The following is a 288,358-nucleotide window of genomic DNA, read 5'->3' on the forward strand; positions in this document are numbered from 1 at the left end:
TTCTAAATTCAAGTATAAACCTGAAGTATCTCAAAAAAAGAACATATAAGGCCAACAAATAAAAGGATAATTCAAAACTAATCTTTAGGCAGCCATAAATGATATTTGAATGTAGGAGAAGATTTCCTGCATGTTATCCTGTATTTACTATTAACATCAGGATAATCAACAAAAATTAAATATACTAGGGAAATAATGTATAAAAATCACATTTTTAAAAGTGAGAGTTGAACTCAGTAATACCTCAGGAAAATTAATGCAAAAATTTAATGATACCAAGAACTGTACTTTTTATAAAATATTTGCCAATTTTGCTTGAGTCTTTTTATTATTATTTACAGTCCAATTTTTTCAATTGGTATTAAATACATTAACTTTTTGTTTTCTTTTTTTTTTTTTGGAATGGTGAAGTACCACCTTGATGAAGTCAGTTCCAGAGCTGAGGCTAAGTCAACTCATGATAATAAATCCTTCCATTATGAGTTAGCAGTCAAATCCCTCAAGAGCAGTTTAAAAAATAAAAATATCTGAAGCACCGCAACTTCAAACTGGCCTTGGAAATGGCATCTGATATGCTGAGTACAAAGACCACAACTCGACACTGTGTATTTAAAATACAAATATCCAAGTGATTATAACTGAGAAACCACACAAAAAGCTGCGGAGTTTGAGATAACAAAAAGAAGTATCTTTCATCATTATGTGTATTCTGCCTTAAACACACAGAAAGGGGAAATTCTACTCCATTTTTCTGTCTTCCTATGGGAGCATTTATAGGTGCTCTCCTAAGTTGAAAACCACACCTCCAACTAGTAAAATATTCTTTGATACCACATTAGATAGATGCCTTGGGAAACTGTAACGTTGATTTCCTTCAAACTGTTCCAAAGGGCATAGCATACATAGCAGAGTGTCTCAGCATATATTAAGTACTGAGTAAATTAGAAATTACTCATATCCTCATCAATTAAAGCACTGAAGAATAATTACTCAAATAGTAGCCTAAGAAAAGTGAATAAACCTCCCCCAAATTCTAGTTTTTTTAAAAAAGGCCAAATTCTAACTAAATCTGTGATAGTTTTACTAATACATATTAAGCTAGTTGTAATATACTGACATTTTCATGGTTATCTGATAGCTTGAGAAGTCTGTTATTTTAGCTATATGCAAACCAAAGATAAACCAACGGAAAAATTATATGAAAATGCTCTCAAAGTAGGAAAACATTTTCTATAGTAATATAAGGTTCTATTTTTTTCCATGAAAAAGTAATGATTCAAAAAGCACCCATTTCTGTATAACAAATATAAATTTGCCCATCTACCCGATAGGTAGAATAAATAGCACAAGGAAACAGATAAATCTCAACAGACTGAGCCAAAAGAGTGACGTATTTCAGAGAAGGTATTTTATCATCGAACAGTATGGTTTCCTATACTTAAGATCTATTTATTATTTATTTTTACAAGTAGCAAAGTCCCTCCATTTTTTTCCAGCTTAATATACATGGATATAAAAAGCTATTGATTTCACGCTGCCTCCCACCCCAACCCGAGTGGGGTACAGGAAGTTGTGAGCTCAGAGCAGCCTCCTGACGCCAAGGTGGTTTCCTCTTTACCTCGGACTTAACTCTGCGCTCTAATCAGTCATCCTCTTGCTGATTTCTTTTCTGTCAAAGGAAACCAAGATACATTAAAATAGCACATTTTAGTTGGGATATGTGTTCAGCCAAGATCACTTTTTCTGTCAGCAAGTATAATTTTCTAGAGGCCTTGGCAACAGATAAGGTTGAAAATCATCATGGAAAAACATGCCTAGATTAATTCATCAGACAAGTTTATCACTTTGGCTCCTAGGCATGTTATCTTCAGGTATTTGAATACTTCTCTTTTTTCCATTTGTGCAAACATTCCCACAAAGAAACACAAGTACAAATACACACATTCCCCCTGAATAATACAGCAGAGAGCTAGATCTAGCCCTATAAGAACATATAGAATTTCTTCAAAAGCAGAAGTCTTGTGAAAATTATTCAAAAAACATAAACATCCTAAGATACATTTTCTATCATTCTAAGCAATAAATTATTCCTTCAGCTTACTTTATATATTTCATTATAAAATGTCCTAACCAAATATAATCTAGATAGTATAGAAGTATAATGAAACATTACAAAGTCAACTTAAAAACAAAGATATACACACATGTGTACTAAGTACACATATACTTTACCAGTTTAAGAAAATCTATGAGTTTGTGAGCATCCTCCCCAGTAGACAGGTCTACAAAGTCCTTGGGAAGTCGGTAACTCAGATAGGGACTGGGTTGAACTGTCACTTCACTGTTTGTGCAACGGAAAGCTGGAGAATCCTTTATAAAGAAAAAAAGGGAAGTCCATGAGAAATTACCTTTTTAAGTCTATTCTTCGAAGCGAAAAAGATGCTAGTTTAACATTTTCAACTTCATGTTCCCTTCTGTACTAGGTAAAGAAAATAAGATTCTGAAGTAAAAGAAACACCAAGATTTTGAGGATATTTCCACATGTTCACTAGAAAATAAATACACAGTATCTGAAAACAGTGTCCTCATGGAGAGCTGTGGTCAATCCCTAAATGCTACCAGCCACTATGCACAGCAAATATGGGTTCCTTAGTCCTTGAATGGGCCCAAGGCCTATGGCTAGTTCTCTCTGGCCTTGAGCAATCTCATGCTGGCCAGAGGGCTTTATCAATACTATCATTTTCTATAGGTGCACAGTTGGGAAGTATTGCCCTGGAGAACATAGTTAATAGGGAGGGCAAGCAAGTACTATGAATTCCTAACACTCTGTGCTTCTCTTAGTCATTTAACGTACGCATTTGTGTATCTCTCTCAGCACCTATGGAAAACTGCAAATCTGAGTGTCATTTTTAACAAGTCTTCACATTCTTCAATGTACTTGCTTAGAGTCTTGCATTTAATATTTACATGTTGCCTTGTGCCAAAAGGATTTCAGAGACAGAAGGCCTTGGGTTTGGACTTCATGGGTGGCAGGTATCTAGGTGAGGGATGGATGGTGTCCAGCAGATGGAGACAGGCCGAGAACTTGAGTGGAACAGGACCGTAGAGCCCTAGAAAGCAGGCCATATCTTATGACAGACCAATCATCTGACAAACACTTAGGAAACACCCACTTTGTGCTGACCTTGTCCTAGGTATAGGAGATCAACTGGTAAACCAAATAGGCAGACAGTCAATAAATAAGCAAATAAATATAATGGCAAGGTCACTTCAGCTAGTAAGAGTTGTTTTAAGAACACTATAACAGGGTGTTATAATAAAAGAAAAACACAGGCCACTTCACAGGGGTGGTCAGGGAACCCTTTGCCAGGGAGGGAACATGGGGACTGAAGTATGATCAAAGCAGCCCTATGAGGTCTGGGAACTCAGACAGGGACTAGGCATGGCTTGGAAGGCAGTGGGCATAACCATGGCAAAAATCCTGTAGCAGAGCTTTGTAGTTGTGAGGACCAGAAGGAAAGCCAGGTCTCTGTGAAGAGGAATAAGAACAGGGAGACATGCAGGACATAATTCTGTGGAAAAGACAGTAGCCAGTTCCTGTTTCCCTGTTACCCCCCGACCTCCAATACAACACTGTTTAAATTAAAAAAAAAAAAAAAAAAGGATTTGGATCATAGAGTGTATTTTGTACAAACTGTTTCTATCCACTGTGTCCCTCATATTTAAAAATAACCCTCTGCTGAATAATTTACATTTCTTTCCTTGACATTCAGATTTAATGGCCCCCAACTCTAAGATGCCAGCACAAAGAAAATTCTTTCAGTCATTAATTTAACAAAAATCAACTGTGCTGAATTGTGCTAGGCCAACACAGATCTGTGGAGAACATGAGAGATACCACTGTGCTCAGAAACTTACAGTCTGGGCAGGACATAGCAAAGACAACACAATAGAGCAAGTACCATGAAAAGGAAAATACCCATTTGAGCCAGATCTAGAGGAACAGGGCCAAAGAGGGCCCTGACACAGTAATGATGAAAAGAAGTATTTCAGAGATAAGACCAAAGAAAAGATGCTCACACTGGAAGCAAGGCAGCAGCCAGAAAGGCAGGAAGAAACCCAGGAGGAGAGCATGTGTCATGGAAACCAAGGGAAGATATGCAGTGAAGACACAGAAGAGGGTGATATATTCAAATGCTACTGTGCTCATCCACTGGCACTCGCAGCGAGCCTGCAGAGCCCTCACCAAAAGCAGTTTCTGTGGAACAGCAGGGATGGAGGGGCACACAGGTGAGAGGCAGCAGGCAGGGGAGGTGGCCACATGAGGAAGCCACTGGGAGGCTGGACAAGTACTGAGAAGTTACAAAAACATGGGTCACATAGCGTGAGTGAAGCTAGTTTGATCCCACTAGTGTGAACAGATGTGTGCGTTTGCATATAAAACCACACTTGGACAATATTAACTGAAGGGGTAAGGATGGTAAGTTCCAGGTGGTTGGATTTCCAGTTTTGCCTCTTTCTCATTCTCTGTTTTTTTAAATGACCATGTAAAGATAAAACTATTTCTTTAAAGATATAAAAAACACTCAGGATAACACATATGTAGCACAATCTCATTTATTTTTAAAAGTTTATGTGTATGTATACAGGCATGTTCTATATACCAAAGTATACGAAATACGATAGAAAAAACGTATAGCGTGGTTCTTAAGGTGGAAGGACTGTGGTAATATCAGAATGCTCTTTATTTAAAAATGGGCATGTATTACTTTTATAAGCAGAGAAGGGCAACACAAAAGTGTTGTTCAAAGAAAGACTGGCTGTGAAGGTGAGGAGACAGAGCTGCTGGCTGAAGACATGAGGTTGAAGGAGGTTTTGGACAGAAGATACCTGAACACAGACAGGGTGGGACAGGAAGGAGTGAGAGGCAGCACCGGGTATCAGGAGGGAGTAAGGAACAGCATGCTGAGCAAGTGGAACTATGAGACTGAGGAGGAGGGATGCTCATAGGTTTGAGGACAATCACACAATATCACCAGCGGATTCTCTTCCTGTGAGGAGGGATGTGGAATCATCTGCTGAGAGGATGGAGAGAGGATGGGCAAGGAGGTCTGAGGGGTTCCACAGGGGTGTGGAAGGCCACCATGGGTGGAAGAGAAAGCTGGTGAGGGAGACACTGCAGTAGGGCCCCCTTGATGGGGTTAGGACTGTGACAAGACCCCTGTCTGGGCACCTGCACAGTTTTCCTCTGTCAGGGGTCAGGAGCCTAGGGCTAGGATCAGAGTCAACTAAGGAACTGACCCGGGGTCAAGATTCTTCCAGGTGAATCACAATGCACACACCCTTTTTGGTCACCTCCATGAGCATGTATCTATTAGTAAATCTGTGTTAGTGCTTAAAGAACAAGCGAGCAATTACTTAGTGGATTGGAAGGTTTCCTGTGTATCCTCCTTGATCCTCTTACCTGCTCCAGGGCATCTCCTTCACTAAAATCACCTTTTAAGTTTCTTCCAGATATCAGCTCTTCCCAAGTAAACAGCAGTGAATCGGTTACTTCCCCAAACGGATTAAAATCAATCAGCCACACCTTCCCCTAGAGTACAGACAGAAAAACTAGTAAGCACAGGATAAAAACAAACACTTCGTGATCCTGGAGACCTGGATCGAGTCCCACGTCGGGCTCCCGGTGCATGGAGCCTGCTTCTCCCTCTGCCTGTGTCTCTGCCTCTCTCTCTCTCTCTCTCTCTCTCTCTCTCTCTGTGACTATCATAAATAAATAAAAATTAAAAAAAAAACACTTCAAGTCTGTCACCTGTCTTATCCAAAAGATCATCTTCGTATTGTTTTACCTAAGTGATAATCTTGAAGTTCTTGTAATTTATTTCAAAAGAGTTTCTCCAGGTCCCAGCTGAGAAAGGGCCACTCGTCTAAAGAAAGCGGTGCCGGATCCAGAGGGAAGGCTGCCAGTGAAAGCCCTGACAAAGGTGGATATGCCAACTCCTGCCTAAATCACACAGGAATTCTAAGTCAAAAATCCAAGCAGGAGAAAGGACAATCTCACAGAATGGTTCCACCAAAATAGCATGACTAGAATGCTTTCAAGCTGCCTGCAGTTATCTTGCCTGAGCAAGCAAGGCAGAGGCAAAGCACCTTCCTTACCCTTGACAGGCTGCTGCAAGGGGGGGGGGGGGGACTTAAAAAAAATTCCTTAAAAAACGTAGGAAAATTCTGAGTTCTCTTTAATCTTAATGTAATATTTGCTTTGTATGATAGAGTGTGTGACACATGAAGGGGACAAGAAAAATATCAACCTTTAAAAAGAAATTTCTATCTTTTGTTCTGAGTACCGGTGGGCAATCTTATAGGTTCCAGACTCAGGGAAATACTTCTGACCTAGTTATACTAAGTTTGGTTAGAATCAGGTGCATCCTAGGATATAAAGTGCCATAGCACTGACATAACAGACCTGGGGAAATCTGTGAAATCCTGCCAAGATATTAAAGCCACATCTGATCACAGAGATACATGTGACGTTTAGTAAATGTTTCCTCGAAATTTTTATCTTTGCTACTCTTGACTTTTCTCACTGAAACATTCAATTGTATCGTTTTGCTGTTGAGAATTATTTTTCCAGTAAATATGTAATCATGTCTTGAACAGATGTATGTGTATAAAATTATATCAACCTAAGGAACTAGACTGCTGAGCCGGCATTATTAATCTCTAGTACTGTTTCTCATCATTTAAGAAAGATGAGAAACATCTTATTAGGACGAGCTTCAAATGTCAGAAATATCTAGTAAGTAGCCAAGAACCATTACAGGAAGTTTGAACCACATACTTTTTGGTAAGTTTCCAATTATATACAATTCCCCCAGGAGAAAACCTGCAACTCTTTCTTGCCACCTGAGCTGTTTCCTCAAACAGATTCCATAACCACTTGGACATTGTTTGTGTGAAAAAAAAGTCAGCCATTAATCAACTTCTTTGTGTGACCTTAGCTTTGCTTTGGGGTAATTACTAAGATGCCTTTAACATACTGTATGTTACTTTAACAAAATGGGTATTTTCTAACCTCTAAACTCTTTCTACTTGAGTTTTTATAACCAATAAAACCACCTCTTTATTAAAGGGGAAGAAAAACCCTATCACACTTGTTAGTATAGGAATATTGAGCTCTACATGCTAAAAATATGCCATACTATAAAAGCAAGCGAAACAAATAAAAAAAAAAAAACAAATCACCACTGTTGGGATAGCTGGAGGAGTTTGTTCTGTAGTTAGAAGGCATCCTCTAGTTCACAAAGGAAAAAAAGAAACCAGCTGTCATCAGGCATGAAACTATCAAGATGAGGATTTTATAGCTATAATGTGTTTTTTACGTGACATCTCAGGCACAAGACATCCTGAGAAATTCTGTTTTTAGGCAACCCATCAGATAAGAGTGGTCACACTGACCTTCCTGATATCTACCAACTAACCATCCCACTACCTGCCCAAATAAATCTCTACACACCAAACACTACTAAGCACTGGAGCATAAAGATCAATAACACAAAATCTATTCCTTCAAAGAGCTCAGTCCAACACACATGCACATTCCATGTACACAGAATTATTCACAGCACAGTTTGTAAAAGACTAGAAATAAGCTATGTGTTCATCAACAGGAAAATGGCTAAACTATATAATATATCCACAAAAGGAAATACACCATTGTAAGAAACTAGAAAGCTCTCCAAAACACAATTTTTTAAACAAACGCATATAAAGCAAGGTGCAGAGTATATCATGTGCTAATTCTTGTGTATGAAAGATGGAAAAACTTAAGTATATTGCTTGTTTTTACATCAAGAAATACATAAGATACTAATAAAAGTATACCTCTGGGATTACACAGGAACATGGTAAGAGAAAGACTTTCTACATGTATTTTCACATTGATTTAATTTTTAAGAAATGTGAATATATTCTCAACCAAAAAGTTTAAAACTCAATAGGTTTTATGGAGCAGTGTTTGCCAGAGACTAGGGTGCAACGAAGGTCATGAGAAAGTTTGGGGAAGTGATAAGAGTTCTACATGTTGACTGCAGTAGTGGTTATACAAATGGATGTATTTGTCAAAACTCATAGAACTATACCCTAAAAAGGGATGAATTTTACTTTATGTAAATTATTTCTCAAAAACTCTGACCAATAAAATAGTCTTAAATGATTTAAAATACAGGGATGCCTGGGTGGCTCAGTCAGTTTGGTATCTGGCTCTTAATTTCGGCTAAGGTCCGTGATCTCAGGGACATGAGATTGGGCCCTGTGCCCTGCTCTGTGCTCTGGCCATGGGGTTGTCTCTCTTTCCTTCTCCTTCAGCCACTCCCACCCCGCAACTGTGTGCACTCTCTAAAATTAAAGTAAATAAATCTTTTTAAAAAGTGATTGAAAATAGAAAAGATATCAAAACCCTAAGACACAAGATACTATGAAAAAAAGAATACACAGAACTGAATTTACCAAATGGAACCTACAGGTATGAAAAAATATAGCTAATATGATTTAAACTTAGTGAAAGGTTAAATGTATCCAATCGGATACAGCTGAGAGAATTAGTGAATCAGAGGATATATCTGAGAAAATTACACAACACAGTAAAGAATGGAGGTGGAAAACAAGGATATTGAGTTGAGACACATGAGGATAAAATGAGATGTGCTAACACTCCTCAAAACAGATTTCCCAAGGACAAAAGACAAAAAGAGGTAACATTTGAAAAGATAGCTGAGAGTTCCTCACAACTGACAAAGGAAATGAATTCTTAGACCTAGGAAGTACTCAAAAAAGACAAAAAGAAAAGGAAAAAAAAATGCCAACAACAATGCAGCAGTGTTTTCAACATGCTGAAACAACAGAACTGGTCAGCCAAAAATTCTATACCCAGCTAAGCCTGCCATGCATGAAAGCTAAACAACTTCTCCAGCCAATGGTAAGAGATTTTTCTACTAAAGGATATACTACTAAAGAGAAACTGCATTCAAAAAGCAGTAGTAAGAAGCATTGGTAAGCAAAGAAAGTGAACAGTGATAGTCATAACTGATTTAGGGATATTAAATATAAAAATAGAACCAAAAATCAGAAATCACATGTAAGATGTAAGCAGGCACTGGGAATTAGTTCCAACGTCCTTGTACCATGAGGGCAACAGGAAGTGAGATTAACTTTTGAACTTATTAAATAATCATACTAAGATTTCATGATAACTACCAAAGTAACAAATACAAAATAAAACTTCAAAATTTTGCAGAGGAAGAGTAGGGTGGTAAGAATAAAGAAAAAACAGTAATACAAATCAAAGGAGAAAACAAAAATAGAAAAGTAAATTGCAAACTCAAGATAAGATGCTGTAAAACATTCAGATATCAAATACAATATATGCATACACCCACTTGTTAAAAACCAGAAATTGTCCATGATTAAAAAACAAAACCCAGCAATATGCCACTTACAAGATACATGCACAAACCTAAAACCTAACAGCTAAAAAAAAGGGAAAAAGGTAAATTCTCAGACCAAAAAAAAAACACTGTAGTAACACTATCAATATCAGTCAAAACATACTTTAATGCAAAAACCACGAAAAACATTCTTAGGAATAGAGATGGTCAGTGCCTAATGATGAGAATTCACTGGGAAAACAAAACCATTATGAACATAACATATGTTCTTGTCTAAAAACATAACCTCAAGATATGTAACACAAAAACTGACAGAATTAGAAAGCAGGAGATTTTAACATACTCTTTCAGTAATTGATAAATTAAGTAGATGAAAAATTAGGGAAGATACAGATTTTTTTCATGGTTTTTAGAATTAACTTTATATGGAAAAGTTTAAACATATAGAAAGTAGACAAAATATAAAGAACCCCACAAACCCACCACTCGGTTTCAACAATTATCTTGTTGAACCCCATGGCCAATCTTATTACATCTATATCCCATCCATTCCCCCAAATCTGTATTATTTTGAAGGTCTCTACAGACATCATTTCATTCATAAGATACAAAAATATTTTCACAATTATTACCAAGCTTAATCTAACAAACATCTACAGAATACTTCACATATTAGTTGTAATTTTTCAATCACACAAATAACAGTAAAATAAAAGTGACCAAGTTGTAAAGCCTACCTCAACAATATCATAGACTCAAGACCAGACATGTTCAGTCCTTAAAGCAATGTAATTAGTAATAAAACAATAGCCATCATTAAAAGAATACATAAGGAAAACCACAATAATTTTTCAAGTCTCTAAAGTAGTTATTCTAAATTCTAGTTATGTGTCACTTAAGCAGCTCCTTACCACACATATACCAAGGCCTCATCCCAGACCTAGTGAATGTGTGGCCATCTCTGACATAGGATAGTCATGTGACTACCAACACTGATAGCAATAGTGAATCTATCAATACTGAGTCAACTTGCCCACTGCAGTAAGAAAGTAGACACATCAAAATATTACCAGACTCAAATATACTCCATTTGGAACTTATACAAGTTCCACTGCATATGAGAGACTACCATAAAGAGTTAGTTTTCCACAATAGTCATAAAACCATATATTCAACAAAGTGCCTAACAAAAAGTGATACAAGTGCCACTGAGCAAATGCAAATGTGTTTTACATCATGGTTTAAATCTCTTCTCAGAATGTTTATACTGGTATGTTTCTCACTTTAAAAATATGCAACTACTTTCAGTTCTGTTAGATCATAGCAGTAATTGCTTCTGTACAGTTCAACTTCACTTAAGACATTTATATAACTCTTTCACCAAATTACACATTTGCACTGACCTGCCAGCAATACTGAATCAAATACTGAGAGACCTTGGCGAATTCCGAATTTTTAAATGCCATTAAACATGACTGCATTAAAATATAACTGCTTCGGTTTTAATATCTATAAGTGAGAATATCTATAAAGTAAGAAAAATACATACCTCACAGGATTATATGGATAACCTAAGTTAAATACAAATAAAGTTCTTCTGAGCTGCACATTAGGGTAATAAGCTAGGTTTACTCACTAATTGATTTGATCCCACTTATGACCAGGCCAAGTCCCTGGAATATTTGTCTCAAAGGTATGCTCTTTGTAGGTCAGGAAATCCTCTTGTTGGAAACCTCCTGTTAGAAGCATGGCACCTGACAGTACAAGCTCTCTATGGATGCTGGCTGTGTGAGAGACTGATGTCCGTATATTGGTTAGAAGCAGAGCCGGGACTAGAGCCTGGGCTCCTGTCGATCAGCTCCAGTTTTCATCCATTCTATCACACCAGCTTCCCATCCTTTCTCTAAGGTTTTTTTCACTAGATTGAAAGTGTAAAGTAACATCCCTCTTCCTTATACAATTTATCATTCCTCTTTCTAACTCTTAATAGATATTCTCACCCTTGAAGACATAGAGATGAAAACAGAGTATGTGATACCTTTGTCTAAATAGAGGCAAGTCAACAGTTAACTGTTACTTTGGGACATTACCATATGGGCCATATCCTTTTTGTCAAAAAAATGATTCAAAGGTATTGCAAGCATCACAACAGTGAAGCTGATATGAGCTTGGAGAGGGAATGAGAAATATGTGGGTAACATTTGGAAAACATATGGTCACATATTCGGAAAACACACCTGCTGTCCTCTCAGCAGCTAAGTCAATGAGCTCTAATCACAGGACATTTAATGACCCAAATTTCTTTGAAAATTTGCATGTCTTGATAATTAAACCTCTGCTGTAGGATTTATGAAGTCAGGGTTTTGTTCTCTTTTTCATTGTACAAGTAAGATTTAAAAATAAGTGAACCTTCATCTTCATCTTAAAGATAAAAGCAATTCCAACCATGCTAAGGTTCTTTTAGTTGACTAAAAATAATTATCTAAATATCATATGACAAACTCCCAGCCACATTTAAATAAATATATATTTTTAAAAATAAAAACAAACTCTACTTCTTAGGTTGGATGGTGGACACTTGAGACATTTAGCATTTAAAATGTAAAACAGAAAAACACACGCCAGACCCACGTCTATTGACGATACTGTGTCTCCTATTAAATGTTAAGGGAGATTCCTGACCATGATGAATTTCAAACATCTTAGCTGGTTTGAGAAAGTATTTTTTGAGCAGTGGCCCCTTACATACATAACAGCTACACACTCCGTAAGACCAGCCCTGATTTTAAAGCATATCAGATAATTGTTACTTACCCTACTGTCTCTATATATATCGAACACAACTGTAAAGGAGAAAAAATTCAAAGTTAAAAGTGAACTATCATATATACATTATATATCTAAAATGGTAAGAAAATAACTGCCATGGTAATAAAAAGTGACTGATTAAAATAAGGTAAAATTAACATGCAAAATATCAGTAATACCAAATAGTAATACAGAAAAATGCTTAAAATACAGTGGTCAAATCCAGTTTTAAAACTTGCACCACTAGGGTGCCTGGGTGTCTCAGTCAGCTAAGCAACTGCCTTTAGCCCAGGTCATGATCTCCAGCCCCATACCAGGTTCCCTGCTCAGCAGGGAGTCTATTTCTCTTTGCCCCTCCTCTGATTTGTGCTCTCTCTCTCAAATAAATAAAATCCTTAAAAAAAATCTGCACCATCATGAAATAAGATTCATCATGTATTTCATTTGGAAAATTCATGTACTTCATTTCACTAGATCAATAAAAAATACTCACAGTCTTCATCTAAGAATTTGTACTGTATGTGTTTCTTGAAAAAGTCTTGTATGCATCTGCAAATCTCTTCCTTTTGTTTAGAAATATGATCATAGTACTGTGTATAGTCCCTCTGAGAAATACCTGACAAGAAAATATTTTAGATTACATTACTTTCTTTTCAAAAACACCAAAATGTAATTTAAATGTCGTTTTGAGTGAACCCTTAAAGTAGATCAGAAGACCAATCAGATGAATATTACAAATACATGATTCAGCATTTTTATATACATAATATAAAACTTACCAGTTGTAAAAAGTTATCCATTCATATGGCTAGGTATATCCTAAGTTCCATGTTGTCATGCAGTCTTTAGAAAATAGTTTCTATTTTTATTTAGTGTAATGGAAAGAATTGCCATAAATATGTTTATAATGTAAAAAATGAAAAAAGCAATTTTGAACCCATACACATAGTCAATTGCTTCTTCTTTGATTTTTTCCAACAAAGTTTCTACAAATTGGTAGATTTCTTTGGGAAACTTAAAGTATTCTATATGTCTTCCAATTCATATCGTATTTCATAGAAACAGGCTATTTTTCCTATTCACACATGTTACTCTGCCTTCACAAGCCTGATATTTCAAGCCACAGAAAAGTAAACATTCCTTTCTTTAGAGTAACTTGCTGATTTTATTCCAAATATACTAAAGGGATTATTGTAAAAACTCCCTCAATTTGTTCTAGGCCTCGGAAAAGTTTTCTATTCTGAAAGAAGGGCTTCCACTCAATTTCTTAATCAATGCCAGTATGATTCCCTTCTTTTGCTGTACTTGTATTGCAGTTTCTCCAAGAATATCTAATAATATGATAAACTCAAACACCCCAAGTTTCTTTTAGGTAAGTTAACAGGTGTCAACATCACAATCACTAAGTAGTGCTGATTTGGGGAACCTGGGTGGCTCACAGTCGGTTAAGCGTCCAACTCTTGGTTTCAGCTCAGGTCATAATCTCAGGGCTGCGACACTGAGCTGTGTATGGGACTCCACTCTGAGCAAGAAGCCTGCTTAAGATACTCTCTCTCTCGGGACGCGTGGGTGGCTCAATGGTTGAGCCTCTGCCTTCAGCCCAGGATGTGATCCTGGAGTCCCACGCTGGGCTGCCTGCCTGGAGCCTGCTTCTCCCTCTGCCTGTGTCTCTGCCTCTCTCTCTCTCTCTCTGTTTCTCATAAATAAATAAATAAAATCTTAAAAAAAAAAAAAAAAAAAGATTCTCTCTCTCTCCCTCTCTAAAAAAGAAAATAATAATAAATAAATAAAAATTTAAACAATAAATTAAAAAAATTTTTTAAATAGTACTGATGTGATTCTATTCAAATCACACTTTTCTTGGTTGAAGGTTAGTTTTACTGCATGGAAAACATGCAAAGATTAAAAAAAAGATTACCTTCAATACTTGAATACATCACAGCTAACTAAACAGTAATCTGAGGAAGAAAATGGGTGGCTTTTAAAGTAATGCACTTATTTTTTCCACATATTTCCTCTTGCTAGAATAATAAACACTGCTCCAATAATAGAAATAAAGATCCCAAAACTTGGCTTTTTATGATGCTTAAAGTAAATAGTATGTTGCTAGTACTCAGGAAAGTTCCAAAGAGAAAGCAGGTAACATGATACATATCCTAAACTGGGAATGGTCAAGACCATCACTTTCATCTCCAGAATCCAGACAGACATGATTAATGGACAAGATTCTTTTCTATGGAAACTGAATATGGCTTCAGAAGCATTGTCAACATAGAATTCCAGAGTCACTACCAACTGGTTAGAGGTAGCATCTGAGATAAAGAGTGATTACCACCCTCTCCTAATTACTAGAAATTCACTTCCATCAAAAGCTTGTTGTCTTGGGGTGCCTGGCTGGCTCAGTTGAAGGAGCATGTGATTCTTGATCTCAGAGTCCTGAGTTTGAGCCCCATGTTGGGTGCAGAGATTACTAAAAATAAATAAACTTTAAGGATGCTTGGCTGGCTCAGGTGGTGGAGCATGTGACTCTTGATCTTGGGGTTTTGAATTCAAGCCCCATGTGTAGGGTAGAGTTTACTTAAAAAAAAAAAAAAAAAAAAAGTAAAAATAAATAAACTTAAAAAAAAAAAAGCTTTTCTTCTTTTAAAGGGTAAGAAAAACTTACCAATAAGCTTGTTTTCCTTGACAAAACATCGGAACTCAGCCCCAGGAATTAATTCACACCATTTTCGAAGAACAAGCTGTAGAGAGAGGAATAATGTAACACAACCATGTAACAAGGGAATATTCACTGATCTAACAGACAATTTTATGCCAAGCATATATCTTAATAATTGCCATTATCAAATAGTTTGGAAAAGGCAAAATAAACCATTTTTCTCATGAGATGTGGGGGACAGATTTATTAGTCCAGTCAGTGGGGGAAACGCTGTTAAAATTCTTTACGACAAAATGCATCTTTGTCACTTATTTATCACATTGAGTTCTGACATAATATACAATCCAAGGACAATAAAGGCAAATCCTGTCATCATTGTGTATAGCTGCCCTGTAATTCGTTACATCCTTCACCCCTCAAGTATATAAAAAAAATAAAAGGATATCCAAGTTATCTACCTTAGCACCACTGGGTAAGGATTACTCTGATAAAATTATTATGATTCATCACTAAAAATCACTATGACCCTCCTGTGATTTTGCCAGTACTTTAAAATAAAGCAAATTCCAAAAAATAAAAAAATAAAAAATAAAGCAAATTCCATCACTGGCCCAAGTCATAAGTGGGTTCTACTACTATAATTAATTATTTATCATGTATAAATACTCTATACTATTGAATTGCTATAATTTTATAAATACTATATAGTTGAAAAATGTATGCTTTTGAGTTTGTTTTAAAATGTTCTGTGGAGAAAACTAGTCATACTCTTCTGAAGTATAACTGTAATAATTGGTCAATGCCTCCAGCCTTCCTTATGCTGGCATACAACTCTGCCCTTTAAGACCTCAGAGACGGAGCTGGAATTACATAAAGCCCCATTCTTAGAATTCTCTCCAGTGGTCTCAGTATCCTCCCTTCTCATATTCCTGTGTTCCCAGTTTCTTGCACCTAATATTCTGTAGTATGCATATACCCAGTTGTACTATGATAATCTGATGCAAGTCTCTCTTCCCTCCTAACTGGCAACTGGGCAAGGGCAAGGAACTGGGCCTTATTCATCTTTATGTTCCCAGCACAAGTATGTAACACCTAGCAGGTGCTTAAAATATGTTACAAAGCAAAACAGTCAAAATATAAGATAAACAGCCACTAAAAATCCTGATATAAAAAAATAGTCCATGAATTAGCAAAATACACACTGTAAGTGAAAAAAAATGGTATGCAAAGTATTTTATGAAGAGAGTGTATATATGCACACACACACACACTTATCTCAGGAAAGGGAAGCTAAATGTCAAATGCTAATATTAAGGATATATCCAGGTGGTAAGTTCCTCATATTTTCTCATACTTTTAAATTTTTGATAGTAAGTTGCTCTTCTTAAAAAAAAATACTGTTAAAATATGCCTAAGATTTTAAAATGGACTGATTTCCTTTTTTTTAATGCACTGATTTCAATTTTCATTATTGTGTGCTCTTACTCAAGTTTTATACATGCTGTATTCTTTAAAAAGAAACTAATTATTAAACAAAGAAGTAAAAAACTAAAAATTTACACAGTTGTCATCTATTAAAAGCTGATACTGGCAAGTATAGTTTTTTAGGGTTACAGTAATTTTTATTTAAGCAACAAAGACATAAGCAATTGTTGTAAACTAACATTAATTTTTTGGGAAAATTCGCATAATCTTTATTAAAATAATGTTTTGAACAGGTAACACATACATTGTGTAGTTGATTGAAAAAATACATAAGGGTAAAAAAGTGAATTGTTCCCTCCACCCCATCCAGTCCCTCTGTCCTCCTCCTCAGAGGTAAACTGTCAATTTCTCATATAGCCTTCCAGAAGTAATCTACAAATATATGAGCATGGAATATATGTATATATCTTTTTAAATACACAGAAGGAATACACCATATATAGCATTCTGCTTGCAACTTTTTTCATTTTAATTATTCTAAGAATATCTCTTCCCTGAGCTTTTAAAACTGAGTTTTAAACCCTATGCACTAACATGATGATGGCATATTCCCCAAAAAGCAATAAAGAGTAAACTGCAGGTGAAATGAATCTCAAGGCTAGAAGATGACATCTCAAACAAAGATTATGCCTCAGGGCAAGACCTGGGAAATCATCTTTGTCATTTTGTGTTTTCTAGCACCAAGTGGTAAGACACAGCAGGTGTTTAATAGATGTTTGTTCAGTGAGACAATAGATGTGAATATAATATATACATAAAAAATGTTATAAAAGATGTTTAATGATTGGGAAAATGCTCATACTATGCTATTAAGTCAAAAAAACCTTCACAACTGGTACGTAAAAAGCTTCAATTATAATACATGCTCAAAGATCCAGTTTGGTTGCCTAGTAAATAGTAAATTAACTGTTCTACAAATGTTGTATAATCACAGAAGATCTACCAATATACACTCAACACACTAAAAATTTCTTGGTACAGTGAGTCAGTGGACAAGTTTTAAAAGCATGTCTATGCAAAGGGGACTGGAAGCAAACAATGAATTTTTCTTTTTTAATGAAGAATTTTTTTAAAAAGACCATTGGACTAATTCTAACGGATGTTACAAATCCAAAAATGCAATTGGTTTGCAATTATGGAGCAGGATGACCACAACTCTTCAACAAACTATGAGCGGTCAAAGTTTTTAAAAAGTATTATATTTTGACAATCCAAGTGCAAGAAGAACCAGGAATAATGATAAGCAAGAGCCTATCAGAGATGTAGTTGATACCTGGAATCAAGATTTAAAAGAAAAGTATGTTCCAGATTCACTCATAACTGTTAACAAGTACGGAGTTGCATCCAAGAACACTGCCCATTTCAGGGAGGGTTATGTGGCAGGGGAGGATTATATACCTTCAAACTAGGAAAATATGGAATACAAATTTGGGTTTGCTATGTTTGAATTCTTAGTTATTTCTAAAAATGTTTTCCACAATCCTTTCATTTTAATTTTATGTAATCTGTAAAATGAGTGAACAATGTAAAAAAAATAAAAAGGTCCACCAGACCTAAATGGTAAAATGGTGATGATTATATGTTTTCTTCATATACTAGGTTAAAGACCTTACCCAGCTTAAGCCAGCTGATGAGCATAAAGGTATTTGTTTTATTACAAAATACGTACATTCCATAGTATGTATATAGTGTATATACCTGTATATATACTTATACATAAATTTTTCCTAAATTTAAAAATTCAGTGGCTCTAGGTTCCCAGAGAAATTGATCCAAAAAATTTTATTCATTTTGCTTAAAAATAAATAGCAATTTCCAACACATCTTCATTTAGGATTATCAATTTCGAGATTTAAAAAATAAATACTTACCTCATATTCTATACAAGGATCTGGAGAATCATCAGTACAATGAATAAATCTTTAAGAGAAAAAAAGGCAATTGAGTAATTTTTTTGGTGCCAGTTTATGTATACACCTTACTTACATCCAATGTGAGCGTAAGGTTTTACTAGAAGAATCCAGGAACAGGAGACTAATTCAAATCTGATGACCATTTATTAAGCACTATTCAATCTCAGACATTAGCTGAGGCACCCCAAAATAGTATTTCACTAGTCCTCAAAATAACCATACAAACTACTATTATCTCCATTTTTCTGTCAAAAAACAAAGACACTTAGGCCCAGAAACGACAAATTTAGTGAGCGAGCCAGAACTAAAACTCAGACTGTCAAACTATAGATTCCCAATGAAGGCAGGATGGCGATGCTGTTCTATAATTCTCATTGCCTTCTTTATGGCTAAACCAGAAGTATACTTTCTCTGTTGACATTACCTCTACCATCTAAAGCCACACAAACTTGGGCAGCCCGGGTGGCTCAGCAGTTGCACTGCCTTCAGCCCAGGGCCTGATCCTGGAGACCCAGGATTGAGTCCTGCGTCAGGCTCCCTGCATGGAGCCTGCTTCTCCCTCTGCCCGTATCTCTGCCACTCTCTCTCTCTCTCTCTGTGTGTCTCTCATTAATAAATAAATAAAATTAAAAAAAAAAATAAAGCTACACAAACTTAATCCAATCCTTCCCCTGCATGCCATTTAAAAAAACATTTCACAGAACTAGTCATTCCTTCATTAAGTATACAGCTTCCCCCTCTAAAAATCCTCCATTTCATGAACAATTTTTCATATATTTTCTAAATGCTTTTATTAAATGCCTTCCTATGCCAAGGACTAGCTAGGCACCAGGAATGCTAAAATGAACCGAGTCCCCTGTTCTTTAGGAAGTTAATCTGGTGGGGACAGCCTAACAAGTTAACAAAGAATTTCAAAACACTGAAAGCAAACATAAAAATACTCTGATAGCACAAGGAAAAAACTGATAAGCTCTCTGTTGTGTGGGGGAAGGGCAAGTGGTAGTCAAGAAAGCTTCATTCAACAGGAAGGGAAGGGTCCACATTTAAGGCAAAGAGAAGCATGAACTAAAGCAGGAAGAGAAATGGGAACTGTCACACAGTATGCAAAGAACTACCACAGATTCGCGCTGATGGAGTGTAGAGCTCAAGGAGAACCACCAAAAGACAAGGTTAGACCTTGCGCATGGTTGGAGGGGATGTAAACTGGTGCAGCTGCCGTGGAAAACAGTATGTATGGAGGTTCCTCAAAACAGTCAAAGTAGAACTACCATATATATGATCCAGTAATTCCACTACTGGGTATTTACCAAAGGAAAACAAAAACACTAATTCAAAAAGATTTATGCACCCCTACATTCCCTGTTGCATTATTTACAATTGCCAAGAGAAGAAAGCAGCCTAAGTGTCCATCAATAGATGAATGGATAAAGAAGATATGGGGCATGTTAAACATGTTAAACAAAAAGCAGAAACAGATTCATGTTTCTAAGAAATAGACTCAGAAATACAGAGAACAAACTGTTGGCTGTCAGAGGGGAGGGGAGAGGGGGGAATGGGCAAAAAGGGTGAGGCGTGGTGGCAGATTCAGGTTTCCAGTTATAGAATGAGTAAGTCATGGGGATAAGAGACACAGCATGAGCAATCCAATCAGTAGCACTGGAAGAGTGTTGTACGGGGAGAGATGGCAGCTACACCTGCGGTGAGCACACCATAAAATATAGACTTTTTAAATTACTATGTTTTACACCCAAAATTAATGTAACATTGTGTCAACTATATTCCAGTTAAAAAAAAAAAAAGATGATGTTGGGAGAGAAATCTTAGCTGAGGAGGAGTATCCAGATTGTGAAGGGTCTTATTTGTCCCTCTAGGGAGGCTATACTTTATTATATAGACAATGGGGAGCTAAAAGTTTCTAAAGATGTGAGGGCTTTAGGATACCACTGTGGCAACGGTACTGGATAGCTTGGGGGGAGGAGTAGCAAGCAGGAAGGTGGAGAGACCAGTTAGAAGGCTTGTTCCAACAGCCCTGGGGGGAGATGAGGGTCTAGCTGCTGCAGTGCGAGTGGGAGGAGGAGGAAGAAAGGACTATATTTATAAAGATATTCAGAAGGCAAAGCCAATATTGCCTGGTGCCTTGTTGAAAGTGAGGGGTTAGGGAAAATGGAGTAGGGATGACCAAGGTCTCTTTTGATGCCTGGCTGGATGGTGATGGGAATGCCATTCACTCAGACTGAGAGAAAAGCAAGTGACAGGGGTGAAGTAGAGAAATATGTTTGTATGTGGAGAGTTAGAGACATCCTAGGAGAACTGCACAGAGATGTCTAAGAAGCAACTGGAAATAAGGAAACTCAAAGAGAAGGAGGAGGTGAAGACAATCATCTGGAGGTAATCACATAGGTACTAGAGCTAAAGTCGAGGAAGTAAATAGAAGCAATCACCTTAGGCAGATGACAGAAACTTGGAGAAGACTAACAAAGAGTGAGCAAAACTTGCAGGGGAGAGACATTTTTATTAAAAAGAAAAACCCCACGCAAACAAAACAAAAAATACTTTTAAAGATCTTTTATGCAACTTACAAGTAAAACTGAGTTTGAAAAGCTTTTCAATTCCCCTGAATATTTGATTAGGTTGGAATTCTCTGTAATCTTTTGTAATTTGTACTACAAACAATAACAATTCCAATTTATTTGGTTGGCTGAGCTTCTCAGAAAAAAACTTTTATTCCTACTAACAATTAGGCATGGATGGGCAGATATAATCTGAATTACCAAGAAAAGTACACCCAACATGCTTTGTTGAAAAGCAATGGGTTCTCTCTTGTATTAATGAACAGGCACCAATAATCCTATGAGAAAGTCTATTAATATCAATGTTTATCACATGAGGACATCAAGGTTCTGAAAGGTGCGAAATCAAATAAGTGGTAGGAAGGGCACTAAACCTGCAAGGATGGACGTTCAAGAGTGGCTGTCAGGGGCGCCTGGGGGCTCAGTTGGTTGTGTCCGACTCTTGATTTCGGTTCAGGTTTGTGAGATCCAGCCCTGAGCTCAGTATGGAGTCAGCTTTTCTTTCTCTCTCTTTCTGTCCCTCCCTGCCCTGCCCACATGCTCTCTCTCTCTCAAAAAGAAAAAAAAAAAAAAAAAAGCTGCTATTAAAGCTCTCAGACTTTAGCTAAAAAACAAAACGCCATAAATACCAGATGCATCTAAAAAAGTCATTGATCATCTTTTTTAATAGTTCCACATAACAAATTTTTTTCATTCTCATTTTTGAAATGTGATTTTAATCATGTGGGTGCCACAGTTTTTATAAATCTGGTAACAGAGGTTATTATTATTATTCTATAAAGAACAAGGTGGATTAAGGTTCTATACCTACCATTTTTAAAATACTACAGGAAACCCAAAAGGCACAATTCTAAAACAAAGATCTTCATTGTTTAATGTTTTTAATGCTTCAATATTCCTACAAATACTGATTTCAGCCCTGGTTAATCCTCATATAGCTACTTTAAAACAGCTTTACCTTTTAATACATATTTGCATTCTCCCAATCTATAATATTATTTTTTAAGGGTTGATTGGTTTAACATTTTAATGTTATTTTAAAAACTTGGTTAGTTTCAGAAAGTAGAAGTGAGAATGTCTGTGGTATGTGAGATTATTGTATAAGGCTTTTTCTTATTAAGATGATTAACCAGATGGTCCAGTATGGTTCCTACGAAAGAACAGTGCAGAGCCAGCTAGTTAAGCCTGAATGTAAAGGTCAGTAACAGCATTTTCAAGAGCTCAGCTGAAATACTGCAAAGAACAGTGTGTGTGAATATTTAGATTTCATTTGCATTCTGGAGGAGGTAGGTTTAAAAAGCAAAAATGAGTAAGATAATTAGGGTACCAACAACACGGGAATTTTTACGATCCTTATATCTAAATTAATGGACCTAAAACTTGTTCAAAGAGTCCCAATTCTTTTTATGAGTTTAATTAATTACAACACTTCCTTTATGTTATCTTTGAGACTTCTGTTATTTTTAATTCATACAGCTCTACTTCCTCGTCTTGTCTGTTGTCTCATCTTGAGCCACAATGTACTGTTTTCTCACAGATTTTCTTATTTCTAGCATGAGAGCCTATTTGGTGTGGCTCATCTTGCTGGGGGCCCCACAGGAGGGCTAGGTTGTGGCATCTTCCCAGAACACTTCGTATTTGCATCTCCTAGGTGCCTCAAGGGTAAAAATGACTAGAGGACTGACTTTTACATTAATAGTTTGGGAGATCTCTAATCAGGCAGGTGATTTAAATTCTGTTTTCCAAAGTTCATTATGACATCTAGACGTGACATTTCAACTTTTTAAAATGAAAAACCTAGTGCCCAAGAGGTTTCAGTCCTGCTTCCTTATCTCTGTGCCAATGGATGAATTTTTTTTCTTGTTCATCCTTAACTGAAGGTGCAAAACAGTCTCTTCCAAATCCTCACTTTATTTTGGCTTAATGCTTGGCCTCCAGTTCCATAAGGGGATTAAGTTATGTCCCTTAACAGCTCTGATAAGAACCCCTAAAAGGCTTATCTACCTAACTCTCTGATTTTCTGTCCTCTTTACATTTCTTGCATCTGGAATTTGTCTTTTGTTTCTCATGAATTTTTGTGTTCTAGTTTATTTTTTGCCCAGCATCTCTAGATAAGTTGTAACAAAAGATTTTTCAAGTTATCTTAGCCTGCTACTTAGCTAAAACCAGAAATTAATGATCAGTTTCTTACAGTTCTTTTATAATTACAAATAAGAACATTTTGAATCTCACTCGAAGATCTCTGCCAACCTGAACAGTCTAGCTATAATTAGTACTTACCATTTTCATGTACACCTATGAGCATATTGTGTGGGTGTATGTGTGTTTAAATCCCACTCCTGGGCAGCCCAGGTGGCTCAGCGGTTTAGCGCCGCCTTCAGCCCAGGGTGTGATCCTGGAGACCTGGGATCGAGTCCCACGTCGAGCTCCCTCTGTGGAGCCTGCTTCTCCCTCTGCCTGTGTCTGTTCCTCTCTCTCTCTCTCTTTCATGAATAAATAAATAAATAAAATATTTAAAAAATTTTTTAAATAAATAAATCCGGGGATCCCTGGGTGGTGCAACGGTTTGGCGCCTGCCTTTGGCCCAGGGCGCGATCCTGGAGACCCGGGATCGGATCCCACGTCGGGCTCCCGGTGCATGGAGCCTGCTTCTCCCTCTGCCTGTGTCTCTGCCTCTCTCTCTCTCACTGTGTGCCTATCATAAATAAATAAAAATTTAAAAATAAATAAATAAATAAATAAATCCCACTCCTAAATTTTTTTTCCTAGATAAGTATTTTATTATAACTCAGAAGATTTCCTTGAAATTTTCAACAAGGTAAAAAAAAAAGTAGTATTAAATCAGTCACTCTACAATCTGGATAGAAAGGAGGCTCCTATATTGAATTTTAACTATAGTTCCTCTAGCTAGCCACTAAAACTCCAAAATAAACACAAATGTTATTAAACGATGAATGTTATGTTATCTACAATGAGAATTACAAACTAAAAAAAATTCTCAGATACAACAGTAAAGATTTTATTTTGGAAAAAAACCAACAAAACCCAAAAGTCTATTCTGATGAAAGCTACTATGAAATTATGCCAGTGTATTTCTAAAATATTTTGAAACTAGCCAGTTAATAGGAATTTTTGAGAATAAAGTTCTAGATCCAAATTTTAAAAAAGAAAAGAAAGGGGGGGAGGTTCTAGCCCAAAATGGCAAGGACTGTGTGCTCCACCAGCCCTGATGATGGGCAGGCATGAGAGCCATCTTTTTTCTTTCATTTCTACTCAAGCTACTGCCCAAATCATTACCTCAACTTCAACAAGACTGCATTTCCTGTCAGCCACGAGGTCTTAGCATAAATAGACCTATTCATTATGCCCTAAACACGTCTTAAGATTGACATACTTTTTTCTGTGAACTTCATAGCTGTGCTCAACAAGTTTTTATCATGCTGTTCCAAATATTTCACACATCAAAAGAGAACAAATGTAATGCATTCAATGAGAAGGATGCGGGTGTGTGGAGCCGAGGGGACTCAGAAAAAGATGGATGTACTCCAACAGACAAATGAAACAGAACGCGTCCCATGCTTTGTTACGGGGAAAACAGGAGACGACCAGGAAAGGATACGTGTGCCTGCACTGTGCTGGGCTATGCTACGATTAGGAAATATACTGTACAAGAAAGAGCTAGATGGAGATGAAAACAGAGAACCATGTTAGTGGAAAACATTTGAGTTGAAGATGAATCATGTGTTGGGGGTAAGGGGTGAGATTCTGGCACTGGAGGTACAGATTTGCAATATTACCTATTCAAGTGGTAGGAGTTGGGTTTCTAATGTGGGCCAGTCACATGACAGGAGTGGGGAAAGGAGAATCACACTATCAGTATACTTTGAGGATAGTGTCTACGTGGATTTATTTACTCTAGGCAACTTAGGTATGACCTAAGTCCATTGGCTGAGGTCACAATGTACTTTCTCACAAGTAGGGAGAAAACACCTTCATTAAAGCTTTCTGAAGTGGCAGTAAACACAATCACTAATGCTTTAAAGTGGCACACCACCCTAGATATTTACTAGGGCACAATTCTCATTGGTAAGCTTTTTTTAAAAGTTGGAAGGCTACATTATACCTCACAGTAAACACTTGCTAAGTGCAAGAAAAAGTGTGAATCATGGGCAGGAAAAAAAATGCAGACCATGGAACATTAAGCATCAAAGTCCTGGTGGTGTAGATTGTTGCTCATGAAAACAACAAGAGAAAAGTTAAGAGTATTGGTGTACAGATTCCATTCCAGATTTCACTGGTGGTGGAAAACAAAAGATAAAAGTAATATGATACTGAACTAAGGATCATTGGGTATGTTCATTTGAATTTTCATAGAATTCTTTTTCAAAAATATGCTATTTAAAATTAAAACAATCTACAGCAGAAAAAAGTGTCATCTCATTAAACAGGCCTTAAAAATCACAAGGTAGGGGCCCCTGGGTGACTCAGCAGTTGAGCACCTGCCTTTGGCTCAGGGCATGATCCCAGAGTCTGGGATTGAGTCCCTCCATTGAGCTCCTTGAGAGGAGCCTGCATCTCCCTCGCCCTATGTCTTTGCCTCTCTGTGTCTCTCATGAATAAATAAGTAAAATCTTTAAAAAAAAAAAAAAATTGCAAAGTACAGGTTCTATAGGTCCAAGTTACATGCAAAATTTTACTCCTCATATTACTTGCTGAGTTTTAAGATTAATAACCAGTTTTGTGATAATCTTAAGAATGCATACAATCCATCAGGCATAGCTACGTTAAATTACTAAGCCAAGTGAAATCTCCTGAGCTTTGGTCAAAGCTATCTTGTGGGTGACAAATCTCTCAGAGAAACATTTAATGGATTCATTTTTTCACTCGCTCAGCCCTTTCTTCTAAATGCCAACTGAATACCGGATATTATTTTCTGACCATGGCCCACCAAAGTGACACTTAATCAATAAAATAATTATTGAAAGCAGCCTTGAGACTCAACAAGTCTAACCACATAAAATGTTTATATCTGGGCAAATAGTTTGCTCAGTGAGTACTGTGCACACAGGTTGTGTAAAGTTTGTCACACTTCTCCTTTTTAAAGCTTCCTGTGTACAATAACCAGTTGAGGAACAGGAAAAATAAGAGTACTTAATATTTTGTATCAGATTACAAATGTGGCAGACAGTACTGCTTGTCTCTCTCCAGCTAGTCCCAACCTTCATCCTTGCTAATAGAACTGTGACTGTTGGAGCAGGAAGCACTTGTGTTCTGCAGTACCTTCCAGAATCCCAGGGATGCATGTGTTGCTTAATTTACTGCCATACTGCCGTACCCGAGGTGTGGGCCTATACGAGCATCATCAGGATAACCCAGGAACTTCTTAGAAATTATATTCTTGGGCCCCACTCCCAGCCTACTGAACCAGAAGCTCAGGGAGAGGACCAGCAATCTGTGTTTCATCAAACCCATCAGATGGTCTTGATGTGTGCTAATGTCTGACAGCTCCGGTCTAAACCAGTCACAGCATTTCTGTCCCCTTTGCCAACTGCTGGATTAGGCTGGGTCACTGTGTGACCAATGAGCCTGACAGGAAATTTCTTGGGAAGCCTCCAAAATGCCTTACTTGCTCACATACAGAGAGGAGTGAGAGGAAACACACCACGCCTTCTATTTTTGGTTCAGATACTGTCATGTCTTCCTGTGATGCCCAGAACTGTAGCACCAATCTTGTAACCAGTAGGTGATAATCCCAAATACCATGCCAGTATGCCAAGCATGAGAGTGGGGGGAAAGACTGGAAGAACCTGGCTCCCCAGAGACCTTGATGTACAGCTCCATTAACTCTAGAAAGACCCATGCTCCAGAGTCCTTGTTAAATAGTATATTTTTAAAAACTCTGCATGTGTAAACTACTTTTAGTTGGCCTTCTGTTAGCTTGCAATCCTGACTGGAATATCTTTCTTTTTTTGAGACAAGCCCCAAAATAGTATAAACAACATAATGTCACTTTCATAATATTATATAATCTTATACATATCAAGATAATTATATAATACTCCATAATATCTTATTAGAGCCTACATTTATATTTATAGGTTTATTTATATTTTTATTATACAATAAATTCTTATAAAATTAAATTTATTATAATATTCTGTTGTATTTTAATTTGAAGCATTTTTAAAGGAAGAATTTATGACTTTACTAAGTGGAAATACAGAAACCATTTAAAATGGTGTTACTGAAATTATATTCTGGTTTTGGTTCTACTAATACTAACTAGCTTGTGGGAACAAATGACTAAATAGATTAGGCCTCAATTTTCTAGCTGACAGAAGAAAAGAGATTAAGTCACCGACACAATCCTGTCTAATTTAAAGAATTACACTCTGAATTTGTTCTTTAGGGAGTTCTGAACAGCCTATGTGACAAAAGTTCATCTTCTGCTATAGATTCTAGCAATACAGATTTTTATGGTGACAAGACTTATTGCTATGCAGCCTCCTACTGACAAATACTCCAGAAGAGGGTAACTAATTAGAACCACCCAGCTGAAAGGCTGCAAGCTTGGTGCTTGGAGTTTGTTCCTGCCAACTCCCAATTATTTAGACTAGGAGAAGGATGGTATTCTGTGGGTAAACACTCTTAATCCAAGGCCTCAAATTCACTTGCCAACCTACCTTCCCTTCCATTAAAAGGTCAAAGAGCACAGAAAGCCAAACAACTGACTGGTATTTTTACTTTCTACTGGAGTCTCGTTAGATTCACTCATGACAAAGAGGGGGAGGCAGGCTAAGGAGCAGCTGTGATTCACCAAGCCACAAAGGTGATTTAAAAAACCATCAGCCATAGAGAATTAAAAGCAACTTACCATTATCTTTGGAAAGGAAAAGATGTCCTCCTACCCTCAATGCAACTATTATGAAACATACATGAGAACCCCTATCTGATGAAGGAACAGGTACAGAGCATTTTTAATGTAATGTATTTTAAGGACTCTTTACTCAAAAGCGCGAGATGTCTAAAAGTTTTATAATGGACAAAGATGATAGCTACGACTTCCTCAAGCCAGAGGGCCTCTCTGAGAATGGAAATGCCAGGGCTACTGGCAAGGGCCACTAAACACCGTAACATCTGTGCCAACGTGACCATAAAGGGTGGACAATGAAATAACGAAACCATATAAAGCTTTTCTCAGTAAATGAACTAGAAAGAGCAGTACAGGTAAACTCCTTCTATAATAAACTTACGATACAACCAGCCTCTCCTTTCTGATCACTCAACTTTATTCCCTTCATCACCATCATAATGAAATTAGCACCCCAGCCGCACTCAAAGGCAAAAAGACAAAGCACACAGCTGACATGCAGTGAGTTTATGATTTGGTGCCAGGTTCCTCCTCAAGAAAAAATTTGAGGCTGAAATGGGGTGAATGGGCAGGGCAGACTATACGGACCAGTGGGAAAGAAGTGGCATGTGTACACAGCGTTTGTACCCCAATCACCTGCTTGGTTGCTGGGTTTTGTGATATGCTTTATTCTGTTAGAGGTCAGTTTAAGTATTAGTTTAAATTCAGTACTGGTTTGTTTACAATGGGTAGGATGAGAAATCTGGAAGAATATCTGTTCAATGACAGAACAAGAGAGTACAAAGAGCTCAGCAGCAGGTCAACAGTGCAGGTATGTTTCCTGCCTACGACAAAGACAGCACAGAGTCAAGTTCTTTAGCCAAAGAGAAACTGGCGAAGAAAGGAAAATAGCAATTCCCCTTCTAGAAATTTATTCTAGAAAAAAATTAGGAACATGTACAAAAATTTAGCTTAGGGATATTCACTGCGGGACTATACGAAAACAGAAGGCTGATCAAACAAATCATGTTGGAGCTATCCAGTGGAACACCATTAAGGTAATTTTAAAAAATGATGCATGCAAGTATTTAATGACACATAAAGATGTTGGCTATATACTGCAGGCTACTAAGCAATATGAACTAAATGATGCCATTTTTCTCTTAAAAGATCAGAATATGGTTAGAAAAAAAAGAATATGGTTATAGACAGGTATATCTATATTATACGTACACACAGAAAGAATTCTGGCATAAAACCAACTTTGGCAAGATCATGGGTGCTTCTACATTTCCTGTTCTTGTTTAGCTCGAATCCTTAATTTTATTTTTCTATGATAAGCCTATGTTGATTTTATGAGAAAAAAATTACCAAAATATTTAATGGGCAGATACAAAGAAAGCCCTTGATATCTATAAATATTCACCGTAGAGCAATGACTATCAAAGGAAAAGAAAGGTTGGCTTTAATAGATTTTGTTATATGGAACTGTTTTTTTTTTTTAAAGATTTATTTATTTGAGAGAGAGACAGAGAGCACCAGCAGGGGGAGGGGCAGCGGGAGAGGGAGAAGCAGACTCATCACTGAGCAAAGAGCCTGACAGGGAACCCGATCCCAGGACCCTGAGATCATGACTTGAGCCAAAGGCAGATGCTTCACCGACTGAGCCACCCAGGTACCCAGAAACTGCTGTTTTTAACAGTACTGGAAGTAATGGGATTTCGTCTTCAGCAAAACTCTCCTAAGTACAAAAGCTACTGATGGGAGATCAAGAGGCATATACTTACGGCTGAGTGAAGTCACGAGTGATGAAGTCAGAACTCTTGAACAACAGAAAGATGTCGCTGAGGGTTTTACATTTCAAAGAACTGTTCATTGCTATCCAGTATGCATCCTAAATAATAATAATAAAGCATATGCTACTTAGTATATACTCCAAGTCAGTTGCTATGAATGAGGCTCAGCCCTACACACAAAGTTGATAATGCACATCACATTTAAAGGAAAAGTTCAGGGAGGACCTTTTAGCTATACTGTCCAATGTCAAACTACACTTCTGAATGACCAAGAGCAGGGCCACTGCGTGTTGTATGCTGGGTTCCAAACATTGAGCTGTTAAGGTCCTCACCTTCCTGCTTAGGCCAAGCACTTTTCTGTGTTTGTTTTACTGATGATGAAAAAGGGGTGAAGGAGTATCAGAAGTGCTGACACTTCAGCTAAAAGATCAAGGTGTAAAGAGCGAGCCTGACCAGCTAAGAAAAAAGGAGATCATTTCTCTCTTCTTGCTTCTGGGCAGTGACAGTGGGAACACCTCAAGTGTAAGGGCTGGAGCAGTTTAGACCCATGCCTATCAAATCTGAGAGAGGAGAGGAGATACTCTGCACCTTCACAGTTTTAAATGGTGGATATCTCATACATACGAATCAAGAAAAGGTAAGCACAGCAGGCATGTTAGGCACAAAGCTTAGCAAAACATGCCTAAAAATGATAGAATAAGTCATTTACTAAACATACTTCTCCCATATATCAGACACAGGGCAATAATCTAATTTTTTGGCAATAATCTAATTTTGAGAAAACTAATGATTGCAAAAAACTAATTATCTACACGTGAAAGAAAGCAGTGGCACAGGTAGGCACACAAAAAATAAAATATGAATGAACAAGTGAATAAGTTCAAATCACAAATAATTGACCCATCTTAAGTGGAAAGCCTCAGCCCTGTTCAGCAATAACGAATGATTCAAATTACTGCTCATACACAAACTAAAAATGAGTTTCAATAACTTTTTAATAATAGCTTTTTTATAATTTCTCCCAACGAAAAAGACAATGAACTTCTGGCTGAGAATGGCACGATGACCAGAGATTTACCTTCACTGAAACAAAAGTATATACAGAGAAAACCATGAATTCCGGGGAAAACAGAAGGTTGAACAGGAACACGAAGTCACCCTGTACAGTATCTATCAGATGTGCACACAGTGTCCGCATTACCATAATATCAGAAACACTGCATCCTGACCTAATCAAGACACAACAGTACTCCAATGAGGAGAGTAGAACATAAAGCAGCGGGAATGGGAGAGGAGAGTGAGCAACGTTGTCATTCCTGAGTGGGCAGCCATAATGAATATCTATAGCTAATGAATAAAGTAGTAAAGTAAAATAATAAAAGAATGCACTGAAATAGGGAATGCAGTTGTCTCTGAGGAGTGAGAAATGGTGAAGCAAAGCAAATGTCTGGACCTGCTGGTATGGGGAGCAAGCGTCCAGATCTTTTAAAAATTTAAATTATGTACACGTGTAACTAATTGTAATCAGTAAAAATAAAGGGTAGGTTAGGTACAATTTGTCATTCATTTTAGAATAAGAAAAGAAAGGCACATGGGCTAATTTTTGAAAATGCAAATAAATCTTTGATTCCTTAAATGAGCTTTGCTGCCATAGTTGTTTTCTATCGGATTAGAAAAAAAAGTGAATTTTTCTATAGACCTTGACGTAAAAACAAAAAAAAACTTTTAATAATAAAACACAATTTAAGAAAACGTCAGTTGATTTCCCAAATGGCTCTATTTCTAGGTCCTATGACATTTAAATTTTCATTATTTTTCAACAGAGAAAAATTTCTCTGTTACACTGAACAGGCAAAGTTTAGAAAGGGCAGAGAATGGCCTTCCTCAGATTCTAGCATGATCAGCAATACAAGAGGTTGCAACTGTCTTCTGACAAAATATATAGTATTTTATAGACCCGGGAAAGTGCAAAATCAGGAATGTAGGAGGGGGGAAATAAAAATAAGTTCCACAGTATTTTCCCTAGAATTAGGAATAAAATTAGACCCTCTGTGAGGATATAAAAAGAAATGAGTAGCAAAACAAAGAATATTCAAACAGTGAGAGATTTACTGATGTGTTCCTACCCTTGGGGCGCTCCAGTTAAGCTTAGGAAATACACTGCCCCCCAGGGAATTGATAGCTTCTTGGACTTTCGTGGTGAACTCAGGAAATTCTGGTGCCTACAGAGAGAAAAAAGAAATCATTTGGGCAGGTTGATAACATCACAATATATACAGAAAACAAGATCAAAATCTCAAGGTTAAACAATTAAACATGTTAAAAATAAGTTAGATACAAATTACTATCAGAATTTCTGAACTGAGCTAAATAAAATCAATGATCAAATATTTACCAGAAAGGAAAAGAAAAAAAAAAGTGCCCAAATGATACTTTACAAAACAATCAAAACCCACAAAGCAGGATCCCTGGGTGGCGCAGCGGTTTGGCGCCTGCCTTTGGCCCAGGGCGCGATCCCAGAGACCCAGGATCAAATCCCACATCGGGCTCCCGGTGCATGGAGCCTGCTTCTCCCTCTGCCTGTGTCTCTGCCCCCCCCCCCCCTCTCTCTCTCTCTCTCTGTGTGACTATCATAAATAAATAAAAAAATTAAAAAAAAAAAAAAAAAAAACCCCACAAAGCTGGGGGCAGCCCGGGTGGCTCAGCAGTTTAGCGACGCCTTCGGCCCAGGGCATGATCCTGGAGACCCAGGATCAAGTCCCACATCCGGCTCCCTGCATGAAGACTGCTTCTCCCTCTGCCTGTGTCTCTACCTCTCTCTCTCTCTCTCTGTCTCTCATGAATAAATAAATAAAATCTTAAAGAAAAAAAAAAAAAGCTAAAAAGACAGATATCACGAGGCATCTGGAGATGTGAGAAAGGACTGGATGATTCTCTTAACATGTACAGTTATTAAGTGAAGAGACAGATGGAATGTCACCTGTACACATACTCCAATGTGCCGAAAGAACACCTCATATTTAAAGGGCCAGAAGGCTTTCCATCTAGAGGAAAAGACTTTTGGACATAACCCCAAAAGCCTTCATGAGAATGAGAAATAAATGATGTGCTTAACTGTATTTAAACACTGCTATTTCCAGACAAGTTTTAATATAAACAGAACTCAAAAATAGGACCATGGTGAAGTTCAAATGTTCTTTCCTTTTTGGTTGATTTTTAATGCAGTTTACATAAGCAAGTAACCAAAACGTCCTAAGTGTCATTTCAACCAGGAAATAAAGAGAAATAGTGTGAACAAACACTCTTCCGTGAGCCTTATGTCACTAGCTAAGAAGCACATGAAATTAACAGAGAAAAGAGGACTGAGAGACCAGAAGTGGAGCGGCAGGGCACAGAATAGAAAAATACTAACCACTAAGGCGCTACAGTCACGTTATCCCTTTATATTTGCCGCCCCCTACTGGGCAACTGTAAATTCTGAAAAGGTCTAGTAATGACAAGTTCTTCCGTGGGGTCAAAAAAGTTAAGACTAGGTCTAGAATAAGCTAAACTACACCTTGCAAAAATAAATCAAATGGCTTCTGTTGATCCCCTACAGTCTAATTCAGTCATGACAAAGAGAAAACTGTGCTCAGAGTCTGGGAACCAGAGGTGCCTAGGTGTCTGCCTTCAGCTCAGGCCATGACCCTTTGTTTCTGGGATCGAGTCCTGCATTGGGCTCCCTGTTTGTGGGGAGCCTCCCTCTGCCTCTCCTCCCGCTTGGTGTTCTCTCTCAAATAAATAAATAAAATCTTTAAAAAACAGTCTGAGAAAGAGACCAAAAAAATGTCAGTTTAAAAAAAAAAAAAAGGTGACCTATCCCCAAACTAGAAGCCAGCTTTTAGCAGTAGCCTAGTGAGTAAAGAAGGAAGAGATCAGGGCAGGCTGGATCCCCTTCCTTTCTGTGATCTCTAGACAGGTTGGCAGCATCCTTAGTATCTGCCATCATGTCCATCTTCCAAAGGACATCTTCAGCTTCGACACAGGAAATCAAACAGCAGCCAGAGAGGCTTTCAAAATGATTAACAGCCTGAGTCCTTTATTTACTATTTGCCCCTCCCCATGAGAAGGAGTTATGATCTATGTTAAGCCAATAAATTCCTTATGATCTGCTAAAGTTGCTGATGTGGCCTGCCTAGGGTTCTATCCATTAAAACACTTATCTAAAATCAATATTAGCAATATTTTCAATGAACGGTGTAGTTACAATTTAGTACAGAGTGTAGTTATGAATAGACTGTTTGTTCACACTATTTCTCTTTATTTCCTGGTTGAAATGACACTTAGGACGTTTTGGTTACTTGCTTATGTAAACTGCATTAAAAATCAACCAAAAAGGAAAGAACATTTGAACTTCACCATGGTCCTATTTTTGAGTTCTGTTTATATTAAAACTTGTCTGGAAATAGCAGTGTTTAAATACATTGTAGTTACAATGGTGTACTTACATATTTTACAATATGAAGGGATTCGATCTTCAAAGAAAAAACTATTTTATTTTCCTAACCCATAAAACTTCACCTTGATTTTTTTATGTATTATATTTCGAGAGGTAACAATCCTCAAGTTATTCAATGTTAGGAAATCATGCTATAAGAATCCTCAAACAAACTTAAATTATAAAAAGTTTACATATTGTGGAGAAAAATGTGTGATTCAGTAGGAGACTATGTATTATCTACCTACAGCACACCCTCTGGATTATCTGATTCTAGCTAGGTCTACCAACTGCTTTAGAACTTGGCAAATTCTAAGTAAGTGATAATAATGAAAAGTATTTATATGGACATAAAAATTCTATCCTGCCTAATAGGGAGCCAGCTATCTTCTCCCCTACCCTTGAGGGAGGCAAAACCAATTCTGCCTCATTTACATATTCATTTCATTATTTCTAATCTATAAATCTATAATCTAATCTAATCTATAAATGTGTCTGTCCTTTGGATTCTCTTTGGAACCGGTTAAAACATCTGCCTAGATCCCTCATGAGTTAATAAAACCTTCAAGATGTGTTAAAGAGTTTTATATCAATATGGGAGTCATAATTCTACCTTTTTATTTTGAAAATTACCTTTCTTCAGATTTAATAGGATTCTTTTAAGCTCATAGTTTAACAAGTTGATTTTAAACATGCAACACCTCAGTTTTCCAGGAAAAGGTTCCTGTTGTGATTGATAAAATCCATATATATATATATATATATATATATATATATATATATATATTTTTTTTTTTTTATCGTATCTGGGGACTTTCTGTGATCCAAGCTCTCCTGTCTTTCCAACTACACCTACCATACCATTCAGAAATGTATTTCTTTTCTTTTTTAAATCATGAAATGTTTAAAATATACAAAAATATATATATATCCGTGCTCCTGGATCCATACATTCAACAATTTGGTACACTTAACCCAGACCTTTAAATTTCTTAAGGGATCAAGGCTATAATACAAACGGAGATTCTGACCTCTCCTCTCCCCTCCCTAATCCTAACTTTTCCCCTGCCCCTAGGCAACCAGCATTACAGATTTGGGTGTATTCTTCTAGTCATGATTTATACTCAATGAAATGCATGCCTGTCCATAAATTAGAGCATTTAAAAAATTTAACATAACTCCTACCATTGATATGCATACCTTTAGCGAGCTGCTCTCATTTCTGAGATTCACCTACCTCAATTGAGTTTTCCCATTTTTAATTCAGTGTTTTTGTATCTCAGATTAATAGACTATTACCATTCACCAATACCTTCTATTTCCCTCCTTGGGTCTTGGCCCACATTCCTCTACGAGTGTTCTGCATTAATGTTCCCCTGCTCAACAACATCTAGTTCCACCCAGCAAAACCCAAGCCACTTTAGTTACTTTAGTAACTTTTTATTTTGAAATAATTTCAGATTTTCAGAAGCATTAAAAGAAGAGTAACAAGAATTTCCATATGCTCCAGCCAGGCATTTACCATGTTTATTTTATCCTCCCCGACCCCAAACCTCTCTCTCTTACAGATCTTTGCAGATGTGTGCATTTGTTTATACATATGCACATATAAAACAAACCGTTTTTCTTCCATTCTTAAAATAAGTAGAAGTAACCCCAAATACTTCAGTATGTTTCCTAAAAAAGCAGCAACATTCTTTAATAGAACTTAGCAAATTATCAAAATCAGGGAGCTAATGTTGATAGAATACCATTTTCTCATCTACAAAACTCACTCAAAATTGCCCATTTTCCCCATTATGTCTTTTATGGTAAAAGAAAAACACTTCTTTCTGAGGATCCAGTCTAGAATCACACCATTTTGCATTTAGCTGTCTTGTCTGCTTAATCTTTAATCTGTAGCAGTCCTTCTTTCTGTTATCCTTCATCTTTCATGACCTTGGCATTTGTGAAAAGTACTGGCAGTTATTCTATAGAGTTTCCAAAAAGTTGTATTTGCTGGATGTTTACTCCTGATTAGACTTAGGTTATGCATGTTTGGCAGGTGATGTGTCCTTCTGAGTGAACTATATCAGAAGGTACACAATTTACGTCTGTCCCATCACTGACAAGGTTACCTCTGATCATTCAGCTACCAGGTCTTTCCATTGTAAAGTTACTAATTCCTCTTCATAATTAGTAAGTAATTTTGGTGGAAAAACTTTGAGAATATCCCAGAATCCTCATTCTCATCAAATATCTACACTCTAGTTTTAACATCTATTCCATCAGTGATTACTGTGACGGTTGCAAAATAGTGATTTCCAATTCTGTAATTCCTTCTATGTTTGTGAGCTGGTGCCTTTTCTACTATAAAGGGCTTCTGTTCCCATTTTTTTTTTAATATAACCATTTATTTGTCAGTATCACAGACCACAGATCTTAGCAAATGGTTATACTCCACTAATATCTCTGTTTTGACACTCAGCTATTTGGTCAGTGGTTCGGAACCCATTCAAGCTGGCCTCTGTACCCTTTCTCTCATGTTTGCCTCATTCTTACTTTCTGACACAAGCTGTCACAGGTTCCTCTTCACTTTCTTACCCCAGTCTTGACTTTCTCCAAGGAGCTTCAATTCCTTTTAGTGGAGAAGATATCTAGAAACCAAGATCAGGGCACTAGATATGCTCATGGCTACCATGATGTCACTGTATCACTGCTTCCAGTCCTTAGTGAATAGAGTTTGGTAGATACACATACATAAATTATTAATTTCCCTATCTAGCCATCTATTAAAAAGCATCAGTTGGCATTGATAATCCTCACCACTTTTAGGGTCCAAGTCAAATATCATGTCTTCCCTTTTGCCCATTTCTAGATGATCTGTTCTAACCGTTCTCTCTGTTGGGACAGCACTTTGTCATCTACTCCCAAACTGAGGCATCTTTCCCTGCTGGTTTATAAACTCCCTAATGGCTGGGATCAAACCAAATTCATCTTTGTTCAGAACCCACTATAATATCCTAAATATATGAGATAACTAACATGCATGTTTAACAGAACAGGATTTTCAGAAACAAGAGAGTAACTAACCTGCATGTTACCTAGAGTAAAATAGACCATGGAAACTTTCCCTTTCTGTGTATGTTGGCATGCTTTTTATACCTAAGGAAATAGGCTGGTTTAGGCCTTTCCACTTCTCTTGTACTGTGAATTACAGGTCTCTTCCATTAAAATAAACAGAAGTATCTTCTTATTTAGAATTAATATATAGAATATAAACTTCCCTAAAACTAGTGTCCCTTGTGCCTTTATATATATTTGCAGGAAATTTTATAAAAACCTTTCTCTTTTGTCTCAAGGTATGAGAAGTTTAATTTATCTATATTTTTAGAAATATGTTTTACTTCATTCTTTTAAAAATATTTTTATTAAAAATATATTTCAAATTGAATAGGACAATAGCATTCTTATCTCTTATCTGAGACTATAATATACTCAATCAACTTCTACATCTTTATAGAAGATACTGGTTAAAGCCATACAGTTTTCTACTCTTACTTGAAAATTAATTTTTACACCATGTAAATATATCTGAGTAAGTGAATATAGATTTCACCTCAATCTAGCTTCCACAGATCTGGGAGTCTCCAAGTTTAATATTAGGCATGACTGCTTCTTTCAGGGTTCAACAGAAACAAGTCGAAGCACCGACTATGCACTTAAAATATTTCTTTGAAATCAAAGAGAAAAGAATGGCAGGCCATGTTTGCCTATAAACAATGATTCAAGTTATTTTTCTAAGTAATAAATCAAAGCCAATAATTTCCTCTGTTTTTGTCATACAATGTTTTCTCAATGTTCATACTACATATGAAGTAGTCAGTAAAAGGGAATTTAGAGAGGTATTATTGAAACACTGAAGCACCCTGTGTCACAGTGCAAAGCTGTCCCTACACTTGTGTGGCTTTGCTCTTACCGTAAGCGTAGCCGTGTTCTCGTCGTCTGACCACTGCACAAAGAGGACAGAAACAGAGTATTAAATGTGGATAGTGCACTGGGCTTCCAAAAAGCAATGCTCCGTCTAAAAATGACACATAAGTATGAGATATCACTTTCTGAACACAAACTACATGTCAAAGTGAGATTTTTGTGTAATTTCTCACTTTACCAAATGTATGCAGAGATGTAAATATCAGAATCATTTCAGAGATCACTTAAATTACAACAGTTTAATAAAGGTTCTTTTTTGTTTTGTTTTGTTTTTTAACCAACCTGTATTTCTTCTGCTTCATTATCACTGTTTGGTTGAGAATGTGTTGGTGGATCTTCCCTAGAAGAACATAAAACAAAAATTAAGCAAGGAAAACACTTTAATACCATGTATGTAGTCATAATTTCAAGTGTACAGACTATAAATTAAAAAAAAAAAAAAGGCCTCCGAATTGGAGGATGTTAGGTAAAGTTCATTTCTTGAGACAGAAACTAATATAAAGCTGATATAAAATTAATTAGTACACTTCCAGTAAGAGATGGCAAAAGAAGCACTTTCTGCCCTTTTCTCAGAAAATCACTAGAACCAAGGAAAGGAAAAACTCAAACTCCAGCTCTGAAGGCATGAGCAGTCATCTACAGCTCTGAATCCCAATACATGAGAAATGCTGCCATAGACAAGGAAGATCAAGTGAGATGAAGAGGCCAAAAGGAATCACCCAAAGAGCTGTTCTACTGAAGAGCTGGAATACCCCAAAATGGCAAAATCAAGAATCTTTTGCGTATGTAGTGAAAACAGAGTGTGTGAGCTAGTGTTAAGAATGTCCCTGGATTTGGACGGGCACAACAGAAAGGTGTGGGGAGAGAGGGAAAGAAAGACTCAGACATGCTATCTTTGAAGAAGCCAGTGAGGAAAGCACGTGTAGAAAAGGACCAGCTAGCAGCCAATCTTCATTGCCTAGGGAGGAAGCAAAGGTGAAAACACAGAGTATTCCCTCTCATTAACACTAAAACCACAAATAACTGGGCTATGAAGAACTCACCACATCAATGAAAGCAATAATAATCAGAATAAGAACCAGCATAGGATCTGTACCAAGAAACTACAAGAAGGGAAAGGGAGGCTACTGATTGACCATGGGCATTTATCTATCCCTATGTTCCCTCTTGAAGCTCCATTAAAATGGTGGGAAAAATCCCCACCCCCCCAAAGGAGACAACCGCAGAAAAGAGACAGCAACAGAAGTTTGGAAAACAGAAAGCCAATAAGAAGGATAACCCAGGGCAGCCCGGGTGGCTCAGGGGTTTAATGCTGCGTTCAGCCCAGGGCCTGATCCTGGGGACCTGGGATCGAGTCCCACATCAGGCTCCCTGCATGGAGCCTGCTTCTCCCTCTGCCTGTGTCTCTGCCTCTTTCTCTCTCTCCTCTCTGCTGTGTTGCTCATAAATAAATAAAATCTTTAAAAAAAATAAAAATAAAAAAAAAAAAAAAAAAAAGAAGGATAACCCAGTGAGCAACAGGTAGAACCTAGAACTCCACTAGATGATGAGACCAAAGCTCTGGGCTACCAACAGGTGACTTGTGTGAAGTCCACAGAAGAGGCAGTAAGACACAAGCAGCCTTCCTCACCCTGCACACCCTAACAACTAATCCTTCCATGAACCAAAGGACTCAGGTCTGTAACGTCCCAGAGGAATATTAGGGTGAAATGGTAGAGTATGATGAAAAGCCATGTGAAAATCACACTAACAGTGAAGCCTCTGGTCCCTTTCTCCCATCCTGCTCCCAGAACACACACAGACTACAAGATTCTTCTCTGTAGAAACTGAAACCCCCTGAGGACAAACCTACAGATAACTGTCCTCCGGAAAACTTTCATCAATACCTGCTGATTGTGGGCACTCTTAGTAAGTGAGTCCCAACTGGGTACAGAGTGAGTGTGAGTACAAGTGTGTGTGTCCTCACTCTTAAATATGAAGAAAGGCCTAGAATCATTAGAAAACTAAACAAAGGCTCTAGGATGAAAAAAAAAATGTTTTTTAAAAGAAGAAAAGTATATATAGGAAAGAGACAATAAAGGGACCAGATTAAAAATATTTTTTAAAATCATTAATATAGGGCAGCCCCGGTGGCACAGCGGTTTAGTGCCGCCTGCAGCCCAGGGTGTGATCCTGGAGACCCGGGATCGAGTCCCACATCAGGCTCCTTGCATGGAGCCTGCTTCTCCCTCTGCCTGTGTCTCTGCCCCCCGCCCCCGCTGTGTTTCTCATGAATAAATAAATAATTCTTTAAAAAATAAATAAATAAAATCATTAATATAAAGATAAAAGATAAAGAGGATAAAAGAGAAAAAGATAAAAGAAGATACTGCATCCATGAGTGAAGAACAGGAAGCTATAAGAAAGGAACAGAGAAGGGGCACCTGGGTAGCCTAGTCAGTTAAGCATCCAACTTCTGATACCAGCTTAGGTCTTGATCTCAGGGTTGTGAGTTCAAGCCCCACCTTGAGCTCCATGCTGGGCATGAAACCTATTCTGGAAAAAAAAAAAAATTTTTTTTTAATTAAGAAAGAAAGGAACAGAGGATAGAATTGAACTTGAAGAAATGAAAACATGATAGTTGCTAGTTAAAAATTCAATAGAATGAATGGCAAAATGAAGGAAATTTCCCAGAAAGAACTAAGAAGACAAAGAGATAGACAACAGAGAGGGAATGATAAAATTCAGAGAATCCAGCAAGATCCAGCATCGAAATAATGGAAGTTCAAGAAAGAGAAACCAGAAAATAAGAGAAAATTATCAAAGATAGAGTATTTTTAAATGTTCCCAAACTGAAAAATATGTCTCTAGAATGGAAGGGCTCACCAAGTACACAGCACAGTGAATGGTTGGGATGAAAGGGTGCTTAGGCGATGTGCAAAGGTGGCCACAATAATTCTTCCCATCTCCTCTGTGAGGAACCTTTGCCACTCTTCCTATCAAAAAATGGCATTTATATCCCCATTCCTTTAATTTAAACTGGCTTCAAGACTCATCATGACCAACAAAATGTAGAAGTGACATCATGTAATTTTAGGTATCAGAAGCCTTTACAGCCTCCACTCTCAGGTTTGGAATGCTGCCAACACTATGTAAAGAAGCTAAGAGTCGTCTTCTGAGATGAGAGACTACAAAGAAAGAGAGGCCCAGCATCAACTGCCAGACATATGAGGCCACCTTAAAAGCATCCAGGTGTTCAACAGAACCACCAAATGACTATAGCAACATGACCTTAGCAAGACAAACAGAAGACTCATCCAGTGTCAAGAAGTATAGAGGCTCTGAGAGTTTACCCCACTTGCAAGCTAACAGGCTAGCTGGCCAGAGTGTCCAGACTCTGGCAGAAGACATATGACTCTTAGGTCAGAAACAAAGGACTCAGACTCACAACACAGCATGAAGTATGAGATGCATCTGTCCATCAGTCCCCTCTGGCCCATGGGAGGTCAAGGAGTAGCCAGGTTTGCATCACAACTGAGGAACCCTGAATTTAAGAAACCTCATCTTTACTAAACCTGCTCAGTCTCTGACCTAAAGGCAGAGAGGCTGTCTTTACCTGTACTAGACAGTAAATAAACCTGCTTTCTGCTAGGGAAGGAGCCATTATCTCTACCTTCCAAGGTTGTTTGCTATATAAACATCCTTGAAAAGATAATCAAGAACAAAAACTATCAGTACCTCTGCTTGCAAGATAAGTAGTAACTGAGAGAACCAAAAATTGTCTCTCAACACTCAGCTGAGCAATCACTGACAAAATGTTTATTGTTCTAAGTCTGTATGTTTGGTCAATACAGAGGAACTATCATAAAATATAAAGGAATATATATATATAAAGGAAAAGAATTCTAAAAAACAATCATAAAGAAAACCAGGTCACAATAAAGGAACACAAATCAAAATGATAAGGGATTTCATAGCATTCTAGAAGACAGTAGACCATACCTTCAAAATCACAAGGGTAATTTTCTGCCTAGAATCCATACTAAACCAATCCACCCTTATCCCCCTGCCAAAAATCTATAGATAAAAAATTTTTTCAGGTATAAAAACACTCAAAAGTTTTTCCTCCTCTGCATTGTAGAACATGAGATTCAATAAAACAAGTAAATCAAGAGACCCAAAAATATGGTATCCAAAGGACAGAAAATCCAACACAAAATAGTAAAGTTCCAGGTGACAACTGTATACCAACCTGAAGAGCTACTGGATTGGAATAGGAAGAAGAGGGATTGCTAAAGTGAAATCTTCAGGAAAGGAAACTGGAAAATGGAAAATTTGGAAGTGCCCATGAGTATTTAGAGAAATAGTTAACAGGCTTATGACCTGTCTATTGGAACGGTTACTAAGTATTAGGACAGACACATGAAAAATAAAGCAAATTTAAAGAACATGGTCATTAGTAAAGAAAGAGTAATCAGCCACAGTGGTAATCAGCCAATAATGTAGTAATATTGTGACCACTGGCTACTGATTTAACCAAAAACTGTAATGAAGATAGAGAAAGTGCAAGAAAACAAAATATTCAAATACCATAACACAAATTCAAGAAATAATATCTAAGGAGGAGATAATATTAAGAAATAATCAGGGGATCCCTGGGTGGCGCAGAGGTTTGGCGCCTGCCTTTGGCCCAGGGCACGATCCTGGAGACCCGGGATCGAATCCCACATCAGGCTCCCAGTGCATGGAGCCTGCTTCTCCCTCTGCCTGTGTCTCTGCCTCTCTCTCTCTCTCTGTGACTATCATAAATAAATTAAAAAAAAATTAAAAAAAAAAAAAGAAATAATCAGTGTAAGTATATTGTTATGAAATACAAAGCTACCGACAGTGGTTCCATTCAAATTTGTTGAGGGTGTATCATATATTAAGTGTTACAGGAGCAATCACTAGAAAGGCATATCCTCCCTTATAAACCAAGAAATTGACACACTGGCTCGTCAATCATTCAATCAATCGGTTGTAATACTGGTTAATGTATATCAATCAGTTCCCTAAATTTTCTTTTTTTTTTTTTCTTTTTTTTTTTCTTTTTTCTTTTTTATTTATGATAGTCACACAGAGAGAGGGAGAGAGAGGCAAAGACACAGGCAGAGGGAGAAGCAGGCTCCATACAGGGAGCCTGACGTGGGATTCGATCCCGGGTCTCCAGGATCGCGCTCCGGGCCAAAGGCAGGCGCTAAACCGCTGCGCCACCCAGGGATCCCCTAAATTTTCTTTTTTAAAAGTAAGCTCTACGCCCAACATGGGGCTTGAACTCACAACCCTGAGATTAAGAGTCACATGCTCTACCGACTGAGCCAGCCAGGCACCCCAATTCCTAAATTTTTATCAACCCTTTGTAATCCTAAAGAATTGAGTTCCCAGATCCATGAAGCTAAGAACCAGACATTGTAGTACAGTGATAATACTAACACACTGTCACTTGTGAATCCCTGCCCAAGGAGCTAATTGTTCTTTCTCTTGCATCTCTCTTTAAATACCACATATTTTTAAGTACATTATTATCTTTAATAAGACTTACTTAATCTTACAACACAAAAGACAGTGAATGAACTTGAAAATGCACTTTACCACTCTAAAATATCACTTTTTAAATGATATACATTTTAAAAATCATATTTATAACCAGTATATCCATATAGTTCTTCAGAGGAATTTATTACAGTGCCCACTGTGACATTATGTCACAAAACCTGGTCACTGTAGAAGATGATGGAGAATATAAACTTCCAATTTATTAGACTTGCTTTCTAAGGTATGTCTCAAATTACTGAGGACTGAATTGGCTAAAGTATGATGCTAATATTTATAAAATATTCCATATTTCCAATATCACATCTAGCACAGAGCTGGAACATAAGAGCCATGGGGAACCTTAAAGAGCACTGGCTTTGGAGGCAGACATAGCTTGAGTGTGTCAGTTCTACTACTGTAAGCCGAGACCCTGCACCATTATCCTGTCTGTAAAACCAGCATAGTAACAGCTACTCTACAGAGTTGTGAAGATTCAAACCATGATCACACCTAAGAGTCGTTTTATGATTTTGTGTTTTATGATTGGCATCTATCATTATTCTGCCTTGAGGGAGACAGATCAGGAAAGAACAAACTTGGGATCAGAAAGGGGTAAGTAAAGATTAGTTCCTGGAAGCAGTGAGTCAGACCACCTGAGTCAGATCCAACTTGTGAGCCCAGATCCAGGATCACCTCTATCATAAAAACTTCCACAATCATCCCAGTGATTATTTATACTTCAAAAACATTCTTAGAAGAATACTGGATGCTTTTATTCCCCCCCTAAAAAACGGGCTTCTATTTACTTACATCTTTAATTTAGCTACTAAACAGGGATATCCCACCCATCTTATTTCTGTAGCATGCTCCGCACCCATCTTAGGAGGGTGGGACACACCCAATAATGTGCAATAAAATGAATCACTCTATACCAGAAATGCATGCCACTAGCCTCCTTTCCCTTACCCACTGTAGGCATTAATAATTGAATCAAGCATTCCTTCTCATTGAACCCCAGATATAGCCTCAGAACCCTTCTCAACACATCACTCCAGGAAACCATTACCAGTAGATCTGAGCTGGCAAACAAGATAAACCCAGTAATCATCCCTTGGTCTGTACTATTCATTTTACTTCATTTAGGCCACCATGGAAAAGAGTAATCATGGTCATTTATTCACTCATCCAACAAATACTTAGTGAGCCCAGACTCTGTACTGAGTTATAAATGTAAAGAACACACCTTCCAGAACTGAAAGCCTGGAGTGAAACAATGTCCTCAATGTAAAGGTAATGGGAGATTAGGCATGAAGAATCAAGAGCTATGGCGGACCCCTTTGGCCATTTCCCATTTCTCTGTCAATAAAACCTCCAATTTTTTCAGAAACAAAGTGCCTCCATACCTAATGGACTTTGCCCAACCACAACATAGACTCATCTACCACACATGGCTATTCTATCCCATTTGCCAGTGAGGGACCTGACTCTGATCCACAAGGGCCAGGGAACTCCTGAGAAAGTTTGTCCTGCTCTTCAAGAAGGAGGTGAGACAGGATCTCATATATCCTGGACTCTGGATATGATAGCGTGAGGGCATGATCCTTGAAACAACTATGGTGAACTTGGGACTCGGGAGGAAAACCAGGAAGTTCACAGAGAAGCTGATTTTGAGTCCTAGCATCACTGAACTACTATACTTTCCCATAGTTGCCATGCCTTAGGGCTTCTTATGAAATAAGCTATTTGCCTCCTCGGTTAAGTCAAGTTTAAAACTGGATGTTGTTTTAGTCCGTATGGGTTACTATCACAAAATACCATACACTGGGGGGCTTATAAACAGGGATGTACTTCTCATAGTTCTGGAGGCTGGAAACCCAGGATCAGGGGGCCAGCTCTGTTCCAAGCTGCAGATGGCTACCTTCTTGCTGCATCCTCACACGGCAGAAGGGGTTAGGGAGTTAGGGAGTGGGGCACCTTTTATTAGGGCACAAATGCCATTCATGAAGCCTCCACCCTTGCCCAATCACCTCCCAAAAGTCCTATCTCCTCAGACTGATTATCTCTGGGCATCAGAACTTCAACATATGAATTTGGGGACCACACAAACACCTGGACCACAGAAGACATTCTGTTACTTGCAACCAAAATCACCCCAACTGACCCAGGGAACAAACACAGGGAGCACTGGATGGCAGGTTGGGAAGATTAAGAGCCTGAACAGACAAAAAGTCAGGTTCATTTCATGGGAGATGAAACTGAAGAAATTCCATTCAGAAGCTGGTATGCCTTTTAATTTATTTGTAACAACTAACTTGGAAACCTAGAGGAAAGCACATAATTAGGAAATTTTGCTTTCTGAGATAGGTACCCTAAAGGACTAGTGTTAAGAGCATAACTAGTACAATGGTTAGTGAAAGCTATTTGGCAATACTGGTCAAGAGCCTTAAAAAAAATTTTTTTTAAGATTTTATTTATTTATTCATGAAAGCCACAGAGGGAGAGGCAGAGACATAGGCAGAGGGAGAAGCCTGAGGGGAGCACAATGTGGGACTCGATCCCAGGACTCCGGGATCATGACCTAAGCCAAAGGAAGGCAGGCACTCAATCACTGAGCCACCCAGGTGCCCTGAGTCTTAAAAATTTTTATAACCTTTGCCCTGTAACTAGAGTCTGGAATTCTTATTACACAGAAACAATCCTAAATGCAAACAGGGTTCCAAGCAAAAATACATTCACTGTAAAAAAATTTTTTTTTAGTAAAGTTGTAAATACCTAAATGTCCAACAACTATGAAATTAGATCAGTTATACCAAATGCATATACATGGATATTATGCAATTACTAAAAATAATTTTATGCCATTTTAAAAACATGGAAAAATCATGCTATGGTGTTCAATGAAAAAATATATAAAATTATGAATGTGGTATGCTCATAATTTAGGCTAAAATACACATTTAAAAAGGCTAGAGAAGATATGCCAATATTTGAACAGCATTTGCTTCTGCTTCTAGGTGGTGCAATTATAAGTGATGTTTTTTCCTGCTTCTCTATATTTTCTGTACTTTTCGAGTTTATGATAATGAGCAAGTATTACTTTGATAATTAAAAATGAGATGGGGGCATCTTTATACATGATGGGATTTCTAAGCATTCATATTGCTCCCACTCCCTACCATTTCAGAATTTATTTTACCCAACAAAACTAAGTCATACAGGGCAGCCCGGGTGGCTCACTGGTTTAGTGCCGCCTTCAGCCGGGGACCTGATCCTGGAGACCCAGGATCAAGTCCCACGTCGGGCTCCCTGCATGGAGCCTGCTTCCCCCTCTGCCTGTGTCTCTGCCTCTCTCTCTCTCTCTCTCTCTGTGTCTCTCATGAATAAATTAACAACAATAAAAAACTAAGTCATATATATTCCCATAGTCCCATGCTAAGGAAAGATGCCTAACTGATCTATCTCGGTATCTACAAATAACCAGTACTAGTTCACTACTGGCCTACTCACAATAAAAGAATATTCAGTAAGTCTAGTTCATTAACTCCTCTTTATCTGTCACTATAACATTGTATTCTTTGATGCAGAGAAACATTCCATACAAAGGAGCTAAAATGTTCATATGTTAATAGATGCAGTTACAGTACTCTATAGATAATATTTTATATACACACTCATTCACCTAATGGTTACTATCTGAACTCAGGGAGAAGTTACTGATAGAAACCAACCTGGATTACTCTGGCCTGAGCTCAGATCATGTAGGACTTTAACTGTTGAACAAACGAAAACTATTAGGATGTCCTGATCCCAGGCCATGAATCCTGTTGTTGACATAAACTCTAGGATTGTGCTGTTATCCCTAGGGTAATTTATTCTGTTGACTGATATCTTATATCAATAACTAATGGTTGATATTGTGACTAGTGACTCTAGATTTTAATCACTCAGAGGTTGTTTTTTCTCCAAGGTCATCCTAACCAAAACTGTTAACTCATCTAAAATTTTATTATCTCTTTAGTTTAAATTATGTTATTTTCAGTTAATTAAAGCTCTACAGGGTCTTCTCATCTTACCTTTTTATTCCCTCAATCTTCATGGGAAGGTTAAAAAGATTAGGATAGCAAGTATTGTATTAACTGAGAGGAAAGTTAGCATTCCTCTTGACAAGGATGGAAGAGATTCTCAGGCCTAACAACACACATATGGTTAAGGCACTGCCACCCATTTCGAGGCATCTAACCCTTGTTTTTCAAGTAACAGATAACAGTAGAGAACAAATTGATGGTCACAGAGGGGAGGTGGATGGGGGAATAGGTGAAATAGGTGATGGGGATTAAGGAGTGCACTTGTCATGATGGGCACTGAGTGATGTATGGAAGTGGTCAATTGCTATACTGTACACCTAAAACCAATATTACACTGTATGCTAACTAACTAGAATTTGAATAAAAACTTTTTAAAAAATTAACACTTATAGATTAAAAAAATATATATATAAAACACCATTGACTCTAATGAAAAAAGAAAAGATTAGGATAGTAAGGAATATACTAAGAGGGATACACAACCAAGCCCACACACAAAGTATAAAAACTGAGTTTTGTTTTTTTTTTTTTTTTAAAGACACATTTAGGGGCACCTGGCTGGCTCAGTCAGTGAAGCATAGGACTCTTGATCTCAGGGTTGTAAGTTGAAGCCCCACATTGGACATACAGATTACTTAAAAATTAAATCTTTAAAGGAAAAAAAAGACATTTGAAGAAAGCTACTTAGCAATGAAATGCAGCAACACAGATGAATCCCAAAAGCATTATGTAGAGGTAAAGCAGACAGACACAAAAGAATAAACAGTATCTTATTTCACTTACAGGAAGTCCTAAAACTGACAGAACTAAGACATGAAGATGTAAGTCAGACCAGTGTTTGCCTGGCTTAGGTTGGGGACGGTAGGCAGGATCGACCTGAAAGGGGGGCAGGGGCTTTCTAGGGGAGTGGGAATGTTTGCTATTTTTCATGGAAAAGGTGATGAAACAGGTGTATGTATTTATGTTATACTCAGGACCTCTGCATTTTATTATAAATGTCCTTCATTTAAATTATACCTATAATTGTCAAGTTTTTACTACAAAAGGAATCTAAGCTATAAAATTACTACCCTTTTCAAATCAAAGGCTTTCCTCAGCCTGAGCAAGTGACATCTTCATGCATCTCGCTGTTCAGTCAGAAATTAGAGGGTGATTCTTGCCCCCTCCTTCTCTGTCACCAAGTTCTGAAGGTACAGCTCTAAGACGTCTCAACTCCACTCACTTCTCCCCCTCCAGAGTCACCACCATAGTTCAGCCACTGCCAGTTTGCTCTTGATCCAATGTAGTATCCTCCTAACTGGTTTCCAATTTCCACGTGGTAACTGGACCTCAGAGTTCTTTAATGCATTCTCACTGACCTCAGAATAAATTCTAGGATCTTTAACAGGACTCCCACACACCCTCTTACAACCTCCCCTAATGGCAGCAACCCACCCTTGCACCATTTGGCCCTCCACGCTCCTGCCACATGACCCACTTGTAGTGTCCTGCAGGTCAAGACCTTCCATGCCTCAGAGGTCTCCTTAATGCTATTCTCTCAGCCTGGAAGATTCTTCCCTCCACCCATCAACTGACTACCTTCCACTCAAACTTCCCATTTCAGAGGCTCCTAAGTTACTTCTTCAGGGTATTCCCTGCAATCCCTAGCCAGCCCACCCCCAGTGATTTCTTGTCTCATCACAATTTTCACTTACATCTTTACTGGTGTGCCTGTATAATGTTCGGACTAAGATCCGTGATGACGGTGAGAGCAGTTAATGTTTTTTAAGGGCATATGATACGCCAGTATTGAGTGAAACACTTTACACATTACCTCCTTTCATCTGTGTAACGACCCAAGGGGAGTCCTGGGATATCAGTCACCCCATTTACATACAGTCAGGGAAAACGAGGCACAGAGTGCTAGAAATCACAAAGATATGATTTGACAGTAGGCAGTGGGACAGAAGGACCAGTGCCACCACACTGTATCAACTCCCACAAAACACGAATGAACCGTCAACTCCAAAAAGGGCGGAATCCTTCACCTTGCTGTGAAGCAGGGTGCTGCCTGGAGCCGTTCCAAGGTATTTAACAGGGTCTGCCACACGCTCCCGCACACGTCTGGCCAATGGAAAACATGGGGGCTCTTCAATATGCTTAGAGTAGGGAAATCTATCCAGTATTTGCTAAGGTAAGAAATCATTTTTTTTAGTCCCATATATATGACTTCATTATTGTTCCAGATTTGAGAATAATAAAAACTATGTCATTGGTATCACAAAGTCAAGTTTTGCCTAACTACTCTACTGTCTCCTTATCCTGCAATTATTTCAAATTAATGAGGCTCCCAATTAATAATTTTCAAGTTATTATGAGGCTGAGGATACAAAAAACATAAATAAAATCCAGAAAGCTACACAGAAAATTCATCAAAGAGGGGGGTGTAAAATTAGTATTACTGTGGGGTACCTGGGTAGCTCAGTTGGTTGGTTATGCTCTTGTTTTCAGGTCAGGTTGTGATTTCAAGGTCATGAGATTGAGCCCCGCACCAGGCTCCATGCTCAGCATGGAGTCTAAGACACTCTCTCTCCCTCTGTTCCTCCCACTCCCACCCAATTCACTCATGCTCTTGCTCTCTCTAAAATAAATAAATCTTTAAAAAAATTAATGTATTGGGCAGCCCCGGTGGCCCAGCGGTTTAGCGCTGCCTTCAGCCCAGGGCCTGACCCTGGAGACCCGGGATCGAGTGCCATATCGGGCTCCCTGCATGGAGCCTGCTTCTCCCTCTGCCTGTGTCTCTCTCTCTCTCTCTCTCTCTCTCTCTCTGTGCCTCTCATGAATAAATAAATAAAATCTTTTAAAAAAATTAATGTATTGAAAACATATACAATATTCTACTTATATTTTTAAGTTCCTTCACCCGACAAACGTCTATCAAGCACCTCTATGTGTCAGGCACTGCTCCAAGAACCAGGAACAAAACTGTCCAAGTCCCAGTTCTGATGAAGCCGGCATTCTAATACCAGGACAGTTATGGGAACTATGTCAGATGCAAAGAAGTATTATGCAGAAAAATGAAGTCAGGCAAGGGGGTCAAGAGTAAGGCACCAAAACGTGCCCACTCGTACCATTGAGCAGTATGCGGCCTTAATGGGAAGGAAACTGACACACACCGTAATATGGGCAAACCCCAAAGACATCATGCTGGTTAAGTAAAGCTGGTCACAAAAGTACAAAGACTACATGATTCCACTCATGTGAGGTCTTTAGAGTACTCAAAATCATAGGCACAGAAAGTAGTAGAATGGTGGTGGCCAGCGGCTAGTGGGAGGAGGAAGGAGGGCATGCAACTCTGGATCTCAGGGCCTTGAGTCCAAGCCCCGTGTTGGCAGTAGAGATTACTTAATAAACTTAAAAAAAAAGAGGAAGGATCCCAGAGGTATGTCATAGCATGACCTCTTCCCCCTGCCACCCTTTCCCTACCTCCATAAAGAAGAGTTATTATCACACCGATTTTCTCAAGAAAAAGGTGAAAGGACTGCCCAATTTCATACCTGGCGACTACTCAATTCTGAATCTTATTAATTGAGCATTGACGAGAAATACAGGACAAAGATCAAGACATAATTTTAACTAGGAAAAAAAAAAGGGAGAGAATGGTGCCAAAGCTAATGTATATATTTAATGTGGTAAATTACTGGATTTAATCATCACAACATTTCTTCATGATAAAGTTTCAAGAATTTTTTCTCGTATACATTACCTTCCTGAAACCACCAGAGTTCCATCATCAAGTAAATAATCCTTCACATTCTGAGGAAGTGGAAGAATGACACTAAAAACAAAAATTAAAAAAAAAAAAAGCATTTACCAAAAAGGCATCATTTTAAAAAGACCAACCATAAGCAGAGAGAAAAAAATTCCAAACCCAATTAATTTATTACTTGTTCCCTTTATGTTTACTATAAAGTGCGAAATGTTAATGATACACATTTGGTAACAGCACACTAAAAATTAGAATAATATGAATAAATCTTGTGGTAAACTAACTGCAACTCATGTATTACCACAATCAGGGTCAAGAAACAAAACCAGTCAAATCCCAAGAACCATAAAATTACAGCACAAAAGGCAGAAGCTCAAGAGAACTTTGAGTGAGTACCCATGTTTTTAAGAAATCAGACACCAGCAGATATATTTGCAGCAACACAGGAAATGCAGCAAAGAAAGGAGAAAGAGCATCTGACCATCTTCTTAAGACAGAGGGCAGAGGCAGACTTAAGATTTGGAAACCATTCTTTGGTTGGCAATGCGCACAAGAGGCTAAGAATTCATGATGTGTCTGGATGAGTTGGGGTGGCCTTTTGTTCAACTGACTGCCAGAGCCATAAAGCTGCTTTAGTTTAATTCATTTCAGATAATTAAGGGACGGTAAAGCCGTACCTGGAAGTCACTTCAAAATCTCATGGGATCATTTGTTTTTTGCTCTGTGATCATAAATCATCAAGCAATTCTGCTATTGTAATGCTATGACTTTGAGGCACATATTCTTTAAACAATAAAAAGAAATGATGGCCTGCTTAGATAGAGGTACGAGAACACCATCGACTTACGCATCATTTATTTATTTTCTGGCAAATTAAAAATGGCTTCTGTGCATAGAAAACATTATTTGTGGGCTATTTCAGTTTTAAAGACTAATATCTGATTTATCAAATTTACAATTTCACATTCAAAAGTCTAGTTCTTCAGGCTTTCGAGGTCAACTATCAGATCTTCCTATTCTATTTGTAAATCTGCTAAGTTTTAAAAAATTTCAAGTGAGCCTTTGAAACTTAAAAGTTGCTCTAGAATTTTTAATTCTGTTATCAAAAGAACCTATTCAATTTTATTTTTAAATATTTCAGTTGTCTAATCACGAATAAGCCTTCCCAAATACTTAACTTATAACCAAGCCAGCAAACTAAAGCCTAAGTGCAATCTAAGGCTCTTGCGCACATTCCAATAGTATCTTAAAACTTGAAAAGTTTTCTTACTCATTTTCCAAGAGAATTTTTGAGGTTTACCTTCTCAGGAGCCTGAGCCTGAGAAATGCTGGCAGAGATGCCAGTTCCTAGACATCTAGGCTGGTATTCCCAACCACAATGAGAGCACACAAGCCCTCTTTTCTGCTAGTCATGTCTCTAAGTCCCCAAATTGATCATTTCAGAGTCCACATCCCTTGTTTTGAGTTACACTAATTCTCAGGTCTGATTTGAACCTGGACTTTCCCTCCGGGTGGCATCAACCCTGACTGGATTCAAAACAACTGTTTACTGTTGGATTCTATGCTGAATTCTTTGCACATTCTTTCTGCTGGAGGGTCTTCAACTCTTAAAGATAGTGGCTGGCGTGGAGTTAGATTCTGCTTACTTCTCATGGATCACTGAGTTCTACAGTCCCAGTTCTGAAGTCATCCTAATGAGGGTATCGTGCATTAAGTTATGCAAGTCAAGGAGAATACCCAAGTGGTTCCATTAAGAATGCAAAGCCTATGAGGGGGAAAAATACAAAAGAAAAAAAAAATCACAGTACAGCAGCATGTTAGGTGTTGTCCCAGGTGAGGAGGTATGTACCAAGGGCTACCAAATTCGGAAGAAGAGGAACTGTGCCTGAAAGACTGGGGGCCATAAACAAGTCATTGCCAGGCAAGCTCTACACAAAGCTAGTGAGGCTGTCAGAGAAGAATTTAGATCGGTCTTGAAACACAAGTACAGGTGAGAATACAATGGAGGCCTGACTGATGTAAATGAATTAAGTGACAAAGTACTTATCTCATTCTATAACCTATTCAATACCTTATATATCCAACACCCTATTCCATATCCCATTCAAGTGAATATAATTACATACATATGGACAAGTTATTCTGATACAATTTTTGAGGTAAAAAGAGGCTTTAAAGGATTATTTAATATAGCCTTTATGTTTGAGAAAAGTAACAGATTTAGAAAGGTAAAGGGGCCCAAAGTCATCTAGCTCATGATTCTTACGCCTGAGTCAAAATTCCAGAACTTGTCAAAAAAATAAACTTGTATTCTTATCCACCTAATCATTTTTTGAACCGTGATTAATAAGCACTGAAAAATAATGCTGAGTCAGTAACAAGAAAATGATCTCAGCATTAAAGCTGACAATGACAATGACAAAGCTAATACAGCTCCCACCGCATTGGCCCAGGTTGTGCAGGGATATCCTGGCACGTATTTGGATCCAGTGATATGACCGCACAACTAAACAGACTAAAGAAACAGTTTAAAGACAGAGTCACGAACAGAGTCAGGAAACATGGCTTAGTTGTGGGCTCTACAGAAAATCCCACCTCTTGCTTTATCTGTCATTCTGAGCTTCATATGAATGGTACAGATTCTAAATGAACTAAAATTATTTTGCTTCCAAAGAGCTTTGATTAAATCCAAAATGTAACAATGAGAGGCTCCCCGGAGTGGCTCAGCAGTTGAGCGCCTGCCTTCGGCCCAGGGTGTGATCCTGGAGACCCAGGATTGAGTCCCACGTTGGACTCCCTGCAAGGAGCCTGCTTCTCCCTCTGCCTGTGTCTCTGCCTCTCTCTCTCTCTCTCTCTCTGTCTCTGTCTCTCGTGAATAAATAGAAAAAAAAAAAAAAAGTAACAACAGGCAGCGTTTACTACACGCCAGAAACTGTAGCAAGCATTTTAAATGTCCCATCTAATTCCCATGACAATCCTATTATTTTCTCAAATTTCCAGATGGGGCTTAGAGAGATTAAGCAATTTGCTCAAGAAGCAGGGGGAACCAAAATTCAACGCCAGACAGAGGGCCCTGATTCCAGGATCCAGTTCTTGAACCGCTATCCTCTGCTGGAGGGGAAGGCCAACTATGCCAGGGGTCACACAAGGCACCTGCAGAGAGTTGCAGGTCAGTTCACGTGAGCTCAGTGTGAAACGTCTGACAGGTTCACAAACACCCCTTCAGTCACACCAAAGCAAATAACTCATCATGTCAAACCCAAAGCCTCTTTCAATTATACGAGGTAACAAAGGACTGGATTATCATGAGGGCAGATCACTTCTCCATTCGCCTGTAATGTCCACTGCTGCTGCTGAAGCCCCTCCTTTCCTTTTGGCTGCACTCCAACCGCCTTCAAATGCAAAGATTATCTTCCTTTGAGCTGAGCTGCTCTAACCTCCACCTGGGAGCAGACTCTATGTACGAATAACAGGACGGAGAAGAACCGCCGTCTTTTGAGTAATCTCCTTATGCCCTCAGGATTTCAAAACCGTTTCCCTCGGGGGGACGCCTGGGTGGCTCAGCTGTTGAGCATCTGCCTTTGGCCCAGGTCATGACCCCGGGGTCCCTGGATCCAGTCCCACGTCGGGCTCCCTGCATGGAGGCTGCTTCTCCCTCTGCTTGTGTCTCTGCCTCTCTCTCTCTCTGTGTCTCTCATGAATAAATAAATAAAATCTTAAAAAAAGAAAACAAAAAAAAAAAAAAAAGAAAACAAAACCGTTTCCCTCTCCCTATTCACACTCTGCACCAAGAGGCCTAAACGGGTAAAGGACAGTTGGTCTATAAATACCTGCTCCTCTGGGTGGCCTAAAGGGGAAGCGGGCAAGTTACAGAAAAATCCTGTCCGTGAACATGCACTTCTTTGATGTCTGCCTCCCCCTGCGTGGAAGCCTGCTCCTTCATCATCCTCCGGATGTAACGATCGCCCTGGAACACTTCGGGCTGTTCCAGCCGCCTTGCCTCTCTTTACCTTGAACGGCCCGGGGCAGGATGACACAGTTACTCCTCGGCCCGCCTGCAGACCCAGGCCGGCTTCCCCGCTGGAGGCCAGGGGACCAGAAAACCGAGTCTGCTCCGCTCCTTGCCCAGGCATGGCTCCAGGCATGGCTCCCGCTCACGGTGCTTGCTTGTCCCCGCGCACCCCGCACCCCGGAGGCCGGGCGCCAGGAAGTCCCCTGCGAAGCCACGTCTAGGGGCGGCGACGCGGACCCCGGGCCTCAGCCCGCTCCGTCCCCGCGTCCCCCGCCTCTGACCTTCACCGCCCCGCGAACGCCCCGCGAACGCCCCGCTGCCTCCCGCGGCGCAGCCCCCGGAACGCCGGGGCCAGCCTGCTCCGCCTCCGCCCCTGAAATCCCACCAGCAACTCGGAATCTCCGCACCCGCGCGCGCTCCCATCCAATCGCTCTCAGGCCTGCTTTTTCTTTGGGGGGGGGTGGGGGGGCGCGGAATGGAGCTAAGACTCGCCCCAAAATGTCGCAGTTCCCCATCGCCGATCGCCCCGGCGCAGCCCCTCCGCGCTCACCTCTTGATAGTAAGGCTTCGGAACAGGGGGTACCACGCGGAGAACTGACAGCGCAGCACATGCTCCTTCTTCATCCTCCAGCCGCCGCCGCCGCCGCCGCCGCTCCCTCTCCTTCCAAGCCCCCTCCCGGAACCCAGGTCTCCCGTCCCGGAAGTCGCCGCCGAGCTGTTTTGGCTCAAGCACTCTTCCGGTCCGTCAAGGAAGGCGGTGGTAGCGGGAACGCGAGCGAGGAGGCTCGCGGGGCGTCCTTTCACGAGCGCGTCGGACGCGCACACACACGCGCGCGCGCATGCGCACACGCACAACGCGCCCGCGGCTCGGGAAAGGAATTCCGGAAGTGGCGAGGAGGAGGGACGGGAGGGGGCGATGCTGAGCCGCGCACCGCCCCGGAAGGTGATTTCCCCAGGCGGGGTTGAGGGCGGGGCCTCTACGGGAGCCGGGAGGGGCCGAGGGCGCTCCTCTCGCCACCGCGAGGTGCGGCTGTGCCTGAAGCGGCAGCATCGGGTCTTCGGAGGCTGCTGCCCCGGGGTCGCGCTTTCTTCTTTCGTCCCGGTCCCCGGAGGAGTGCCCTGCGCTTCACGCCGCGCCTCGGGGTAGGCACGTGGGCGCGGGCCCCCGGCTTGAGGGGAGGGGGGCGAGGGCGGAGCGCCGCGCGCGTGTCCCCGTCTGCGGAGCGGGCTCCGGGGACCCGGGGGGGGGGGGCGGGGGGCTCCGGGGAAACCCGAGCCCGGGAGGGGCGCGGGGGGAGGGCGGGGCTGCTCGGAGCGGAGAGAGCGGGGAGCGCCGCGGTGACCTGTTGGTGCAGCGCGGTGCTGGGAGCATCTGCTAACGGGGGGTGGGGGGCGGGGGGACGCCTCTGGGTTCGTGGAGGGAGGGAGAGACGGAATCGTGGCCGCACGCTCCTGAAATTGGGGGGAAACCGACGCAGGAGGAGAGGCGCCTCCGTTGAGCGTAGGAACCCTGTGTCCCAGCCCTGCCGGACCAGCAGCCTGGAAGCCTGCGGCCGGACTGCCCGCCCGTGTCGCCGGGCCGCGAGGCTGCCTTCCCGAATCCTACTCCAGGCAGGTTTGCAAATTTGCACGATCACTTAAAAAAAAAAAAGGCTCTTTTCTCCATCTTTTCTCCATCACTCCGTCGTGACGTATCAGAGGGCGAGCAGACCCGTAGAATCGTAGAAGCGTTGAAAAGTTCACTTCAGTGCGTGCGCGTCTTCCAAGAGCGGGATGCTGGCTGCCGAGAAGGACGCCTCTGCCACCCGGGTCGCTTGTCCCAGTCGGGGCTGTGTCCGCCGAGGGCGCTCGTTATTTTTAGGGACCTCGTTGAAAAACCTGCACACTGGCAGGGTCCGTGCCGGCGGTTGTAGGTTAGGTGGAGGTGGGAACCTGCACGGACAACAGGCCTCTTCAAAAAAAAAAAAAAAAAAAGGATTGGTGAGGATAATTGCAGGCTCCTCTGCCTATTTTTTTTTTAAAGATTTATTTATTCTATTTATTTACGATACACACACAGAGAGAGAGAGAGAGGCAGAGACACAGGCAGAGGGAGAAGCAGGCTCCATGCAGGGAGCCTGATGTGGGCCTGGATCCTGGATCCTGGGATCATGTCCTGGGTGAAAGGCAGATGCTCAACCACTGAGCCCCCCCGGGCGTCCCTAACTGTCCGTTTTGATTTGACCTAGAAATAAACAGGTTGCTGCTGGAGGAAAATTCTAGCACGGATGGGGTGCACTGAAGCAAGGCTTTTTTTTTTTTTCCTGTTGAAGATAAGAATTGATGGGTGCATAGAAGATTAAGTAGCAACTGCGACTATAGTCCTTCTAGGAGGAGTCCTGTTTAACGGCCCAGGAAACGAGTTGCAGAGGTTGAGGCAGCTGTGAAGCATTAATACAGAACTGGTAATTTGTAGAGAAGCAGCCAAGTTTGTAGACTTAAAACACTACAGGGAGGGAATTTGTTACAGATGTCTGTTCCTCGGGCTCTACGTACACTTTGGAAGTGGTGAGTTCGTGGCTTTTTTTTTAGTATTACGGTTGATTTTTAAGTTGACTAGCTACACAGTTTACACAGTTTAGTAGTCCCAAATAAATCAACATTACAAACACGCTCCAGTATTTTGAATGGACGCAGCTAAATTCCCTTCGATTATTCTTCTAGCCGCCGTGTTTGTCTTTTCACTTAGCCAATGAAGTGTTTATACTCGTTTCTTCAATAAAACCTTTTACAACAGTGGAAATAGTTGCTTTTTTTCACGCAGGCCTAAAGATACCAGTAGCTAAGTGACTGTGGGGGAAGGGCTTTATTGTACGATTCCAAATTAAATAATGAAGAAACCTTTCCGTCTCTGAATCCCAGAACGTGACTAATGTGTCTAAATTAATAATTCCGTCTGCCTGCTGGTTTTATCCACCTGGATGTCTTACCAACATCTCTAACTCAGTGTGTCCATATTTGAACAGTGTACTACCCCTTTCTCCTGATGTCCCAATGTCCTTTAAGAACATCTCCTTGGAATTAGCTTTGAAAACCCCTTCCCTAGACACTGGTTTGAGACAAGTAATAAAGTTTCATGTGCAAGGAGTTAAGTCTGTTTCCTTGCTACTGCTACCACCCTGGACCAAACCTATGGTATCTCTTGCCTGGGCTATTGCAGGAGGTTCTTTACTGTGTCATTACTATAGGACTGTAACCAATTAGCCTTCCCAAGGGTAATTAGTTCACAGCCCAAACTAAATGTAATGATCATAAATCACCAAGTAGTGTAATTTCAGTAAAACATTAGTTCCCTCTCTGCTCCCCCAACCCCCTCATCTGCCGGAAAAGAAAAGAAACTCCGTGGCTTTCCATAATTAACAAATTACAGGAAGTCTTGATTATCTGAGGATAATTGTCAGTAAAGGAAAATTCACTTAAAGTGGATCCATCTGATGTGGATACCAAACTTGCACCATAACAAAAGAAGGAATGATCAAAATACCTTTTTATTTTTTATTTTTACTTTTTTCAAAATACCTTTTTTAAAAAAACGAATTTTTTAAAAGTTTTATGATTATAACCAAGGCTATTAAATGTAACTATACTAATTGATTACTTGTTCATTATAAGTCATTATAAGGCTTTTCTGTGTAATTATTCTGAAAGAATATGGAATGGCATCATAGGCAGGCCTCGGCATTTGATGCTTGACTTTACACAGTCATAAAGTTATTTTTGCAAATATTAATCCTTTCCTGCTTAATTTCTTTCAAAATGCCTTATTGGAAAGTTCTCAATCCAATTATTAACTGTTCCAAGTGCCTGACCTTGGTCAATCAGAAGCTTCACTTATGATTTGAGCCTCTACACCTTTTATTCGGTCTAACACGAATGATGTTTACAATACTCAACTTTTACTTGGGAGAGAGTTACCAACATGTTATATCTTGTGATTTTTGCTATACTTTGCAACTCAGTAAACTGCAGGGATTCCAGTATGGTAATAACTTAATGAGAAGGCTGAGTGCAAGCTCCCCCTCCCACTTAACCTGAATCCAGGGGTTGTTACTAATACTGAAATACCCAAGATTGTGAAAATGTAACTGTTTCTCTTCCTCCCTTCAGTGGAGAATTGTAAGTGCTATCCCCAAGAGGAGCTCACATAGTAACAAGAGCTTGTGGCATGCCACTTGGAGTTGTTGGGTGCTTTATTTGCCCTGAAATTTGGAGGAAGGAGCAGATGTCCAGCTAAATCTGCGTTAGCCCTTGAAAATGTGTTTGCAGAGGTTAATTTTTTTTTTTTTAAGATTTTATTTATTCATGAGAGACAGAGAGAGAGGCAGAGACACAGGCAGAGGGGGAAGCAGGCCCCATTCAGGGATCCTGATGTAGGACTCGATCCTGGGTCTCCAGGATCAGGCCCCGGGCCGAAGGGAGCACTAAACCGCTGAGCCACCCGGGCTGCTCTACAGACGTTAACGTCGTCCATTATATGGTAGTTTGTTTGCAGGGTTTTGTTGTTGTTGTTGTTTTTGAGAGGGTGGGAGGGAAAGGTTGACGACCAGAGAGCTTGCCAAACTCTATTGTAATTTCTTAACCCTTCCCCTATTAGTGTCTGTTTTTCATGTGGTTCTACGTGAAATGCTTTCCCTGACTTCTTGGTATCTAAATAATATCTTAATATGAAATGGTTTCTTGGTAGTAGCCTTTTCACAGTCTGCTACTTTCCCTGCCTCCCAAGTGGATGTGATTTGTTGCTCACTTACACTCTGGTATTGCGTTATTTCTATAATAGGCATTTACCCTTCTGGTTCTTTGTGAGTTGAACTATGAGGTCCCCAAGGGCAGGGTTACACTGTCAGTTTGCATTTAGTGTGTGTACGTATGTATGTGTGTATGTATGTGTACTCAAACGTGAACTGCCCATGTTCATAGAGCCAGTTAGCCTCCTGCCTACCACTGTATGTCAATTCTAAGAATCCTGTGATGTTTTCCCTCACAAAAGGTTTTGGTGCCCTGGAAAAATCGTACAGTTAACACATCATAGACCTTCAGTGTTCAGACCAAACTAAAACCACATAAAACAGATTATGTGAGTTAAAACAGTAGAACACGTTAGGTACACAGGTATTCTTTGAAGTATAACACACATTTTAGCAGCCTAGCAGCAAAATGTAGATGACTTGAAATTCTAGCTAATGAGGTGGATAAAATTTATATTACACTTTACTTTTAAATCTAAAAATAGCGTTGAGTCAGCTCAGGAGAACTCTATCACAGTAACTGAGACAAGGGTGCAGCATGCAATGGAGCCTTGTTTCTTTCTTTCTGCACTGCCTTACTTGTAGGGACTGGTCCCCAAATGGCACCACTTAGCTTCTGGTTTAGAAATGGTGCTAGAAATAATATTCTTTTTCTGTTTCAGTAGTATTTTTTATTTTTTAAAAAAATATTTTTATTTATTTATTTATGATAGGCATAGAGAGAGAGAGAGAGAGAGAGAGAGAGGCAGAGACACAGGCAGAGGGAGAAGCAGGCTCCATGCAGGGAGCCCGACGCGGGACTCGATCCTGGGTCTCCAGGATCACGCCCTGGGCCAAAGGCAGGCCCTAAACTGCTGAGCCACCCAGGGATCCCTCAGTAGTATTTTTTAGATGATTTTATAATCCTGAACATTTTGCGAATCACAGAATAAAAAATATACCTTTGAAATCACCCTTTAACCACATTTTTGGGTTATTTACACACTGTCAGCAGATTGCTACAAAATACCGTTGCCTCTGGGGGCTGATTGCATTCCAAGTAATTACCCTGGAGAGGCCCAGCCCCGTTTGCTACTTTCTTTCTTTTTTTTTTTTTGCTACTTTCTTTCTTTTTTTTGTAATTTATGTCTGTAGTTTTTTTGTCTTTCTAGCTCTCTAACATGCTACCTTAAATATTTTTTAATATAATCTGTTGAGAACAGCTGTTTATAGCTTAACATTTGTTGACCAAAAATTCGTCTTCTGATTACTAAAACTGTGTTGTAATGGAGTTTAACCTGCTAAATGAGGAGTACCAGATGAGGGACCATCCTTCAGAACAGTACTTGCTCACCTTTTGGCCATCAACAGTCCCTTTGACAATCTGTGAGAGAAACTAATAAAGATAAAAAAAAAAAATTTTTAATAAAGATAAAAATTTAAGGGAATGTAGCAGATAATTTAAATGTTTTAAAGTTGTATGTAAATTTGAAAGAGCTAGTGGCTCCTTTGCCCCTAAAGATACTCACCTGGGGACGACCGGGACTTTTTCAAAAGGAGGTAGAAATCTAACTTCATCCAGGCATCATGCACCATTTTAGACAGATTACGTTGTGCACTCAGGTCACTTGGGTGCCTAAAAACTATTTTCTCTTACGTAATAGACTTAAAAGCAGAAGAAATATTCCTTCTGTGACGTATATGTTACTAATAGCAGGGAGTGGAAATCTGGAAGATAAAAATCTAGGTGGAGAAAATTCTTTTATCTGGGTGTAGAGACCGCACAGGCAGTGATCACTAGCCAACCTTTGACTGTAGCTATCGTTTGTTTTCATCTGGGTCAGCATACTACTTTGATCGCCTGTAACAATGTAGATTATTTGTCATATGTAAACCAATGCTGGTTAAAAGTTTACCAGGAATAACTGCCTCTTTTCTTATGCTTTGGGCATATAGTCTCTGTTCTAAATGTCTGTCTCTAAATAGCCATGTAGGTTACTGCTTGATTACTTTTAAGCTTCTGTTCAGATGTCACCAAACTAATGGGGACTTTCCTGATCACGCCATAAAGATACCACCACCACCACCACCACCACCACCCGTACCTTCTCTACTCTTCTTATCCTTCCGAATCTTTCTCTGTAAAATTTAGAGTCTCCAACATAAATTTTGTATATTGTTCCTCATTTTTCTCCCACCAGAAAGTAAGCTCCTGGAGGGCAGGGTCTTTCTGCTGTCCTAGCGCCAAGGACACAACCTCACTGCCAATGGGTCTGCCACAGGGTGTGTTAGCCAAGTTACCTAAGATACACAGTCAATGTTTGTTTTTCATGAACATTATCACAGTTTGTGCATACTTCTTCATGGTTTAAAAGAGTGTGAAAATGTGTACACATTTCTTTCTCTCATCTTCATTAAGTGGTTTTTATTTCTTTAGCATAAAATCACTTTTTCTTACCTAAGTCCTCAAGTTTTGCTTCTTTGCCAAAGTCCCTACTGGAAATTGAATTCCTAGGTTTGCCCACAAAATACTCTGCAAACAACAATGTTGATTACATCTTCATAATACAACAGAAATACATTTAATTTTACAACAGAAATAGATGTTGAGTGTCAGGCAAAATAAACACCCAGAGGACAGTAAAATGATTGCTTGGGTACAGTGGTGCTGCACATTACTATCCTGTTGAGTTCAAAGGAAAGCTCCTTGAACTAGTCTCCTAGGCTTTGCCAATCTTTGGACCTAACGTGGCTTTCAACAACCCAACTCTTTGTCCCTTGGGGATTTTAAGACTGCAAAGGTTGTTGTTGTTTTGTTTTTTTTTTAATATTTTATTTATTTATGACAGATACAGAGAGAGAGAGAGAGAGAGAGGCAGAGACACAGGCAGAGGGAGAAGCAGGCTCCCGGGAGCCCGATGTGGGATTCGATCCCGGGTCTCCAGGATCATGCCCTGGGCCAAAGGCAGGCACCAAACCGCTGCGCCACCCAGGGATCCCTGTTGTTGTTAATTGAGATGTAATTCACCATAAAATTCACCTTAAAATTGTAATAGTCCATGGTTTTTAGTGTATTTGCAAGATGGCGCCCCACCATCACCACTATTTAATTCTAGAACATTTTTCATCAAAAAGAAACCCTATACTCCTATGTAGTTATTTCCTAGTCTCTCCTTCCCCCAAGTCCCTTGGCAACCACTATCTGCTTTCTGTATCTCTGGATTTGCTCTTCTGGATGGAAGCATACAATATTTGGCCTCTTGTATCTGGCTTCTCTCACTTAGCATAATGTTTTCAAGGTTCCTCCATCTTGTAGCACGTATCAGTACTTCACTCTTTTTTATGGGTGAATGTTACTCCATCGAATGGATATACCACATTTTCTTATCTGTGCTTCAGTTGGTAGACATTGAGGTTGTTTTCACCTGAGGCTATTATGAATAATACTGTGATGCGCGTTTGTGTACAAGTTTTCATAAGAGCATGTGTTTCACTTCTCTTTGGTACATACTGGGAGTGCAGTTGCTGGGTCATATGGGACCTCTGTTATTAACCTTTTGAGGATTGTTTTCCAAAATGGCTGCATTGTTTGCATTCTTTCCAGCAATGTATGAGGGTCCCAGTTTCTCCACATCCTCACCAACACTTTCTTTTTTTTAAGATTTTGTTCATTTATTCATGAGAGACACAGGCAGAGGGAGAAGCAGGCTCCAATGCAAGGAGCCCGACGTGGGACTCCAGGATCACGCCTGGGCTGAAGGCAGGCGCCAAACCGCTGAACCACCCAGGGATCCCCAGCACTGTATTATCCAACTTTTATTGTAGTCATCATAGTAGGGATGAAGTGTGGTATCTCATTGTGGTTTTGATTTGCCTTCCTCTGATGGCTAAAAGTGCTGAACATATTTTCATGTGCTTATTGGCCATTTGTGTATCTTCTGTGAGAAAATGTCTATTCAGATCCTTTGCCTATTTTTAATTAGGTTGTCTTTTAATTGTGTTTTAAGAGTTTTTTTTGCATATTTCAGATACAATTCTATCAGATTTGTAAACTGTTTTTCCCATTCTCTGGGTTGTTTTTTTACTAATTTGAATGTAAAACACAAGTTTTTAATTGTGATGAAGTCCAGTTTTTCTTTTTGTTTTTTTTTTAAAGACCTCTCACGAGAGACACAGAGGGAGAGAGAGGCAGAGACCTAGGTAGAGGGAGAAATAGGCGCCCTGCAGGGAGCTCAATGCGGGACTCGATCCCTGCCTGATCTGAAGGCAGATGCTCAACTGTTGAGCCACCCAGGCATACCTGAAGTCCAGTTCATTTGTATTTTCTTTGATTGCTTCTGCTTTATGTGTTAGATCTAAGAGATTATTGCCTACCCCAAGATCATGAGGATTTACACTTATGCTTTCTTCTAAGAGTTTTGTAGCTTTTAGCTCTTATGTCTTTGATCCATTTTGAGTTAATTTTTATATACAATGTTAGGTAGAAATTCATTTTCTTCTTCTTCTTTTTTTTTTTTTTTCCTAAATATTCCACCTATTTACAGAGAGAGAGACCTCACACATGTGCAAGCAGGAGGAGGAACAGAGGGAGAGGGAGAGAGAATCTCCAGCAGACCATGCTGAGTGCAAAGGCCAACACAGAGCCCAATCCCATGGCCCCAAAATCACAACCTGAGCTGAAATCAAGAGTCGGACACTCAACCGACCAGACCACCAGGCACCCATGAGGCTCGTTTTCATTCTTGTGAATGTATACATCTGAGCCCAGAACACTCCCTTGAAAAGGATATTCTTTACCCCCCCCCCCCCTTGAATGGTGGTACTCGTTGACCATAAATTTGTGATTTTAATTCTGGACTCTGTTATGTCAGTTTATATTGTCTATCCTTTTGCCAGTACCCACACCATCTTGATAGCTGTGGCTTTTATAGTAACTTTTGTATTCAGGAAGTGTGAATCTCTTACCTATGTGCCAAGATAATTTTGAAATTGAGCTTAAGTTAAATAATGACAAGTAGACAAGGAATCATTCTTCAAAATAAGTCTCAGCAGGCCCCAAACTAACCTAATTCTTAGGAACAGAATGGCCATCTAGACTAACCCAGTCAGATCATTTTTTTCCTCCCTTCATTTATTCAGCAGTGATTTTAGGGAGATTCTATACCAGCACAACTGTGAGCAATGTTGAACACTGGACTATGTAAAAATCTAGTGTCCAGGAGATGGTTTTGGAAATGTCATCCTTTGTAGGAGACATCAAGGTTTTCAGCCAGAGTTCTGATGGTAGGGTTAGGACGCTCTTAAGAAATGTTAGAGGCAAAATTTTTAGGGCTTGCAATGGATAAATTATAAGTCGGTGAAAGAGAATAAGGGATTGGAGCTATCTCTGTTTCTAGCTTGGGGATGATGGGTAGGTGAAGTCGATGGGCAGATGGTAGAGGAGTAGACTGCACAGGGTTGAATAAATACACACAGTAGTGTCATCTGGTCTTTCAAGAAGTCCAGCAAGGCGGAAGGAGAGAACAGGGTCGTGAAAAGGTTAAATGTGTTTGTTTTGTTGGTTGTATTTTAGGATGGAGCATACTTAACTGGGATAAAAAAAAATTGCAAATGTGATGGGTGGTTTAATTATTACTGTAGTTCTCAAAAGAAACAAAGACATTCTTTCCTCAAAGACAGTTGGTAGGAGAGATGATGTTTGATGATCTGTATTTTCCCTGGAGCTACCATTAGAAGGTAGGTATTAAGGAACTTTACAACCTAAGAGTAGTTAAAGGGTTAGAGTAGCCACTGAGAACTGTAGGTAAAATAACAAGGAAACAAAAAATAGGAATGAGAAAGACAAGACAGAGGATGAGTTCAGGAAGTCTAACAGCTAAACATCAGTTCCTAAAAGAAAAAAAAAAAAAAAAAACAGAGAAAATAGAGGGCAAGAGATTATCAGTGAAATATTTCATGAAAAGTTCCCCATAAAGAAGCACAGTATAGATTCCAGATTGAAAGGACCCATTTGACAAAACAAGGGTAGGGGATTGAAGGAACAAACTTACAGGGGCACCTGGGTGGCTCAGTCTGTTAAACGTGCAACTTTTGATTCCATCTGATCTCAGGGCTGTGAGAGTGAGTCCCGCATCGGACTCTGAGCTCAGCTGGGAATCTGCTTGAGATTCTTCTCTCCCTCTGCCCCACCCCACTTGCGTGCACTCACGTGTTATCTCTCTCAAATCTTTAAAGAAACAAACAAAAGGCATAAACTTCCAGTTGTAAAATAAATAAGACACAGGAATGCAATGTATGGCATAGGGAATATAGTTAATAATATTGTAACAAGTTTGTATGATGACAGATGGTAGTGAGATTTCCTGGGAGTGACTTCATAGTATGTGTAAATGTTGAACCACAATGTTGTACATCTGAAACTAATATAATATTGTATGACAACTACATTGCAGTAAAAAAAAAAAAAAGGAAGGACCTATTTGAGTACCCAATATAATATCAATATGAAGGTGTAACTACAAGTTTCCAGAGAAAGAAAATAGGCCACAGAGAGAAGGGATCAAGAATCAGAATGGCTTCTGATTTCACAGCAGCAACACCAAAAGCAAGATAACTGAGCAAAGCCTGCATATTTCCAGCAGAAAATTATTTTCAGCACTTATTTCTATATGCAACCAGGTAATTCAATCCACTATGAGGGGCAGAGAAAGATTTTCAGACACTCCGGGTACAGAAACAGGAGAACAAGCCAAGAATAGAGGATGTAGTATTATACAACAAATGGGATGGGACATGCTCTTTCCACAACAGACCTAGTGGTACTCATCAACTCATGTACAGCTGTGACTTCAATACATGGTAAAACTTTAAAGTGAAGGATGCCTCGGTGGCTCAGCAGTTAAGTGTCTGCCTTTGGCTCAGGTCAGGATCCCAGGGTCCTGGGATCAAGTCCCGCATCAGGCTCCCTTCATGGAGCCTGCTTCTCCCTTTGCCTGTGTCTCTGCCTCTCTCTCTGGGTCTCTCCTGAAAAAATAAAATCTTTAAAAGCCAAACTTTAAAGTGAGTGAGCAACTATAATATGAATGTGTTTAATTCTGCTGAATTGCACATTTTGAAATTATTAAAATGGTGTATTCATTTATCACAAGGTAAAAAAAAAAAAAAAAAAAAAGTTATATAGGAGGTAGAAACAGCCAGCTCAAACCACTCCTACAGTTTAGCTGTAGAAGATAGATAAGGGTCAGTAGTTAAGGTGTGAGAATGAGGAGTGGTATACAATTTTTCTATTGTTTTCTCCTTAGAAAGTTTTTAAATTTGGAGTCAGAAAATCCAAAAGTGTCTAACGTAAGTGCCTAGTGCCCTGCCCAGTAGGAGCTTAGCTAACTTGGGCTAAATCTAACTGCGATGGCTGTAGGTTCTTTCCTGGGTGTTTTCCTAGGACCGTGGCTTTTAAGTTCCGTCTAGGGCAGGTTTTCCAGGTTCACGTGACAAAAGCAGCTTCGATGACAGATAAGTTTTTCATCATTTAAGTACTTTGACCAGTGGCCTTTGGACAAATGTTTAATTCAGAAAAATAAACGTAGCCTAAACAAATCTTATTATCTTACAGCGTGAGCTTCGTGCTTGAAGACTATAAAGACTAGTTTGAAAATGGAAAACCGAGAACCAGCGGATCCTTCTCAAAATACCAAACAGTCTATTATCTCAGAGGAGGTATAAGTTCTTTTTCAGTTCCCTTCCCTCTCCCCACAGAGAGCTGAGTTTAAATGAAATGTATAAACTGTGGTTTCAGATGCTTATGTTTAATTCTTTTCTTTTTTTTGTATTTAATTCATAAAGACTGGTTTTTTTTAAAGGTTTTATTTATTTATTCATGACAGAGAGAGAGAGAGAGAGGCAGAGACACAGGCAGAGGGAGAAGCAGGCTTCATGCAGGGAGCCCGACGCGGGACTCAATCCCGGGTCTCTAGGATCAGGCCCCGGGCTGAAGGCAGCGCTAAACCGCTGAGCCACCTGGGCTGTCCTGTAAAGACAGTTTTTAAACATTATTCCTGCTCCCTTTTTAGGACATTTTGCTCTTGTGTGGGAGGAACAGTGTTGCTCTTAATTATATGTGCTAATGAAATGGAGGCTGTTTCTAAAGTGGATTTTGGCAATTCAAAAATACTCAAATTTTATTCAGTTTCCCTGGGTAGAAGAATAAGTCCTATTCTTGAGTTTTAGAATTTTAGACATTACATACTTAAGTATCACATCTTAGCTATTTATCGTCTTGATATAGATGTTTAAGAACAATAAGAATCTAAGTTGTTAGTTGTCAGAATTCCAGAACTAATGTATGTGTTAGTTACATTGTTATTTGGTTTAGCTTTTAATAAGTCTCTTTCTGCAGAAACCATTGCAGTGGATAAATTTTAAATTTTTCATCTTGGAACTCTGATCTTGACACCTTCCTGCAGTTATTTATGATTTAAAAATCTTTCCATGTGGTCTGTGAATAGATCTGCTGGTAATTTTTAGGTTGCTGCTGGCCAGAAGTGAAAGATAGGATAGTAAGAAAAAGGCTACTGCTCTATGTCCACAGTGAAACTCTCCTGTCAGTTCAGTATAGTGACATAGGTAAGTTAGTTCTGGTAACTGAAACTCAATGTCTAGGCAGAACGATCCTGGGCCACTTGTCTCAGATGGGGTGGGAAACCCATGTGTCCCTGGAAATGCAGTCATTGGACATGGTGTCTTTCCATGAGTCTCTACCTGCTAAACACACCTGTGTGACAAGCTCCCAGCTCGGAGGGTAGAACACTAGGTCCCAGAAAAATCCTCATTCCTCACTCTCCACCCTCCTACCCACCACCTCAAGAGTTTTTCAATTATCATCGTTTTTCACTTCTCAGTATCACGTCCAAAACTGCAGAAAGCAGCAGAACCACCCTTCAAGAAAAAAAACAAAAACAAAAACAAAAAAAACCCTTTCCTTACATTGAACTGAAAACCTGCACACAGACTATTGGGAGGGAAACGTCATTACTGGGAGGGCCAGGCAGAGAAAATCTGAAAGAAAACAAACCTTCTAAATAAAATCCTCAGTTTGAAAGTCTCCCAACTTAATGTCTCCTTTTAGTTAATTTCAGAAGGAAAATGGGTCAAGCTTGAAAAAACAACATACATGGATCCTACTGGTAAAATAAGGTAAATTGTTTTTTCCATTTTGTAAAATGCTTGGTATTTGGATTCTCAGGGTCACTGTTTAGCATTTGGCATAAACTCTGATAGCTTCCTCATTGTAAACTTGATCTTAAATGAAAACTCTAATCCAGTGTCTTCCCATTGTCAGAATGTTTGGATTGCTTATAATCTCTGGATAAAATGACGTTGTCAATTTGTTATAGCAACAAATCAGGAATTGATCTTAACACCATTCTCCCTGAGGAGATTTGTATGAACCAGAAATTTTGGGCCAAGCCTCATTTAAGCTGATAAAGCAGTAGAATAATTAACAGTCCCAGCTGCCTCCTTCTGGTGACACCAGTTTTAAATTTGTAAATTAGAAGTCCTAAGGAGAGAATAGTGCCCGGTTTGAGGTAAAATTTACATCCTTTAAACCTTGCTTATGCAAATGTGAATTGGGGGGGAAAAACGTTTTGCAAAACATTTCACAGTAACCAATTGCCATAAAGATATGACACTCTCCAACCTAAGTAATCCCACTCCAGAGACTCTTTGGAGTCAGATTTGTGCATGAAAAAATGTTCATCAAAATTTAAAAAGACAAAAAACAAATTGAAAGCACCATAACCATTTTTAAAATTGGGAAACAGTTGTTACAATGTAACATAATAAAAGTGTATGAGGGAATATAGACAGTGATATTGCAACAACTTTGTATGGGGACTACACTTACTATGGTGGCCATTTTGTAATGTGTACAATTACTGAGTCACTGTGTTGTACACCTCAGATACAATATTGTGTATCAAGTATTCTTCAACTTAAAAATGGAGAAGTCATTTTTTAGTGTATTCATTTGGTAAAATCTCTGTAGTTCTCTACAAAGCTGATCCTAAAGACAATCTAGCAATATGAGACAAGGGATTAAATTGATGACATCATTGGATATTGTATATATGTCTTTTAAATTCTTTCCAAATAATATGTAAGAAAAGGCTAGAAGGGAAACGGGCAAAATATTAATGGCAGTTGTGTGGTAAACCTTTTCCTTTTGCTAAGCAATCAGGTAAGGATACAGAGTTTCTTCTTGAGGAAATACATCTTATCATCCCTGTGAAAGTACACAGAGTTGCGAGTAACTGAAACCACTGTATTTTTTTTTTTAAGATTTTATTTATTCATGAGAGACACACAGAGAGAGGTAGAGACATAGGGAGAAGGAGAAGCAGGCTCCCTAAGGGGAGCCCAGTGTGGGACTCGATCTCAAAACCTTGGGAATCGCACCCTGAGCCAAAGGCTCAATCACTGAGCCACCAAGGTATCCCTGAAACCACTTTAATTACATTTACTAAACTAGCAAAGATATTAATAAGGGCCAGTGTTGGAGAGCTGGGGGAAACAATGGGCTATCCATTGCACTATTAAATTAAAACTTCAAAATAAGAAAGCAGAACACACCACAGTCCAACAGTAAAAGTGTCCAGTAGAACACTTGACATGAGTTTGATGTACAGAACTAAATAGACAATAACTAGTGGCTACAGAAATGTGGCCAGCCTGAGCCTTTAGGAACACAGTATGCTCAAATACACTTGTATTTGTGAAAATGTAGACTGATTAGAACTCAATTTGTAGTGAGATGGTTTGGCTGTTTTCCCAATGAAGTTGTTTAAGTTTGTAACACAGATATGACTCTTAACGTTAATTGAGCTAAAGAGTAGGTGTTGGTTTACACCAACTCATCTCTTTACCTGACTCCTCTTCCTCTTTCAGCATTTCTTAATCAGAGATGTGCATCAGAATCCTCTGGAGGCTTCCCCCCCACCTGCCCCCAAAATACTCTCATCCAGGTCTCACCTCCAGGGTGTCTGTCTCAATAGTTGAAGGGTACACCCTTAAGCCTACCAAATACCCTGCACTCACGTGACCGTTTATAGCATGTTCACCTCCGTTCTTGCACGTGGAGGTCTTCCCCGAGACTTCAAGGCGCTCTTCCATAATATGTTGACATTTCATACCAGAATGTCAGGCTTTGAAGAGTGAATCTCTGTACTTCCCTACCATAGGTCCTTATGTATAAACTTAGTTTTATCCATTACCCAGTACGTAAGCATGTCAGTAAAGATGAAATAGCAGCTAGAAAATCCTTTGTCCCACATGTTATTCATGGATAAAGATATGGAATTGATTTTAGTTGTGTGAATATTGCCGGCAATATGTGCCTTTATGGACATTCAGGACAGAGCCACAGTCATCCTTTGTTGCCATTCCTGTGTCTCGTGTTTGTTGACTAGACTTAGAGTATGTTATAGAAAAACAGGCTTTCCTAGAACAAGGACTCAAAAAATGGAGGAGCTTAACTAGAATCAGAATTTTAAAGCTATAAGAAGCTTTTGAAATAACATACTGTTAATTACCTAGTTTTACAAATAGGAACACACTCAAGGAGTTTGTAGGTATGGGGTTAGCTGGCAGGTGGATAGAGATTAAGATTTTCTGGCTCAATCAAATGTCCATCTTGCAGAGTCGCTTGAAGATTATTGGAGCTCTCAGGCATTCCTGGTCTAGGATTCCTTATAAATGCATTTATGTGTCCTTGCTCATGATTTATGGCTCATTACTGATTATTTTCCTTCATCTTAACCACTATAATGATGCTACTCTTTTTGTTTCCCTTTTCCTAGTGTATTTGGGTTGGCATCTTCAGTGCTGCTCCCAGCACTGTTTTCTTCAGTCTTTACAACTAACCTTAAGAGGCAGCAGAGAGAGCTGTGCCAAAAGGTGTTTTGTCTCTTGCAATCTGTATTATTTACTGATCAGAATTGCTTGTTGTTTGGCTTCTTGTTACTAACAGGAATGTTGGGCAGTTGTGAGTTATCATAATAGTCTTTGGTTTTCATAGGTTCATTTTGACACATTTGCCATTAGAATTTTGGTGGAACGCTTAAAGATTTACAGTTTATAGAAAGGTTTTGTTTTGTTTTTTAACTAGATTAAATACCTGGATTTTTTCCATAGAAATGTGGCATAGTCTGACCCTTAAGGACAAGGAGGTCATTCATAGGTTCATTTTGACACATATGCCATTAGAATTTTGGTGGAATGCTTAAAGATTTACAGTTTATAGAAAGGTTTTGTTTTGTTTTTTAACTAGATTAAATACCTGGATTTTTTCCATAGAAATGTGGCATAGTCTGACCCTTAAGGACAAGGAGGTCAAAAGTCCGAGGACGCTTCTGGGCAGCCCATCTCCTCATACCCACTCTTCTGTGGGGAGACCAATGTTGATGCTTTTCTATGCTAGTCCCCAGCACCACTTGGATGTCCTGCTTCTCTTAGATCCAAAGTTGATTTGCTTCTTCACTCCCATCTCTTATCACTGATCCTTTTTTTTTTTTAAGATTGATTGATTGATTTATTTATTTATTTATTTATTTATTTATTTATTTATTTATTTATGACAGAGAGAGGGAGAGAGGCAGAGACACAGGAGGAGGTAGAAGCAGGCTTCATGCCAGGAGCCCAACACAGGACTCGATCCTGGGACTCCAGAATTGTGCCCTGGGCCAAAGGCAGGCGCTAAACTGTTGAGCCACCCAGGGATCCCCGCCTTTCTGTTTAAGGCATAAGAGAGTGAAGGGGAATTTCCCTCACATGCCCTTCCCCTTCAAACACAATTGTACTCAGAACTGGATTTTAGGACAATGTTCCCAGAAAGAAACAGCTAATCAGGCTGGAGCTATATAAAAGGGAGCAGGAACTTGCTGTTACTTATCTAACTTTTTCCTTTGTGAATGATCTTCCCCTTAGGTAAGACAGATCTCACACATGCAAAAGAGAGCACTTAGCCTAAATTTAATAATTCCTCAATTAATAAATGGAATGGTCCTGCTTTCTTGTTGTTTTAGGTCACATATCAATAACATCTCAGTAGTTCATGCTATGCTGAATATTTTTTGTTTTTAATAAAAAGGCTGGACTTTTCATAGAGGCATAATCTGCACTGACTGTTCAGTAGCTTCATGGCTTAACTGCTCACCTGTAGACTTATGATCCACACTGAAATATTTCCAGTGAGTGATTTGAAAGGCAGTTCAAGCAAACTACAGGCCTTCTCTTCAGATATTCCTCAGAGTTAGATGAAGGATGGCATGTTTTATTTGGAAAATTTTTCAGAAGCTGCAGGAAAGCACGGTTGGCTTTTCCTATAGACTTGTATGGTTGTGGTCTTGACCATTATCAATAGTACACTTGCTTGCTTTGCATCCGAAGTTCTGGCTGTGGACAGAAAACCCAAGAACATTCTCCCCTGTAATACTAACGATTTTGTTTTTTCTTCTCTGCCTGAACAGAACTTGGGAAACTGTGAAACGTACAACCAGGAAAGGACAGTCGGCTGATGGTAGGAGTGCAAACTCATTACAGCTCTTCATGAAGGAAGTCACCATGCATTATTGCAGGAGGCGGGCTTCTTTTTATTTTAACCAAGACCTCAGAGCAGTTCTCTTCAACTATGACCTTTTATCTTTAAACCTAGTTTTCCTTTTTGCAGTGCTATGTGACTAAATCAGGCTTGCTTTCTTTTCTTTTTTAATTTAAAGATTTATCAGAGAGCCCGCGTGAGCACAGGGTGGCTGGGGCAGAGGGAGAGTGAGTTTAAGCAAACTCTTTGCTGACCTGGGGCTTGATCTCACAACCTTGAAATCATGACCTGAGCCAAAACCAAGAGTTGGATGTTTAACCACATGCACCACCCAGGCATCCCAATCAGGCTTTCTTGATAAATAACTTCTGGCTTGTTATCACAGCTCAGGACAGTGTTTTGGGGGATAAGGTATGCTAATATTTATAGCCAAATACAAGTCAGTTTATTTTGAAGCCACATACTGTGTCTAACTATGACTTCTAGAAATACTTTGTATTCTGTTCAAAGGACCTGGGTGAGAGCCTTTAATTTGGAAAAATATTTGGCCCTACTTTATGATGGACCAGTTGCTTTATAAATTGGTGAGGACCATGGAATTAGGCAAAGATTATTCTATTCATTCATCTCACTGTCCCTCCCAGGCATAAATGCTTGACTACAAAGATTGAAAATCACCTCTGGTCGAAGGGAAGTTGGGCAGTAGGTCTTTGTTTTTCCCTTTCATGCTTCCTTTTCATTTTGTTGTCTGTTTTTACTGGAAGTAAACAGCTGGCCACAGCTGCTGTCTTGCCTGCCAAGAAAGTCAGGGGCGAGGGGTTAGCCAAGAGTTCCTCGTAGGCAATTTGTGTTTTCCAGAACGCAGTGGGGTTTTGTCTCTGTTTTAAGGCCACGTAAAAGGTTTCTTGGGAGAAAAGGTCCTTGATCCTAGGACAATCAAATCCAGTCTAGCTACATATTCCACAAACTTCAGTCCTGACTTGATTCACTCCTTAAAGGAAACATGAGTGCATGTAGAGCAGGGTCACTTCATTAGCAGACTGGCTTGCTGCAGGGTGAGACGTTTGTCTGCAGTGGTTAGCGTGAAGCGGGAATTTGTCCTTGACCTTGTGCTAAATGTTCACGGATGTTTAATTAGGGATTTTCTTGGTTTTATTTCCTGGTCACAGGTGTGGCGGTCATCCCGGTGCTGCAGCGGACACTTCATTACGAGTGCATCGTTCTGGTGAAGCAGTTCCGACCACCGATGGGAGGCTATTGCCTAGAGTTCCCCGCAGGTGAGTTCCCGTGCCAAGAACTGCAGCACTTGGACACTGAACACCTTGGCTGCCCCTCCTCCCCCAGTTTTAAGTACAACAAAAGCATATTTGCAGTGAGGCACCACCGGTCACATTCTAGTGACACACGAAGCCTGAGAGGCGAGGCAGGGGTGGTGTCCCTGTCCCAGCCCACCTTTCCAAGCCACTGCTCAGCAGCATTCTTTCTAGCTTCTTTCTGAGTAATTGCTTTTTGCTAATTTGTCAGCTGAATTCATTTTCTGTCACTAGCAATCTGCCTCTGATAAGAAATTTACAGTAGTAACTAGGCCAGACTCTTAACTCCAAACACTATGAGTTTGATTGTCCTGTATGTACACAGGCCAAGGAAACTGTATTAATTTCCACTAGAATATTCTCTTGAGTTGCACAATTAAGTAGAGCTATCCTGAATTTGAGCTCTGTGTCATCATAGGACTTAACTGGGTTGGTCGCATCTGAAGAGATCACATCTCATTTACTTATCATTAGTGGTGTAGGTTTTGTACTTTCAAAGTCCAGCCCCATGATACCCATACCAACTTCTCATTTACCAGACATTTCACTGGAGAAATTAATAACTTAAAAAGTAATAGAATAGCCTCTATTTTACTTTTTCTTTGTGTTATTTCCTTTTAGGTAAAATAACCCAAGCTCTGCTGTCTTCCCCCCATGGCCTCTCTAGTTACTGCTTCCCCAAGCACAGCAGCTGCCTACAGCCTGTCAGCCTCCCATCCTTCCCCTCGCAGGTGATGCTCATGCTGGTGTTTCTCTCCAGGCCTCAGGATTGCTCTGTGAGGGGGGAAGCAAATTAGGTGACACTGTTGGGTGAAGAAACTGAACTGTGCCAGGCTTCGTGGGCCAGGTCACATATCTAGGTCTGTAATCTATGCCAGTGACACAGCCCAGCCACTCATCCTTGCGGGAATCCGCACTGTCTGAGCTGCAGAACAACACGAGTGCTGAGCAGCTCATGGAAACAGTCGAGGTCTAAACAAGAGGAACAGGTGGCAGCTCATGGAACCTACTCAATCTGCGTAGCATTTTATTCTTTGGCCTTTGTTTCTTATAAAAGTTCCTCAGTCTCTTTTACCCATCCAGCCACTTTTCACAGTCCTCTGATTCTTCCCGTGTAGCTAAACAGCAATTATATCAGAAGAAGGAGAGGTTCCAAAAACCAGTGTTTCCCTAGCCCACCTCACAAATGACTTGGCCTTCTAGGTCTCATCGATGACAATGAGAGCCCAGAAGCAGCTGCTCTTCGGGAGCTTGAGGAAGAAACTGGCTATAAAGGTGATGTCGCAGAGTGCTCTCCAGGTGTGTACTGCTACCCAGGTGTGCACTCAGGGATAGGCTCTTGAACATTGGTCAAGTGGTAGATTCTTGTGTGTGCAAAGGACTGTTGGGTTGGGCTGTTCTTTATGCTAAGGATGCAGAGATGGCTTTTGTCTTGGTTAATTGACTGAAGGGAAATCCTAAGTAGATGTGGTCACCATCTACGAGTGAGCCTTCCATCTGCAGGAGAGCCAGTGTGAACAAGAAGGCCCTAAAGCTGGATAAGAAATGTGAAATTCGTCACCTTTCAGAGTTTCCCACATCCTGAGCTCTATGCTTTCTTAGCTCATCCACATGCCAAGCTCCTCACTGGAATCTTTTTCATGTGGTGAAAGGAGTTGACAGCATGGCAGTACTATCTTTACCCCTGAGACTTAACCCCTCAGACTTACCAAACTTAGGACCTCAGGGGGAAAGTACAAGTGCTGTCTACACCTGTGCTCTGCAGTCCTACAGCTGTGCTGAGCAAACCGGGCCAACCATCCATTATCCTGCACAGGTTCTGTGTCCGCTATGAATTATGAGCCCAGTTTTCTCCCAAAGACATTGAAGTAATGAAACAAATGGTACGTGACTGGTGTGTGTCACTATGATCTGTTGCTTCTCTCCGTAGCTGTGTGTATGGATCCAGGCTTGACAAACTGTACCACACACATCGTGACAGTAACTATTAACGGAGATGATGCTGAAAATGTGAGACCTAAACCAAAGCCAGGTGAGTGTGCAGTGGCTCCGTGGAACGTGGTTCTATTGGGTTAAATATTGTTCGACTTGCTCCTGATTCAGTCTCTGGTCAGAAGAATAACAGGCTTGTAGATACTTCATCAGTACTCCAGGCTCTTTTCCTAATCTTGGGTCCTTTAGCCTTTTTCTTTCAGCACCTACTGATCTTTATGCTTTCTTTATAAAATGTTAAATTGCAATATTTCCATTATTTGCTATGTGGAGTTTATTCCCACTTAACATGAGCCACAGGTCTGAGCAGTAAATAGTGAAAATCTTCAAAATCGCTATTTTGGACTTCGTGTGTATGGTAAGAATGGCAGAAATAATTGTTAGAGGACAGCGGCTGACTATTCTTCACAGAGTTCCGTACTTAGAGAAACGTTTCGGAAATTCCTTGCTATTACATTTCTCCGCAAGTTTGGACTTGAGCTTTGATGCCTCTGGCCGTCCCAGGTGGCCTCTCACCCCGCTGAAGGTGGTGCTCACGCACACACCAGTCATGTAGTGCCGCCACACGCTGCCACTTCTCACCACCTCGGGTGCTCCTGAATATTCCAGGCCACCTCACAGCTGATTGTAAATGCTCAGCGTTCACGTTGCAGATACGTGTATGATACACAGTGCAAGAGTTGGCAGTCCTCAGTGCTGACCGGAATTACCACGAGCCTGCAGTTCCACTCGTGGGTTTACACCCAAAGAGCAAGGGCTCCAACAGGCACTTGACACCAGCATTTATAAAGCATCACTCACGGCACCCAAAAGGGGGAACCACCCAGTTCACAGATGAATGGATAAACAAAGCACAGTGTATGTGCACATGGAACACCAGCCATTAAGGAGACCTGCTGGCACATGCTGTGACAGCAGGAATTCCGAAAGCGTCATGCCAAGTGTTTAGACCAAAAAGCATAAATAGGGGCGCCTGGCTGCCTCAGTCAGTAGAGCACGTGATTCTTGATCTTGGGGTCATGAGTTTGGGCCCCACACTGGGCATACAGCTCACTTTTGAAAAAGGGAAAAAAATTTTAAGCATAAATATTGCTACCTAAAACTCATATGGTCACAGAGACAGAAAGTAGACGAAAGGTCAGCATGTCTGGGGACTGTTCAGTGGGTGCCTTTCCTCTGTGAAAAAGTTCTAGAGAAGGACAGGGCTCAGGACTGCAGAGCAGTGTGAATGTATTTAATGCCACTGAACTATACCTTTAAAAGTGGTTAAAATGGTGAATTTTCTGTGTATTTTAACAGCTTAAAAATACATACGTACATATCCTAGAACAGTCTTTAAATTTTGCCAGTACACATCTGATTTGGAGAACAATAATAATTTTGTGCTGTTGGAATGCTTTTCACCACCATGCACACGGATTAAATTAGGAGACCCAGGGTTCTGTGGAAGTTTTATACCCATTTTGGGACGTCTCGCACAAAAGCCTCCTGGTGTTTGACCGCAGTGCGCTCCAGTGTCCTCCTTCTGTTTGTTTTCAGGAGACGGAGGTACGTTACCCAGCTAGCAGTGGCTGACCATGTGTATGGCTCAGCGCAGTGGAAATGGCAGCAGGCATTTTGTGGTGTTCTGGTAGGCCCTCTCCTTCTTCAGCTTTGTTTTCACTCGCACTTTGTTTGTTTAGAATTTGTCGAAGTAATTTCCTTACCAAAGAATGACCTGCTGAAGAGACTTGATGGTAAGCATTCTTAAGACTATTCCCCAACTTCTTTGATTTTCCCCATCCCCAACCCCATCCGGTGGGGCACTTACTGGAATTCCATTTCTGTCATTATATTCTTATTAATGTCAGACACCTAGAGACTGTGGTACAACTGCAGTTAACCAACAATAATTTTCCTTTCTGGGTAGCAGAGTTTGAAAATACGAGCAAAATATTCTATGTCAAGTGAAAGCGTTCAGTAAGGTTAGGTTTTTTCCCTATAGAATAGTCAACATCACATTCCTGCAGATTTGCCAAAAGCTCTCTACCTCAAATCTGTAATCCGTGGCAATGCAGAGACCTAATAAGTTGGTATCTCCTAGCTGATGCTCAACAATGCCAGCCTGCTGGATGGCTTCGCGCAGGGCAGAAATTAGAGGAGAATATAACAATATTCCTTCTACGAAGACTAAGGTAGATGAAGAGCAATATGCTGATATAAAGAACCAAACTGGCAGTGTGACCCCTGGTAAATCACTGGTCATGTAATTACGTCATGTAATTCCTGGCCAGCCCATCTCATAGGGATTTGGTAAAAAATAAGATTGTGCAGACAAATGTCCTTTAATGAAAGGATGGAGAGAAGCCCTGCAGGGAGCTCCTCGGTGGGGCCGGTAGGGCCCCATTCACTCACTTATAAAAGAACAGATCATCTTTGTAATCTGGATGTTTTACAATTTTTACTTCGAAAAGTAACTTGAAGCACTATTTGACCTGAGGCATTGAGGGCCATCTCTTCCGCCCCTTCCCTAAGAACCAGTGGCTTAACAGTTCTATTTCCGATGCCGTGTTGCTTTAAAAGTATGAGCTTGCAAAAAGGACTGGGATTTCAGAATTCCCAGAAAGTTCCCTTCCTACTTTGCCATCTTAAAACCTACACGTAAGGTAAAGAGCACCTTGGGGTCTGAGTTAGAAGTGCTCGCACGGAAGCAAGCCGTGGTTTATCCAGAGAAAGCTGTGGCTGCGAGAACAGACAGCACGGCTCCAAGCGTCAGGTCTGCCTGGGTCTGAGGCTCAGCGGGCCGCGTTTCCGTCACCAACTGGAACACCGTCCACGGCCTCTCCCGGCTCGTCTCCTAAAACAGGAGCAAGAGGCCCTGTCCCTGAGGAGGCAGGAGTCAAACGAGATGTTAGCACTAAGGGGCTTAAATGTTAGATGCTGTAGGTCTTGACTATGTTTTTATATTAGAGAAGTAATCCTCTCCAAGATCTTCCTTCTCGCTTCCATCGAGCTTAACGTCTAGCCTCAGAAGAGGGGAAGACAGCGAGGGAAGGAGGAAGGTGTAAAGGGCAGATCCGTAGAAAGAGGAAGGGGGAATTGAACCCTTTTAGAATCAGAATATAATAAACCATTTCTTTAGCAAGTACCATTTGAGAAGGTATTTTGGGATTAGTTTGCTACGAGGAATAGCTTTCCACACTTACAGGCACCTGCCATGTACAGAGGACCTCACCCTGCCTTCCAGGGTCATGTCTCTGAGCGTGTCCCTAAATTAGTGGCTAGGAAAACAAGTGACAGGAGCCCCAGTCTGATAACCTCCCCCTGAGCAAAACAGTTCCTGTTAAAGCTCGCTGTACAGTGGAAGGTTCCGAGACCCCACTGCTGCTAGAATTCCAGTCCTGACGGGCACACGACGTGACATGTGCATGGAAAGCACGTATTCCCCGGCAGTGGAGGAGACCCAGGAACTCCCTCAGTGAGGGACTGAAGAATCACCTAGAGGGGCTATAAATGAAGTTAACCCTTGATCTGTGAGCTTAGAGCTGTGCTGTTTTAACACAAGCATCATCTCTGATGTGTGTGATCTTTGCTCGCTTTCTTGTTCTTTTGCTGGAAACGTAATCCTGCTTATGTATCTTTTCTTCTTCTGTCTTATTAGAGTTAAGACCCTTGAAGGTAGAAGGTGTCTCAGTCACCACTCTGTCTCCAGCGTCCAGACTGACGACTGATCACGGGGTAGTATGATCCCTGACTCCCTTCATTATCTAACTTGTGTTCTTTATTTCCTCCAGCTCTGGTAGCTGAAGAACATCTGACAGTGGACGCCAGGGTCTACTCCTATGCTCTGGCACTGAAGCATGCAAACACGAAGCCGTTTGAAGTGCCTTTCCTGAAGTTTTAAGGCCAAAGGACAGTAGCCATGTTTTTATAAACAAGACCACCAGGCCTCCTTCACTAAGACTTTGTATTCAGCTTAGCTTAATGTAGATTTGAAATTAGCTTTTTTCATTAAATAAAAGCCAACGCAGAATACATGTGGTGATATGGAATTGTGATTACAGGTAGGCTGTAGTCTTCATTTAAGTGCTAAATTCTGGCAAATATTGAGAAAGAACATAAATGCAGATATCCAGTTTTTAATCCAGTTTCTTTTTTTTTTTTTTTTTTAAAGCTCAGCTGTTACTTATCTAATCTAGTCCAACAGATAGAGAAGTATTTCTAGAGGAAAAATGACCTGAATTCCAAATTGGGTCAGCTGCTCTCAGCCTCAGCTGAAACTTCAACTAGGAATGCAAATAACTGCTTATTACTACATTAATGTTTAAACAAAGATTTTTTTCAAAGACCTATGTAGGGACTTTGCTGTTGTTCCTAATTCTCTTCTATATGGAATTAATACACATCCTTGCATAGCAGAGTGTAAAGTCAACATAGAACAACATCTATGAGAAGCAGATGTTTACATTTGGCCAACGTCCTCCTGCCCACCTACATACTAAAGGTTAACAAACGCTTCAGCAATGGAAAACGGTTCACTGTAACGAGGTTAAGAAGCCAATGAATATACAGGGCCCTTCTCTCAAGCAGGTGTATATGCTTTAGAATTTCATTTCCTATCCTTACCTGAGAAAGTACTTGAAGTTCCTAATACCAGATCCATTTACATGGCTGCGGGTGGGGGGCATCACTGTCTTGGTTTTAAACCATGAATGTAGCCAGCAAGTTCCAGAAACCCAATACAACCACCTTAGAGTGGAGGACAGGAGGGCACTGTTTCCACTTCCTGCCATGCCTAAAGCCCGGTCATCCAGAAGGTCTCCCAGTGTCCTGGGCCATTTTCACATCTTTTGGCTGAGCTCGGCCCGTGTTGACTTCTGTGGTCTCCAGCAGCTCCAGAACTATCACCCTGCAGGTAAGCACTCAGCGGAAGTCTCAGGGTGATGCTCCGTGGCCAGCCCAAAGTCCTTTGTCCAGCCCTGGCTTTAGGCTCTTCGAACCACATAAAACCAGGATGCTAATGCCAAAAATGCTGTACTACAGTTCATTTGTCTACAGGGTCACTGTGTATTCAGTGTGTATCACTGTTTTCATCTCTGTATCCACAGGTGTTTTTGTGAGCAAAAATACAACATCTATTAGACTTCCTAGACAAAGGGGGAAGCTGTGTTTGGAACTGGAGAACTGTCTAGATCAGGTCTACTTTAAATATTGCAAATATTGGTACCCAACCACTTGCTCTAATAGTAGCCTTCCCCTGTGCCCCTAACCCTTTAGAAAAGAAAAAAAAAATCCTGTTTTTAATCATAGGCATCATGATTCTCCAGAGATCTTACTCCTCCTCCCTGAGCTCTCCAAAGACCGACTTCTCTAATCTCCCTTGTTACTGCCCTCCTTCACAGTCGAGACACGGAAGGCAATGGGAAATATACAGATTCAGGCACAGTCTCCAGACTAGCTCTTCCAAAGCCGCTCCGCACAGGAGTTGAGGAACCGACTCTTAAATGTTGGTGCAGGGGAGGTCTTCATAACCCCTACCTGTCCTTTCTGCCCTTTTCTCCCCCTAAGAGTGCAAATTAGAAGTGACCGCTCAATTGTAGAACGGACCCCCAATGCCACTTATATTAACCTTTCAACATCAAAGGCTGTACTTGGGCAGTTTGAGAGCTGGCAGTCTGGAGGTTTCCCTGGGCTGGCCCTGTTAACTTATCAGCATTTAAAAGTTGAAAGGTTTCCTATAAGAAACTTTGTTTCTACCTTCTCTTGGGGGAAAAAAAATGTATGCATATATCCTAATGCCACTGGATCCATGTGTCTATGGTAACAGTGGCCCGAGGCCCTGCGATGTCCTGCCGGTTACCACTGTCCTGTCCTGCCGGCCGCCACTGCATCTGCCCACCTGTCGTCATCGTTGGGTTGTGATCCTGACCTGAGTAAGATGTACTTCCTGCGCTAAGAAAGGAAACACTGGAAACCTTTACTTCTGAAAAGGAACTTCAAAGATTAAGTTTGGTTTCTGTGGACACTGGGCACAAACTTTCTGCTGTTTCAGATGGAGGCTGGATGTTATCTGAGACAGTTTTCCTGTTCTTTTCAGTGTCCATCGCATAACTGAGCAGCTTTTAAGTTGGTCCCTGTTCCTGAGCAATTTCAAGATCAAACCCAAAACTGTAATTCCATTGGACCTGTGACCACAGACCTCTCAGGATGGGTTTTGTATGATTAGATGAACCTATAATCTTAGAAATCATTTAGTATCCGATTTTATTTTTCCAACACAAACTGAAACCGTTTTATTAAATAAAAGTTTATTTTCTACTATTGACACTCATGTTGCTGCTGTAAAGTACAACAACATACACAAATTGCTAGCATGAATTACTCATTGTTCGCCCCCACTGAACTACAGACATTGCTTGAGAATTAGATCTTTGCTTTAGGGATTTAAAAAAAAAAAAGAAACTGGGCCATCAGATCTGGAAAGCGTGTTCTCCAGCGATGTGTCGATGTGTTGGAATTCAAAGGCATAGCCAATACAGTAAAACAGCATGGACTGCTGTCACTGGGAAGAAAGGAATGAAAATGGGGCGGGGGGGGGGGGGGGGGCGGGCGGGGACCACACACAAGCAGTTGTTCCTGAACAGCTGGAACTGAAGCTCGATGTTGCCCACGTGGGCTGAGTGGCAGCTGAGGGGACCAGTCGGGGGAGTGGACGGAGAGGGAGGGTGGGAACGTGGATACGAGGAGTTAAAAAAGTATAAAAAGTTAATTATATCTAAAATACAGATTAGATAGAAATGTTCCAGAACTCATTAAATAAGCTCAAAAATACTGGAAAGTGGCAATTTGAACTACATTTATTTTTAAACAAGTGGGGGGGAATAGTGAGTGTTCTGAATGTTGTGTGCAAAACTGATCCACGTCACCATCTCACCGGCACGGCTGAACAGGGCAAGGCGGGAACACTGGTTTCCAGCATCATGGGCGACACTACAAGTACGTTTGTGAATGAATACTGTAAACTTTAGTTTTAAGGCAGCTGGTACTAATGCTGCACACAGGCTTAGCTCGGGGCCCATTGCACAAATGGGACGGTGAGCACTGGGAAACAAGAAACTGAGGGAAGAAAAGGAGAATCGCGTTATTGGACAAAAACAATGTGCCAAAATTCTTCTCCCTTTCACACACACAAGAAGAAATATTGGAACATTTAGAAAAACAAAGCACCCATCCCACCAACTTCAGCCTGTTCCTTGACAAAAATTTCAAAATACTGATAAATAATCGTGACGGCGAGCAGGATGCCAGTGCCGGAGCCAATGGCCCCCAGGAAGTCGGCCAACACGGACAGGGCGCCGATGCACAGGCCGCCGAACGCTGCCGCCGTGGGGATGTACCTGCAACACAGAGCCGTCGGTCGGCGGGGCGCGCACACGGCCGCGGGGCAGACTGACCAGGCCAAGACAGGCTGCTGGTTTCCAGAAGCCAGTAAACAGCCCAGAGAAGCCATACAGGATTTTTTTTTTTTTTTTTTTTTTTAAATAGCAGGAGGTTAGAATCCTCGACAGGAAAAGGAAAAAAAAAAAAAAAAAGAATCCTCGACAAGTTGAAGATGAAAATATTTACTATTTTAAATAGGTCGTCTGTAGCTCAGTCTTGTAGATGAAGAGTAAATTCCAAAATGCTTTCTAAGTATCAAATTTATATGTGATAAGATGTGAATGATCCTCTTCACAGTCTTGGCTGCATGTTAGAATCACCTGGAGCATTGCTAAAAATAATGGGATTGTATTTAAAATACTCCAAAAAAGAAGGGAAAAAAAGCCGGGGGGAGATGATGGATGAACGGGAAGAGCAGAATGAGGCTGGGTACCTGGAGGTTCGTTCTACGACTCTGCTATCTATGTTCTAAATAAGTAAAGTTTCATAAAAATACAAGTGCCTTTTCAAGCAATGGTTCTGGAACAACAGGACATCCACATGCACAAAAAGATATCTGGACCCTTCTCTCACACTAAACAAAAAAGCTGCTGCGAGCAGATCACAGACTTGAATGTAAGAGCCGAGACTCCTAATGGAAAACAAGAATGAATCTTTATGACCTCGGGTGAGGCAATGGTTTCTTAGATAAACACTAAAAGCAGCACAAAGCAACCAAGAGAAACTGAACTTCATCAAAATTAGTAACTTGTGCATCAAAAGAGACTAAGAAAGTGAAAAGACAACCCATAGAATGGCAACAAAATATAAATCATAAACCTGAGAAGGGGTCTATCCAAAATATTTGTTTTTTGAAACTTACAAAAGACAACACAATTAAAAATGAGCAAAAGATCTGAAAAGACTGGGGCTCAAACTCACGACCCTGAGATCAAGAGTTGCGCATTCTTCTCCAAAGAAGATTCACAAATAGCTAATAAAACACATGAAAAAGTACCCAACGTCATTACTCAGCAGGGAAAAGCAAATCAAAACCACAGTGAGCTCCCGCTTCATACCCACATAGTGGCTGTAATGAGAAAGCAGGAACTGTGCAAGGACGCGCAGCAATGGCGAGCCACACTGCTCGTGGGACGCAGACCGGTGCAGCCACTCTGGAGGAGAGTCTGGTAGCTTCCTCAACACATTAAACCAGCATCACTGTACCACCCAACTATTCCTGCAGGACTGAAAACATATGTCCACACAAAATATGCACAAGTATGTCCTTAACAGCATCATTCCTCATAGAAACTGGAAACAACCAAAATCTCCACCAACTGATCAATGGATAAACAAATGAGCTGTCGTACATCCATTTAATGGAGTATTATTCATAAGTAATGGATGAACCCTGAAAACTTCATGCTAAGTGAAAAAAGCTATTTACAAAAGATGTCAAGTCCGTTTATATGAAATGTCCAGAAGAGGCAAATCTGTAGAGATCAAAAGTAAGAAGTAGGCTCAGGGATGGGAAGGTGCGATAGGAATGGGGAGTAACCAAGAGTTACAAGGTTTCTCTCCGGGTGATGAAAATGTTTTTGGTTTCTTTTTTAAGGTTTTTTTTTTTTTTTTTTTGGTTTTTAAGGGGTTTTTTTTGTTGTTGTAGTTGTTGTTATTGTTTTAATAATCTATAGACCCAACGTGGGGCTCAAACTCACAACCCCACTCTTGTGATCAAGAGTTGCACATTCTTTTGACTGAGCCAAACAGATGCTCCAGTGACAAAGATGTTTTTAAAATTACATTGTAATGATTACACATTCTGAATATACTAAAGAACACTAAACCATATACTTCAAATGAGTGAGTTACATGGTATGAATTATAACACAGTAGAGAGGTTATCAAAAAACAGACTAATGGAAGGATTGACCCAAGACCAAATAAATCACAAGTTGTAGAGGTGGAGTATCAGTACTTTTTGAAAGCTCCCAGGTGATTTTATGTGCAGCCAGACAACGAGGATCTCCACTCAAGAATATTTTAATACTGGGCTGAGCAGTGAAGGGAACACAATTTCAATTTTAAAAATCATTTAGATGTCAATTTTGATGGAGAACAATTTTAGAGAACAATTCAGTATTTTGTTAAATTTTAGTTCTTCTATGTGAAGCAGAAGAAAAATGCTTCATGTTCAAATAGGATAACATTTGACAATAAATTAAAGGTTGAAAAACCAAATATATTTGTACTATACACATACACACACATACTCACACAGATTAGATCTCATGACCTTACCTATTAAGCTCATGAACCATGGAGGTATCTCTGTGGCCCCTCATTACCATTTGCTGTTCTTTAAGCTGCTTAGCTACCTGCCAAGAGAAAAAGCAACTTTTAAAATCAAACTATAAATATTTCACTTTACTACCTACCAGGTTCTGTGTGAAGTACTTCCCACACACTACTAAATAAAATACGAGAGCCCTGAGGTAGGCAGGCACTGTCCTATCCTCTCCATTACACCTGAGGCTCAAGGCTGCACACCACCTAGTACCCACACATTAAACAATTGTTTCTCAATCTTTTTTTTTTTAATCTACCACCTCCCTAAACAGAAATTAAATACTAAGGAGTAAGAGTTTGTTGGGTAGGGTTCAGCCTTGGAGGGTGACAAACCATTGTAAAACTCTTAAGAATTTTTCCACCTTCCAGAAACCAGTTTTTAACCCTCTAGGGATCATTATTAAGAATGTATGACTTAGTGCAGCCCGGGTGGCTCAGCGGTTTAGCGCCGCCTTCAGCCCAGGGCCTGATCCTGGAGACCCAGGATGGAGTCCCATGTCCAGCTCCCTGCAGGGAGCCTGCTTCTCCCTCTGCCTGTGTCTCTGCCTCTCTCTCTCCCTCTCTCTCTGTGTGTCTCATGAATAAATAAATAAAATCTTCAAAAAAAAAAAAAAGTATGACTTAAAAGTTTAAATTACAAAAGTAAGAGTGTTTCAATTACCATTTTGAAATTAAAAACGTTTATTTTCAAATATAACAAATACTTACATCTTTAGCAGAGGAACCAGACACCTCTATCCATGTCTTAGAAAAGAATGCACATGATCCCAACATGAAGATGATATAAACCACCACATGGACAGGATCCTCAAATATGGCGCCCATGGACTCAGGAGGAGAAAGATAGTAACAAAGGCCTCCCACAGGGTAAGAACGAGCAGGTCCTCCCCCACTAACATCCTACAGAACAAGAATAAAAAGGATAGATGGTGAATCCAAGAGGTCAAGATACATTTTTATGACTTTTCAAACTCCTCAAAAATTACAAATCTTTAAGCTCAAAGCACCTACAGCTAACGATTCCATGTAACTTAGACTGACTTTTGTGTCTAATGTCTTCACTCCTCCAAAATTGTATAGTGAGCATGTATTATATAAAGGACATTGTGAATGTATTAACAAAAGAGTGATTTTTTTAAAAGCCAACATTAAAATACACCTACAAAAAAATCTTCCCTCTCTTCTTAAAGACAGGAATATAATTACATTTACAGTCAATCTCTGATTACATTTAGAATCAAACTGCACTGTAGAAGAGTATACAACATATTCTTTAACTTCAAAAAATTCTATGAAGAATACAATCAACTGAAATACTGACAAATGACTAACAACTCACTGCCTAAGCTTTATAGGTTTGTATAAGAAGTAATTTTTTAATATTTAAAATAGGATTTTTATCCAGATAAACATTCAAGAATTTTTACAGTAACAGAACTAGGAACAGTGTAAGTTTTGGGGTGGGAGGGATAGAACAGCAGTTTCTGGCTGCAATAATTAAAGTGTCTGGTTCCTGAATATACATTTCAGTATCATTTATTTACTGTGCCCCCAGAATCACTAATCCCCAATCAAGAGCATTATTTATAGATAATTCAATTTCCAGTAATTCTTATTAAAAAGGAACTTAGTTAAGATCACAACACAACCTATACAAGACCACAAAATGCATTTATTGCTATGAAATTATTACAGTAATAATTACTAATGGATTATTAGCTTACAAGGGGAGGGACCACATCTTCCCTCATCACAGGTAGTCACGTTTCCGTTACATGATTGGAAAAAGAGTACTATGGATAAAGGGAATCCTATTTCCTTCAACTAACACTCAAGAGTTACTGTCTTATCCTCTTAAACTTAAAAAAAAAAAAAAAAGACCTTTAGTAGAAGAAAGTTAGGTCATGTAACTTACAATGAAACAGGCAGCATATTAAGATAAATGCATAGAATAAACACTGTACTTCAGAAATAAGGACTATAAAAATAGCTGGTGAAATTCAAATTGTACAATTATGTACTCTATAAAAGAATAAAGGATCATAGTCTCTTTTAATTTTATGGTTTTAAGGAGGAAAAATAGCTCCTGGGTCATATGACAGAACTTAAACCAGGTAAAATTCAATCCGACAAGAACTCACACTTCAGTAACAACGTGGCTGGACTGCTCTGGAAGAAGCTATGATGACAGGATCTATAAAGGGAAGTCAGAAAGTGCTGGATTCTATTTCTAGTAACTCTCTTCTCTCTCCAGTCTAGTAATCACATGCCTATCTCTAGCCCAGTTAATCACAACTAGTTTATTGCCACTCGAGCCATGAAAAATGGGGCAAAGCAGGAGATCTCAGCACCCCACATATAATCAGCAAAGAGCTTCTTTAAAAAAAATATTCTAGACAACAGCTGAATAAGATACCAAAACAGGGAACCACTTTCATGAGAACCACTGTGATTTTAACCTTAAGGGCCTCAAATGAGATGTGAAAATGCTCTCAACAGTAAATTAATACAAAGTACCTGGCCCACCTTAGTTTTACAACATTTATCAATCTTTCTAAATGAATGATAAACTCTGCTACAGGTAAGTGAATCTGAAAACGTTACAGCAACGGCTTCCATTATGGCTCATCTCTTTCAGTTAAAAATACAACCACGAAATGCAAATTACAGTAAATTTGAATGCTTAGAATAAATAACAAAATACTCACAGCCCACTGTCCTAGTAAATTTACTAAAAAGTTGCCACTAAATCGAACAGACAGCATCTGGGAAATAACATACAGGTTTGACACTAAGGCCGACTGGAGAATAATGGGAATGTTCGAGGTATAGAAGAGCTTGATGGGATAGCTACTGTACTGTCCTCGATACCGGGCCGACTTGATGGGCAAGTCAACACGAAATCCCTAGAAAATGAAAATGAAGAGGAAGTAAGGGTAACTGCACATCTCAAGTAATGAACACAGATGACAAGCAGAACAATACAGGGGGAGTGGGAGAAGCAACACTGGCATTTCTCCTTCCACACAGAACTCCTGTTCTGTGCCATCACCACTAATATCTCACACCTTAGAGTCTAAGGAATAGAATCATTTGCTTGACTAGATTCCGTAACACTGGTTAAATACGGACATTTCAAATGGAATTCTTTTCTTTGAAAGCAAAAGAAAAATCCATATCCCTCTGACTTCAGTGAAGCAAGTATACGTACCTGAAAATATATAACGACGGCAAACACAAAAACCGTAGCAATGAGGTTCATGAGATTGGGTAAGTTCTGACGATAGAAGGCCTCCCTTAAAGCTCGGACCTTGTCTGTCCTGGTGGCCAGTAAATGAAAGAGCGCTATGACTGCACCCTCAAACTCGGTACCTGATAAATTAAGAGAGAAATTGACTGTAAACTCTTTACCCAAAATTGTCTCAAAGCTCAAACAAATACCCTTGAAACTCCAGTACATGGCAGAAAATCGGAGTCAAAATCACTCATCAATGTTTACTTTACGATACAACCATGTGCGGAGCTTCTAAAAATATTTACATCATGGAAGCAAATGAATCTTTTTTTGCACAAATCTCAAGTTTTCTCAAGACACTATTCTTGATGAAAACAGCCAAAGTAGAATAAACCTAAGCAAGTATTTAGGTTGTAATGATTTGCCTCCCCTTTACTGTAGGGAAGGGAAAGGAGTATTTTTAGGGAGGGGGGTAAAGCAGCAGCAAAGCAGAATAAAGATGTCAGAATCAAAAGATACACGTTACTCTATCGAGCTTGTTTTTAAGAAAACTAATAAACCATCATTGCTCTTTTCTTAAGGCTGGGGTCATTCTAGACGTTAACCGTTATGAATCTTGGATGGCATTTGAGACAAATGGAGATGGGGAAGGGGAAAGACAGATGAAGTATTTCAAAATTTAGTTGCCGTTACCAAGCCAAGTAGAATAGCAGCAAAAGTATTCATGCTCCCTGATGGTACAGTAAATAATAGTGTTTTCATTCGAAAAATCTTAATCCACTACCTTTTTATTCCCCTGGGAATGTGGAAATCGGACAAATCAATGACTTCTGCGGCAATGGCTTAAGCAAGTGATATTTTAAAAAGCTGTTTTGCAACCACTGAAATTTTCAACAAGCAGAGGCTAAAATGTAGCTGTTATTCTTTGTGAAGTAATATTTCATACTCCACAAATCTCTGCTGCTGAACTCTTGAGCAATCCGCAGCGGTTGGCCCCTGGGACAGCAAGCAGGATGCCTACAGGCCTGTCCTGCTCTGTGATGGGTTACTTTCCAGCACACATCCAGCAAAACTCGTGCAGTTGCAGTCACTGTGCAATGTACCTCTGCCAGTGTTAATAGTAGTGGGACTAAAGGCCTTCCAGACAATGGTTTCACAGATGTTGGTGGCAATAAAGAGGGAAATACCAGACCCCAAGCCGTAACCCTTCTGTAGCAGCTCATCTAACAGCAGCACAATCAAACCAGCAACAAACAACTGTGGGGAAAGAAATGCAAGTAAGCTGAAGCAAGAATAAACTCAAGGAAGGGGACGATGAACACCATTGACTACTTTCAAAAAGCATGGGCATTTTTCATATTAAAACCTGATTGTTGCAATAGCACCGTTATGACTCTCAGCACCTCTTTAACCCCACCTTAGTGAGAAGTCACTTCTGGAGATCAGGGGGGTGGAAACATTGTTACTTTAGGAAGCAGACATTTCAACCTTTACAGCATGTTGATAAACCACCTGGATAGTTTCCCTTACAATGTTTAAACAAGACCGATTGAAAAAAGCACACTGAAAACAAAAATGTTCAAACTTGTTGAATTTAGGACAGCAAGAAACTGAAAATGTTCCAAGTAGTTCCAAATAAGTGAAAGACTAAATGAAGTATGGTATAATAACAAGACACAATTATATGCTACCACTGAACGAAAAGTATGTGAAATTTATTTTTAAGATATTATATGTAATATTTTATATATTACATATACAGTTACCATTGAACAACACAGGTTTGACCTACCCAGACTTTTTGTTTATAGATACACTGCAGTACTATCAGTGTATTTTCTCTTCCTTACAATTTTCTTAACATCTTTTCTCTAGCTTATGACAGTGTATAAACACAGTATATAATATACAAAATATCCGTTAATCGACTATTTACATTATTGGAAGGCTTCAGGTAAATAGCAGACTTAGTTACGTTTTGAGGGAGTCAAAAGTTACATGCAGTTTTCAACTGTGGGGGGAGGGGTCAGCACCCCAATCCTTGTGCTGTTCAAGGGTCAACTGTAATATATAGAGAATAAGCCAAAAAGAGCACAAATTAATAGGAGCAGAGATTATAATGTAAGAAGTGCCCTCCGTACATAAAGTGACAAAGACTGAATGTAAATTTGAAGACAAGGATTTGCCAGGTCCTTAACCTTACCCCTTTTTACAAAATGAAAGCATACTGACTTTAATTTATGTGAAATTGAAAATTCTTAATTTTCTTCTTGGAGAAGACATTTCCATAAAAGCATGCATCAATTAAAAAGAACTCCTGGCCTTGCAAGTAGTGACCTCTAGTCACTTCAGTAACCTAATCAAGAGGGAAAGAAAAGATGCTACTATACCTTCAACCTCACACCTGTCCCCATTTTAAGAACCCCATCCTACCAAAGTGAGGAAATGCCACTTCCATTCTTCCCAGCTCTGAAGACTCCCACCCCATTGCTTACTCAGTTTACCCAACATGCCCCATTACAAAAGAGAGCAAACAAACTACAGTACACCATTTCAAGCATGCTTACCTTCCACGGTGTTTTTTTTTTTTTTTTCCTTAACTGTCATTTCAGTAGTTGTACAGAGCCTAAATTGTCTATTTACAGTCTTAATTTGATTTTCAAAGGATTGGAAAAAGAGTACAATTCTTCAAACTTCTAAGAGTGCTCATGAATCCTTTACTGTTTGAAAACCAAGTTTAACACTTTGACAAGATAAAACAGAAGTTAGGACTTACTACTGAGATTTTATATTGATCACAATTATGTAATAAGTAAATAAATACTCCCAATCAGAAACCAACCCTGTGCATGGAATAAGAGCTGTCCATAAACTATTAGCCCGCCAAAAAGTATGATCAGGGGCTTCTGATTAAATGACCTGTCTAGAGTCATAAAGTCATTCTGAAACACCTGTGATTTTCCAAACCCCCTGTTCAGACCAATGACCATCAGACCACAGAGTGATTCATGTATGTCTGGTGGAAATCAAACTCATTTTTTTTCTAACTAGAGAAAGAAATTACAAAGAAGCCGAAATGAGAAATGTTCTCTATAATCAAAAGAATAAGATAAAAGCTACTAAAAAGCATGTGAACTACACCTCTAAGGATGGGGCGGGGGGGGGGGGGGGGGCGGTGAGAAACCAGGAAGTCACAGCATCTCGTTGACTACAACAGTGATGGAAACTGAATGCTAACTGGATGCTCTTGTGGAATATACCATACATATAAATCTCTAAATTAGGCATAAAAATTACTCTTTACATTTCAACTCTGCTTTGCATTCGCACAGTTTGACAAAACAATACTTACCTTTTCTATATGCCAAGCACATATTTTCTACTCTGGGATTTTAATCAAGACCCATCATTTAAGATTTCAAATCTTACTAGTTGAAAGACATGATCACGTGAATGAAACAAGAATAATTAATGTGAGAAATACCTTACCTAACAGCATGCAAACAGTTTTCAAAATCTATGTTTCTAGGCGAAACACACTGATCCAATCATCTCTCTTCAGTGTATCCACATATTTTCAATGTTAGCAATGCCTTAAAAGACATGCTACCCACCTATGATCAAACACATTTCTCTATACATTAACACTGAAAAAATTAACCACAAGTATTCGTCTAACAGAATTTATATGTTAAAAAAAAAGTATACATCCACTTATTTCATTTCTGAATACAACTATTTTTAGACTTCTTATCCTGGGGGAAAAAATTAAAATACCTTAACTCCATTTTATCTCCAATTCAAATTTGTAATGACTCCACAGAAGTCAATGCTTTAACCCAGAACTGATCAGATGAGGTTCTTTAAGAATCCAAAAATATCCTTACTAAAATACTAGAAAAATCATACTAGAGCATAATGTTCTAAGAGTTAGGTACCGATCCTGAGTGTCTTCAAGATCAGGGTTATTCTGAACTACAGGTTGCATAAAGCAAAGGCTATAAAGAAACAAAATAAGACAATCGATATGTCAGTGTCTCAACAATGCCAGAAGCACATGGAGAGATCCTAAGCACAGAAAGATCCAAGTCAGTTTTCAGAGGATTTTCTCTCCCGAGCCACTGCAACACTTCTTCCTCTAACTCTCAAAGATTATAAATTTGCCAATCAGGCTTTTTAAAATGGAGAAATAACGACGTTACTCTAAAGACTTCTACCTTATACCCAAATTGGGACCTCACTAGGGCTCAGAAACCTACCATGAAAATTCTCACGTGGTCAAAAGAAAATATTTCCATCTAGTTAGAAGAGCTCTCCCTGTTGTTAATGACACCAATAAATACTTGAACAACCTAATTCTCCTTGGTCTGAATAATAACTCTGTTCACGATTTGAATTTGCTGCCTATATGAGGTTTCTCATTAAAAAAGAAGGGTCAATCATACCACTCTGAAATGGTCCTATCTCTCTATGTATATATTAGTAAGTTGGTATTTTAGTTTTACTTAAAAATATTTTTTCTGGGATCCCTGGGTGGCGCAGCGGTTTGGCGCCTGCCTTTGGCCCAGGGCGCGATCCTGGAGACCCGGGATCGAATCCCACATCGGGCTCCTGGTGCATGGAGCCTGCTTCTCCCTCTGCCTGTGTCTCTGCCTCTCTTTCTCTCTGTGTGACTATCATAAATAAATAAAAATTTAAAAAAAAAAAAAAAATATTTTTTCTGAAATTAATGCTGTGACCATTAAAAAAAAAAAACAAAAAACCTTCCTAAAAGAATCCTAATTCCACAGAGGGAGCAAGAATAGGCATTTCCAAAATAACCAGGACTATTTTATATATATATGTGTATATATATGTGTATATATATGTGTGTGTGTATATATGTGTGTGTGTGTGTGTATATATGTATGTGTGTGTGTGTGTGTGTGTGTATATATATATATCTATTCTTGTATTACTTCTCTAAATGATTTTTATGGAATGTACATTAGAAAAGTATCTTCTGGGATCCCTGGGTGGCGCAGCAGTTTAGCGCCTGCCTTTGGCCCAGGGCGCGATCCTGGAGACCCAGGATCGAATCCCACGTCGGGCTCCCGGTGCATGGAGCCTGCTTCTCCCTCTGCCTATGTCTCTGCCTCTCTCTCTCTCTCTCTCTCTCTGTGTGTGACTATCACAAATAAACAAAAATTAAAAAAAAAAAAAAAAAGAATGGGGATCCCTGGGTGGCGCAGCGGTTTGGCGCCTGCCTTTGGCCCAGGGTGCGATCCTGGAGACCCGGGATCGAATCCCACGTCGGGCTCCCGGTGCATGGAGCCTGCTTCTCCCTCTGCCTGTGTCTCTGCCTCTCTCTCTCTCTCTCTCTCTCTCTCCCCCCCCATGTGACTATCATAAATAATAAAAAATAAAAATAAATAAATAAATAAAAAAGAAAAAAAAAAAAAAAGAAAAGTATCTTCTAAACTTGACACACTTTGAGATACTAGTAAAGGATAACTATGTTGGCCTTTAAAAGTTCAATTCCAAAGGGTCTATTTAAAAATCCATGGAATATATATGTATATAGGTTCATGTATTTTACTAGGTGTGAGATATTATTTGTGATGCCATTATTTTGTGTACCACTAAAAAAAAAAAAATACTGTCAATTAAACTGTGACAATAGCTTTTCACAAAGTTGTTTTGTTTTCTACTTATAAGAAAAGTTATTTTAGACTGAAACACAGATTTTATCATCTAGGCTGTTCTGCCTTTGTGTACACAGAGTGACTGTTCCATAACAAGTCATAGACTTCTGCAGACATTTTAAATAGCAGCTAATCTCAAAAACATTTTACATTAACAATTCCCATAAACAATTGATGCAACAAACATCCGAATAGCTCTAACCAGCTGACACACATATGCAGACGAAGACTACTATCATGATTGCTGCCTGGCTGACAGCAACTGTAGAGCACTACCAGCTATAAGAAAACACATCCAGGGGCCATCTGGGTGGTTCAGTCCCTTATGGGCCATCTGGGTGGTCAGTCCCTTATGATCTCAGGGTCCTGGGATCAAGCCCCGAGGCAGGCTCCTGCTCAGCAGGGAATCTGCTTCTCCCTCTCCTCTTGCCCCTCCCCCTGCTCCTGCTTTCTCTCACCCACAAATAAAAAATCTTAAAAAAAGAAAAAAATCCTGATTTTAGATACATCAAAAAGTAAAAAATGTGCATCTCAGAACCAATGAAGTACAGCTAATCTATAATTCTTTATACCATGCAGCTATGAAGCTATTATAAATTTTAACTTTTATATCAACATAATTTATACATGTCACTTCAACAATCAAAATCTTATAATTAAATAATGCAAAAGTAAGAAAATTAATATATCACCTAAAGAATTGTTAGAAAAAAGGGATCAAACTGTTTTATCTGCAGATGAAAAATTGGATTTCTTACCTGAATAATGATAAGGAGACAGATGCCAGCACCCATTTCAGCAGGATCCCCATACATGCCCGTCATGACATACACAATGGCTTGCCCAATGGTAATGATCATACCAAATACTGACAAAAATTGGGGGAAAAGGAGTACATACTTACAACCAAAGACAAAAAAAGACTAGAAAAATATCTTTGCCACAAAATTCTCAAATTTGGAAAAGACTCTTTAATTGTATTAATAGCTCACGTTTCTGGGCTCCATTGAATAGAGCTCTATCTTTGGGTGTATCTCCAACTTCAATGATTTTGGCTCCTGCTAACAACTGCATAATCAAACCAGATGTTACAATTGGGGAGATACCCAATTCCATTAAAGTTCCTGTAAAAGAGAAGGAAAAAAGTAAATAATCTTTACTATACCCAGTGCAGATTAGTTAACAAGTGTTGCAATCCTTAACAATGTCTACTGAAACACATTCTCAAATGTTTAAAGGCAGATTTTCATTCTTTAAACATTATTAATTAACACATTTATTTCCTTTATTAACACAACTTTGCAACAATTCATTGAATCAAAATTACTATCCCCAAAAAAGGTAAATTTCTGTAAACTCTAAACTTAAAATGTTAAAGAAATCCAAAATTTTTACACAAATCATGATTTTTTAAAACTTACATTGGATTTTATTTTAATGCAAAATAAGAAATTACATACCAAGCCTGAAAATTAAATATCAAGTTAATAAAAAATGATGTTTAAAAATATTTGTGACTCTTCTAATTTAAAATCTAAAATGACACAGAGTCATCCAAATCAATATAGAACATTTAGTGGCATATAAAATGTTCATGACATAGCAAAATAAAAAATTACGAAAACAGTATTACAGTTTGATGCCAGTTAGTTTAATACTAAATGGAAAAACAGTTTCCTGATATTTTAGTGTGGCTGTCAAAATATGGTTATTTTTACCCATTGAGATTATGGATAATTTCTATTTTCTTCTTTTTGCCTCTCAAGGTTTTCTTTAGAGAAAACACATATGGTACTTATAGAGAAAAATAAAACCAAACACGCCAAGTGTGCAAGGCAACGTGTATAACAAAGTAATTCTATATAATCAAGAATGTTCTCACTGGTCATTCTGTCATAACACAACCTTAAGTCCCAGCTTTTATAAATGTTGAAAAGGTGCCCTTGATATGAGAAAAGATTCCATCCTAGGATGATTCATGTCTTCTCAAATATTTCTTCAACAGGTAACAATCAGTAGAAAGAAATAAAGGCCCAATGTATAGAAAATTTAACCATAAGAAACAAAATGACAAAAATACTAGGAGTGAGCATGCCTATCATCTTGGAAAAGAAAAAGCCTTCCTAAGCATGACAATAACCTAGAACCCACAATGAAAAAGGTAGATGCTAGGGTTAGCTACAACTATGAGAATTCCAAGTGGCAAAATACTGCACAAGTTTTTTTTTTTTTTTTTAAGGTGGCTTTAATAAAAGTTAAAAGAAAATTACTTGAACACAAATGACAGAGTTCATATCTCCAATTTGGAAAGAGTTCTTACAACTCAATTTAAAATGAACAAATCAATAGGAAAAAATGTTAAAAAGGAAAATGAGCTGGGATCCCGGGGTGGCTCAGCGGTTTAGCGCCTGCCTTCCACCCAGGGCGTGATCCTGCAGTCCTGGGATCGAGTCCCACGTCAGGCTCCCTGCATGGAGCCTGCTTCTCCCTCTGCCTGTGTCTCTGCCTCTCTCTTGATCTGTGTCTCATGAATAAATAACATCTTTAAAATTAAAAATAAAAAAAGGAAAAATAGCTAACACAGTATGGCTGCTCCCAATGACACTCAGGAAATACTGACCGTACAGGAGGGGACCTTAAACTCTAACCAAACCTGGTGTAAATTCTGTAATTTGGAATTTTGAGCTAAGAACCAAAGAACCCAGGAATTTTGGGAGCTAAATCTCAAAGAAAAGGAAATCCCTGCTGCTGATCTAAAGCTGGCCTGGATCTCTCTCCCAGCCCAGGCTTAGCTGTCCTATCTCCTCTATAGATTCCAAAACATAACAGGTATACTTCTTTCTTTCTCCTTTTTTTTTTTTTCCAAGATTTTATTTATTCATTCATGAGAGACACACAGAGAGAGAGAGAGAGAGAGAGAGAGAGAGAGAGAGAGAGGCAGAGACACAGACAGAGGGAGAAGCAGGCTCCATGCAGGGAGCCCAACATGGGACTCAATCCCGGGACTCCAGGATCACCACCTGGGCTGAAGGCGGCGCTAAACCGCTGAGCCACCTGGGCTGCCCAACAGGTATCTTTCTAATAAATTCCATTTTTGTGTTTAAATTAGTCAGTAATTTTCTCTTATTTAAAACAGGTCCACTCAGAAAAAATTCAAATATCCAATAAAGGGATAAAATGATGTTCAAGCTCGCCCGTATATAAAGAACTATAAAATAAATAAGATACCAATTTTTACCTGTTCAATTTTCAAAGACTAAAGGACTAATAATATCCACTGTTGGAAGAAAAATGTCATTCTCATATACAGCTGGTGAGTGTATAAAATAATAATCTTTTAAAAGATAATTTAGCATTATCTATCAAAAATTTAGGTGAATATTATATTGCAAAGTGAAGCTTCTAGAAATTAATTCTATTAAAAAATTATAATAGATAGTATTACAGTGAAAGCATTCAGGGTAGCACTGATTATGATACAAAATTGGGGAAAAAACTAAATGTGTGACATAAGAGGACCCTAGTGGCCTGGAATCACACTTGAAGTACACTCCTTGCTTTGTCTTTTTTTTTTTTTTTCTTTGCTTTGTCTTTAAGCCTTTTATGATCTGGCTCTTGGACTCATCTGTAACATCATGTCCTACCTCATTACTCCTTTCCTTATTTCCTTCTAACCATACTGACCCCTCATCAGTCCCTGAACACATTAAACATCTTGGGGCCTTGGCACAGGCTATTCCGTAGAATGTTCCTCCCTCAGATCTTCACATGGCCTTCTTTCTCATGTCCTACAGGTTTCTGCTCCAATGTCCCTCCCCTCGCCCTAAATGTACTTTGTGTGGAGGCTATTTCCTCAAATAGAATAACATAAACTCCAGGCAACAGGGACATGGTCTTGATCACTGTTCTAATCTCAGCACTTAGCACAACGCTTGCCCCACAGTAAGAACTCAAAAAATACGTGAATGATTAAATAATGCATGGCATATCCATATAATGGAACATGTATGGCTGTTAAATGAAATAACTCATCCAAAAAATTAAGTAAACATACTAAGTAGTAGAATAGTCACGTAGTTTATCTCATTTTTTTAGTTTAAAAACAAAAAACAAAAAACACACAGTTGACCCTGGAACAATGTAGAGGTTAGAAACACTGACCTCCTATGCAATAAAAAATCCACGTATAACTTTGGACTCCCCTAAGCCAAAAACTTTACTAATAGCGTACTGTTGACTGGAATCCTTACCGATGACATAGACAATTACCACAGGTTGTATGTTATGTAAGTTTTATATACTATATTCTTGTAATTAAGTAAGCTAGAAAATAAAATGTTATGAAAAATGTCCTAAGGAAAATACATTTATAGCACTACACTGTTTTTTTTTTTTTAAAGTCCACATATAAGTGGACCCACACAGTTCAACCCAGGTTGTTCAAGGGTCAACTAAACATAAATTTATTTTTATTTTATTTTTTTATTATTTTTTTTTCTAAATATAAATTTATATACATGAATGTATATGCAGAGAAAAGGTCTGGTTATTCACCAAACTATTATCTTCTTCCCAGGAGTTACCCCTGAGATGCAACACTTGTATTTTCAGGTTTATATAAAACTGTATACAAATTTTGGTGCATTTTTTAATGATTAATCAGTATTTTAAAAATTACCAACAAAACCCCTCATGATCCAGGCCCTCCTATCTCTTTAGCCACTGCCTCACGCACAAGTGCTTTTAGCTCAGGCCGCCCTCTGCCTTCAGTCCACAACCTGAACTCCAATGCAAATGCTATTCTGGTACTGTCCCCTCAGAACTGCAGATTGGGGTCTTTCAGTCCCACAGGAAACCCAAGGACAGACTTCAAAGGGTCCATGACTCTCCAAAAGTATTGTGCAAAATCTGTGTATCTGAATTTTTTCTTGGGAGAGTACAAATAAATTTAATAGAGTCTCAAAGAAAATATGACCCATAAAGGGATGGAGGATCAAAGCTCCAGACGGCGCTATCACTCCATTTTCTGTTGTACATCTATACTCTGTACATATTTCTATTATTACAATATATACAGAGAGTTTTGTAAGTATTTACATGTTGGTCTCTTCTCCTAGGCAACGAGTTTCTTTTACCATATGCTCCCCACCCCTGTAGACATCAAAATAGTTATTTCTACATTTTCACATCTATTTGATGTCAGTACTAATGCCTAGTATGGAGGCAAAAAAAAAAAAAGTACATACCTCTGTTGGATGCAAGAATAACTCTCATCCAATAGAAAGGATCTGCAGAATCTGATGACATGATTCCAAATAGTGGTATCTATAATATTACATAAAACAGTTTATTAAAATGCATTGAATTAACTTAATTCAAACTTCAATTACTTAATATTTGCAACACTGTAAAAAAAAAAAAAGAGCACTACTTCTCGTGTTCTGTAACCCTAAAAGGAAAGTTTTTGAACAAAAATTAAAATAATAGAAATCACTATAGCAATCTACTAGTAAACACACCTATCAGGATGATTTGTTGCACAATAGCATGAATACACATATCACTACTGAAATTTATGCTTAAAAATAGCTAAGATGGTAGATTTCATTTTTTTTTTAGAATTAAAAAAAATACCCCTATCAGTAAGTAATAGGATATATCTACCCAGTCATAGGAAAAATTTTGCTAAGCTAAGGGCAACCAATGACAGCCACACTCCAAATATAAGTCTGAAGGATAGATAGATAGATAGATAGATAGATAGATAGATAGATAGATGAATATTACACAGCCACTGAAAATTATAAAGAATCTTGTAACAGCATAAAGAAGTGCTTATGTTTAACACTAAGTATGATACTGTGGTTCTCAACCTGGGGCAATTCCACCCCTCAGCAGCCACCTGGCAATACCCGAAGACATTTTTGGTTGTTACAACAATCCTGGTGAGGCAGGATGCATGGGTATTTTATGTGTACCCTAACGCTGCTAACACTCTTCAGCTAATGTGAGAGACAAGGAGAAAGGAGGTTATGTATGAAAACTAATTAACACAACAGGACAGTCCACATCACAATATTCCCTAACTGGGAGAGAGGTCAATCAGTCAAATTACGTTACTTAATTGCAGCTGATAGAGATAGCCATTACCTCCATAATTAAGTGATGTGTGGAACAACGAACAAGAAAAAGTCAGCCAACCACCCTAAGTAACGGCATTCCTTCCTCTCCTGTAGTCAACAGGATTATTAAACTCAGTGTCTGGTTTTATTCCTCTCAGTAATATCCACAGCTACAGGTTACGTACAACAGTAGTTGGGCACAACTCCCCAATGCGTAAGAAACCACACTTTTTAAAACACATAAAATTGCAGACACTAACAAGAATGAAAAAAGCTAAGGAAAAACAGGGCACCACGGTGGCTCAGTCGATTGAACATCCGACTCAATCTCAGCTCAGGTCCTGAGATCAACTCAGGATCGTGAGTTCAAGCCCAGCACTGGGTTCCAGGCTCCGTATGGAGACTATTTAAAAAAATAAAAAATAAATTTAATTTTAAAAAGCTAAGGAAAACAATGAGTAAAACAACCAAAAAAGAAAAAGGATCATGAACTTGAAGCACTGGTGGTCACGGAGGCCAGAAAACTGCAGACAACTGAGGAGCAGAGAGCCCAGCACTGAGCTGCTCCCACCATCACCACAGGAAGGCAGTCGAATGCTGACAATTCCCACGACCTGAAGGAGAGCAGGCTGTACAGATACCCTTATCTTTCAGCCTCCTCTGATTGGAAGGGAGTAGAAATGGCAGCTGGGAAGAAACAGATGGGTGACAGAGGGCCAGGGTGCGGTGGGGATAAGGGAGGGATCTGAGGTCAGGAGTGGAATGGAGCCCTCCTCAGTCACCTGGTGAGAACCACCCAGGGAGCATTTACTGCACTTGTCACAGCTTATCTCACCTCCCACCATTCCCTGGGGCTAAAGAAAACTGGGTGAGATAGGAGACCCCCCAAACCCTTTACCTGCAGTGGGGAGGGGAAAATAAACCTGCCTGAGATTCAGTGGAAAGAAATCACCAGCACTGGGGAGAACTGCCTAAGCAGGAGAAAGACATAAAAAAAAAACCAGCTTGGCAACTATGCAATTATACTGCAGGGGAAAAAATAACCAAAGTAACAAAAATGCATACATTAATTTATTGCATGAAACAGTCATGAGAAATACCACTTTTTGAGCAACACAGTTCCTATGGTTCTAGGGTTCTAACAGCCAAGCTTAACATATTTACTACCCAGCCCTTTACAGAACAATGTTCACTCATCCTTGGATTAGAAGATTCAATATTGTCAAGAAGCTAATTTTCTCTAAATTCATCCATAAATTCAAAGCAATATAAATCATAATCCCGGTAAGCCTTCTCAGAGAAACTGACAAGCTGATTCTAAAATCTATACAGAAATATGAAGAACCTAGAATAACCAAAAACCATTTCAAAAAGAAAAAACAAAGTGGGAGGACTTTTACGACCTGATTACAGGACTTAATTCAAACCTATGGTAATCAAACGGTGTAACCATAACCATGGAATATACATCAATGGAACAGAACAGAGTACAAAAATATATCCACGCTTACACGGTTAATTGATTTTCAACAAAGATCCCAAGGTAATTCAATGAGAAAGGAGAGCCTTCTCAACAACTGGCTAACCATACAGAAAAAAATGAACCCAGGCTTACTTACTCCATATACAAAAATTAACCTGGAATAGACCACAGACCAAAACATACAAGCTGAGACTAAATATTTAGGACAGAGAGAAAATCTTCACAACTTTAAAATAATCAAAAAAATAAAAAATAAAAAAATAAAATAATCAAAAATTTCTTAGATAGGAAACAAAAACCATGAATCATCAAAGAAAAGACACATTAAACTTCTTCAAAATGAAAAGAATTTTGCTCTTCACAAGACATTAAGGAAATGAAAAGGCAAGCCACAGACTAGGAAAACATATTCACAGTACATGTATCTGACAAAGGACCTGTATTCAGAAAATATTTTAAAATACATATAATTCAGGGTGCCTGGGTGGCTCAGTTGGTTAGGCATCTGCCTTCAGCTCAGATCATGATCCCAGGGGCCTGGGATGGAGCCCCCAAGTTAAGCCCTCTGCTCAGCGGGGAGTCTGCTTCTCCCTCTCCCTCTGTCCCCCCCCCTCCCCCCCCATGAGTGCTCTCTCTCTCTCAAATAAATAAATAAAAACCTTTTTTAAAAAGCTTATGATTCAATGTAACAATATGATTTTTTAATGGGCAAAAGATTTGAAAAAACTTCACAGAAAATAAACAAATGCCCTATAAGTACATGAAAATGTTGTTGAATATCATTTACCAGGGAAATGCATATTAAAATGTCAATGTCATTTATCAAGGTGATGCAGATTAAAACCACACCCATTAGAATGACTAATATTAAAATGCTCAGTAATACAAAGGGCAGGCCAGGATGGGGAGTAACGGGAACTCCAATACATGACTGGTGAAAATATAAAATGGACAACCACTTAGAAAGAAGTTTGACATCTTCTAAAGCTGAACCTGTAATTATCATACACCCCAGCAATTCTACGCCTAGGTATTCACCAATGAGAAATTGAAACAAATATTCACAGAAAATCTTGCCCAAGAACTTTTGCAGCAACTTTATCAAAACCAAAATTTGCAAACAACTCAAACGTCCAACAAGTGAATAAATGAACAAATTGTGTAGAGTCATCCAATAGAACACTCCTCAGAAATAGAAAGGGATGAATTACTGCTCTACCAAACACATGGATGAATCTCAAAATGCTGATGATGAAGCCAGAATAATACTGTATGATTCCACTTAGATGAAATTCTAAAAAAAACAAATCAAATTATAGGAACAGAAAGCAGATCAGTGCTTGCCTGACACTGGGGGTGAGGTGGGGACTAAGACATTACACAGAACTTTCTGGAGTGACAGATGTTCTGTATCCACTGAGGTAGTAGATATGTGGGTGTATACATTTGTCAAAACCCTTCAAAATGTACACTTAAAAAATAAGTGTATTTTACGATACATAAATTATACCTTTATAAAGCTGGAGTTTTTTATGGAGGGGAGGGGAATTTCTAAGATGTTAAAAGTAGGTGGTAAAAATATGGATGATTATTCTTTTTTCTCACTACTTTTCTGTACTTAAAAAAAAAATTCTCTCTCCCTGACCACCCAAAACTATTTTAAACCAAGTACAGTAGTAATATATCTTAATGACCAAATCATCTCACTCTTCAAAAAAAAAGTATTTGGCTTTTCCCAGACTATGGACTTAATCTGCTCTACTGCTTCCTAATATTATTTTTTATACTTCCTTACATGTATTTCAATAGCTTTTCAAAATCCTCAAAAACCTTGCATCCAAATCATCTAGTTTAATCCTCACAACAATCCTGTAACAAGGATATGTCACTTTTTATCCTCATTTTGTGAACTTAATCTCGCAAATGTTAATAAAAAGCATCACTGAATTTTATCTATTTATAAATACAGTATATCACTGGAATTCCAGAATGTGACTTTTTGGGATTTTAAAATTAACACATGCTATTTACAACATGATTAAAGGCCTACGAAACAGAAAATATATTTGCAATGTCTCGGTCAAAGGTTTAACATTTTTCCATATAAAAAATCTATCTGAAATCAATACCAAAAGTATCTCAAGAAAAGTGGCTAAAGATCATTAATCGCACACTAAGAGAAAAAAAAGAAAAAAATGTTCAAACCCACTAATAAAAAAAAAATTCACAGTAGGACAAGATAATCATTTTTGCTATCAACTCAGATTAAAAATAACAATGCTCAAAATAATTCAGGATATTTATTATTTTAACTAAAATAAATTTCTTGGGCACGAGGGTGGCCCGGTCGGTTAAGCATCTGCCTCTGGCTCAGGTCTTGATCCCACCCTAGGATTGAGCCCTGTATTGGGCTCCCCGCTCAGGAGGGAGCCTGCTTCTCCCTCCTCTGCCCTTCCCCTCCTCTACCCCCACACCCCCAACCGAGCTCATTTTCTCTCAGGGGCACTCTCTCTCTCTCAAATGAATAAATAAAATCTAAATAAATAAATAGATAAAATTTCTCAAATTGTAACCAATCAAAACCCTCACATAACAGCATAAACATTGAATTAATATTTTGGTTACATACCTGACAACATACTAAGAAAATGAAGAGAGTTATGGCAGTCCATAGTACCTTTTCTCTAAACTGGATCTGTACAACAAAATAAAGATGATCAATCAAAACCAAGAAATAACAAATACAAAGAAAATTCCACATTAAAGCATAACTAACATTCTGCATCACAACATGCTTCTATTATTTACCACTAAGATATTCTCACCTCGTTAGTAACAGCTAAAGCAAACAGCTCAACTTTTCAAACATAACCTTCTTTACTTTTCCAAGTATTAAGTAAATTAAACAGAGGCAGGCCTCATCACACTATACTATGTTGACTGAAACCAAAAAGGATGAAAAAGCAAAACACGGATCCAATATGCGCGGATTTCAGTTAACATAACATTGTGCAGAGCTGGGACTGCCCGTAATAATATTATATGAATATTTCATGAGATATGGAAAGTGAGAGCTTCTTGGGATGCCTAACATGTAACTGGAACAACTATTTTTGAAACCTAAAAGCAATAAAAAGAAAGAAAGAAAGAAAGAAAGAAAGAAAGAAAGAAAGAAAGAAAGAAAGAAAGAAAGAAAGAAAGAAAGAAAGAAAGAAAGAAAGAGGAAGAAAGACACTTCTAGATAAAACAATAAGTTTAACAAAAGTTTTACTTATCTCTTCCTATACGCACCTATTCCTGTTAGTTTTGTGAGATATCAAAAGCACAAAAGAGGACTGTCTAGGAACTGGCCAGTTTGGGATTAACAATATTCCTGAATTTAAATACCTGAGCTCCAAAAGTGCACAATGACAGAAGAATAATTTGATTCAGTCACATTTTTTTATGAATGCATTGTGATTTTTCTTTGTATTGAATGATCAAGAAATGGGAGGTATATACTTGCACAATTGTAATTCATTTCTGTCAAACAGTTGCACTTCTCATAAGTGACCTGGCTCTGGGGGTCACCGCACTGAGTCATTCATAGTGCGGTGGGTCACCAGAGACAGGGCAATATTGTCTCTTATGTAACACACAGGCCAAAGAGACGCTTGGTTTGGAAATGTCCCAACTTAAAGAACAGGCATTCTTAAAACCAGAAGATAATCTATCTAAACTGGTCTATACTAGTTTTACTTACTTTGTGCCTCTTGCAAGGAGGAGCAGGTAATATTTCTCCAAATACACCAGAAAAGAGTTGGGGACAATAAATCAATCTTACTAGGTCAGTAGAATAAATCACTTAGCTAGCCTCTATATTACCAAAATGTTATACTTACTTTCCTTTCAGGTTTCTGAATTTCTGGTAGAACTGCACAGAAAGGTTTGATAACTTCTAAAAATTTGACTGTTAAAAATAAATAAATAAAAGAATTTCTCTGTTACAAAGTCTTTAAAAAGAGATGTACCTTTTTATAGAAACAAATACAAATGTTCTCTAACTTTTAATGGTAATTCATCCCGTTCCTACCTCCAAAAGTAATCCTAGTGCTCTCCATTTCAAATATTGTATCAGGGAAAAAAGGTAATTTAAGGGACAAAAGAATCCAAAAGGTTTAAGGGTTTAGTCAGTAGAAGCAAATACAAATATCCTTTTACCATGATTTTGCTTCCCCATGCGTGTGTCCAGCCCTTTTATATATACAGAAAAGGAATAATTCAATGAGCATCACTACTTAGGAAAAAAAAAAAAAGCAAATGCAGGCTACTACATTACCCACATGACAACGCACCCTAGAAGAAAATAAAACATATCCAGAGAAATACAGGAGGAAAGTACAACAGGAAATGGGCCGAAACTGCAGAACTGGCTTAATTTAGGCCGAAAGATAGCTGAAATGCCTGAGAAAGATCACAGAATCATCTTCCACATAGATAGCTTTTTTTTTTTTTTTTAACTATACAATCTCTACATCATTTAAGTCAACATTTCGCTGCTTGGTTGCTCTCCCACATGATGATCTCAAAGTACTTGTGTATGTACAATATCCAGCCCAGCAGAACGTGACCATTACATTTCATGAGAAAGTACTGCTTTCCCAGATTAACTCATTCGACATAAAAGCAAGACAAACCAAGGTTCTTTAAGGATAGACACTATCTTCTGGCATAGCTTACGTCAACTCCTGCCAAAGAACTGGAGAATGAAGATATTCCCTCTGCCTTTGCCAGCGTCTGTAACGTGCAGACACACAAGGCGGCACAACCAGCTGTGAGTTACCTTCCCCTACAGACCCTGGATCCTGTATACTAACGTCACGAAATGGATTTAAAATTGACCTGAGTAAAAAATAAATAAATAAAATAAAATAAAATAGGCCTGAGTAATTAATTACACTTGCACAGTTAGCCAAAAGCGGACTATATAATCTCATGAAACTTCTCAAAATGATAAGTCACTGATGTTTGACAGAAGAATTGAGAAATCCCCACGGGCAGAGATATTCATCGTCCAAGTACCATTTTGGACTATTTGGAAAGTAACCCTGAATCACGGAAGTATTCTTCTCTGATGCAAAACAAGTTGTCAATCACACATCAAGGAAACTTCCTGGACTCCTCGTCCCCTTTTGCATCCCACCTCAATCCAGACCACCCTCCCGGATTTCGTGGCGTTTTGCGATCATCCGTGTTGGGAGAGTTCACGTGCAAGCCGTGCTTCTCGTCGGCCGCTTGTCTATTCTTGTGCTGCAGAATTTCACCGATTATACTGCAAATTCAAGGTCAGGGGTCCCCCCCCCCTTCCTTTCTAAACGTCCACTAGTTGGCCAGTGGGTGCACCGCTCAGGTTTGCACCGCTCAGGTTTTGCAGGTTAGGTTGTGCAAAATCCTACCTACTTTTGGAGGTAGGGATGTTGGATGAACGCAAACCCATGCATCCAACAAACAGCTCCTCGGCTAGGCCAGTGCACAGGTGAACGCCTGTGGCTGCGGTGTGGGGGAGCCGGCCCCCCAAGACGCCCGGGATGCAAGGCCTCGTCCCCGAGGCTCAGACAACCTTACACACGGTGGGTTTTCAGCCAACGCTACAGAAGAACTGAAATGAACATTTTAGGGAAAACGCGACGCTGCCAATCGCACTTCTTTCCTCCCCTAAATGATGCCGCGCATCACTTTAAAAAAAACAAAAATCCAACAAGTCAGAGCGCTGAGGGCACCATCTCCACGGACGCGCCAAGGAAGGGCGACGCGGGAGCGAACACACGAGCTCACAAGCTCCTGGGGAAGCGCGAAGCGGTCTCGCCCCCGCCCCCACCGCCGCGGCCTTCCGTCCCGGGCCGCGCTCCTCGCCGCCCAGCGGAGCGACCCCGGCCTCCGGGACCCCCGGCCTCCCGGCCCCGGCCCCGGCCCCGGCCCCGCCGCCGCCGCCGCCGCCCCGGGCCAGGCCGCAGCGCCCGAGGAGCCTCGGCGGGGGACCCGGCGGCGCCCGCCCCACCGCCCGCAGCCCGGCGGGACCGCGCCGCCGCTACTCACTGCCCATGGCGGCGGCCCGGAGGGGCTCGGCGGCCTCGGCGCGGCCTTCGCTCCCGTCCCGCGGCTCGGGTCTCGCCGCCCGCTCCCGACGCGCTCCGGGCCGGCCCCGCGCAGGCCCCGCCCCGGGCCACGTGACCGCGCGCCCGCCCCCGGCCCCGCCCCCCGCCGACGCGGGCCCCGGCCGTTGGCCCCCGGCGCGGCGGACGTCGGCGCGTTGCCATGGCTACCGCCGCCGCTCCCGCGGGCGCGCTCCAGCCCCGCCGCTCCAGCCCCGCCGCTCCGGGTCGTGCTCCCGCCCCTGTGCTCCACCCCGCCGCTCGGGGTCCGTGCTCCCGCCCCTGTGCTCCACCCCGCCGCCGCTCGGGGTCCGTGCTCCCAACCCTGTGCTCCACCCCGCCGCGGCTCGGGGCCCGTGCTCCCGCCCCTGTGCTCCACCCCGCCGCCGCTCGGGGCCCGTGCTCCAGCAGCACAGTGGAGCTGGCTTGCCCGGGCTGGACCGTGGCTGCGGGCCCTCTTCCTGCCTGAGCTCAGCTCCGAGCTCCCAGTCGAGCAGTGGCGGCTTCCTCGACCGCCTGGTCCGGGGCCCGGGCCTCCCGAGGGTCGTGGGCCGGGGTCGCATCCCTGAGACACGGGGCTGAGCAGCCCCGAGACCCGGTGCCCGAACAGCCCTCTTTATTTTGCTCCCACCTTCTTGGAAGTTGTCAAAAATCCGTGACGCTCTGTCTCTAGTTAACAGCGCATGAACTCCCTGCGACCTCTCACGGGAGCTCCTTCCAGCTTCTCCCGGGCACAGGACATCAGGACCTGGTCCCCCGTTACCCCGTCTATGGATGGGGTGCCCTAAGGGAGGCAGTCTTAGAAACCAGCCGGCCCTGCGTTTTAATCCCTCCTCTCCTTCCTAGTGGCTTTGGGCGATGAACCTTTCTGAGCTACATCAGTAAAATAAGGATCCTAGCCACCTCCTACAGGTGTGAAAGCGGACGAGCTTAGCACACACAGGCCCTCAAATGTATTCTAACTCAATTTTCAAGCCCTGCAATGTAACTTCTGCTCTAACTTAAAATGAAACAAGCTATTTCAAAGGTCACTGATGATCCATAATCACCAAATCCAACAATCTGTTCTAATGCTTTCATCTGTGTCCAAGAAGGAAACAAATGATGAGGGAGAGAAAGGTTGATTTTCTCCTTGACCAAACTTGAGTGAGGCTCCTCTGACCCTTTCTCTACTAAGCTTTTGATTGGCCTATTAAGACAGTGTAAAGACTATAAACTGGACTATAGACCGGACTATAAACATAGTTTGGACTATAAACATAGTTTCTTTTTTTTAGAAGATATTATTTATTCGTGAGAGACACAGACAGAGGCAGAGACAAAGGCAGAGGGAGAAGCAGGCTTTCTGCAGGGCGCCGGATGCAGGACTAGATCCCAGGACCCCAGGATCATGCCCTGAGCCAAATGCAGACACGAAAAGCAATGAGCCACCCAGGTGCCCCTTAAACATGATATCTAACAGCTCCATCCCTAAGATGACCCTGCTTGCGAAAACTCAAAACTGCCCAAAGAATTTACCATTTGTTCCAATGCCTGAGGATAGGGTTTCCGTCCCCCTGCCTCCGTGGAGGGTAGGAGCCTAACTTCCAAAACTGCCAATTAACAAACCCAGATGGCTGTCACATGGACCAACCCCTCCTCCTTCCAGCTTTTTGACATTTTTTGCTTGCCTGACTCTGAGCCCCAACCACCCAACGGGGGTTCTGTCATTCGCCCTTTAAAAACTCCAGTGACCTCCGTACAAATCAAAGTTGAGTGCAGTTCACGCTGGACTCTCTCCTACTGCAGTACTATACTACTGATTAAAATCTGCGCTGATCATTTTAACTGGTGTGGGGCCTTATTGTTGAATACGCACACAGAGATAGAGCAAGTTAGGCTGGGCATGCTCCACTTGGAGTCATCTGGGACAGCTCCAAGACTGGGGACTTGAATGATCAGAAGGCTCTCTCACAAGTCCAGCATTTGTGGCTGGCTCTCAGCTTCAACATCTCCACAGGTCTTCTTCAAGACCCCCACCCCACCAGAGGGCTCCTTCATGTTGTCTGGGCTTCCTCAAAACATGGCCGCTGGGTGCCAAGGGATGTCCTTTTTAGTGATTAAGAATCATGTTCAGGGCAGCCCCGGTGGCTCAGCGGTTTAGCGCTGCCTTCAGCCCAGGGCATGATCCTGGAGACCCAGGATCAAGTCCCATGTTAGGCTCCCTGCATGGAGCCCGCTTCTCCCTCTGCCTCTCTTTTTGTTTCTCTCAGGAATAAATAAATAAAAACAAAAACAAACAAAAAAGAATCACATTCAGTGCATCATGTTTATAGAAGCAGCCACGAAGTCCTGCTCAATCTCAAAAATGGGGAAAACAGACTCTACCTCTTGGTGACTCTACGTCTTGCCTCTTGTGGAAATGCAGGTGGAACAAAATACTGCACCAGCTGCTTTGGGAAAACACAATTTGTCATAGTTACAATCCCCCATCCTTTGACTTCATTCTTACCTCACTCTGCTTTGTATTAGTCATTTTTATACGTGTCTAAGCTCCCCTACTATCTATAAACTTCTAAATGGCAAAAACTTAATTTTTGCATCATCTATGGTGGCTTGCAAATGGTTGACTTACATATAGTTTTGGCCCTAGATTGTGAGCTATTTTCATGGATATGATATCCTTTCAATAAAGATGCACTAAATTGAAAGTCTGACAGAAGAGTTGCCTGCACTTCTCTTTACTTTCCATTTCTAGGACAGCTCCATGTTTCAAGTAAGAGGCTAGGAAAAAGCTCTGACACTTTGGATAACTTCTGTGAATTATCCTTCCAACATTGTTCAGTGTTTCTCCTACTAAAGGCTGCCCGGGACTTGTCTCTGTGTAACTATAATATGCCAATTCATCTCCATCTATCAGGAATGTCACTCTACCTTGACCTCCCTCACTGAATTAGCACATCCAACAAGAATGTCTCTCTCTATGTGTAAGATGCTTTGTCATCTCAAATAGTTAGTCCGTTGAGGACAAATGGCAAACAATTTGTTTCACTACCGTGTACCTCTAATATCCAGAACAATGCCATATATGCAGCAAGTGTCCAATAAAGTATTGGGGAAATACCATTCTACTCTTATAGGGGCATTTCTTACTTTTGTCCAATTATAGCTGATTTTCCATGTGAGTCAAAGAAAACATGAGGAAACAATACTAAAGTAACACACTTTTATTAAAAGTTTTCTAAGATTAACTGATTTTGCAAATGGCATTGGGGAAATAAGTCTGCTTTACACCGCTTTGTCAGATTTAAATACAAACATGACAGTGAGTTACTACTCCTATTGAGTAATTTATGAGTGGTTTATTTGTATAATAGTGGGTTATAAGTATTGAGTTTTGAGGATAAGTTTTGAGGATTCAAAAACATTTTGTCCAAATTTCCCCCAAAGGTGTTGGTTTTAGCCTGAAACTCATGAGAAGCTGAAGATGAAAAACAAATATCCAAGTACAACCAAGAGAAATGGAGGTGAAGCTTTTGGAAGCTTAAGACAAAAGTCTTGATTCTTACCTGTGACTTCATTCCTATAGAACCTCTAATTTATTTAAACTGCATTTCCTCAAGTTTGTAAAACAGATACAACTTATATTGTCAGTTGAGGGATTTTTTTTTAAACAATAAAACTTCAGAGGTAATATAGTCAGACTAAAAGAAGTCATATTTTAGAATATTTTCCTTATAGTATACATATAGAAAACTGAACAAAATGGCTTTTTTTAAAGATTTTATTTATTTATTCATGATAGACATAGAGAGAGAAAGAGAGGCAGAGACACAGGCAGAGGGAGAAGCAGGCTCCATGCCAGGAGCCCCACACAGGACTCGATACCGCATCTCCAGGATCCCGCCCTGGGCCAAAGGCAGGCGCTAAACCGCCAAGCCACCCAGGGATCCCCCCAAAATGCCTCTTAAGGAAGATAATTTTATTTTATTAAGAATATGTCACTTTAGACAAAATCAACATTTTTTTCATTTTTTTGTTAATATTTCTCTTCACTGAATAACCGATTCGAACTCTATTCTTCATTGAATATAAAATTAGCATAAATAGATATGAACAGGATACAAATATCACATTATCAAATTTCCCAGAGGAATATGGTAAAATATTTTTATTTTACTTTGCTATGATACTTTTATCCCATACTCTATTATGGGAATATTTGATTCAGAATTCTTCGAATAGTTCCTTCCTACAAGGTAATTCAAAATGTTGGCCCATGTTGCAATAGTGATTGAGAGTAAGATGGTTAAGATACAGATGACACTTTTTTTTTAATAAGATACATTTCATGGCTCCTGGTGGAGAAGATATAATAAGATACCAGAGAAATTTGGAGAAATTTAAACTTGAAAAACAAATTACTTTTCCATCTCATTTTATGCTTAGACTTTGAAATTTTTAACTCAAGAAACCAAGACATCTGAAAAAAAATGGCAGGGCTTTCCTGTTTTTCTAAGTTCAGTATACAACACCAATAACCATTTGCATTAAATAGACCTTTGTAATTATATGGATTTACATGCATGGTACTAAGTTACATGATTTATAAAGCTTGACTTAAGAAGGAAGCATTAAAGGTGCATTGGAATAAGAGGGCTGTGAATATTACAGAAATATTAAATCAATACACTAATGCATACATTTAAGATGTGAATCATGAACCTCCTCCTGTGGCCAGAATGACCTACACATTGACTCTGAAAGACATTACCAGTTGCCAGGAAAAGTGGAGAGGCCCTTCCAGTGCCCCAGGGCTTCCTCCATCATTTCTGAGAAAAAACGTCATGGCACCCGAATGGTAGATGGCACAGTCACTGCAGCACCAAGTCATGTAAAGCTACACAGTTTGCTGCTGTTTCATTGTGCTTCCAAAGTTTCAGAATTAATGCAGTGGGTTAGTGATCTCCATAAATCTCCAAGTACCTGGTGCTGGGAAGTCTCCAATGTTGAAATTAAAATGTTCCTTAAAAACCACAAATGAACATCATTTCATCACACCTTTTAGAGGCAAAACTAACAGGAGCTGAAATCCCCATATCAGATACCGAAAGTCAATTAAAAATATTAAGATATCACTGCAAACAATTTAGGGGGGGGAAGTGATACTATGACAAAGTAGACCACAAATCAATTTCATTGTGAAATTGAAGAGTCATAATTAATGGGACTGATACTTAAGGACAAGGGTAAAAACAGCTATCTTGAAGAAGATAGAACCTTCTTGAAGAAGAATACACATCAGGACTAGTACAGCTTTGCTATGGTGTTTGGTGAAACATTTTTCGCAGTGGATGCAAAGCAGCACCAGAGATCCTATAAAATGAAAATATTGGCAGTCACAGGACTTTGAATAAAGAATGGCAAAATTGATGAAAGTGGCATGCATCAAGCAAATGGAGAAGTGACGTCAAAGTGACCTGCATGTAAATTCTGTAAATTCAAGCTAAAGAATTTTTCCTGGGCATATATAGTTAATGAGAAAAAGTGGTCTGAAAAAATCTGGATAATGCATTAACTCTACAACTCACTCAGATCTAACTGTTGTTGTACCTTTAAGGATAAAGGTGACTTGTCAGATTCTTGGGTTGATGGATAATTCCCTTGGCTAGTTCATAGGTTCCGATTAAATTGTCCTCATCAATCCCAACGTCTTAGAGGAAGAGACTTTTCATGTCACCTAATGGAAGAAGGGTGTAGAGGAGCTGGCTTTTCTTTGCATGGTTGTTTCTTAAAATGAAGTAATTTTGGTTCAAAGGACACCATCAAGCAAAGGTCTTGGTGAGGACATCTTCATGCTGCTGCAGATGAAGGGTGCCAATTCCTACAGCAGGTGCTGGCAAAGGGGGTCGGCTCACAAGACGAAGCTATGATTAGAGCAGAAAAGGAATAAAAACCAAAATGACCTTTTGACCTGATCAGAGCCCTGCTTCATTCTCTCAAGGCAGTGCATGCATTGCTCTTAGCTTGTTTAACCATAACTCACCTTTCCTGGAAAAATAATGAGTTACCTAGAATATACTGGAGATATCTGTCACAGCTAAAAACTAAATTCACCGTAAGGGGAGATAAACTCTTGAATTTGTCCTTTTCTTCAGTAACTATTCATTGGTTTTAGCGGTAGTTTCCTAAATTAGAACAAATGAAAATGATCTGGGCCCAGCGAAGTCGTAACACATGTGTGAACTGAGTTCTAATTAAACCAGAATAGGAAGATAAATGGAAGCACATTTGCTTTTCTCATGGTTCTTCCCTTCCTAGAGCATCATCAGGAGGAATTTGCCTTTTGATGGATGTCAATTATGTGGTGGAGCTGGGAACAAGCGTCAGTGGGCATCTCTTCCTCTATATTATCCGACTAACCTGCTCATCACCCTGCCCCCCCGGGGCTTGGAGAGTGACCTTTAGGACAAGACTTCTGAACAGACTAGCAGGAAAGGTGGCTGGCAGGTAAGAGACTTTACTTTTTTAAGTACAATCACTTTTTCTTATATGACACTAGCACGTACACATATATATCTTGATCAATATTCAGCATTTTATTCTGAAAAAAATAGGCTAAATTAGATTTTACATTTTATTTTTCTTTTTAGGATTTTATTTATTCATGAGAGACACAGAGAGAGAAAGAGAGAGAGAGGCAGAGACAAAGGCGGAGAGAGAAGCAGGCTCCATGCAGGGAGCCCGATGTGGGACTCGATCCTGGGTCTCCAGGATCATGCCCTGGGCTGAAGGCAGGCACTCAACCACTGAGCCACCCAGGCATTCCTAGATTTTACATTTTACTTTAACTTTAAAAGAATTAGACTGCAGGATGCCTGGGTGGCTCAGTGGCTGAGCATCTGCCTTCAGCCCAGGGCATGATCCTGGAGACCCAGGATCGAGTCCCACATCAAGCTCCCCTCAAGGAACCTGCTTCTCCCTCTGCCTGGGTTTCTGCCTCTCTCTCTCTCTCTCTCTCTGTCTCTCATGAATAAACAAAAAAATTAATTAATTAAATAATCTTAAAAAAAAAATTGGATTACTAATAGAGGATAAACTCAGTGTCTGGCCCTTCAAGAGAAATAATGCACATACGCAAAACCCTACAAGAGAGAAAGCTACTACCTTGCAGGCCAGTTGCTTTTCAAACCTTGGAGAAACAAAGCACCATGAGCCCATGTTCTGAGGCTCCTCCTGACTCCAAATAAAATCTGTAACAGAAGAAAGTTCACTTCAGTACTCCAGGTAAATCTACCATACACACACACTATATACATGCGGAGAGAGAGAGAGAGAGAGATTATAGCCATTTGTATACACATGCATATACATAGAATGTATGCACCTACAGCTCTCTTCAAGTAGATATATGCCTTTCCAATATGGTCTGCTATTGCTTATCTTTTTTTTTTTTTTTTTGACAAACGTATAGTCATATATCCAGCACCTCACTCATGATACAGAATAATTCTATCAACCCCCAAAATTCCCTCATCCTGGCCCTTTCAAGGCAACTCCTCTGCCAGCCCCAACCTCTGGCAACCCTTGACCTTTTCTCTCTCTCTACAATTTTGCCTTTTCCAGAACATCAGTTAAATGTAACTATGACATGTGGCCTTTGGTTCTGGCTCCTTTGATCTAATCCACAAAGGGATTTTGCCGGTAGCCATGGTTCACTCTCTTTTATGGTTGGGTGGCATGATGTTGTAAGGATATACCTTACATCCTTGTTTATTCATCCACAGGTTGAGGGACATCCTGGTGGTTTCTAGTTTGGGGCAATCATGAATGAAGCTGCTGGAGACATTTTTCTGTGTCCACGTTGTCATTTCTCTTGGGTAAATACCTTGGAGTGGACTGTTGGGTTGTGTGGGAACTCTGTATGTAACCTTGTAAGGAACTGACAGACTGTTTTCCAGAGTGCCTGTACCACTTTCCATTCCTTCCGGCAGTGACTGAGGCTTCCAGTTGCTCTGCTTCCTCATCAGTTCTTGATATTGCCAACTTATTGTTTTGTTTTCATTTTAGCCATTCTAATAGGTGCTGTAGCCATATCTCATTTTGGTTTCATTTGCATTTCCCTTATCGCTCCCTAATTACGTTGAGCATCTTTTCATACAGTTATTTGCCATCCCATTATTTGGCTCAAATCTTTTGTACATTTTTTTTTAAAGATTTTATTTATTTATTCATGAGAGACACACACACACACACAGAGGCAGAGACACAGGCAGAGGGAGAAGCAGACTCCATGTAAGGAGCCCGATGTGGGACTCGATCCGGGTCCCCAGGATCACACCCTGGGCTGCAGGCGGCGCTAAACCACTGCGCCACCGGGGCTGCCCCACTGTGCCACCAGGGCTGCCCTCTTTTGCACATTTTGAAAACTTTCATTATTTTTATTCCTGAGTTCGGGGAACTCTTTGAACATTCTGGATGTTCAAATATGTATTTGCATATCTTTGTTAGATATGTATTTGCAAATACTTCCCCCCAGTCTGTGGCTTATTTTCTCAGTGGTCCCTTTCAACAGTGCAGAAAACTCTCATTTTGATGAAGTCCAATTTCTCTGTTATGGGACATGCTTCCATAGTGTTACATCTAAGAACTTTTTGCCTAGCCAAAGGTCATGAAGATTTTCTCCTTGAAGTTTTAGAACTGTACATTTTACATTTAGGTCTGAGATCTTGAGTGAATTTCTGTACCCATGGCATAGAGATGTCCAATTATTGCAGCCCACTTGTTGAAAAGGCTTGCCTTTTATAGTTACATCAATTTATCCTAAGCAACAGTATGGCACTGATTACCTATGACTTCTCAAGAAATGACATGTCCTAAGTGAGAGAAGGGGGATGGGGGACTGAAAAAGACACCAGAAAAAACAAAGAGACATTGGTTCTAGCAGTATTTTTTTTTTTTCATATGTCCAGATTCCAAAAGAGTCAATTTCCTAATGACTCTCACTGCCCCTGGAATCTCTTTTCATATGAGACATTGGAATAGGTTTCAGGTATCTGAAACCCAAAGAACCCCAACAAGAACAACGCTGTACCTTTCACATGTTTGTATTTGCTCATCTCTTGCTGTAATGAATCCAGTGGGAAAGGGCAGAGTTCCTCTAATCGGATGATGGCAAAGGCATGCTTCTTGGCCTCCAAGGATTCTCTTTGCTTCTGCAGGGCATAGAAATGTTTGCCACAGCAGAATACCAGACTCTTGACGCTGTTGGGTAGAAAAGGGACAAGGGGTGAAGGAGAAATATCTGAAAGAACTGTATCAAAAGAAAGCACAGACTACATAGATGAAAATGCTTCATTACAGAAGCGGGGCAGTGGGGTGCTCTGTAGTTGAGATCAGTGACATGCTACGCCCTGGCAAGCCTCCTTCAGCAACACACCCCTCCAAAGTTCACCCTTCCATGTGTACTCTAACTCCTGTCCCATGGATGCAAAGAACTTCTATCAGGATAGAGGAGATTTGGGTCACTTTGGGTTCCTTAATGTGAACTAGTCTTCCCAGTAATTAGAATACTACTGCAGAGTATGAAAACAAAGATACACATCAGATTACTTTTTGGGATCCACAGATGAATCACCAATGACCGGCTTGAATGTTGTTCCTGGTGCCATTTCTTGAAGTGTTGACACAGCTGCCTAAGGAGGAGAAAAGCCACAAATCTATCAACTGAAGGAAAGGAGCTGAAGATGCCTTTCTTATAAGGGATCTTTACCAAGAAATAACATCAAACTTTTCTCCTAGGACTATAAGTAAACATATGTACTCATAAACACAATATCTTTCCAAAAAATACCAATGGTGTATATCTTGGAACAAAATGATTCTTTCAAGATTTCATAAGATTGCTTTTTGTCTGATGCTGCAACAAAATTTTAAGAATCAAAATTTCAGTTTGATCATACTTTAGTATCAATAAAAATATGCTTTCATTTGTCGGAGTAAGAAATGACATTTGTGAACAAAAACAACTAAACTAGGGCAGAGATTTCTCTTTAGGATTCTGACTATAATTTATAAGCAAAATCTAATGAGTCAGAACAAGCAGGAGCAATACATGAATATTTCCGTGACGAAAAGAAATGTTATTAATGAGTTTGATTTAAATAAGTACTTGTTGCAAAGAACTTAGAGTAGACAACTCTAATTCATTTCCCTATAATCTAGTCCCGAATGGGAATATGACATTTTGACTGGTCCACCGATAGGCAGCCATGTTGATGTGGGATACTGTGATATAACCTAAAAACTTAATATTAACTAAGAGAACAAAATAAAAATTTATATTAGAGAAAATATATATCTATTTATATGTAATAGATATATATTATTTTATTATATATCATTTATATTTATTTATTCTTATTTTTTATTTATTCTTATTGCTAAATAATGTACGATAGAAGCAATCTTTCTCCATCCTGAACCAGAGCCCTTGGTCAGCTCTCACTTCCTAGGGTAGGAATCAAAAGGAGCTGGAGAGGCACCTAGCTGGCTCAGTTAATGGAGCAAGCGACTCTTGATCTTGGGGTCATGAGCTCAAGTCCACATTGGGGCATAGAGCTCACTAATTTAAAAAAAAAAAAAAGGAACTGGAGTTCAGAGCTGGGTGGGAAATTTGGGTAGAGGTTAGGTACCACTTGACAGGCAAAGTCCTGAGTCATGTTTATCACATGGCAAGTCATCTCTGAATACGCTGTGGAAAGAAAGGGTGGACTTCTGTTCAGCTAGATCACTTGTACCAATAATCTAATATTGGGGAAGAAATCAAACTTTAATGATGGAGGTACTTATTTTCAATTAATAAAAGGACTTCTATGGTTGATGAAGATATTTGTCTACTTAATAAGACTAGCTTCTCACTTGAAAAATCTATAGGTTAGCTATTGCATTTTTCTTTTTTGAGAGAGAGAGAGAGAGCAGAGGGGCAGAGGAAGAGGGAGAGAGAGAATCTCAATCAGGCTCTATGGTCCACATGGGGCCAAATGGCAGGGCTTGATCTCAAGACCCTTAGATCATGACCTGAGCCAAAATCAAGAGTCGGACACTTAACCGACTGAGCCACCCAGGTGCCCCAGCTGTTGATATTTTTAAGGTTCCAGAGCAAGGCTTCACTTATTTGGTAAGTTATATATTAGACATGGGGAGAGGAGTGGACTCTTGGGGCCAGAATGTGAACTCTTATTCTCATTACAAACAGCAAAAGAAATTCTCAATAAAATGTCTAATTGTTCACTCAATACTTAGTAATATACATATATTATATTTATTGGATTATATTCCTTTATAGTAATGACTGAGGGAGCAGGTGACACCCTTAGGGGTACAATGAAAGTTGGGTCATGAATCGCAGATGTGTATATTTCTTAGAAATAAATTATAGTAATTTACAGTATGTCTTGGCCTCTTTACCATTACTGTTTCAAAATATCTGTGTCAAAAGAGCCCCATCAGAAAGACTGTGTTAAAAGGATTGCATTAGTTTTTCCTGAATGCCCTGTGATGCTGCTAGATTCACGAAGCCATCTCAAAGTATGCATGATTGTTCAAGGAACATTGAGTTAGAGAATGAGATCAAACGCATGAACCCTGCTGTGGGTGAATGAATGGGAAGTGCATTTCCTGAGTACTGACTCCCAGGGCTGGGGCCAGGGAGACACAGTGGAAGTACACAGCAGAATTTAAGGAGGCACCCACGCTAGGCTCATGCAAGTGTTGGCCACCAGTGGGGGCAATTCACTCACTGGTTTCCTCAACATCCCTCAATTCCAAATATACACTCTCAAACCTTTGTGAGAAGAACAAGGTAGCCTTGAAGAGCCACATCCTAAATGACTTATTTCACCTTATTAGCATCCAAATAAGTGCAAAAGGTTTTTGAGTGCTAATCCTATTTAAGACCTATACAAAACTGCAAAAAAGATTCTAACAGATGGTATAAATAGATGCTTTGTAATATTTATTATCTTGAACTCTGCATATTCTTGTGATTTAAAAAACATATTGTGGGGTGCCTGGGTGGCTCAGTTGGACTCTTAATTTTGGCTCAGGTCACGATCTCAGGGTCATGAGATGGCGCCCCACTTCTGGCTCTGTGCTGAGCGTGGAGCCTGCATAGGATTCTCTCTCCCTTTCCCTCTACCCCTCCCCCTCTCGCTTGTACACACATGCTCTCTCTCTCTCTAAAAAAAAGTAAAAATAAGTTAAAAATATAATAAAAAACATAATGCGAGCTTAACACTCAATTCAGGTAAACCAAGATAAAAACGTACCCTTTTATCGGTGTAGCAATAAGCTATATCATTAATAATGTTTGAAACAGGAGTCTATCTCTGTGTGATAAATCATTTAACAGGAAAAAAAAACTCACTAAAAGCCAATGAATGCCACCGCTGCTTCTCATCACAATATTTGGAATTTTCAACTTGCTACTATCAATATAGTACCATAGACCTGGTTATCTGAGATTTTGCTTTCAACATTTTGCGTTAAGCATGGTCAACCTACGTCCAGAAGTAGATGATCTTCCTCCTGACTTATGGTCAGAAGGTGACTAGTAACTTTACCCTTTGTCATAATGCCTACGTCATTCACCTACTTCATCTCATCACCTTGGCATTTTATCATCTCACTCCATTAAAGAAGGGTAAGTACAGCACAATAAGATATTTTTAAAAGAGAGACTATATTTGCATAACTTTTATTATAGTATATTGTTATGATTGTTATATTTTTTATTAGTTATTGTTAAGCTCTTACTGTGCATAATTTATAAATTAAACTTTATTATAGTGATGTATGCATAGGAAGACAGTATATGTAGGGTTCAGTACTATCTGTGGCCTTAGGCATCCAATGAGAGTCTTAGAACGTATTCCTCACAGATGAAGGAAGGATATAGGTGCTTATACTATTTGCACTTTAAAACTTTTTCTAAAAAATCATTTCTGCTCCCTATATTCCCAGTTATTCCAGAAAGATGTTTTTAAAAGAGAGAAAGCAGTGAGGCCAGCTAAAACTAAAAAGATGTTTCTGCTTAAATATAATTAGATACAAGGGTGGTGGTGGAGGGATGGGTGAAATAAGTGATGGAGATGAAAGAGTGCACTTGAGAGAAGCAGCAAGTGATGTATGGAAATATTGAATCACCATATTGTACACCTGAAACTAATATAACATACTGTATGTTAACTAACTCAAATCAAAATGAAAATTTAAAAAGCTAAAAATTTAAATAAATAAATAAAACTAGTTATGGAAAATGTGTATAAAAATGACAAAAGGAAATTACAGACCAATATCTCTGATGAACATGAATGCAAAAATTCCCAACAAGGTATTAGCTAATCAGATCTAACAGCACATTAAAAAGATTATTTATCACAACCAAGTGGGATTTATTCCTGGGCTGCAGGGATGTTTCAATATCCATGAATCAATGTGATACACTACATTAATAAAAGAAAAGACAAGAACCATATGATCCTCTCAATAGGTGCTGTATGCCAAAAACCATTTGGCAAAATACAGCATCCTTTCTTGATTAAAACTCTCAACAAAGTAGGGATAGAGAGAACATACCTCAACATCATAAAGGCTATATGCAAAAGACCCACGGCAAATATCCTCCTTATGGGGAAAACCTGAGAGCTTTTCCCCTAAGGTCAGGAACATGACAGGGATGTCCACTCTCACCACTGTAGTTCAACATAATACTAGAAGTCCTAGCCTCAGCAATCAGACAACAAAAAGAAATAAAAAGCATCCAAATTGGCAAAAAAGAAGTCAAATTTATCTCTTCACAGATGACATGATATCTATGAGAAAACCCAGAAGACTCCACCAAAAATTGGTAGAACTGATACAGGAATTCAGCAAAATTTCAGGATATGAAATCAATGCACAGAAGTCTGTTGCATTTCTATATTCCAATAATGAAGCAGTAAAAAGAGAAATCAAGGAATCAATCCCATTTAAAACTGCACTAAAACTCATAAGATACCTAGGAATAAACTTAACCAAAGAAGTAAAAGATTTGTACTCTGAAAACCATAGAACACTTGTGAAAGAAACTAAGGAAGACACAAAGAAATGGAAAAACATTGGAAGAACAAATACTATTAAAATGTCTATACTAACCGAGGCAATTGCATCTGCCTTCAGCTCAGGTCATGATGCTCAGTCAATTAAGCTGGGTGGCTCAGTCAGTTAAGCATCTGCCTTCAGCTCAGGTCATGGTGCCAGAGTCCTGGGATCCAACCTACATCAGGTTCCCTGCTCAGTAGGAAGTCTACTCCCTCTGCCCCTCCCCCTGCTCATTCTCTCTCTCTCTCTCTCTCATAAATAAATAAATAAATAAATAAATAAATAAATAAATAAATAAAATCTTTTTTATTTTATTTTTTTAATAAAATCTTTTTTAAAAAGCCTATACCACCCAAAGCAATCTACTCATTCAAAATCAAAATAATACCAGCAATTTCACAGAGCTGGAACAAACAATTCTAAAATTTATGTGGAACCAGAAAAGATCCCCAAAAGCTAAAGTAATGTTGAAAAAGAAAACCAAAGCTGGAGGCATCACAGTTTCACACTTCAAGTTCTATTACAAAGCTATAATTATCAAGCTAATATGGTTTGGCACAAAAACAGACACATAGATCAATGGAACAGAATAGAGAACCCAGAAATGGACCGTCAACTATATGGTCAACTAATCTTCAACAGAGCAGGAAAGAATATCCAATGGAAAAAAGATAGTCTCTTCAACAAATGGTGTTGGGAAAATTGGACAGCAACATGCAAAAGAATGAAACTGGACCAGTTTCTGATACTATACACAAAAATAAATTCAAAATGGATGAAAGAGTTAAATGTGAGACAAAAATTCATCAAAATCCTAGAGGAGAACATAGGCAGCAACCTCTCTGACCTCAGCCACAGCAAATTATTTTTAGATCTATCTCCAGAGGCAAGGAAAACGAAAGCAAAAATGAATTATTGGGACTTCATCAAGATAAAAATCTTCTGCACAGTGAAGGAAATAATCAATAAAACTAAAAGGCAACCTATGGAATGGGAGAAGACATTTGCAAATGATGTATCAAACAAAAGGTTATTATCCAAGATCTATAAAGAACTCATCAAACTGAACACCCGAAAACCAAAAAATCCAGTCAAGAAATGGGCAGAAGACATAAAAGGACATTTCTCCAAGAAGAAATGTCATCCAGAAGACTAATAGGCACATGAAAAAAATGCTCAACATCACTCATCATCAGGGAGATACAAATCAAAACCACAATGAGATACCACCTCACAAGGGTCAGAATGGCTAAAATTAACCACTCAGAAAATAATTGATACTGGCGAGGATGTGGAGAAAGGGGTACCCTCTTACACTGTTTGTGGGAATGCAAACTTGTGCAGCCACTGTGGAAAACAATGTGGAGGTTCCTCAAAAAGTTAAAAATAGAGCTACCCTATGACCCAGCAATTGCACTACTAGGTATTCATGAAAAGGACACAAAAATAGTGATTCAAAGGGGCACATGCACCCCAATGTTTATAGCAGCAATGTCCACAATAGCCAAAATAAGGAAAGAGCCCAGATGTTCACTGACAGATAAATGGATAAAGATGTAGTGTGTGTGTGTGTGTGTGTGTGTATATAAAATATTACTCAGCCATCAAAAACAATGAAATCTTGTCATTTGCAAGGGAATGGAATTAAAGAGTATAATGCTAAGTGAAATAATTCAGAGAAAGACAATTACCATATGATTTCACTCATATGTGGAATTGAAAAAGAAAAACAATGAACATCGGGGAAGGGAAGGAAAAATAAAAGGAAATCCGAGAGGGAGACAAACCATAAGAGACTCTTACCTCTAGGAAACAAACTGAGGGTCACTGGAGGGGAGGTGGGCCGGGGGATGGGTTAACTGGGTTATGGGCATTAATGAAGGCACTTGATGTAATGAGCCCTGGGTGTTCTATGCAACTGATGAATCACTAAATTCTACCCTGAAACTAATGATACATATATGTTAACTTGAATTCAAATAAAATCTTTACAAAATGATAAAAGGAGAAAGGCTTCCTAACTAGTTTTTTTCCTACTTACAGGAAACCTGAGTAACATCTTTGGAGAAGCAACAATGAGGGGTTTTCGGAAGTTCCGGACCATCTGTCTCCTGAGCAAGTGGAAATATTGTGAGGGGGTAGTTGGGTTCACCACAAACATGTTTACTGTGTCTCCATCTACTCCTTCTTCTCTGCTGTCACACATCTAAGAGAGAAACAAAAGAAAGGAACAAATGTTCAGATCACCTAATTCAATCAATCAATCAATCCCTGTCCTAAGGGAAACACGTCTGTATACTGATGACTCTCAAACTTATCTTCCACACACCTGTTTTTATAGTTCTTCCTCAAACTGTAGTTTTGTATTTCATGTGTAGTCCTTAACTTACCTGCAATTTATTTCTGTCAACTAGTTTTTATAAAGTCATTTTCCTGTATTATTAGCTATCAATATAAACTATCTATCTACTGTTCTATCTACCTTTCTACTAATCTGTCACCTAGCTGTGTATTTTATCTGCACTTATGCCAAAATAGCTAATGATATTCATGTACTTAGGGTGATGTACATAAATGTCTCCATTTACTCAAAATGCACCAGAAGATAATAAAGATTTATAGATAGAAGGATGATAGATGAGTAGATGTGATTAAAACAAGTACAGTATAATAAAAATATTAATGGTAGCATCTAAGGGGTTGGCATATGAATATTCAATGTAAAATTTTATGACTTTTCCATAGGTTTGAAATATTTCATAATAAAATATTGGGAAGCCATAGGTATAAAAAGACGTAGGTAAAGATCCTTACCAAACAATAACAGTGGTTATTTCTGGGTGTTTATTCAAATTTTTTTTTAAGATCATGAATCATTTTATTTTATTTTAAAGATTTTATTTATTTTATTCATGAGAGACAGAGAGAGGCGGAGACATAGGCAGAGGGAGAGACAGAGAGGGTGGAGACATAGGCAGAGAGAGGTGGAGATATAGGCTCCCCTTTGGGGAGCCTGATGTGGGACTCAATCCCAGGACCCCAGGATCTCGCCCTGAGCCCAAGCCAGATGCTCTACCACTGAGCCCCATAGGCGTCTCAATCATTAATTGTTTTATAAAATACTATCATTAATCAAAAACAATTTTTTAAATAAAAATACAGATTTCTAGGCCCCACTTGGAATAATCTGATCTCGTATTGGTCCCTGTGTGTCTTTGCAAAAAATCTCCATAGGTGATTCTGATGATCAGCCTGGTTTGGGAACCACTGACCTCTGCCATCCAAGAACCACTTTAATCGTCATAAAGCCATGATAGTAAGATATCCAAGGCATCAGATTGATAAGGAATAATGACTTTGCATTAAATCTATTTCATTCAAATACTCCAAGGTCTTAGAGCTTAAGGCATGCGTTAAGTATCTACAGGAGGTAGTTCTATTTCAAAGCACCTAGGAAGCAGGAAAGGATTTCTTGGAATGCAGAAGGTGTTGGACATACCTGCAAGAAACGCTCGATGCGGCAAGAGGAGTGGTCGGGTCCAGCCCCATCATACCCGTGGGGAAGGAGAATAACAATGCCGCTCTGTAGCAGCCACTTGGCCTCTCCTGGAAAAACACACGACGGGAAATAAGAACCCTCTGACGCAGGAGCAGAATGGTCTGATGTGATTTGAGCAGTGGCACAAGTTTAGTTTGCTGTCTGATCCCCTGGCATCATTTCCATCCCATGCCCTTTCAGGCAGCGTTACACGCTTCAGAGGAAAATATCCACCCTACCAGCTGAAACCCCATAGGACATGCTCACTGAAAGGGCTTTAGCAGACGGAAGACAAATTATAAGGTGAATGTCCTGGTTTCAAGGACAGCAGGTACCACTCTGATTCCATGCCAGACACAGCACCTACGGAGAACAGGTGGCGCCTGCCCTTCCTCACAGCACCACTTAAAACAGGCCACTGTCCGCAGACTGCAGGTGTGACACTTGGGACAGCCTCCGGACGGGTCAAAGGCCAGTCTCCCCAAGGCACTTCTCCTCCTTACAACTACAAGGTTACAGAGAAACACAGCCACAGGGAGGCCAGAAAGGCGCAAAATCCCAGAGTGCTTACCCCCAAAAAATGGGGTGAGAGGGACTCACACGTGTACTTTACATACTTGAAATTTTACAATAAGCAGCTTCTGCTCTTGTAAATGATGACTGAAAACAATAAAGACGCGCAACTACCAGCTTTCAGATACTTAAACATCCATGGGTTGAGGGAAGTGGACTTTCAAGGCTGCCACTCGCTCTGACCACAAATCCTCACGGAGTCACCCCTGCCTGCTTGGTGTCCATTCACCTGCCCCAGGCGCATTCCTGCAAGTCCCACTGCCCAGGAGCTGGCAGGTCCATGCCCTGCTCCCTACGGCCAAGCACAGTCCCCTGAGAAGGTGCTGCCCCCACAGTCACTGAGTGGCCCCCGTCCCCTGGCAGCTTTTGTAACCATCTGCCGGCTGCCATGCCTGCCCCAGGGGATGGCAGGGCAGCCCCCAAACTCTCCTGGGGGGCTGTGCTGTGCTCCAGCATCTCAAAAGCAACTATGGCCCCTTTCTATGTACTTGTCCCCAAGACGCTGAGACCGTCCATCCACTCCACATGCATATGCCAACACCAACCTCCAGAGATGAACGTGTCAAAAATGATCTGAGCACCATTGAAGAAATCACCAAACTGAGCCTCCCAGAGAGGCAGTAACTTGGGACTTTCAATGCTCATCCCATATTCAAATCCCAGGACAGCCTCTTCTGACAATGGGCTGTTGCTGACCTAATACAAAGGGAGAGAACAGAAATACTGTCATGCAAGGAGAGATGGGGCATGAATGAGTAAGGCATCACAAACCCTCTCAAAAGGAGGAGAGGCATAGAGTGGAGTGTTCTTTCCATTCATCTCCACATTTCTATGAGAAAGGAGATCTACTGCTCTCTGTGAAGATGAGCACAGACCTTCCTTATGACCTGCCTTGGGCTCAGGTCATGATCTCAGGGTCCTGGGATCTAGCCCCACGCTGGGCTCCCTGCTGGGCAGGGAGTCTGCTTCTCCCTCTTCCTCTGATCCTCCCCTTGCTCATGTTCTCATACTCTCTCTCTCTCTCAAATAAGTAAATAAAATCTTAAAAAAAGAAATTTCCCCTGACCAGTGTTCTACAGCTGTAGCTTCCTTTCATGGTCAAGCTTCTAGAAGAATTATCTAATCCACTCCAGTTTCTGTTACCCCTCAAGCTAGTGCAATCTAGCTTCTGTTCTTACTCCTCCACTAAAACAGCTCTATATGAGGTCAACCCTTGACCTTCCAGTGGCTAAATCCAATGGCCACGTTCTTCTTCCTCACATCTGACTTCTCCCTCCTTCAGTTCATGACACAGTGACTCCCAGTTCTCCTCCTGCCTTTCTGGATGCTTTTTTGGGGGGGAAATTTCCTCTGCCAGCACCTTAAAAACCTTTTCCCAGGACCCCTCAGCCCTCTTCTTGTTCTGCTCTCTCCTAAGGAGATAATCCCACCTCTGTGGTTCAAACATTTCTACACCCTGATGATATCTGAACCTGTACCTCTAGACTACCCTCCTTCATTAGCTCCAGACAGACATACCTAAATTGCCTTTCTCTAATGGACAGAAACCTCTATGTTATTCAGCCACATCAAAGGCAAACATCCAAAACTGAATCATCTTTCCTTACCAAACCCATTCCTTCTCTTTACATTTGGGTGAATGCTGTCATCATGTAGCAATTGTCTGAGTCAGGAAGCCAGGAGATAAGCAAGATTAGTCTTTCTTCTCTAACTCCTTACATCTACCACTAAGTCTTACAGCTGTTCTTCTCAAATCTGGCCCCATTTTTTGTCTGCACCACTATTGCCCTAATTCAGGTTCCCACAATTTCCTGCCTAGACTATTGAGAAACCTTAGAAACTGCCCTTACCTCAATAAAGCTGGGATAGAAAAACTATCCAAAGTTCTCATCCATCTTCAGCTTCCATAGCTCGGTCAGGAGGGCTCTTTCTGATACAAATCTTGATCACCTGCTCAAAATTCCTCCAAGGTTTCCAGCTTACATAATATTCTAAGTCTTTCATAATGCAAGGAGTCTGGCCAGTCTCCTCTTCCTTACTCCTGTACCCACTTTGCAGCTTAACCTCCAGTCACATGAAGCTATTTGGAGTTCCCATCCTCTTACTTCACAGGTTTTGTATGTACTATTGTGCCCACCTGGAATAGTTCTCCCTACATGCATCAGATTGGGCAACTCCTCATGTCCTTCTAGCCCCAGCTCAAATCTGGCTTCCTCCCCAAGCTTCTCCTGACTTCCCAAGTAGACTCTCTGACCTTCACATGTGCATTCATGTACTTTGCACGCTTGTATAACATCTACCTTCATTTCTTGAATTTATTGCTTTTATTTATTCCAAAATGCTTTTGAGATGGCTCACAACATACCAGATATACAATGTGATCATGTAAATGTAAGCAGAGAGAAAAAAGATAAAGATTGAGACATACAACAGAGGGGAAAGACAACCTAGTGACCTATAGTTACCAAGGGTACCATGGCCCCCGCCCCTTCCTGAGAGCCATTGCTGATAGGGGAATGCTGCACAATTGCAGAAATCATGAAGCATACACGATAAAGACAAGCTACTCCTCAGTGAACTGCAACCACTCTCAGTACGACAAGCAAGCAGGAGTTCCTGCGAGGGTCTTCATATAAAGGACATGGCATCAGAAAATTAATGAAATCTTTGACAGCATCTTCATAACAGATGCAAGGCATTTACTTGGGGCTTTCTAAATAGTAATATTCAAAATGAACTGATACTACATAACAAGTCACAATTCAATAAAAGACACTGGGGCCAGGGGGTGATCCTTAAGATTTCAATATCTAGATCACCAACCTGACTTGATCCAGGGGTAGATTTTAGACTAAAGTAAAGATGAGCTTCATGTCCTTTTAAGTAATTGTCCTGGAATCTTGCTTTTGACAAGTGAATTTTTTAAAATATTGAATATCAGTAAACTCAAGATTATACTCAAACAAATGACTAGAGTAGGAAAAAAGATGACATGACACTAAGCATACCTTGAAGGATAATTTATCTTAATAAACATTATATGCCCGGCATTATGCTAGTTGTCAGAGAGATAAAAATGAAAAGACCCAGTCTTCATAAAAATGAAAGACCCAGGGTCTCATTAGCCTTTGACCCTATAGAATAGCTCAGGGACTAGCACATAGAAACACATGGTAATAGATATATTCATCAAGCCCACCAAACCTTAAAAAATAAAGTAATCTTGAGAAAGCTGGACATTTTTTTAAAGTAAGCTCTATGCCTGCTGTGGCACTTGAACTCATGACCCAAAGATCAAGAGCTTCATGCTCTACTGACTGAAGCAGGGCTTTTTTTTTTTTTTTTTTAAAAGCAGGGCTTTTTTTTTTTTAACAGGCAAGAAATATTGGCTTATTGTCCACTTGCTCAGCTTACTTTAATGAATTCAGCAACACACAGATTATAATGTCAATTTTGGATTGAGAAAATGAACATCTGTTTGACATTTATATGACTACAGATAAGTAGCTAGAGTAAGATAGCTCTAGTCTACTCACTAACTAGTGCATTGCTTGCATTCCAAGTGTATAGACCTACATTCTCCACCCACTCAGCACCCTTTATTTCAAAAAGGATCGAACCCATGTTGTTGCAAATAGCAAGATTTCATTCTTTTTTATGGCTGAGTACAATCTAGAGGGTATAAGGCTAAGTGAAATAAATCAGTCAGAGAAAGACAAATACCATATGATTTCACTCATGTGTAAAATTAAGAAACAAAAGAAACGAATGAAAAGAAAGAGAAACAAAAAAAACCAGACTCTTCGAGAACAAACTGGTTGTTACAAGAGCGGAGGTGGATGGGTGGATGGGGAGGAGGTGGATGGGGGGATAGGAGGATGAGGGGGACAGGTGGATAAGTGGATGGGGGTTGAGGAGTGGTTGGGGAGGGGTGGATGGGAGAATGGGGGATGAGTGAAATAAGTGAAAGGATTAAGAGTATGATTATCTAGATATGGAAGTGCTGAATCACTATTTTTTTTGTACACCTGAAACTAATAACACCATGTTAGTATACTGGAATTGAAAACTAATTGGAAAAAAAATAAGTTTGAATCCAAAGTTGCTGACATATGTTTCTAGTTTTTTTTTAAATCCTGTAACTATAGGGCACCTGAGTAGCTCAGTGGTTGAGCATCTGCCCTTGGCTCAGGTCATGATCCTGGAGTCCTGGGATCAAGTCCTACATCGTGCTCCCCACAGGGAGCCTGCTTCTCCCCCTGCCTATGTCTCTGCCTCCCTCTGTGTGTCTCTCATGAATTAAAAAAAAAGAAAAAAAGAAAGAAAGAAAGAATCCTGTAAGTATAATTATCAGCACCTAGGTTTTACAGTAGATGAAAAAGACATCCTACCTCTAGAAACCCCTTCTGATTAGGGTCCATATGGTTCAGGGGAATAAAGGTGTCATCGGTCTTCTGGCAAACCACCATCGCATGCCTCTGACTAAAAGTTCCACGGCCAACATCCTGCCCACTCAGACGGACATTAAAACCTTAAGCAAACAAATAAGGATAAAAGAAAAATCCAGATTCCAATGAATAACCTAAGCATTAACAAGGCATGATGACCCTCAGTTCCCATACATCAGCTCATCCTGAGAATTTTCCTTAGCAAAGACATTCCCTTATTAAAATATACCTGTCCAAAAATAAAAATTAAAGTAAAAAAATAAAATATACCTGTCCTATACTCAAAAGTCTGTGGAAGATGAGATTATACAAGAACAGAAAGACATCATTTGCTCTACAATTTTTAGAGGAAAATATCTTTCCAATTTATCCCTCACAGAGCCCTTTGTTTCCCAGCAAGAAATGTTCTGTAGTCTTTCTCTGATGAAGGTTACCAACATGAGTTATACTAAGATTAAATAAAAATAACATTGTCGAGTAAGAAAAGTTTAGAACCTCTCTAGTCAATGAAAACGACAGGAGATAGTTCTAATTCAAAACCACGGGAGTCACATATAACAAATGTCACACAGAGCATCCCCTGCCAGCTGTGCAGCTAAACAGAAACTTCTTACCCTGAGCAAGTAATGAGCCCAAGGCAAGAGCTTCTGCTGTGGCCCAGTCTACCTTTGTTCCATCCATCACTTTCTCCAGTCTGGACTGCAAAAAATGGAATGAAAAAAAAAAGAAAAAAAAATGGAATGAGAAAGAAAAAAGACATTTTTAAGAGTCTACCCTCTTTTTCACACGGAGGACAAAAAATGTAATGCAACAATGGAAGTATCAAAATCGTAATGTTAAGTAAAAGAGAAAGTGCAGAAGGAAATGTAAGAGGATGGTCACAGTTGTAGGTTTTCAAACAGGCACAATAAGCAGGCACTCCGGTTAGTGGTTAACCTGTGCATGGGGAGGAAATGGCTCCAGGGAGGGCACGAGGGGAACTATACTAATATTTTAGTTCCTTAGCTGGATGGTAAGTGCATAGATTGTTTTAAGGATCTCTGTACCTGGAGCGCCTGGGTGGCTCAGTTGGTAAGGCATCTGACTCTTAGATTTGGCTCAGGTCATGATCTCATGCATTGTGAGATCGAGCCCTGCAACGGGCTCCCCGCTCAGCGGGAGTTTGCTTGGACATTCTCTCCCTCAACCCCTTCCCCCCTACCTCAAATAAATAAATATTTTTTTAAAAGTCTCTTTATATATAATAAAAACCTAAAAATGAAGCTAGTGTTGTAAAGATCATCCAGAGGACAGTGCCTTGTTCAAGCTTAAGAAAGGCCTTTAGCTTCTTGCTCCTCTGTCTTCAGCATGGAGAGTCCCATGTTCTGGGAAACTTCCGAGGCCCATGCAAACCAAAACTTCAATATATTTAATATGAGGGGCGCGTGGGTGGCTCAGTCAGTTGAGCATCTGCCTTTGGCTCGGGTCATGATCACAGGGTCCTGAGATCAGGCCCCATGTCGGGCTCCCTGCTCAGTGGGGACTCTGCTTCTCCCTCTCCTCTCCACTCATGCTATCTCTGTCTCTCTCTCTCAAATAAATAAATAAAATCTTAAAGAAAAAAAAAGCTATTATATTTAACATGAGACAATATGTAAAACTGCAACGTGTATTAGGGTCTAAATGGTTGCCTTTGGAGATGTGCGTGTTGATTTTTATTTATTTTTGTTTATGCTACCCCTCCCCCCAAAAAGCATTTTCTGCTCACTGGTCAGAAAAATCAAAACAGGCATTCCAGTACAGCTGTATTTTGGATGATATACATGTAGTACATGTGAATGTCATGCATTAAACATGTATGAATAAATAAAAGGAGGAAAATGAGAAATAGGCAAAATCTGAATGGAGTATCAGTACCAAAACATGTATGTGTGTATGAAGGGAAGAAGAAAGAATGGAGGAAAAGTGGACAAGTCCAAGTTAGATGACTATCAGTACCAAAACACCCCTAGGATCAGTTCCCAGAACCTAGTGACATACAATAAGTGATTGTCAAAATCATTAGCCAACTGAAAAGACAGATCAAGGCCAATTTCTTTGCTGTGCAAGACAAACAATAGCCAGAAATTTTAATGCTCCCTACCTGAACGTACATCTTCAAAAGGTGACTGTGCATCTGGAGTTCCTCTGGCACCTCCACAGACTTCCTGCCAATAAACCGCAGGAGATCGAGGGGCACACCCGTGTTCCACGTGGTGATGCAAGCTTGTGGCTGGACCAGGCCCTGCCAGTGCGCCTGCAGGTTGGTGGCCGGGGGGTTGTAGTGGTCTATGTGAGTTAAATGATCATTTAACTTTGCATAGTAGGAGGCTTTGATTTCTGACACCTCTTCTGGGGTCATGAGTCCATTGGCAATCAGGTGCTCTGCATAGGTGTCTGGGATGCTCTTTCGGGCTCTGGCCAAGAAACAGGGGAGAAAAGTCAATCTGATTTGTAAAAATCAAAGAGTGACAGATACAGTCATTGTCAAAGGTATTACAGAGCATCATCACTATAAACAAGGCAAGTGGGGGGTGCCCGGGTGGCTCAGTGGTTGAGCATCTGCCCTTGGCTCAGGTCATGATCCCGGTGTCCTGGGATCCAGTCCCACATCAGGGTTCCTGCACGGAGCCTGCTTCTCCCTCTGCCAATGTCTCTGTCTGTGTCTCTTATGAATAAATAAATAAAATATTGGGCAGCCCGGGTGGCTCAGCGGTTTAGCGCCGCCTTCAGCCCAGGGCATGATCCTGGAGACCAGGAATCGAGTCCCACGTCGGGCTCCCTGCATGGAGCCTGCTTTCCCCTCTGTCTGTGTCTCTGCCTCTCTCTCTCTCTCTCTCTCTCTCTGTCATGAATAAATAAATAATACCTCTAAAAATAAATAAATAAATAAATAAATAAATCAATAAATAAATAAATAAATAAATCTTAAAAAAAGGCACACAGGACATGTCAGGAACTAGAAAGAGGGAGTGGTTGCACAACATTGTGAATGTACTAAAAGCCTCTGAATTGTTCACTTCAACACAATCCATTTCATGTTATGGAATTCTCACTCCAATACCTTTTTGTTTTAAGAATTTATTTATTTATTTAATTATTCATTCATTCATTCATTCATTCATTCAAGAGCCTCACAAGCAGATGGGGCAGGCAGAGGGAGAAACAGACTCCCCGCTGAGCAGGGGGCCCGATGTGGGGCTCAATCCCAGGACCCTAAGATTATGACCTGAGCTGAAGGCAGACATTTAACTGACTGAGCCACCCAGGTGCCCCTACCTCACTTTTTTTTAAGGCAATAGTGAGTAATAACCTCTTGCAAACAATAACAAAAAAACAAATTCATCTTTTTAAGCTTTCATCTACATCAAGGCAGAAGTAATTAGTAGAGTTTCCCTATAAATTGACACATTCTGGACAGTTATTCTTTATAAGACTAACCTACATTGTCTACCCACCCCTTTATTTCAAAAAGTATTGAACTCAAAGTTACCAACATCTATTTCAGGTGGCTTTAGTAATCCAGTTACTATAATAATCAGTACCTCAGTTTAATAACAATAATAAGGCCACTCTACGTTCACGGAATACTTTAAACTACAAAGTTTGCTCACATACTTTATTGTATTTAGTCCTGACAAGAGTGAGAAGTAAGCCAGATATTTATTTATTTTTTTAATGAGGCCCTGAGCCACATCAGGCCACTCAGCAGCTGAATTCAAACAGAACTCAGGGATGCCTGGGTGGCTTAGTGGTTGAGTGTCTGCCTGTGGCTCAGGTTGTGATTCCGGGGTTGGGAATTGGGTACCACAGGCCGGGGCTCCTCGCAGGGAGGCTACTTCTCCTTTTTCCTGTGTTTCTGCTTCTCTCTCTGTGTCTCTCATGAATAAATAAGTAAAAGCTTTAAAAAACAAAAAACAGAGAACCCAGATTTATTCTTCCAAAAGCAGTTCACTACCTGTATCCAGAAAGACCTGTAAAATGTCACCCAATTTATTTTTCTGCTTCCATTTATATCTATGAGGAAATAAAGTGGGGAAGGGGCTCTGTTGTACTTTCTAGTATCAAGAAAGGAAATTCCCAAGTAATATATTCCTCTCTGTCACATTAACCCTCTGCCCCAGCACTGTCCAATAGAAATGTAGCCTGAGCCAATGTGTAGTTAAAACTTTCTTGGGGTCCCTGGGTGGCGCAGCGGTTTGGCGCCTGCCTTTGGCCCAGGGCGCGATCCTGGAGACCTGGGATCGAATCCCACGTCGGGCTCCCGGTACATGGAGCCTGCTTCTCCCTCTGCCTATGTCTCTGCCTCTCTCTCTCTCTCTCTGACGATCATAAATAATAAATAAAAATTTATAAAAAAAAAAAAACTTTCTTAGTGGTCATCTGAGTAAAGGTTTAAAAAAAACAGGTGGAATTAATTTTAGTAACATTGATTCAACTCAATATATGCAAAATATGGTCACTTCAATACTTTATCAACATTAAAAATAACTATTGAGATAGTTTACATTCTTTTTGTCAGAGGGAGTCTTTGGAATCTGGTGTGTATATTACACTTACAGGCCATCTCCAGGAGGACTGGCCACATTTCAAGTGTTCAGTAGCCATGTATGGTGGTGGCTTTCATATTGGACAGCATGTTTCTCAAGATTCCTTACAATCCATCATGTTACCTCTTGCCAAGGCACCGAGTAAGTCCTGGAGGACCGGTTTTCGGTCCTGTCAAGGGCATAACAAGTAGCTTTGGGTTTTGGGCTTAGTCTCCTACTACCTTAGTCTCCCATCTGCAAATGAGGTTGGTAAATGGCCTTCGTTCATTCATTGAGCAAACGTGTAGAGTTTGAAGAATATGAGGAGCTCTCCTAGGACCCATAGTATGACCATACCAGTTTGGTCAAGACTCTTCCAGTTTTAGCACTGAAAGTTCTGTGTGCTAGGCCACCCAGGGAGTTGGTCACCCTACCTCAGAGTGTCTAATAAAAATAGTAAAAATAATGTGAGCACTATGGGGGCAAGGGGACCTTCAACAAATGTCTATAGTTGTACCTGATGATTTTATACATGACTGGGTTGGTGAAGAAGGGCTCGTCCAGCTCGTTGTGGCCCCACTGCCTATAGCATAACAAATCAACAATCACATCCTTCCGGAACTGGCGCTGGTATTCAAAAGCCAGTTGTGTGGCACGGACCACTTCCTCTGGGCTATCTCCATTGACATGGATGATGGCGCAGCCCACAAGCTTCCCTGAGGCAGAGAAGACAGATGAAACCAGCCAGCTAACCCCAAGCGACATTAGCCCACCTCCAAGTCCTATTGCCTGTGTGGGGAGGCAGCCCACATACTCAGAGGTGGTTTGGCTGGGTTGTTAAGAACCCATAATTTGGAGTCCAGGTGACAGGAAAGAGGTCATGTCCCAGCTCTGCGACTTACTCTGTGACCTTGGTAAACTTAGGAATCTCAGTTTTCTTATCTATAAAACTGGAATAATAGCTCCTACCTATTAGTGATGTAAAGCATACATGAGTTAACAAAAAAAGTCCTAGAATGTGCTTCTGGTATCTCTAACAAACTAATCACAAAAATTTCAAATAGATAGGGACCTCTGGCTGGCTCAGTTGGAGGAGCATGTGACTCCTGATCTTGGGGTCATGAGTTTGAGCCTCACATCAGGTACAGAGTGTGCTTAAAAACAAATGAACTTTAAAAGAAAATTCACATAGAGAGCCCAAAAGGCATCCAAGCCAGGGTCTGGGTACAACTATTCCTACCAACTAATAGTTTTTGTAACTCTGTGAACTGGGTAATGGGTAAAAAAGCCCTGCCTTTGTCTTAAAACTGCCAATTTCCAAGGTAAAACAAGTCAACTTTGCTTCATCACATCTGATTTTTTAACCAAGACCACTTAGCCAAATTCACTTACTGAACATATCCTTCTTGACTAAGGTCTTGGGTACCCCAGGTCTGAATCTCCTAAAGACAAGTACCCTGGTATAGTACCAACTGTGTTGATCTTTGGTTTTCACCAGATCACTCAACTGGGTACTTGGGCCATTTGAGATGACACCTTCTCAGTTCCATTCTTGTCTTATTTCCTTGGGTTCAAAGATCACACTCACACTTTTAAAGGAATATTAATAACACTGTTGGTAACTACTGACCATAGCTGATCCAAAATTTAAAATGGGATAACCAGCAAGATTCACTCTTCCGAGTGAACTAGATGTTGATCTAGGGCTGCCTCCCTATTTTACATACCGATATCACTGCAGTATAAGGAAGACCTTCCTCTTTCTGCAGGAGTGGTATAACCCAGCTGGTTATTGACAATCAGATGGACACTCCCACCAATTCTGAAATGTGGGAGATTAGACAGCGTAAATGTTTCGGGGACAATCCCCTGACCACAGAAAGAAGCATCACCGTGAACCTAAATCATGGAGGAGAAAACGAGAAAATGAACTCATAAGGGGTGTAGAAATTTATGTTCCCAATTTGGAATAAATTGTTTTCCAATAGTAACAGGAATAAAAAACAACCATGCTCTCTCTCCCTGCTCCCCTGCCCTCCCCAAATTCTGCTGGTTCTGTATAGGATTTTCTAGAATGATTAGGTTGACCTCAAGCAGGTTTCAAAGCCTTTCTCCTCTTGTGGCCACCAGGTTATTTACTCTACCTATCCCCAAATTGTCACTCACACCCATCACTTCTGATATACCCATCAACATTCTAGAACACACAGCAGCACCGCAGAAGGAAGGGCTATTGGAGGTACGGAAGGAAAATCAGCTCCAGTACAATTTTCATGAAAACAGCCTGCAAGACATGAGGAAGAGTGCACAGCTTTGAACCCTCTCTCTTCCTCAATCATCCTGCCCCTGAAAAGTCTGTGTGCAGCTTGCATCGCCTGGTCCCCACTAGGTGTGCTGGCCACCGCTGTGAACTTTATTAAAGAGGATGATGTGACAGCAAAGAGAGGAGGCAGGGAGGAAAATTTATCACAGGTAAGTGAGAGGATGCTTTGAGGAACCAACAAAATACTACCACACAACATCCAGAACATTTGAAGTCTGTTAGATCACAATATTATCACAAAACCTGACAGACAGAAAGTGGTAGAGAAAAGACGAAATCTTTTTTAGGAAAGTTAAAAGCAAATAATAAATGAATGGTAGATCTTGGAAGATCTTAGAAGAAGGTAGGAGTTCTACTGACTTCAGGCTAAAAGGCAATTACCTGTCAAACCAACAAAATCCTATACACCTTAAATTTATGTAATGTTGTCAAATATACTGCAGTAAAAAGTAAATTAGATAAAAAACTATTATCATAAACAGTCAAAATGCTGGATTAAAGAAGAAAATGATCTGAGAAGCCCTAACAAGATAACCATTGTGACTCTAACAATAACAGAAGACCTAAATATGAGTGAAGAAGGAATACTTTGAGTAGATTTGTTAAAAGGACATTGAAAATATCTTTAAAATAGTTATTTTTATGTAAATAGAATGTTTTGGCTAAAAAAGGAAGCACTCCTTTGCGTGACATTTCCAGTCCACACCTTCCCTTGGCTAGGAGTCTATAGGTATGAGTCCCATTTTGGAGTATCTATATCTAGTAATAGCCTACCCCTACATTATCTCTACAGCATTAATCCACTCAACAGCCAGGTTGGGGAACCAGATAAGGATGTCACAACTGTTCTTTTCACAGATGAGAAAACCCAGGCTCACTAACAGTGTATATTTCACTTTGGACTAGTCGCTGGGGCTTCTATAATACCTCTGGGGTTTTTTCCTACTTGTTTCTCCACCTCTCCAAGTCTTCCTCCTGGATCAAGGAACTTATGTACACGCTCTCATTTAATTCTCAGAACACTATGAGGAATGTAATGTACTCCCATTGACCTATGAGATACAGAGAATCTAGGCAACAGAACCAAGCACACTAAGCCAGAAAGCAGCAAAGCCAGGATTTGAACTCAAGCCTTCTTGGTTCCATGGTCTTTGTCTTTTCTGCACCATGCTACACTGTAAAGTCCAACCCTTAGCCACAGGGTCCAGGGACTCCTGGCATCTGAACACTCCTCCTTGCTGATGGGATTTCTAGGCGGTAGTGATGTAAGAGTAGTTCAATAAAGCAAGGAAGAGGGAGGGATGTGTGCCTCTTCTGCTCCTTTACAAAAATGTTACAGTAGAGGCATTGATAAGAATATAACACTGGGGAGGGGGGCACCTGGGTGGCTCAGTTGGTTAAGCATCTGACTCTTGATTTTGGCTCACGTCATGATCTCAGGGTTGTGGGATCAAGCCCTGTACCAGGCTCCATGCCCAGCACTGAGTGTGGAGCTTGCTTAAGATTTTCTCTCTCTTCTTCCGCCTCGGGCCCTCCTTGCCCCCCCCCCCCAACACACTCCCTCTCTAAAAAGGAAAAAGAACATAACATCTGGTGTCAACTATACTCAAACAAAAATTTTCCAAAAAAAGAACATAACATCTGTTCATAACTTGCATCATTTTATCATGGTCTTTAGATTCTTGGCACTAGAGCACACATGTGCCATTTGCTAATTTTACTTTCTTCTTAAATCGGAAGAGAAACCACTCCACCATGCCCCATAAAGCTTTTTGGGAGTGAGGGTCCATAAACACACAAATGCTAGGTGAGGTGGAAGCTACTTAGCCAAACACGGTATAAATGACAATCTACTTTCACAGGGTTCAGGACCCAGATAAACAGAAGAAGACAGGCAGAAAAAGTAGCATCCAGAATCTCACCCACCACACTTTTATGGGCTCCAAATTTAGAGTTTTCACAAGAAATCAGAATTGTGTCCTTGAACAAGGCAAGACATGTACAGACACAGCAGGGCAAAATAATTTTGTAACACAAAGTAGACAAAAGAGGGCACTCAATTTCTCGTCACTTTAAAGAAAATGCCATGTCCACCTCTTACTCCTGAAGTCCATGTTAAGACCTGCTTAATGCACTGGGTAAATGCGAGTGACTGAAATATTTTAGAGTAACATGAATTAAGTCAAGTGAAAGGTAAAGAGAATGTTGGCTAACAACATTTCTATTTCAAAATACCATTCTATAGACAAATGCAATGCTGCCTACCAGCTATTTACCTACTATATATTTCTGGTGCATGAAAAATTAACATGAATAAGATACAGCTCTTATTCATGTAGGTAGCCAAATATTTTTCTGCCTTATAGATTTACCTATTCCTCTGGGGTTTAACAACTCAGTTACTGATACTCAGAATTAACTACTGCCCAGTAGTTAAAAGTTCATATTTAAATGAATACTCATAGAAAACCAAAGTGACCCACAGCCCAAACCCCTAGGCTGATGGGTTACAAAAGACTGGGGTGGGCAGGTAAAGGACGCAAGAGCCACACTAATAATTTGTACTTGACGCGTTAATGCCAAAGACCTTTATTTTGTTTTATTATATTTATTTATTTATTTATTTATTTATTTATTTATTTATTTTATTTTTTTTAAGTAGGCTCACACCCAGCATAGAGCCCAATTTGGGCTTGAACTCACAACCCTGAAGTCAAGACCTGAGCTGAGATCAAGAGTTGGATACTTAATCTATGGAGCCACCCAGATGCCCCAAGATCTTTATTATAAAAGAAACAAGCAAGACTTGTTAGATACATGAATACCAGGTAGTTTCCTAGGAGTAATGACATCTGTCCTCTGAAAAGCATCAGGGATACCAGTTGATACCTCCTTAAATAACTCACAACTCAAGAAAACAAAATAAAACAAAACACAGTGAAACCTCAGTAAAGCCAGTTGCTTTGAGACTAGACATCATGTCTGCTGTTAATTTTTAAAAACAAGCCTGGAATCTTCTTTTCCCAAAAGTTCATCTCAATTTCATCTCAAACGACCACCACCTTCTTTAAGAACTACCAGCCTGGGCTTACCTTCCTCCTGGTCTCCCCAACCTCTGGCTTTACTTCCTGAAGCTACAAGTACCTGTAAGCAAATGACTTTGTCCCCAGGCTGAGCCGAACTGTCTGGAGAATAGTCTCCATCCTGTCTAGACTGCTGCCTGCCACGAGTCTTCCCGACAGCCACAGGGTTGACGGCTTCCAGGTGTGAGGGGTTAGGCAGCATGGTCACGTGGAGGGGATGGTGTGCGCCAAAGTCCAGGTCAACCGAGGAGGTCAAGTGAGATAGGACATCTCCCGTGGCTGAAACATTTTCCGGGAATTCACTTAGGCCTCTCATTTTACGGAACATCAGCTATTATGAATAAATATACAAGAAAAAATGTCTTTTTATCACAATGGAGACCAGAGAAGAGGTGGTTAATTTAAATCATACAATTAAAAAAACTTTGACACCTATGTTTGTATAACTATTATCACCATGTATTCTTTAAAAAGAAAGGTACAAACTTCAAACTTTAGAGATCTTCACCATCAAATGAAATACCAACACTTTGAAAAGATCTCAACATGACTAGTTAGACATGTAGATAGTAAGCTAGGTAGTACGATGTAGGATAGTTACCTCTGCCTTGCTACATGCAAAATAATTTTTCTTAAATATACCTGTTAGAATATATTCTCCAAAAGGACTTTTTATGAATCTTGTTAAAGGTAAACAGGAAAGGGGTGCCTGAGTGTCTCAGTTCGTTAAGTGTCTGCCTTTGGTTCAGGTCATGACCCCAGGGTCCTGGGACTGAGCCCTACATCAAGCTCCCTGCTTAAATGAGAAGTCTACTTCTTCTTCTGCCCCTCCCCACCACTCGTGCTCTCTTTCTCTCTCAATTAAACACATAAAATCATTTTTTTAAAGATTGTATTTATTCATGAGAGACACAGAGAGAGAGAGAGACAGAGACATAAGCAGATGGAGAAGCAGGCTCCTTGAGGGGAGCCTGATGCAGGACTTGATCCTAGGACCATGTTCCGAGCCAAAGGCAGACTCTCAACCACTGACCCCCCAGGAGTCCCAATAAAATCTTTTTAAAAAGAAAATGATAGAATAGAACTTAATCCCATTTAGACACAAGATGACACACATCTATTAGTTCAAGTCTCACCTAAAAAATTCTACTGTTCAATTCTCAAAGGACTTCATTTCATTTTCATAGTCTACTTCGAGACATAATGTTACTACCCATCTTAAAAATGCATAAGCAAGAGGAATTATCAAAATTGTTCAAGGTCCTTGGCTAGGTCAAAGCCGGGTCTTAAGCCAAGGTGATTACCAAAAATAGCATGCTATCCTCATTTATCCAAATGGTTTGGATGACCCAAAAGCTGCTTACTGACCTATAGAAGCACACATAATTAGAGTGTGGGTACATCCACGTTGCTCACAAATATGAGCATTTATAATTCAGCACCTTTGAGTCATGTTTTTGTCTGCAATAATTTAGGAATGCAATTTGTGGTTCAGGGATTTCTGTCTGTGTTTAAGCACATGCCTCCACCTGTCAATCGCTTTATTCTGTCGTAGTCTGCCTTTTGGAAAGCATTTGTCTTTGAAAGGTTGATTATCAATTTCTTGGCATCAGAAAAACTGAGGTACGAGTAGTAGTGGTAATGCTTGGCTCTGAGACATGACGTCGTATTATATTTTCTAATGGTTTATGGGTAACACCTCCTTCCATAGGCTCTATTCACTCCATTACCTCTCACAGTCCCTTTAACATTTACAATTACTTTTAATCTCCTGGCCAAGATCAGAAGTGAGGTTTAGTCATACACAGTAGCCACGATCTGATTAAATTCCAAGTCGCTCTGATGTTCCCGGACATAAAATCTGCAGCCTTGACTCTCAAGGCTTTTGAGTTGGATGGAGCAGGGACACCAAAATCCAATTATCTATAAAACCATTCCCGTGGGTGGTCTCCCAGGATAAAAATGCATTAGTAGCTTTAGTACAATATGTTAAGTATAAACCCTGCACATAAATGGAAGGTAGAATGAACTTCTTGGAAGGTAAAATTATAAATAATCGCACAAATCTTAATGTTTGTTTGAACAATTTTTATGAAATCAGGAAAGTGTGCTTCAAAGAGCAGAAGTAATCCATTCATATCATCTGCAAGAAACCAAACTAACCTTTGACTTCCCTGAGAGAAGAAAGGATGCATATAAGAATACACAGAAAAGCAACCCAAACACGAAATCTATCCATCCATTAATTAAGCTACCTCTTGGACCAACAGTACAGATGTTTACTCGCGTTTCTACAAGGAATTATTATCATCGGTTCTATTGTGTCACAGTCAACTGTGCATCAGAGAAAGTATCTTACCTCTGGAGGGAACTGCAGAAGGCCTGTCAATAAATTAAGTCTCCCTCTGTGGGGCATGCCAATAATAACATCCGTTATCCCGCTGTAGGCAGACATTTTCAGCAACTCATGGAAAAAGCCCATCATGCTTTCAGCTCCTTCGCCCCCATACCGCTTCACCGTGGCAAACTTGGTGGCCAAAAAGTGGTCAAACTCCTATGGAACAGCACGGCAGACACATGTGTTGCAGGAAGACAGCCGGCCAAAGTCAGACACACAACGTTTATGTGTGTTGTAGGAAGACCCCACATTACTCCAAGTGGTTATAGTGGTACCCCTTCACGACACACTCCAGAGATGGACAGGGCGTGGCAGGAAAGCTTGGCAAGGACACCAGCAGGAAAGCAGAGAAAATAACATGAGTTGTAGAATAACTAAGCCGCAGAGGAAGCCTCTTAGTATGTGTTCTTCTAAGAAAAAAAATAAAAAGAATGTGTTCGTCTAGAACAAGGGCTGGGCCTGAGATTCTGACCGTCCCAGCCCATGAGTCTGAGAAGAGGGCTCCACAGTACTGTTTCATCAAGGCTACAAACCATCCAACTATCCAAACTACTGGGAATCGTTTTCTTGTCATCTCGATCACAGCCCTGAGAGATTCAATTCCATTAATTTGTACCAAGTGCTGTCATGCATAGTTTTCTTTGATCATTCCAGGTAATAAAAAGAGAAGTAAGATTTTAAGGATTTTGCAATCTTTTAGAGAGTCAATAGGCGAATATATAAAAAACATTTTGACTCTGAAGAGAACCAATAGCTCTGCTGTTTGGCGATCTACTTGTTTCTACTGAGAACAGCGTGGTGTATGTTATATTGTCTGGTGTGTTGAGGCAGTGAGGTAAATGGGGGAGGTAAATGACTTAATTCCCTCTGTTTGAAATTTATGTATCTTTGCAGAAATTGAGTCATCCTATTCCATTGACATTAGCTGGTACTTTTATACCTGAGATTCCAGCATTAGTTTTGACAAATGTTTTCGCTCTTCTGTGGTAAAGGTCTCTTTTTTCAGTTCTTCAAATCTCTTGGCAAACCAGTCTTTCTCCTCCTGGCTCTGAAGTTGGGAGGTTTCAATAGAAATTTGCCCACAGTAGATTTGGTTAAGATAGGCTAAGACTTCCTCAAGAGAGGCCTCCTCCTTCCCCATGTTTAACAATCCTAAAAATGGAGTCAAAGGATCATTTTTAAAAACAACCATGTAATTTATTACAGAACATACCAAAATAATTATTTCAAGTCAGAGCATTTTGTTCTGTATAACTCAGGTCACTATCAATGGCTAGCTAGGTTTTTATAAAGGCAAAACTCAAAATAGAGTCAGAGGCCTAGAAGTAGTCAGAATAGCAGAAGGAATATAAATCTTTCTCCACAAGGACAGAGCCAAGCTGCTTTATGCTAAATTTTGATTCTATTGTAATTTCAAACTAAAAATTGAAACCTGACATTTATCTGCTCTATAGCTACAAATCAGATGTTCTACCTTTATCTGAAATACCTTCCCAAATGTTCAAGTCGTATTAATACCAATAAATTAGTGTCTACTGTTGAACAGTCTTAATGTGACTTAATATTGATAGCAAAGCAACATTTTAAGGTAAAGGGAAATCTACCCAACCCCTGGTCAAAAAAGGGGAAGGTTTTTAATATATCAATAGTTTAGCACAAAATCAATTATCAGTCATTTGCATCAACCTACAACCTGTGTTTAACAAACCAACATTTACCTTATTATTGTTTATGGTTTCTCACAATAAACTTTAGCTCTTTGATACTGATTGACCATTCAAGTTATAGAAATTGCTTTGTGTGTTGCTTAGCTTCTCAGCCTTGCATTTTAATCTATAAAATGAGGGCAGTCAAAGCAACTTACGGGGTGGTTGTTAAGATTAAATAAGATAGGTAATAACCCAATGTCCCCTGATGTAATATAGTCATACAATGGAATATTATTCAGCCACATGGAAGAATAAAGTACAAATTCATGTTACTATTTGGATGAAACTTGGAAACGTTATGCTAGGTGAAAAAAGCTGACCCCAAAGGCCACATACGGTGACTTTATTTACACAGATTGTCAAGAATAGGCAAATCTATAGAAATGGAAAATACCATTAGTGGTTGCCAGGGGCTGGAGAGAGGACAAAATGGGGAGTAACTGCTTACTAGGCACAAGATTTCCTTTTGGGGTGATAAAAATGTTCTGGAACTAACTTGATGGTTGCACAACATTGTTGATGTACTAAGTGTCACTGAATTACATACTTTAAAATGGTTACTGGAGGGTATTATGCTGAGTGAAGTAAGTCAGTCGGAGAAGGACAAACATTATATGTTCTCATTCATGTGGGGAATATAAATAATAGTGAAAGGGAATATAAGGGAAGGGAGAAGAAATGTGTGGGAAATATCAGAAAGGGAGACATAACGTAAAGACTGCTAACTCTGGGAAACGAACTAGGGGTGGTAGAAGGGGAGGAGGGCGGGGGGTGGGAATGATTGGGTGACGGGCACTGGGGGTTATTCTGTATGTTGGTAAATTGAACACCAATAAAAAAAAAAAAAAAAAAACAAAGCCAAAAAATAAATAAAATGGTTAAAGTGGTGGGGTGCCTGGCTGCTCATCAGTCAAGCATGTGACCCCTGACCTCAGGGTTGCGAGTTCAAGCCCCATATTGGGTACAGAAATTACTTAAAATAAAATTTAAAAAATGGTTAAAGTGGCAAAGGTTATGTGTACTTTACCCCAATATTTTCAACAAATTAAAATCATTAAATGTGATAATGCAGAGAAGCATGCAGCTTTATTTCTCACATTTTCTGGTATTCTTATAAACTACATGTATTTCAAATATGCAGACCTATGCTTCTAAAAGAAGAGATATACAAATACGTGGTTAGAGATAAACATAGATTTGTCTGTCCAATAAGCAAGTTTGGAGAATCTACTATATACCATAAGCTGTATTGACACTGAGGGAATAAACATGGCTAAGAAATGGTCTTTTCCAAAAAAAAAAAGAAAAAGAAAAGAAAAGAAATGGTCTTTTCCAGGGCTCCTGGCTGGCTCAGTTGGTAGAGCATGCTGCTTTATGCAACTCTTGATCTCAGGGTTGTGGGTTCAAGCCCCACGTTGTGCCTAGACCTTACTTAGAAAAGAAAATAAAGTCTTTTTCCTAAATGAAATTTAAGCATTACAGAGCAAAATTTATAAACAAGTAATAATTATACTATGTCATATAGAAAGGTAGTTTTTCCTAGCAGTAACAAGGTTGCACTTTCTGATAAGTAACTTCATATTTCTGGTTAATGCTGAATGGAACACTTGAGAATATTTTTAGGATGTCCTTATTCTGACATCATATTAAGTTTTGTATCTGTTTTGGTGGATGTGCTGTTGTTGAGCATTACTCACAGTACCATGAGAGCATAGGTGAGGGAATACTGAACTCTACCTTAGCAAGCCCTGGGTAGCTCTGCCTCACAGAGCAGTCAGTGCTCATTGAATCCTAAAAATGAACAGGAATGTCATAGGTTGATCAAGTAGAGATAGAAGGACATTCCATGCAAAGTTAAGAACGAATCAGTTGACAGAATTATATCAGGGACCTGTACACAGATTCAGCAAGAATAAGGCACAACACAGAGACAGGGATGACATAAAAATGGTAAGTGTTTCCATTCCTGAAGGGCCATTTAAATTATGATAGAGGCATAGATTTTGTCTTAGAGACCCCAACTGAGAATTACCTAGCTGAGTCCAGTCAAATCCTAGAACCACAAGATAATAAAATTGTGCCCTTAAAAGTCACTATATTTTGGAGTGGTTCGTTTCACTGCAATAAATTACTAGAACATTAATTGATGCATATACCAGAATTGGACATTGGCCAACATTAACTTTAAAAAAAAAAACGACAAAAGGGGCATCTGGCTGGCTCAGTCATAAGAGCATGTGACTCTCAATCTCGGGGTTGTGAGTTCAAGCGCACATTGAGTGTCAAGATTGCTTAAAAATAAAATCTTTAAAAGTCATAAAGAAATATGAAAATAAATAAAATAGGGCAGCCTGGGTGGCTCAACGGTTTAGCACCGCCTTCAGCCCAGGGCATGATCCTGGAGTCCCGGGATAGAGTTCCATGTTGGGACTGCATGGAGCCTGCTTCTCCTTCAGCCTGTGTCTCTGCCTCTCTCTCTCTCTCTCTCTGTGTGTGTCTCTCATGAATAAATAAATAAAAATCTTAAAATAAATAAATAAAATAAAATAAAATAATTTAATTTTAAAAAATAAAATAGGGATCCCTGTGTGGCTCAGCGGTTTAGCGCCTGCCTTCGGCCCAGGGTGTGATCCTAGAGACCTAGGATCGAGTCCCACATCAGGCTCCCGGTACATGGAGCCTGCTTCTCCCTCTACCTGTGTCTCTGCCTCTCTCTCTCTCTGTATGTCTCTCATGAATAAATAAATAAAATCTTAAAAAATAATAATAATAAAATAAAATAACAAAAAAATAAAATAAAATATGACATGAGGTAGGAGCCCAGGATCCTGACTGGTTATCCAGCACCAACTTCGTTTAAGTTCCCAGGGTGTGAAAGAAAACAGGCAGAAAGGGTGCAGGCTACAGAATGGAAGCAGATGTGGGTTGTCACCGTACCTCTGCCACTTTCTAGCTACAAGTTACTTAGATTCTCTGAGTTTCTGTTCTATCTGTAAAATAAAGATGGCAGTAACTTCTTTAGGAAGTAGGTATGAGAATGAATTGACATGATAGATGTAAAGTGGCACATAATGGGAGTCTGACTGTTTTTTTCTTTTTAATTTCAGGGCTTGTAATTTTTTATTCATTTTTCAAATAATCTGTTTTATTTTGTGGAAAGAGCACTGAACATAATAACTCTTTTCTACCCAATTTTTAAGTATAAAATACAGTATTGTTAACTGTAGGCCCCATTGTATAGAAGATCTCCATACTTATTTATCTTTCATAATTGAAACTTTGTACCTTTAACCCACAGCTTCTCTTTTCCACCTATACCCAGACCTTGGGCACCATTATTCTATGGGTTCTAAGAATTGACTATTTTATTTCATTATTTTTCTTAAATATGGAATGCTTCATGAATTTGCAGGTTATTCTTGTGCAAGGGCCATTCTAACCCCCTCTGTATAATTCCAGTTTTAATATCTGTGCTGCTGAAGCTAGCACAAGTTGGACTACTTGAGATTCCTCATGTAGTGAGATCCTGTAGTATCCATCCTTCTGCAACTGGTTTTATTTCACCTAGCATAATGTCCCCAAGGTTCATCCATGGTGTCACAAATAGCAGGATTCCCTTTTCTCTAAGGCCGAATAATATTCCATTCTGTGCACATACTGCATTCTCTTTCTTTTTTTTAAAGTAGGCTCTACGCCTAATGTGGGGCTTGAACTCATGACCCCAAGATTAGGAGTTGTATGCTCTACCAACTGAGCCAGCCAGGTGCCCCTTTACTGCATTTCTTTATTCATTCATCCACTGATGGACATTTAGGTTGTTTCTGTATTTTGGTTATTGTAATAATGCCACAATAAACATGAAAGTACAGGTAACTCTTCAAGACCCTGATTTCAATTCCTTTGGATAAATACTCAGAAGTGGGATTATTGGATCATACGGTATTTCTATTTTTAATTTTTTGAGGAACCTCTATATTGTTTTCCAGAGTAGCTATACCTACTTGCATTCCCACCAGCAGTGCATGAGGGCTCCCTTTTCTCCACATCCACATCTTCATCAACACTTGTCATCTCATGTCTTTTTTATAACAGCCATTCTAACAGGTGTGAGGTGATAATATCTCACCGTGGTTTTGATTTACATTTCCTTGATGATGAACAATGCTGAATACCTTTCCATACACCTGCTGGCTACTTGTATGTCTTATTTGGTGAATATGTTTTCAAACTCAGAAGAAATGGGTCTTACTGAAAGACTATTCTAGAACCTCAAGACAGGTCCTCTTAGACAATGCTTGAAAGTGCCCCTCACTGTCAGCTCATATCCCTTGGAAGCCTCAGCCCCAGGGGTGGTGAGGGGGACATGTGGATTCTTCAAGAACAGAGAAAGGAGCTCTACCTCATGTTGGCAGCTAACTGTCACATGGACAGTCTAGTGTCAACCAGCTTTTTTTTTTTTAAAGATTTATTTATTTATTCATGAGAGACACACAGAGAGAGAAGCAGAGACACAGGCAGAGGGAGAAGCAGGCTCTTCTCAGGAGCCAGATGCATGACTCAATCCCAGATCCCAAGATCACGACCTGAGCTGAAGGCAGCCGAAGGCAGCCACCCAACCGCTGAGCCTGCCAGGCGTCCCTCAACCAGCTTTACCTGAGGTATTAAAGGGTCCTTGCACGGTCGACAGAAGAGCTTGGATTTCAGGCACATCCTCCTGCAAGGCTTGTCCACTGAAGAGGGGGTTGATTTTGGCAGCTTTATGACCATGTTCACAGTATACTGTCACCAATCTGGCAAGGCCATGATCAACTAATTCCAATGGAAAAGAAAATAATACAAACAATTTAGGAAATGCCCACACACACACACACACACAAAACCAGTTTTTCTAAGAAGCCTTTGTAGCCTAAAACATTTTTAATGCATTGCTTCCACCCACCATATCTCAGGATTAAAGACTACCGGAATCCAGGAAAACACACTGGAAAAAAAAAAAAAGGGAACAGAACTATGAGCGCACATTTGTAAAACAACTATGTCCATTGATAGATAGTAAAAGGAAACACCTCAAATCGAAAAGAATTGTTAAAATGCTGAGATTAGGGATAATTATAGTCCTCTTATTATTTGAGATTTTTAAATATTTTACATAAAAAAGTAGAAATAGGTAGAACTACAAAATCAATGCTACATTTCCTTCCCCGTTTCTTAAAGGCCCCAGGTCACAGTTATTTCAGACTCATGAAATCTTAGACCAGAAAAAGATCTTAAAAATGATCTTGTCACACACATAGTGCAAATAAAAAAAAAAGAAAGAAAGAAAGAAAGAGAGAAAGAAAGAAAGAAAGAAAGAAAGAAAGAAAGAAAGATCTCCTTTATAAAGCCTAAATGTGCAGTTCCTCCATCTCTGCTTAAAGGAGAGGCATTATCTCTCAGTGAATCCAATTGGTGATTTTATATTGAGCCCAAAATTGCTTTTTTTCCCCTTTTCCACATGAAAGGTCTTCCAAACTTTGAAGAAAAAAAAATTCCTTCATGCTTACATTCAATTCACCTTCAGTTCATCAAGGCAGCCTTACAGACTGACTGCAAATCCCTGAAGATGAGCAGATCCACTCTTGAGTGCACACAAGAAAATGAAAAATGTTCAAAAAAATGAACATTTTTTTCAGTTTGTTTTTATTCTTAGAACCCAGGGAAAATTGTTAGCATATTTTGAAACATTTAATTATCGTTCATGAACATTTATTGCAATGAAGTGAGCTACATATGTGCTTGGGTTTGTAGTCAGAGGATTGCCAAATGTATGGCTTGCTGCAGGCTCACAGGAAAAATAGAGATGAAATGAATATGTAAAGAATGTGTTTACACTAATACGACAGGAGGTTCCATATTATGTCTAGTAAACTAATCAAACAATCCCAGTAAATGAATTTATTTCAGGCTGGAGGGTAATCATATAAACTGCTACAGGGGTTCTATTCTGAACCCTATTAAAGTTCTCAATTGCTGTGCTACAAAGTAGGAAATTTTTGGATGTATGGCTAAAATCCAGATAGACCACATCTAAAGCATTGTCCCCACTGGCCACTCCTTAAAAACACATTTTTCTTTTCTTCGATGGCTGAGTAGTATTGCAATGACGTGCATGCAGCTAGAGTGTATTATACTAAGGGAAAGAAGTCAACAGGGAACGACAATTATATGATCTCACTCATACATGGAATTTAAGAAACAAAACAGAGGATCAAAGGGGAAGAGATCAAAATAAAACAAGACAAAATCAGAGAGGAAGACAAATCATAAAAGACTGTTAACTATAGGGAACAAACAGAGTTGCTGGAGGGGAGGGAGGTGGAGGGATGGGGTTGTTGAATGATGGGCATTAAGGAGGGCCTGTGATGGAATGGCACTGGGTGTCTTAATGCAACTGATGAATACCGAACTCTACTTCTGAAACTAAATATACACTATATGTAAATTAATTGAATTTAAATAAATAAAACACAATTAAACCACATTCTCCTTCCCTCCACCCTCCAAAAACAAAACAAAAAATCCCATATTCTTCCCTGGGCTCTGTGACGTTGCAAGATCCTGGCCTTCCTCCTACCTCACTGGCTACTCAACCTTAGTAATTTTGTGGGGAGTTCATCTCTAAAACAGTGCTCTGCACATCTGCTCAGAGCCTTTTTCTCAATCTATTTTCTCTCTGGGTGATCTCCTACACTTTCCACAGCTTCTAGTAACATGTACAAAACCACATCTCTAGTGGGACAAGTCCAATAGTAAACATGTAAGGTTATAATCACCATTCTCAGATTAGTAGCCTTGTTGAAAACATTCTCTTAGTGAACCTATGTCCGCTCACAGAGATCACTGCTCCCATTTTTAACTGCTCACCAGGCTTTTCAAGCTACTTTAGAGCAAAGGCATAGGAGTTGGCATAAAAGCATGCTGCTCACTCCAAAGAATACATGTCCACTGCTGTTCTGGCAGAGCCAGAGAGTGGGGGCCTCTCCCCCCTTGCACCTCTATATCCATCCTGCCCCTCTGTTTTCTCTCAGGCCCTCCTTCCATTGTTCTGGTTTCTTCCTTCCTCCTCTTTTTTTTTTTTTTAAGGTTTTATTTATTTATTAGAGAGAGAGAGAGAGGGAGAGGGATCATGAGCAGGGAGACGGGCAGAGGGAGAGGGAGAAGCAGACTCCCTGCTGAGTAGGGAGCCCTACATGGGGCTCTATCCTAGGACCCTGGGATCATGACCTGACCCATGTAGGGCTCGATCCTAGAACCCTGGGATCATAATCTGAACCAAAGGCAGACGCTTAATGTACTGAGCCATCCAGGAGCCCCCCTCTGGTTTCTTCTTGAAGATCCAATTCCATATCCCTTCCCTTTCTGCCTCCCAGATCCTTCCATTGGAATTCCATGGAATTCTGCTCCATGATTAACAAATCTCTCTGCATTCTCTCCCTCTTCCCTAAACACTCCTTATACCCCTGACCTAACTGGAACCTGCTTTCCCCCAGGGAACAATAGGAGGTGAAGCTACTCATCACCACACCCTCCCCGAAAGTTCCTCATAGACTTTCCCCTACTATCAGTCCTCTAATTCTGCAAACCGCCCATCCTCCCAGAGACAAGCCATAGTGCTGTCAACTAATCTTCCTTTGCCAATAGCCATTGCAAAACAATGTTGTAGGAGAAACTTAAGTGTATGAGGAGGAAAAAAGACTATATGCAGCATATACAGCAGGAGCCTGCTCTTTGTTAAAATGTATATGTGTATAATACATAAAACATATTTCATTACATAGTCTATATAGCATAATATTAGTATCTATAGTATTCCTATATATGTATGTGTGTATATATATTTCATATGTGTAAAGGAAATGGACTAAAACTTAGGGATTATCCTATATTAAAATTCCTGATTTTTGGTTTTTTGCTAATCATATTTACTAAATTCTCCACAGTGAACATGCATAGAACTCTTTAAATTGTATCCATTTAACTGACTTGCCACCTACTATGCTCTGAAAGCTTTTGATTTCAGAGGTTTTCTCCATGTCCCCTGGCACACCTGTCCCCACCCATGGACTTCATGCTTGTAAGAATCAGGTATATTTGTACCTAAGGCTTTTGCTATGGGAGAAAATAAAATGTTGGAGGAGAAATCATAAAAATCTGGAGAAATGGGGGCAGCCCCGGTGGTGCAGCAGTTTAGCGCCGCCTGCAGCCTGGGGTGTGATCCTGGAGACCCAGGATCGAGTCCCACATCGGGCTTCCTGCATGGAGCCTGCTTCTCCCTCTGCCTGTGTCTCTGCCTCTCTCTTCGCTCTCTCTGAATGAATAAATAAATAAATCTTTAAAAAAAAAATCTGGAGAAATGTTGCATTCAGATTGCTTCCATAAGTGCTCTTATTTTTAAAGATTTGGAAATATGAAAACAAAAATAAATATATTTGTGAAAATATTTAAAGCATCTCTCATTCCTTTATCTTACTCCTTGCTTTAATGACCTTTTTGAAATTAACATGAAACTAACACGTTCTAGTTTCAAATGCTTTGGATGAAAGTGCTTCACCTGTATTACTTTTGTGGCAAATAGTGAAAAGACAAGAGGATGAGAGCACAGCAACTGAATACATATATTCCTCATAAAAATAACTTTATCACTGTAAAAATAAACCAAAGGATTACTGTAAAAGAAAAATGCATATGTTTATGTTAGGCATAATACCATCCAAACAACTTAGCACTTAGGTTATCTATAGAAGTTCAGAAGAATTTAATTTGATGTTTCAATCTCTAAGAAGCCAGAGAAAATAGGGAAAACAGCAGCAGAGAGACACATGCTTCTTCAAAACAAAATGGAAAATACCGAAAGCATGCTTCTGGTTTAAGAGACTGGCACATAGTAGATGCTCAAGAAACATCTGTTATGAACTGAATCAAGTCCTAAGATTCAGCATATCATAAGAGAGTCACACAATCATCGTTGATGAAAGTTCTCCAGAGCCCTCAAACACACAGTACAAGAGCTGCAGTGGATGCTCCTTCCTTGCTTTGAGCCCCTCTTTCTGAGAGCCACATCCTCTCATTCCAGAAAGTAGGATCCTGAGACCATGTTTACCACATTCCCTTCTGCCTCCTTCCCAATTCACAGATTCCAAAGACACCTGAATCAAGGTGGGTCCGATTTCATCTTTCCAGAATTTATGACTTGGTTTTGGGAGATAAGGATGGTTTGCTACGCCTCCTGTTTGTGCCAACAACGTGGCTTCTACTGAACACCTGCTTTTCTTCTGGAAGTCTGGAATTTTGGCACACACAGAGGATGCTTACATGAACATCTGCCAATAAAAACCTTGGGGGCCAAGTTGCTAATGGACTTCCAGGGTATATATACTACTGTGTTTGTGTTGCTAGAAGAGGAGTGCAGTCTGTGTCACCCCTCATGGGACAGAGAGCATGAAAAAGCCTGCACAAAGGTGCCTCCAGAGGTGACTTTTCCTGTGCTTTTCTCCATTATGATCCAGATCCTTATTACATCACTGTGATAAACCTGAGCCATGAGTACAACTATAGGCTGAGTGCCATGAGTCTTTCTGGTGAATCTCTATATGTAGGGGGGGTCTCGAGGACCCCGACACGCATTATGGGTAGCATAGGAGCTAAGTACATTAACAGCTGTGCCCTGTGAGCTCACACACAGCTTTTACCAATATTCCTAGAGTTAGTTCTGATCTTCTTCCCCTCCACTCCACCCCAGTCTTGGGTGCTGCACATATCCTTCAGTTCTGGGAGATTCCCTCGTATCTTTCAAATAAAGTTCCCTCTTTGCTTTAGAGAGCCACAGTGGTTTCTGATGCTTGTGACCAAAAGAACCTTAGCTAATGGGAGAATGAAAAAAAAAAAATTACTGTAGGGATATTTACATCAATTGCTTTATTCTCAAACAAGCACAGTGGGGGCAATGAGGAATGTTTTATTTTCAGGAAGAAGGGGTTCATATTAACCATTATGAAGTACATAGACAGATAAACTAAATATTTAAAGTCAGTATAGTTCTTTTTCATCATCTGGTCATAATAGCCTCTTCCCAAAAGTATCTAGATAGTATCCACAGTCTCTTGTATTCAAGGCAGCATATCCTTATAGCAAGTGGGAATGAGAATGTTGGGTATCTATGAAGTCATGAAAATTCCAAGAATGAGAATGTTATAACTGGAGTCCCTCTGAACCCCATTAAAATGTGACAGCTGACCCCAGCTTCAGCTTAGGAACATCGTAGATACCCACATTAACACTAAGACTCTGTACCAGAGTACCATATTCTGTACAACACAGACGTAGGCTGTGAAACTGAGTTCATTTTATATCATATCCTCTCTTTCCACCCCAAACTAATAATATCGTTTTTTAGAAAGATTTTATTTGTTTGTTTGTTTGCTTGTTTATTTATTTGTTTGTTTGTTTATTTATTTATTTATTTATTTATTTATTTATTTATTTATTTATTTATTTATTTATAAAGGCAGGGAGAGAGCAAGCAAGTAGGGAGAGCAGCAGAGAGAAATGGCAAAGCAGACTCTCCGCTGAGCAGGAAGCTCAGTGCAGGGGTTGATCCCTGGGATCCTAACCTGAGCCAAAGGCAGAAGCATATCCTCATATGCTTATAAAATAAATTTCTTATCTTATAAAATAAATTTATTTCGCCAGATATTTTTCTTGAAAAAAATTTAAAAACTAAACTAAAAAGCAAAACAAAACAAACCCCCACTTTGTTCTGATCCTGTTTTTCTCCCAATCCTTTCTAAATCACTGCCAAGATAGATAAGGGTCACAGATGAAATGATAGTGAGCACTAACCTTTGCTACACCCTGTAGTCAGTGTCTCACACATATCATCTTACCTAACCCTTGTAACAACTCTGAAATAGGTATCTTTATCTGCAGAAGAGTTAATTGGGGCTCAAAGAGGGTTATGTGACTTCCAAAATGTGATCAGATAGTGAAGAAGTTGGAATTTGAACTCAAGCATATTTGACTTCAACTCAGTCATTTATCCATTATACTACAAGAAAGATTGAAAAGGGAAGGGGCGTCTGGGTGGCTTAGTCGGTTAAGCATCTGACATTGGCTCAGGCCATGATCCCAGAGTGCTGGGATTGGGCCCCAAATCCAGCTTCCTGCTCAGCGGGGAGCCTACTACTCCCTCCCCTTCTGCCCCTCCCCCCACTTGTGTGCTCTATCTCTCACTAACTCTCACATGCAAATGAATAAATAAAATCTTTTTTAAAAAAATTGAAAACAGAAGCCCAGAATGGCAAAAGGGATGAGAGAACTGGAAATCACGGAGACAACCAAAAAAAAAAAAGTACAAAAGCTAATGCCATTAGCCTTTTTTGGTCTGCATTTGTACTCCAGAATTAAGTAAATTTTTAAAAATCTCTGTGCAATAAGATTTTCTTCAACTACTTTTCCCATGACTCCAGTAAAGGCTCCTGTTATTTCTAATATGCAATATACCCACAACTTCAACTATTAAAGCTCAGTGCAAGGTCAGTAACCACTCAATGCTGTTTGGAATCCTATGGCTCCCATCTTCTGCTGATCCCTAAATCCTGCCATTTTTTTGTGATCCAAATCCTCCATAATTAAATTTATACTCATGAATCAGCACTCCTCCATTTAAAGTGGGATTGTTCATAAGTAAATTCAAGTTTACCTGAATTGAGGTTTACAGAGGTTAAAGTACAAGCTGTTACTAATCACCAGCTACAAAGAACACTCATCATAGGTCAAATTTTAACTAGTGAAACCACTGCCATCTAAGAGGTTACTAGAAGCAAATTCAATATCTCCTTAAACCCTAAGTGCAATGGAAGTCTTAGCAAATGATGCAGTTGTCCTATGCAAGCATTGATTTTCAGCCATGATAAATATTTGAAGAAAGAAGGCTGATGAAGGAAGGGCAAAGAGGAGGAGGGAGGCACCATAACTTTGATCGTTAAGTCTTCCCACTGCACTGTCACTTGTGATGTGGGTGGTGCCATGCAACTATTTTCAGTAGGGCTTGTCCTTCGATTGACTTTGCCAATACCAAAAAGGTGACGTGATCCATCACATCAACTCAATCGTTCTTCTCAACCAATAGGGTACCTTTCAGGACAACTGGCAGACATTAATTAAACCACGTACTCCTGTTCTAATTAATAGAACTGACCATAAGCACACACTTCAATGGGATTTAAGAAAAAACCCAGCAAGTCTTCACTGCGTTCATCAGTAAAAAAGAAATTATTACTTTTTCTAAAACACAGTAATACATTATATTACCCAACGTGTATGGTGCTTCCTTTCTTGATACTTGGTATGATGGTGGTGTACCCAAAGTTCAAGTGCACTAAATGTTACAACAAATTACATGTACAGAATCATATTTCCATTTCCTGGTGGGAATAAGTCATTTAATAGGTATTCCGTTTAATGTAGAGCTGGGAGGAATGTAAGACAAGATCTTTACCAGGCAGAATTTTACAAGGTGAGATGATAGGTCCCTACACAAAACCGCACTCAGTCGTAAAAAGCTCAATAGAGGGATCCCTGGGTGGCTCAGATGTTTGGTGCCTGCCTTTGGCCCAGGGCATGATCCTGGAGACCCAGGAGTCCCACATCGGGCTCCCTGCATGGAGCCTGCTTCTTCCTCTGCCTGTGTCTCTGCCTCTCTCTCTCTCTATGAATAAATAAATAAAATCTTGGAAAAAAAAACAACCTCAATAGAGTCCAAGTCCATCTTAGTCCATCCCATACTAAGAGTTGAAGTGGCTCAGATTAGGATAGGCAGGCATTGTCTGGGAAGATGTCATGGAGGAGACAGGTATGGAGATGGGTAAGCAGTGGAAAGGCATATAGGATAAAGCCTAAAATGTGGGGGAATTTATGTTGGAGAGAGGTAAGAAAGAAAGCAGAATGGGTCACAAAAAATGAAGAGCATTGACTATCAAGCTAGAGAATCTGCATTTTATTCTGAGAGGCAAAGTGGAGCCTTTGGACATCTGAGTTAAGAAAACGACTCAATGAAACCAATGTTTCAGAAAGATTGGTCTAAGCCAGACAGGAACTAGGCTACAAATCTTAATACCAGTGAGGCTAGCAGTTTTATCTTTTCAAAGTCATGGATCTCTTTTTTTGAGAATTCAGTAAAAGTTACATGCTCTTTTCCTAAAAATAGACACAGAGTTGCTCAAGGTCCACAGACCCTCTGAAACTTTTCCATAGGGATCCGTGGATCTTGGTTAAAACATTTGAATTATTATGATTATTTTTTTTTGCAGCAGCAGCAGACCAGAATTAAAAGCCGAGACTAGGATCCCAGTAGTGAAAATAGAAAGAAAGCAAGGCTTTGAGTAACACAGTGCTCCAAATTTGAAAATTAGTATAAGATGAAAAAGTTGAAGGTGGGTTGCTTGCCCCAGATTTTTACAATATGTCTGTAGCAGAGACTCCTACAACTCCCAATATCCATTTTCCCTTCTTTTTCGTAGTAATAGATAGTTGAATATATGGCCACCCAGAATAAAGACCTATGTCCCGGCCTTCTAGACAGCCAGTTGGCCATGTGACTAAGTTCTGATGAGTGAGAAGATAGCAGCAGTGATGTATGCAACTTCTGAGTCTTGCCCTTAAAGGGAGAGGTGTTCTCTTTTCCTTCCCCCTTTTGGAGGATGTGGATGGAGACTGTGGATGCAGTGGTGACCCATCCTGGACCAGAGTAGAGAGCAACACCCACAGGATGGTGAAGAAACAACACAGAGGGATCTTGAATCCCTAATGACTTTGCAGAGCAGAGCTGCCATCCCAGCTCAGACCTTTACTCATCTTACTTAATTAAGTCACTGTTACTCCAGATCTCTGACACAGTCCCTGAACTTATCCTATCTAATACATAATTTGGTACCCAGTGGATTGCTACCCTAACAGAGCCTAAAATGCCTGTGACATTGGCTTAGCAGTCAGGCAGCAGGTGTCAAGGACCAGACATTTCAGACAAGAAAGCTAATGAGCACTGTGTGATGCTATCTGACAAAACACGCGGTGAAAGTATCACCTGTGATATCCTGCAGGCAGACTTTATGTCCACGGGGCTATGGCTTAGTAGTGGGTGATCACTGTTCCTTGTCACTTTCAGGAAAGCCCTGGGAGAAAGATGAGGTCAAGCTAGACTGAGCAAAAAAAGATAAAGGGAAATTTAGCTCTGCTAATGGGAGGCCTCTGGACCTAGAAGGCAGGTCCTGGCAAATTTGGGAAACTAGAAGCACTTAGAAAAAGGTGGTCTGGAAGAGGCTGTCTTTGCAGGAGGTAAGAGAACACACAAACTCTTCTTCCAGTACCTTCTAGAAAGCATTCACTATTAGACAATGGGAGCCAGCTGAGCCTTCAAGGTCCAATGAAGGGTGTTGCCTTCCCACTATTATTCTAGAGGGTCTCAGGTAAGCACCATTAAGTTTAGAGTGGGTAGAGCACAGAAGCAGTAAGTAAAAGACCAGAGGTTTCAAGGCTTTAAAAGTAGGTCTAGATGAGATCTTTGACTAAAGGCAATTTGCTCATAGAATGACCACAAGCAAAAAGACTGCAAACCTATGATTGTCATAAGAAAATTGTACTACTGGGGTGCATGGGTGGCTCAGTAGGGTTAAGCATCCAGCTTTTGATTTTGGCTCAGGTCATGGTCTCAGGGTCCCGGGGTCGAGCCACATCTGGCTCTGCACTCAGCGAAGAGTCTGCTCAGGTTCTCTCTCCCTTTTCCTCTGCCCCTTCCCCCCTACCCCTATCTCTCAAATAAACAAATAAACCTTAAAAAGAAGAAAAAAGAAAATTGTACTGCCAAACAAATCCTAGTTCCAGTCAAAAAAAAAAGCCCTGCAACTGAGTACCCTTAAAGTAACTCTCAGGCTCCCAACTATACCAAAATAAAGTAGATTGTGGAAGGTGTGCAGCCCCCAAGGAGGGCATACTCCCCCACGCCCACATCAGAATGGCCCCAGAAGACAATGGATGAGGACGCAGAAGGCAGAGCCAAGGGAATGTAGTGACCTTACTAGGGAGCCACATCAAGAAGCTTTTATCATTCCTCTCCAACAGGATTTGATAACTCGTTTGAACAGTGACTGCTTGCAGTTTCTCATTCTTTCTTTTTCCACATGTGAGTTTTCTTTGTATACTGAATGTGTCAATAGGGGACGCATGGCAGTTTATAACATTCCCGATCATGAGAAGACACAGACAGCCCTACAGAGAGGACTGTACATTCTCCGGAGATAATAGACTCTGAGCTGGTTTCAAGAATGAATGGAAGAGAAGAGACATGAATACATTCTATGTATGGGAAGCTTAGGTTATTTGAGTGGCCGGAGGGGTAGAGTGCAGTGATTATGAATTATTTTCCAGCATTTTCCTCACATAATTTTTAGCTGGTACCTGGCCACCCTGAATAATAATTATGCTTGCCAGTCTCTTTTGAAGATATATAGTGACCAAGTTCTGGCCAGAGAGATGCTACTGGAAGTGACAGACCCAACTCTCCTTCCCCCTTTCTCCTACCCAGCCTAGTAGGAGATCGTGATCTACAAACAGAGTCACTACAAAATAATGAAGTAAATTCTGAAACAGAAGAGAAGAAAAACCTGTCACAGATCTTGCATGCAATGGTAATTTTGAAGAAAGTTACAGAGTGGCCCACTTGCCCTTCAGTTTTATTCAAAGTAGTTAAAAAATAAGAATATAAACAAAATTATTGCCCTTAACAACAAAATTCCCTAAGCTAGACCCTATGACTGCAACAAGCAATTGTTTTCAGGCATTGATTTCATTCTTGCCTCCAAATACCACATGAGGCCACCCTTGGCCTGCAGTTCTGACTCAGTAATGAACTTTCAAATATCATCAAGCACCTTACAATCGAGCAAATTCATTACTAGTGATGGGGAGGGAAGGGATTATATATAAAATCAACCCCAGAAATATGTTTCACACCACACCAGCTCAAAGTTCCCAAGATGATTTGGATACAGTCTTTCAGTTAGAAACCACTGGCTCAGGTTTTTCCAAAGCAAGGCTTAGTTTTCAGCTGTCAGGTTGTTATTAAGAATCAAATAGGGGGATCCCTGGGTGGCACAGCGGTTTGGTGCCTGCCTTTGGCCCAGGGCGCGATCCTGGAGACCCGGGATCGAATCCCACGTCGGGCTCCCAGTGCACGGAGCCTGCTTCTCCCTCTGCCTGTGTCTCTGCCTCTCTCTCTCTCTCTCTCTCTCTCTGACTATCATAAATAAATAAAAATTAAAAAAAAAAAAAGAATCAAATAGGGATGCCTGGGTGGGCTCAGTTTAGTGTCTGCCTTTGGCTCAGGTCATGAACCTGGGGTCCTAGAATCGAGCCCCAAGTCAGACTCCCTGCTCAGTGGAGAGTCTGCTTCTCCCTCTCCCTATGCCTGTCTCCCCACCTCTCTGCTTGTGCTCTCTCTCAATCAATAAATTTTTTTAAAAAAATGAATCAGGGGGGGTCTAGCCAGCTCACTTGATGGAACAAGGCCCACATTGCCTGTAGAGATTACTTAAAAATAAAATCTTAAAAAAAAAAAATCAAATAGAGACTCAATTGTGAGGGAAAATCTTAAACAAAATCACAATAATTGTACACTGAGCACACACTAATATGATTTTAAATGAAGAAGAGATTGTCAAACATGTCCTACACATACATCCCTTATGACTTATAACAGCATTTGGCCATCGATGGCTATGTATTTTCTGCTAGAGAATCACCTGGGGTGCCTAAATAAAAATCTATATTTTTGAACCTGATCTCAGACCACTGAATTAGAATAGTAAGATAAGGGGAGGCCTGGGAATTGGCATTTTAAACAATTTATTTATTTGTTTGTTTGTTTATTTATTTATTTGAGAGAGCAGTAGGGAGGGGGAGAAGGAGAGAATCTCCAGTAGACTCCTCTCTGAGCTCAGGGCCCTCAGGCTGGATCTCATCACCCAGAGATCTTGGCCTGAGCCAAAAATCAAGAATCAGGTGCTCAACTAACTGAGCCACCCAAGTGCCCCGAAGCTGACATTTTAAAAACCAATTCAAAGTGATTTGAATACACACTTAAGTCTAAGAATAATTGACATGTAAAATTCTTGACACTCGATTTGCAAAGTGAAATAAGACACCAAGAGTCCTACCTTCATTCCCTAAAGAAGGCCCATTACATCCAAGAGACAGAAATCGGGTCTGCTATAAATGTCCCCTGAGGACAAGAGCAAAATATTGAGGTTCCAGTGGGTAATATAAGATTCAAAGTTTGGGTACTTATATGATGAAGAGGATCTTCATTGTTAATCTCATACCTAGACTGGAGATGCCAAATGGTCTTCCTCTAATAATCAATCTGTATTCATCTTCTATTCTGTAAGGATTAAATATTGACAACTTGGGGTGCCTGGGTGGCTCAGTCATCATCTCAAGGATCAGGGAGCCAGAGGGGCAGGCTCAGGATCAGGAGGAGTCTGCTGGAAGATTCTTTCCCTCAGCTCCTCCCCTCACTCCCCCGTGCCAGCAGTGCTCTGTCTCTCACTTTCTCAAATAAATGTTTTTTTTTTAAAGAAAATTTAGACAACTTTGCAGCATAAACCAAATACTCAAAATAGGTCTCTTGCACATGAGCATGCAAAGAGAAAGTCTCAAACACTTATGTTCATGTCTCCTAATCCATTAAGACCACCAGTAATACAGTCCTAAATGCAGAAAGGAGTTTAAAACTCTGAAATCAAAGTTAAGAGGCTAGTTTAGGTCAGGGAGACAAATAATTCACACCATGCTGTGGTCCAAGACCACCAGCCAACTGCCCTCTTCACCGTCGCCCTACAGTCTGCTCGACACGGCCCTGGAAATGCGTCCTTGAGGAAACCCCAGGAGCTGGGAGATCTGAGAACTCTTTTCTTCCCCCTCCCCCGCAGCCCCGCCTTCGCAAAAAACTAAGTTCCCACAAGTTCACATCCAACGGGGAAAGAAAAGACGAGACCTCGCAAAACCAGTCCGCACAGGAACCAGGGGAAGATCGCCCAGGCGCGGCACCAACGCCGAGGCCTCGAGCCCTGGGCTCCCCAGTTCCGAGGCGGGTCAGACCAGGACCCCGACCCCGACCTCGACCCGCCCTCGCCCCCCAGCCCCGCCCCCACTCGCCTGAGCGCACCCTGCAGACCCCCAGGCCCGACCTCTCCGCTCCCACAGGAGCACCCCACCTCGGGCCTAGCTGGGAGGACCCCGCCCCCCCCGCCCCAGCCCCTGCACCCACGGCCCCGCTCCATCCCCGACCTGGAGGGCGCGCCAGGCCGCCCCGGGGCTCCTGGCTCTCGGGCTTCCTCGGCCGGTAGCCATAGACTCCCTTCTCCGTCTGGTATCCGCGCCGGAGGAGCAGCGGAGGGGCTCGGCAGAAGCCTCGTCTTGCAGCTGTCACTGTGGCCGCGGCCATGTCCCGCCTGCACCCGCGGTCGGAAGACTAGAGGCAGCAGCCGCCCCGAGCCAGCGGGGGCTCTCCTGGGCGCCTGGAACCCGCGCAGGCGCAGCGCTGGAGGCGGGAAGCGGGGCCCCGCCCCCGGGACAACGCCCCCGCGTCTGATTGGTCAGGGGCCGGGCCCTGGCAGCCAATCCAGGCCAGCGGCCGGAGGGGCGGAGCCACGTCCCGGGACCCGAGGGACTCGTGCGGTCTTGGAGGCTGAGCCAGCCGGGAGTGTGCAGCCGAGCGAGCTCTGCTTTCCCGCACGAAACTCGTTATCTCCGTCTATTTCAGGGAATCCCGCCAGGAGTACTCACCCTCCACCCTCCTGCTGCAAGCCCCGGAGCACCACCACAGACACGAAGGGGAAAATCAACGACAGGGTGCAAAAAAAAGTAGAGGGACTGAGACCAAGGGACGCAAGAAAGGTCGTGTGAAGGATCCAGAAAAATCAATATTGCTCCTTTTTTTTTTTTTTCTTAAGAAAAATTGAGGGTGGAGGAGGGCCTGGGTAACTCAGCGGTTGAGCATCTGCCTTTGGCTCAGGTCGTGACCCCGGGGTCCTGGAATCGAGTTCCGCGTCCGGCTCCCTGCATGGAGCCTGCTTCTCCCTCTGCCTGTGTCTCTGCCTCTCTCTGTGTGTCCCTCATGAATTAATAAATAAAATCTAGAAGAAGAAGAAGAAGAAGAAGAAGAAGAAGAAGAAGAAGAAGAAGAAGAAGAAGAAGGAGGAGGAGGAGGAGGAGGAGGAGGAGGAGGAGGGGAGGAGGAAAAAGAAACATTGGGAGAGGGGAAACAATGAGGAAGAAAGTAGAAAATAGGAGAGGAGGAGCTCATAAGAAAGGGATAAAATAAAAGTGAAAAGAATTGAACATGGAAGGTATCACGCAGTGTGGAGATAATGAGAGTCTCCGTTGGCCAATGTCGACAGAACTTCCCAGACTATTTTATTCCACGACTCACCCTTTAACTTTGCCAATGTGGTGGGGAATGGAAGGGGTCTGAATCCTTCCCTATCTGTCATCCATCATGCCAGTCTGCCCCATACTCCTAAGAACATTACACATATGAGCCCAAGAGATCTCTCCACCTCACTTACAGAACCGTTGTGCCCACTGTGCACTTTCCTACGTCCCAAGGATCAGTAAGGTATACAGTGTTTGCCCTTAATCAGTTCCCAGTCCAGTTGCAGACTGAACTCAACACACAGTATAAGAGATACTTGGACAGAGGCAAATGCAGGTGCCTTGCAATCAGAGAAAATCAGTATCTAGGGGCACCTGGGTGGCTCAGTGGTTGAGCATCCAGCTTTGGCTCAGGTCGTGATCCAGGGTCCTGGGATGGAGTCCTGCATCGGGCTCCCCAAAGGAAGCCTGCTTCTCCCTATGCTTATGTCTTTGCCTCTCTGTCTCTCATGCATAAATAAATAAAATCTTTTTAAAATGAAAAGAAAATCAGTATCTAGTACAAACAGGTATACCCGGGGAGCTTCTACAAGTGGAAAGGACACTAGAACAGAATCTTTAGGGATGAAGCTGGTTATGGTGATTATGATTTTTTTCTTTATGATTTTAACACAGAAGAGTCCAGAGCATGTTTGAAAGATGGACTACAAAAGTTACAATTTTAGTTACAAAGTACTAAATCAAAAATACAGAAGGGAGAGATAATCCAATAGAAAGAGATCCATGCAGAGGTGGGAGGGGACAGGATCCAAGCACAGAGGTTGCTAGAAAGGAGAAGAGACATGTCTTGCATTGATTCAGGTGGAAAGAAGAGAAGATTGGTCCAAAAGCAATCATAATTATAGATTTAGTGGTGGAATTCTGAGGGAATTTCTCTATGTAATGTATGAGGCTATAATTTCCCCCAAAGAATTATCTGAGAAGATGCTGGGGAGTGAGGAGGTGAGTCAGAGCTTAGAAGGGTGGAGACAGGGCAGCCCGGAGGGTTCAGCAGTTTAGCACTGCCTTCGGTCCAGGGTGTGAAACTGGAGACTGGGGATCGAGTCCCATGTCTGGCTCCCTGCATGGAGCCTGCTTCTCCCTCTGCCTGTGTCTCTGCCTCTCTCTCTTGTGCTCTGTGTCTCTCATGAATAAATAAATAAAATTTTCAAAAAAAATGAAAAATAAAGTTCTAAGAAGTAATCAAAGAAAGAAAGAAAGAAAGAAAGAAAGAAAGAAAGGTGGGGACAGTAGGAAACTGTCATTGAGGGAAGTCGTAAATGTGAAAGATTGTCCTAAAGTTTTGGGGACCACCCAGTTGAGGTTGGTGACTGTGAATAAAAAGAGATATCATTTTCTACTTTTTTGTGTTTTTCTTCATTGGTGCTCAGCTGCTTGGTACAGAGAAGATGAGAAGGATGATGATTGGATCCATTTAAGGCTATAATTTACCAGGCAGACATGATAGAAAGGCTGAGAGACAAAGACATTTAAGATACTAGTTAGAAAAAACAAAAAACAAAAAACAAACAAACAAAAAAAGATACTAGTTAGAGAATGATTGAAATTAAAAACGAACAACAACAACAACAACAAACATGGACTCTTATGCTGGAAAAAAAGGCTGGAAATATAAGAATGGACTGATAAAAGAAGGAAAGTGCCAATGAGTTGGCACTTCCAATGAGATTAGAGAATAGGTAAGACTAGGGGTGCCTGAGAATCTGAGCTAGAACAGGTGGTCATAGTAAGAAAATGCAGTGTTTGGAGCAGCTCTTTCCACCACAGGTCCTGTCCCTGTGCCTTAATAAAAAACACCTTTTTGCACTAAAAGAAAGAGAAAGAAAGAAAGAAAGAAAGAAAGAAAGAAAGAAAGAAAGAAAGAAAGAAAGAAAGAAAGAAAGAAAATGGTGTGTTTCATGTGATGATTGTGGAAGTAATGTAAATTTTTTTTTTAGTTGATAATGATAAGGAAGGTTGCTTGACTAAAGTAGAACGACAGAGAATGTCATCAGAGGTGAGAAGGTCAAATTTTTAGATGAGATGCCATAGGAACATTTATATTACCTTGGAAACGGCAGGAGTTGAAGTAGAGGAAGACCCTTAGTCATGTGTTGAAGGCTCTCGTGAATAAAGAGGAACAACTAGGAAGTTGGCAGATGATGCTGAGGAAGGGAAGGAAGTGTGACATATCCCTAATGCATGGATTCAAATCAGCAGGGAGATGTGCAAAAATATAGGCAGCAGCTGGGAATAAAGATGACACAGATACCATTTCTGGACCGTGGGTACAGTATATCAGAAATAGTTCTCAAATCTGTCCACTCTCCATCATTATCGCCTAGTCCGAACCATCAGCACTTCTCTCCAGGAGGACCACAGTAGCTTGCTAAATGGTCGTCTGGCCTCAGGTCTTTCCTTGCCTTGCCATACTTCTTCCACATTGAGTAAGACTTATTTCCAAAAATTAGCATCTGATTCACAGTGCTAGTATCTGAATGAAAGTAAGAGCATTCAATTAAAAAAAATACTTAGCAGACTGGAAAAAGAACTCTTGTAGTCATTACTGTATTACTGATGCTGTTTTAAAACTGCAGTTTATAGGGACACCTTGGTGGCTCAGTGGTTGAGCATCTGCCTTCAGTTCAGGGCGTGATCCCGGGGTTCCAATTCCATTTTTTCTATTGATTGGCTATGTGACCTTGGGAGGACACAGCCCCTCTATTTCCTCATGGTCTACATTGTCCTTTAAAGTCAATTCAAGTTCAAAATGTTTTTGATTCTAAAGCCTAATATAAAAAGTGAAAGAATATGTATTGGGCCACTCCAGCAGAAGGGGAAAATGAAGGCCTTACTTATTTATACAATGGAATGCTATACAGAAATCAAAAAAGAATGAACTAGATGTGCACATAGAACATAAATTGTTCCAAGAATATAAAGTTGAGAGGAAAAAAATGATAGGAATAGTATTCACACAAATTTTTAAAATATACCAAATTAGGGGCACCTGGGTGGCTCAGTGGTTGAGCATCTGCCTTCAGCTCAGGTCATGGTCCTGGGGTTCTGGGATCCAGTCCCGCATCAGGCTCCCCGCAGAGAGCCTGCTTCTCCCTCTGCCTATGTCTCTCCCTCTCTTCAGGTCTCTCTTGAATAAATAAATAAAATCTTTAAAAAATAAAATATACCAAATTAATCTATGTGTTTTTAATTAATCTGTATGTATATGGTAAAAGTATAAATATATAGTTAGGTAGGATGCATATCAATTTCAGTAAAGTGAGAGGGCATGGAAAGGGATAGGACAGGTGGGGAAGGAACTTTTATGATTTACAGTGCTATAACTCTTCTGAAAAGTCTAATACAAATATTGCAAAATGTTACTCTCTGTTAGTATTTCAAAATGTTAGTATTTGCCAAAATGTTAGTATTAGTATAAATCATGGGTGATGCGAACATGGGTATTTGGTTTATGATTCTTTGTATTTTTCACCATTTAAAAATGTTTTTTAAGAATTTATTTATGTATTTGACAGACAGAGAGAGAGAGAGAGCGCACAAGCAAGGGGAGCATCAGGCAGAGAGAGGGAGAAGCAGCAGGGAGCCCAATGCCAGGCTTGATCCTAGGACCCCAGGATCATAACCTGAGCCAAAGGCAGACGCTTAACCACTGGGCCACTCAGGTGTCCCTCATTTAAAAATATTTAAAACTTTAAAGACACCTGGCTGATTTAGTTGGTAGAACATGCAACTCTTGATCTCAGGGTTGTGAGTTTGAGCCCCACCTTGGGTGCAGAGATTTTAAAAATAAAATCTTTAAAATAAAAAAATATATATTTTATGTAACTATTGCCCACATTGGGAAAAAATTAAATAAAATATTTTAAATTTTAAACATTTATAAAATATTTTTTAAATTACAACTGAAAATTAGAAAGGTCTGCCCTGATGTCCTTCTTAAAATTGCAACTAACCTCCTCACCCCTCATACCTCTGCTCCCCCTTACTCTACCATTCTTATTTTTATCATTATATATATCATTTCCTAACATACCTGTTTATCATTTTTTTGTCTATCTCCCTTAACTAATATGTAAGCTCTGTAAGGACAAAGATCATTATAGATCAGTGATGTGTCTTAAGTGCTTAGGAGAGTGCCTGGCACAAAACAGATATCCCAGAAACATTTGTTCAGTGAATGTGTGGATATGCAGAACCTGACTGCCTATGTTGAATTCTGATGCTACCACTTTCCACCTGTGGCCAAGATGCTTAAATATTCTAAGTCTGGGGATCCCTGGGTGGCGCAGCGGTTTGGTGCCTGCCTTTGGCCCAGGGCACGATCCTGGAGACCCGGGACTGAGTCCCACATCGGGCTCCCAGTGCATGGAGCCTGCTTCTCCCTCTGCCTATGTCTCTGCTTCTCTCTCTCTCTCACTGTGTGCCTATCATAAATAAATAAAAATTAAAAAAAATTCTAAGTCTTAGTTTTCCTATCCATAAAATGGAAACTATAATAGTACCTACCTAAAAAGGTTGGTGTAACTACCTATAAAATGCTTTAGAACAATGCCTGACATAATGTAAATACTCAATATATATTAGCTATTCTTCTTAATATTATTATTAATATTATTATATTGTTATTAGAAGGTCTTAATCATGGTTGTGGCCCTCAGCATGATTCCTGGGATGTGATGATCTCGACTGCATGAGTCCTGATAAGTCTGTGTGTCAGGGTACAAGACAGTTATCGATGACTGATTATAATAATAGGAATATTCTAGGTATCAACTGTAGGGGTTCAGGGAAAGCTACCCCAAAATATGCCACTCTGGCAGAAGGATCATTTTAAGTTGAGGACGATTGAACAGAAACAAATACAAGAAGGGAAGGATGATTATTAATCACTGGAGACAATTATAGACTCTAATCAGCCCAGAGAAGGCACCAGAGGAATCCATATAACAAACTCACTGAAACCAACCTTATCTTCCATTAGTCCCTCTGTATATTTACCTTCCCACAGTTTGCCCTCCCTGCAAACCTAAACCCTGTTTCTTCTGTCTCATTTTTTCCCTACAAATTCATTGTTCTTTTGTTTAGATGCTATATAAGCCCAAGTTCCAACCACTCCTTTAACCACTCATCACTGAATTTTTCCCATGTGTGCATGCAGGCAGTACATGTGCTGATAAATTTTGTTTTTCTCTTGTTAATGTGTCTTTTGTCAGTCTGATTTGCAGGACCCCAGGCTAAAAGTCTAGGAGGATAGAGGGATAAGGTTTTCATTCCTTTACACAGCTTATTTTGTCTTATCAATAGAATGTTAATCAAATATGGGAATGGTGAATTCACCAGGCTAGAAACAGGCCTATTTTATTTTATTTTATTTTATTTTATTTTATTTTACTTGAGAGAGAGAGAGAGAGAGAGAATGCATGGGGGAGGAGAAGAAGGCAAGGAAGAGAGAGAATATCAAGCAGGTTCCACGACCAGTGCTGAACCCAATGAAGGGATCCATCTCACACCCCTGAGATCATGATCTGTGCCAAAATTAAGAGTCGGACACTTAACCAACTAAGCCACCCAGGTGCCCTGGACCTATTTTATTTTTGAAGAAAGGTCTTTTCTTGGGTTCTTTGTCCTATTATTTGAAGTATTGAGCAATCTAGAACTTATACTTTTGAAGGTAGACTGATTTCTTGCCGTAGCAACTTTTTATTAAAAGGAATTTGCAAATTATCATAATAATGGGACACATGCATTATTCTTTTTCTTTTTTTTTAAAGTTTTATCTTTTATTTATTTATGATAGTCACACACACACAGAGAGAGAGAGAGAGAGAGAGGCAGAGACACAGGCAGAAGGAGAAGCAGGCTCCATGCACGGGGAGCTTGACGTGGGATTCGATCCCGGGTCTCCAGGATCGCGCCCTGGGCCAAAGGCAGGCGCCAAACCGCTGTGCCACCCAGGGATCCCTATTCTTTTTCATATATAATTCAAAATTCATATTGCCAAAGGTAACTAATTTCATTTTCTTTCCTTACCCCTGCCCACTTTTATTAGAGATGTTAAGAGTAAGGTATACATGACTAACTATTCTGACCCAAGAAAGTGACGAGCAAAAAGTGAAAAAATTTTTTTAAAGTGAAATTTATTCAAATGAATCCTTTACGCTAAAAAATAACACCTTTTCTCTATTGCTGTTACTTAATCTCATTTCTTCCCTGATTAATAGAAATTCCTTAAAAAGCAACTACTTCTTAATATCTTTTCTTTCCTCTAGCTAATACCAAAGATCATCTTTTTTGTTCTCAAGACTTTCCCCTCTACATTGTGAAATATATCTAACTTATAAAACATACCTATAGGGCAGCCCGGGTGGCTCAACAGTTTAGCGTGGTCTTCAGCCCAGGGCATGATCCTGGAGACCCTGGATCGAGTCCCATGTCAGGCTCCCTGCATGGAGCCTGCTTCTCCCTCTGCCTGTGTCTCTGCCTCTCTCTCTCATGGATAAATAAATAAAATCTTTAAAAAAGTAAAACATACTTATATAAGAATGTATATGTAACATATAAAATTAAAAATAATTTTGATTAGGGCACCCAGCTGGCTCAGTTGGTGGAGTATGTGACTCTTGGTCTTAGGTTTGTGAGACTGAGCCCTGTGTTGAATGTAGAGATCCCTTAAAAATAAAATCTTCAAAAATAATAACGATAATTTTGATTATCACCATTTTAGTTGCCTATTGCTGTATGACAAATTACTCGACAATGTGGTAGTTTGAAACAACAAGCATATTATCTCACAGTTTTTATAGGTCAATAATCCAGGCAAAGCTTAGCTCAGTACCTGGGGCTCAAGGCCTCTCAGAAAGTTGCAGTTGGACTGCTGGTTGAGATCGTGATCTCATCTGAAGGCTCACCTGTGGGAGAATCAACTTTCATTTCAGCCACATTGCTGTTGGCAGGATTGAGTTCCTCACTGGCTGTTGGCCAGAAGCCTCCTTCAATTCTTTGCTGTGTGGGCCTTTCCAAGGGGTAGTTCACAACATGGCAGCTGGCTGTCCTCAGGGAGAGAGGGAGAGAGAGAAAGCTCCAAGATTTTTGTAACTAACACTGGTACTAACACACCATCACTTGTGCTTTATTATACTCACTAGAAGTTAGTCACGAAACCTAGCCTATTGTCAAGAAGAGGGGATTACACAAGGGTATGAAGACCAAGATGCTGGCATCCTTGAAGCCATCTTCCACAGCTATCTTAGAGGCCATCTTCCACAGCCTTGTGACCATATAATCATTTTTAGAGATGTATAATTGAACGGTGCCCTCTGCTCATCATTTTGGCCTGTCACCCATGTATTCTCTCATGTAACTCTTCCACTGGATGCCATGACCCTCTGTCTTATTAGTCCTCTATCTCTTCTGTTTCTATCATGAATGTTTTTTTTTCAGTTATTTTCCTTTTCCAATTTCTTCTTTGTTTTGTTTTTAAAGATTTATTTATTTGAGAGAGTAAGCATGCATTAGTGGGGGTAGGGGCAGAAGGAAGAGGAGAGACATTCTCAAGCAGACTCCACACTGAGCATGGAGCCAGATGTGAGGCTCAATCTCACAACCCTGACATTACAACCTAAGCTGAAGCCAAGAGTTGGTTGCTTAACTGACTGTACAATCCAGGCACCCCCTTTTTTCAACTTCTGATTTTCACTTCTATACTCAGTCTTGCAGAAAGTCCATATGTCACCATTGAGACTTCCAGCTCAGCTCTCCAAACTGTGTTCTGTGAAACTACTGATAGACCCAAGCTGACCTGTTACTCTCCTGAATTCCTGTAACACCTAGAGGTGGTGTCTTCAGTTGAACATTTTTTTTTCTTTGCTTATCTCATCGCCCAAAAGATAAAATGTTTGAGTGGGATATGATTTTTTTAACTGTTTGCTTATATATTCAGTGCTCTGTAAAAGCTGATGGCCTCTAAGAATGAGAAGTCCAATTCTAACATCCTATAACTCAATAACTCCCATCTCCTACCTAACACAGTAGAAGCATGAAATCATTTTACTTTATTGAAGATCAATCTGGCATATAGTCATCTGATGGAAAGTAATAGGCATTTACTTACTGAAGTAATACTTGTTGAGTACCTACTATATGTCAGCATTATGCTGGGTGCTTTGGAATATAGAAGTGAAGAAGTCAGACATAAAGCCTACACTCAGGAGTTTACAATCTCAAATAATCATAAAAATAATTAATTTTAATTATAAACGAATCATGAAGGATGGGTATAGGATGCTATAAAACCACATAACTGAGGGGAATGTTATCTAGGCTGGAGGGTTATGTAAAGTGAAACCTTGAAAATGAAACAGGAGTTAGGCAAACAAAAGAGGTATCAAGGATGGATAACTCAAGGGCAATGTCAAGTTCTAACAAGCTCCTTATCCTCTTCTACTGTTTAGTTAAGATTTATATATAATATATAGATTTTTATGTATTTATTGGAGAGAGAGAGCACGAGTGGGGGGAAGAGCAAAGGGAGAGGGAGAAGCAGAATCCTCACTGAGCAGGGAGCCAGATGCAGGCTTGATCCCAGGACCCTGAGATCATGACCTGAGCTGAAGGCAGCTGCTTAACCAACTGAGCCACCCAGAAGCCCTGGAGGGAATGTATTTTTAAAGCACCCTTCTTAAAAACCATATTCTCTACTTGTACTATGATCCTACTTTAACTTTCCTTCCTCTTACATCATTTCATCAGAGCCATAACAACTATCATGTCAACATGCTGTTTTTAAAAGCTATTTATAAATGTGGCTCCTTCAGAAAATGTCTGCAAGGTAAGTGACTCATCCCCTGTCCCCTTCTTTGCTTTGCTTCGGGAGAAACTGAGTTGATGTTGATGCCATTGACTGAGATGAAGAAGAGTGGAAGGGGAACAAACTTGGCAAAGTTCACTTGGAACATTTGAGTTTTATCTGTGATACTAAGTAGAACTGTTAACTAGGCAGTTTGGATGCACCTGTCAGAGTTCAGAAGAAAAGTAGGGACTGGAAAAATGCATTTGATAGTTTTCAATGCACAAATGTTATTGAAAACCTGGGTATGAATGAGAAGGCCTAGCTTTAGAATTTTGAGGACCTCAAAAGCTTAAAGGTTGGTTGAGAAGTTGCCAGCAAAGGAAACAAGATACAGCTAGAGAATTTTGAGGAAACTGGGCTTTTGAAGGGGCATATCTAGGTTCAAATTTTAGCTTTGCCCATTGTTAACTGTGTGACTGCATGGCTAATATTGGTCACATCTTATGGTGGAACACATCTTACTTTCTATCTGCGAAATGGAGACAATTATGCCTATTTTAGAGAAAGCTAGCATAGGCTCATGGCTAAGTAACTTCATCTAAACTGCCTGACTCCTAATCTTGGCTCTGTCACTGACCAGCTGGGAATGTGGGCAAGTTCCCTAACGTCTCTATCCCTCATTTTTCCCATTAATAAAATGATTTTTTTAATTCATTCATAACATACAAAGAGAGAGAGAGAGAGGCAGAGATACAGGCAGAGAAAGAAGCAGGCTCCATGCAGGGAGCCCGATGTGGGACTTGATCCCGGGACTCCAGGATCATGTCCTGGGCCAAAGGCAGGCGCTAAACCTCTGAGCCACCCAGGAATGCCCGCTGAGCCACCCAGGGATCCCCATAAAATGATCTTAGTAGTACCTATCACACTGGATTATTGTGAGGATTAAATAATTAGCGCATGTAGAATGTTTAGAACAATGCCTGACACACAGTTAAGTAATGTTAGCTGTATCATCATGGTTGCACTGTTTTAAAATGAAAAAAAAAAAAAAAAGAATAGTGGTATAGAACTTGAAAAACAGTAAGTACCACAAGATGATAATTGTTACTATTAGCTTACTATCATCATCATCATCATCACTATTATTTTGAGAGAGAGAGAGTGAACATATGCACTTATTCATGAGAGACACACAGAGAGAGGCAAAGAGAGAAGCAGTCTCCCTGTGGGGAGCCTGATGCAGGACTCAATCCTAGGACCCCAGGACCATGACCTGAGCCAAAGGCAGATGCTCAACCACCGAGCCACCAGGTGCCCTGGGAGAGAGATTCTTAAGCAGGCTCCATGCCCAGTATGGAGCTGGATGTGAGCTCCATCCCAGAATCCTGAGATTATGATCTGAGCCAAGATCAAGTGGACCCTAACTGACTGAGCCAACTAGGTGCCCCTAGCTTATTGTCATTATTATTAAACTGATATTGAATGTTGGGTATGAAAAATTTATTCCAAATTGTTTAGATGAATCTTTCACAAAGATGGAAGAAAGGGGGCAAAACACAGTAGAATGGCTACTTTTGTAGCGTTTATGGTGAAAACTTAAGTAAGTATAATGCAGACATAATATGTCTTCAGTACAGAATCTTCCCAAAGAAAAATAAATTGGAAATTAAACCCATTCTTTTACCGTACCCTTAGCAGCTGACACAAGAAGTGATGTGATGTCAGACTCTTTGGGTGATAACTCTTTTCCCCAGCTATATTTTTCATTATAACAATATCATCCTGGGTTATGAAGGCAACCACTTTTCACTTGGATTCTTAAACACTTGGAAGCAGTGACAAGAGGTGTTGCCAAAATTAAATTAAAATAATGAAGTTAGGGATCAAAATGTCTGATCTACTGATTTTTAAAATAAAGCATCTGAGTCACAGGTTACAAGTGACATGCCCTAGTTTCACTGTGTCACATGAACAGTAGCCAGGCTCCAAGACCAGACACTGGGTGATTGATTTCCAGCCCTTCCCCTTCCCTTTGTACTATCATGGGCATAGATTTAGCAACACACAGGTCTGACCTAGGCAGACATTCTTGTTATATTATAACTATTGGCTGGTCTTGTTAGAACTAGATTATAAAATCATATCATTTCTTACTCTATATTCTCTGTAATTGTGTAAAAGAGGATATCTATACTATTACATGCGTGGAACTCATATATATATAGTGAGGAAAACATCCTAGAACAGGATGAAATATTGCATAAGAGCTTGAACTTTGGAATCAGAAAATCCAGACAAGAAAGGAGATTCTATTTAGTAGCTCTGCCATCCTGGCCACGTTATTTAACTACACTAAACCCTGGCTTCCTCATCTCTAAAAACAAGGAAAATAACCAAATAGGATCATTGGGTGGAGGCACACTAAGAGGCATCTGTTTATTTCTTTCCATTTACCTGCTGAATCACTCAGTGTTAAAAATTTGAGTTAGCTCTAATGCAAATCATGAAAAGGGGTATGGAGGCCTATATTTGGGCTGCTGTTGGTATATTGCTTGTTATCAAAAAATGAAACTCCAGTCTATGATTGTTTCCTCTAAAATATTGTGTTTTTTTTTTCACTCTATTTTAATCCTACATTCCTGCGTCAGTACCCAGATTTTTCTCCTTCTTCCATGACAGCATTTGTAGAAGAGGAAAAACATTTCCCCTACCCTCTTCTGTCTTGTATCTTAGGTCTGTGAATTAAACTGACAACGGACAGATTAAAGGGAGAAATGGTATACAACTTTAATGCATGTTTTTAACTTTACATTCAAGGAGGCTATGCAGAAAAGAAACGAAATCACAAAGAAGTATATTCAGAAGCTTACATACAAAGGGTGATGAATTAAGGAAAAGTGGCTGGACAAGGGGAGTTTGGACTTCTAAGGGCAATAAGTTGTGGAAAGTAAATGTATGTGTAAACTAATGGAACATAAGGCTTGCTTTAGTAAGGTTTGTTTGTCCGGACTCATCTTGGTATCAACTTTCCATCTTTATGGTCACAAATCTCTCAGAGAGAGGATCAATGGAAGTCTTCATTTCTTAGAAGTTCATACTTTCAGTCAGATAATGGAATACCTAAGGTTTCTTTGTGCATATGTTAATTCTCAATGGCCTTCAACCCAAAATAATCCATATTACCAATGTGGCATATTTTGCAGTAGAATGTTGTAATCCCCTTCATATTCATTCACTTAATGATCCTTCTATCAAAATATTTTTTAAAAGATTTTATTTATTTATTCATGAGAGACACACACACCAAGAGAGAGAGGCAGAGACTCAGGCAGAGGGAGAAGCAGGCTCCATGTAGGGAGCCCAATGTGGGACTCAATGCCGGGTCTCCAGGATCACGCCCTGGACCGAAGGTGGTGCTAAACCGCTGAGCCACCGGGGCTGCCCCTTCTATCATAATATTAATAAGTGTCTTCTATGGCCCCAGGGCACAAAGACTAATAAGGTATAAATTATAGCTTCAAAGAGCTCATAGTTTTAATGAGAAAAGAAATATGAACATATTATTTCAATATAATTCAAGGAATGTTTTGATAGAGATGTTCAGAGGCTGCTATGGGGACCCAGGAAGGGGTAGAGACCTAATTTGATATATGTGGGGTGGTGATGATAAAGAATGGCTTCCCTAGGGAAATAATTCTTGAGCTCCTAGTTAGGAAACATTCATGAGAGAAAGGGCATTCTGGACAGAAGCATAATATATACACTAAGGAAAGATGAAGTCCAGTCTATGGAGGTTATCTATTTTAACTAGAACTTAAACCTGTGAGGGAAATAGCAGGAAGTGAGACTAGACATATAGGGAAAAGTATGCATTATTAAGGGTTCCCGCTAAAGATCTGAATTTTACCCTGTAAGTCAGTGGCTTGCAAAGTGGGTTGGCGCAAAGATGTATGTAAAATGATTTACTTAGGCAAAAATATTGAAACTTCTGTTTTTTTTTTTAAAGATTTTATTTCCTCATGAGAGACACAGAGAGAGGCAGAGACACAGGCAGAAGGAGAAGCAGGCTCTCCCCCAAGGAGCCTGACGTGGGACTCAATCCCAGATCCCAGGATCACGCCCCAAGCCAAAGGCAGACGCTCAACCACTGAGCCACTCAGGCGTCCCAAAACTTCTGGGTTTTTTAAAAAATTATTTTCTGTCTCGGTGAGTGTACTATATATATGTATACACACACACATAAATACACACACAAATATATATATATATATATATATATATATATATATGTAATTTGTGTCTAAGCAAATATACATGGACTGGGAGGATGACCTCCTCCTCCACTGATATGATTATATGATCAAGGAACTTTGGGGATGATTGCCATTAAGGGAAGTTAAATGATCTAATACTCTCCAAGGTTGGTAGAGGGCAAGAGTAGAAGCAATTAGGAAGGAGAACTAAGAGATGGTTGCCAGTAGCATGGGTTTGAGTTCGGTTGGTGTGAACTAAGGCTGTGCGGGTAGGGATATGGATGAAGACCCAGGCAAGATGTTTCCGGAACATATCAATTGCATTTGGATAAGGGATGAGGAGTGAGAACTACCTAACTACTGGAGAGGAAAAACTTTTCCTCTACCCTCTTACGTTCTTCATTTGGAAGTGTGTACACTAAACTAACTAAGGCAGATTAACAGGAGAGAAGGCACAGAAGGGACTTGGGTTTTCAGGGATAAGTCAATGTGGGGGAGTGACTTGGAAATATGTGGGAAACTGATGAGATAAGTCCAATCTGTTTATGCAAACCTTCTGGGTGTTGACTCTCTATCACCAGCGATACGTCCCTCTCTTCTTCCTGACATGGGGGTTAGTGGGGGGCAGATGCCCTCACAAAGGGAAATTCATGCACTGCTTTTAGGCAGATAAGGGGAGATCTAGAGAATTCTTCCTACATTTGTTGATTCTTAATTGCCTTCAGCTCAAAATAATCATTATGCTTAAGTGTCACATTTTGGGGTGGCATATCCTGACCTCCTTTAGCACCATTAACTGAAAGAATAAAAATTTAAAAAGTAGACAGAGTTGGAGACCAACATGAAGTTCAATTTTGGACATTTTAAGTTTGAAGTATACATGGAATATTTCATCAAAACCGTCCCACAGCAAAGACTTAGAAATAGGGAATTAAGATAATTAGATGATACAGGGTTAGCTTTCTCACCACTTATCATTAGTTCCCCCCACCTACCCAAATTTTAAGATTGATTATTCTGTTGGACAAACTGAAGTGAAACCAGAATTAGAAATAATGCTTACAGAGATGCCTCGGTGGCTCAGCGGTTAAGTGGCTGCCTTTGGCTCAGGGTGTGATCCCGGGGTCCTGGGGTTGAATCCCATATTGCACTCCCTGTAGGAAGCCTGCTTCTCCCTCTGCCTGTGTCTCCTCCTCTCTCTCTGTGTCTCTCATGAATAAATAAATAAAATCTGCAAAAAAAAAAAAAAATGGTGCTTACAGACCTCTGCCTTTTTTGGTTATAATAGCTGAGAAATCTTATCCTTTTTCCCCTTTCCTGCCCCCTGCTCAGTTTTATTGGGGTATAACTTAAAAATAAAATTGTAAAATATTTAACATGTACGTCGTGGTGATTTGATTTTTTTCCTTTTTAATTTTCATTTTAAGTTCATTTCCTTAGCACAGATTTCCAGTGCCTGGAGGGAAAAGTTCCCGGTGCACTGGTGTCACACCAGAGTTAAGGCAATGTTACACCAGAGTTAAGGGCTGTGGAAGCACTATTTACTCAACCTGCAAAGCCTTTTAGAGGATTGTGTTTCCCATTTCTAAAATGATTTAGTAATAGCTAACACTTATAGAACATACACTGTGAACACTGTGCTAAGTTGCTTTTATTTTGATTACCTCGTTTTCTATTCACAAAACCCTAGGGGAAGGTGCTGTTATTAATAAGATTTTTTTAAAGATCTTATTTATTTGTTTTGTGGGGGGCACTCGAGTTGGGGGAGGGGCAGAGGGACAGAGAGAATCCCAAACTGACTCTATGCCATGTACGGAGCCAACCTGGGGCTCCATCTCGGGACCCAGAGATCACAACCTGAGCCAAAATCAAGAGGTGGTCATTTTAACCGACTGAGCCACCCAGGTGCCCCTATTATTAAGATTTTTACAAATTAAAAGCTGTGATCTAAACTGTTTACAAAATTAGCCCAGAGTGCCCAGGTGGCTCAGTGGGTGAAGCACCTGCCTTCTGCCCAGGTCATGATCTCAGGATGTTGGGATGGAGCCTGTTGGGCTTCCTGCTCAGCAGGATGCCTGTTTCTCCCTCTGCCCTTCCCCCTACTTATGCTCCCTCTTCCTCTCTCTCTCTCAAATAAATAAATAAAATCTAAAAAGAAAAAAGAATTAGCCCAAGCTCCAATTGCTTGGAACTAGAATTTGAATTCACATAGTCTGACTTCAGAGATGCATGCACCTTGCTTTCCATTGTGGCTTCTAAGCCAGTTCTCTTTTATTCTCTTTGAAAAGCTCAGCTCCTCTGGACTCACTCCTTCCGTCCATAGTCCTAGTTATTTCAGCTCTCCAGAACCACATTCTGATGTCCTCATCTGTTCCCTTTAATTCATTAAAATTTTTGGCTTTGTTAAGAAGAAAAGCACAGGCTCCAAATGGAGTTACATACGTTACAGGCCCCTCGTCAGCAAACTGAGACTTAATATCTAACGTAATTGCAGTTTCCATCCCCACAGGAAGGTAACCTTTAACCAGTCAACATGGAATTTCCTGGTCAGCCCTAGAAAATACACTGATAGACCCCTTCCGTTCCCCTCGGGAGGGTGACCTTACCTAAACCAGTGCATTCTTTGCTAATAATTTCCTTTATTCCCCTCTTTGCCTTTAAAAATTGTCCCTTTTCTACAGCTGGATGGAGCTTTTTTTCTATTGGCTAGATGAGATGCTGCCCAATTCATGAATCATTTAATAAAGCCAATTAGATCCTCAAATTTACTCAATTGAATTTTTGTTATTAAACGGCTCTTTCGTCACCATTTTCTTGGCAACCTCTGCTCCTGTCAGTCTGTTAACCCCATCCACATTCACACACACACCTTGTTCCCCTTCATTTCCCTCATACCCACCGAGATTTGACAATCCTTTAGGATGATCATCCTCTTGCAAACACACAATCCCTTTATTGTTCACTTTCTCTGCCATCACTCTTATGGGGGAAAAGAAAAGCCACAACCCTGGCTAAAACTGATCATCTCTTCTGGAGAAATTGGCATATGTGGGCTGCATGGCTTTAAATTCATCATCAGAAACATCAACCAGTGTGTCAGCAGCAATCCTTAGTATGCATTTCTATTGCTTTCACGCTCTTCAAAGCGTCTCTTTCCTATTTTCCCTTTCTCTTCTCAAACCTCCCCCCAATTTTTCCCTCATCCCACTCTTAGCTAATGAACTTGCCACCAATTTCATTGAGAAAATAGGAATGATCAAGGAGGATCTCCAAGTCTACAAGCCTATCTGTCCATGTACTCATCTTTTTTGTGTTCTCTCTTAATATCTTGCGGAAGTGCCACTGCTTCTATCAAAGGCACTCTTTATCCACCCGCCCCCCAGATTTATTTATTTACTAGAGAGAGAGGAAGAGAGGGGGTAGGGGGAGAGGGAGATAATCTCAAGCAGACTCAGCGCAAAACCCAACACACGGGCTTGATCTCACAACCCTGAGATCAGGGCCTGAGCTGAAACCAAGAGTTGGATGCTTAACTGACTGAGAAACCAGGTTGTCCTTCGAAAGCACTCTTCCTGCTTGTACTTTGGATTCCATTTCTTCACAACACAAGGATTTTGTTCCTTTGTTACCTTTTTTCCCCTCTTTCTTCCATCATTAATATTTCCCTCCCTATTGGATCATTCCCATGAGTATACTTCCTCTAGATCTCTCATTAAAAATACAAAAAAATACAAATCTAAAAGAGACAAAACTAGCTTAAATTAGTTAAACTAGACGTCAGCTTCTAAAAGACAGAGGTGGACTTATTCAAGGTGAAGTACATATTCAGCAGGGCACCAGGGAGTTCATGCCACATAAGCCCTGTTTTTTTTTTTTTTAAATTAGGGTTTATCTTGCCCTGAGATTGTAATCTCTTTCTCTTGCCTTTGCTTCCTAATGCAAAGCAGCATTGTAACTGGGTTTTAAACAGAAAACAGTATTATCTAAATATACATGTCTGTGAGTTTTTTCTTTTCATATGGTATAATTCTGTCAACTGAAACAGGCAAAAAGGAAAAGGCATTTTTTTAGAATTTTGTCAAATAATGAAATATCTAGATAAATACTTAAAAGCTTAAATATAATGTAGTTACAGAAAATAGTGAAGTTTGATCAGAATGCAAAAACCAATGGCTTCTTCAGAGAAATGTGCTTCTTCCAGTTAGAGATTGCAATATAGTCCCACATTAGCAGGCTTTGGTGGCTTTTGATATCTTACTTTAGAAAGAAAACAATGGGGTGCATTTTCAGTCTGTGAAAAAATCTGGGCATAAAGGCAGTGGGATACATCAGAAAAAGCTTGGGTTTTTGGAGTTAGACTTGTGTGAAAGGAATACTATGCTTACTAGTTTTCTGATATTGACTTAAATTATCTTTCTGTAACTCTGTTTCTATAAGATGGGGATCAGGATACCTACATGACGATTGTGATTATTAATTAAAATAACAAATTTAAAATAAGCAAAAGCTCAATAAAAATAGTTTTTTTTGATCCCTGTATTCACATGATTTCCTTTTAATGCCTCATGAAGGGGGCACCCGGGTGGCTCAGTGGTTGAGCATCTGCCTTCAGCTCAGGTCGTGATCCCAGGGTGCTGGGATCGAGTCCTGCCACCAACTCCCTGCAGGAAGCCTGCTTCTCCCTCGGTTTGTGTCTCTGCCTCTGTGTGTCTCACGAATAAGATCTTTTAAAAAAACAAAACAAAACCTCATGAAAGGCAAAGATCGACTTGAATACATACATATATTTATTAACAGCATAGAGATCAATTTTCTTAAGGTAGCCAGACAAAATGAGAAAAATAACTTTTTTACTTTTAATTTTTTTGTGAGTAAAAGAACTTTTGGAAAGAACGGGGTGGCCTTCTCCAGTATGGTGGTTTGGGACAGTTGTCTCGTGATGATTTTGTGTCTGTTTTTATGTAGGCTCCACACCTAGCATGGAGCCCAGCACAGGGCGTGGACTCACAACCCTGAGATCCAGCTCTGAGCGTCTACGAAGAACAGAATGCTTAACCGAGGGCAGCCCGGGTGGCTCAGCGGTTGAGCCCCTGCCTTCAGCCCAGGGCCTGACCCTGGAGACCTGGGACCAAGTCCCACGTTGGGCTCCATGCATGGAGCCTGCTTCTCCCTCTGCCTGTGTCTCTGCCTCTCTCTGTCTCTAGGAATAAACACATAAAACCTTAAAAAAAAAAAAAAAAAAAAAAAAAAAAGAATGCTTAACCGACTGAGCCACCCAGGTGTTCCTCTGCTAATCGCTTATCAGTGGTACATATTAGCGGTGTTTTCCTTTCTCTCTTGCTAGTCTTTTCACGATTGACCTACCAGTAGTGTTTGGGGGTGGGGGGTGGGTAGAAATCGAAGTACAGGAAATAACACTGAATTTGTGAAGGCGATGTTCAAGCTAATAATAAATGGAAAGCAGAGCTGCAAATAGGGGCAAATGGGCAAAAGCTGAATACAAGGGAACCTAGACCGGCCTCAAGTATTTGCGGTTGGTAGCAGCTCATTTTGTGGGCTCACACGTGGGGGGGGGGGCGCGCGACACGTGTCACTCCAGCATCAAGTCCAGTTTTGCACCTTTGCCCCTTTGACTCCTGAACAAAGCCGACCAGCGAGATCACGTTAGCAGCAGATCCAAGCAGTTTTGGTAAGAAAAAAAAAAAAAAATTGCAGGCCAGATACACAAACCTCAGCAATTTAAGGAGTGAGGTTGTGTGGAGAAGCTGATGCCCCTTTTGGAAGGTTGACTTTGTTTCGCAAAGCGAAGAAATGACGACTGGGCCAACTTTTTGTTTTTGTTTGTTTGTTGTTGTTTTTGTTTTTTTTTTTTTTTAAACGAGTGATCACATTTAATAACTCGGGGAAGTCATTCCATTTCAGTGTCTGAAACTGGCTTGCTAGGACAGAGCGCTTTCCAGGATCCGTCGAGGAAAACCTTTCTCCTTCTGCACCCTGGGTCGTTCTTGACGTCCAACATCTTAAAAAAAAAAAAAAAAAAAAAAAAGTGCTTCTGGAAATCCCCCCCCCCCCATCCTCCCCAGATGGGACTTTCGGAAACTCGACGGCACTCTTAAATCTAGACTCATTCCTAACCAACTTCTACTTTCCCCCCCAGCCATATTCTTCAGCTTCTCGGGTTTCCAACTCCCCAAATCTCCAACCTCACCCCTCGAATTAGTCCAATCAAACTTTCCCTTCTTAGACCTTTCCCTGACGTTCGCTCCGGGAAACTCCCCCGAGGATCACGTGGCCAAACGTGTCCCAAACGGCGCTCCGTAATTCTCCTACCGTTCCACCGCCCTTCCTCACCTCCTGTTAGCTCCGCCCCGCCCCATTCTAGCGTTTCCCCCCCCCCGCACTCCCCTCCCCCCCCCCCCCCCGCGCGCCCGAAGTGCCTGCGCCTGCGCATCTCCGATTCAGGCGCTTTCCCTTTCCTGGCGACCAATCCACTTCCTGCCTTGGGGCCTTGGAACGCTCCGCCCCTCCGCCGGGGACCTGGCTGGAGGCGCTGGTTGTGGCTGCCCTGCTCACTGCCTGTCTGGAAATCTCGCTCCTGTGGCCTGGCGGACGATCCGCAGCAAGCCGCTGTGTGTGCGTGGCAGCTGTCTGAGCGTGTGGTCGCGGTCCGCGCCAGGAGTGAAGCCTCAGCGCGTCGAAACGCCGGAGGAAGGGAGACGCGGACGGCTTTGCATCGGGCACGTGGCCGGACAGCTTTCCCTTTTCCTCCTCCCTCCGCCCCGCCCCCACTCGCAGCCCGGCCGCGCTGGTGAGTGGCGGGCGGGAGGGCCGGCGGGCGGAGGGAGGAGGGGGAGCGGAGGGAAGGCGGGCCCTCGGCTGCGAGCTAGGTGGGGGGAGGGGAGGGGAGAGCCCGAGCGCTGGAGTTGGTGCTGGGAAACCCGGGGCTGATGTTGACAACAGGCTCGAGGTGAGTCCCGGGGAGCCTCCTCCGCCTCCGCTGCGACCCTCGGGGGGGAGCGGGGCTGGGGGGCACCGGCCTGGACTCCTGCTCCCCGAGGGACCCGAGAGGCGACTCGGCACCTCAGCACCTCCGCGCTCCGGGGGCGGCGAGCAGCAGACGGACCGCAGCTCCGGCGGCGTCCTCCTCAGACCCCTCTCCCGGAGGCTCCCGTCGGCTCCCGTCACGGCGGGCGCCCCCGGCCCGGGGCAGACGTGAGGGGCGGCCGCGGCGGGCGGGGGGGTGCGGGGTGCGGGGTGCGGGGGTGTCCTCCCCGCCCCTCCACGCCCGGGCTGGGCCTCGGGGCTGAAGCCGCTGTGGCGGGGCGGAGGTGTGCAGTCGAGCGAGGGGAGCTGCGGGAAGGCTCCCGGGAGCCGGAGGGACGCGACGGCGAGGAGGCGGGGAGGGCGCGCGCGCGTGGGAGGATGTGGAGCCGGGAGACCAGCCGGGGCGTCTGGGCGTCGGGCGGGTGCGGGGCGTGAGGGGGAGAAGTTGGCGTCGGGGCGACGGTGGTCGGCGAAGGTGACCGCGGGGGCCCCCGGGCAAGGGGGCGCGAGTGCGGGCCGGGAGGGTGCCGCCGGAGCAGGGGGTTGTGGGAGATGCGTGTGCGGGGGAAGGGGCTTCGGGGCGGGCGGCGCTGCGCTGGGCTGCGCTGGGCTGCGCTGGGCTGCGCTGGGTCCGCTTGCCCCCGAGTCTCCCACGGGCTGAGGCTCCCTCGCGGCGCCTCGGTGCCCGGCGCCTCCCCTGCTGAGCGCTCGGGCGCGGAGGCCAGGGTCGTCGGGCTGGCGAGCTGGGGGCTCCCCGCCGACCCGGACCAGCCGCCCTCCTGCTCCGCCAGGACCCGCGACCGGAGCAGCCCCGGCGGCGCTCACCCTTCTCGTTGACCGTAGTTTTCAGGCGTCTCTGAAAGATACCACAGCTCGTCGAGACACAGCCAGTTCTGAACTCTGGTGAAATGTGTAAGGAAACTTCCCGTGGGTCTTTGGTTTTCAACACTTTTTTTTTTTTTTTTTCCTTTGGGTAAAGCCAGCGTTGGGGGGTGGAGAGATAATGCCCCGGTGCGGTTCTGCCCTCAGGACGTTTTGAGTGACACAGAACTACAAGGTGAACCGGCCTTGTCTTCCTCTGGGGCGTTTTCAGAGCATTTCTGATTGTGATTTCATACAGTCCATATGGTACTTGGGTAAAGGAGTATCTTTGATGAGGGAGACACCCCCCTTTTGCTCTGCATTCTGCCCCCCTCGGTGCGCTCCGCTGGTACCTCCTCGTTTTACCAAGAAAGTAGTTTTACTTTCTTTTGGGCTTTTCACAGTCTCTTCCGAAAACCAGATTATTCAGTCCACCGGCCAGGGCACTATAGGAAGGAAGGTGGTTTTAAAGACGTGGCTTCCTTTTAAGGGACTGACTGTGATCGTACTCAGTGAAGTCTTTTGTAAGGGCTTAATGATATTCCGATTAAAAAAAAAAACAACAACAAAAACAAAAACAAAAGATCACTAATGATTTATCTTGGATTATTGTGAGGCAGAATCTGTTTGAAACTGTGGGTTTCACTTGAAAAGCTTCTTGAAGCCGTTCAGGTGAAATATTTGGCTGTGTATTCAAGCAGGGACTGTCAGAGGGATTGAAAGAAATGTTAGCATTTCACTACTAAATAGTTTCATTGACGGCACATACACATGCATATGGGTCTAAATTAGGTTGTTTGTATATTTTGTTTGGCTTTTAAAATCTTGAGTCGGTAGATGTTGGATAAGAGCACTGGACAGTGAGCCTTGACCCAACCAGCGATTAAACTGGCCTAATCGGGTGAGTCACCCTTCTGCTGCCAGGTCAATGTAAAAAATGAGAATTGGAGTAAAGTCTAGTAGACCTAATTCTTAAAAAAACCCATCTTCCAAAGAACTTTTCAGTGCTCTGTGTGAAACAATAGACATTAATTGAATGCCCCCCCCCTTTTTTTTTGAAGGATTTTATTTATTCATTCATTAGAGACAGAGCCGGAGACACAGGCAGAGGGAGAAGTAGGCTTTTCACAGGGAGCCCCATGTGGGACTTGATCTCAGGTCTCCAGGATCACACCCTGAGCCAAAGGCAAATGCTCAATCCCTGAGCCACCCAGGCGTCCCTTGAATGCCTTAAAAAAATTTATTTATTTATTCATGAGAGGCAGAGACTGCCAGAGGGAGAAGCAGGTGCCCTATGGGGAGCCCAAACCCTGGGATCACGCCCTGAGCTGAAGGCCGAAGCTCAACCACTGAGCCACCCAGGTGTCCCTGTTGAGTGCCGCCTTGATGCTTCCTTCAATGTTAGTAGTTTAAGAATTCTGTAAGAGTAGCAATTTCTCCATTTTATCGATGAATAGACTCAGAGAAGTTAAGTTGTCCAAGTTCCCACAGCTAGCAGGATGAAGAGTTGGGAAAACTTCAAAACCTATGTTGTTTTCACATGTTGCATTGCTAGTCTTTACATGAACCTTTACATTTCTGTCATATTTTTTGTTCACTGAAACTTAGCTCGAAGTGTACTTTGGATATGTTTTTAATACAAGGATGAAGTGATTGAAAGAATATATCCGAAGATTTTAAGGGTTTTATTGGGAATCTGTTTCTTTGTGTTCTAGAGGAGGATCAATTCATGAGTGCCTACTACAGTTTGACACAGTAGGTATTGAAGAAATGAACACTGTACAGAGTCACAAAAGTCTAGGAGGCTCTGTTGAAATTTGTCAGATTCCAAGTGAATTTTTAAATGTTTTCATAGAACTTAGTATCTAATACTACCTTCACAAATGAGACATTACCTGTCAAATTTTTTTGCCGTTCTTTTTATTTTCTGTAGTCCTTGTATCACTGAAGTGTTGCTTGTTGATAAACTTCAGAAAATACCAACTCTTTATATAGAGTATTATGTTTTGCACATAATGACAAATATCCCTAAGAAAAATTGTATTATTACCTTAGAAATAATCTTATCCCCATATGTTTTAACTAGTATATGCCAAAATTTAGAAAAGTAATATAAAAACTGCTTAGCCATTATCAGGGATTCTTTCTATTCAGATACGTAATTCTGTGATTTGTTGTGGTCCGTATCCAAGATCAGGTCTTTCACTTCAGAGTTTGGTACTCTCAAAGTTCTTAATAACTTTAGGTGAGAGTATGGGTTCCAATTCCAGCTCTGTCACCAGCTGTGGAGGCCTTAGTCAAGTTACTTGGTCAAGTCTCAGTTTACTCATTTATAAAATAGGGAAGATAATACTCATCTCATAAAGATTTTAGTATTAAATGAGATAATGTAAGTAAGATGTTTACTGTGAGGCCAGTGAGTGGTGGCTATGAGTATTTTCTTCTTTTAAAAATTTACTTGCTTTAGGGCATGTCTTTTTTCACATTAAAGGTGGGTCTTTGAAGCTGACAGATAACATAAATGTTAACACTGCTTTGCCAGCAAATAAGTAGTTATGCTCTTTCATGTTAAAATGGTTGCTTAAACAGGATTAACAGCTTTTTTTTCTTGAGTTTTGCCATTGAGGTTAACTGAAGCCTTTGAGTGTTATTGTTAAAATAAATGCATAGAATGTGGACGTGATATAGAATCAGTGAAAGAGTAAAAGGGAAAGGAAGACGTGGTTGGGAGAACATACGGAATGTTGCTTGTGCCTCCAAAAGTTACTTAAAGTGCTTCTATTGGCCTAGGTTTTCTTTCTTTGATAATTTATTGGAGTGCTGAAATAAATGCATTGTGTGTTTATAGAATAGTTATTTTTGCAAATATTTTGTTTGCTAACCTAGTTTTTACTGCTATAACTTAAAATCTATATTTGAAAATAATTGAGAATAGTGTGTATATCTTTAGCTTTTAATAAAAAAGTAGGAAGTTTTTTTTATTTTTTATTTTATTTTTTTATGATAGTCACACAGAGAGAGAGAGAGAGAGAGAGAGGCAGAGACACAGGCAGAGGGAGAAGCAGGCTCCATGCACCCGGAGCCCGATGTGGGATTTGATCCCGGGTCTCCAGGATTGCGCCCGGGGCCAAAGGCAGGCGCTAAACCGCTGCACCACCCAGGGATCCCCTAAAAAAGTAGGAAGTTTAAGTTAATTCTGTATTTCTTACATAGAAGGTATTTTGATTTTCTCATATACGGCTTTCAGATGATTTAGGGCCTAAAACATGAAGTACTGTCCATAAAAGAAATTATATTAGAACACTAGTTCTGAGTAGAGAAATTTATTTCTAGGAAAGAAAAATGCTGAATTTTGCTGGGAAATACACTTTTTTTTGTTCCAAAGTTCATTTCCAGTTAACTGTATAGAGCCTGTACTATAGACCTAATGTTATCCAGTAGAACGTCCTGTGATAATTAAACTGTTCTGTATCTGCACTGTCTGATGCGGTTGAGACTAGTCATGTGAAATTGAGCGCTTGAAATAGGAGTAGTGACTGAAGAACGAAATTTCAAACTTTTTAATTAATTTTCCTGTAGCTAAGTAGCTACATGTGGCTAGTGCCGCGGTTTTCAGCTGATGGTGGTTTTGTCCCCAGGCAACGTTTGGCAATATCTGGAGTGATTTTTGGTTGTCAAAACTGGGGAGATCCTGCTGGCACGTCCTTAGTAGAGAAGGCAGGGATGCTGCTAAACACGTAGTGCACAAAATCGTGTCAACATCACTCCCCCAGCAACCCCCCCCCCACCCCAAGAATTATCTTGCCTGAAATGGTAATAGTGCTGAGGCTGAGAAACCCTGAGCTGGTGGCTACTGTATTGGCAGACAGACAGAATATACAGATTTTAGAATCCTCATTATGTTATAGACTAATTTTGACTAATACTAATGAAAAGACTAAAAGTTTAATTTAATTTGAGATAGCTGAAGCTTTCTGTATTTGATAAAGCTTGATAAGGTTAGAACGATGATGTGAAGTTTGTGTCTTCTGTGTCTATTTGTAGGAGGCAAGAGCTCATTTTTGTACCAACTTAAATAATTTCTGTTCCAGGTTGTAGGAAATAATGTCACCAGCCTCCTAATGGATGTGAACTGTTGGGATTAAAACCAATTGAAAATATTCTCAGATACATACTGAAGTGTTTATGATTAAATGTTGTTTTGTAGTTGATAATGGTTGAATTTGGGCAATGAGTATAGGGAGGTTGGTTATAGTGTGCTCTCTTTCATTTGTGTGTTCGAGTATTTCCTTAATAAAAAGTAAAAAAGTACTTAAGGCAAAGCATAACTAATTATGATAGAATGTGGAATGTGACCAAGAAATTATTTTATTGCAGAAATAGTGTTCATTTTACATGCATTTATTTAATCTTTCACAACATTACATTAATATGTTCTGTTTAAAAAAGTGTCACATTACTAAAAAGTCACTGCATTTACAATACTACAAAGAATACTGACATTCTTTTACTTTACAGATTGTTCTGGGTAACATAATGCCAGCTGAGCGTAAAAAGCCAGCAAGTATGGAAGAAAAAGAAACTTTACTAAACAACAAGGAAAAAGACTGCAGTGAAAGGCGGCCAGTGAGTAGCAGGGAGAAACCAAAAGACGAGATCAAGCTTACTGCCAAGAAGGAGGTTATTAAGGTCCCTGAAGATAAAAAGAAGAAACTGGAAGAAGATAAGAGAAAAAAAGAAGACAAGGAACGGAAGAAAAAAGAAGAAGAAAAGGTGAAGGCGGAGGAAGAATTAAAGAAAAAAGAGGAAGAAGAAAAAAAGAAACATGAAGAGGAAGAGAAAAAGAAGCAAGAAGAGCAGGCAAAACGTCAGCAAGAAGAAGAAGCTGCCCAGTTGAAGTAAGAACATTTATTTTATTTATTGATATGAAGGAATGGGGAGATTGAAATGTTAGGAAAGCAATGGTGATTTGAAATCAGACTGCTGAGGTCCAATTCCATGAGAGTTGGGAGTATCTTCAGTTACTCGTTCTATTACTTTCAGTGACTAGAGCACCATGCTTTTTTACAGAATTTATTTATTTATTCATGAGAGATGCAAAGAGAGAGGCAGAGACACAGGCAGAGGGAGAAGCAGGCTCCATGTAGGGAGCCCGATGTGGGACTCGATCCTGGGTCTCCAGGATCCGGCCCTAGGCTGAAGGTGGCGTTAAACCACTGAGCCACCCGGGCTGCCAAATGCCTTTTTTTTTTTTTTTTAAGGATTTTATTTATTCATTCATTGGAGACAGAGAGGCAGAGACACAGGAAGAGGGAGGAACGGGCTCCATGCAGGGAGCCTGATATGGGACTGATCCTAGGACTCTAGGATCACGCCCTGGGCCAAAGGCAGGTGCCAAACCGCTGAGCCACCCAGGCATCCCTGGTTCCAAATTTTCTTAATTACACTCAACTTTTTTTTTTTTTTTTTTTAAGGATTTTATTTATCTGACAGAGAGCGAGCGAGCGAGTGCACAAGTAGGCAGAGAGGGAGACGGAGGGAGAGGGAGAAGCAGGCTTGCTGCTGAGCCATAGAGCCCAATGTGGGGCTCCATCCCAGGATCCTGGGATTGTGACCTGAGATGAAGGTAGAGTCTTAACTGACTGAGCCACCCAGACGCCCCAATTACACTTGAATTTTAAGACAAAACTGAGAAAGGTACTTTAGAGATTTGGCTAATGCTGAAGTATGGAAGAGTGGTACTTAACATACCAGAACATTTTTAATGCATTCTTTTATAAACATTACTCTTTATTTTATTATTAATATTTTTAAAGATTTTATTTATTAATGAGAGACACAGAGAGAGAGAGGGAGAGGCAGGCTCCACGCAGGGAGCCTGATGGGACTTGATCCCAGGGCTCCAGGATCACACCCTGGGCCAAAGGCAGGCGCTAAACTGCTGAGCCACCCAGGGGATCCCCTTATTATTATTTTTTAATAAACATTATTCTTTAAATAATGTATTATTTAGTATTTAAAGAATACTTTAAGAGATTAATTTAATTTTTAACTTAATTTAAATTTTAAAGTATTTAAAGAATACTTTAAAGTATTTTTTGTGGACAGTTTTTTTTCTATATTCCCAGTGCTTTTACCTGTTCTAGGTTTTACACCTTCCTGGACATATTAATTTATATTTTTCGTATTATACATCATGTGTTTAATTTGTTTATTTTTGCAGCTTTATTGAGGTAGAGTTGACAAAGTATTTTATCTATTTAGTTTACCAGTTGGCAGAATGATTTTTACTCTAGTTATTAAGAATCATCCATTCTGCCACATTTGGTATTTTCAGTGTACTAGGTTCCCATTATCTTAAGTCAATAATAAAATGTTTTTAAAAGTTGGAAAAGGTGCCTGACCTGCTCAGTCAGTACAGTGTGCAACTTCTGATCTCAGGATTGTGAGTTCTTTTTTTTTTTTTTTTTTTTTAAGATTTTATTTATTTATTCCTGAGAGACACAGACTTAGGCAGAGGGAGAAGCAGGCTCCTCCAGGGGAGCCCAATGTGGGATTAGATTCCGTGACTCCAGGACCATGTCCTGAGCCAAAGGTAGATGCTCAACCACTGAGCCACCCAGGTATCCCTTAAAAACAAAATCTTAAAGGGATGCCTGGGTAGCTCAGTCTGTTAGGTGTCTGTCTCTTATTTAGGTCTTAATCTCAGGGCCATGAGTTGAAAAAAAAAAATTAAAAGTTAAAAGTAGGTAAAGGGCCTTTTGCATGTTTTGCTTGGTTTGAAATGCTGATGTTTATGATTACATTTTCATTGTCTTTCACTCTTGAAATTGGTCAGTGATTCTACAAAATATGCAAAGTATTTTATTTACTTATTTGTTTTTTATATAGAGAGAAAGAGGAATCCCTTCAGCTTCATCAGGAAGCCTGGGAACGACATCAGTTAAGGAAGGAACTTCGTAGCAAAAACCAAAATGCTCCAGACAACCGACCAGAGGAAAATTTCTTTAGCCGACTAGACTCAAGTTTGAAGAAAAATACTGCTTTTGTCAAGAAACTAAAAACTATTACCGAGCAACAGAGAGACTCCTTGTCCCATGATTTTAATGGCCTGAATTTAAGCAAATACATTGCGGAAGCTGTAGCTTCTATTGTGGAAGCAAAGCTAAAAATATCTGATGTGAACTGTGCTGTGCACTTGTGCTCTCTCTTTCACCAGCGTTATGCCGACTTTGCTCCATCACTTCTTCAGGTTTGGAAAAAACATTTTGAAGCGAGGAAAGAAGAGAAAACCCCTAACATTACCAAGTTAAGAACTGATTTGCGTTTCATTGCAGAGTTGACAATAGTTGGGATTTTCACTGACAAGGAAGGTCTTTCCTTAATCTATGAACAGCTAAAAAATATTATTAATGCTGACCGGGAATCCCATACTCATGTTTCTGTGGTGATTAGTTTTTGTCGACACTGTGGAGATGATATTGCTGGGCTTGTGCCACGGAAAGTGAAGAGTGCTGCAGAGAAGTTTAATTTGAGTTTTCCTCCTAGTGAGATAATTAGTCCAGAGAAACAACAACCTTTCCAGAATCTTTTAAAAGAATACTTTACATCTTTGACCAAACACCTGAAAAGGGACCACAGGGAGCTTCAGAATACTGAGAGACAAAACAGGTGATTTTCAAATATTTCTCAGAATTGAGAATTTATTTTGGAGCTCATACTTAAAAGTTTTTAAAGTCTTCAGGCCACTGAAAGAACATGTGGAAAAGGGCTCATTGCAGGTGATTTCTTAACATTTCCAGGAGAATTTCAAAGTGTACCAGTCTAAGTACTCATGTTTAAGTGGGAGTCTATGATAGATTTTGTTTCTGAATTTAGAAGAAACCTGGCAAGTATATGGTGATTTTTACTTTGTGGATGTGTTTTGTTCCTATAATTTAAAAACTCCTTAATGTTGAGGGATAAATTTTCTTTTTCTGTCACTTTAACTTACTGCCATTATTTTGGTGTGGTTTGTTGTGTCCTCTCTATAGCAGGTTTGCTTTCATTGTTTTGTATCTTAATTTATTGATGTCACTGTTGATATTTGTTCTTAGAAAATGAGTCATTATTAGTGGTGTTTAAGATCAGAAATTAAGAAAACAGTGCAACAAATCAGAGGTGAAAAAAAATTTCTTAAATGCTACCATGTAAAGTGCATTTCCGGAAGTCTCTCTCCTGGGAACAACTGTTTAAAGTTTCAAGGAATAATGTATGCACCTTTACCAGTGGTAATTAGTAAAGGTGATTGAGGGCCACCTTTGATTGTTACAAGATACTACTGTGTAGCCTCTGTTCCTAGGAGGCATCAACAAGCTAGAAGTTGATGTAGTTGGTAAGCATTAGGTCTGCTTTTATGGAGGGTGGATTTGGAGGAGGGCTGAGGGAGTACAGAAAGGATATAGCTAGCAATAAAGCAATAGCCTTTGGCCAAGTACCTAGTACCTATTTAAAGTACATGGTTAGGAGTCTGAAATTGCTATTTTCAAGAATTAGTATGGGAGAGTACATTTGTCTATTTTCATAAACCTGCAGGACCTACTTACTGATTTTAAGTAGTTACCACTGGAAGGTGATGAACTTAACTAGAAGTGAAGACTGTAGTAGTGCGGTTAGGTCTGCATCAAGATAGGTGCACCGACTGTTTGACTAAGCCATGGTGGTTGAGGGTCACTCAAAAGGTGAGAGTTTAAGGTGGCAATGGTGTTCCTCAAGGTTTCTTTAAAAAGTAATTAAAAAAAAATCTTTGTTTTGTGCTTTTAAATAGTGAGCACTGTTTAAACTTTGACTAGGCCACTTCAGGGTGTATTTATATATAGACAGGATGTATTATATGTAATAGTCAATAGTGAGTTTAAAAAGAAAAAAAAGAAAAAAAATAGTGGCCCTCTATTAATTCTCACATCTTTAAGGTTTCTTAATTATGACATACATAGTATTTTGTCATTTTCCTACTCCTTTTCTTTTTCCCTTATGTTCTTCCTGATGCCTCACATTGATTTTGTAAGTATGCTTTGATTACTTTTTAAGGGTTTTGTATGTGTGTTTACTTCTGATTGGCCTCAGGGAAGCTTAGAGGGTAGAGTCTACAGTGATTTAATCCAATCACCTTTCCAGTGTAGGAGTCCTTTTTCTAGATTATCTGATAGATAAACTATTCTTCCTTTGAAAGCACCATTCCAATGTTGGGCACACCTACTTACAAGGAATTCAAGCTGAAATTTGATTCCCTTTGATTTACTTTTTTTCTTGTACCAGTGGAATAAAGCTGCTTAAAGTGAGGGTCCATGAACTGTTTACCTACCCACAATGAATTAAGTATAGGAATAGACAAAGCATTTAAGACACCTTTATAGCAGTTTTCCATAGTCTTGGATATTGTTACTTTATTTTATAAAACTGCAATGATTAGGAAAAAGGAATTCCCTTATTAGTTTGAGAAACACCTTTATTAGTTTGAGAAATACTGACATGGGACATGTCTCCTCTTTCATACCCATGATAATATCTCAAATATTTGCAGATTGCCAGGATTTTTCCCTTTCATCTTCTCAAGGCTAAATACCTCCTGTTCCTTCAGTTCCATGATTTCCACACGACTATCCTTAGGGCATTCGTTTTGGATGCATTTTTTCCTGCTTGTAACCCCAAATTCCATTATTTTTTCTAGCTGCCTTGTCATTCTTTTGACTGTGGGACTTACATACACTTAATTTCTCAAATGAACTGCTGTCAAACCAGTTCTTCACCTTGAACTAGTGGAAATAATCTTTTAAACCTGAATGCAGACTTAGCTCTTCTAACTTTATTTAGATGTTTTTGGCATATTACTATATCCTAATGACAATTTTAAACATTGTTTATGTTATTATCTGCTGTATGTATTGGTATGTACTTACCTGCTGGTCACATTCAGCTTTGATAAGCAGACCTGTTTTTTTAGTATTATTCAAGTCACCATGAAAATTTTGAACAGGGTATAGTGTTAAGAGCATGGTTTTGTGGCTTTCCCTAGTAACTCTATTCATTTAAATATGGAACTGTTAACCTGTGGTATTAGAGGAGGTTATTTACCTAGTATAAATTGACCTTAGCATTGTAGCAGTCATTTTATCATGGAATACTATCTACTTAGATGTAGTAATTTGGAAGATGGAAAAATCTTAATCATAATATAGAAAATAATTGGCATATAGCTTAATAAATAACTCATGTTTTAGGATAGCTTCAAATTGAGCAGGTTCTATAATGTAGATTTGAATACCTACTGACCAAGAAGACAAGAGGAATGGATTAGTGCAGACTCCCTTGGCCTAGTATTAGTATAGTACAATGTACTGTTAAAATGACCGATTTCCCAAAGTTTCCCCTTCTAGTCAGAGTTTTGAGGTTATTCTACATCATGGGAACATTCATGGACAATAGTTTTTCCCAGTAAGGTTTCTCCCAGGCATGGTGATGGCTGGAAATCTAAGTGCTGAACTAGGGGCTTTTTAAGACTCATGTAGTTAAATTACTTTAAGACTTTATTTGGTATCTTTAATAATTTTTTAAAAAATATATTCTATTTTCAGTCTGAATTCCAAATGCTTTTGGTCATTTTAATTAACTTGGGAGATGGTACTATTCATAGAAGTTGTGAAGTCTTTGTCTATACTCATTAATGTCTATACTTAAGAATTCTTGCAACCAATTTAAAAAATAGAATAATAAAATCTCTGGTATTTTCTTAGACACTAATGAATGAGTGAATGAAGACCGTGACTGCGTAAGACCTGTTGAGTCTTAGCTGTTCTTTTCTCATGTTATCTGGGCTGATACTATAGGTATTAGATAGCTAGTTCTGTTTCAAAGCCCCTGGGGAATTTACAATTATAAGCAAGTAAACAATTATAAGCAAGTGATACAACTGACCCTAGGGTTTGATGAATTCTAATAAATTTGCACTTAAAAGCTTTTTGTACTTTAGAGAATTTTAAAAGTGCATTTTGGTTAAGTGATTGATCCTGGGGAGTTACAATTAACATTTACACATTTAAAAATATCTAGTAACATCTGCTAGTTTAGAGTTAATAGCTTTACTTGGTAGGTTTTGCTTTTTATAATGTTCAGCTCTCTATACTTAAAATGCTTTGTACTATGAGATATTACTCATAGAGGTAATATTACCTACTCTATTTTGGCATTTAATAAAGATTGAAGAAGTGATTTAATTTTTATTATGTATAACTTAATTATGTAATAGAATTTGTTTCTTGTAGTAGTGAAATCATGAATTCATATATTAAGTCAGTTATTGTTTGGATAATTTTGAAGCGTCAGTTCCTTCCTAACTGGTAAGAGTGGTGGCAAAGTTTCTCTTTTTCAGTAGTGGTGAATTATGAAAAGTAAACCTAGTGTTTTTCCTAAGTTTGCTTCATGATTATTGTTTCGAGATTTTGGCTATGTGTTCTAAATCTAAAATGGATTTTCTGTGCTCTTGCCAAGATTTTTTTTTCTTTTTTCTATCTATCTATCTATCTATCTATCTATCTATCTATCTATTTATTTATTTATTTATGATAGTCAAAGAGAGAGAGAGGCAGAGACACAGGCAGAGGGAGAAGCAGGCTCCATGCACCAGGAGCCCGATGTGGGATTCGATCCCGGGTCTCCAGGATCGCGTCCTGGGCCAAAGGCAGGCACCAAACCACTGCGCCACCCAGGGATCCCTTTTTTTTCTTTTTTAATTTGGCTAATACAAGACCAAATAATATTTGGCATTGAAGTTTTTGCCTTTTCTCCAGTGGGCTATGGCATTTTTTTTTTCCTCATGAAAATACTGTTGTACATTGATGAAGCACATCACTTGTTTGATCTTAATTGATCCTCATAGTACCTCTATCTTGAAAGTGATAGATTTAGGAATTCAAGAGCTTGCCCATTGTGATTTATATAGCAGGTGACAGATCCAGTTCTTATCTCTTCATACTGTATTTTTCACAACATTCATATTAGTCATCTTCTGCATTTAGTACTTGTACTTGATTTTAAAGTGTCTAGTAAACAACTTAGCCACTTAGTGCTTACCGAGTCAGATCCAAACACAAGGACCCAAAAGAATATAAAATAAACACCCCAGTTTGAGAAGGCTTGCCTTTGATATATCGTTTGAGAGGCATTATAATTTCAGTATAAGGTACCAAGTGGATAATTTTGAGAGGCAGTATAGTGCAGTAGTTGTGAGCATGGGCTCTGGAGCCAGCTATTTAGGTTCAAATCTCTGATCCATTATTTACTCAGATCTGTAACTCGTGGGAAGTTATCTCACATCTTTGTACTTCAGCTTTCTTTTCTGTAAAATGGAATAACAGTAGTACTCTACCTCTGAGATAAAGGTAAATGATATAGTGAATTTATGTGTAAAAGCATTTAAAGTATCTGGCTCATTTTAAGTATTTAGTAAATGTTGGTTATTACTTGTAATATGTTGCCTGCTTAATCCCTCAGAAAGATTTGATAAGAATTTCTCTTGTGTTTTTTTATGATTTTGAAAATGAGTATGTTAAATTTCTTAAATTTTGATAGCTTATTTAAAAATTTCATCTTTAAAATAATGCAAAACAACAATAAACAATATACAAAATAAGAACAAGCAATAAGAATAACAATTAGAAAAGAAAACAAAAAATATGTCTCTTAATACTAGAATTTTTTGAGGCATTTATGACTTTTCTTATGAGATAGAATACTCAATTCCAGAATGGACTATTTGATATTTTCTGTCAGTTTTACAATATTGAATTAGTAATATAAAAAACACTAGAAATCAAAGATTGATGTACCTGGGATCCCTGGGTGGCGCAGCGGTTTTGCGCCTGCCTTTGGCCCAGGGCGCGATCCTGGAGACCCGGGATCGAGTCCCATGTCGGGCTCCCAGTGCATGGAGCCTGCTTCTCCCTCTGCCTGCGTCTCTGCCCCCCCCCCCGTGTGACTATCATAAATAAATAAAAATTTAAAAAAAATTAAAAAAAAAAGATTGATGTACCTTAGGATTGCTTCTAGATAGTGGTAGCTCAACATTGGGTGAAGGAGGTCTGCTACCTTGTATTTTTATTATAATGAGTAAGATTTGGAATTAATTTTGTTTTCATTGCTTACTTTTCATATCTTTAAAATGATGCCAGTAACTCACTATTTTACAGTGATGTCATGAGAGGGAATGTACTTATTCATAATCATTTAACAATGATACTGATTCCGTGAACTCTAATTATGACAAGGATTGGCAAACTATGGCCTGCAGGTCAGATAGACCCACCACTACTTTTTATAAAGCTGGTGAGCTAAGAATAAGAATGGTCTTAACTTTTTTAGATGATTGGAAAAAAATCAAAAGAGGAATACTCAGTGAAATACTAAAATTATATGAGTTCAAATTTCAATGTCCATAAATAAAGCTTTATTGGAACATGGTCATGCTCATTTGTTTATGTATTGTCTTGGCTGCTTTTGTATCATAGCAGCATTGAGTAGTTGCAACAAAGATGTATGGTCTTCAGAGCCTAAAATATTTATATCTGGCCCCTTTGCAGAAATAGTTTGCTAACCTCTAATTTATGACAGTCTCAAAAAGAATGTCTTCTGTTCAACTTTCTGAATGTATGTGTTTCTGAAGAGATTGTAATATAAAATGATATGTGATAAATCATATTCAGCTTAATTTTGCATAGTGATATATTCCTATGGACTTCTCATAAGATATTTTTTTTTGTTTGTTTATCATAAGAAATTTGATGAGATATATACCAAATAGGATAGGTACTTTGGTCAAATGTGCTGCTTAATGTTTAGTTCCCTCATACAGGTCTTCTAAAGTTAATCAGACTGAAAATCTTTTTCCAGTGGGCTTCATAAACATAAAAAACTGCCATATATAATATGTTCATTAAAAAATGTTTCATTTTAATTTGATGAATACCTCTGAATGATTCTAGGGGTTTTGAATGTTTAGGTACTTAAGATGCATTTATTTCTCTGCTTAAAATCTATAGTCTTACTAGATGCTATGTGTTTAGTCTGATGTTTAGTAAATAAATAAATGGTCAAGGAAAATATGTAGGACTACATAAGATTTGTGTATGATAGAACTCTTCCAATGCTATTTCATTGGTATCTGGTCCTGCTTGCTAAGTATTTAGTGTAAGATATGATTAGAAAATAAGTCTACCAAAAATCTAACCTTTTTTCCTGAGGATTGTTCTCACTAGGTAGTAACCTAAGAACGTGTAAGTTAAGCAGTTAGAAAACCTGATCATGGGTTTGAGATTTGGGGGAGAATAAGGAGTTACCTCTGGAGCTTCAGAATTTTAAATTGGTTCCAAGATGACTGGAAAGAAACTGGAATACATACAAAGGGAACTATGATAGAATTAAATCACTTTTAATTGATCACAGGCAAATGTTTGAAAATGGGGTTTATACTGGAAAAAGTGTTCCTTTTTTTTGTTCTGATAAAATAGTAATCACTTTGTTACTGCTTATATGTCATAAATCTTTAGTGAATGTTGTATAACCTAAAACTGCATGTATGTTCTTCAGGTGACTAGAATGTCAGAACTTGTTGGAGAAAAAAAGTTCCAGGCTCTGTTATTTTGAGATATTTTCCAATTTCTTTTTCAAGTACTGAAATGATTTTGTATCTTAACAGTCAGTAGGTGTTTTCAAATCTCTTAGAACTATTATCACTCTTAACATAATTTGCTATAGAATTCTTAACATAATTTGCTATAGAATAAGTTTTTTATTGATTAACAATTTTTCTAAATACATTGCAGAACATTTTAGAATAGCCTACTTATGAGCATAAAGCAACTTATTTAATTTTAGTGTCTTTATCTTCAAAAATGATGTAACTTCTAATTACAAGCTCACTCATTTAAAGTTATAGTCATTTCTTGAATGAGTTGAGTATTTTTGAATGTTTTGGGTTTAGAATTCATTCATAAAACTTACTGAAAGACTTACTTCCTATAAGATTATTTTGGAATAAATGATTGAAGACAGAAAAAAAACTGTTCTTGTTCACAGAACGATACTATTGTACTTTTAAGTCGTAAGGAAATGAATGGAAATTTCTCATTTTAGATCCCTAATAGGCTGGATTTGAAAAAAAGATAGGATGTAATGAATAGTAACCTACTCATTGATCTACCTTGTGCTTGTAATTGGAGCTGATAATCCTAACATAGAAGATGTTAGCTGGAATGTTACGGCTTTTAAACAAAAGCTTATGTGGGTAGGAATGGGGTAAGATAGGAAAGTTTGGAAGTTATTCCAGCTAAGCAGGGATGAATAAGTGTAGGCATGATTTTTCACTTTATTTTCTGACTTTTAAGAAGATAACATCATCAAAAAAAAAAAAAAAAAAACAAAAGCCCACCTCATTTTCTTCCTTGTTCATAAGAAAACTCAAATGACAAGTAATACAAAACTTTTAAATATTTTGAAAATGACTTAATTTACAATTTACAATTGACTTTTTGGTTATCTATGTTATATTTGCATTAAAGTTTATAGATTTCACATGTTATACTGTGTACATTTAGTTATAAATAGATGCAAATATAGGCATCTTGACTGTATAGAGAGTAAGGTTTTTACTTCACTAATCATTTTGAAAATTTTCAGAAGTTCTACATTTCTAACTATGGTCATTATTAGTGACCTGTTTGTAGAGTGGAAGACTAGTTGTGTTCTCTGCTCCTGAGATGGCCTGGCCTTGCTTAAGTGTGTTACTCATTGATATTTTTTAAATGGATAAATAACCAGTAATTGTGCAGTAAACTGAGAATTGGCTGTTTGGAAGATATGGGCTTTTTCAAAAAATACTGATTCAAATCACTGTGAAAGTGTAAGGATACTGATTTCATAACCTGTTGTTTTTGAACAGTAACTTTTTTAGGTATGTTAAACCTTTTTGATGAACTGTGTATCTCAAGGGAGTATGACTTTAAAAAAAATACATTAAAATAATTTTTATTTAGTGGCATCGTTATATTTTATATTTCTGCAGGCATAGTTAATCACACTTAATGTTCTTTTAAGAACTGATGTTGAAATTTAATTGCTTAGGTGAATTTGATTATACCAGTTTTAATTTCAGATACATCTTGAAAATGTGAATAAAAATAAGTTGAAGAAAATTGTGCAAAAAGCTTAGGTGATAAAATTTTGTGGAACATTCCCAGTGTAACAATACATGATCACATGTATTTTGATGAGATTATCAGATTATTTCATCATTTATTTATAGGCGTATTCTCCATTCTAAAGGGGAGCTAAGTGAAGATAGACATAAACAGTATGAGGAATTTGCTATGTCCTATCAGAAGCTGCTGGCAAATTCTCAATCCCTAGCAGACCTCTTGGATGAAAATATGCCAGATCTTCCTCAAGACAAACCAACACCAGAAGGTAAGATAACCCTAAAAACATTGTGATTTTTCAATAAACACCATCACTTATCTTTATTTTTATCGGATGTATATTATTGTAAATTTAAGTTTTTAAACATGCCTTTAAAGTTTTTAAAATGAAGTAGTATTAAAACCTAATAACTTTATAAAGTTACTACTTAAAACGCTCCGATGAATGGAAAAGACTTTGCACCTAGAGAACAGTAATTAACTCATAGGATCTTATGATGCATTCCCTCGAGTTCTTTTATATTAGATATCTTTGAATTATATCCAATAAGGGCCTCTTTTTTTTTTTTTTTAAGATTTTATTTGAGAGAGTGAGCAAAAGCATGATTGAGGGAGGAGGAGAGAAATAAGGGAATGGAGAGGGTGGGGGAAAGAATCTAAGAATCTCAAGCGGACTCTGTGCTGAGCAGTGAGCCTTTTGTGGGGATAGATCCCACAACCATGAGATCATGACCTGAACCGAAACCAAGAGTCAGACACTTAACCAACCGAGCCACCCAGGCACCCCCAACAGGGGCCTGTCTTAAACCGTACTTGAGGTTATGAAAAGGTTCACTTTATTTCCCATAAAATAGATTGGGTCTTTGGGATTCTAATATTTTATTTTATTTATTTATTTTTAAAGATAGTATTTATTCATGAGAGGCACACAGAGAGAGGCAGAGACATAGGCAGATGGAGAAGCTGGCTGGGAGCCTGACATGGGATTCGATCCCGGGTCTCCAGGATCACGCCCTGGGCTGAAGGCAGAGCTAAACCACTCAGCCACCTGGGCTACCCAAGGGATTCTCATATTTTAATATTTATCTTTACTTTGAATCTGTTTCGAATGATAACATTATCTTAAATTGTTACTTAGGACTAGAGCTTAACTTGCAGCTTTGTGAGTAAATTTATCATTTTGTGAGATAAATTGTTTTCTGTACTATTTCAAAGACGTTTTAAAGTTCCATTTTGATTGTCCATAAGTTGGTAGGACTCTTAATACATTAATCTGTCACATCAACTATTTTATAAAATAGTTATATTTTGTTAGTAGATGTGTTAGTGTTATTCAAGCTATCTGACAATCATTTACTTAAAAATTTTAAGAGTGAAGTATTTGTAAGGTATTCTTTTATAAGACAAAATATATTATATCTCAATAAGAAACACCTATTATGTATAGTGAATGCATTTATTTTATTTATATATAATTATGTATATAATTCCTACTAATTTTATATCTCTTGATCAATGAGCCTCAAACTTTTTGATTTTTAAAAAAGAAATTCCGCGGGCAGCCCAGATGGCGCGCTCTCTCTCTCTCTCTCTCTCTCTTTCTCCGTGTGTGTGTTCGTGTGTGTGTCTCTCTCATGAATAAATAAATAAAATCTTAAAAAAAAAAAAAAAAAAAAGATGTTCCACTGTAGAATTTGTGTTTGTTTTAAATTGGTTGATTTGTTTTTTGGAAGTTTTTCAGTATATTTATTATATTTTAGAACTAAAGTCTTTCATACTGTTTAGCATTGATTTGGTATTGATTTACTTCGTTTATTTCTACTGAAAAAAAATTTTTTTAAAGATTTTATTTATTTATTCATGGGAGACAGAGAGAGGCAGAGACACAGGGAGAGGGAGAAGCAGGCTCCATTCAGGGAGCCCGATATGGGACTCGATCCCGGGTCTCCAGGATCAGGCCCTGGGCTGAAGGTGGCGCTAAACCGCTGAGCCACCGGCGCTGTCCTATACTATTCATCTTATGCGGAAATGTAGTTTTTATCTCTAGAAGCTGGTTATATTTTCCATGGTCTCAAACATGCTTAGGTTGTTGAGTATATGAAATGTAGTTAGAATATCTGTTTTAATGTCCTTGTCTACTAATTTTATCATATGTAATTTTTTGCATTGGTTTTAATTGATTGAATGATTGATCTCTACAGCCTCTAGTATTTTTTGTACTTCTTTGGTCATTTCATCATGTTTAATTGAATGACTGCTGGATATTTGTGTGTTCTTAGAAATATCATTGACCTTCATCCTGGGGCACAAACTACTTGGAATGTTTCCTTATACTACTGTATTGTAGTTCCTGATTTTTTACGTTCTGAGTGAGGTTGAACATCTTTTAAGTTTATTGGCTGTGTTTTATATATATGTGTGTGTGTCTGTGTTTGTTTCCCGTGACTTTTTTTTTTTGAGATTTTATTTATTTACTCGTGAGAGACAGAGAGAGAGAGAGGCAGAGACATAGGCAGAGAAAGAAGCAGGCTCCCTGCAGGTTGCCCAATGCAGCACTCGATTCTAAGACCCCAGGGCCATGCCCTGAGCCAAAGGCAGACACTCAACCGCTGAGCCACCCAGGCATCCCTCCCCGTGACATATTGATTTGAATCCTTTACCCCTACCTTTTCTTTAAACCAAACATTTATCTATTTTTAATTGAATTATAAAAGTACTTTGCATGTTAAAGAAATTATTCTTTGTCATATGCATTGCAAAAAGTTTCCTGTGATTACTGCTTTTTGACTTTGTAGCATTTTTTTGTTTCTCAGGTGATTTTTTTCCCACAATTTATAATGAATATGCAAATACATTTTTGATATATATAAAATATTCATATTATAGAATAGAAAGTAAAAGTTTCCTATCTCATACAATCTGTTTTTTGGGATATCTATGATTAAGAGTATGATATAAATCTGTCCAGACTTTTTAATACAAAATACATATGTAAAATACATAATCAGGTATTGATACATAGCTTTATTGTTAATTTATGTAGTATGTTATTTTGTATGACTTTCCCTTCAGTAACATACATTTTAGAAATTACAGTCAATTCAGGTGGATACGCCTCATTTTTTAGTATTTGATTAATATTACAGAGTGTATGAATGCAGTTTGTCAATCTTTACTGGTAGATACTGAGGTTCTGTCTGATTTGGCTCTGTTAGAAATGCTACAGTGAATATCCTTGTAAATCTTACTTCACATTTTATGTATGAATGCAGTTTGTCAATCTTTACTGGTAGATACTGAGGTTCTGTCTGATTTGGCTCTGTTAGAAATGCTACAGTGAATATCCTTGTAAATCTTACTTCACATTTTATTTCTTTGTTATAGATTGCTAGAAGGAATCTTGCAGGATCAAAGATTATACTCATTTTAAATATTGATAGATACTGACAGATGACGTCTCCTTAGTGCTGTATGAGAGTGCTTACTTCCCTGTGGTCTTGTAAACATTTGCTGATATTAATCTTTTAAACATAACCTAACGTGTTAAGGTGATAAATGTTAGTTTTATTTAATATTATCTTGATTAGTACTGAAGAATCTTTTCATTTGCCCTTTACCTGTTCAGAGGCTTTATCCAGTTTTCTACTGGGATTTTGGTCTTTGGTTGTAGGGCTTTTTGTATTATGAGTATTAATTTCTTTATACGAGGATTGCCATTATTGCCTTCTAGTTTGCCCTTTGCTTTTGTTTATATTTTTCACTAAACAAAAGTTATAAATTTATCAGTCTTTTCCCTTATAGCATATGGATTTACTGTCCTGTGTTTAAATGTATTTGTTGTAAGGCATTTAAAGGAGTGTATTAGGGAGCCAGTGTTTTGTTGTTTTTGTTCTTGTTATTTTTTTATGAAATGAATCATTTTCTTATGGTTATTTTCAATCTACATGATCATTCTCCTATTTTACAATTCTAGTTAGTAGAGAAGCACAGTAAGAATAAATTCACAAATGATCTCGTGATCGTGAAGTTAGATAATAATTTTGCTGTTCTGAGTTTAAGAATTTATAGTTGTATGTAAAAGGTAGACTGTATGTGCATATATGTGTGCAAATATATGCATGATTTTCTGCCTTCTACTGAAATATCTGTATATTTCTTCATCTTTCCTTCCGTTCTTGTTATTTATCAGTTGACCATTTATAGTAATCTGCCTTGTACCACAGATTATATCAGAAGGAGAGATGCTTCTTAATTAAAAGTTTATGATTTACTTTTGGGGCACATGGCTGGCACAGTTGGCAGAACATGTGACTCTTGATCTCAAGGTTGTGAATTCCAGCCCCACATTGGGTGCAGAGATTACCTAAAAAAAAAAAATCTTACTTTTTTTTTTTGGTTTACTTGTGAAGATAATTATAAGTAGTAGTACAGAGGGTTGGGAGTCATGGAAAAAAATTCTTCATGGGAAATGTGGATGTTTTAGGGATGGCCAGGCTTATATATTTCATATTTTGGTTTTAAGTTTCTTAGGTAGACCTATTATGTCAAGTGGGTACTTCATCTCCTATTAACTGCTTAAAACATTTAAGGGAAAAAACATCTTTCTCATATGCTCTCCTCTAGTCTGTCCTGGTTTAGAGCTTTACTTAAAGCACAAATTATAATTTGATGTTAAAGATGGTTACGTGAACAATCCAGAGTGTCTGTTGATTGAAGAAGCTTCTGTTCATTGAAACACTCAAGATTCATCAGTTGTAAAATTGAAAATATAAAATATCTTGTTGATAAGTGATTTTGCATGCTATACCTGAAATGGTTTTAATTCCCTGTGGCTTATTTTATCATAGAGCATGGGCCTGGAATTGATATCTTTACACCTGGTAAGCCTGGAGAATATGACTTGGAAGGCGGTATATGGGAAGACGAAGATGCTCGGAATTTTTATGAGAACCTCATTGATCTGAAAGCTTTTGTTCCAGCCATCTTGTTTAAAGATAATGAGAAAAGTTGTCAGAATAAAGATTCCAACAAAGATGATTCCAAAGGTAAATTCTAGACAATAAATTTTTACATTAAGTGCTATAAAAATTAGGTTCAAAATAGTATTTGTAAAATTATTTTTTTTAGTTACTAGTTAGTATGAACATCGAGTCTTTAAATGAATGACAGAATGTGGAATGGAGCATGAAAGGCTGATAAACGACATACTTTTAGCAGTGCCAAAATTTTTATGTTAATATGAAATAATTTGAAAATGTCTGTTTATAATGTAATGAATTCATGTGAGATCTTGGTGTAAGATTTGAATTTCCCCCAGTTGGATCGATAGGGAAAGTGTTAGTTCTATAGTGTTCTTTATCTCTAAGGCTCTTTCTAGGCCAGATATCCCTAGATCTTGGTGAGGGAGGGTTGCATTAGAGCAATCAGAAGCTTTGAGATCATTGACGGAGTGGGAAGTCCTGAATGCCAGTCAGCCCATGCTTTTTAAAGGGAATTCTAATTCTGCCAAACTGTAGAGGTGGAGGGGAGATGGGAGAGAATGGTGGCAGGGCTTTGAAGAGATAGCAGATATTTTTTTTTAAATGTACTTTTGTATTCTGATATACTTACTAGGGAACTCCTTTAAAAAAATAATAGCTAGTAATTTGTATTTAGTAATCACTTCATGCCAAACATCATTTTAGCACTTTATAAGTAAAAAATTAATTCTCATAATCCCTCTGAGGCAGCTGCTATTGTCCCTGTTTTCAGATGAGGAAACTGGTACAAAGAAGTTGAGTAACTGTCAGGGTTAAGTAACTTACACAGCTAGCATGAGGTGGACCTGAAATTTCATCCTTGTTAATGAATGACTTGGGCCCTTAATTACCATGTTACATTGCTTTTTGAGTTATGTTAAGATTAGTAATTTATGTACCTGACAGTAAAACTAGAAAGTAATACTCTTAGCTTTTGATGTACAAGTAGTTTTTTTATAACTATTGTCTTATTTATTAATTCATGAGAGACACAAACTGAGAGAGGCAGAGACCTAGGCAGAGGGAGAAGAAGGCTCCCCCGCAGGGAGCCTGATGCAGGACTCGATCCCGGATCCCACGATCATGACCTGAGCCAAAGGCAGGTGCCCAACTGCTGAGCCACCGAGCCGTCCCAATGTACAAGTATTTTAACACTTCTAGAATATTCCATCACTCCTGTACCCATTAAGCAATTTCTCTCCATTCCTCCCTTCCTCTAGCCCCTGGCAAATACCAGTTTGCATTCTGTCTATGGATTTACCTATTTCTAGTGTTTCATGTAACTGGAATCACACAATGTATGTTTTTTTATGTCAGCTTTTACTTAGCATCATGTTTTGGAGGTACATCGCATTGTGAATTTGTCAGTACTCCATTCCTGTTAATGGTTGAATTAAGTTTCGTTTTGTGTGTATATCACAAATTGTTTTTCCATTTATCCATCAGTGGACTTTTGAGCTATTTCCACATTTTGGCTGCTGTGAATAGTGCTGCTGTATGTTCTTATCTGAGTCCCTATTTTCAGTTTGTTGAGTATACACCTAGGAATTGCAGGGCTATGTGGTAATTCCATTTTTTTTTCTTTCTTTTTTTTTTAAATTGAAGTATAGTTGACATACAATATTGTTTTAGTTTCAGGTGTACAACATTGTGATTAGATAATTCTGTTGTATGGTGCTCACCACTATAAATGTAGTTAACATCTGTCACCACACAAAGTTATTACAATAACCACTGAATGGGAGAGGATATTTGTAAATGATACATCTGATAAGGAATTAATATCCAAAATATATTTAAAAAACTCCTACAAATTAACACCAAGAAACCAAATAATTGGATTTAAAAATAGAGAATCTGAATATAGGTTTTTCTGAAAAAGACATACAGATAACTGGCCAATAGACCATGAAAAGACGCTCCATACCACTACTCACCAAAGAACTGCAAATCAAACCCAAAGTGCAATATCACCTCCCACCAGTCAGGAAAGACAAGAAATCACAGGTGTTTGTGAGGATGTGGAGAAAAGAAAATCTTCATCCTCTGTTGGTGGAAATGTAAATTGATAGTACAACTATAGGAAACAGTATGGGATTTCCTCAAAAAATTAAAAATGGAAATACCATACAATCCACTAATTCCACTGTTGGGTATTTCCCCAAGGAAAACAAAAACAGTAATTTGGAAGGATATATGCATCTCTATTTTTATTGCAGCACTTTTTACAGTAGCCAAAATGTGGAAGCACACTAAGTGCCTGTTAATAAGTGAATGGATGAAGAGGGTATGGTGTATATATATATATATATATAAAATGAAATGTTACTCAGTCATAAGAAAATAAAATCTTGGGTGCCTGGTGGCTCAGTTGGTTAAGCATCTGCCTTTGGCTCAGGTCGAGCCCTGTGTGGGGCTCCTTGCTCAGTAAGAAGTCTGCTTCTCCCTCTGCTGTTGCCTGCCCCCTTCCCCCACTCATGTTTCTTGCTCACTCCCTCTCAAATAAATAAATAAAAGAATAAGACCTTGTAATTTGCTAGAACTTGGATGTTGTTGGATGGACATAGAGAATATTATGCTAATAAGTAAAGTAAGTCTGACAAAGACAAATAGCATATGATTTCACTTATGTGGAATCTGAAAAACAAACCAAAAGAAAAACAAAAAACACCAGGAACAGGTTTATTAATACACTCAGCAAACTGGTGGTTGCCCAAGGGAAGGGCTGCAGAGGGATGGAAGAATAAGGTGAAGGAGATTAAGTGATACAGACTTCTATGTTTAACTTTTAGAAGAACTCCCAAACTGTGTTCTACAATGGCTGAGTCATTTTAATATTCCTACCGGCCATGTACTGGGTTCCAGTTTCTCTGCATCCTTACCAGCACATGTTACTATATGATTTCCCTTTTCCTTACACCCATTGTAAGGATGGTATTGTGGTTTTCGTGATTTTCCTCATGAGTAGTGATGTTGCATAGCTTTTCATGTGGTTGTTGGCCATTTATATATCTTCCTTGGATAAATGTCTTAAGTCCTGTGCCTTTTTTTAGCTTAGTTGTCTTATGAGAATTTTTTTTTAAATGATTTTATTTACTCATGAGAGACACACAGAGAAGCAGAGACATAGGCAGAGAGAGAAGCAGGTTCCATGCAGTGAGCCTGATGCAGAACTCGAGCCCAGGACCCCGGGATCACGACTTGAGCCAAAGGCAGACACTCAATCACTGAGCCACCCTAGTGCCCTGTAATGAGAATTTTTAAAATATTCTTGTACTAGACTTATAAGACTTGCAAATATTTTTCCCATTCTGAGGATTATCTTTTCACTTTCTTGATAATGTCCTTTGACTTTTTAATATTAGACTTCATTTTTTGACCTGATTCAGGTTCACAGCAAAATTAAGCCGAGAACACACAGTTACCATATTCCCTGTCCCCCTACATATGCGCAGCATTCCTCACTGTCAACGTCCCCACCACAGTATGTAATAACATATCATTATCGCCCAAACACAAAAGTTTTTAACTGAAAAAAATTTTTAAAGGATTAGCTTTGTGGGGTTTTTTTTTGGCATATATAACATATATATTAAATGAAATATGGGGTGGTGCTAGTTAGAATACTAATTAGAAGAATAATAATACAATTTTTTTTAAATTTATTTATTTATGATAGTCACAGAGAGAGAGAGAGAGGCAGAGACACAGGCAGAGGGAGAAGCAGGCTCCATGCACCGGAGCCCGATGTGGGATTCGATCCCGGGTCTCCAGGATCGCGCCCTGGGCCAAAGGCAGGCGCCAAACTGCTGCGCCACCCAGGGATCCCTACAATTTCTTTTTATAACATTCTTCTTCAGAATCTAAAGTTAAAATACACTGAATGTGAAAATTAGGCTATTTTTATGAAAATGGTAGTTGAGGTCATCCTGTGGTGGGAACACTTTACAAGTGGCCCTTGTGGTGCCATAAAAATATACAAATTTCTTGGTTAATCTCAAAGATGTTTTTTTTTAATATATGTATATATGATTTTATTTATTTTGAGAGTGAGCAAGTGAGCACAAACGGGATGGGGGAGGGGCAGGCAGAGGGAAAAGTAGACCCCTCCACTGAGCAAGGAGCTTGAGGGGCTTGATCCCAGGACTCTGGGATCATGATCCAAGCTGAAGGCAGACACTTAACCCACTGAGCCACCCTAGCACCCCTCAAAGATATTCTTATGTTAAGATAAATTTTATTCTGCTTTTATGAAGAGCACTGTTGACATTTCAAAAAGTATAAAGAAAACATACATAAAATGCTCATTTTAGTTACCTACTGTTCAGTTTTGTCAGTTAAAAGTTTTCAGAAGGCATCTCCTCATATATACAATTGAAGCCCCGAGTGAGGAGTAGTTTCTAAAGCATTAGTTACCTAAGTATTTCTTCCAATTTTAAGGATTTGAAAAATGTGTATGATTTCTGCCATCGTCTAAGTTTTTCATAGCATACTTTCTGTTAAAGGTTACTCTGTACGTGCTATACATAGAGTAGAAATACGGTGTGGATCAGCTGGGTCTCTGTTTTAGTAATATAAGTGGTCAGTCATAGGAACAGTAATAAGAAAGAAGAGAAGGGGGATATATATGGTCTTAACCTATAGAAATAAACCCAAGAATGACCAGATTAGATTTGGTGACTGGCTGAACAATTGAACTTATTGAAAGAAAATACCCTTTTGTTTGGTAGAGGTATTCTATGGATAAAAACTATAGGACAGTTTATATCCGCAGCTGGTTTGAACTTAAGACATCTTTCTTTGCCTTTCATTCTTACCAGCTTGATAGAAAATTAATTTTCCCAAACTGTATCTCTGACCCTTGAAATCACTAACTTAAATATTGCCTTATACCTCACTTAAATATGTCCTTATACCTCACTTTCTCAGGTCCCTCTTCTGCCTTTTTGAGACTTCTTGCTTGGTGCCCTCAATTTTTTTTTCCTTTCCAGTAGACTCCACCTGCCTTCACTTACCTTCTCTTCTCTTCTCTTCTCTTCTCTTCTCTTCTCTTCTCTTCTCTTCTCTTCTCTTCTCTTCTCTTCTCTTTTCTTTAAGATTTTATTTATTTATTCATGAGAGACACAGAGAAAGAGAGAGGCAGAGACACAGGCAGAGAGAGAAACAGGCTCCATGCAGGAAGCCTGACGCGGGACTCGATCCCGGGTCTCCAGGATCATGCCCTGGGCTGAAGGCAGGCACTAAACCGCTGAGCCACCCAGGCTGCCCACCTTCTTTTCTAGATTGCATGTATATATCTTTAATATTTCTCCTGTGCATTCTTTATCCTGTCTTTCTTTTTTTTTTTTGGTTTCTTTTTTTTTTTTTAATTTATTTTTTATTGGTGTTCAATTTACTAACATACAGACTAACACCCAGTGCCCGTCACCCATTCACTCCCACCCCCCGCCCTCCTCCCCTTCTACCACCCCTAGTTCGTTTCCCAGAGTTAGCAGTCTTTACGTTCTGTCTCCCTTTCTGATATTTCCCACACATTTCTTCTCCCCTCCCTTATATTCCCTTTCACTATTATTTATATTCCCCAAATGAATGAGAACATATAATGTTTGTCCTTCTCCGACTGACTTACTTCACTCAGCTATCCTGTCTTTCATTCCTAAATCTCTGTCAAGTTCGGCCCTGGACAAATTCAGTCATCCACCATATTGGTTTTTGTATCCACACTGCTTGAGCTCTCCTAGAGATGATCAGATAGATAGCTTGATAACTTGATAAACTCGTGGTCACCAACCTCAATCAGGTCCTCCACACTGCATGGAAACTTGACACATCTCTATCCTAGCTCACTGTCCCACATTCTATAACACATTTTCATTCTTTCTCCTGTTTTCGTTCTGCTTCTCTCCTTAGCAGAGGTGATGTGCATTGTAGTATTTCATAGAGAAGATGGAAACCATCAGATAGAACTCCCTCAACAGTGTGCCGCTTCTGATTTATAAATCTGCCTGTCTTAGGGCTTATAGAATGTTTATCCCCTGGGTGATAAGGTGAACTTTTACACCTTCTTTTTCAGACCACTCTGTCTTCTGTTCTGAGTCTTGTCTCCCTCTTTCTCTTGTTGCAATCCATTATCCATACTTTTTTATCTCTTTGGTATTGAACTCTCTGTCTCTCTCTCCGTCTACTGGATCCTTAATCTCAGTATTCATACATATTCTCATCTTTAAAAAACAAGACAGGTTGGGACACCTGGGTGGCTGAGTTAGTTGAGTGTCGGCCTTTGGCTCAGGGCATGATCCTGGAGTCCCAGGATCGAGTCCCACATCGGGTTTTCTCCATGGAGCCTGCTTCTTCCTCTGCCTATGTCTCTGCTTCTCTCTCTCCCTCTGTCAAAATAAATAAATTAAATAAATAAACAAACAAACATACATTGTGAGTACTCTGAAACCATCCCTTGTCAGCTGCTGTCCTGTCTCTCTTTTATTCAGTCCTCTTGAGGGATGCAGATTGTTCACTTTCTTACTTCCTCATTAGTCTACTTCAGTCTGGCTCCAGCCTCACTTCTACCCTGAAACTGTTTTTGCCAAAATTCCCAATCACCTTCATGTTGCTGAATCTCATGGGCAGTTTCCACTCTCTGTGTCATTTGCTCTCTCAACCCATTCAACAGAGTTTACTATGTCCTTTGTGGAGCATTTCCATGTCATGGCTTCTGTGGCACTAAACCTTCCTGACTGGTCTACAAATGTCCGTGTCTTTCAGGGTCAGATAGAAGAGGAAGGAGCAGTCACTGTAGTAATCAAGTCTGATTAATTCAGCCTTTTACATATATCTCAGATTGGTTTTGTCCTTACTGCTACTATTCTGATCTAAGGTACTATAGTTTCTTAGCCTGGATTGCTATGTGATACTTCCTCCCTGGCTCCCCTGGATTTGCTCTTGCTGCCTTCTGTACATTCTAAAAAGTTAATTTTACTCTCCTATCTTTTAATGGTGTTGCATTTATTTGGAATATAATGTAAACTTGTTAATATTGTCTCTTGGACCCTGCATAGTTTGGTTTAGGTCTTCCTTTCCAATATCTGATACCACATTATCCTTAGTTTTTTCCCCTTTTCAGTGTCTGCAACAGAACAATCCTCTTGTTTCAAGGGCCTTCCCTCGTTGTTGTGTGCTTAGAATTCTCTCCTCACATGTCCCTCTGACTCCCTCATGTATATTAATTTAATTTCTTTGGATAGATTGTGCATTTCGTGAGAGCCACAGTCACATTTTAAGCTTTTTGTGAATGTTCAGCAGCTTGGCATAGCTTTGAATACACAGTAGCTAATCAGTAAATGTTGGTTTTTTTGATAGCCAGACATTAGAGAATATTGGGGAGTGACTATATGCTCCATATGGGCAGAAGTTTTCGTCTGGTACAAAGTTGTATCCTTGTTCTTTAGAACAGTAGTTAGGATGTAGTAAGAATTTAAGTTTTAGTTGAATGACAGGGTGAATGAGAAAATTGTCTCCAGTAGAGGCAGCAAAACCAATTCATATTAGTTAGAGCTTTGATTCTTCGAAATATGGGATGGCGTCATGTATCAGTAAAACATTCCTGCTTTTGATGCAGAAAATTATGAGATTAGAGACTGTAAGAGAAGATGAGGCTGAGAAATATAATAGTTTCAGTTGACACCTGAAGTCTGTCACTCTTTTAAGCATAAAGTCTTGAACTCAGGTGTTTTGTTTGTTTTTGTTTTTTTCAATAAGCATTTTCAAGCACAAGAGTAAGGCTAGTACAGTGAACTGGCAGTTACCAATCAGCCAGCAACAATTATCAACATTATGGCAAACTTGTTGAAATTGAATTTAGTTCCTCTTTTCTTTTTTACTTTTATCTTGAGCCTTATAAGCAACTCCTGGCCATTTTCCTTTGTTTTGATGCATTTTTTTAATTTCCCCTGACATCTAAATTATAAGGATGTTTCCTTAATTGGTCTTTTTACATCTTGTTTTTCCTATCTTTCTAATTTATCTTGTGTATTTTTGGTAAGTTAGTTTTTACATCACCTCACATTTAAACGTTATCTCCTGCTCATGACCCAGCAAAACTCATCCTGTGTAAGAGAAAGTCTGAACTTGTCACCATGGAGTTTGAGACCCACCTTAATCTGAGTTCGCTTTATCTAATCAACTTATTTCCCTCTCATCTTTACTACAGACCCTCATGCTTTGTATGTCTCCTTCCTTCCTTCCTTCCTTCCTTCCTTCCTTCCTTCCTTCCTTCCTTCCTTCCTTCCATCCATCCATCCATCCATCCAATCTATCCATTCCTTCAGTTAATAGATGGCATATAAAATCCAAGAAATTATGGTATTTGTTCTCAATAAATATACTACATTTTATAAAATCTGAGCATATTAAATATATCCTCAAGTTTATTGCCAAGTATATGGGTAGATTCTAAGACAAACGATGCAAATTTTCTAAATCCTTCTTTATTTTTTGTGGCAGGAGATCAATACAACTTTTAATTCAGAGATACTGTTTCTTTGTTTTCAAATAGAGGCAAAAGAACCTAAGGATAATAAGGAGGTATCAAATCCTGATGATTTGGAACTGGAGTTGGAGAATCTAGAAATTAATGATGATGCCTTGGAATTAGAAGGTGGAGATGAAGCTGAGGATCTCACAAAGAAACTCCTTGATGAGCAAGGTAAGCTCTGTTTGCCAATGATTTAATTTTTGATTAATTTTTTTACACAGAGCTCTTGCTTTATTCTTTAATTCTTCGTTTTCCTGTTTTTTCCAGGCCATCACTTTTTTGGAATTTGATTTAGAACTGAAACACATGTCCGTATAATGTGAACACACTTAAATGATCATCTAAATTCTGAATATCTTAATAGATATTTCTTCTACTTTTTTACTTGCTAGTTTGTCCTGAATTTACTTTAATTCTATGGTATAATCTTTACAATCTTAACATAAAAGTATTTGAAAGTTACTCTAAAATGGTTGAGAAGTAAAAAGACAACTAGTAGATGGGTTTATCTGTTGTAATTTTATTTGTCTTTATAACTGAGTAATGTTTTGTATTTAATAATTAAAAATGTTAATTATTTCATAAATACTATTGGGTTTTTTATTAGGACTTTTTAAAATTGAAGTATAATTAACATATAGCCTGTTCTATTAGTGTCAAGTGTACAATATAATGATTCAGTGATTCTGTATATTACTCAGTGGTCATGATGATAAGTTTACTGTTAATCCCTTTTGTCTATATCATCTGCCTCCCGACCTGCCTCCCCTCTGGCAACCACCAATTTGTTCTCTGTATTTGAGTCTTTTTTGTCTTTTTCCTTTGTTCATTTGTTTTTTAAGTTCCACATATAAATGAAATCCCATGGTATTTGTTTTTCTCTGACTTACTTCACTTAGCATTATACTCTTTAGGTCCATCCGTGTTGTTGCAAATGGCAAGATCTCATTCTTTTTTATGGATGAGTAATATTTTATTTTATATGTATACCACATCTTCCTTATCCATTTATTAGCTAGGAATTTTTTATTAGAAGGATACCTTTTGTCATTATTGCTTATTTCTCTATTGGGTGCATTGTTTCCTACTGCAGATTTTCTTTTCTCCATGTCATGAAGGGAGGGTGGGCATGATTGGAGGCTGCCCTAGGCCCAAACTCTATCAGCTAGTAACATCAAAAGAAAAGAGAGTCTCTCACACTGTCTGTACATAAGTGTCATGGAAGGATTTGGCTAGTCCTGTGTCGTGGTTGCCTGTGGCTAAGTGGAAGGTGATGTGTTGTGCTTTGGATGTGTCCTTCCCTATTAGAATTCCATGGGTTGCTTTCAAAGACAAGCGTGATGGGAGTGCTGTTATTTGAAGACATGGGGGAGGGATGCTTTAGCAGATAAAAATAACAAGTCCACTATAAAACTACATGCAATTTATGTTTAAGTTTTTGAGACTAACGCGAAAGTTTGCCTTTTTATATTCGATATCTGGAAGACTAGTGTCTTTGGAGAGATACCAGACTTTACGGTAATAGCTCAAAAAGCCTTCCATTTTTTTCATAAGTAAGAAAAACTCTATATTATCTATTTCCTATATAACTTACTGAATGTTTCTATTCATGTTTCTCTGTATTGTCTGTATACATTTTCTTAACCTATTTAAAAATTAATTTGTTATTATGTTAGAACAAGAGGATGAAGAAGCCAGCACTGGATCTCATCTCAAGCTCATAGTAGATGCTTTCCTCCAGCAGTTGCCCAACTGTGTCAACCGAGATCTGATAGACAAGGTATAATTGTTATGGTTTAACTTTATACAAGCACATAGACCTTGTGGGATAGTTCTAATTAGGAATGTCTGTGGGTTTCGCACTGTTTTAGCTATAGAATGAACATTTCTTCAAGTAAAATCTTACTGGGAATCCAGATAAACAGAAAATTGGAGCCAATTTGTAGATACTCTCTTTGAATGGGGAAGTGTGTCTAGAATCCTGCTGGCTTGACACTTCTTCCCTTCATGTAGGGACCCTACAGTTTTGGAAAATACAGTTTTAGACCAGAAATCCTTGAAGTATGCTTTGTCAATTCCTGGAGTCTTCAGAGGCACTTTCATGAGGTCTATAAAGTTACAACTCTTCATACCAATACTAGGGTCCCCCTAGCCCTGCCTTTTCATTGTTTTTGACATTTGCAAAAGCAACTTGTAATTTAGTATGAGTGGGTGCATTGGTAGCAAACTGTACTCTTAGCCTTTGTATTCTTCACTGCTACGCATTTGCAATTAAAAAGAGTGCTACTTTCACTTAAGAATCTCCTTGATGACTCTATAAAAGTTTGTGATTTTATTTCATTTCAACCTTTGAATGCACATCCTTTTAATCTGAAAAAATGGGAATTGCATGTAAGGCACTTCTGCTTTCTCAAGGTTGTCTTGAGAAAAACCATTTGTGTGATTGAGTTGCAAGCTGAACTAGTTCCTTTTTTTCATAGAATACCATTTTTACTTGAAAGAAGTGATAGGCAAACTTATTTATTCAAACCGGGGTTATTTAGCAGACAGTTTTCCAACATGAACAAGGTGAGCATCTCACTTCAAGGACAGCAACAAAGTATTACTAACGAATGAGTTGAAGTTTTCACCAAAAGTTATAATTTTGGGAAACTTATGTCTACCACCATAAGCGTGATACCTTCACAATTCTTTTCTGAAGAGATTTTATTGGTGAGACTTTTCTGATGAATTTGACAGTGATATTAAATAATATAATTTTAAATATATAATATGTATGTGTTGAAGATCTGCATAGCTCAGTGAACCATTGTTCTAAGTGCATGACAGTGTTTACAGAATTCTTGCTTGGATGTTAAAGATTCACTCAAAAGTGCAAGATAGACCAATGGATTTTAATGTAACGTAGCATGAAAAATTGATTTATATGGTTTTGGTTCCACATTGCAATTAACCATTAGGAAACTACCACTTGTCAAGTGTATTTCGGTGTATTATCAAAGAATATCTACAATTAGTGGAAAGTATATTGAAATATACCCTCCTTTACCAGCTGTGTATATATGTGAAGCTGGATTTGCTTCATTTACTTCATCCAAAAAACAAAAACATCACAACAGATTGAATGCATAAGTAGATACAAAAATCTAGCTATCTTCTAAAAAAAGTATCACTTTGTCACTAAATTTTTTTTCATTTTGAAAAGTAGTTATTTCTTTAAAAAAAAAGTAACAACTAAAAGGTTTATTGGTATTTTTAAGTGAAGTAATATTTTAAAAAGTCTCAGTTTTAATTTCTAATACAGTAAATGATGTTAAATACAACCTATATAAAGTTCTTTCAGATCCTTAATTTTTGAGAGTATAAAGTAAAGATACCCAAAGTTTGAAAACTGTTGCTTTAAGCCATTTTTTTTTTTTTTTTTTTTGGTCATAATGCTTTGACAGCCTCCTATAGAGAACTATAGAAGTTAGGTTGTTCTTTAACTTTGAAAGCTCATTTAGTCCTTCTCTAAATCATTTAGAAGTATTTTAGTAACTTTTCATGTAATCAAGTAGACTTGAAACTCGGTTTCCAAATTGGCTTACTTCTTAAAGTGATTAGGTCAATGAACAGTTTTCAAGAACTTAAGTTTGAAATATGATTGAAGCTTTCCTCTACCAAATTTTCATATTTTCATTTATGTGGCATAAACAGGATGACAGATACCTTGACACTCCTGCTCCACCTCCATACCCCAGTTTGAGTACTGTCATGAAAATTGAAGGTGGGAAGGATCTCATTGGTTTTGTATATAATCATATTGTTATGAGTTTGCACTATAAAGTATACTGTAGTGCTCAGCTCAGTATTAAGAGCTATTGCCGGGCAGCCCCTGTAGCTCAGGTTTAGTGCTGCCTTCGGCCCAGGGTGTGATCCTGGAGACCCAGGATTGAATCCCACTTCAGGCTACCTGCATGGAGCCTGCTTCTCTCTCTGTGTCTGCCTCTCTCTCTCTGTGTCTCTCATGAATGAATAAAATCTTAAAAAAAAAAAAAAAAAAAAAAAAAAAAAAGGAGCTATTGCCAGTAATGACTGCACAGTAAATTCTGAGTTAACCTTCTGAGAGTCAGAAGAAAAATAGGAGCCACTCTTCTCTGTTGGACTCCGGTGGGTTCCTCTGGGGAGTCAGCGTACTCATGAAAGGAATTTTTTCCATATACATTCACAAAGGTCCAAACAGCTTAAGAAGGAAAAGTACTTGGGAAACAGAAAAATCTAAGAATTCTTTGAATTCAGTAATTACGTAACAATGTAGAGACCAGAGTGAAGATTTCTTTTAGGTAACTTCTGTGAATAATGTCATTTATGGTGGTGTTTATTTTTTTTTAATGTGTATTTCTACATACATTTAATGATCATAAACATTTATTTTTATTTAATAAAATAAATGATTGTTGAACTTTCATTGATCTCAAATGTTTTGAAACAAGTTTTCAGAATAGCGCTTATTGAGTTGTCAATCAGCAGTTGTTCCTCAGGCAGATACATACTACCAGAGAGACTCCTTTTGTTTCCATTTCTTCTCATAGGACAGGACTGGATAAATCTAATAATTAATATATATATGAAACTTTTTTCTTATTAATTTTCTGAAATTTACTAATCTTGACAGTTTTTCATGTTGTCTTTTATTTATTCTATATATTTATTGAACCCCTACTGTGTGTTAGGCATTGACATGCTTTATGGACTCCTAATCTATGGAGAGTTTTGAACATTGTAGGTTTTTTCCTGCCTAACTGGCCTTTGATTATTGTGGTAGGTGAAGTGATATTTCCTTCTCTGTCTTTATAAAATTTATTTAGCTATAATATGCAAACTGTTTACATATTTTAAAGGACAGTGTTCTAAGGTAGTTATTGAAATATATTTTATTCATGTTTTGTAATTTATGGTGAAACATAAGCCATTATTAGCCATTTAAAATGTTTCTTTATATTTTCAAAAATGCTGATTTGTTTTGCGTGTGTGTGTGTAAGAGAGAATGAGTGAGAGAGAGAGAGATTTTCCAGTGTTAACCTATTTTCTGAGTACATGACTTTGGGGTTTCTATTTATTAGGTCCAGAATTTTTCAATGTTTCATATGGGTGAATTGCTTAAAGGGCATTTTATTGTACTTTTCTCTTTTATTACTTAGCTATGATAGCTTTAGTGTCATAAAATGTAAGCTTTAGTAACATTTATTATACTCTTTTTACAAACAGAAGAAAAATTTAAATTGATTTTACTCTCTTGACAAATGTTAATGTAAAATTTTGATCTTGGTGAATACTTGCGATGTGAGTTAGTGTCCTGGGTTTGAATCTAATCAGTGTTGTGCCGTTTCTTCTATCAAAGGTTTAATCAAATGGGAGGTATTTTAGTGCATTCTGTTCATAGTGAAGAGTAGAAGTTCTTAATAGATCTGGGAACTCTGTGGATCTTGTATGTGCATCTAATAGTCAAGAAATTATCAGATTAAGGATTGAGATTAATAATAATTGTTACTCATTACATTACATATGAACCTATAGAAGGACAATATTTGAGAGCCTCAGAAGTATATTTAAAGGTAGTTTTTTCCTTTTTAAAGTATAATTTATTTTTCTTAAAACACATATACTGAAAATCCTTAACATTTAAAAAATATACATGCCTATATTTTAAAAATACCAGTTACTCATATTTTTGTTTTCCAGTGCCTTCCTAGAACACACACCTTTCCCAGCTTTTCTTATGTACTTGTATGTCAGTCATAGTGATGAAGATATTAAGCACTTCTTTGTTACTGCAGTATAAAATGGATACTGTACTAAATAACAGTTTTGGGTATTTATTACAGTCCTGTGATTTGGTTTCTTTAAGTAATTGTCAAATCTGACTCTTGACACTAAACTAAACTTTTTTAGTCAATGCTGAGGCACTTACTTTTACATGTTCTTGAGAATAATATATGCCTTTCTCTCATTTCTAGTTTATCCTTGTTCCTTTTTGATTATCCTTACTGACAATAATTTTCTGGGTTCCTGGTAACTATTTTTGCTACTTTCTAATTCTGTCCGAATATTTTTCTGATATTAATGTTGATTTACTTGACGTCAATAAACTCAAAGGCATTAATTGCTGTTTCATACAATTATTTGGCAGACAATTCATGGTAGCTCTTCAGTCTCTACCCACTTGGGGTTCTGTTTCTAACACTAGGTTGTAATTAAAAAGTCTGTGAGACGTATTTTTAGATATAAAAGGAGAGAAGAATTTAAGCTTTAGTGATCTTTTAGTTTGGCATATGCTCATAATACTAGTGTTCTAAAACCATTTTGAAATGTTTAGGAGCAAATAGAAGCCCTTTGTAGCATGCATGGTTTTTGCTTTCATTAGTTAAATTAAAAAATATTTTTAAGGAAAAAAGTTTGCTTTTTCTCCTTTAGGCAGCAATGGATTTTTGCATGAACATGAATACAAAAGCAAATAGGAAGAAGTTGGTACGGGCGCTCTTTATAGTTCCCAGACAAAGGTAGGTACTAAAAGACAAAAAGTAATTTGTTAGTATTTTTACTCTACAGGGATGACTGTAAGATAAATGTCCTTATTTAATTATCTCTTTAAAAATATGTATTGTCAACAGACATCATTATTTTCAGTATATTTTCTAGAACTTGTTGCTCATTGATTTCCGTTCTTTTGTTCATTAGCTGTAGTAGAAATATTTCTTCTGATGCTTACCTATTTTAAGAGAAAATATTTGAGAATAATAGTAACTTAAGAATACTAATAACCTAATCATTTCTAGAAGCAGTTGGTTTGCATTTTTGCCTCTGAGGAGAAAAAAATAACAAGGTATATAAATTTTTTGGAGAGTTTTTATTTTGTATAAAGATCAGACTAATTGAGTGTATCATTTTTACAGTTGTATTTAAATGAAAAGTTCTTGTTTTTGTAATTATGATAGTTTAGAATTAAAAGTTACAGTAGTGATTATGTTGCTAGTAATTCAAGAAGCATATTTAGTTGCATAATGCTTTTAGAGAATAGTAATTCTATAAATTACACTAAATTAATGGTCCCTGAAATATGGAGGACCACTCAGACCATTGACCTTAGGAACCTGGAGGAGATGCCTTTCTGTTTATTCAGCAATGGATAATTAAGTAATTTTGTTAACTATTATGATGATTACATACAACATGGCTAATGTAGATACTTTCCCCAGAAGGTAAGGGTTCTGAGCAATTTCACTAAAGATTTCTTAAGCATAGGGACGCCTGGGTGGCTTAGTGGTTGAGCGTCTGCCTTCAGCTCAGGGCATGATTCTGGGGTCAGGGATCAGGTCCCACATTGGGCTCCTTGTCGGGAGCCTGCTTCTCCCTCTGCCTATGTCTCTGGCGTGCTCTCTCTCTCTCGCTCTCTCTCTCTCTCTCTCATGAGTAAATAAATAAAATCTTAAAAAAAAAAGATTTCTTAAGCATAGTTTTGATTAGGTCCATTTGTTGGTAGAAGCCCATGATTTCTTGATATAAGATTTCTCAGTGAAACCAAATCACTACTTTTTTTTCCTTTCATACTGGTTTTTAATTCTGCCAGCATCATTAATATGAGCATTTGATTTTTCATCTTAGTGGGACAAGAGAGATGGAATGTGTTAATAATAATAATAAAGAGAGAACGTCATTTCATCAAATCTGAGGTGACATCAGTTATGAGGCACATCATTATTTTATGTAAAAGTAAGAAAAAATACTGCCAGTTATTTTTAAGTCCTTAATTGTGAGACACATCCCACTTTTATGTATTTGCAGGTGGGAAAAACTAAGCCTGCATTGATGAAAATTCAAATACTGTTTTTTTTCAAGTGAAAAAAGTGATTCTTTACTTATACAATGGAATATTTGTTTTCAGATCTTTTTCAACTCTTTTATTTGAATGAAGAAACATGTATTAATTATTTGAACATATACAACAGAATAATCCAAAGTTAGCAAAAATAAAAGGCATTGTTTACAAAAGACATCATGCAATGATGTTTAAGTAGTTTACTTATAAAAAAGCATCGTGTCTCCCTGTGTACCCATTCTGTCCTACTCTACCCCCCGTAAGAAAGTCTTCGAAAACTACATATTAGTCTTTGCTAGTTGTATCCTTTATAACTCCGTTTATCTGCTTAGCTCTGTGAATAGTTGCAAATTAGACGTACTTGGAATCTGTTAGAAATGTAGACTTAAATGTAATAGGAAGTGACAATTGATGGTTTGAGAGACAAAAGGTAAAGAGACAAGTACTTGAAGTGTATAGCATGCTAGAGCCATGAGGAAGAGACCTCTATATAGTCTTATATACCTGAAATATGTAAATACAATCATTTAGGTTTTTTATAATCCACCTGAGTGATCAGCCAAGATTAAATTATGTTCTAAATTTTATTCATTTACTAACTAATTCATTAAGAATCTACTGTATTCTGTGATTAGTGCTAGAGATACAGTGGTGAACAGGACAGGTTAGGCTCTTGTAGTCACACAGCTTACAGTTTGGGAAAGAAGAAAGACAAAGACTTCTAAGTGCAGTAACCACGAAGAATCACAGCGTGCTTTGAAGTACATGGCAAGTGGAACTGATTGATTTAGTTTGAGGAGTCCAAGAAGGCTGCCTGGAAAAAGGGTCATTTAATGTGAGTCTTGAGAAAAGAATTAGGCCAGAGATGACTGGGGAAAGGGAACTGTAGAGAGAGCATTCTGGTGAAGGCAGCTGAGTATGTGCAGAGTTAGAGACAGGAAAGGTTTGCAAAAACTGCTTCCTTGGTTTCCCTGGACATTGTCATCCAGCCTAAGCTCCAGGGGTGGGGCTCTCTTTACTTTATCTCCAGCACTCAATATTGGACAGGTAGAAGGTGATAAAATTACATCATATTTAATGCATTTTTTTTGTCTAGCCCCCCTTCAACTTCAGTCAAACTTCTAGCCACTCTTCTCTTACAAAAGCCTGATATGCAATGATTTCTTGAATACTCTTTGCTCTCTCTACTTCCAAACCTCTGTTTTCTAATGTGTCTGGGATATTCTTTATTTTTCCACTGAAAATCTGTGGCTCACCGTTTAACTCTTAGACTAAGAATCGTCTTCCCTGAACAGCCATCCTCGTTTCCATTATGTACACATGGGTGCTCTTGTAGCACTTTCAGGAGAATTTATTCATACAAAGAATCAGGCACGTAACCCAGTGTGCTGTGTCATCTGTATCCCTACCAAACTGTATAAACTATAGGCTCTTTAAAAGGGAGTTCTGGAGGGGCACCTGGCTGGCTCATTCAGTAGAGCATGTGACTCTTGATCTTGGATTGTGAGTTTGATCCCCACATTAGGTGTAGAGATAGTTCTGGATCTTAAAAAAAAAAGTTCTGGATCTTCTCATTTTGTAAATTTTCAACACCAAGTATAGTTCTGGTAAGTGCTTGATGATACTTGATGAATTAATGTTGATTGTATGCAAATCTAAAATTTCATTTTAAAAAAATTAATACATTTATAAGGCTCAAAACCTGGATGTTTAAAACATTGTGTGCCTTAAAATATCCTTTCTATCCTTGTCTCTTTATACCCAATTTCCACTTTTTCTAGTTGGAAACTGTCTTGATTCTTATATATTCTAAGTTTCTTTTTCATGTACAAGAAAATACAATTATAAATTCTTATATTTCCTGTTTTTTATACAAGGGTAACTTAACTGTACCTGTCATTCTGAACATTACTCTTCTCATTAGTAGCATATCTTGCGGAGCTTTTCATATCAGTATATAAAGATTTCCCTTGTTCTTTTTTTTTTTTTTTTAAAGATTCATTTATTTATTTATTTGTGATAGACATAGAGAGAGAGAGAGGCAGAGACACAGGCAGAGGGAGAAGCAGGCTCCATGCTGGGAGCCCGATGCAGGACTCGATCCCGGGACTCCAGGATTGCGCCCTGGGCCAAAGGCAGGCGCCAAACCGCTGAGCCACCCAGGGATCCCCTCCCTTGTTCTTTTAAAGCTGTAGTGTTTCTGTTTATGGGTGTACTGTATTTAACCATTTTGGACATTCTAGTCTTTACCATTATAGACAGTGCTGTGTTTGTACTTTTCTTTTTTTCTCCTCTTGAGCATGTCCGCTAATGGTTTACTCATTTTTGTTTTTCCTGCCAACAACCACCCCCCAAAAAACAGCTTCCAAACTGTAATTTATTCTACTGTTTTGCTATTTTTTAAAAAAAGATTTTATCTATTTATTCATGAGATACACACACACACACACACAGAGAGAGAGAGAGAGAGAGGCAGAGGCACAGGCAGAGGGAAAAGCAGATTCCGTGCAAGGAGCCTGATGCGGGACTCGATCCTGGGACTCCAGGATCACGCCCTGGGCTGAAGGCAGGTGCTAAACCACTGAGCCACCCAGGGATCCCCAGTTTTGCTATTTTGTTTTTTACTCATTATTTTTGGCTTTTGATCTTTACCGTTTTCTTCTCTCTTGGTTTTTCTTATTCATTTTGTTAATTTTTTTTGGCATTTAGCATATTGTCTTCTGAGAATGGTCTTAGCTGTATCTTGTAGTTCCGACATTTGGCGATTTCTATTTTTAGAAATTTCTATTTTTAGAAATTTTCCAATTTTAGTTTGTATTTCCTTTTTGTTCCCTAAGGAGGTATCTGAGAGAGTTTTGAAATTTCAGGTAGTGAGACTTTTTGTTTTGTTGTCTGACTTGGTTAATAATTCATATTTTACTGTACTATGAATAGAAAATAGACTTTTCTTTTTGGAATTTTTTGAAATTTTGTTTATGGCCTATTATATAGCAATTTTCATGAGCATGTCACAAGCATTTTTTCTTTTTTTAAGATTTATTTATTGGAGAGAGAGCATATTAGGGGGGGTCAGGGCAGAGGGAGAGAATCTTTGCTCTTCAGACTCTGTGCTGAGCAAGGAGCCTGAGGCAGGGCATCCCACGACCCATGAGATCATGACCTCAGCCGAAACCCAGGAGTCAGACGCTTTACCAACTGAGCCACCTCTCACAAGCGTTTTTGAAAAGATTACATTCTTTCTTTTTATGGTGCAGAGTTAAATGTATTGATCAGGGAGATATACAGTAGTAAGTAACTTTTATTAAGTTCTCCCATTTTCTTGACTTTTTTCTCTACCCAGGGGTTCTGGGCAAAGAGAGGTGAATTAAAGACTACTGTGATGTATGGTGTTTTCCTAATAACTACTACAGTTTCAGCTTTTTGAATATTATTGTTGTATTATTTGGTATGAAGATAAAATTTACACCTCATTGTGGATTGCACCTTTTAGCACTATAAAGTGTCATTCTTTGTCTTATTTAATGCTTTTTTGGCCTGAGACTACCTTATCTGGTATTAAGATTACAGTTTCTAATTTCTTCTACTAGCATGCTTTTCCCTTCTGTAGTCACTCTTTCAAAATTGCTTTATTTTAGTTGAGTCTCTTGTATATTTTTGACTAGAGCTTTACTTTGTTCTAAAAATATGTTTCTTATCAAGTGAGGGTATTTATATGTTTGGTAAGACAGATATGATTGGTCCAAGTTTTGTTATATCATTTCTCTTTTTGGCTTAATTTTTAAAAAGTCTTTCATTATATAACCTGTTTATATTGTTTTATTTTTATACATATGTGGGTATATGTATTTTTTGATTTGAGGGAGATTCGTGTTTTTATTTTAGTAGTTATCTTCATAATTATAGGTTTACTTCATGATCATTTATTTATAGATAGCCCTCGTTGTTCCTACCACAAGTGATAAATTAGCTTGTGTTCTCTTCCTTTCTTCTCCTCTCCTCATCCACCTGGTATTGGTCTGTAATGTTGTCTTATTTAACATTTTCCTTTTTCAGCATTAAATGTGCTTATACTTGTGTCATTTGGTTTGTCAGCTTAGGTTTGAACGTTACTTCACTCGCCACACTATAGGCAGGCAAGCAGCAAACTTAACCTGACTTTTCATCTTTTCTATTCACCCTCTTCTTGTTTTTGTCTCTGTGTTGATAGCTCATCCTGATAGGGAATATAACATCTACATCCTAATTTGTCACTCTAACCCCCTCGTTTATTTTATCTTATTAGTTCTACAGTTTAAAATCCTTCATGCCCCCACCAACACTGTTTCTCTGGTTTCCTCTGTTATCTCTTGGTTTGCTGAAGTTCATCTTCTAATTTTGCAAGAAGAGTTCTTGGGGAAAAAAATATCCCTTGAGTTTTTATATTTTATACATTCAGGGTGATGTGTCTGTGGATTTCTTTTCTTCTTTTCTTTTCTTTTCTTTTCTTTTCTTTTCTTTTCCTTTCCTTTCCTTTCCTTTCCTTTCCTTTCCTTTCCTTTCCTTTCCTTTCCTTTCCTTTCCTTTCCTTTCCTTTCCTTTCCTTTCTTTTCTTTTCTTTTCTTTTCTTTTCTTTTCTTTTCTTACAAGATTTTATTTATTTATTCATAAGAGACATAGAGAGGGGTAGTGACAGAGAAGCAGGCTCCATAGAGGGACCCTGATATGGGACGCGATCCCAGGACCCCGGCGGGATCACGCCCTGAGCCAAAGGCAAATGCTCAATTGCTGAGCCACCCGGGCGTCCCTGTGGATTTGTTTCTTGAAAGACAGCTTAGCTGGTTGTAGGATTCATGGCTCATACCTTTACCCTCAAATACCTTTTAGGTGTTGACCACAGTGTCATCTGGCATTTGCTATTATTGTGGAGAACCTGGAGGCCAGCCTGCCTTTTTCCTCTTTCTCCTCTGTAATTGACTTGGTCATGCAAATGGCTGCCCAAATAATCTTTTTCTAGTAAATCCAATGGCTTTCCTAGGATGAAGATGCCTTGGTGTTGATCATTCTGGGTCATTCTCCATGCCCTTTGAGTTTTCATATTGAATACTTCAGGGAAGTTTTCCTGGTTTTCATCTTTAAGTATATTTAAATAATTGTTCTGTTCTCTCTCTCTTTTTTTTTTTAGGTACTTCATTATGTATATGTTGAATCTCTTTGCTTATTTCCAGCTACCGTATTCTCACTAATCACTTTTCTCAGTGTCTTTTTTTTTTTTTTTTTTTTTTAATCCTCTGCCTTTTAGTCACAATTCTGCAAAGTCTGTTCTCTCCTGTGCTCTCTTCCTCATTTCTTCTTTTAGGATTCACTTAGTATTTTTAAAATCATGGCAAAAAGTTTGGCCAGAATTTTCATTTATTTTGTGGTAATATTTTTCTGGTAAATTTTGGTATATTTTAAGGAATTTTTCCTTTTCTTTCTTTGTTTCTCTATTTTTCTTATTTATTTTAAGTAATCTGTATTTCCATTGTGGTGCTTAAACTCATGACCCTGAGACCAGAGTGATCTGAGCCAGCCAGGCACCTCCCTCTATTTTTAAAATAAATTGTGGTTAATAGTATTACTAAATAGATTTTGAAAATGTGCCCTGTTTGGATTAGTTCTCTATTCACTTTTCACTTGTGATTTCTGCCATCATTTACCCATCGAATCTGGGTTGTTCGGTAGCTCCATTCAAACTTCATGCAACATTTGAGTTTACTCTGAAAAATGAAGTTTTACAGACTTCATCTTATATCATTGCCATAGCTTCCAGGATTGTTGTGGTATGAGAGGACTGTGTGAACTCAGCTCATTCCTAGGTACCTTGAACAAAAAGTGACACATCATTTTCACTCAGCCCAAAGCCTAAGAAGACAATAAGGACATTTGGAAAACGTAGAGAAGCACATGGAACACTCGGGTAGCACTATTGCCTTTGATTCAGATATACTCCTAGGGATTTGTTTGGGGGTCATTATGATTTTTATTTCTTTAGTAAGTTACTGAAAATAATAAAAGATAATAAGTATGGTGTGGCTGGTAGAGGGCAGTCTTTTCAACAATGAAATTTATAAGTAACATTGAATATTACTCTTTATTGGCATTTCTGTATTTTATATACATTTAATGAGCTAAGTTATAGAAAAATCTCTAATTTATGTGAGAATAGATGTCTCATTTATCTGCTTTTCTAGTGTAAATAGTACTCTCCAGTCTCTTCTAAAGATTTCAGTGTTTAGCTAAAACATTGCCTTTTTTATGTTTCTGAGGGTACTTGGAAAGTCAAGGCCTCTGTTTACACATCCTTAAAATGGTGTATTAGAGTCTTGGACTCAGTTGCTATTTCCTAGTCTGTTGACTGTATATTTTTGTTGATTTGGAAAAGCCTTTAATTTTGAATGGGTTTTGTTGTCCTTAACCTCCTGACCTCTTTCTACCTTACCTGCAATATTTGGCTTGTCCTGAGGATTAGAGCTTGGTCTCTAGGGAGGCTGGAGTAAAAAGATAATAGTCAAGTGCCAGTAAGTCTCCTCTCATCCTCTTTCTCATTCCCTTTCTTCCCTTTCTTCTTCTCTTTCTTTTCTCATAGACTCACAAACTGTTCTCCATCTTTTATTCATTTTATTCATTCCATCTTAAAGAGATGACTGATCCCCTTCAAGGGGAGTGGGAGGGAGAAGGAACAAAGGTTGGTCTAGAGTGTGCATGCCAGAATATTCTCCTAGGTAGCCAGTTATTCTTTGAGCCTCTGGACTTAGGGACAAGCTGGGACACTAGGGAAGGAGGCGTGAGGAGATTCTTTACACCTTGTTTTAGCTCTTGCTCTTATCTAGCCTCATTGTCTACAGTGCCTCACTAGACCCCTGAGGACCCCTTTGGTAAGGTGCATCTTTCTTTTCATGTGGTATTTTCTCTCCCTTACACTTCCCAAAGGACATGAATTCTTTTGAGTGTCTTTATGGCCAAGATTCCCTCCTTCATCAATTAATGTGCTACCAAAGTCAGAATGAATGATTTCATAGTTGTTTGAGTGCACAGATTTTTTAAAATACAGTGGATCCGTGAACAACATGGGGGTTGGGGCACCAACCTTCTGCACAGCCAAAAAGTCACATACAACTTTTTACTCCCCCAGAACATAAGCCTTACTGATAACATAAACAGTTGATCAAAAAAAAAATAAAAACAAAAAAAAAACCGGTTGATCAACACATAGTTTGTATGTTACATGTGTTATATATTTTTATAATAAAGTAAGGTAGAGAAAAAATGTTATTAAGAAAATCATAAGGAAGAGAAAAATACCAATTACAATATTGTACTCTATTTATCAGGGAAAAAAAATCCTTATTTAAGTGGACCTGCACTGCTCAAACTTGTGTTCAAGGATCAACTATATATAAGTTTCCCCCACCATCCAAAAGTAGAATGTTTCTATGAAACCTTTTTTAAGCTGAAATGGTATAAAATAGTAATTACCATTAATTTATATGGAAAAGTCTTTGTGCCCAGACTTCTCCCCTTCCCCAAGAAAAAAGCCTTTCTTATGCTTTTCTGATACCTTGGGACACATCTTGGCAAAAGAATGCAAAATAAATCTAGGTAAGGCACAGATGCTCTCAGACACACAGGTCAAAGCTATGGCGCTTTGATGCCAAGCTGTTGAATGTAGCTCTTGGGGATGGAGCTTGGCTGTGCCACTCTTGTGTGCAGCACCTCTGCAACTGTTTTGCTACAAAATCAGCACCAAACACTATATTTACTTTCCCCCTTTTTCATAAAAGTGAAAAAATCTTCTCTGGATTTTTTTCAGTTAGCAAAAACAGGTAAAATACAAGGCTGAAACAAAAGCAGAGTGGTATAACATGAACTTTTGAAAGGCAGGGGATCTTTATATATGTCTGGTTGAGAATTTGGCTGTCTTACCTAGTCTTAAACCTCTATTTTGGTTTAGGAAGCACTAAACTAGATAACTTTTAAGGTTCTTTATAGATCTTTTCTTTAAAAAAAAAAAACCAGCTTTATTGAGATGTAATCACATACTATACATTTGTACATTTGAAGTATACAATTCAGTATTCTAAATAAATGCACCCATCACTACAATCAATTTTTAAAACATTTTTATCCTGCCCACAGATACAGATAACCTTCTGTCTCTTAGCAGTCAGTCCTGTACTTTCTCTGCGTACCCTTTTTCCTGCCCCATGAAACCATTAACCTGCTTTGAGTTACTATGGGTTTGCCTATTCTGAGTATTTCATATAAATGAAATCATACAATATGTGTTTGTATCCAGCTTCTTTCACTTAGTATCATGTTTCCAAGGTTCATCTATGTTGTTGCCTGTATTAGAATTTCTTCCTTTTTAAAAGGCTGAATATTCTATTGTGTAGATACACCACATTTTGTTTACCCATTTATTAGTTGATGGATATTTGGATTGTTTCCACTTTTTAGCTACTAGGAAAAATGCTGAACATGACCAGGTTTTTGTGTGGGTATGTTTTCATTCCTTTTGAGTATATATCTAGGAGTGAAATTGCTGTGTCTTATGGTAACTCTAACATTTTCAGTAATTACTAAACTTTTTCACAGTGGCTGTGCTATTTTATATTCCCCTTAGCAATGTATGAAGGCTCCAGTTTCTCCATATCTTCAAAACACTTGTTACTGTTCCTTTTTTGCTCATAGCTATCTGGTGAGTTGGAAGTGGTATCTCAACTGTGATTTTGATTTGTGTTTTCCTAATGGCTGGTGGTTTTAGGCATCTTTTCATGTCCTTACTTTCTGTGTGTAGGTCTTCTTAGGAGAAATGTCTGTTTAAATCTTTTACCTCCTTTTTAATTATGTTATTACTGAGTTGTAAGAGTTCTTTTATATGTGTGCCCTATCAAATACAACTTGCAAATATTTTCTCCCATTCTGTGAGTTGTCTTTTCACTTTTTTGGTATCACTTGTAGCACAAAAGTTTTAAAACGTGGTGTCCAGCTGTACAACTACTCTCATCTGTACAGTTTTTAAAGGTTTGGTCTAAAAGGTGTTTTAACTTTATTCTTCCCTCATTAAATAGTTGGTTAAAAAAAAATCTTAGAAGCCTGGCATTTTATCTCAGCTTATTGAAGGGCTCCACAGAAATGAAACCTACTAGACATTGCTTTAAATATTTCACATCATTTTATAGTTAATTTGTAATATAATACTTATAAATTGAAATTTCATATGAAGGGTTACATCTTAGGTATATGTATGTATCCACCACCAAGATCAAGCTAGAGCTGAGGCCTAGCATTTTAGAAGGCCCCCTCACCTAAATTAGCTTTGAGCATAAAGTCAGAATCAGGCAAAGTACCTGGGAATCTTAGTTTTTTTGGTGCAAACTCAGTATTGGTTTTAATGACTTGGAAGCCATATGGTTTGCCAAGTTTTTATAGATGATCAGAATCTCTTTAGACTTAGAGTAATATAAACAGAAACTGTTGAGTGAATGAAGTGCTTCCCCTGATTGTTAAATAACTTTTCCTCTTTAGTCTTTGGAGTCTTTTAGCATGTTGTACCACTTGATGGTGCTATTGGACTGGGAGCTGCAACATTGTCACAAAGTCTTTAGAGCATATGATTGTTGATTTCAGAGTATGACTCCAATCTTTTATGTTTCATCTTTTTTTGAATCATTTGCTTCATTGTTTAAATGAAGAAATTTTTTTGTATTCTTTTCATTGAGTGGTAGCAGTGTGCTTTCACATTCCTCCTCTTCCTAGGTATTTTTGAACAGTATAGTATAAAATCAGTAGCTTCCAACAATTAAATTCTTTAGATTTTAGAGGGAGGAAAAAAGCTGGACATTTCTTTTAGAAAGCTGATTGATTATGAGATAAAAACCTTGAAGAATTTCTTTTCTTCCCTCTCAGTAACAAAATGTGTTTCTGCATTCTTATTACTTGTAGTTAATGACTGGATGTTTACTAATTTGATCATTAACTGCTATTAAGATACTTAAATGTGTGATTTAAGAGACCTTGAAAATGTAAGCAAGGTTTTATTGTTAAAGGAAAAAAAATCTTTATTAAATGGTTCATTCACTAGCTGCTGATAAAAATAATACTCTTTGAGACAAAATTCAGTTTTCAAAGGGAAGATCTCAGTTTACTTTCTAGTTGACATTCAGAAAAATCTAAAAATACATATCTAGCTAAAATTTTAATACAGGAATTTGCTCTTTAATTCATTAAAATGTTTATTTTGTGGTTAATACATTTAATGTGATTGGTATAGCATTAGCACTCCATTCCCTTGCTAGAGGGACAGAAAAGACAGAGGGTTAGAAAAAAACAGAAAAGCACACTTAAGCAGGACTAACACTGAAGAACTATATAATTTGTTACTTTATTTACAACATAAGGAATTTTATTTTGCAAAGTAATGAATGAACAGTCACAGAGCTTGAAGATTTAAATAAGGTAGGGTGGCATTTGCTATCAGCTATCCTTTTAATTGCGAAAGGCATAATGGAAAAAGGAATTTTAGAAACCTGTTTGAGAAGGACTTGGTGAGCTTTTTATAAGTAGAAGATTCTGAGAAAATAGGATATCTAACTTTACTTTCACGTGGCCAATTCCCACAGAGCAAAAACCAGCATTGCTAACTACCTGGAAAGGCATAAAAGACTTAAGATCTTCTGGGGAATCATTATTATTATTATTTTAAAAATCTTTGAAATTAAAAGCACTGAAAGCACTTAGCTCAGTTGTCAGGTCACTGACAGGAGCCTGAATGGCTAGCACAGACTGCTTCACTTTAAGAAAGTTAGCCATATCTACCTTTCTTTTGGGACTGGGAAAAAGTTTTGATATAGATTGGGCTGACCTCCTAGAAGAAGAAAAAATGAAATAAAGTATAAGTGCCTTGTCCAGGAAAGGAAGAAAAAGGAAATGATAGGTTAAAATTTTTGGTGTTAAGCGAGTATAATCTCAAATTGTAGTGAAAAATACATTGAGAAAGACATCCAAAATTAAAATTAATTTTAAAAATTGGAACTGGTTCTTAAAATCTAAATAGGAAAACATTTAGAAAATACGAAGAAAAAGAACATTTAAAAGTTTAAGAAATGAGCCAGATTATACACTAGAAATATTCTTAAACGCACTTGAAAATCTCAGTGAAACAATTGTTGGGGAAAAATAAACATTTCCAAATTATTTCAAGATAAAATAAAGTAGACCAGTGAAGTTAACAGTTAATTTCATCTTAAATAGACCAAGACTAGATAGCTTTATTGAGTTCTTTCAATTTTTTATGGAACTAGTGATTTCTCTACTGTCTCATTTGTTCCAGTGTTGAAAAGCAAACTTGCCATTTCATACTATGAGTTAGGCAGACTCTTAAGAGCAAGGAAGTCTGAAAACTTGACCAATCTCACTTTTGAACATTGATATAAAAATCCTAAATAAAAACTAGCAAATCATGTTTAATGTATATTAAATAAAAATCTAGCAGGATTAGAGGATTGGTTTCAGGATTAAAAAGATATTTTAAATAGGAAACATATAAAATAGGAGACTATGATTATCCTATTAATTGTATAAAAATATTTGAGAAGCTAGCATTGATAAAATGTAAAACTTGATGAAGTTTAATATTTTTTTAAAATAAAAATCAGATGGAAAAAAATCAGATGGTACTTCCTTTTGGTGGTGAAGAATATTTTAGACTAAAAACTAACAATAATTAAAAAAAAAAAAAAAACCTATGGGTGCCTGAGCGGCTTAGTTGGTTAAGTGTCCAACTCTTCAACTCAGGATTGTGAATTCAAGCCCTGCATTGGGCTCTGCACTGGACACAGAGCCAACTTAAAAAATAATAATAATAATTAAAAAAATAAACCTAGTTGTGGGATACAAGTAACATTTATTTATTTAACAGATGTTTACCGAGCACCTACTATATTGTTGGCACTGTGTTGAATAATAGCAAACTATCTTCCATGGAGCTTACATTCTAGTGGGGAAGGGTGACAAGATAATAAACACAATAAGTTAAGTAGATTGTATAATATGTAAGAAGGTGATAAATGCTACTTTAAAAAAATAGTGCAGAATAGGGGATTCTGGCGTAGGGGTGGGTAGATTTGTGGATTCAGCTGAGTATTTGAAAGCAGTTTCACTGAGGAGGTGTCAGTTAGAAGTAAGACGTGGCTTTTGTGAGGGAATAAGTGTAGATATCTGGAGGAAGAAAAAAGCATCTTCCGGCTGAAAGAAGAGCCAGTGTGGAGCTCTGAGGTGAACGTCTAAGCCATCGGAGGGTTTAACCAAAGCAGCTAAGACTGGAAACCACAGAAGCACTAATTGAGAGAGTTAGAACCTGAGCCTCCTGACTCCGAGCACATTCCTTCCTCTTTGTTGTCTTATGACTTCATTTTTTGTGTTCATTCAACGTATTCTTCATTTTTCTGATCTGAAATTGTGGCATTTGGGAGTAGTAGAACTCAGGCATAGTTTAAATTCATTTATTTGTGTTTGGCCAATGGCTATGAACCGAAACAGAAGAAAGTATTTGTTGCTAAAGTGGGTTTGAAAAACAAATGAAAACTTAATATATTCTAACTATAATGTACATTACAGTTATATTAAAGTACAATATTCTGGGATCCCTGGGTGGCGCAGCGGTTTGGCGCCTGCCTTTGGCCTGGGGCGTGATCCTGGAGACCCGGGTTCGAATCCCACATCGGGCTCCCGGTGCATGGAGCCTGCTTCTCCCTCTGCCTGTGTCTCTGCCTCTCTGTCTCTCTCTGTGTGACTATCATGAATAAATAAATAAAATCTTTAAAAAAAAAATAAAGTACAATATTCTAACCAAAGTTTAAAAACTTAGAAAGTAAACTTGCGGGCAGCCCCAGTGGCTCAGTGGTTTAGCGCCGCCTGCAGCCCAGGGTGTGATCCTGGAGACCCTGGATAGAGTCCCACGTCGGGCTCCCTGCATGAAGCCTGCTTCTCCCTCTGCCTGTGTCTCTGCCTCTCTCTCTCTCCTCTCTGTGTATTCTCATGAATAAATAAAATCTTTTTTTAAAAAAAAAAAGAAAGAAAGTAAACTTGCTGTTAGTGTGAATCTGTTATGCAAGAAAATTGAAGGTTCATTTGTCCCAGGCTTTTTTTATACTAATAGACATGAAGAAAATGACTACATATTTATGAGAGTATCTCACAGGAAAACTTCATTTATGTAATAATCAAGGAGTAATGTGCCCCACATGTGCACATTTTCTTTGTAACGGGCTGTTAACCTTCGTTGATAAAACTTTCTAAATAATTAAAAAAACATTTAATGTAACATTTAATATTAAGTGTCTTGATTTAGATCTTTACATAATGGATTGAACTTTTTATTGTTAGAGTAAACACAGATGTGATGCCTTTAACAAAATTGAATCACTACTACAAAGCCACTTTTTCCCTGACCTCTCTCAACATCTATTATTTCTGAAATGGTGATTAAAATATCTACCTCAGGGATCCCTGGGTGGCGCAGCGGTTTGGTGCCTGCCTTTGGCCTGGGGCACGATCCTGGAGACCCGGGATCGAATCCCACATCGGGCTCCCGGTGCATGGAGCCTGCTTCTCCCTCTGCCTGTGTCTCTGCCTCTCTGTCTCTCTCTGTGTGACTATCATGAATAAATAAATAAAATCTTTAAAAAAAAAAAATCTACCTCAGGGGCACGTGGGTGGCTCAGTGGTTGAGCCATCTGCCTTCGGCTCAGGACATGATTCTGGGGTCTGGGATCGAGTCCCTCACTGGGTTTTCCATAGGGGCCTGCTTCTCCCCTGCCTATATCTATATCTATATCTATATCTATATCTATATCTATATCTATATCTCTGCCTATATCTCTGCCTCTCTGTGTCTCTCTCATGAATAAATAAATAAAATCTTTTTTTTTTTAATTCCCACCTCATAGAATGGTTATTAGGATTAGCAAGCTCAGTAAAGTATATTATTAGGTGCCTAGGACAGAGCCTGGCATGTTAGTAAAATCTAAATGATAATTTTTAAAAGAAATTATAACAAAGAGGAATGCAAAGGTTTTCAGTCTCTTAGGTATGAATTTAAGCACTTTCCTCTACCTTTCAAATTTACCTCCATTCTTCCTTCCTTTGCTATGTTTCTTCCAGGTGAGCCTTTCTGTCCATGCTGAGAGTTTTCCAGATCTAATCCTAAGCCTTGCATGGTGTGCATTGTTTTCTCTGATGATGAAACCATTTTCCTGTATTATTCTATAGTGATGTACTCAGGGATAACCTGTAGGATTATGTGTTTCTGTTCTCAATGGCTTTAGGCTGCCTAGTTATTTGAGCTCTTATGTTGAATTTTTATAGTTTTAAGGTTCCTTCATCACTGCGTTCCCCATAACTTGATATGGTCACCGCAGCTGCTTTTGTTAATTCCTCACTGCTTCTTATCTACAGTGTCTGCTGAGTGTTGCATCATTGGGTAATCATGTTTTATAAAATAATGGCTATGGCAGGAATGGAAAGTAAATTTTAGCTTGTGTGTTCATTTTGATTAGTAGTGCCGCTCTAGAGTGCTGTGTTAATAAGCAGGATTCTGGAGCAGCATTCAGATTTAATGAGAAAGTGCTCTGATAATAAAAGGGGGGTGGCAGCATGAATAACCACATATTTGCCAGTTATTGTCTAGAGTAAGAGAAGATAGATACCGTAGGTGAATCTGAGTAGTTCTATAATGAGTAAGATGCAGAAATTAGTGTGTGGGTTTTGTGATAATATTTTGACTTCTTAGATGCTTTTTTGGTTATTGGTTACCCTTTCACTTTAGACATTAAAGTTTCCAAATAACTTATTTGTGGATAAATAAAAGAAATGGTTTAAAAGGTTTTGCACTATTTAAGTTACCATTGGGTTTGTTTACTTAGTAATTATGTGATTGAAAATTCAGGCCATGTCAAAACTTGGTGTTTTCTGCACTCAGTATATCATGTTATCAAAATTGTATACTCAGTGAAATTACAGATGTGCAGTAAAAGCACTGAATAGAAAATACCAGATTATTAATAAGCTTTTGCAAAGCAAATTAAATTTCCATATACTTCATTATGATGGCAATAAATAGGCACGTCTGTACGATTACTAGTTTTTATCATCATTTAATGTGTGAATATATCTGAGAAAGTTTAAATTTTAAAATGAATTACTTCTGGTATGTCTTTCCTTTTACATATATCACATATAACTTTTGCAGGTTGGATTTGCTACCATTTTATGCAAGATTGGTTGCTACATTGCATCCCTGCATGTCTGATGTAGCAGAGGATCTTTGTTCCATGCTGAGGGGGGATTTCAGATTTCATGTATGTATTTAAGCATTTTTTGTTATATATGTATATACACACATTTATATACTTCTAAGTTGAATGAGGATTCTTTAAGAATATGATTATTATGTTGATAAGCATATTTTTGAAATTTGATAGTGGTTTAACAGTTCAGAATGTATGGACTTCTGAGTTTTTAAAATGTAAATTTTCTCAACAAAGCTTGAAATTGATGAGTGATATTCCAATTTGGAGATGAGCTGTCGCCACTACTTTGTTTCCTACAGGTTCTACACTTTTTGCTTTTGTAAAGGAAAAACCATTCTCTAAGGTCAAGAGAGCCAGCAGGTCTCATTTGTGTTCCCAGAAGAAACATAGAATTGGCCATGCAAGTCAGGGCATAGTGCCTGGAGGATGCTCTTTTAGATGTTGGGAGTCTAAATGTCTGGGGCATACAAGGTTGCATAATTGATCTGATCAATGAATGCTGTCTTAGCCCATGTTTTTACTGATTCTTGCCTTAACAATTTTTACCTTGTATAGTGGTAAGTTCTTTAAAGAGTAGCCTGGTAAGTACCAGGGACTGGTTTCCAGACAGCTTCTTTCCCTTTGGAGTCCTAAGAATCTTAACAGATTGCCTGTAAGTGGTTCTCCAAACCCATACCACCCAGTCACCTAGTGCAAGTGGTATAAATACAGACTTGAAAGCAGAAAATGATTGCTTAAAAGTGACTGAAAGTGAATATTGGTAGACTGAAAAGACATGAAATTGAGATGGTTATGTTAGCCATTGGGAAAATGGTGTCAGTACAACTTAGCTTTATAGCAATTTGCTTGGAATGCAAATAAATGTTTACTATGCTGAGTATGTACTTTATTGCACTCATTATACACAAATTGGTATTGCTGAGTCCTCAGAACAGAAATAATTTCTAAGATCAGGAATCTCACAATGTAGTTGGGAAGACAAGGCACAAATACAAAAATGAGTGAAATAAACATTTAAACTCTAAATATATACGATATTAGGAGGAATTGCATGCTTCATTGCCAAGTGAATTGTTTAAGAGTCAAAGCCTTGAGTTCAGAGGAAGGAGAATGTCTCAGTGAGGAGTGGGATGACTTCTAAAGGCTTCTTGCCATAGGAGGTAATTTACATGAGATTTGTGGTTAAGATTTTTCTGGGGCAGTTTTTGGTGAAGTGTGTTTTGGATTTTCATACATAGTATTAGGCAAGGACAAGTTTCTGTGTTTAAAAGCAGTTTGGAAGCACTGAGCCCATAAGAGTTAAGTGGTTTTGTTTTTTGTTTTCTTATAAGAATTCCTAAAGCTTTAATAGGGTAATGTGCACCTTGAGCCTTCTGGAAGGGATCAAATATGTAGTCACTCAAAGAACACATTTTGATAAATGCTGCCAGTTTGGGGACTGATGCATCAAGAGTCATGTTCTTGTTGATTTATTTAATCCTATCATGCAAAAAAAGAAACTTGTACTGGCAGACAGTATGACTCTGTTACATGAGCTATATGCATATGCCCATCAACCAAATCCAAAAACAACACACAGGTTGCTAGACTAAGCCTAATTGGTGCTTTTGGTGAGAAACTTAAGATTAAGAATATTTTATTCATGTATCTTTTGCCTCCCACCTCTGATAGTTGGGATGGGAGTTGAGGGATTTGGCAGTTTTGTTCCTGCTGTAATGCTGTATTACAACTCAAAGATGGAGCAGAATTTTGGGAGAATACTATCGGAACCACTGCTTTCAGGGGAGAGAAAAAAAGATACTTGAGGTCACGGATCACTTCTGCCTTCTGGAGATCTATCTTTCCCTACCCTGACATCTGCAGACTTTGCCAGCACCTTGTTTTTGGTCTGTATGTATGCTTGACACTTTCCCATCCGTAAGTGAAAATAAAATAATAGCCACAAGAAAATGTCTTTCAACCTCATGTCCATCCTCTTTCATTTGCTTCTTGTTTGGGGTTTTTTAGAGGATACTTGTCTCTTCTGCTTCTGACATCTACCCTTTGTCTCACTGTCCTCACCCTGGCAGGGACCACCAGCAGCCTCCTAATTGCTTTATGTTAGTTGAGGTCCTTGCAGATTCTGAACTGCTGGACTGTTGTTTTCTGTCATTCTGTCTCCACCACTTGCTGGCATTGTTAATTTTGGTCAAGTTACTTAAGTGGGAGTTATACTGATATCTTTTTAAATGGGATTGTTCTTATGGATTAAACTAGGTTATGATAATGTAAGTTCATCACACAGTGCTCAGACGTAGGTATTATTACAATAATAATTATCCCTTCTCTCCCACCACTCTCCTGGTTCTTACTTATGACTGTTACTCTCAATATCTCTTATCAATAGTTAAATACCTTTTACTTTTTTCCAACTGAGTTTGTATGTTCGTGTTCCCCACACTTTCTTCCTTTATCCTCCTTTTTGACAGAACACATTTACCTGGGGTCCAGTTGACTTTTATTTCTCAACAGCTTCAAATACATTTCTCTTGTCAGAACCTCTCTTGGTGCGCTTAGTAAGTTCTCATGTAATTCATATGTCCATTAAATAAACTCATGACTTCTCAGAAAACATTGTTATCCTTCACTGCCTCATATCAACTTCTGTTGCATCTGTAAATTTGAAATATTTTTTCTCTAATCAGTCACTAAGAGAAATACTTCTGCTTTTGCCCCTTGGACATTCAGGAGCTAATGTCCACCAGATTCTGTTGGTAATATCTTCTGAAACACTTCCTCACATCTAGTATCTCCTCTTCATAGCTTGAATTAGGAGAATAGTGTTTTACTCAGGCTTCCATGTCTCTAGAGGCCTACTGTCTAATTCCAACATATTGTCACAATCACACTTGCCCTTTGCTTAAGAACCTCACCTGAGAAAACTGGATAACAAAACTATATGAAATCTCATTTAGTAGTCAAAGAAATTGTAGTTAAAACAACAGAATTTGCTAATTTGACCAACAGAATAGTAGAGATAATAGAAGTGAAAAACCACATGTACTTAAGGTCAGAATTTGGTAGGAAATTGGTAGTATGTTTCAAGATCCGTAGAGGCATTTATACATTGGACAGCTTTCAATAAATAATCCTATATATCCAAAAAAGCTTTATTCACATCATGAATTGTAGGGAAAAAGTGGAAAATAAGCGCTAAAAGCCCAACAGTGAATTAAGAAAATGATCATATAATGACAATGCTGAAATGATATAAAGCCATTGAAAGTAACATTTACCAAAAAATTTTCATAACATATAGCAAGTGCTGTTTTTGGTGGAAAAAAAAAAAGCAAGCTATAAAATCTTACACAGAATAAATTTACAATTATGTTAAATTGTTTGGAAAGTAAACAGAAAAGAATTACATATTAATATGTTAGCAGCGGCCGTCTTTGGATAGTGGGACAATAAGTATTTTTTCCTTTCTAATTTTCCGTGTTCTCTAGATTTTCAACAGAGCCTACTTCTTAAATTTTTTTTTTAATTTTTATTTATTTATGATAGTCACAGAGAGAGAGAAGCAGAGACACAGGCAGAGGGAGAAGCAGGCTCCATGCACCGGGAGCCCGATGTGGGACTCGATTCTGGGTCTCCAGGATCGCGCCCTGGGCAAAGGCAGGTGCCAAACTGCTGCACCACCCAGGGATCCCAACAGAGCCTACTTCTTTAACAATGAAGGAACAGGGGCACCTGGATGGCTCAGTGGTTGAGTGTCTGCCTTTGGCTCAGGTGGTGATCCTGGGGTCCTGGGATCGAGTCCTGCGTTGGGCTCCTTGCAGGGAGCCTGCTTCTCCCTCTACCTGTGTCTCTACTTCTATGTCTCTCATGAATAAATAAATAAAATCATAAAAAAAAACAAAAAGAACAGTGAAGGGACAGCTTTTATTTAAATATAAGCATACCAGCCTAACTGATTGACATTTTTAAAATTAGTGGTCTTTCAGGGGCACCTGGGTGTCTCAGTCAGTTAAGTGTCTGCCTTTGGCTCAGGTCATGATCCCACCTGGGATCAAGCCCCACATTGGGCTCCCTGCTTAGCGGAGAGCCTGCGTCTCCCTCTACCTCTGCCTGCCACTCCCCGTGCTAGTGCTTGCTTTATCTTTATCTTTTCTTTCTTTTCTTTTCTTTTCTTTTCTTTTCTTTTCTTTTCTTTTCTTTTCTTTTCTTTTCTTTTCTTTTCTTTTTTCTTTTTTTCTTCTCTTTTCTCTTTTCTCTTCTCTTCTCTCTCTCTTTTCTTTTCTCAGTTTCAAATAAATAAAACTTTAAAAAAGTGGTCTTTCAGCTTTTTAAATCAAGTCTCTATAATGGTAAAATAAGTTGACCACATATCCCAGTTTGGCATATTTATATATAAATTCTGTCTATTTGCAATTGTATGAAATATTTTATGTAAATTTATTTAAAAAATATAAATGGAAAAGTCTGAGATCAAAAACATAAATAGAAGTTCCAAGATTTTTTTCTCACACTCTAGTAGATCAAGAGTCTTACGTACCCTACCCTGGAGATCAATGGTCCACAGCATAAAATAAATAAACTTTTTGAAGGCAAATTTACTTGTTTATAGACTAGTGCCTTCTTAGTATCTTGCATATAGTAGATTTTCCAAAAAATTAGAATGATTAAATGAATACAGTTTATGTAGAACAAAGTGAGCAAATTATAGAGGATGAGGTATAATGCCTATTTGAGTGAGTTTGTAATGAAGGACTAGTTTGCGGCCGAGGATCTTCCTAGATAGGCATGAGAAATCCATACTTTTTATATGTTGATGTATCTGAAGAGTTTTTATTAATGCTTATGAATTTAGTTATTCAGTTGATCTCAGTTTCAACTGTCATTAATGAGTTATAAGCAACATTTTTACTAATAAAGATTGATTATATAAGTAAAATTCTGTAAGAGACATTGAATTAGAAATATATAGAAATTTTACATTGTTAATTCATTTACTTATGCAGAAGTGTTTTGACATACCTTGTGATCATAAGGAGTCAACAAATGAGACAGGAAAATATATGAGTGAGGAGTCAGAATAAGTTAGTCTTTTTTATAAGCTATAGCCTTTTATTTATTTTTATTTTTAAAAATTTAAAAAAGATTTTATTTACTAGAGAGAAAGAAAGAGAGAACAGAGAGAGAAGGAGAAGCAGACCCCTGCTGAACAGGAAATCCAATGCAGGGGCTTGATCCCAGAACCCTGTGATCCTGACCTGAGCTGAAGGCAGAGGCTTAACCGACTGAGCCACCCAGGCCCCCCAAGTTACAGCGTTTTAAAAAGCCTTCATCTTTTTTCATCTGAAAATGAGGGAGTGAGATAATTGATTTTTCATAATACATTTAAAAATTCTATCATGTTGGTTGTACCTCTTTCAATAATATTTAAGAATAATTTTGAATGATACACTATGTTTCATGTTTTGAAAGTTATAATGCTCAGTAATACCTAAAATTGTATGATGTTTCACAGCAGTTATTAAGAACTTACGTATCCAGAATCACCCAAAGAGATTTAAAGGCATGTTTGTATATTTCCCATCCCCACTTCCTCTGAAGATTCAGTTTTAGTGTATTATTTTTGAAATGCTTGCATATATGTTTTTTGTCTGTGAAAGAAACACATGCTCTTATGTGGGTTATTTAGAAAATATAAAATAAATTAGAAAGAAGAGGGAAGCCCCATAATTTCATCACTTTAAAACAAACCTAATAATCTTTTTGTATATTTTCTTTACCTTTTTTCCTCTGTAGTTTTTTTTGGGGGGAGGGTGAGGGGGGATGAATTCATAGTATATGTGTAATTTTCCATTATTTCTCACTGAGAAGCATTTTGCAGCCATTTAAGATACCTCTTATACATCTTTTTAAAGGGGTGAGGGTATAATCTTTTGTTCTGTGAAGTATAGCTATTGTTACTACCACCACTACCTCCATCATCATCACCATCCTTATTTTTATCTTTATTTTACCTACTGAGCCGACGGGTTCATGGAATTTATGTGAATTATCCAAGGTCATATACCTCCATAATGGTGCAGAATGACCACAGGAGCTCAGATTTCTGACTATAGATCATTTGCTCTTTTGTATCCCTGCAATACATCTATAAACATTAAGCATTTTCATTTATTTGTTCATTCCACAATAATTTAGTGTCTACATATTAGTGATACATATATGCAAAGATAGATAATAATAGCTAATTTGTTGACCTCTTGCTGATGCCAGGCACTATTGTGCATGCTTTATGTGTATCAGTTGGCTTAAGGCAACAACTTTATGAAGTAGGTTACTTTTATTCTACTTTAAAGATGAGATGCACAGAGTTTAACAGCTAGTAAGTAATAGAGTTAGAATTTAAACCCAGCAAGTCTGATCCAATGTCCATACTCTTAATGTATCCTAGGAGTTCATAAAATAAGATAAATCAGTTGAAGGGCTTCTCATATGCAGTACTTAGCAAACATTTATTTGTGAAAGGATCTTTATGAAAGCTGTGCTCTTTTCTGAGTTGCAAAAACAGTCAAGGAAGGTTAAAGTTCTATAAGTTGAATTTTATGATTTTATTTTTAATCGATGCAGTTTTATTATGCTTTAATAACTTTATAGTGAGCTTCTAGTTTGCTCTGATGTTTTAAATGAGTAAACATAGTTTTGTTTAAAAATTATCCCTGAAGAGCTAAAAAATTTTAGCACCTACTTTGCTTGCTATAGAAGGTAGGTCCTTAAAAATGAAGATGATGAGTTTAATCTAAGGTGTTAGCTCCCTGAGTATATAGAAGCTTAGTATTTATATAAATGACTGTCATTAATTGTCTAGCTGCTGGTGAGGTTAGGCCCTATTTTAGAACCCAGTATATACTAAGGTGGTAGAATTCTCAAGTCATAGTTAGGACACTGGGATTTTAGTACTGATCTTTCATCAAGTCATTTGAGAGCTTTGTGTTCTTTTGTTTTAACTATTAAATCAGAATTATAACAGCTATTGTTTCCTTTCAGGATGTTTTTATGTGGAACAAATAAGATTAGGATAGTAATCTGGAAAAGTAGAAAACATTAAACTAGTTCAAGGGCACCATGTGGAACAAATGAATAAGATAGGAGAGTATTCTGTAAAAATACATTAAATTAGTTTAAGGCACCACCATGTTATTGTCGTTGTTTACATAAAAGGTTTCTAGACTGTAGGTTGTTTTCTGATGAAAATGTAATCCATTTACATACACTTTGATATAACATGTTTGCATTGTACTGTTGGAATAGGATTTTGTTGTGCTGAATATTTCTTGAAGTATGTGCCTAAGTTAGAGGGGTTATATTTGCAAAGGATTTAAAATTTGATATATAATTGCTAACGATGATAAAGAACAATGATTATATTGGATATTTCACTGTAATGAATTTATGACAAAAATCCAGTTCATAAGTGTAATACACAAGCCTTATTAATAGTTTTGCTTAAGGTGAGCTCTTGGTGCTTATTGTTTTTAAAGCAGCATTTCCTAAAATTTGTTCCTTATAGTATTAATTTAATGGGATGTTAACTAGTAGTTGCTACTATTTCAAAAGGAGGTCTGTATTGCTAAATAAATTTGAGATAAATTGAATTAAATTAGGTTAAATAGGCTTCTTTACTTGAGAACCTATTTAAGCCCAATAAAGTGCATTGTTTCCCCCAAATTATTTGACCATGGAACTGTTTGCAAATCATATCCCAGCACTTGTGTTCCACAGAGCATATTTTGCCTTAACTTAAAATAATCTGTATAGCAAGAAATTTAGCTAAATTTATTTAAAATATTTAGAGTGAATGCAGTCTTATTAAAATTACATTTCTTGTCACAGAGATTTCAAAATATTAATTCTCTAAGCTAATGTCTCTTTTCTCTTAATTTGTAGGTACGAAAAAAGGACCAGATCAATATTGAAACAAAGAACAAAACTGTTCGCTTTATTGGAGAATTAACTAAATTTAAGATGTTCACTAAAAATGATACACTACATTGTTTAAAGGTTAGTGCTACATTATTTGGTTTGTTTTCTTTTTCCAAAAATTTGTTTATTTATTCATGAGAGAGGCAGAGACACAGGCAGAGGGAGAAGCAGGTTCCCTTCAGGAACCCTGATGTGGGACTCCAGGATCACCACTTGAGCCAAAGGCAGATGCTCAACCACGGAGCCACCCAGGTGTCCCTTGAGTTGTTTTCAATAGACAAATTTAAAGTTTTAGTTATAAATGCTGGAAAAAATGAAATAAGTAAGGAATATTTGTTTAATCTGAAGGAAGACAAAGGAATAAGAAGGAGCATTAAACAGATGAGCAGACTAGAAAACAAATAATATGGTAGGTAGAAACGTAGCTATCACAGCAATTACGTGAAATGTAAAAGGACAAAATACAAGAGCCTGAAGAATATAAGACTTGATTTAAACAACATTGTAGGTAGCCTGCAAAACGATAACCTTAAGTATGAAGACCAGGAAGGCTAACAAAAAAGATGGGTGGAATATATCATGAAAGCACTGACTAAGAGATCCCTGCATGGCTTGCAGTTTAGTGCCTGCCTTCGGCTCAGGGTGTAATCCTGAAGTTCCAGGATCGAGTCCCACATCAGACTCCCTGCATGGAACCTGCTTCTCCCTCTGCCTATGTCTCTGCCTCTCTCTCTTGTCTTTCAAGAATAAAAATAAAATCTTAAAAAAAAAAAAAAAAGAAAACACTGACTAAAAGTCACCTGGTCTCAGGGTTCCTGTGTGGCACAGTAGGTTGAGCATCTGATTCTCTGTTTCAGCTACAGTGGTGATTGATCTTGGGGTAATGGGATTGAGCCCCATGTTGGGCTCTGTGCTGGGTATGGAGTCTATCTGACATTTTCTCTCCTTCCCCTGCTGCTCCTCCCACTCATGCTCTCTCTGAAATAAAAAAGTCTTTTAAAAAAAATTTACCTGTTTTCATAATTGGCAAGCAACTAAGGTACAAAGCATTTATTAGGAATAAAGGACAGTTTGTAATGGTGAAAAGTGAATTTTAACAGGAAAGTATTACCTTCCTGAATTGATATGAATCCAGTAAGGGACCTTCAAAATATATAAAGCAAAAATGAACAAGGAAAGAAGTAAACAAATTCACAATCATAGTGAGAGACTTAGAAATACCTTTCAGTAGCTTAAAAGAAGAGGCAGACGAAATCAATACATATATACAGAATTGAACAATACAGTTAACCTGGATCTAATTAACACTATACCCAAGAGCATCAGAATTTAAAATCTCTTTAGATGCAGGTGGATCACCAAAATTTATCAAAAAAATCATAGCAAATTAGGAAAGACAAATTATTGAGATTATGTTTTCTGTCCACAATGGAGTTAAGCTAGATGTTGGTAAGTAATTCTATGTGGTAAAGTTGATGCAGCAGAGATGTAATAACTCTGCATTTGGAAAGTATGACTAACAATGATATATTTTGTATCAAATTGATTTCCTGGGGATCCCTGGATAGCTCAGCAGTTTGGCGCCTGCCTTTGGCCCAGGGCGTGATCCTGGAGTTCCAGGATCAAGTCCCGCGTTGGTCTCCCTGCGTGGAGCCTGCTTTCCCTCCTCCTGTGTCTCTGCCTCTCTCTCTCTCTTTCTCCCAATCTCTGTGTCTATCATAAATAATTAAAAAAAATTGATTTCCTTAGGATATTAGGTATATTATACAAAGCGAGACTTCTGGATTCAAAAACATTTGGAAAACTCTGAGTTTAATATATCAAGTTTCTTATTGCTTGATTTCTTAAGAGTGTTTAAAATATTAATAGTCATTGTAAATATTCAAGGGGTTAAGTTTCCTAAATATACTTGGAGCATCTCAGAAGACAACAGAGTACATTTAGGGAAACTCTGGACAGCATTTTAAGAGGGATTGTGAAAGATTTCCCAATGCTGTAATTGAAGGGAATCATACTATGGAACAATTTAAACATTAGTATATTTATTTATAGTAATTGTCACAAATACATAGGAAGGATATACATTTCTTTGACATAGAAATTCCATTTCTCTATGTTTGTTTTAAGGAAATAATCATAAACATGCATGAATTTATCTTTAAGGATGTTTGTCCCACAGTTGTTTAAGTAGCAAGAAATCATAAACAATTTTAATATCCAATAAATAATCCAGTAGTGTAGTTCATGTTATGCAGTAATGATCCCCTTTTAAATCATGCCACAGAAGGACAAATAAGCACACAGCAAAAATCATATTAACTAAAAAACACCAAGTCATTAAATGATGTGGTTTGTTTGAATCTGTTTTGGTTTAGAAAATATACATAGAGAAAGATTGGGAGGATGAATATTGAAATGCTATGATAATGTGGTCTAACCACATAGGTCAGAACTTTACAAGTAAATGTCATACAAACAAGAAAAAAAAACCCATTTAGGAAATGTTAGCTGTGTATGTCACAGATGTTTAAGTACATAGCATCTCATAGTCCTTATAGAAAGGACTTTGATACTGGTTTTCATGTATTTATTTATCTGAAAGAAAAGGAGTTAAGTATATTGAAGTTTTAAATTTTTTGTGGCTGAACACAAAAGATACTCAGCAAGCAATGAAGCTTGTTTTTTTGTTTTTGTTTTTAAGATTTTATTTATTTATTCATGAGAGGCAGAAAGAGAGGCAGAGACATAGGCAGAGGGAGAAGCAGGCTCCCTGTAGGGAGCCTGATGTGGGACTCCAGGATCATGCCCTGAGCCGAAGGCAGACGCTTAACCGCTGAGCCACCCAGGCGTCCCAGCAATGAAGCTTGTTAAGTTAAAGTAGACTAGCTTTTGTTTTTCACACTGATATTTTTGAAGTTGTTATACACATTAGATCTGTACTTTCTTTCTTTAATAGGATTGAAGTGTTGTCTTTGTGTTTTCTCATCATCATCATTATTATTACAGATGCTTCTGTCAGACTTTTCCCATCACCATATTGAAATGGCATGTACTCTGCTGGAAACATGTGGAAGATTTCTTTTCAGATCGCCAGAATCACACCTGAGGACCAGCGTACTTTTGGTAAGGGCTTGAAGTTCTTGATTTACTTCAGGGGTTAGAATATTAACCAGTGCCTGTGAGCCTGTGATCTTGCTCTGCTATATAAGTAAGCATTTCTCCCTAAATTAGAACCACTCATATATATATATATGTTGGCCATTCCAGGAGTTGTAGGAATTTTTCTCACTTGGCTGTCAGTGAGTTTCACAATATTTTAAAGGAGGATTGAGTTCAATCCCAAATAACTTGATAGATGATGCAAATGAGCAAGTACTGTTAATATTGTTATATTATAGCTTTTTATGGATGTTCTTGAATCTTCAAAGAAGCCATTGTTAATGTGCCATCAGTATATAAATTATAAGCTTAAAAATATAAAATTTAATTTTTAAATTAAAAACTATAAGCTTGAAAAATTAACTTGGGATGGAAGTTCCTTCTTAAGCTACTTAAGGAAGTTACTTCTTAAGTTACTTTAGGATGCTGAAACAGTCATCAAGTTTATTAAGCAATTAAGTTATTATGCTTGATAATACCCATGCATTGCCTTGGGAAAATAGGAAGTATAGTGGCAGAGGGAATATTGGTGTTAAAGAGAGCTCAGGTTTAGGAATCCCTGGGCCATATACTGTCATTAGATCAGTGTTGCTGCTACAAAAGTCTTGACTGTGTCGTTTGCTTTAGATAACTTACTTTTTGGAATCCATACGTAAGCCTGAATAGTCTCTGCCAGTAACATTTAATATGAAGAAACAATTTTTTTCTAGTAAAAATATTATGGAAGGCCGTCAAGTGGAATTGATTTTCAAAATCTGTGTAGGCTTATATCACACTAACCACTTAAGTCATTCCAAGTTCAAATTTTTATTGTAACAAGGAAAAAATTGTTCTTGCTCTTTGGCTCAGGCTCTCGAGGTTAAATGAGACAGTGCATGTAAAAATGTAATAGAGCTAACTTTTAATGTCTTATATTTATTTACAATATTTGAATTCTCTCTTTTGCTGATCTTGGTGGTACGGATGAATATTGGATTGGCTCGGTGGATCTTTCCCCTCCTTATATTAAAAGCAGCTAGCTAGCCTTTATCATTGGTTAACTGCATCTGTGTTGAATCACTGCCTTTGAGTTGATGTTTATAACCGAAGTTATAAACCTTGGGTGCTTTTAGTTTTCTTGTGTCAGAGTGTAAGGCTTAACACGCTGCAGTCATAGACTAGTTTGTTCTAAAAACACGGTTTTGGTAAAATAGGGTGCTTGCATATTTTTAGGAATACCTAGTGATTGGTTTGTTGTTGTTTTTCCTTTTCTAGTCCTTTATCTTGAAATCTTATCTCTGAAAATAAAAATTTGCTTAGGAATAAACATTTAGAATGAAAGTATTTTGACTTCGACTTTTTTATTTTTAGGAGCAAATGATGAGAAAGAAACAAGCAATGCACCTTGATGCAAGGTATGTTACAATGGTGGAGAATGCATACTACTACTGCAACCCACCTCCAGCTGAAAAAACAGTGAAAAAGAAACGTCCTCCTCTCCAAGAATATGTCCGGAAACTTTTGTACAAAGATCTCTCCAAGGTTACCACTGAGAAGGTAAATCTCATTGAAACCACAAAGTAATAGTCAATTTGAGGTTTGTAGTAGTGCTAAGATATAATATTCAACCACATTAATTCTTTTTCATCATAATGATGATAGTTTTAAGAGCAGTGCACGTACTTAGCTTCTAGCCTGTGCACTAAATTGTTTAGGTCAAAACATATGTTTCAGTTTCTCCAGATCAGTTTGTTCATAAATTGCTTCAGTGTTCGGCAAAATACAGGTAAGGAATATAAGCAGCTTGCCTTATTCACATTTTGTAACTGGAGAAGTTGAAGCAGAGCTTCAGCGGTGAAGCTTAGCAGAGTTAAGATTAGATTGCAAATTAAATTGGGATTACTTCTATACAAGTAATCCTAAAATGGAATTCATATGACAATACAGAATATATAGGACATATGTTTGTTTTCTTTTTATGATTCTTACTGAAGTAATAATTCTTTTAATTTTTATTTTGGTGCTATTTATATTTGAAGTTACTACTTTGTTTCTGATATTTTAAATGATTTGACTTTAAATATTCTGCTTCAGTATAGGGGATTCTAATCTTGAATGGGCTTAACGAGGTCCATGGCTCTCTGAAATCTCATAGTTTTGGATCTCTGGGGCTGTTTCGATTTTTCTGGAGGGGAGGATCTGTAGTCTTCCTTAGATTCTCAGCAGGGGTCACTTTCCAGAAAAGGTTAAGAAGTGCTGACCTGTTTTCTTAATTATTGTAGTTATTAGAAACTTCACTTTTAAGTAAGATATGTTGAACAGAACATTTCATGGATAACTCTAGAAGTTGAAACAACACAGTATAGAACTTTTTTTCTTTTTAGGAAAAAAATGTAAAACATTGACTGCTGGACAGAGAAAACCTGTGGGGAGGAGGAAAGGCGTGCAGTAATACATGCAGTCTACATGGGTAGTGAGGAATGATCACACGACTTTGGAAATTGGACTCAACTTTTGAGTCAAAGTCAGAGATAGTAGTTGTTTCAAACAAGCAGTTTGAAAGCTGTTTCAGAATTAGCTAAAAGATTAAAAAATACAGATTGTTATATATTTGAGACAACATTAACATTTCCACTGAAGCTGATTTGAGAACATATTAAGGGCTTGAAAGATGAATGGTGGCTATAGAGTAGAGATGAGAAGAGTGCTTTGCAATATGCCAATAGTATCCTTTTTCCCCCCCAGAATAAAAATGGAAGGAACTCCATTTTAGGTAGAGCTCTACTCACCATCCCGTTACCAGTAGAGTTTTATTTATTTATTTATTTTAAAATTTTGATTATTCATGAGAGACATGGAGAGGCAGAAACAGGCAAAGGGGGAAGCAGGCTCCCTGTGGGAAGCCTGATGTGGAACTTGATCTTAAGACCCTGGGATCATGACCTGAGCCAAAAGCAAGGACTCAACCACTGAGCCACCCAGGTGCCCTGGAAATTTTTGATTTATAAAAAAGTGTCTGAGATTATTTATATTAGTGATATGCAAAAGAAAATACTATTTTTCATAAACCATATAGGAATTTTTTTTTAGCAACCAGATTTTATGAGTGTATATTATTACAAATTTTAGGAGTGTATACTATTACTATTACTATTGAAGATCTGGAAACTCTAGAAAACTTAGGGGCATTATGAAGAGATAAAGGGTAATGTGAATAAGTTTCGCCATAATTAGAAATATATCGCTTTTCTTATCTCTAAAGTGAAGAAGCTGGTAGAAGATCTCTAAAGTATTTTTCATAACAAAAGTTCTATGACCACACAAATATATTATTGGATGTATTAGAGTATTATGTACTTATCTTAGTAATTAAAACAAAATTCCCTTCGTGTAGGTTTTGAGACAGATGCGAAAGTTGCCTTGGCAGGACCAAGAAGTGAAAGACTATGTTATTTGTTGTATGATAAACATCTGGAATGTGAAATATAATAGTATTCATTGTGTAGCCAACCTCTTAGCGGGACTGGTGCTCTACCAAGAAGATGTTGGAATCCATGTTGTGGATGGAGTTTTAGAAGATATTCGATTAGGAATGGAGGTAATGAGGACTTCCCTTAAAGTCATCGAATTGGAGTTTGTAGAGAATTCAAACAACTCTTAAATCTGATTATTGAAAAATAATAATTTGGAAACCTTCCTTTCCCCTTATGATGTCAGCTTATTGTTTCTTCAGACTTACTTTTTTTTTAATGAACCCTGTTGTTTCAGATTTTGTGGCTTTTTCAGGCTAGTGCTGGAGAGTTTTTTGCTGCTTTTTCTCAAGTTCAGTTAGGCTTATTTTGGAAGAGCATACGAGATTTTTACTATTTCTGGGGCACTAGAATTCAACTTTAGGAATCTATAAATCTCTTAATTAGGTGAATTGGTAATCATTTGATAAGAATTTCTGTAAACCATTTCCTCTTTCTGTTGACTTACCGTTTCCCTAATTCATGGGTTACAGAAAAAGTAAGTTATGGAAAGCTGATAGGGAGGATTACATTTTTAACTGTGTCATCGACTCAGTTAATGATCGCTTAATACTAACTTTAAAATTTAACTTGTTCTTTTTATTAAAACATTTTAAAGACAGCCATTTTTTAGGAATAAAGAATATCCAGGAGTGATCACTTTTTTAGAAAAGAAGGAAAAACTCATTTTTTCTGTTTAGTGTTCTTTCAGTAATTGATATTATCAAGTGACAGACAAGAATTTTACCTCAACACATTACTGTTCTTTAATGGAAATCTATGTGTGTTTTTTCCTTTAGGTTAATCAACCTAAATTTAATCAGAGACGTATCAGCAGTGCCAAGTTCTTAGGGGAACTTTATAATTATCGAATGGTGGAATCAGCTGTTATTTTTAGAACTCTTTATTCTTTTACCTCCTTTGGTGTTAACTCAGATGGCTCTCCAAGTTCACTAGACCCTCCTGAGCACCTTTTCAGAATTAGACTAGTGTGCACTATTTTGGATACTTGTGGCCAGTACTTTGACAGAGGTTCCAGTAAACGAAAACTTGATTGCTTCCTTGTATACTTTCAGGTATGTAAACTCAAATATGCAGTTTGGCATGTTTAATGCATTCCTTGTGTTACAAAAAAATATTAGAGAAGAAATGCAGTAGCATTCATGTATCACATATAAGATGTGTTTGTCATTAGATTTTTTTCTTCCTGTTAAGAATATTCTAGAGATTAAAATATATGATGAATTCTATACAAATATTCAATTTGCACTGTCACTTTTTTGATTAACAATGATCATTAATTCTGGGTATTATTTTGATATGGTTTATATGTGGTGCAGTAATTTATGGATTGTCGTATTTGGTATGGCAGTTTATGGATTACTTGCAATTTTTATACATCTAATAAACATTTTTAACTCATTTGTATTGTTTGTATATCTAAAATTCTTATTTCTAAACAATTTAACCTTTTTTTTTTAGAAATGTCATTTTTTGGAAAATATGTTGTTTTCAAAACAGGAAAATATTTGTTCATTCATGGTAAATTTTTGGGTTGTACTTTCCCTCTCTAAGCAGTTAATTATGTAAACTTACAGTGTAGAGCAAGCATGGTATAAATTAAATTCAGATACATACGGAGACAGTTCTACAACCTTTGTAAGGTTGGTGTTCCACCTTAGTTATCTTATAGGTTGGTTGTTTGGAACCTAATCACTATTTCCCATATAATACAATGTTGTTAAGTACTGATTAGGTTGAATTGCTCACTATCAAATTCTCTAGGTATTAGTGAAATAAAGTTCCAAAGTAGCATTCAATTCTATACTATCATTCCATTCTTATTTATTTATTTATTTTTTAAGATTTTACTTATTCCAGAAAGACAGAGAGAGGCAGAGACACACAGGCAGAGAGAGAAGCAGGCTCATTGCAAGGAGCCTAATGTGTGGGACTAGATCCCGGATCCTGGGATCACGCCCTTAGCTGAAGGCAGACTCTCAACCACCAAGCCACCCAGGGTGTCCCTGATCATTCTATTCTATAGAATATCTTGTTAGTGTTTTCTCCATTATTTATTGGTGAAGAAAATAAATTTAAAACTATAACTTTTGAGATATCAAAAATACATCCACATAGTGGTTGATGTTAAGTAGGGTAAATACTCTGGGGGAAGAGCATGTTAACTTTGTTCTATCACTATACCTGTGCAGCAGAGGACAGCTTGTTACTCCCTGGTTTTTTCAACTGATAAGAAAATGAGGGGAGTTAGGCAAATTTGAGAGTCAGATTGACTGTTGTATGTAATGACTATCTTAAGTTGGAGACTGTTGAAAACCAAAGTTTTGCTGCAAAATGTCAGCTGTAACTATCAGCATCAAAAGTAAACTCTCTTTCAGAAGAGTGTCCATATTGCATTCACTTTGAAATCCTAGCCTGAGAGAAAAAAGCCACTCAGAAATATCCCGGGGCAGAAAGAGACAAAAATATTTTCCATATTAATTAACATGCAGCAGGATATTACCTGGGAATTGGGAGCAAGGAGTGAGGGAGGCCTAAGGGGAGGAGGGTAATGTGTTCTCCTAGATTGGAGAATGGGAAGATCAGACGGAGAGGACCACCTGCAGCAGTACTTCTTAACTTTATTGTTATTTTTTTTAAGATTTACTTATTCATGAGGGACCGAGAGAGAGAGACAGAGACACAGGCAGAGGGGAGAAGTAGACTCTATGCAGGGAGCCTGACGTGGGACTCCATCCCTTGTCTCCAGGATCACACCCTGGGCTGCAGGTGGCGCTAACCGCTGAGCTACCCAGGCTGCCCACTTCTGAACTTTAAAATACATATGCACCACCCAGAGATATTGTTAAAATGCAGATTATAATTCATTTGGTCTTGGATGGGGGGGTGAGGGTCTAAGAGTCGGCATTTCTAACCAGCTCAAACAACTTACACTTTGAGTAGCAGGGACCTAGACCAACCTAGAGAAGAGAAAGCATCTGGAAGTATACCCATTTATATCCAAGCAAATTCTTGGGTTGTGCTTTTTAGTTAAACTTATGAATTACAAAGTAGAAAATAGAATGAAGGAACCAGGCTTGGAAGAGAGAGGGAAGATCTCTAAACAGTACCATATATATACAACAGCTGTTCAATAAATGCTTGTAAGTTCAATAAAATAATTTTACATTTTCAAAAACTGTATTTTCAGGTACTTTAATTGACCTTAGAAATCAAAACAGGTAGCATAGAGAAAATAATAAATAAATATCATAACTATGGGTTTGAATCTGGTTGCTTTTTGTTGTTTGGTAAAATAAATATTTAAACCCCATTTAGGGGTTTGGGAGTTGGATTTCTGCCTCTTTTCAGTACCTGGGAATTTATTTGGTATTTTATTTATGACTTTTTTCCTTGCCTTTAAAAAGGATTTTGACAGTTGTTATAAAAAAATTCAAATTACAATCAAATGGCTTAGAAACTGTAAGAGAATTATTATCGTTGACCATTAATAAAAATGGTGTTTTATACAACTTTTAAGCTTAGTTATTATAACTAGGTAACATTACAATATTTTGTTGTTTTAAAATATTTTTATTATTAATTTCTTAGAGCTAAATTTATTTTTCATTTGTTATCAGCGTTATGTTTGGTGGAAGAAAAGTTTGGAGGTTTGGACAAAAGACCATCCATTTCCTATTGACATAGATTACATGATCAGTGATACATTAGAACTGCTAAGACCAAAGATCAAACTTTGTAATTCTCTGGAAGAATCCATCAGGCAGGTACACGACTTGGAACGAGAATTCTTAATAAAACTAGGTAAGCAATTAATTAATTGACATAGATTACATGATCAGTGATACATTAGAACTGCTAAGACCAAAGATCAAACTTTGTAATTCTCTGGAAGAATCCATCAGGCAGGTACACGACTTGGAACGAGAATTCTTAATAAAACTAGGTAAGCAATTAATTATAGAGGAAAAATGAAAATGATATTTGACAGATTGTTTCTAGAATTTGCCTTATATTGTTATATTTGCTTTTGTATACTTTCTGTTTTCAGTGTTGAGTGTTATATAATAGTGTTAGTTACGTCCTCGGTGGCATACTTCTTGATTTCATTAAATCCCAAATTAGAGGAAAATAGTCATGTAAGACTTGAAGGAAAGGATAGTGATGGAAAAACACCATCCTCTCAGCCTCTCTTAATTTTTTTAGAATTTTCAGTTGCTAATACAAAACACTTTTGATGAAAGCATCTCATATACACCTCCCTGACTCCTTGTTTTCAACAAGCATTATTTCCTAAGATATTAGTTCAGGCTGGACACTGTAGAGGGAGTATCTGTTAGAAGTTTGGAGCTACCCTGTGGAATTTCAGACCTTATTCTCTGGGAGAGTTGTCTCTCTAACAACTAGAGAAAATGTGAGAATTATGTGCTGCAGAAGAATTGGTCTGTTTACTTTCATCTTTCTGAGACTTTTCTGGAAGAAGAGTTAGCTCTTGAACAGCTCCCACAGGAGACTGTAGGAGCCGACTAACTTTGTCAATGGAAATAACTGGAATGAGGTGCATACCAACCTGGTTTGCTTGCTAATAGTTCTTAGCATGTTAGCATGTTTATTATAATTATTTCAAAATAACATGTTTTTAGGCTTTGAAGCTAGTGTTTTTGTTTCCTGCTAGCACTTGGTACCCATATGCCTGTCGTTAGGAGATCCTTGAGCTTCACCATTTATGCCAATTGCATAAACTTGCTATGTTACGTATCTAAAGAACTGCTTTTCATAACAAAGGTATTCGTGACTTTTTCCTCTAAAACTATTTTTTTCATATTATATCCAGCATTTTCCATAGGATTTCTTTCTCCAAAGGTCCATCCTCCTTTGGAGAATGTTTACTGTTATCTATTTGAGCAGTAATTTTAAAGGTGCTACTGATTGTGCAGCTATTCACTTTTTTACCATTCCACACAGAAGGACTTACGTGATTTCTTTCATCCTTTGAACTTTGTCCCAAGTTATCTTTTTTTTTTCCTTTTCAGATTTCTGATTGTATAAAATGATCATATCAAGAAGAGTACTAATTTATCTTAATTATTTCCTTTACTTCAAACACCTTTTTATTTTAAATATTTATTTGAGAGAACAGGAGCAGGGAGGAGGGGAAGTGAGGAGAGGGAGCAGCAGACTCCCCACTGAGCAAGGAGCCTGACAGGGGGTTCCATCCCAGGACCCTGACATCATGACCTGAGCCAATGGCAGAGGCTAACCCACTGAATCACCCAGGTGCCCCTACTTCAAATGCTTTGATATACTTAAGTCTTAGCCTTGTTTCCCCAAAACTTTTACAAATGGAACTCTGTGTATGGGGTCAGGTAACACTAGTTTGACACCTAGTTTGGTAGCGATAAAGAATATAGTAAGTACGCTTTATCCTTTATAGACCAAAGGGTTAAATTAAAGGACCTCAGGCTTCTTTTAAGGGGTCTGTTCTTGTTTAGAATATGGGAAGGAAAAACAGGCCACCATTTGTGAACCAAGCTCCAAAGATGATGGCAGCTAGAATCAATATGCTCCCTGCTTCCAAGTTGTCCCATTTTCCTCTGTTTTAGAGTGTAAATATCAGGAGGAAGATGTACATGAATGAATCTATATTAAATCTATTTCTTATTTGATAAACCATAAGATAACATATTTTGCTTTTGGAATTTTTTGTTTTCAAGCACTTTGTAAATTCATTATTATTTTAACTTGATAACATCCCAGTGCTAACATAATAGTTCATGAGAAAGCACTACAAAGTTCCCTTGTATTTTTAAAGTCATTTTAATTATTAAAAGTAGTACTTGTTTGGGCATATGGGTGGATCAGTCAGTTAAATGGCCAACTTGATTTCATTTCAGGTCACGATCTCAATGTCATGAGGTCAAGCCCCACAGCAGGCTCTGCACTCAGTGTGGAGTCCACTTGAGGATTCTCTCCCTGTTCCTCCCTCACTTATGCACTCTCTCTCTCTCTCAAATAAATATATCTTAAAAAAAAAAAAAGTAGTACTTTTTGATGGCAGAAATTGTGAAAAATACCAAGAAAACAAAAATCACATTCCATATACAAAGATGATCATGTGTTAACATTTTTTGGTATATGTTCTGTTCTTTAAGATTTTTTCGCACGTTTGCAGTTTTAATAACTGGACTTTTTCTTCCTAATATTATGAAATTTCTTCCTGACATGAAATATTTTTCATTTCTTAATTGGCCGTATTCCTTTGTATGAATGTGCCATAATTTATTTAATCCTGTTATTTGACACTTAGGTTCTTTCCAGTTTTATGTTACTATAAGTAACATTTTTGTGTGTTAATTTTGTATATCTTGGTTTTCTAAGTATAGACATAGAATTATTGGCCAAGACATCCTCTTTAAATATAAGAACAAAACCAATATGGTTATAGGCAATATAATTTAATCTGGTTTGGAACTTTTAGATTGTATTGTAGTATAAGGAACAGAAATGAGGGAAACAGGTGAAAAGAAAAGGTACATGAATAAATTATAAAGCCAACAGTGTATTTCACAAATCAGATATAAAATCAGTAGAACAGAATAAAAGGCCTAGAAGCACCTCCAATTAAATAGAAAATAATTTACTATCTAATGAACTAGGAATCTTAAAAATAGGATAAGGACAATGGATCAGCATTTTGGAGTAAAATTGATACAGAGCCACATCTTCCTAAACTGCAGACGGATTAAAGAGTTAAATACTTATTTTTAAAACTGGATCTCCAAATATTTGGAGAGGTATTAATTTTCCCAAATTCTAAAACAGTAGAAGAAAGCGCTCTCATGCAAACAGCTTTTATACAATAGAAAAATAAAGTAAAAATAGTTTCCATGCCAGGTTAGTTTCACTTACACAAAAAGCACAGGCAAATTGGTAATAAAATAGAATGACATAGTTACATACGCGAGTACAGCTGAGAGTTGGTGTTTTTGTTGAGTACTATCTGATGCTAGAATGACACAGGAAGGTAATGTTAGTCATTACTTTAGTCATTGACAAATCAACACTCGGTTAACCTGTCAAGCCAGGAAATGCACAACCTGTCTAGTAAGCAGAGAAGTGTAATTTAAAGCAGTCTGCAAGGAAGTTTTACAATTATTACTATCTCTGTTTTGAGCAGCAGAACTGAGGCACAAAGCAGCATTTTGTTGTTTGTGTTTTGTATTTTGTTTTCCCGGTGTCCTGTGAGTGTACATTTTTACCTTCGTTGTGTATTTTAGATCGACAGTGTCCTGGGGATCAACAGCTGGATAATTATTATACTGTTCAGCAAATGCAAGATATATTTATAAATTGCTTTTGAAAGTAACCTGCAATGCAAATAAAAATGTGTTAGAAATAGTATGTATTTTCCTTACAAATTAGAAGTATGACTATCAAAATAAAGCAACTTATACGTTATAGTTCTTCCCACAGTGTGTTTTAAGTGGATAGAAAGAAAAAAGGTGTAAGGATATTTCATGTGCACACTGTGATATTTTTGCTGAGAGTGTTTAGACAATCGTGACTTTAAATTTTTTGTCTTTGATAACCTAAATAACAATCCAATATTCTGCTTCTTGAAGTTCCTATAAATAATAAGTTAATATATAAAATTTACATGTATAAAATCTAGAATATATTTGTATATGAAAACTAATAGGTGATGAGAGAAAATATTTTAAGTTAATGGATTTTCATTCCAAAACACCATCTTTTCTCAGCATTAATTTTCCTCTCTGAGCATTATCCAACTTTTTAAAATTTTTTTTATTTCCACACTTGAGTGTACCAACTTTAATCACCTTGTACTTTCATATTTTTGTTAGTTCTTGGTTAGTTTCTTAGACTTAAGACACTGGAATAATTTTTTTACTCTTATTGATTAGGTTATTCAAACTCTGGGCTTCAGTATTCTTCAGAATGAAAGAGTTAAATCATTACATGATTGCTGAAGTTTCTTTCTGCTCTAAGAGTCTGAATAAACAAGGATTTACTAAGCATCTACTGTGTGTTTATCAATTGGGCTCTGATAAGTTTTGAATATAATAGTTCTTTGTCTTCAAGGGTTCTTATGATCTGATGTAATATTTGCGAAATCATTAGAGAAAAACATTACATGGTGTATCCTTAAATGTAAGATGCTATGAGCTATTCTCCAAGTGCTTTAGGAGCAAGTAGGAGGAAGAGTGATAGATTCAGGTATTCATTGTGTTTACACAGGAAGTAAAATTTAGACTGAGTTTTAGAGAATATATAGGGAGGACTTGAAAGTGCACATTGAGGATATTCTCTATTAAGAATATCAGATGAGCAAGAGTCCAAGATAGTATGTTTTGTGACTGAGAAGACCCAGCTATAGAAGGCTGCAGAAGAAGAGAGAGCACATCAGATAAGGCATCTTGCAAATAGAGTGGCTTGGAATTTATATGTTAATTAAGAAGAATTGATGAGATAGTGAGATATGGATGAATTTGGGAGGTGGAAGCAAATTCCAGCCAGGAAGTTCCCTTAGGAGGAAAATGCTCTTACTGAAGAAAAAAAATGAAGCCCTTTGGTGACACACTTTTGTCTCCTTCCCTTATTAGTCTTCATGTGCAGACACTCAGATTGATAGCCAAATGTATGTTCTCCATAAAGGCAACATAATTTTATATCTTTCATGTTTGAGAGATTCTGAGACGTCACTTGATAAAAAGTGTGACCAAAGCTGCATCTTACATGGTTGAGGTTGTATTTTATATGCTGGTATATGTTGTCTGTGTTCTTCTGAAATGGAGATAAACAGAAGCTGAAAGAGAAAAAATACATATATGTTTGTATACACATATAGATGCTGGTTTATATATATGATGAATGTTTACTGCTTTTTTTGTTGAAATGAAAGCCTCTAATTTTTATAAAATGTTTTTCAAATAATTTTAAATTGTATTCTTATTTTAGTCTGAGAAATTGGCTGCTGAATTATCTTACTTGATACATACTTTTGAATTAAGTTGTATAATATTGAAAATTTACCCTTTTTAATGTACTTTTCCATTTTCTCCTCATTTCAAGGCCTAGTTAATGACAAAGATTCCAAAGATTCTATGACAGAAGGAGAAAATCTTGAAGAGGATGAAGAAGAAGAAGAAGGAGGAGCTGAAACTGAAGAACAATCTGGAAATGAAAGTGAAGTAAATGAACCAGAAGAAGAGGTGATGACTTTTATTTATAGCCAATAGGTACATTTGTACAAGAGTATATTGATTATTTAAGCCAGACTTCCTTAATGTATAAAATAAAATCTCCTTAGTTTTTTTTATAGGAACTGTAACCAGTAGTGTATTTCTGTTAGAAAACCCATGGAATTAAGGTGTTTTTTGTTTGTTTGTTTTTATTTTTAAGAAAATCATAGTATTGATCAGAGGATCATAGGACATTTTTTTATTAGGACCATTTTGAAGAGTAGATTTTGCTGCTGCATTATTTAAACAGAATCTAATAAATTAAACATCCTTAGTAAATTTGTCACCGAAAAAGTGACTCATTTTCCTACAAATTTCTTATCTGAAGATTTGGGATGTATTTCCTCTTTTTCAAAAGTAAATGTCTATAATTTTGAAAGTTGTATCATTTTTAACCATTGCTTACTTTTCCATTTGCAGTTGTGAATATCCTACATGATTTATGTTTGTTTGCTAAGTATAGAAAAATAACAGTGTTCAATTGATGTTGGCCTGAGCCTCATCCAGAAGGAGAAGTGAAAAGATGTGGTTTAATAAATGAAGTTGGAAGAGTTTGCTTCTCCTCCTACCTAAGACCACTCTTTCCCACAGCTGTTCTCCAAGCATAGGGAGAACATTGTTAGAGAAGATAGGTTGATTAATAAGAGCAGTGTGAGATATTCAACTGCTTTCTTCAGCTGTGAAAGAAAAGGTCTAGAGTTCACTCTTCAGACAAGTTGTACTTTGTTTTCATCTTGGTCCTCACCTTGGTCCTTGGCTCCATATGGCCTGTTGAAGTTATTCCTAGCACCCAAATGAAAATATTTCCTCCTGAATATCAGCTGTGTAAATTTAAAGATAACTTTAAAGTAAATGTTCTGCTACAATTTAATATTTTGTAGCATTTACATAATTTAACAGTAAGTACAAGATTTATCATTGTAAATGCAAATAATATTTACATTACCATTTCTCATACCACCTACCTCTCATGAGGTAGGTGAGAAAATAAGGCACAGGTAAGTTAATTTGCTCAAAATCTCATAGTAGGAAGTGGTGAGCCAGTATCTGGACTCAGACAATGTGACTTGTGTGCTGCCCCTCCTGCTTTCCTCAGCCAGCGTTTGTGATCCATTCACTTCCTGATCCTACAGATTATTGTGTAAAATAGGGATTAGGATAGTGGAATTCTTGTTCAGCATTTCAATTTCAAAAGTTAATCCATTTTATTTTGCCTGGGTAATATAATAAAGGGTAAGGAGAAAAAAATGCATTTTAGCTTAGTGTAACTTAATTTTTGAATAGGAAGTATTTATTAAATGTTAAGAAATGATTACTTTTTTCAAGCAAATTTAAGAGCATCTCTTAAGAGCAAATTTGATTTTGAATCATAAACTTATGTTTTAAAAAGTCATTACATTTGAAATAAGTAAATGTATTTCTTACATTCCCAGAATATTTCCACTTCAGAAACAGTAAAAAAAACTTCAAATATCTATATAGTGAATTAATAAGACACTATTTGGACTGTGGGAATTGTTATGTATACCAAAAGAGTTATAACATTTAAATAATTCATTTTCTCTTGGATTATTTCTCATTCACTATTTCTCTTAACACAATGAAAAGAAGCTGAGTTTAGTGTAGACTTTTTTTTAAACTGAGAGTGAATTGTGTTGTTGAAAGTGGAAGAATAGGCAGATGGGTACAAACTGTGTGCTTTTTGTGTGTGTGTGTGTGTGCCCTTTTGAAAAATCACTCAAGTTCTGTCCAGTCTTCTGTTTGAAAAAGAAATTTGGCTGATAGAAGAAGAGCTGGGGACATTGGCAGGAGAGGATGGAGAGAAGTGGTGAGGGGGATCAGAATGTCTAGTTCCTCTGCTTAATAAGGAATGTGTCTTCGGGCAAGTCACTTAATTTATCCAAGCCTTAGTTTTTTCATGTATAAAAATGAAGACATGAAAGCTTATCCTACCTTCCTCAGAATTCAGTAGAGCAAACAAAATGAAGTATGTGAGAGCACCTTCCAAGCTGAGGTGCTTTATACAATGTAGCACTTTATAAATTTAGTGTCCTTGCTTTCAGCTGCTAACCATGTTAAATTTGAACTATTTATTGAGTTTCATTCCAGAGTTAGATGGGTATTAAAGAAATACTATGAGAAATATAGTCTCAAAATAGGGAAGAGAAAAAAAATAGGGAAGAGAAATAACACAAAAGGTTCAGGAAGCTCATTCCTTGTGCAATTCAAGGAAGAGTCTCTACAAAGGATCTTTGTATTATTAGATCAGTAGAAGATAGTGAATGGGTTTTCAGCTACTGGTGTGCATTAGTTTTCAGTTAAGGCTGCCAGCTGACTTTGCCCTGAGTTGTAGGCAGACTGCTGGAACTTGAGAATAATGAACGATTATACAGAAGTATTTGAATCTTAAGGCATGTAAAATATAGTAACCCTTTTCAAGATGTTTTAATTTTCCACTAATGTTAAATAATTTCAGGAGGGTTCTGATAATGATGATGATGAAGGCGAGGAGGAAGAGGAAGAGAATACTGATTACCTTACAGATTCCAATAAAGAGAACGAAACTGATGAAGAAAATACTGTATGTATGGCTGAAAACTGACTTTTGAAATCATGCAACATTCTCATTATTATTTTAGTTTTAGTCACTGAAGGTGTATTTCTTGTGATTATTGAAAAATACTCCTTTGGAAATTCATTTTCAGTTTGTTTTCCTAAGTACTTTACTATATTAATAAGTTTTTTTAGCATAATCATATTACATACTTTGCTTATTCATTCATTGAGTTATGTTGAACCAAGTTATCAGTACAAAAGACTCTGTTCTCCAAAACTTTATAGTTAAGATTTGTCTGGTTTCTTGTTTTGTTTTAATAAGGAGGTAATGATTAAGGGAGGTGGACTTAAGCATGTACCTTGTGTGGAAGATGAGGACTTCATTCAAGCTCTGGATAAAATGATGCTGGAAAATCTTCAGGTACAAATCGGTTACTCTACTCCTTAAGTGTCTTCTCACTATAGAATACTGCAGCATGTTCAGTTCTGGAGACAGGGGTCTCCGCATGTAAACATTTGCCTCTGCAGCAGCTTTTTCCTCATTTATACAGCTTGCAGCTGCCAGTACTTCTTGTATCCCACATCCCCATTTGCACATTTCTTTGATATACACTGCGGGAAAATAAATAGTAGTAGTAAATGTAAGACTTAGAACAGAGTAATTTCACTATACCAGTCTCTGCCTTTTCTCTCTGAAGTCCTATCTGTTTCTAAGACCTTTTTACTTCTAGTTTGTTTAGGATTCAAACTTTGCCAAAGATAAATATTTGGAGAAATTTAATATACCAAATTCTTAAGTTTGATTTAAAATTTGAACAACTTATTGTAAATATTTAGAGGAATATTGGTCATTCATTTGATGTTTAAAGAACTGTTGTTTAATATATTCTTGACAATACCCTGGATTTTATAAAAAGCTCCATCTTCGCAGTAATTTAGGTTAATTATATTTTTCATTAGTTAGAGGTCATATACCTTGGACTCTTTACTACCACCTTGTATATGGCTGTTGTTAAACCCATTAGTGACTCAAGGAAAGAGCTTCTTTTGGGGAAAGGGAATGAGGGCCCTATGCTGTAGGCTCATTGGAAAATAGGGAGGAAGTAAAAATACTAGATACAGAGACAAGGGACTTTTGAGGAGTTTTACTAGAAAGGGAGGAGAAAGGGGGAGGTAACGAGGTAAAAGAGGAGGGCTATTTTTAGGATGGAAGATATTATAGTCTTTCTGAGCTGATGGAGTAGTTCTTTAGGAAAGAAATACTGGATTTTACTTTCATGGATGCTACAGGGCCAGTAGCTATGATAAGGTACAAATTCATGTTTTAGGTATATTAGGCCAATTTGCTTCTTCCTACTTATTTTAAAGTTTCTTCATATATAAAAATATCATGAAGTCTTAAATTCATGTTACTTAGGAGCATAAGTTATCAAATAAGACATAATCATATTCCCTTTGGAGAGACAGATAAGCAGTTTATTCCCTTTGTAGGCTATATATATAGCCTACAAAATAACACAGGGTTCATAGCTGTACTATAGCAACAGATCCTATAAGCCAGTGATGCTGAGTGATGCAGCCAATCAGTGACCCAGGATTTTTTTGTTGATTGAAAAAAATTAGGTAAAATCATGCTGAAAATCACTGATAATCAAAGATAAGCAAATTAAGATGAGCCTTTTTATCAGATTATCAGATATTAAGATAATAATACCCATTGTGGTTAATATGGATAAACATCTACATTTGGAATATGTAAATTGGCCCAGCCTTTTAAGAAAAATTTAGTATGCCTGTCAAATGGGCATGCTATTTGATCTAAAAATTTACCTTACTAACTTTCTCTCAAATGCATGAAATTAAATATACTAAGATGTCATACTGTAATAGAAAAAAAAGTCTAGACTGTCACTAGAGGACCAACTATATAAGTGAGGCGAGCTATGTAATTAACTCTGTATATACAACTAGAAAGACACCCGTGACAGAATCAAAAAGAAGAAAAACGTGTGTAATATAGAACAGTATACATAGTTGCAGCTTATATTTATATTAGTAAGTAATTTATGAATCAAGTGATCTAACCTGATCTTTTCAGATTTTAAGTAAAAAGTCTTTATAAATCTTACAAACCTTGGAGAACTTCTGGCAAATTCTAATAAATTGGAGCTTAGAAATAAAACTTTACACCTTTATTACCTTTTTATTTGATGTGAAGTCTTTTGAAAATAGGGAGCCTATATCAAAAGACCATTTAAATTGTAGTAAAGCAATTTCAAAACCTTCATGGCCTTTCAGGATTACCTGCTTAGCTTTGAAGAATCATGCTCAGCTCTTTCCTCATTTGTATTCCATCAGCAAATATAGAAAATACATGCAGTTCCTGAAATGCACCATGCTGTTTCATGCCTTTGCTCTTGCACCTACCTGTTCTTCCCCTTCCTAAATTCCCTCCATATCCCCAAATTGCTCTGCTACCATCTACTTATTAGAAATCATATGAAGCCTTAAAGGCATTCTTAAGTCTCCCATTTTTATTCAGTCTTTTATGAAATCTCACATGTACCCACTCCCAACCAGACCTGTACCCCCAACCCAGGTTATATATATAACTTGGGTAAATTGTGATTAATTTATTTCTCTCTCTTACTTAAGTTATGAGCTCTGAGGGTAGAGACTATGTTTTTAGTATTAGTACCCCTAAGCGTAATGCACAGTAAGTCTTCAATAAAGGTTTGGTTAAATAATTGGTTGATAAATCCAGTGTAAATGTTAAAAACGGTATTAACAAAGCAAACAAATCTGAACATTAATAGATTTCATTCATTCTTAAATATTAATTGAGCACCTGTGGTATGTAGAACACTGCTAAGAACACCCCGGGAAGGGTGTCCAGTGCTGAACCCCACTAGCCTAGTGGAAGATTCTCACAGATGAGCAGACACTTATGACACAGGATAATTATGACGGAAGATGTGTGGTATGGGTATGCATTTCAGGAGCAAGTGAAGTTAGGAGAACCGACAGCATTGTGTTTGGGCTTGGGAGAGGCTGCAGAGATAAACAGGAGCCAGTCACATAGGCCTGCCAAGTCATATGTAAAGAGTTGGGAGCAGGGTGGGGTGGGGGACTCCATTTCAGCTACCTCTCAGAAAGATTACTTTGCCTCTAATAATTAGTGTGTTTTAAGAAATATGGCACTGAATGAATTGTTTGCAACTTGTATTTACATATACTGACGTGTACCTTAGAGTATATTTATATTTTTTCATTTCCGTTTTTAAGCAACGAAGTGGTGAATCTGTCAAAGTGCACCAACTTGATGTTGCTATTCCCTTGCATCTCAAAAGCCAGCTGAGGAAAGGGCCCCCACTTGGTGGTGGGGAGGGAGAAACAGAGTCTGCAGACACGATGCCGTTTGTCATGTTAACTAGAAAAGGCAATAAACAACAGGTAAGAGACTGTCCTCTCTACATTCACAATTGATTGTTCGCAAGTTTAAGTAGTAACTGTTTTGTAGGTTCTAAGTTTATCATTTGCCTATAAGAGGAAAGAGTTAGAAATATTTAAAGTATTCAGTGGTAGAAATAATTTTATTTATTATATGTATGGAAGACACATCTGACTTCTGTTGAATGGATACTTTTAAAGGAAAGGACATTTAAATTTTAAATTCTTATATATTAGAATATATAAATAATTTGACTTTCAGGAGGAAGGTTTCATAAGTAAGCTCAGGGTAGAAAAGGAAAGGAAGATGATGACAGATACAGCTCAAGAAAATCTTCATTTGTTAAGATTTCTCTTGAAAATCGTTTTTTGGGGGCACCGGGTGGCTCAGTTAAGTGTCTGCCTTTGGCTCAAGTTGTAATCCCAGGGTGCTGGGATTGAGCCCCATGTCAGGTTCCCTACTCAGCAGGGAGCCTGCTTCTTCCTCTCCCTCTGCCCTCCTGACCCTACTTGTGCTCGTTCTCTCTCTCTCAAATAAATACCATCTTAAAAAAAAAAAAAGAAAATCATTGTTTTTTTACCTTTGATCCTTTTCCATTCTCCTTATACTGCTTCCCCTATCTTTCCTTATCTTATAGACGCTCCTCAAAATCATTTCCCTGACTGCTAGTTGTTACTTTAGAGATTTATATACTCATTCCTCAAACACTTACTGATTATTGAGCATCTACTACTGCCAAAAATACCAGCTGCTGAGGCTATGGGGATAGATAAGATAAAGTCCTGTCCTTGTGAACTCACATCCTGCCAAGGGTGATAGACAAATGTATTTGCAGAATGCAACGTGCTATGAAGAAAAAAAAAAAAGCCCAATTCTCAGACACAGCTCTAGGATATATCCCCCATCACCAGTTCTATAAAAGTTTTCCCACATTAACATTATGCCTCCTAGCATTGATGGGATCTTGTGATAATCGGCAACATTTTTTTATTCAGCTTTTAGTGGTATGTAAAATAATGGAGCATCTTAAAATTAAGGGAATGTTAGATTCTATGAAATATGGTGGCTACCACAACTTAGAGACAAGCTGTATTCTTTCAGTTAGTCCTGTAACAGGTAATTTGATGTTCACTGTATGCACCAGGCACTGTCCCAGGTGCAGAATGTACAGCAGTTACCAGAGTCCCTCCTCTGGAGGTGGTGAGGGGAGACTTTTCATTCCAGTGCTGAGAGGCAGACAGTGAAGAAATATATAATGTTGGGCAGCCCAGGTGGCTCAGCAGTTTAGTGCCGCCTTCAGCCCAGGGTGTGATCCTAGAGACCCAGGATCGAGTCCCACGTCGGGCTCCCTGCATGGAGTGGAACCTGCTTCTCCCTCTGCCTGTGTCTCTGCCTCTCTCTCTCTCTCTCTCTGTCTCTCAGGAATAAATAAATAAAATCTTAAAAAAAAAAAAAAAAAGAAATACATAATGTCAGGAGACATGGGGAAAATGCTATGAAGGAAAATAAAGTAAAATAGAGGCTAGAGAGAGACTGGGGTGTGGAGAGAGGGGTGCTGAAGGTGATGGTCTACAAGACCTCTAATGAGAGAACATCTGTGATGGAAAGGATAGTTGTTCCTCTCCACTAGTACAGCCACGAAGAGATGACGCCCAAATTAATTTTTATCTTTGCTTTTGTCAAGTAACCTCTCCTATACTCAGAGGTTCAGAGTTGTTCAGGATACCATTATTTTGCTATATTGCAAGTAAATCTTGAGGTGCAAAACTGTACACCACTTAGAATCCTGGCAAGGAGGGCCAGGGAAGGCTTCACATCACATTGTATGTCAGTAGTTCACTTTGGCTTAGTCTTGGTGCACTGCTGTGTCTTTCAGAAACTGCCTTCATAATTCTTTTCCCGTCATGGCCCCTCCATCCCTGTTGCTGGGGTTATTGCTTTTTTAGGAGAGCTCTGTCCTCATCCACCCTTAGGCCAAGTTTGAGCTCTGGCATTTCCCCCGTACCCCCATCCTCTACTCAGCCCCTAGGAAAATAAGGGGGTGTTTTGACCAAGATCCTACACTTGGTCTTGAACCAAGATCTTTGCAAAACTGCTCTCCTCAGAGCACCTGAAACTGCCAGTTCATCACGGTTCGCAGGATTCTCAAAGCCCAGAGTTTGTTTTCTTTTTTAGGGATTACTTCATTCTCTGAGCTTCACTTTTTTATTTCATCATTACATTTTAGGTCTGCTTCATTCTCTGTTTTCTTTAAAAGCTCTTAGCTCCTCCCCTGTGCCCCATACCAGATTTTTTTTTTAAAGATTTTATTTGTTTATTCATAAAAGACACAGAGAAGCAGAAACATAAGCTGAGGGAGAAGCAGGTTCCCTGTGAGGAGCCTGATGCGGGATTGTGACCTGAGTCAAAGGAGACTCTCAACCACTGAGCCACCCAGGTGTCCCCCCATACCAGATTTTCTGAGCACAAAAGAGTTTTTTTCCATTGTGAAGGGCAGTACATGGCAACTTCAGTTAGATACGTCTGGTTCCCATTTCAGTTCTGCTGAATGTTTGTATCACTGGCAAACATCTTGTGAACCACTTTTCTTTATTTTTATTTATTTGAGAGACAGTATGAGCACAAAAGTTAAATAATCTGTTTTCTTCATTTGTCCTTCCCTTTTGTGAGGCACATGTGAAAATTCATTTTAACTTTGTCAAGTCATAGCCAGTTTGACCTTTTTAGAACATGTAGGCATAAATTAAACCATAGCCTGTCCTGAGAAACTTCTGCGCTTTGAAAGGTAAGTTCATTTCAGCAGTCTTAAATTCTAAATTGCATTGATCAAAGTAAAAATATGTGTTCATTTTTTAGAAGGAATATTTTTGGCGTATATATTCTGTATAACCCATATAACTTTATACAAAACGAGGAATGGAAATTCATATTTCTTAAAATATGAAAGTTTAATTTTTAAGGAAACATTTTCATTGAACTTTATTAAAAATATTAAACATGAAATGAGAGCTCAGAGTACTTGGTTATTAAGTACATTTTCAACTCATAAAGTTTATTTGGAATTTTGGAAAGTGTTCAATTTTAGGAACATTATTTGAAGAAACATCACTGGTATTTTGTGGTCTGAAAAAGAAAGTTATTTTGTTCAGATTTTTATTTCTTTATTTAACTTTTGGGTGTTGGCCCTTCTGGTGCAACAGTTTTTCTAGAAATGTGAAATCTTTTGCCTTATAGGAATCTTTAGTTCTTAGGTGAATGATCTCTTTGTGCACCAGATTTGTGCTCAGAAAGAACTTTCTTCTGTAGTTATTAGGAAAATAAAAATTTGTACTAAGGAAATGAGTAGTTGAAAAGAGGATAATGCTATTTATATTTTATTTTTCTAGATTTAAATATTTATGAACTAGAATAATGAATTTAAAAAATATTTTGATCATTAAAACAAGTTTTAATGTAATAGAACTATTATATCATATTTTAATGAGCTTTTTTGATTGCTTTAAACAAATATATAGTATATTTATTATAGCTTAATACTCGTAAACAACTCAACTTTTTTGCAATAAATATTTATAAGGAATCATTTGTTTTATATATCTTTTGACTGGAGCAATTTATACTTGGGATTGTGAGTGTGCATGTGTGTGTATGTTTCAATTTCAGCTACAGTTATGAAGTAGCTTTAAAATACAACCTAGGGCAGCCCCGGTGGCTCAGCAGTTTAGCACCGCCCTCAGTCCAGGGTGTGATCCCGGAGACCTGGGACTGAGTCCCACGTCGGGCTCCCTGCAGGGAGCCCGCCTCTCCCTCTGCCTGTGTCTCTGCCTCTCTCTCTGTGTGTGTCTCTATGAATAAATAAATAAAATCTTAAAAAAAAAAATACAACATAAATCAGATCCTGGGTGGGCTCAGTGGTTTGGCGCCTGCCTTCGGCCCAGGGTGCTATCCTGGAGACCTGGGATTGAGTCCCACATCGGGCTCCTTGCATGGAGCCTGCTTCTCCCTCTGCCTGTGTCTCTACCTCTCTCTCTCTCTCTCTCTGTCTGTCTGTCTCTATCTCTCATGAATAAATAAAATAAAATCTTTAGAAAATAAAATAAAATATAAGCTAAATCACCTTCATTGGATGCCCTGATTTTTTTCCATTGTGAAGGGCAGTACATGGCAACTTCAGTTAGATACGTCTTGGTTTCCATTCCAATTTAGCTGCTGAATGTTTGTATCACTGGCAAACATCTTGTGAACCACTTTTCTTATCTTTATTTTTATTTATTTGAGAGACAGTATGAGCACATCTATGACTAGTTTTCCAAATTAGTAATTTCTATTTCTGTAACCTTTAAGCAATTCCACTTCTACGTATCTATACTATAGACTATACTTCCGCAAATATATAAAGATATTTATAGGAATGTTTACAGCAGCAGTTGGGGATGGCCAGGAATATGGGTAGGTGGGGTAGGGGAAAGATACCTTTGGACTTTAATGCATTTTGTATTACTTGAATAAATTATTAAAAAAAGAATCACTGCCAAATTCTAAGTCATTTTCTGTCCCTAGTACCAAATAGATGCTTTATTTGAGATGATAAGGGTAAAGAGAGGTGAAAATTTGAGTTCCTCAAGGTAAGTTAGACTCCAATATTAAAATGCTCTTACTTATTCAGCTAGCTGGTTTTCCTGAGAAGCTTTACAAACTGGTTTTAAATGTATATACAAACACAGAAAGAGTGACATATTACTGTTTCACAAAATACTCAAGGCAAAGCAGCCCAATAAGAAAGGCAGACATAATTTCTTGATCACCATGAAATCACAAGCTGCAATTCTAAGATGTTTCTATCTGTCACCACATTAACACAAAGAAAAGAGGGTGGGCCGTCACCCCCCCCCCCTTACTGGGTTCCTGATAATATTTGAACTGTCCTTCATAATTCAGTACTGATGAGATTAATAATTATGGTACTTATCACACTAATGAAGTAGTATAAAACATTATAAAAGAAATTTCATAATGATTTGATCAAAAATGTGAAAAATATAGGTTTCTATTTATTTATAAGACTGATCTGATACAAGTTTTACAAAGGAAAATATTCTCGAGTACTTAAAAAGGATATAAAAGAGATAGTAATAGATACAGAGAGCACAGGACACAAATTTCCTGATGCCACCCTTACCAAGTGCCTTTACTGTAAAGCTGCCAAAACATTTTTTTAAAAAAGTTACAACTTTATAGCAAATTAGATGACAAAAAAATTGAAGCCACTCAAACTAGATTTTCTGGAGTAATAATTGTTATAAATGTGATTTATTTATATATTTTTAAATATTTTCTTTATTCATGAGAGACAGAAAAAGAGGCAGAGACACAAGCAGAGAAAGAAGCAGACTCCATGCAAGGAGCCCGATGTGGGACTTGATTCCGGGACTCCAGGATCATGCCTTGGGCCAAAGCCAGTGAGCTACCCGGGCTGCCCTCGGTTGATTTGTGTTTTTAATACTGAATATGAACTTAATGCAGTTTGACAGTGTTTTTAAGAGCCTTAAAGAGTTGATAAATGACTCTTGAAACCTAACAGGTATTTTGTATTTCACTGAGACAGTACTCCGCATTGCCAGATTTCTTACTTATAGTAAAAATAAAATAATTGTGATAATAGTAACAGCTAAAACATATTGAATTACTAGTGTAAAAAAAAAATACTAGTGTATTTCAGACATTGTTCTTTTATGTGCAATTCTATATTTAAAACTAATGTGTATTAATTTATGTAGCTCTGTTTATTGATTTATACTGGTAGGTTAAATTTTATTTAGAATCTTTGTGTTAGATGTCTGGTAATCCGATTTCATAATTGTATTCTGTTACGGGAAGATTAGAAAATTGCTTCAAGTCATCATTCTAGAAATGATTCTTATAGTTGTGGTCTTTCTAGAATTTGACATCTCTGTCTCTGCTGTCAATAATCTGGCCCACCCTGTTTGCAGTGTCTAATTCAGATTTTATCTACCAATAGTTTATAGCACCTGGATTTGAAAAAGCAGGCGCAACAGAATGCTTTCCTCATGAATAGTGCTGAAAATTAAAAATTTCATTTTGAATTAATGTGACCAATCAGTAATTCTCCTTAAGAAGAGTAAATTTATTACTTTTTATTTCTTTTATTTTTCTTTCACATAATTAGGTAACATGTAAAGAGTGGCAGAAAATTCATTTTGACTGAACTTTTCCACTAACTTACTTTCTGTGTGTCTTCCTGATTGTGAAAAATAAAAGGTTTATTAGAATGATGGCCATTTTATTTGAACTTTGTTTCAGTAGTTTTTGTTAGTAAAAATAAGACACAGTTGGGGCAAGTGCCATCTGAGACAGACACATTCCTGATGCAGACTATATTACACAGGCCTCAAAACATATACAGAAGTAGTCAGCGTTTTAGTTTTTACTTGGTGATGTCAGTCATATTCTGCTAAGAAGATAATGTTTTTAGTTGACTGGTGATTTTTATTTTGCTGCAGTTTTAGTTTCAGCTGTATAGTTAACTACTGAGGGTAGCTATTATTCTGAACTTTGTTATTTTGAGGCATTATTAATAGGTAATATTTGTGGAGAACCTACTGTGTGCTAGTCACTGTACTGTACATATGTCTCAGTCTCACAGCAACCCTAAAAGGTAGTGTTCATATCCTCATTTTATAGCTGAGAGAAAGTACACTCTTAAGTGCTTTGCTAAATTGTAGTAATAAATAGTAGGGCTGAGCTGTGAACCCCATCTGTCTGACCACAAAAATCCATGGTCTTCTTTACAGCAGTGCCTGGCAAGTGTACATTTCATGAAAGCCCTGATTGTAATGTGGAACTGAAAGGAAGTTTGAGGGAGGGGCAGGAAAACACAGAATTCATAATTGTGGGTGAAGGAAAAATGGACCATCGTCAAACCATATACAGTAGAATTTAGAAATAACCCACAACTTGCAGTTTCTAAAGGAGATGTAGTTAAGAGGGTGTGGAGGATTTTTCTTTTCTTTAAAGATTTTTATTTACTTATTTTAGAGAGAGCACAGGGTGAGAGTAAGATGGAGAAGCAGACTCCTTACTGAGCAGGGATCCCCATGTGGGGCTTAATCCCAGGACCCCGGGATCATGACCTGAGTCAAAGGCAGATGCTTGACTGAGCCACCCAGGTGCCCCTAGGCGCTTTTTTAAAAAATTGGAATGTAGTTGACCTGCAGGAGTACTTTTTTTTTTTTTAAAGAAGATTTTATTTGTCTAATCATGTGAGACACAGAGGCAGAGACATAGGCAGAGGAAGATGCAGACCCCCTGCAGGGAGCCCGAGATCATGACCTGAGCCGAAGGTAGACACTCAATAGCTGAGCCATCCAGGCATCCTGAGGAAGTACTTTTTAAAAGGTTATGTTCAGGGTCGTAAGAACAAGGAAAGGTAATCCCACTGTTATAGAGAGATTTTTTGGGGGGGAGAACAACTTATTTTTGCTTTTTTCAATAAGGAAGATTTCAATCTGGAAAGGTAAGTTTAAGATTGGGTAAAATTAGTGCCAAAAGGGATAATTTATCTACTTTAAATGAGTCCCAGTCTTTAGGCAAAAACAAGTTATATCCTCAAAGACTGAAATAACTTCTATGTGTTATTGTAGAGCAGTTGTCGTTAAACTTCGAAAGTCTTTCAGAATGAGACAGTAGTCAAAAGATGCATAATGGGCAAATAATTTCCTTGTTCAAAGAGCAAGGGAAAAAAAGTACGTTCTGGAGACAATACAATCCAATAAACTTGATGTCAACTTTTAGCATAATTCTAGATTAAATTTTAAAAAATGATTTTAGTCATGAGGAAAATGAAGATTAAAACCAAAATGAAAATACCACTCTTTACTCACTAGAATGGCTAAAATTATAAAGACTGGCCATACCAAGTGTTGACAAGGGTGTAGAGGAACCGGGACTCTCATTCACTAGTGAGTGTAAAATGATGCAACTACTTTGGAAAACATTTTTGTAGTTTCTTAAAAAGTAAAATACACCACAGGGCGCTGGGCTGGCTCAGTAGAGCATGTGACTCTTGATTTCGGAGCCATGAGTTCAAGCCTCATTGTGAGTATAGAGTTTACTTTAAAAAAATAAAAAAAGTAAAATGCACCAGCCATTCCCAGCTTTTCATTATTAGCATTTTGCATTTAAGAGAATTGGAGACCTATGTCCACACAAACATAAGTTTAATAACCCAAAAGAGAAACCCCAAGTGAGTAAATAAGCAAATTGTAGTGCATTCATACAAGTATATTCTACAATAAAAACGAACAAACTGTTCATGCATACAGCAACATAGATGCATCTCAGAACCATTGTGGGAAGTAAAAGAAGCTGGACAAAATAATGTGTTGTATGATTGAATCTACATAAAATTTTAGGAAGTTCAAACTAATCAGTAGTGATAGAAATGAGGTCAGCAGTTGCTTGGGGGTAGGGCAGGGGAAGAGATGGGTTACAGAGGAACAGAGGAGCCTCTTGAAGCAATGGACATGCTCATTATCTTGATAGCAGTGAGGTTTTCTTGATTGTATGTGTATGTGTTTTTTTCTTTAAAAGATGGTTTTGAGCTCATAAATAGAAAGGGTAGTTGCAAGGAATCTGTACTTGACCAGTAAGAGCACATTAAGTCAGACTCATCTCATTGGGAAGAGTGAGTGAGGTCTGCTAGGCTGGTAGCCAAATTGACTACCTCAAATATATTTTTATTTTGATACAGGAAATAGTTATCTACTGTAATAAAAAATGAAATGCAGTTAGTTTGGTTTGTAGATGTTTCACACCCACACTTAAGATTTTTCACCTTAGTGTATCTGGCCTGGTGCATTTAATGTTCTGGGAATTACATTTTAAGAGGACTTAATAAAAAGTGCATCATATTAAAGAGACTACCAAAAGAGGACATTTGAGATAATGTGAAGAATCAGATTGTTCAATTAGATTCAGATGAATCAGAGACTTACATAGTATTAAGCTTTACTAATCATTTCAAGGATGCAAGCATTCAAAATGGCATAGATCAATCAGAGAGAGTTCTGGGATCTTGACCACAGGTCTCTGTGTCCTTATGTTCTTAGATGATACTGTCTTTATTGACTAACAGGAAAGATATTATTTTTCTAAACTTGTTTAATTCTACTTAGCATTTTATTTGAAATCTTTTTTTCTTCGATTTTCTCAAGCCATTTGTGATTTCCTTGTTATTTTTTCTCAGTTTAAGATCCTTAATGTACCCATGTCTTCCCAACTTGCTGCAAATCACTGGAACCAGCAACAGGCAGAACAAGAAGAGAGGATGAGGATGAAAAAACTCACACTAGATATCAATGAACGGCAAGAGCAAGAAGATTATCAAGGTATGCAATCATTTATAGGACAGAAGTGGAAAATTTGGATGTCTTTTGGGCTTTTTAAATATAGAATACCAGAGTTCTTACCCTCCCCCTCCTTTTCACAACATCTTTGTAAATATTGAGCCTAAGAAATTGTTTTTATATTCCATTCTGTTTTCATTTTTTCCCACTTACAAAATAACAGTAATATAATTTTCATCCTATTTTGCTAACTCCATAATTCAGTTAGATTCTGTGCTGTTATAGTTATGTTTGTAACTAAGATAATCATTTTTAATTGTCTCATGTTTCCAGTCATCTGTGAGCAAATTAATTCAACACATATTATTATCTCATTTTGTCTATTTGGGAATCTTGTCTCGAGGACTGCTTCTTCAAATTTGAGGGTGTACTCAGATTAAGATTCTAGTTTTGCGCAGATATACCCTACACTCTTCAATTAACTGTAACCTTATGTATAGAGTCCATGAACCTCATAAACCAGCCTCTTGACATTTCTGTGGCGCCCAGATTTTAGAGCCATTAACATGGTTGTTTATATAGCACTGTACTGACAAACTGCTTTTTGTGCAAGAGACATTGTTAAGTAAATAAACATTAGGTTTTCTTTCTTTGAATCTCTCTTGTAGAGTCTCTTCTGGTTGATATCAACATTTTTAACAATCAGTAATAGCCAATGGTGTAAGTGCTTACTATGGGCTGGACACTGTCTTACGTATTTTTTACAAAGCACTTAACCCTCACCACAATTCCAGGAGATAAGTGCTTATTATTACCCCCATTTGGCATTTAGGGAAATGAACCGGAAGTCCTGTAGCTAATAAGCTAATAAGTGGCAGATCTGGGATTTGAACCAATATTGTCTGGCTCCAGATGTGTTTGTAGCTATTGAACCAGACTGCTTCTCATGCTGTTTTACTGCCTCACAAGACACTTACATAGTGGCCAAATTGACATTGGATATTAAATGCTTCCAGAGCATGTCTCCTCCCTGATGTACTCTTTCAGAACTTCTTAATCATTGTAGTCTGTGTAATGGTGGTTTTTCTTTAATCACTTACCTGACAGAACTAAAAGACTTCATCTCCTTAGGGGTTTATTTGCTTCACAGAGGGGAATGCATTTATGAGAGTTAACCACCTTTTCTGTTTTGCTCTTGCTTACAGAAATGCTGCAGTCTCTTGCCCAGCGCCCAGCTCCAGCAAACACCAATCGGGAGCGGCGCCCTCGTTACCAACATCCAAAGGGAGCACCTAATGCGGATCTAATCTTTAAGACTGGTGGGAGGTAGGACCATCTCTCTCTCTCCTTTTTCTTCCTTTAGCTACTTATTTTTCACGAGGTATGAATAAATTGGATAGTTCTGGATTATACTTACTGATAAAGGCCTAATTAGCAAAATAGAAAAGTCTTTGAGTTGTAAGTATTTGAGAAAAAGAAAAAATTATAAAATAATTACAGTTGTTTTTTAATTTCAGCCCCATTGATTTTGGCTTTCACTCTCTGAGTGGACTTCTTTGGATTCTTTACTTTTCTCTTTTGCATTCACAGAGATGACTAGTTATAGATGACACTTTTGTGTTAGAATTTTTCAAGTCAGTGTTAATGTTTACCAAAACCCAAAACCTGTATTCTACACTTTTAAGCCTGGAGGTTGAATTTGTTTTGACATGTTTTGTTTGTTTGTTTTTAATTATAAAATATCCTGCTGAGATCCATGCCAGTTCTACTTAAACTTGAGTTGCTTAAAGTGAAACAGTTAAAATTCCATAAGGAATTTCACATAGAAGGTTTCCCTTTTTTGCAAAAAAAAAAATTTTTTTTTTAATTTAATTATTCATGAGAGACACAGAGAGGCAGGCAGAGGCTTAGGCAGAGGGAGAAGCAGGCTGTCTGCGGGACTCAATCCCAGGACTCTGGGATCATACCCTGGGCCGAAAACAGACTCTCAACCACTGAGCCACCGGGGCGCCCCTAGAGGATGTTTTCTAATAAGACCTACTCATCATCTTTTAAGGGGGAATATTATTTAAAGTTTTTCTGGGGGATGCCTGGGTGGTTCAGTGGTTGAGTGTCTGCCTTTGGCTCAGGGAGTGATCCCAGGATCTGGAATTGAGTCCTGCATTGGGCTCCCTGCGAAGAGCCCCTCTCTCTCTCTCTCTCTCTCTCTCTCTCTCTCTCTCTCTCCCCTCTCTCTCATGAATAAATAAATAAATATTAAAAAAAAATAAAGTTCTTCTGGGATTTGATCTAAAGACCCATACCATCAACTCAATTTTCTGTCTTGTGGTCAGGTTATAATCAAAGGTGACATTGGCTTTGCTGCTTTACTGATTTTCAAGATATTAGTGTTTAGGCTAAGGACGTAAAAGAGTCCCAAGGATGTCACTTGCTCTTGGGGGTGAGCAAAGTAGATGTGGAAGGAGTATGCTAAGGGTTGGGAGCAGAATAGTTCATTATTTGTGGACAACAGTGCCGAGAAAGTACAGGAGTCTCTGTCTTGTCTTCACTCTCTTTGCATGTTCTTCTTTTTTTTTTTTTTTTCTTTTAAGATTTTATTTATTTATTCATGAGAGACACACAGAGAGAGAGAGGCAGAGACACAGGCAGAGGGAGAAGCCGGCTCCATGCAGGGAGCCCAATGTGGGACTCAATCTGGGACTCCAGGATCACACCCTGGGCTGAAGGCAGGCGCTAAACCACTGAGCCATCCAGGGATCCCCTGTTTATGTGTTCTTGATAACTTTTTTCTTTGACCTATATGCTCAGACAACTAATCAAATTACAGGTTAGAACATTAATTTGTCATAGCAGTTAAGGGGTCTATTTTTTAACATCTAGTGAGTATAATGTTTTTAGAAATCCAAGTTAGAACTGAAGTACAAGTTCATCTAATTAGGCATAAGATATTAGGTCATTTTTAATTATTCACACTTCATTAAAGTCCTTTAATAAAACCTTTTATTGCTACTAAAACGTAGAAGCTAGGTAGTTTTAACAGGCCATGAAAATTTTATTTTTCTGCTTTTACATTTCTTTACAGAGCATTAAATATGTATCAGTATTCTTGATAATACCCATTTCTCTTCTCATGATAGGTGAACAGAACTATTAGAATGTTTTTATCTTGATATTTTCCATCAACTTTGCTTTTCCATGTTAGAGCTTCACATCTCTGAATGGGATTATTTCTATTAATACCTAGTCTGTCTTGAATCACAGTGCAAATATAGTACATTTTCCTAATTTTTAAATGTTTGGGTAGACTTAAGAATCAGTAACTATGACATTTGATGCCTAATTGATACTCGCAATATGATTTGCCCCCCTGAGCTTACCTCACTCCTACTGCACTTACCACGGGTTCAGTTCTGCACCATGCCAAATTAAAAAGTACAAAAAAGGACAAAGTCTTTATGCACAAGCTTCTGGTCCAGTAGGAAAACTAAGTATAAGTATTTGAAAGAGCTAATTCTTTCAAGTCCAAGTCATATATTTATTTGAAAAAGTCATTGAAAATTTATTAAGTACCAGGCATTTCTTAAGCAACAGGGAAAAAAAATATGGGAAAACAGATGTCTAAACTTATATGCTAATAGATGTGTGATAGATGAACACAAACGTATGGCTTTCTTAGTTTGCTACCAGTTACTCAGTTTTTCAAAATTCTCTTTGTTAACTTCTTGTTTCTTCCCCTCCCTCCAGCGCTATTTAACCAAACTTGGAAGGATTGGCCATATTTGCTCTTTACTCCTCACCTCTCACTGCTGTGGCTGACTGCAGTCTCCTGCCTGCCCCCAGCCGCCTCCCAGGGGTCCATTCTGTCTCTTTCAGGCTGCCTCACCAGCACTTAGCATGTGGACCCCTCCTTGACATACTCTCTTCTCTGGACTCATGTGGCTCTCCTGTCTTCTGGTCTTTCTCTTCCTCCTTGACTCCTCCTCCTGTCTCCTGACTCCTTTATGGACTAGCCTCTGCCTGGAGATGCTGGTGTCCCTCAGGGTCAGTCCTAGCCCCTTCACTCCTACCCCTGCATACTCTCCGTGGGAGGTGTCCTTCCCTCCTGTGACCCAGTTATCTTCCCTTGCTCCAGCTCAGGTCACACATTTTCGTTTCTGACTGTATATCCACCTGTCTTCTAAACAACCACCTAGAAGGTATGTCACCTGCTCCCAGCCTCTGTCCTCCTATCTTCTCTGGCTCAGCAAGTGGAGGCACTGCCGGGCCAGTTGTCCACACTAGAAAAGTTTGGACTGTTGTCTCCCTCGGTTCCCATATCTAGTTAATTAACAAATCTTGATTCTACTACTGAATGCTTCTCACACTTGCCTATTTATTCTACCTCCACTGCTGGAGGAGGTAGATCAAGCTAGATCAAGCTACCATCACCTCTTGTAGGATTGCTGCTAGCAGTCCCCTGATCTACTTCTCAGTCTCCAATATCAGCCCCTTCCAATTCCTTCTCATTGATGTACTCACATGTTCTTTCTAAAATGTACATCTGTTGTCTGGGTAAATGAACTTTTCTGCTTAAAACCAGTGGCTCCTCATGGCTTATAGGATAAAGTCCAAACTCCTAAACTCGGTTACCATGGCCCTACATGAACTGGGGGTGGTTGGTTGTATTTACCTTATTGGCCTTAACTCTTTCTCTTCCTCTATTCCAAACGAAGCTGGCCTTTTAATCCTTCTAGTTAATGTTCTCTGTTTGGAACTTTCTCATGCTTTCCTTTAGGGATATCTCCTGCTCTTCTTTCAGATCTTACCTTGATATTCTTCAAATCTGATGTAGGTTGGTGCGTATATGCTGCCCTCATTCACTGTATATTTCTACAGATCTTATCCCGTGTAATCCATCACTTGCTACCATGTCTTTATCTAAATCTCGTGAGACTGAAGATTGAGAGCAGAAATGAAGCCTTGTCTTGTTTTTTTATAATTCTGTAGCTCTTGTGCCTAGCACATAGTAAATGCGCAATTAATATTTGTGGAATGGACAAAGAAACTTTTAAAAATCTGTATTTAGGGCATCCCTGGGTGGCCCAGCAGTTTAGTGCCTGCCTTTGGCCCAGGACGTGATCCTGGAGTCCCGGGATCGAGTCCCACATCAGGCTGCCTGCATGGAGCCTGCTTCTACCTCTGCCTGTGTCTCTGCCTCTCTCTCTCTCTGTGTGTGTGTGTGTCTCTCATGAATAAATAAATAAATAAAAATCTTTTTAAAAATCTGTATTTAGTCATCTAATAAACTTTTTCCCTAAGCTTTGCTCCCTCTTTCCTCGTTTCCTGATTTTGTGAAAGTCCAATTCTTGAGCTATTATCTCTTCCTGTTTTAAATTATTTCTTGAAGCCATAACTTAATAAAAAATGCTAACTTGTCCATCATTCTTAAAAAATGGCTCTCTCTCTGAGGTATTATTATAATATTTTTAAAGCCAGTGCTCTTATAATACAGATGTGAGTGAACATGAATAAGCAATCACAGAAACCTAAGTTTTTGACCCATTCAAACACTAAATGTTCTTTGACTTTTTTTTTTTTTTTAAGATTTTATTTATTCATGAGACGCAGAGAGAGAGAGGCAGAGACACAGGCAGAGGGAGAAGCAGGCTCCCTGCAGGGAGCCCGATGTGGGACTAGATCCTGGGACCCCAGTATCACACCCTGGGCCTAAGGCAGGTGCCAAATCGCTGAGCCACCCAGGGATCCCCAACCATTTTTTTAAACATAAGTTTTAAGTGAAGAAATGTCATTTGAAGGAACATAACTGGTGGGGTGAAGTCTCCTGGTGGTTTGGCACCTCTTTTTTATTCTATTTTTAACACTGGGCCAGACCATAGAAAGATGTGTATCTGGAGCAGTGGTTCATCAGATCCCTTAGGGACAACGTGCTGTGAGGTGAATCCCTAAACAGGAGGAAGGAGAAAACTCGAATCAGGTCTGAGAAACTGTTTTCAACTTGACTCTTAACATGACTACTGTTTATTTTTTAAAATTAGTTATTAATATTGTCAATGTTATATGGCAGATAAGGTGAAAATTCATTTGGACATTGTTATTAAAGCAGATTTTGATAGGTTCCTAGACATTAGTTATAATGATGTAAAATTTTTCTAATCACAAGGAATTCTTAAAATAAGCTGTAAATTAAAGTTGCAGCCATTCTCACTGGGCAGTGATGCCCTAACAGCATAAGCATTTGCTTATAATGAGTTAAAATGGCAATAGTGTTCTAGTAAAATAGTTAACCAATGCAGAAAAGGTAGTTTTCTACTCTGCCAGTGTTGAAAATACTGTGAAACTTCACAACTTTGGCAAGTGTTAGTGCTGATACGGTTTCTGTGCTAAAATTCATATGAATTAGACCAGTGCTCCTTAAACTTTAAAATTACATTATATGTATATATATATATTTTTTAGACAGAGTACATGCCTGAGCTGAGGACGGTGGGAGGGCAGAGGGAGAATGAGTCCTAAGTGGTTCCACATCCAGCATGGAGCCCGATGTGAGGCTCAGTCTCACGGCCCTGAGATCCTGACCTGAGCCTTAATCAAGAGTTGGCCTCTCAATCAACTGAGCCACCCAGGTGCCCCTAAAATACTATATTTTAACCATAGTGACTCATACTAAACTGCTTCTTCTCACTCGTTTCTAACATCTCCCAGGTGATGTCAAAACTGCTGGAACAAAGATCACACTCTGAGTATGGAGTTACACTATCAGAATTTTTTTGATCCATCTTGAAAAGATGTGCATTTTTTTATTAGGTATTTTCTTTATGTCCCTGTGTAAACCTAAATAAATGATATTTATGTTGTAAATAGTGTCCCTTGTAGAATAATGCTTAATCCAAAGTGTACATTTAAATTACTTTTTGAGCTCTTAAATTTTTAAATCTCTCAAAATGACTGTTTGCCTATAAAGCAGTCAAATGACATTCTAGCCTATATTAAGGGATATATTTATCTTATGAAAGACTGGACATTTCTTTTCCTGTCATTTATTGTACTTATTTAAAATACTCTATCTTAGACCATTGGTCTTGACTTCAGGAAAAAGACTTTCTTTCTCTCAGGGGATACTTGTGTTATTGAACTTGTTCCGTTCAGTTCCAGTCCTGTTATAGATCTATCCAGCCAAAGATACTTTTCCATATTCGCATCTCATTCTTCGAAATCAGTTTCTCGCTCACGTAAGCTGCTTTTGTGAGTAGTGAACTGTTAGCTAGCACCGCCGGAAGGAAGTAGCACACATTGACTGACAGGCCATGGTGGACAGGCATCCACAGGTTTGCCTCCTCCTGAGCACTGTGAAGGAGGGTCTGTTCAGGGTCCCTCCCTTAGCTTCTGCTGCTTGGCCTGTCTTTGCATCTCTTGGCTCTGAAGTACTGTTGATCCCTGCAGCTCCATCATCACCTGGCATTCTCCCTATAAGTGTGTCTCTGTCCACATTTCCCCTCCTTAGGAGGACACAGGCTGGACCAGGGGCCTGGCCTACCTCAGTGTGGCCTTTTCTTAACAAATTGCATCTGCACTGACTCTTCCCAAGTTTGGTCGCATCCTGAGGTGCTGGCATTAGACTTCAGCCTGGGGACTTGGGGACACCAACCCTATACTCAGCTTTTTAGAAAGTAATTATAGCAGAGACTCCAGGGCCACCCACCTGCCGGCCATCAGAATTGCTCTTTCTGATGGCCCTCTGCTCCTGTTGTTTCTTAGTCCAGTAGGAGTGTATGTGCTCATTAAGAAACACCGATTTACCTGGGAGGCATTCATAAAACAGTGGTTGGTGGTGTTGAGGGGGCCTTTTCTTACCACAAGCTTGCCCTCAGTACTAGTTCTTTTTAACATTGCCCTGTTTGTGCCTCCAGGAGACGTTGATCCAGCAGCACGTGTCATTTCATTAGGTCCTGTATCTGATGTTGTGGATAGTGGAGTCCTCCAGCAATTGAATGAGAGCAGTGGACACATCTCAGCATGTCGGTCTAGAGAGTTGCGAATCTAAACCTGGGACAGGCTGGGGCCATGAGGCGGGAACAGCAGCCTCTGCCAACACCGGAACAAGCCGACGCTTCCAGATAAGGCGGAAAGGCCTTTTGTAATGGAAATCACGTGAGGGTTAATCTTCTCTTGAGAATGGCAGTCAAGAAATGAGACGGTTAACTTGACTCCTGAGCAGTTACACCCAGAAGAGCGTCAGTGAGATGACTGAGCCAGAGAAGAGACGGTTGTGATGGTAATGGTATGGGGGAAATGAACTTGAGGTTTAAATTTGATTTGAGTTACAGTGTCTCTGAATTGAACATCCCATGTTGGAAGAAGATACATTTGGGGGCTCCAGGACTACAGTAGAAAAGTATAGAGCAAGCAGTAAAATCTTCTAGTAAAAACTTACATGCAGGACAACAAAATGATGAAAGATAACCAAATACCAGATAATCCACCAGGAAGGCTTTTGTTTAGGAATTTGTTTCAAGAGGAACAAGGGATGAGGGAGAAAATCAGTTTTATCCATCAGAGTCAGTAATACGAAGTTGCCTATTAGGGTAAAAGAAAAATGTGAAGACTTTTGCTATACCAAGAGCATGAGTTCAGATGGCTTAGGGGAGTCTGACACCAGCCCAAGAACAGGGAGATTTGAGCCCATTGTAAGTATCATTGAAAACAAACAGCGTGCGGTCAGCATGTCACAGGAAATGGACGAAGGACAACAAGAAGGGGATCAGAAGATTTTGTTGACCTTCATGGGTTTACAGCCTCTGTCTCTAAACAAAGTATGGAAACAGTAGAGCTTTTATTTTGCGTTTGTTTTTGTTTTTGTTTTGTTTTGTTTGTTTTGTTCCCCCACCCCCACCCCAGCCCCACTAAATAGAAATGAGGGTTCTTAGTCTGTTTCTGGCGATCTGTTAATTTATTAGGGTAGTTGTCTTCCGTTGGCTTTCCGGTAGGCATAGTAAATTAAGTTGAAGAGCACCTCCGTATGCTACAACTTGATTACATCTTTTTTTCTAGCTATTTTGCATTTTTTCTTTTACCATGTTTCAGTTTCTGCATGTAGAATTAAATAAGACACAAAACTTGTAAAGTTGTAACATTTCACATGGAAATGCTGCCCGATCTTCACCAGCTTCAGAAATCTGACCTTTGCCGATGCTGCAATAAAGTGTTGTAATTTAGATTTGGCATGGTTGCGTTTTTTATTTGGCTTGGGTTTTGGAAATTCATTAAATGTGTAGATCTGTGTCTTCCAGGGTCACCCCTGTCCTTTCCGACAGTCTCAGACCATTCCTGTGTTTGCATGGTTTTCCTGGGTGCCTGGTCAGCTCGCCCATGGGTTTGTGCAGAGGGAAGCCACGGAGTCGAGTAGAATAAGCATTTTCAGAACGGGCTTAAAGCTGGTTAGGATGGGACAGGTTGACACAGCCTGGCCCAGCGTGAG

The 288,358-nt window shown here is 38.7% G+C and overlaps 6 protein-coding genes and 3 non-coding genes across 17 annotated transcripts; 3 read left to right on the forward strand and 6 right to left on the reverse strand.

Moving 5' to 3' along the window:
• Positions 1 to 1,393: 1,393 nt before the first annotated feature.
• On the reverse strand, positions 1,394 to 56,258 carry CDC123 (cell division cycle 123). Of its 3 annotated transcripts, XM_072825824.1 has the most exons (13): positions 55,925 to 56,258; positions 51,360 to 51,431; positions 38,259 to 38,316; positions 37,963 to 37,995; positions 31,654 to 31,749; positions 29,519 to 29,625; positions 18,270 to 18,318; positions 14,920 to 14,995; positions 12,748 to 12,870; positions 12,261 to 12,289; positions 5,465 to 5,593; positions 2,233 to 2,370; positions 1,394 to 1,669 (listed from the first exon to the last, which is right to left on the reverse strand). In XM_072825824.1, exons 1-13 carry the CDS (start codon positions 55,996 to 55,998, stop codon positions 1,643 to 1,645), a joined length of 1,011 nt encoding a protein of 336 aa, XP_072681925.1. In that variant the 5' UTR covers positions 55,999 to 56,258; the 3' UTR covers positions 1,394 to 1,642. The 3 variants fall into 3 exon arrangements, with proteins under 3 accessions (XP_072681925.1, XP_072681926.1, XP_072681927.1); XM_072825825.1 differs by lacking the exon at positions 51,360 to 51,431 and having other exon boundaries at positions 55,925 to 56,192; XM_072825826.1 differs by lacking the exons at positions 51,360 to 51,431; positions 55,925 to 56,258 and adding an exon at positions 48,837 to 48,915.
• Positions 43,250 to 43,322, reverse strand: TRNAK-CUU (transfer RNA lysine (anticodon CUU)). The gene has a single exon. It is a non-coding gene; the product is annotated as a tRNA-Lys (tRNA).
• On the forward strand, positions 47,654 to 47,780 carry LOC140634554 (U6atac minor spliceosomal RNA). The gene has a single exon (XR_012031993.1). It is a non-coding gene; the product is annotated as a U6atac minor spliceosomal RNA (small nuclear RNA).
• Positions 56,259 to 56,281: 23 nt separating the features above from the next.
• On the forward strand, positions 56,282 to 81,047 carry NUDT5 (nudix hydrolase 5). 4 transcript variants are annotated; one of them, XM_072825828.1, is made up of 10 exons: positions 56,282 to 56,317; positions 67,747 to 67,850; positions 69,259 to 69,326; positions 73,658 to 73,707; positions 74,898 to 75,005; positions 76,245 to 76,340; positions 76,972 to 77,073; positions 78,573 to 78,581; positions 78,716 to 78,769; positions 80,807 to 81,047. In XM_072825828.1, exons 2-10 carry the CDS (start codon positions 67,788 to 67,790, stop codon positions 80,914 to 80,916), a joined length of 660 nt encoding a protein of 219 aa, XP_072681929.1. In that variant the 5' UTR covers positions 56,282 to 56,317; positions 67,747 to 67,787; the 3' UTR covers positions 80,917 to 81,047. The 4 variants fall into 4 exon arrangements, with proteins under 4 accessions (XP_072681929.1, XP_072681928.1, XP_072681930.1 ...); XM_072825827.1 differs by lacking the exon at positions 56,282 to 56,317 and adding an exon at positions 56,339 to 56,517; XM_072825830.1 differs by lacking the exon at positions 56,282 to 56,317 and adding an exon at positions 68,658 to 68,756.
• Positions 81,048 to 83,303: 2,256 nt separating this feature from the next.
• SEC61A2 (SEC61 translocon subunit alpha 2) lies at positions 83,304 to 109,485 on the reverse strand. 3 transcript variants are annotated; one of them, XM_072825822.1, is made up of 12 exons: positions 109,383 to 109,485; positions 107,189 to 107,256; positions 105,937 to 106,002; positions 100,949 to 101,027; positions 96,695 to 96,826; positions 96,461 to 96,570; positions 91,122 to 91,275; positions 89,995 to 90,155; positions 89,492 to 89,689; positions 87,492 to 87,683; positions 86,736 to 86,812; positions 83,304 to 84,409 (listed from the first exon to the last, which is right to left on the reverse strand). In XM_072825822.1, exons 1-12 carry the CDS (start codon positions 109,387 to 109,389, stop codon positions 84,223 to 84,225), a joined length of 1,431 nt encoding a protein of 476 aa, XP_072681923.1. In that variant the 5' UTR covers positions 109,390 to 109,485; the 3' UTR covers positions 83,304 to 84,222. The 3 variants fall into 3 exon arrangements, with proteins under 3 accessions (XP_072681923.1, XP_072681921.1, XP_072681922.1); XM_072825820.1 differs by lacking the exon at positions 109,383 to 109,485 and adding an exon at positions 108,747 to 108,798; XM_072825821.1 differs by lacking the exons at positions 89,492 to 89,689; positions 109,383 to 109,485 and adding an exon at positions 108,747 to 108,798.
• A 3,702-nt stretch (positions 109,486 to 113,187) lies between these two features.
• On the reverse strand, positions 113,188 to 164,804 carry DHTKD1 (dehydrogenase E1 and transketolase domain containing 1). The gene is made up of 17 exons (XM_072825831.1): positions 164,557 to 164,804; positions 150,832 to 150,987; positions 145,410 to 145,621; positions 144,431 to 144,625; positions 142,133 to 142,402; positions 138,393 to 138,564; positions 137,183 to 137,381; positions 134,241 to 134,553; positions 132,733 to 132,817; positions 132,062 to 132,201; positions 128,216 to 128,366; positions 127,059 to 127,165; positions 125,601 to 125,765; positions 119,030 to 119,112; positions 118,512 to 118,681; positions 116,585 to 116,670; positions 113,188 to 115,344 (listed from the first exon to the last, which is right to left on the reverse strand). Exons 1-17 carry the CDS (start codon positions 164,711 to 164,713, stop codon positions 115,243 to 115,245), a joined length of 2,763 nt encoding a protein of 920 aa, XP_072681932.1. The 5' UTR covers positions 164,714 to 164,804; the 3' UTR covers positions 113,188 to 115,242.
• LOC140634516 (U6 spliceosomal RNA) lies at positions 149,561 to 149,667 on the reverse strand. The gene has a single exon (XR_012031961.1). It is a non-coding gene; the product is annotated as a U6 spliceosomal RNA (small nuclear RNA).
• Positions 164,805 to 184,571: 19,767 nt separating the features above from the next.
• LOC140633129 (uncharacterized) lies at positions 184,572 to 187,425 on the reverse strand. The gene is made up of 3 exons (XM_072825152.1): positions 187,418 to 187,425; positions 185,317 to 186,613; positions 184,572 to 184,762 (listed from the first exon to the last, which is right to left on the reverse strand). Exons 1-3 carry the CDS (start codon positions 187,423 to 187,425, stop codon positions 184,652 to 184,654), a joined length of 1,416 nt encoding a protein of 471 aa, XP_072681253.1. The 3' UTR covers positions 184,572 to 184,651.
• Positions 185,571 to 280,213, forward strand: UPF2 (UPF2 regulator of nonsense mediated mRNA decay). 2 transcript variants are annotated; one of them, XM_072825835.1, is made up of 21 exons: positions 185,571 to 185,710; positions 191,167 to 191,546; positions 193,540 to 194,319; positions 202,982 to 203,142; positions 207,722 to 207,919; positions 216,444 to 216,593; positions 218,099 to 218,202; positions 222,876 to 222,961; positions 239,546 to 239,654; positions 247,545 to 247,658; positions 250,587 to 250,703; positions 252,090 to 252,275; positions 254,113 to 254,316; positions 255,028 to 255,303; positions 257,869 to 258,052; positions 263,342 to 263,481; positions 265,988 to 266,092; positions 266,390 to 266,488; positions 269,353 to 269,520; positions 278,784 to 278,925; positions 280,089 to 280,213. In XM_072825835.1, exons 2-21 carry the CDS (start codon positions 191,185 to 191,187, stop codon positions 280,211 to 280,213), a joined length of 3,810 nt encoding a protein of 1,269 aa, XP_072681936.1. In that variant the 5' UTR covers positions 185,571 to 185,710; positions 191,167 to 191,184. The 2 variants fall into 2 exon arrangements, with proteins under 2 accessions (XP_072681936.1, XP_072681935.1); XM_072825834.1 differs by lacking the exons at positions 185,571 to 185,710; positions 263,342 to 263,481; positions 265,988 to 266,092; ... (2 more) ...; positions 278,784 to 278,925; positions 280,089 to 280,213 and adding an exon at positions 186,680 to 186,699 and having other exon boundaries at positions 257,869 to 258,194.
• The last annotated feature ends 8,145 nt before the right edge of the window (positions 280,214 to 288,358 follow it).

Source organism: Canis lupus, chromosome 5 (genome assembly GCF_048164855.1).
Source record: "Canis lupus baileyi chromosome 5, mCanLup2.hap1, whole genome shotgun sequence".
NCBI classification, from domain to species: domain Eukaryota; kingdom Metazoa; phylum Chordata; class Mammalia; order Carnivora; family Canidae; genus Canis; species Canis lupus.

Coding starts and splice junctions, on each gene's coding strand:
- CDC123 (XM_072825824.1), bottom strand. CDS start 55,998: ATGAAGAAGGAGCATGTGCTGCGCTGTCAGTTCTCCGCGTGGTACCCC. Junction 14,996..18,269: donor ATCCTTGTATAGAATATGAG/GTAAGTATTTAT, acceptor CTCTCTCTACAG/CTTGTTCTTCGAAAATGGTG. Junction 12,871..14,919: donor CAAGGAAAACAAGCTTATTG/GTAAGTTTTTCT, acceptor TTTTCTTGTCAG/GTATTTCTCAGAGGGACTAT.
- NUDT5 (XM_072825828.1), top strand. CDS start 67,788: ATGGAAAACCGAGAACCAGCGGATCCTTCTCAAAATACCAAACAGTCT. Junction 69,327..73,657: donor GATCCTACTGGTAAAATAAG/GTAAATTGTTTT, acceptor CTGCCTGAACAG/AACTTGGGAAACTGTGAAAC. Junction 76,341..76,971: donor TGTCGCAGAGTGCTCTCCAG/GTGTGTACTGCT, acceptor TTCTCTCCGTAG/CTGTGTGTATGGATCCAGGC.
- SEC61A2 (XM_072825820.1), bottom strand. CDS start 108,783: ATGGGTTTGCGTTCATCCAACATCCCTACCTCCAAAA. Junction 96,827..100,948: donor TATTCTTGCATCCAACAGAG/GTATGTACTTTT, acceptor TCTCTTTTACAG/GAACTTTAATGGAATTGGGT. Junction 91,276..96,460: donor GTCTCCTTATCATTATTCAG/GTAAGAAATCCA, acceptor CTTTCCCCACAG/TTGTTTGTTGCTGGTTTGAT.
- DHTKD1 (XM_072825831.1), bottom strand. CDS start 164,713: ATGGCCGCGGCCACAGTGACAGCTGCAAGACGAGGCTTCTGCCGAGCC. Junction 132,202..132,732: donor GGGCTCATTACTTGCTCAGG/GTAAGAAGTTTC, acceptor TGTTTGCTTAAG/GTTTTAATGTCCGTCTGAGT. Junction 115,345..116,584: donor AAAAGCAACTGGCCTGCAAG/GTAGTAGCTTTC, acceptor CTCTAATCATAG/CTTCGTCTTGTGAGCCGACC.
- LOC140633129 (XM_072825152.1), bottom strand. Junction 184,763..185,316: donor GCGAGATTTCCAGACAGGCA/GTGAGCAGGGCA, acceptor TTTTTTTTTAAG/ATGTTGGACGTCAAGAACGA.
- UPF2 (XM_072825835.1), top strand. CDS start 191,185: ATGCCAGCTGAGCGTAAAAAGCCAGCAAGTATGGAAGAAAAAGAAACT. Junction 191,547..193,539: donor GAAGAAGCTGCCCAGTTGAA/GTAAGAACATTT, acceptor TTTTTTATATAG/AGAGAAAGAGGAATCCCTTC. Junction 194,320..202,981: donor AATACTGAGAGACAAAACAG/GTGATTTTCAAA, acceptor ATTTATTTATAG/GCGTATTCTCCATTCTAAAG.